The following is a 276,289-nucleotide window of genomic DNA, read 5'->3' as shown; positions in this document are numbered from 1 at the left end:
GGAGGCGGAATTCACAGGAGCTCCCCAACTTGTGCACACACTCAAGCAATGTAGTGACGGGGTTCTTCCCAGAAAGGAAGGATGTTGCTGAAGGGGGTGGTAGTCTGGGACTCTGCAGTCTGGAGAAAATGAGAGACAAAAAAAACAAAAACAAAAACAAAAACAAACTGAGAAAACACTGGCTATTCCATCACAGCAGAGGGAATGGGGATGGGAGAATTTCTTTCGGTCAACTGCATGTTTGGGGCTGGCTTTCTAAAGGAAGAGGGTTGTGGGGATGGATTTTCTAGGTCTTGCAGGAAACAGTAGTTATTTAAATGTTCTTCGTCTCATTTCTTATCTGCCAAGAGAGGAGACTGGATTCAATAATTTTTAACGTCTCTTTCAACCCTGAAATTCTGCAATTCCAGTTAGGTTGGGAGGGGGCACTAGAACGGGAGCTGGGTATGAGAAGAGGAAAGGTGGGCTGGTGAGGCAGGGGAGAGGGGAGAGTGGGAAGCTGACTCTGACACAGTGGGTTGGGTAGGCTGAGATTGTTTCAAGGAGGGTCAGATGAAGTTCTGATACTTCACAGACTTGGAGAGTGAACTGATGTCCTCCCAGAGGGCAGGACACCTACCTTCTCTGATTCTTTCTTCGAGCAACAGTAGTATGATTCTTCTGATCTTCCACTGTCTTTGGCTTTAGCTTCCTCAAGCAGAATTGTCATGCTTTCATAGCTGCATCCTGCTTGGCCACTTTCTTGCTGCCAGCTTCAGCTGGGGGAAACTCTCGGCCACTGATGACAACTTGGAATTTAAATCTTGATGGAAAGTGATTAGATGTGTGAACACTAGTCTAGGCCATCCCTTCTGCCCTCTCCAAAGAGATCTTCACCCTGAAATTTCCTGCTACACTAAGGGGCTTGTTGACTTGTGAAGGAGATGGAGGGTAGGCCAAGGAACTCCTGTCCCTTTGGAGGCTCAGCCTGTTCCTATTTTTTTTGGAAACAAAGCAGCCAGTGACTCTCTCTCCAAGCTCATTAGAGCAAACATAGCCACAGGTGATAGGAAACTAGCTCAAGGGAAACCCACTATCTTTTAGCAATGAATTAAGATCAAGTCTGTACAAAAAATGATGAGCTAAAATCACCATTACAGTCTTGTTAGCAACCAAAGAGCCTTTACCCTAAAGCAATGGTGGTAAGACTTGGCCACCTCAAGGGCAGCTCCTAAGGAAAGCGAAGGCTTCTTACAGCGCAGTCTCACACTCCCCAGACACCTACAGGGATCAGATACCTGCCCCTTTTGGGGGCCTATTTTCGTCCCCAACCTACCCTCAGAGATACACCACTCTCACGGTTTCTTTTGAGTCATCCTACAGCTCTATTTGTCTGATGCCTGAGATGAAAGGAATTTCCCCTTGTTATGCAGAGAACCAAAAAGCATTTGTTCTAGGCCTCTGGACTTAGCTTAGACCGTCTCTGTTCAAGCTTTCATATTTGTTCAGCTCTTTGCTCAATCTGGGATTTCATTTAGAAAAGTAGGTCAAATTTCTTATTTCCTGGGTCTTCTGAAATATTTGAGCATGGCATCAATGTTTCTTATAGCTGGAGTCCAAAGAAAGGTTAACCGCAAAACCCACTGCTGTTCCCCAACTCTGGGGAGGGGGATGGTGGGGAGAAGAAAGAGAATGACGGCCATCCAGTCTCTACCCCAGACAGAAGCACACCAGTCCTGGCCCTGTCAGCTTCTGGACAGACGCACCCCTCTTCTTAACAGCTCTCCTGCAATGCCATCTCAGTGTCATGAAGACGGTCAGGATAAGGAGGAAGGGTCACCGCTGGGAATCCTTACCCTCAGACACCAGCCTACGGTTAATGTAAAAGTTAGTGGGATCCTCTGCTGGCCTCACTGGCGTGCGGTCACTCAGCTTCAGTGGTTTCAGCTCTCCGCTAGGCCCTGCAGCAGCTCCTGGGCCCACCTGTCTTCCTCAATCTGTCCGCTGGCTTGGAAGAGCCTATGGTGCAGGGCTGGGCCAGCTGTTCTGAGTGAGGTAATTCTGATTTCACAGCTTAGGAGCAGCAGCAAGTGCTAGCCCACCCATCTGTGCAGAGGCGGTGCGTAAAATTAGAACCACCACCTTCAACAGACAGGCAGCCGTGCACCCTACAGCATCCTTTCCCTACGGGAGCGGAGCAGGAGGGGGTGGGGAGGTGCGGTTTGGACCCGCTGCTACTTAGCAGCACAACCCACCCTTGCTCTCTGTGTGCAGCCTGCCGCTACCCACCTGTTCCTGCACCCCCGGGGGGACTCAGCTCGGGGGGAGGGAGGACGGCACATGGAAGGGGGCGGGAAGGGTGTCAAGTCTTCATTACCTCTGGCCTTAGGAGGCAGGCATAACACTGATGCATGGCAGCTAATCATCTCCAAAGAAGCTTCATTTTAGCCAAGGCTGCCAACCTCCCCCTTGCTCAGCCAAGATTTTTGGCTGGGCTGAGGTCTACATTCCCTGCTCAAGATGTGGAGGAAGGGCCAGACAGGGTGATTCAGCCCACAGGCAGAAAAAAAGAGGAAAAGACAGGGGCCACCAACTGGCACTGCTCATGAGTCAGCCAAGACTCTATCAGGAGCAAGGGCGCCTGACCCCACCGTAGGCACAAATCCTGGGTGGTCTCTTACCGAGGTTCATGGGGTGGTCCACTCTGCTCTATCAGGTTGAACTCACAGGTCTGACTAGCGAACTGAGCATATTCTAACAGGCCGCTGATGGGGTTCTTCAGCTGACACTCTGCCAGTTTCTTGTAGGGTGAACACCGTGGTAAGCCATGACTGTAGAAGGAGGGCATCTCCATGATGGCTCGAAACTCACCTGGTGCCGCGTGGATACTATTCAAGTCATCTGGGATGTCATCTGTGGCCCACTGGCCATTTTCAAAGTCAACATACCCTGTTTTGGAGGGGCCATTGTCATGAACAGGTGGTTTCGGTTTCAGTTTTATTGGTTCTGGTGTGACCTCTTGCCTAGTTTCTAACTTTACGACGGGTTCCTGCCCGTTCTCCACTTTTTCTGTGGTGACCATGCTGTTTGAGGCATCTGACGCAGGTAAATTGCAAGTGGGGAGCTCTGCGATTTTTCTGGTCTCCTGGATAGCAGCTTGAGTGGTTTCCGGAACGTTGTTCGCGTTTCTCTTGATCTGTATCCTCTCCCGCTTCTTATCGGTCAAATGCCATATGGGAGGGGTCGTCCCTTGCCTGTAGACGTCCCCCTGCCTTTCCAAGTCAATCAGCACGGCAGTCACATCTCGGGCCTTGGTGAAGCCAATGTTTTTAGCCAAATTCAGGGCAGAGGAGCTGGACACATTAAACAGGTAATCGCAGATCTTTTCCTTGATCTCAGCCATGTCGAGAGGCTCAGGAGGATCTTCCAAGCCAGATGTGAAGCTTCTGTCTTCAGTTTCCAAACTGAAGTCTGAGCTTGGAGCTCCCTGGCTATGACTGTCTGCTCTCGCTACTTGGCTGGGCTGGTTCCAAGCCTGAACCGGAACTGAAAGTCTCCACAAAGGGGGCGTTCCTGCCTCCCGATGCAGCTTCCCCTTCTTTGCCAGAGAGTATAAAACTTGATTGATTTTCTTCTTTTGGGCTTGGAGCTTCCCAGCCAGATCATGCGCTGTGGTGGCCTTCCCTTCCCCAAGCTCCGCCAAGAGCTTTAAGATCCTTTGTTCCTGATCCTGGCTGATAGTCAGTTCCTGGAAACGTGCGGAGAGCCTATCAACACCGCTCCATGGCCGAACCCGGCCACGTGGGAAAGGATGCTGGAACCCTCTTGGGAACACCTGACTTCTGAAAGGCACACCCCTGGGGACACCCGGGATCTCAAAGTACCCACCTCTGGCAGGTGGTCCTGGAAACCTTAGCCTGAGTCCAGGGAGGAACAGTGGCAGTGATGGTGCCTGTTTTCCAATTAGGGGTGCTTCTGGGAGTTGCCCCTTGAGAAACTCTATTTGCTGGAGCTGGAAACTATTAGGATAAGATCCCAGCCCCGGCTGCTGGTGTCTGAGCTTGCTGTGCTCATAGCCTTGAACGGGATGGGTTTGGTATCTGTTGAGGGAACGCCCCTGCAGAACAAGAAGATGGAAAAGAAAGTGAATTGGGACTGCAGCAGCGAGCCTGTCCCTCCCCCCTGCCTGGGGTGGGTGTGAGGGTTGCGCCTGATTCCTAATAAGCTGAGAAGGCAAGTGAGACGTGGACTTGTGACCTAGCTAGGGTGGCCCGCCCACCTCATAAGTACTACCTGTGGACCCAACAGAGGGAGGAGATGGAAGAGCAGGAAGCAAGACGTATAGAGTCACAGTGCTCGCCATTCTGGTAAACGGGTGGCGGTCTGAGAGAAGATGGCGCAGCTTGTGGCCTACAGAACCGGGTTCTGAAGACACGCTGTGGAAGCAGCTATTGGGAAGTAGCTAAGGGGGTGTGGGAGGCTAGGCTAGGGCCGAGGTATCCAGGAAGAGACGCTGCCAACTCCGCACAGCCAGGGGAGCCTGGTGGTTTGGGTAGAAGTGCCCAGTGTCCCTTCCAAGCCTGGGCACCACACTGAAGGACGAGAACCATGTGCCTTTTTTCTAAGGACAAAAGGGACCCTGGGGGTGTCAGTAAATACCTTGCTGCCCGTCCCCGGGGCTTGCATATCTAGGAACAATGATTCCTCACGCTCACATCCCCCTTGTCTGATTCTCCTGAAGGCTACAGGGACCTGCAGGCAGCTGCGTCCCTTTCTTCAATAACTTCAGCCTTCTACTCCCCGACCCCTGCCCCCCCCCCGTCACCATGAGGGGATTTTAGCACTCTTGCTGGTCAAGCTCACGGCATGCTCGCTGCACATCTCCTTAGTGCGGCTCCAGTGATGGCCACCTCCACCTTTCAGCCACATAAGTGGCTTGTGTGGCTCCTCATTCAATCTCACTCTTACTTGAGCCGGGCCACTATCAAACCTCAAACCCTGAAACTTTTCCAGGGTCAGTGAACTTTTTCTGTAAAGGGCCGGAGGGGCATTCAACTGTAGCACAAAAGCAGCCACAGGCAAAATGTAAAACTTCCTTTACAAAACCAAGGGGAAGGCTGCACTTGGCCCGCGGGCCGCAGTTTGCGGACTCCTGCTCTTCTCAGCCGGCAACTTCCCTGTGTTTCTACCTCCATCCCTGTAGCTGCGGGTCAGCCACTCCTGGTTTGTCTCCATTCTGGCTTCACACACCTCCTCATTCAGCCTGGATCTCACGGTCAGTTCCCTTCACCACCCAAGGCCCGCTGTCCCCTTTTTCTGTTCCAAAGCTTCCAAATGGTGCTGGAGGAGGATACCGCCGCACCATGCTAATGGGGCCATATAAATTCCTCCTCTTGAACTTCTGTTAGGTTTTCACAGCTGTTTGGTGGTCAATTCAGTACAACAAACATGCGCTGACTCAATGTGGATTGAGCTCTCTTCTTTAAAAATTCTCCTCCAATGGCTGGGCTACCACCTGTGCTGAAGCTTAAGACCTGAATTTTCAGATGCCTAGACGATCTGTCTGTCCCCTTAGATATCCTGCCATTACCTCAAATGCCACACGTTCTGAACCAAATTACTCTTTTCCCTCAGTCCAGCCCCTTCTCCTGTGGTTCTTATTACTGTTAATGGCAGCATTCTCCTCTGAGTTATTAAGGCTGGAAACCTGAGTCATCTTTTCTGCCTGCCTTCCTTCCTCCCTCCCTCCCTCATCTCCCACACCTCATCAGGTAGTTGCCAAGTCCTACCTTGTCTACCACCTCTATCTTTTCTCTTAAACGTGTCTTTTTCCAGTTCTAGACCCTCATTACCTCTCACATGGGCTACCACAAGTGCCTCTCATCTTTCCATCCCTCTACATTCCAGTGCAACGTGCCTGCTTTTCCCCCTACTGCCACCTATTACAACTTGCTACAGATCTCTCTAAATGCCACCTTCTTCAGACTTCCGACTCCCCCCCGCCGCCCCCATGAGAGTTTCCTCTCCTTGAACTCCTCCCATCCAGCACCTGTTACACCACTTACTTTACCTTTTATCATAGCTACTGATTTTTTTTAATGGCACATATAGATTGTAGTGTGTCTGAAAGGTGATTAACAATATTAGGTGCCCTAGAAATTATACTCAGCTCTCCACTCTCAATATTCCCCATGTAGTATTGATGGGGGGCTGCAGTCAATTCGACAGTAAGCCCCTGGGGGACAAGGACTACACTTCAGTTATCTTTGCATCCCTAGCACCTAAGGCAGCACCTGGAACAAAGCTGATCCTGAACCAATGTCTGCACGAACAAGACATCGCTAGACATGAATTCCATCTCTTTTCTTGCTCCTCTTGCTTCACACAACCCCCCTACCTCCACCTGGGGCCGAGGTATATGTGAGTACAGACGGTGAGTGTCTGGCTCAGAGGACTCAAAAGGATACACGAATTTGTTAACAATAGCTATTTTAGGGAAAAATTAGAGGGAGATTATTAATTTTTTCCTTATACCCCCTAAAATCTCCTACAAGGGAAACCAAGCCAAACCACCACTTGAGAACAGCCATTTGGAGGAGAGCCACTGAATGGCAGTGAGAGCAAAGAAAGTGAGAAACCAACCTCCATGGAGATCATTCCTAAATCCCTCAACATCTCCACTCACCCAACTTCATGCCTATGTACTATACAAACTATGTAACAAGCCACTTAACATTCACTGCTCTGCAAAATTTCACTTTAATCTATTCTCATATATTTAGGATTAAGAGACAAGCCCCCCATCTTTACCACATGGGCTCCAAAGGGTAATATATTGGTTTGCATAAAGAAATGCTTTTCCTGTAAGTCAGGTGTCCCTAATCCTTTTAAAGAAGGGAAAAATATATATACACATGCACACACATATGTATGTATACATACCACACATATATATATATATACGTGTGTACATATACTTTATATATATTTAAAATCGAGGTATATTTACATATAGTAAAATGTACTGTTAGTGTATAATTCTATGAGTTTTGACCATATAGAGTCAAGGCACACACAGCCTTATAACTACCACTCAGATCAAGATGTAGAACATTTCCATTTCCCAAAAACGTTTTCTCATGCACTTTGCAATCAATTCCTTTCCCCACACACAGCCCCTGTCAACCACCGATCTGTCTTGTCTCTCTAGCTTTGCTTTTTCCAGAATGTCATCTAAATGGATTCATACAGTATGCAGTCTTTTGAGTCCAGCTTCTTTTGCTTAGCATCATGAATCTGAAATTTGTCCATGTTGTTGCATATAGCAATAGTTCCTGCCCTTTTCTGCCTAGCAGTTTTCCATTATATTGATATACCAGTTTTTAGAGATAATGAATAAAGCCACTATAAACTTTCTCCTACAGGTTAAGAAGGAGAGGAGACGCTAAAAGTAAAGCATGTTGTCCAAGTGGGGCTAAAGGAGGCGTGAGCATACATGGGGTCCTAGCAGAAAAGAAGAGGGGGACTGTCTTGACCTGGGCTCAGGCCTTGTTCCTCAGAAGGGGGGAGGGGAGTGCATTTTCCCCACAAATCCTCTTCCACGCCTTGCTCGACACAATTAGCAAGATACAAATTCCTAAATTCCTAGAACATAAATTTTGCTTGGCAAGAAAACACACACACACACTCTCTCTCTCTCTCACTCTCTCTCTCACACACACACACAACGCGCATATGTCATGCATGAAAACAGGAGCGTAGGGAGGTAGCTGAGCCAGGGCGAGCAAGTTGCAGGTGGCCCGCTCTGGGCTCTGACCCCAGCGGCTTACCTGCCTCGGGTCCATGGCGCGCCCGAGGCATGTCCCGGTGTCCGCCCGCCGTGACCCTCCCTGAGAGGGACCCTTCCCAACGCGGGTCGTCGGCCTCCAAGACACAAGAGGCTCCTCTGGAATCGGGACAGGCCCAGGCAGGCGGGGAGCAGGGCTGTGAAACGGCTCCGGTTCAATTTCACTTTCGTTTCTTCAGAAGGACCTCCCTCTTTGGAAAGTTTGGCCGAGGGGCGGGGCTTGGGCAAAGCTAGCGTGAGCCGTCTGGTTTCAGGCCGGTAACAAGTTTAATCCCTTCCTTGCATGAGAACTGGGCAAGATACTCTTTTTTAGGAAAACAGCTATAAATACTGAGCTCATTATCCCCCTCATGGCCTTCTCAGGAATACATGGGATAAAGCAAACGGAGAACAAAGTCACCCTGCGAAGCCTAGCGCTGGAGAAACAGCCTGAGGTTCTGTCCTCTTACTCCCAGGTCCACACTAACGTGACCTCGTGTCTCTAATGTGGCAGTGCGGGGGGGGGGGGGGGAGGGGGGGAGGGGTGGCGAACTCTTCAGATGACTAACGTCCTCACTGTGGACTTTACTCATACTGTAGCATATTAACTGACGCGACCACGTAACAGCCAATATATAGTAGCAAGATAATGATACCAGCAACTGAACAGTAAAGGATCTACATCATAAAACCATCCCACCTTTCAGCATCCGCCATCCAGGCAAGGGTTAAATCCTTTACAGGCCTGATCGCTCTCTCTCTTTTTTTTTGGACGCGCCAGTGCACCCTGCAACGCAAGTGCGGAGTCTTAACCGCTGGACCGCCAGGGAAGACCCACCTTATCTCCTTAATCTTCACAACACCTCTGCCAGGTAGGCATTATTCCCAAATTACAGATGTGGAAATGGAGGCTCCACTGGGACCATGCTGCTGCTAAATCCAGGTCTGACTGCGGAAAGTCACTCTACACTTGCTCAGGTTACACCATGGCTTTCCAAAAGATAACTTTTGTTATCAATGGACTTCATGATCAGGCTTATATATCTGCTGTTTTGTCCAAGATGTCTAGGAAAAGATTCTGTAGATCAATTCTATTGCTCAACAGCTCCCCTCCCCCCTCATCTGTGAGAAATTTTTTTCTGTATTTAATTTCAATTTTATCCCCACTGTGTGAATGAAAAATATTGCTTGCCATATCAGTAAACAAAGGATGTTGCAGCCATCAAGCCATCATATTACAGCCACCCCGACGGTGAGCCCTGAGGGAACTCAGGATGAGAAAACACAGGATATATCTGGTTTTCTTTAATTAACAGTAATCTGTTGATGTTCCGACTACCTGGTCTTTGTTGCAAAAACTCCTATATATCCTGGCTTCCTCCCTTGCGTCTCTGGAGCAGTCTCTCAGAGTTATCTGAGATGCTGTGTCCTGGGCTTAAGTCCTCAGTTTTGTCCACCAAATAAAACATAACTCTCAACTTTTAGGCTGTGCATTTTTTTCAGTCGACAACTGCTTATGAGATTTACAAGGCAGTCCCTTCACAGCACTGTCTCCAGCTGATGCCCTTTCTCACTGTCCTCTCACTCCATTCACCCTAAGTGTTAGCCCCCCTCCCCAACTTCTCATTTCTAGGGTGGCATGTACTTTCCCTCTCCATGCCTTTGCGCATTCTATTCCTTTGCCTTGAATGTACTTCCTCCACTGCTTCTGGTGAAAGTCTTTCAAGATCTGCTTCAAATATTACCTCCTAGGGAAGCTTTGCCCCACTCTGGGTGGGGGAGTGGGTGCAATTCGTGGTTCCTTATTTTGTGCTTCTCTCTTACTCAACACTTACCCCTACTAGAGCACTTTCACCATCCTCTGAAAATGCCTCATTCATTCATTTAACAGAGACTTTACTAAGCACCTAATGTGTGCCAGATACTGTGTAAAGCACTGAGGACATGACACAAACAAAAGTCCTGTCCCTTCAGCTAACAGTCAGCGTAGTGGAGGAGACTGATGCGTCAACGATTATCACAATGTTATGAACTACTTGTTTATGTATCTGCCTTTAGAGCTGTAAAGTCTTCTCCTTGCGGCAGGGAACATCCCCACATCCCCTGCATAGTGACCTTCAGAGTTATAGTTAGTTGACTGAATAACCGACTGCTCGGTAGAAAAAACAATGGACCAAACAGTGACATGGGAATGTCACAAGAAGAAATTAAAAATATCAGCACACATAAGAAACGGTACTCAATCTCATCATGTTAGGGAAATGCACAGCAAAGCCTCATGAGTTACCGTCTGTCCGTCAAACAGGCACATTAACCATCTGATCAGAGCAGGTGGGAGCAGGGGGGAAAGCAGAGCAGCTCCTAGTCACCACAGGAAACCTGGGAAAAGGGTGAATGTATACACCCTGCAATTTAGCAATTCCACTCCTAGACCAGGATACACATACAAGAAGTTGGTAGTTGCATTATTCATAACAGCTCCCAACCTGAAACAACCCAAATGTTCATCAAAAGGAAAATGGATAAATGGTGGCATTTGCCTATGATAGAATATGATACAGAAGCAAAAATGAAAGAACTATAACCACATGCAACAAGGTGGCTAATTATCTAAACATGACACTGAGTGAAAGAAGCCATACACATACTACATTGTTTCACTTACATAAAGTCCCAAACCAGGCAAAACAACTATAGTATACACTGCATAAAAGACAGGATGGTGGTTATCTCTAGGGAGGGAGGAGGGGTTTTGCCTGGGAAGGAAAGTTCTGGGTGCCGGTGATGTTCTAGTTCTTGACTTGGGTGGTGGCTACATAGATGGCTCTCCAATAATTCCTTAAGTTATACGCTGACACTTTCTGTACCTTTCTGTATGTATGTGCTGTACTTCACAATTTTAAAAGGTTAAAAACAACAGCAAACTCTCCCTGTAGCAATTCCAGCTTACCTCCCCATGTTCTACTTTTCATTTAAGTATAATGAAATGAGTTACGTCTTACCTCTGCTTTCTTGCCTTCAAGCTAAACAATCCCAAAGCCTTTAACCTACATCTACAAGAATGATCCAGGGACTTCCCTGGGGGTCCAGTGGTTGAGAATCTGCCTTCCAATGCAGGGGACGCAGGGTCGATCCCTGGTCTGGGAACTAAGATCCCACATGCCGCGGGGCAACTAAGCCCGCGCGCCACAACTACTGAGCCTACGCGCTCTTGAGCCCGTGCGCCACAACTAGAGAGAAGCCTGTGTGCCACAATGAAAGATCCCGCGCACTGCAACTAAGACCTGACACAGCCAAATAAATAAATAAATTAAAAAAAAAAAAAAAAAAAAAGAAGATCCAGAGAAGCAGTAATCAGAGCTACTGTGCACGGGAAGCTGCACCGCTGCTGCCTCCATGGCTTTGAATCGAACCTAGGATGCAGTGGTGAAGCAGGGAGGGGAAATATGTTTCCTCAACAGAGGTTCAGTTCATGCCTTGAAAGAATAACAACTGCTCTTGTCATTTAATCTCAGCAGCTCGAGTAACTGCAGACAGAGTTATTCATAAACATTTCATCTTCTCCCCATCAGGGATTGTTTCAGCTCCCACAGGGTTGTGAGGTGGTGACATCAGTCTTTGTGCTGTTCTGTTGTAGGGGCTTGAGGAGTTGGATGAAGCTCTTTTAAAAATTAACCAAAAGTAACAGGTTCATTGCAAAAAGTTTCAGAAAATACAGATGAGCAAACACTGTCAAAGTTACCCCTAAATCTCCATTGTTAATTCACTGGTGTCCACCCTTGCTGTTTTCCCTGTGCATAAAGCCTCCATGGACACACAGGCACAGCTCTCCTAACACTGGGGCTCACCTCCCCAGGAGCCTGTGTCTGCTGCTCAGCTGTGAAGTAACCCCAAATGCAAGACCTCCTGTGAACATACTACCTAGGGCTACTTGCTAACCATCACCTAAGTGATTAAGAGTTACCATCTAAAATTAGGTATTACAGAAAAAGCCCCCCATTCAGTGTTCTCAGAAATCTGGCTGCCACATAACACTGCCAAGCTCTGGCTCCATGTGTGCCTGCAGGGGCCTGGACTTCACCAATTATGGGGAAGGACGCATTATCATCTGGGTTACTGGGTTGGTTTTAGTTTCCAGTCCCTGCTATTCTTGCTTTTATGCTATAAATATAACTGTTAGTCTTCTTTGTAATGATTAATTTGGCTTGCGGATTTTCTGTTTAACCTTACTGTGTGCAGGGGTGCATATTTACAACAACAGTCTTTTTAGTCTGTAATTTCCTATAACCAGACTTTACTGCACATATGGGCTACATCCAATTGGATCATCTATCTCCCTACTGTAAAGCAGATGTCTGCAAACTCCTTCAGTATTTGCTCATACAGCAGATACTGCAACAGAAATGTACTGACTGTGAATGTGTGTTACTGAACTTGCAACACATTATCAAAAAAGTAATGAATTACTGAGGTATTTTTAAGTACTAGGGCACTATTTTAGAGTAGGATCTGTACAAAAATAAACTCATGTTCTTAACTCCTAGGAAATACATAAGAAGCAATTCGTAGAGTTGCTAGGCATAAATTTATTGCCTTCCTTTTTTTGTTTTTGTTGTTTCTCTTTCAATATATCATTGGGTTTTTTATTCCACTAAACAGCTACTGCCACATGAACATAATTTTCACAATTTACAGGGTCTTCCTATAATAACCCGACTTGCTTTGATAACCTATAAGGCAGAATAGCGAAGTTGCCCAACTGGCTGAGCAGTGCTCCACAGCTGTCTTTATGCTGATTTATATTCTATTGAGGTTAATGACTAGACTGGCTTTTGAAGTTACAAGAAAGCAAGAGATGCCTCAGGTACCCCCAGAAGAAACAGAGGTCTCCAGAAGTGGGTATGTGCCTCTACCCAAAGTTATCCAGTAAATGAAAGAAGAAAATGGTATTTATCAAACCATCTATAGGCACTGTGATAAGTATTACCATATTTTAAAGATATATTGGTAATAATGTCAAAACAATACTAATAATAATGGCTAACATGCCTGTGCTGAATATTTTACATGCAAGTTTAAACAGTGAATGTACATTTAGTCTCATAACCACCCCACAAGATGACTCTACATAGCTTGTGGTCTTATGCAATAAGTCCTGACACCCTGAAACCACCTCTTCCATGCTAGGTGGTCTGGCATGCAGCACCTGACTGACGTCTAGTTTGGCTCTGGCCAGCAAAGAGGTTCAGCTACTGGGCCACACGTGGGTTCCGCTGAGCCAGAGTCCAAAGGGGGGGACCTCCCTCTCACTCTTGCCTTCTCTTCCTTCTCACCCCTAGGACCTAGCCTATGAGTGGCTGGGCTCAGTCCCAGCTTCCTGCAAGGGCAGTGTCCCCATCTCCATGGCTTGTAGGAAGCAGAGGGGACAAGTGCAGTCCTGTTCTAGGCAGGCCTGAGGGCAGCCTCTGCCCACAAGTTCTGCAGTGTTTCCTGGGGAAGTGGGCCGATTTCAGCAACAGCCAATCGCAGAAAGCTGACTTGCCAAGTGGCCAATTCCCTGAATAACCGATTTACTAAACTACCAATATGAAAAAGACTTTACCTTTTTCTTTAAGCTCTCTAGTCTTAATTGACCAGTTTTTATTCTTCCTTCACAACAGTATTAGGGGGAATGTACTCTGCCCGTCTCCCTGAAGCTGAAGAGCTGGAGATTGAGGAGGAGACCGGGGGACAGTGGGAGGGGGCAAGGTTTAGGGGCTTTTGTGGAACTGAATTTCAGCGTATTGATTTTCTGAGAATTGACCTAGAGCTATTTCCAGATGACCACAATCTTCTTCCCAAAAGGAATGAATAAGGCTTTGCTATTCCTAACATATGACTTTAAAAGCATTTCCTTCAGCATCGACAAGTTCAGAAAAATTTCCATCTACGCACACAGAGGAGAAGGTGCGTGAAGACGGTGAAGACGTAGCAGAGAGAGATTTGAAGACACTGGCCTTGAAGGCTGGAGTGATACGGCCACAAGTCAAGCAATGCAGGCAGCCACCAGAAGCTGGCAGGGGCAAGGACCGACTCTCCCGTAGAGGCCCTGGAGGGAGCACAGCCCTGTAACACCTCGACTTCCTCCCAGTGAACTGACTTCAGATTTCTAGCCTCCAGAACTGTGAGAGAATAAACTTCTATGGTTTTAAGCCACCAAATCTGTGGTAATTTGTTATTGCAGCTGTAGGAAACTAATACACCATCCTCGACAGGCTGTGCACATCAGGGAGCTCCGGGCACAGGACTGGCACAGACCTTGCTGTGCAGCCACGGATTTCTGCGTTTGGGGCTGTCAAGGAAAAAGGCGGCAACAGACCAGCAGACCAGCTGGCACAGACGATGTGCACAGCCACAATTTCCACTTTTTTGTTAAACCAAACAGTACAGCCTTCTCATTACTGTCCAGCAGAACTAGAGCTTTTTGTTTTATTTGAAGAAAAGGATATTTCTGTAATATAACAAAGACTACCTATCATAAACTGACAGCCGATATCATATTTAAAATGGAATAGTTAGGCATTCCCACTAAAATAAGAAATAAAATAAGGAGGGCCACCATTACCACTGTTATCTTATCTCCTCAATTCTGAGATGTACTCCAAACATTTCTGATATTGGGATGTGAATGACATGCATTTACATTATATATCGGTATATTTTGACTAGTAGCCCCTAAAAGCTATTATTAAGTTGACAGCACGTTCTTATGCTCAGTGGTCTTAGAATCAAAGAAATATGGTATTTAACATTATTTTGAAAATCCTAGCATATTCTGTAACACAAAACAGAAACAAGAGATAAATTATTAAAAAAGGAAAGAAAAACATTATTTGCAGATGATAATATCGTAACCCTTGTTGCTCCAAGAAGATTAAATGAGAACTCTTGGACCACCATCAGTTAAGGAATATGGCTGGATATAAGAGAAATATACAAAACACAACCCTTCCTTATATGAAAAATACTATATTCTTAACAGCAAATAAAACATTAAAAAAGAAAAGGGAAATATCTGGGAATAATCCTAAGAAATGTGAGGAGCCTACATGTGGAAAAGTACAAAACTCTGTTGAGGAATACCTGTCTTAAATAGAAGGATACACCAGCTCCAAATGTGATGGCGGAATAGTTTGTGAATGCCAATTAGTGCCAAATTAAATAACAGTTTATTGCAAATTCTAATGAGGTTAGGGGCAGTAAGGAGTGGATACCTGACAAAATGATTAAAGTTCAAGTGCAAGAACAAACAGGCAAGAATAGCCAAAATATTTTTAAGAGGACAGCCATACTGATTACATCAAAGCAGTACTGGTATAATACAGGAATGGTGCTACAGCCTAATAGAGCGGAACCACTTTTCCCCCAATAGACCCAAGTGTGTGTACAGATCCAATGCATGATAGGAGCCAAAAGCAGCAGTGAGGGGAAGAAGGATTAGTCTATAGATGGAACTTGGCTAATTGATAGGCTTTTTGGAAAGAAAGATCTATTCAGAGTCTTGCCTTATATTAATAAACCAAAATAAATTACAAATGGATTAAAGGATTATTTGTGAAGTATTTTAAATAAAAACACTAAAAAACAAAAGTCTTTGTGTATGACTTGACCTGTTTCACAGCAATGGAAGACATCACAAAGGAGAAGACTGACATCTGTTCACTGCAGATAAATTTTTGTACTTCAAAATAGTGACATGATGTTTGAAAATGTTCACAGAAAAAAGTTTTTAAAAAGAGACATTAATAAAAAAATGAAAATGGACAGGGAATCACAGTTACAACACATCATACACAGGACAGAGTTAATATGTATATGTGTATATATAAAGCCCACATACCTAGATAAGACAGCATGTACATATGGAGTGCTCATATGGGCCAGCACTGTAGTTTATCTTTTATTTTTTATTATTTATTTTTCTGGTTGCACCGGGTCTTAGTTGCGGCTCACGGGCTCCTTAGTTGAGGCATGCGAACTCTTAGTTACGGCATGCATGTGGGATCTAGCTCCCTGACCGGGGATCAAACCCAGGTCCCCTGCATTGGGAGCATGGAGTCTTAGCCACTGGACCACCAGGGAAGTCCCTGTACTTTATCTTTTAATTTTCACAACCACCTTATGAGAGAGGTACACTGTTACTGTCCCCATGTTACAGCATGAAAAGCTGAGGTAGGCCAAAGTTGTTCGAGATAACACAGCCAGTAACAGGCTGAGCCAGGATTCAGACTAAAGGCATTTTGGCTCCAGAGCGGGTGCTCTTGGCCATTACACTGCCCCCACTAACTCTGCAGTAGATAAAAAAGCCAGTTCCCAAAAAAGGAAGTGCAAATGCCTGTCAAATGCTTGGGGAAATATTCAGTTACACTTGTAATATGTTTTACGTTTTCATTCATAAAATTAGCAATTAAAAAAAAATGACCCAGTGCCAGGTGGGGAGATTCCATGGCTACCTTCACAATCTAATCTTGGACTCTAGGAATCCCCTCTGGCCCCCTCCAAAATGTTCTCAAAGATGGTTAGGTCACCATCACCTCCCTTCTTTAACCCTTTATTGGCTACATGTTACTCTTGGGATAAAGGCCCAAGTCCATAACAAGGTCGGCTGTGCACTCCCACTCTCCAGCCAAGCCTATCCTCCCATACTTCACAAAAGGCACCTTCCATCCTGTTTGCCCAATAGCCACAGAGCACTCTTGCAGCCTCGAAAAAGCCAAGTCGTAGACTGTTTTCTCCTCCAGTCTTGTCCCTATGCCAGACGGCATATAGAGTTTATAGTATCCATAACCCTAGGAAGCTTCCTTCATAATCCTTATCAGTAGCTGTAGTTACACAATTGCATGATCTTTGTCTGTCTGTCCTGAGCAGTACTAGCCTTGTACCCCCCATGACCGAGCACAGTGCTTTGGCTATAAAAGGTATTCAACAAATATTTGTCAAAGGAATATACATTAATGATTGAATGAAAGAAAGAGGAGGGAGAAAAGTAAAAAAATAAGGAAAGGAGGAGAAATAGGCATTCTACACTATGGTGGTAAGACTAAGATGCTTTTTTTTACAAAGCAATTGGACAATGTGTGTCAGAAGTCTTAAATATGTTAATAACCTCATTTAATAATCAACAATCATTATTAATATGTAATCATATTGCTACATAATTATTAATAAGTGTAATTAATGATCCAATCATAAAAATCTACCTTGAGGAAGATAATTTGAAATCTAGTACAGAAATTTAAGCTCCCTATAGAATTGTTTACAATAGCAAAAAACTGAAAATAGATTTGATGTCCAAAACTAGAGACACAGTCAAGTAGATTCTGGTACAGTAGTAAATTATACAATACATAAAAGTGACATTTACAAAGAGTTAATGCCATGGAAGATGTTTAGTTCATAATAAGTGAAAAGACATAAAATTTAAATAGAGAACAATTTTGGCTTTGAAAAACAAAATGCCCAAGTGGCAGATAGTGCTGAGTGCCTACCCTAGAACTCTGCCTTCCCTTCTGAGAGAACCCTGATTGTGTCCACATTCATCTGAGAAGGCCAGGCTCCCTCCCCAGACCCAGAGGGAGGACTGTGATTAGTCTAATCTAACTTGGTTTTGGCAATTCCACTCCTCTTGCCAGTGATACATGTGATACAACTCTGGCCAACAAAACACAAAGGAAGTCTGTCAAGGGCTTTCTGTCACAAAGGTTCCTTGCTATGAATAAATGATGCCCTGAGGATGGCAGAGTAGAGGGCTGGGACAACTCTGAGTTGCTGAATCAATCTACCCTGGAACTGCCCTATCTGTGGGCTAACCAACACAGCACTGCACAAAAGACACCAAAATGGGCTTCCCTGGTGGCGCAGTGGTTGAGAATCTGCCTGCTAATGCAGGGGACATGTGTTTGAGCCCTGGTCTCGGAAGATCCCACATGCCACGGAGCAACTAGGCCCGTGAGCCACAACTACTGAGCCTGCGCGTCTGGAGCCTGTGCTCCGCAACAAGAGAGGCCACGATAGTGAGAGGCCCGCGCACCGCGATGAAGAGTGGCCCCCGCTTGCCACAACTGGAGAAAGCCCTCGCACAGAAACGAAGACCCAACACAGCCAAAAATAAATAAATAAATAAAATTTAAAAAAACAAAAAAAAGACACCAAAATGTTAATGATGATATCTGAGAAGTAGGGTTACCAGGGATTTTATTCATTTTAATAGTTTCTTCAATTTTCAAGTTTTCTATAATAAAGCATCTATCACACTCAAAGGGGAAAAGTTAATAAGAAAAAGAGGTTCATGTATTGCATGAACCTTGCCCTTAAGAAGCTCAGTGTAGTAATGGAAATAGCCATGTAAATAAGTGATTAAGATATGCTGTAATAAAACCACGATGAGATACCACTTCATAGCTATTAGAATGGCTAAAATAAAACTAAAAAAAACCCCTCATAATATCTAATGGTGAGGATATGGAGCAAGTAGAACTCTCATACACTGTTGGTCGGAATGTAAAATGGTACAACCACTTTGGAAAACTGTTTGGCAATTTCTTCTAAGGCTAAATATGTAAACACCCTATGTATGACTCAGCCGCTATACTTCTGGGTACTTACCGAAGGAAAATGAAAAGAGATGGCTACAAAAAGACTTATACAAGAATGTTTATGGAACCAGGGGTAGGGAGAAGGGGAAAGGGGGAGTTGTTTAATGGGTGCAGAGTTTCAGATTTGCAAAATTAAAAAGTTCTGGAGATCTGAACTTTTCACCATGTGAATATACATAATACTACTGAACTGTACACTTAAAAATGGTTAATTTGGTAAATTTTATGTGTTTTTCACCACAATTTAAAAAAAAGAATGAAAAAGAAGAAAAAAAAAGAATGTTCCTAGAGCTTTATTCTTGATAGCCGCAAACTGGAAACAACCCCAAAGCACACCAACTGATGAATGAATAAATGACTAATGTATATACATACAGTGGATACTGACACATGCGACATGGCTGAACCTCACTAAAAGAAGCCACACATAAAGTACATACTATATAGTTCTATTTATATAACATTTTAGAACAGGCAAAACTGACCTATGGTGATAGACATCAGAACAGTGGTGGCCTTTGGGGACAGCGGTGACTAGAAAGGTGCACGAGGGAACTTTCTGGGGTGATGGAAATCCTTTATTTCTTGATTTGGATGGTGATTAAATGGGTATATGTATTTGTCAAAATTTACTGAATGGTATTCAATGAATACCATAGCGTATTCATTAAATATTTTTACTGTATATAATTACATCTCAAAAAGAGACTTAGGGAAATGGTGAGACAGGTGAACTGGAAGAGGCTAAATTCATCATCTTGGCTATACACCGAGAAGTTGCTAACAGAATAAGAGTGCTTCTTTAAACCAGATCAACAGCAACAGATAAACATCTCATGCAGCAATTTATGGAAATGCTTAAGAACATTAAAATGATGAGAATTATACATACATTTGAACTCAGTTTTGTGGAGCAAGCTTTGATATTCTGCTAAATTTAAAAAAGGAAAAATAAATGATATATACGCACTAATGTAAGTATCTTTAAAACAAAACATAGGACTTCCCTGGTGGCACAGTGGTTAAGAATCTGCCTGCCAATACAGGGGACACGGATTCAAGCCCTGGTCCGGGAAGATCCCACATGCCACGGAGCAACTAAGCCCGTGCGCTACAACTACTGAGCCTGCACTCTAGAGCTCACGAGCCACAACTACTGAAGCCTGCATGCCTAGAGACCGTGCTCCGCAACAAGAGAAGCCACCGCAATGAGAAGTAAGCACACCGCAATGAAGAGTAGCCCCACTCGCCGCAACTAGAGAAAGCCCACGCGCAGCAACAAAGACCCAACACAGCCAAAAATAAATAAATAAATAAATTTATAAAAAACAAAACACAGACTTTTAAAAAATTATTAGCACCTTTATTTATTATTTATTTATTTATTTTTTTGGCTGTGTTGGGTCTTCGTTTTTCTGTGCGAGGGCTTCCTCTAGCTGCAGCAAGCGGGGGCCACTCTTCATCGCGGTGCGCGGGCCTCTCACTATCGTGGCCTCTCTTGTTGCGGAGCACAGGCTCCAGACGCGCAGGCTCAGTAGTTGTGGCTCACGGGCCTAGTTGCTCCGCAGCATGTGGGATCTTCCCAGACCAGGGCTCGAACCCGTGTCCCCTGCATTAGCAGGCAGATTCTCAACCACTGCGCCACCAGGGAAGCCCCCACAGACCTTTATCTTATTAAAACTGCTTTTATTTAAAACACTGTACAATATTTTCATCAAATATCTTGTTTAAATCTGAAATAAAACTGAATATTAGCTTTTCAAAGTCATATGTCAAAAAGCAAACCTTTAGAACACAAAATGAAGAAAAAATATTTTTAAGCTTAAAAGCAAAGGAAGAAATCAAAAAGGACAAAATTTGTCTGCAGAAGAATGAAAAACAGGTTTTGTATGTTTAATGATAAAGCCAAAATTAGATGGCAAACAACCAACTGGAAGAATATTTACAGCAAATAAGAGATTTTTGTTTGTTTTTTACAATGAGCATATACTCATATTTTTTAGAGTATTTGTATAATTTATTAAAAAAATCACTTAGACACAATAAGCAAATAGACAAAATCAGGAATTAACAGATTTTTTAAAATGGAAATAAAAAAGGTTACTATGCATATGCAAAAAAGAAAAGTTCAAACTTAATCATAACAAAAAATGCAGATTAAAATGAGACACCATTTTTCAATCTAGCTAAGATTTTCCTCTTTCACTTAAAATACCCAGTCCTGGAGAAGGCAGGGTGAGACAGAGGCAACAGCGAATGGTCAGGCAGTGCAGTATAAACTCATATTCACTTTTTAGGAAGCAAATGAGGACTAAGCACTACAAGAAGGTATTGCAGCTGGGTAGAAGCGGGGGATCCAGACGTTTGGGGGTGAGTGTGGGGTTAAACATTAGCCCTTTCACCTCAAGCCTCTAATTGTATGAGAACTACTTTTTGTGTGTTAAAAGAAGAAACAAAAGGGTATTCCCCTTCCCGCTATTTTTGTTGGGGGGGTGGGTGTGGCATGGGTAGGTTAAGATAAGATAAGGCACAATAGTACCCAGGAAGATGGATGTGGATTTGGGCCCTCCCTGGGAGAGGGCTGAAGACCAACACCCGAGCAGCCCCTGTCCTGAAGGACAGACTGCAATTCTGGGCTGCAAGTCCCCCATCACCCCGAGACAGGGTGCTCTCCCTGGGGAGTAGTGGTGGGTGCAGCAGAAGCACATTGAAGACAGCTATGGAAAAGGAAAGGTGCAGATCAGCATGTAGAACATGGCTGCATCTGGGTGAAAATCAAACAATGACAACAAGATGGAGTGTATTTTATTTAATAGCTTTGACTACAAAAGCCTAAGAAAAGGTAAGGGAGGAGACACACACCAAGCTATTAGTAGTAGCTCTACCTCTGGAGGGTGAGATAAGCTGGATGGAGAGGGGTCTCATTTCTTTTATAATTTTCTAGTTTGGATTTTTTTTAGCCTCTTTTGAGTGTTTTTGTATTTAAAAAGAAAAAAAAAGTTTTAAAGTTCACAACCTTGATCCCCAAACTCCAGTCAAAGAATAAGTTGTTAAGGGACTTAAAACCATGCCTGGCACACTGTAAGCGCTCAAGGGAATGTTTTAAAGATAAATACTCCGGGACTTCCCTTGTGGAGCAATGGTTAAGAATCCGCCTGCCAATGCAGGGGACACAGGTTTGAGCTCCGGGAAGATCCCACATGCCGCGGAGCAACTAAGCCCACCAGCCACAACTACTGAAGCCCGTGCGCTCTAGGACCCACGTGCCGCAACTACTGAAGCCCGCGCTCCTAGAGGCCATGCTCCTCAAAGGGAGAGGCCACCGCAGTGAGAAGCCCGCGCACCGCAACTAGAGAAAGCCCGCGTGCAGCAATGAGGACCCAGCATGGCCAAAAATAAACAAAATTAGAAAAAAAAAAAAAGATAAATACTCTAAGGAAAAAAAAGACTCAAACTACAAAAAAAAAAGCCTTAATATACAACCTATCATAGTTCAGAAGGGTTTGAGGGGGGTGAAATATCTCACAGGGTGGAATTTCCAGGTGGCTGCTCCTTGGGGCCTGACCCTTCACCTCTGTAGGTTCAGATGCACATGGGGAGAGAGGTTCTGCCTTTCCGGGGCATTTACATGTACTTGCATTTACAGACATTTACAGTGAGAACTATATCTATCATGCAGATTGAATCCTCATCAACACCGTGGCATCATTTTCTCCCTGTGGGCAGATTTTCATTCATTCATTTAATGAACATTTATTAAGCACATACTATGTGCCAGGCACGTCCTAGGCCCTAGAGATACAGCAGTAAATAAAATAAAAATTCCTTTCCTCATTATTTTCATGAAGCTGATGTTTTAGTGAGAAGACAGGCAACAAACAAATATACAGTGTCAACTGGTTGTAAGTGCTAAGAAGAAAAATAATGCAGCTAAGGAGGAGGTAAGGAATACAAAGCAAAGGGCACCTCTGTCTTCAAGGGGCTCTCAGTCTAGTGGAGAACTGACTAGAAAATAGACTGTTATCAAACAGAAATCAAATCCACAGTAGGGTTGTGCTCAGGGGATGTGACTTCCTCGTTGATGGAGATCAAGGAAGCCTTCTGAGAAGAGAAGCATGACCTGAATCCAAAAGGAAGTCAGTCAGACAAAACAGTGTGAGTGTGTGTGTGTGTGTGTGTGTGTGTGTGTGTGTGTGTGTACACGCGTGCATGCACAAACAGCAGATGCAAAGGAGCGGAAGGGATGAAAAGAACATGATCAATGCCACAACAAAATAACAACGTGTGGGCTTCCCTGGTGGCGCACTGGTTGAGAATCTGCCTGCCAATGCAGGGGAAACGGGTTCGAGCCCTGGTCTGGGAGGATCCCACATACCGCGGAGCAACTGGGCCCGTGAGCCACAATTACTGAGCCTGCGCGTCTGGAGCCTGTGCTCCGCAAACAAGAGAGGCCGCAATAGTGAGAGGCCCGTGCACTGCGATGAAGAGTGGCCCCCGCTTGCCACAACTAGAGAAAGCCCTCGCACAGAAACGAAGACCCAACACAGCCATAAATAAATAAATAAATTAAAAAAAAAAAAAACAACGTGTGATGGACAAACAAAACCACGTGGATCCATTCCAGTAGGAAGGCTCTGGAAAGGCCTCAAAGAAGTGGGATATAAGCACACATGTCAGCACATATGCCTATGTATACACACACACTTACAGTAATCATCTGTTGTTTTCACCTGTCTAGTACCTCTGCACTTCCCCATCCCATGTGGTTATGGAAGGAAATTTTACTCCTTCATCTCAAAAGTGGGCCTGTGACACAGATCTGTCTAAACATGGCATCCCTAGCTCCTTGTCCACATGATTAGTTTACAATGCTAGAAGAGAGCTGTAAGCTCATAGGCTTGGGGCTGCCAAGAGTCACCTTTTTCAGTATGTATGGAGAAAACAGCAGGAAAGAATGAGGGCAATAAACAAAAAGAAGCAGAGAAAGGCAGGGCGAAGAGAGTTCTCATGACATCATTTCAGCCTCATGATCCAGCCATGCCTGAAGCTCACATTTGGACCTCCTAGTTAAATGATCAACCCTTTTTTGCTTATGTTAGTTTACATTAGGTTTCTGCCATTTGCAACTAGATTAATATACCCCCTTCTGGGGAAAGAACTTCACTCTGTGTGTGGTGGTGGGGGGGTACAGAGGGAAAGGGAGGATAAATTATGTTAAAGGGTCTCTCCCATTAAGTTTGATAAACATGATGAAATAGGTGGCTTCAAGGCATCTGGGAGGGTATAGAAGCAGCAATGAAAGCTCCTTGGGTGGAGGAACTGAGAGTTTACTTGTCACAATCTATATGGATGGGTTATATAAACCTTTCTGCATTCGTAATAATTCACTATACAGCCCTAAGTCATTTTCAGACTGAGAACCAACACAGAATGGCTCATCAAAAACACCAAGAATATCATCTGTTTAAAACCCGTTTACCATTACCACATTAATGCACATCCGTCACAGATCTTTCTCAAATACTTAATTTTGTGACAAACTTAATATTTTGAACTCTGTATCCCTGATACCAAACCATCATCCAGTGTTCTCCAGGAAACTTAACTCAAGCAGCTGTACCCACTATGGTCCAAGTCTAACAGATGTTATAGCAAAATAAACTGCTGTATCTCAAGAGATCACTACAGAAGCCCAAAAGGGGCTCAGACCCTGTTGTTCACATAAACTCAAATCAGTTGGTCACAGATAATAATACCAGTCTTGGTCTGAAACACAGCTTCAAATCTTTAAATCCATGAATCAGAAAGATGCTCATATTACACTGTGTTACAGTATAAAAATAGCTAGCTTAAAGGAAACTGTGTGTGTTAGCAATGGGTCTCCTTCTGGCAGACGTAACAATACCTCAAGATTTTTTCTTCTTTCCACAGACATTTACCAAATACCTACTGTTTGCCCACTATCCCAGCACTGTGAGCCCATGAGCCTTTCCTTTTTCTCTGGGTGAAAAGGCTAAATGTTGCTTTGCATCTGGACAATGCTGGGTAAAATGTAAAATAAAAGGTAATTTATCACTGGACAATTTGAGATGTTATTCTTTTTTTTTTTTTTTGGACTTTAAATATATTTATTTATTTATTTATTTTGGCTGTGTTGGGTCTTCGTTTCTGTGCGAGGGCTTTCTCCAGTTGCGGCGAGCGGGGGCCACTCTTCATCGCGGTGCGCGGGCCTCTCACTGTCGCGGCCTCTCCCATTGCAAAGCACAGGCTCCAGACGCGCAGGCTCAGTAGTTGTGGCTCACGGGCCTAGCCGCTCCGCGGCATGTGGGATCTTCCCGGACCCGGACACGAACCCGTGTCCCCTGCATTGGCAGGTGGACTCCCAACCACTGCGCCACCAGGGAAGCCCTGAGATGTTATTCTTACAGCAAATACCGGCCCTCTAAACTCTGCTTATGCCTCCCTTCCCCCACTACACCTCACACTGCCAGGATTCTAGTCACTGAGAAATAACAAGACCCAACCCCTACATAGCCTGAGGGCCTGGGTTCAAGTTTCAGCTCTGCCATTAAATAGTGTCAGGAACTTGGCTAAGCTCACCTTCTGCATCTGCAAAATGGGGATAGTACTTATTATAGCACTGGGCTGCCGGAGGGATTAAAGAAATTAGTGTATGTTGAGAGCTCAGTACAGGGTCACACACATAGCATGTGCTCAATAAAGAGAAGCTATAATTAAGAGAATAAAGTGAGACTTTTTCCAGTTTGAAAATGTTATGGTCTATTGTAGAGAGATTATGGGTTTTGAGTCTCCCCCGCCACCCCAAGTCTGCTTTATCATATCTGGCAGAACAGCAAGCACACAGAATAGCAAAACATTCCCCTGCTTTTCAAGCAGCTGTACCAATGGGAAACCTTCAGCAAGGGAGCAAGTTCAAGTGCTGGGCCCTTACTAATAATAGCTAGACACTTCAGATTCTGACAACAACCCTGCAAGGTAGATATAATTATCCTCATTTTGTAGATAAGACCAAGTAGGAGTAGAAAGGTTAAATAACTCACTCACTGTCACACAGCTGGCAAACGCAGACCAGACTCCCAAAAGTCATGCCCCCTTTCCACTCTTTTCCCTGCCTCCCATACAGCAAGCACACCCAGCTGTCTGTGAAATAATGAAATAACGGAAAAGATATCTCAAAATCTCTGAAACGATGGGAACGGGCCTTCTTTAGTAAAGAAAGAAACTGCCATCATCACTCGCATTTGATCGACAATTTGTTGCTCCGACGTTCTCGGCTCCCAGTGACCTGTTCTAGCAATCCGGCCTCCCTCTCCAACAGCAGCCACTGTGTAGGCCTCTGTGTGCAAATCTTCTCCCTTAGCAGCTTAGGCTCTGTTCCCTCCCCAACCGGAGGCTGGGACTCCCCGACACTGCGTTTAAAATCCAATGACAGGTGCGTATGCCTCTCTGAAAGGCAAGTTTCCCAAACTCTGACACCAACAGGGCACACCTGAGGCAGGCTTACCCTCTAGCGGGACCCAAGAATCAAGCCAAGCAGATGAAGGAAGGGGAGGTGACGCAACTAGGCCTCCTGCACCAAGGCCAGACCGAGGCAGAACGCAGTGGCCGTGACCCCGCAGTGGGCTCTCCACCGCGGACGCCTACGCCTTCCCCGTATAAGGCACGCCAAGGGCTGCGGATATTATCCCAGGGATGAGGCGCGGGCCTATGCAGTCAGAGGAGAAGGCGCAGGAAGGCGCGGACCTGAACGAGTCCCAGGCGCCTAGCTCTCCAGTCACTCTCCCCCAGGGGAGGGAGTTGGCGAGAGGGACACAAGGGCCTTTGCTACCCAGCTGTTCGGCTCCGGCTGGCACGAGCGCCGGAGCATCCGTGCGCAGCCTCTGCCGCCCACACCCGCGCACACCCGAGAGCACAAACGCCCGCACACAAGCCCTTGGCCCCCGGCGCCCGCCTCCCCGCAAGGCTGCTGAGCCCCGCCGCTGCCCCCGACCCCCGCCTCCCCATCTGGCCCTGCGGCCACACTCAGAGCCCACCCGGGCGCCCCTGCGCTCCCCCTTCCAGCAGCGCCGGACACTGGAGCGGCGGCGCGAGCCGGGCGTTCAGGCCACAGAAGGTGATAGCGGGGAAGGGAAAAGCCTCTTACCGGGTCTTGTAATTCTCCGGGACACAGCGCGACACCAGAGACTGCCAGTGGCGCCGGGACCCTCCCCCCGCCCTCCCCCACCACGTAGCCCTCTCTACCTTCAGTCGGGAATCAATGGCCCGGTCGCGGATTGGTGACATCATTGGCGCGCCGGGCGTGGGAGGGAGCACCACGTGATTGCTCCCTCTTTTGTTTGCGTCCTAGTTAAGCTAGGATTTTGTTGCTTCCTCCTTGGGTTTTTACTAATCTGTTAATGGCGTTGTCGTAGGCACGGTGGAGAGTAGGTACCTGGGTTTGGTATGCTACATTTTTGCTCATGGCCTTGATTAAACTCCTCAGTCATTTATAACGTAGTTGGGCCGGAAGGCCTGAGACGTATGTGGGTACCATCTTTTTTTTTTTTTTTAAAATGGATATCAAGTACACAGAATTAGTTAATAATACCCTATAATCAGTATTCCTTGTATGGCACGTTCAAATTAAATATTTTTTAAATGTTATAATGAACATCACCTTTAACTCCCCATTTTGCCACCCCAACCAAGAACTAAAATATTATCAATAATTTTAATGTACTTATAAGTGGTCGCCATCCTTTACCTCTGCCTTCCCCTCAGAAGTAACCTCCATCCTGACTTGTGTTTACACAACTTTTATATTGCTTTAATTTCTTTTCACAGTTATATGCATTATAAAACGCTATTTTTTTTTTTAAATTAGTTTTGTGTGTGTGTGTTTGAACTTTCATCTAATGTTCTGGACTTTTATTTTAACAAACACGTTCCTAAGTTACTTAGTCCATTCAGGCTGCTATAACAAATACCAGATTTTTAAACAGAAATTTATTTCTCACAGTTCTAGAGGCTGGAAGTCAGGGTGCCAGCATGTTATAGGGAGGGCCCTTTTCCTCTTGGCAGAGTTCTCCTTGTATGGCAGAAGGAGTTAGGGTTCTCTGTGTGGTCTCTTTTATAAGAACTCCAATCCCATTCATGAGGGCTCCACCCTCATGACTTAAGCCCCTCCCAAAGGCCCCACCTCCTAATACCATCCATTGGGCCTCAGGATTTCAACATATGAATTTGGGGGAGAACACAAATGTTGACCATAGCCCTAAGATTCATTCTTCTTGTTGAGTGAAGTTGCATTTCATTCATTTTCACTGCTCTATAACAAATCATTTTGTGAGTGTACCATTATTTATCCATTCTCTGGCTGCTGAATATTTATGCAATTTCCAGTTGTTGGTGTTTTTTTGTTTTTGTTTTTGTTTTGCTTTTTCCAACTGTGCTGCTATGAGCATTGCCTTTTGGTTCCTCTATACAAACTTTTCTCTTGGGTATATTTACCTAGGAGTGGAATTGATGGGTTTTGGGTATGTCAGTGTTCAACTGTGTCATAGTGCCAAATCTTTATTCAAAGTGGTTATACCAGTTTACAATCCTAGCAATTTCTAGCATCCACATCTTCCCTAATACTTGAGACTTCTTGATTTTTGCCAATGAAATGGGAGTTAAATGGTGTCTCATCCTGGCTTTATTGGCATATCCCTGAAGTTAAGCATCTCTTACATATTTTATCTGTAGTTCTTTTCTATGAAATGTCAGTGTAGGGCATTCAGGGGTTTCAAGGCAGATCAAGGAAAAAGGCATGACTGTGAGGTGGCAGTAGCACAGGCAAGCTTTATTTGGACAAGTTTTGACAGGTTTGCAGACAGGGGAAGTCCCTCACGGAACCTGATAATTCAGAGACTACTTAGGGGCAGGGAGGGGAGGCATCTGGAAGGAGAGGACAAGGAAATTCCCAGAGGAGAGGGGACTTACATGTTTATGTGATGTGCTCAGCTGCCTAACAGAGAGCCTCTGGGTCAGAAAGCTCCAAAGGGCAGCAGCAGCTTGGGGTCTATAACCACAGGGTTTATCTTATCTATGACTAGCAGATGTTGGGTGCACTTTGGTGAAGTATGCATGGCAGGCAGGCAGCTCTAAATGGCTAAAAATCTGCTTATTTGGGCTATGCTTAAGACAACTAGATATGTAAAAATTTGACTTTAGTGCAGGCAGGTTTTTGAGCTAATTGATCCTAGCCTGCTGTGAAGAAACAAACAACTTGGGGGGCTATATACAGAGCCCAACATTGGCTCATTTTTATAATAGTCACTTCATAGTCACTTTTGCCTATTTTCAAAGTGGATTGTCAAATTCTTTATATACTCCGATACTAATTCTTTGTCAGTGATATGTGTTGCAAATTTCTTCTTTCATTCGTAGCTTGCCTTTTCACTTTCTTTTTTTGATAAATAGATGTACTTAACTTTGAACTTATACATACTTATACTGTTTTTTCCTACCCTAATATATATTAACTTACTGTTACTTCTAAAAATATGTAGTTTTGCTTTTGACATTTTAATCCTTATTCTTTCTGGAATTTACTTTTGTTTATGGTGTGAGGTAGGGAATCCAATTTTACTTTTTATGTACAACGGAGAATTTTTTCCAGCTTTCTTTGTTGACCAGCCCCACCTTTCTCAACTGATCTGTCATGCCAGCTTTGTCATGTGTCAACATCCCATTTATGTATATGGGTCTGTTTCTGAGCTGTCTATTCAGTTCCACTGGACAATTCATCTTGGTGCCAGCACCACTCTACTTAATTACCATAGTTTTATAAAAAGTCTTGATTATTTAGTAGGGCAAATTTTCCTTATTTTTCTTCTTTATCTTTTGTCTTGGCTAGTCTTAGTCTTTTGTTTTTCCATACATATTTTAGAACAAGCTTCTCAAGTGACACACACACACACACGCACACACACCTGTTGGGATTTTAACTGGAATTGTGTTGAATATGTAGATCAATCTGGAGAGAATTGACATCTTTATGATTTTGAGTCTTCCAATTCATGAGCAAGGAATAGATATCTTTTTATTAGGTCTTCATTAATGTCTTTTAGTAGAGGTTTTTTGTTTTATGTGTCCAGATCTTGCACATCTTTTGTTGGGTTTATTCATAGATACATTGTTTTTATTGCTATTGTAAATGATATCCTATAAAAATTATGCGTTGTAATTGTTTGTTGCTAGTATAGAAATAAATTGGACTTTTGTATATTGATATTGTGTCCAGTCACTTTGCTGGAAACAATAATTTGTCTTTGATTCTAATAATTTTTCTATTATTCTTTCTAATAATTTTTCTATTGATTCTTCCAATAATTCATTTCTAGATTCTTTTGGATTTTTCTATGTAAACAATTATTATCTGAAATCTATGTCCATTTTGCCTCCTATCCAGCCCTTATTGCCTTTTATTCCTATTAAAGTATTATACTGGTTAGGACCTCCAGTACAATGTTAATAGAAATGGTGCTATTTTCTTGACATTCTTACTTGGGCACTCTTGACTTGATCCTGATTTTTGAAAAGGAAATTTAGAATTATTTTTGTAGAATATTTTTGGTAAATAAATTTAGAGTAATATTTTGAAGGCTTTTTGTAAATCCCCTTTGTCAGATTAAAGAAGGTTCCTTTTTAACCATTTTTTAGATTGAAGTATAGTTAATTTACAATATTGTGTTAGTTTCATGTGTACAGCAAAGTGATTCAGTTATACATATATATATATTCAGATTCTTTACAATTACAGGTTATTACAAGATATTGAATATAGTTCCTTGTGCTATACAGTAGGTCCTTGTTGTTTATGTATTTTATATATAGTAGGGTGTATATGTTAATCCAAAACTCCTAATTTATCCCCTCCCCCCAATTTGGTAACCATAAGTTTGTTTTCTATGTCTGTGGGTCTATGTCTGTTTTGTAAATAAGTTCATTTGTATCATTTTTTTTAGATTCCATATATAAGTGATATCATATGATATTTGTCTTTCACTGTCTGACTTCACTTAGTATGATAATCTCTAGGTCCATCCATGTTGCTGCAAATGGCATTATTTCATTCTTTTTTGTGGCTTCTTTATCCATTTATCTATTGATGTACAGACAGTTCCTCAAATATTCTCTCCTTCTTGTAAGAGAACTACACATTTCCACCTATTGCCACGTGATTTGAACTGCCCCTTTTGGGAATATGCATATCCACCCAGCTGACAATTGGTTTGGTCACAATGACTTCACATCTGACCGGAATCTTTAAAAAATATTCTCTGTGTGTTTCCACTAGCTCTCTTGCTCATTTCCCTCTTCAATGAGAATGGCATATCCTCCACTGGGGATCTGAGAATGCAGAAGATATGTGGCATACACAGCAAGCAAAAAATAAACACTGAGATTTGGGATTTTGTTAGTTACCACAGCATATTATAGTGAAAACTGACTGATAAATTATTTGTCTGTGTCTTCTCTTCTTTTTTTCTTAGATAAATCATTGCAAAGCTTTGTTTATTTTGTTGGTCTTTTCAGAGAACCAACTTTTGGTCTTGTTGATTCTTTCTATTGTAACTTGGTTTCCTATTTCAGTTTTTTAATTCCTACTTCTGCTCTTATAATTATCATATTCCTTCCACTTTCTTTGAGTCTATTCTGTTGTTTGTTTTCTACTTCTTAAGTTATGGATTTAGTTCATTAATTTTCAGCCTTTTCCCCCTTCTATAAAAAAGCCTTTAAGGCAATAAATTTCCCTTGACACATACTTTTTATATCCCACAAGTTTTAATATATACTGTCTTCATTAAGTTGTAAAATGTATTTAAAATTGTATTATGGTTTCTTCTTTGACTCATGAGTTATTTAAAAAGCATGCTTTTCAATTTCAAAATCTACAGAGATTTTAAATTAACTTCTAAAATATTTGCATTGTGAACAGAACATAGTTTTGTGATACTTTTCTTTGAAATTTGTTGATTTTGCTTTGTAGCTTAATTCATGATCTAATTTTGTAAATGTTCCATATGTGCTTGAGAAGAATTTGTATTCTCTCACTGTTGGGTACAAAATTGATATATGTCCATTACTACAAGCTTGTTAATTTTGTTGTTCAAATATCCTACATCTTTGCTGATACTTTTTTTTGGGAGGGGGGGTGTCTGCTTGAATCATCAGACACAGATAAAGACATGTTGAAAAATCTCCTGCAGTAATGGTATATTTGTCCATTTATCCCTGAAGTTTTTATAAAGTTATACTCTATATATCTTGAGCATATTTTATTAGATGCTTATATTTTTAGAACTGTGTTAATTATTGTGATTAAATCTTAAATCATTACACGGTTATCCCTTTCTATCCCTATATTGCTCATTATCTTCAAGTCTATTTTGTCTGATATTAACATGGCCAAACCGACTTTCTTTTAGTGTTTGCTTGGAATATAATTTTCAATCCTTTTACTTTTTTTTTTTTTTTCTGCATGTGTAAGCTTGTGTGTATGTAGAGGTACATACCACTGGTCACAAACCATGTTCTCTCCTATTAGTTGAAGTTGCTCTCTCTCTTTTTTTTTTATAATTTAATTAATTAATTAATTTATTTATGGCTGTGTTGGGTCTTCGTTTCTGTGCGAGGGCTTTCTCTAGTTGCGGCAAGCGGGGGCCACTCTTCATCGCGGTGCGCGGGCCTCTCACTATCGCGGCCTCTCTTGTTGCGGAGCACAGGCTCCAGATGCGCAGGCTCAGTAGTTGTGGCTCACAGGCCTAGTTGCTCTGCGGCATGTGGGATCTTCCCAGACCAGGGCTCGAACCCGTGTCCCCTGCATTGGCAGGCAGATTCTCAACCACTGCGCCACCAGGGAAGCCCCAATCCTTTCACTTTTAATCTATACAAGTTCGTTTGCTTTTTAAAAAATCCAACGGGATTTAAAAAAAAAACATTCTGATAATCTCTGTCTTGTAACTGTCAATTTTTGTCCACATATATTTATTGTAATTTTTGATATATTTGGACTTTGATTCTATCTTACTTTGTGATTTCTATTTGTTTCATGTTTTCTATGTTTCTGGCTTTTTTTCTTTCTTGCTTTATTTCTCTTTCTTTTCTTTTTTTTTTTGGATTAACTGAGTTATTTTTGAACTTTTTTCCTATTCCATATTTTTCTTTCTAAAGATTTGGAATCATGCGTACATTTTTTAGTGGTCACCCTTAAAATTTATCATGCATTCTAATTTAATAAGGTCTAAAGTTTAAACACAGTGTTGACATTCTCTTCTACACAGTATGAGAGCTTTTGAATACTTTAGCACTTTTCTTACCCCTTCTGACTAATAACAACACTGTTGTCTAATTTTTGGTTCTGTCTTTTCTTTTTAACTCCACAAATTGTTCATTGTCATTTTATTCCACACAGACAATATTTGTTTGGGTTTACATACAGAGAAAGAAGAAGAGTTAATATGAGGATGCGTTTACAAACTAGCTGCCACTAAGTGCAACTGGGATAGCTTGATGTTATGGGACTGCTCTCCAAGAAGTCATATGAAGTGTGTCTCCGGAAAGTCTGCCTGGGAGAATATTTTAAAGATGTCTTCAATCACTCAGTAAACTGTTTTGGGGAAAGAAGAAATTGTTCTACTGACTCTTGCTTTCTTTCTGTCATGAGGGTTAACTCCCCTGCCCCTCTGCGCTGTGCAGTGCATCCCCTGGTGTCTGACTCTCTGCATCAACTGTGTAGCCCCAGGGCTGGAGGGAAGAAGTGTGTGGTGTTAGTATAGAGTGAGTCCTGTCAGTGTGTGCTTGCATGAAAGTGGGTGGAGTCTATGCTGAGTTGGCCCCAACAGGGGTGGCTGGAGCAAGGATTAAATGTGAGGCCAAAGGAGTCTGAAGTGAAGCATATAATGAGAAATAAAGAGGGAGAATGTTCTCAATAGAAGGAACAACATTTTAGAGGCACCAATATGGAAGAAAGGACTCTTCCTTTAGGGAGATGCAAGAAAGAATAGCCATTTCTTTCAAACTGAAGATTTCCTTTATGTGAACTCTTGAAGATGTATTTTTACCTCTGTGAGCCTTTTCTGTACACTCACATTTCAGGTTGGATATACATGAACTTGAATTTCTAACATTGGGAGTAATTACAGATAGAGGGAGCAGGCTGCTGGGAAGAGGAAAAGGATGTTTGTGGGCATAGATGTTTTTGCTGTGGTAGTTTGGGAGAGACAAAAAACTAAGGCAAAAAAAAAAGTCTTTGGAATGGTCCATCTCAGCATCCCTGCCAGGAATGGTGCTGAATATGTCAGGATATCTAAGAGAGCCAGATCAGAGTGTCTTGTTATGTTCTGGTGGGTTCTCGAAGTTTTTATTGGCATAATTTTACATTTGAGAAATACCTCTGGGTGTTATTAAGGGCTTCCCTTTTCAGACTCTCTGAGCTAGGTAGAATAAATTAAAATCATCCAAAGACATTTCAAACCAGATTGTATCAGACCAAACTTCGCAGGAAGAGCAGTTAGAAAAGCTGGATAAAATATTTTAAAAACATCTGTTTGAAAGCATTGGAAAACTACTGAGACAGCAAAGGATTTAGGAGTCAAGAGACTGGAGAAGAGGGAATCCCGCAGAAGTGAGACCAACACTTAATGTAAGACCCCCTTAAGTGAGACCTCCTTCATGTATTTGCCAATTATGAAATCAAAGCTGTGAGGATGAGAAACTGGACAGAGCTTTTGGAAGTTTCACAGAGGGACAATAACTGAAGTTTAGAACTCACTGATGAGAAGGGTCCTGGTAAACACCTCAGGTTTAGAGTTGGGATCCGAAAGGGCTATACCCTAGGAGTAAGGATGAACCAAAATCTAGCTCTCATGAAGACTGAAACCCAACTTGAAACAATTCAATCTTAGATGTATTTAGGTGGTTTGCCCCTATCCTAACCTCTCCTATAAACAAGAATAAATCCTCTCTGGGAGAAAGTAATATTGTCCAGTACTTCAAATTATCTCTACATTTTCATACAGTGTGTCTAGCATTTAATGAAAAACAGGGATGCAAAAAGGGGAAGACTTTGCCAAAAATTCAGAGACAAGACAAATAATAGAAAGAGATCTACAGGAGATCCAGATATTAGAGTTATCATACACAGACTTTAAGATAGCTGTGATGGGGCTTCCCTGGTGGCGCAGTGGTTGAGAATCTGCCTGCCGATGCAGGGTACACAGGTTCGAGCCCTGGTCTGGGAAGATCCCACATGCCGCGGAGCGGCTGGGCCTGTGAGCCACAACTACTGAGCCTGCGCGTCTGGAGCTTGTGCTCCGCAGCAAAAGAGGCCGCGATAATGAGAGGCCCGCGCACCACGATGAAGAGTGGCCCCCACTTGCCGCAACTAGAGAAAGCCCTCGCACAGAAACAAAGACCCAACACAGCCATAAATAAATAAATAAATAAAAATAAATAAATTAAAAAAAAAAGTTTAAAAAAAAAGGAAAAGTGCTCTTTACAGCTCATAAACTCATTAAAAAAAAAAAAAAAAGATAGCTGTGATGAATGTGTTCCAGAAATTAAATTACAAATACAGTGGTTTTGGCCAGTGGTTGTATGGTAAAAATGTATTTTTATGTCTCCCCGAACTCAAATTGATTGTTTTTACAAAACAATGTGCAGGAGAATTCTCAAGTTACATTCCAAAAACCATTGAATGTCAGTATCATTGGCAGAATATCAGAATCAGGTGTTTTGAGAAGTAAGCCCAGTGTCAACAAAGGAGATGCATGCAGGGGACATTGGTTTTAAAAGAAGCCATGCTACTACATGCAGAACAACTATTTGTTAATGATTACATTAATTATTGCAGGTTTTAGCATTTTATATCCTACTATGATCATTTGTTACTTACAGGTGTTTTACTGTGTTTAGTTTAGTTTCAGGAAATTGATTGGAGAGTTTGGTTTGAAATATAATGCACTATAATTTGTTCCTTTTAAAATAATGGGGAATAGGCCCTGATTAGTATTTTTGTGCAGAATACCTGATTTTCAGGATTGGATTACTGACGTTAACAGGAGATGCCTATGTTGGTGAGCAGGTTTCACTGTATCTTTTTTTCCCCTCATATTTATTTATTTGGTTGTGCTGGGTCTTAGTTGTGGCAGGCAGGCTCATTTAGTTGCAGCTCAAGGGCTCCTTAGTTGTGGCACGTGGGCTCCTTAGTGGTGGCATGCGTGTGGGATCTAGTTCCTTGGCCAGGGATCGAACCCGGGCCGCCTGAATTGGGAGTGTGGAGTCTTAACCACTGCACCACCAGGGAAGTCTCACTGTATCTTTTTTTAATTGCTGCAGTTCTTAATGCTCTCCTGAAAGTCCATCTTCTTTTTTTTTTTTAATTTATTTATTTTATTATTTTATTTATTTATTTATTTTGGACTGGGTTGGGTCTTCGTTGCTGCACGCGGGCTTTCTCTAGTTGTGGCGAGTGGGGGCTACTCTTCGTTGTGGTGCACGGGCTTCTCATTGTGGTGGCTTCTCTTGTTGTGGAGCACAGGCTCTAGGCTCACGGGCTTCAGTAGTTGTGGCATGTGGGCTCAGTAGTTGTGGTGCACTGGCTTAGTTGCTCTGCGGCATGTGGGATCTTCCTGGACCAGGGCTTGAACCTGTGTCCCCTGCATTGGCAGGCAGATTCTTAACCACTGTGCCACCAGGGAAGCCCTAAAAGTCCATTTTCTAACCAGTTATTAATGGTATGTAATAATGCAATTAACTTTTATATATTTATGTTCAGACTTTTAAATTCTACGGATTTGTCTGTTCTTTGTGTTTTTCATGTAAATAATCTGTCCTGTGAATAACAGATTTGACTCTTCCTTTCTAGTCTGTATACATTTTATTTACTTTTTTCTTTTTGGTCTTATTGTTCTGGGTAGAAACGGTAATATAGTAAGTAGTGGTTTTAAAACACGTCTGCAAACTCTTTGACACTCTTCCCACAAAGGGAGAATAAGGGTTGCTGTAGTGACTTGCTTCTAATGAATAAAATTTGGCAGAACTAATGCTGTGGTGTGACTTCCAATGCCATGACATAAAAGGCGATACCGCTTTGCCTCTCTTTTTCTATCTGTCTCTCTATCTTAAACTAAATTGGTTTGCCTTAAGTTTATCAATTTTCAAACAATCAACTTTGGCTTTGTTGATCCTCTGTTTTCAATTTCATTACTTTCTCTACTTATTATTTTCTTCCTGCTACATTCCTCATAATTTGACTATTCTGTTGTTCTTTTTCTAATTTCTTAAGTTGGACATTTAGCTCATTATTTTTATGAGCTCCATGTCTCTAATTAATTTCCCACCTTTTAGGTTTTTAAAATTTTAATTTCACCAATTTTTTATTTCTAGAAGTTCAGTTTGGCACTTTTTCATAACAGGTCATTTTTACAGCTTTTGTTCCTTACTCATGTTTCTAAGTCTTAAAAAAATCTACTATATATTTGTTTTTGTTTGTATGATCATTTCAATACTGCATGCCTTTGTGGGTCTGATTTTGCTGTTGGTTTTTCTTCTGAGTCTCTCATATGGTGTCTTGTTTTCTTGCATATTCTGTAATTTTTACCATGCTCTCATGTTTGTTGAAACTGTATTGTGAGCAATATTTGAGGCCTACATTAAGGGTATATTCCCTTAGAAAGGGTTTGCTTTTCCTTCTGCTTACCATGTCAGGGACAGCCCAAAACTTGGGACCACTTCAAACTAAATTCTTAGTTTTTTGGACAAAGCAGGTAGCATGAATTTAGGTACCAAACCTTTGTGAGGGCCAACTTGTTGCTTATGAATTATTTGGGGGAAATTTTACCTCACTCCATTTGGAGCTGTGTCCTTCTCCCTTTATGAAGCAAACTTTTCTTTACTGAGAGTATAGCCCTTTGAGAGTACTGGCTTTATGGAAGGTTTTAAAACCAACTTTCCAGCTTGCAAGGGCACTAAACTTGGCCTTCTGTTTCCTAGCATGGTTGATAAAACTCCAGTTCTAGGTTACTGGGGATCATGAGATGCCCATAAGAAGGTGGCTGGATTCAGTGCTCATTCACTCTCTGATTTTATGCTTTTGATTTATTTTAGTCTCTGAGGAATCCCCTTACTTTCTTGCCTGCTCAGCTATGCATATAAGGAGATTTTTAAAAAGATTTTATTTAGTATTTTTGGGAGTTTTTTTTTTTTTTTCAGCAGAAGAGTGTTTTTGTTTTGTTGTGTTTTGAATACTAACTTATCTTCCATATTGTCAGGATGGGAGTCCCATTAATTCTTCAACCCTAGTTGAAATTTCCATTCCTATCACTTCACTAAAACTGCTTTTGTTAAAGCCATCAACCATTTCCATGTAGCCATATTTAATGGACATTTTGGTGTCCTTGCCTTAGTTGACCTGTCAATGATATTCAGCACATTTTATCACATCCACTTCCCTGAAACATCAAAAAAGTAGATTCAACTAAAATATGACACAAATGAAGCTATGTATGAAACAGAAACAGAGTCATGGACATAGAGAACAGACTGGTGGTTGCCAAGGGGGAGGGGGTTGGGGGAGGGTTGGAGTGGAAGGTTGGGCTTAGCAGACGTAAGCTTTTATATACATAATGGATAAACAACAAGGTCCTACTGTATAGCACGAGGAACTATATTCAATATCCTATGATAAACCATAATGGAAAAGGATATTTAAAAAAAGAATGTATATATATGTATAACTGAATCACTTAGCTGTACAGCAGTGATTAACACAACATTGTAAATCAACTATACTTCAATTAAAAAAAGTAAAAGTAGATTCAAATGGTATTAAAATTCTCTTCCTGGCTTCAAACTTGTTGCTTTTTCCACTCTCAACACTGAATACATACATATATTAAATATTTATTTAATTGAAAGCAGGGTAATCAATATCATTCACTGTAAAAATATTTCCAAAACCTTTAGGCTCCTTATGTGACAGCTGACATTTACTACAAAATGAAATCAAAGCAATATGATGAGATTAGAATAAATATGTAAACAACTTTCCATTTTTATGAGCATATTACCTACTTTGTGAATTATGTATTATGATGTGATACTTTCCCTTAAAGTCATGATCCCTCCTGAGCCATCAGTTAAGTCGTTAATAATATGTCATAACTAGCAGAGAATAAGTTTTTGGTGAGGATATTGATGACTAGCATGGCCAGCCATTGCAGAGAAAAAACTTAAAATTCCTTAGTTTGTCATTCAGTTCCTAACTTACTCTTCCAGCCTAATTACTCCCAAGTAAAGTTCATGTTTTTCAAAAATATGGTCTTTGGTCTAGCCCCTTCCCTGAAAATGCTTATCCACTTTTCTACCCTATATCTTCTTTATTTCTGTGCTTCCCTTCCATATTTCCCTCCACTTTTCTCTCATTCTGCCCAATTTCTCACTCTTTCAAGTTGCACCTTTCAAGTTCCTCCCCCATGAAGCCTTTCAGGCTATTCCAATGGTCATAGGAAGCATCTGACCTGGCTCCCAATACTCCCTACCTCTAGTATTCATGCCCTTGTATCATCCTCTCCCCCTGAGTGTAGGCTGGACCTAGTGACTTGCTCCTAACAAACAAATAGAACAGAGCAAAATTAATAAGATATCAGGTCCATGGCTCCTGACTTGCTAGCATTCTCTCTCTTGCTGGCACCCTCTCTTGCCCCTTTGTTTGCTCACTTTGACGTTGTGAGATGTTTTACAGAGAGGCTTACGTGGCAAGGAACTGAGGGTGGCCTCAGTGCAAAAACTCATGAGGAATTGAATCCTGCCAACCACCACATGAGTGAACTTGAAAGCATATCCTTCCCAGTTGAGTCTTTAGATGAGATTGCAGCCCTAGCTGACACTTTGATTGCAGGCTTGTGAAAGACTCTGAAGCAGAGGAACCAGTTAAGCCATGCCTGAATTCCTGACCCACAGGAACTGTGAGATAATACATATATATTTTTTAGCCACTAAGTTGTGGGACAGTTTGTTACAGAGCAATAGATAACTAATACACCAGCCTATATTTATTGTTCTGTCCTTGTATTTATTATCCACACTGCTTGTAATTTATTATAAAAAACATACATGGGCATGATGGAAAAACTCAACAGTATAAATGTCATAAAGTAAAAAGTAAAAGGCTACCTTAACCTGTTCCTGCCTACCCTCTAGGGTAGATACTACCAAGCATTCCTTATGCACTTAAGAAGTGTTTTAACATAAATGGGATCATACTATAGATATTGTCCAACAACTTACCTTTTTTCACTTAACAATCCATCTTTCCATATATCTGTAACACTTTTAGAAATATAAATTATATTCATTGCTTTTTTCTGTTTATGAAAACAATACATGGTCTTAGCTGAAAATCTGACATATACATAAAAGCATAAAAATTAATTTGCCTCTACTCCTACCATCCAGAGATAAACTAAAATATGGAATTGAATGTCTTTTTTGGTCTGTCTCATGTTTCTTCTGGCTCTCTCCTTGCACAGAAGCCCTCTTTCCTGTGAGGAATCGATCTGATATGGTCAGTTTGGGCCTACCTTCTCTTTCTAGATGTGGCCCTGTGACCTATGTCTGGCCAATCAGAACCCTCCTCCACTCTTCTGTCTTCTAGATTGGTTCACAGCTGGGCATGCAACTCAACCAAGCAGGGGACCAATCAGAGTCTTTCTAAGCTTTTGCAGGGGGAGCTAATGATGGCTGCTTCTTCTGGGTTGTTAAACTAGGATTGTGTGGGACAAGGCCTTCCAGAGGCTATCTCACGGCCATCTGGGGAGTGGATGTCTGGCTTCATAGCCAAGGAGGGATAAATAAAACTGAAAGTTGAAGAGAGCAGAGCCCTGAGGACATCTCTGAACCATGCCTAGATCCACTGGAATCCAGATATATCCTTGGCCATCTCAATTTCTGGTGTCAGCAAGTTCCCTTTTACTGCTTCAGTTTCCGTTATCTGTATCCAAGGGAGTCTTACCTAATATAAGTGTTATATTGAACTTTGTTTGAATTGAGTAGAAATAAAGCAAAATTTAAATGAAACTGAAGGAAATGCTGACAACAGATAGTTTCTTAAAGTCCCTTTAAAGTTAAGTGAAACATATTATGAAAACATTTCAAGGTTGAAGTAATTGTGTTTTGTAATTTGACTTGAGGTTTCTTAATGAACATGAGTTTAAGTTTCCAGAATAACTTAGTCAATTGTCTCACAAACTAAAAGCCACCTCTGAGGTCTAACCAGTCAACTAACCAACCAAACATATCCCCTTAACTTTTTTTTAAAGCAAATGTCTTTTATTAAAAATTTTTTTAGAGGTGACAAATTTTATCTCTCTATGTAATATGTGTGTGTGAATAATTTTGAATGCATATATTTTATGCAGAATTGTCATGGGTTTTTAAAAATTTTTTAAATTGAAGTATAGTTGATGTTCAATATTGTATAAGCTAAGGTGAACAACATAGTGATTCCCAATTTTTAAAGGTTATACTCCATTTATAGTTGTTATAAAATATTGACTATATTCCCTGTACTGTACAATATATCCTTGTAGCATATTTTATTTTATATATAATAGTTTGTACCTTTTAATCTCTTATCCCTAACTTGCCCCTCTCCTCCCCTCCCTCCCCACAGGTAACCACTAGTTAAAATAAATGTCTTGTAAAATATAAGTCCTAAGTCTACATTTAGGGTCTTTCTTTAAATTATTAGGGGAAGAAATTAATAAGGATGAGATTGATATATAAGCAAAACATTCTTTTGTGCGAAGAAATCTCCACTTTTTAGGAAAAATAAAAATACCAAAAACAGGAGAAATAATGATAGCTATTGCCTGTTATAGATCTGAAGTGAACTCACTTAATCCAAATGGTTCCAATACATCATTCAAATGATTCCCTCATTGCTCTCTTGTACTTAGCCAGTGTAGGTTAAAGCCAGTTGTTATTGTGTTCTTGGTATACAATTTCTTTTAATGACCCAACGGTTAAAAAAACACAATTCTTCTTAGAGTATCTTTAGAATACTTTGGAAAAAGATTTAAGCTAATTTGGATGCTGGCACCAAACATTCTCCAGTGTATTTTATTTCAGGAAGAACCATTTAGTCTATATTCTACTGGAAGTAATGTAGTTATCATGGGGAAGAACCCATCTTGTCTAATGGCATATTAAATAAAAGCAAAACATACTTTATATAACTGTCTTCCCAGCCCAAGAATGAAGGATGCTCTGCCGTGGAAATATGACCTGTTCAAAGTTCCATCAACTGAGAAATGATCCAACCCAACCTGGGCAGCTGTCCATGGCCTTAGGGAAGCCAGCTGAGGGTCCTTGCTCGGTGAATGCTATTGCGTAACAATGCCAGGTGAGGACAAATTCACTTATGCTCCTATGGCATGTTAGCTATCCGGAGAGTCTCTTTTACCATAAGCTTTCCCATGACTTCATAATAAATGGGGTAAAATACTTCATTAGGTTAGCATAAAAATTGTAGCTATGTCTATCTTTGGTTTAGTTCTTGTTCTCTACTCCAACAAATATTTATGTTCAATTTTCAAGCTGGCCAGGGACCTGGAATAGCCAAGAATAGATTTCTATACAACAGGCAAGGGTAAAGGGCAGTGTGGTGTTGGTGGCCTAATATCAAGCCTTTGAGTCCTGGCTCTGTTGGGTGCCAGCACGACAACCCTCCGTGGGCAAGTCCTGAAATTGCCAGCACCTCGGTTTCCACATCTATAAAACCAGGAGAGTAATATTCTTCTTGCTGACTTCCTAGGGTTGTTGTAAGGATCAAATGATATAATGGATAGAAAAGGGCTTTGGAAATGAAAAAGAGCTAGATCAAAATGTTACTTTACCACCCACATAGCATTCTGTAGTATTTCTGAAAAATTCCTTCATTTGTTCGAACTTATACACCTAACTATGAAAATATGATTTGTTTGTACTCAATCACTTCTATGCAAATTCAGTAGAGTGACTCCCTTACTTAGTTCCCGAGTAAACAACAACAACAAAAACCCAGTTAGGGAAATGTGAAAATGTGCAGTTTTAGACATTCGAGGGTAATGTGTTTCCTTTATGGATTTGGAGCTCTCTATAAGCCAGAGGCCTTCCTCCTTGCCTGCCACTAATGATAAGCTACATTTCAACCAGTGGCATGCTGCTTCCTGGAGAGACTCTTTCAGGGATCTTCTCTTGGCCAGGTGTTGGCAGTTTTTCTCACCCACCTTGGAGGTTGCGATCAGGGCTCCCCCTGCCTTGACTACAGCTCTGACACCTGCTGTGGGGTTGGAGCTGTGGTCCTGCTGTCTTTGAGGAAAGGAGCCAGGGAACCACTCCATTTGCTATTTGGCCACTTGGCCGCCACCATCTTTAAATGCTGGCATCCCAAAGTGACTGGGCATTTGGCCAAATGATAAAACAGGTCATTTTGTTAATAGTTGCCTTTCAGCTCATCAGTTCAAGAAGAAGAATTGAGGCTTTAAAATACCATTTATAATAGCAAAACAATATTAGTTATATATAGGAATAAACAAATGTAATCCCTCTATGAAGAAAATTGTAAAACATTATTGAATGACAATTTAAAAAATAGGATGAAACATGTTCATGGATAGGATGACTCACTATCATGTCAGTTGCAATTCCAATAAAATTCTCTTCTCCCTCTTCTTGGCCCCCTCCTGCTACTCAAAACACTAAGTCCTGTTGGTTCTGCTTCCTTCTCTTCCAACTGCCCACTTCTCTCCCACTCTCACTGATTCAAATTTATTTCAAGTCCTCCTTATTCCTCTCCTGAATTACTAAAACAGCCTCATAACTGTGGCTCCTTTCCAATCCATCTTTCCACAACTGCAACTAAGTTTAACTTTCTAAAATCCTCATCTAAGCATGTCACTCCTGCTTACCACCCTGTGATGATTTGACATCATCCTTGGAATAGAGCCCAAACTTCATAGCAAGGCATCCCAGGGCTTCTCCCTGCTCCCACACCAGCTCTCCCCTAGCTGAGGTGCTTGTAGTTCCCCAGGAGGCCCTGGCTCCTTTGGCTGGGTACACTTCCTCCTGCCCCCCTACCCTCTACCTCTTCCTCTTTTCCCTTTGTCACCTAATGAGCTCCTGCTAATTATTCAAAACTAAACTTGACTCTAATCTCCTCTGGGAAGCTTTCCTTCATCTGTCAAGGCTCAACGAGCTGCCTTTCCAATTGGCCACAAACCTCAATTTCCTTATCTGCCAAATGAGGATAATAATTCCTGTATTATATGGGTTTGGTATCTCTCTAGTGGTAGGTAGGGTAACCATATATCCGGGTTTACGCCTGTTGTTCCTAAGTCGTGTCTGGTTAGTGTCCTCTGAGAACGGAAACCAACTACACGTAGTTTAATAGGATTAAGAACCAAGACTGCATTAACATGACTTGAACTCCAAGAAACCCCGGCCCAGAAAGCTGCAAATAGCATTGTTGTTTATTTCAGGAACTTCTAGAAAAATCCACTTGTTTGAACATAGACTACTCAGCTAGCCCTCATCGGGATAATAGCCCCCTTCTCACAGCAGCAGATCACTCATCTGGCTTGTGAAACACCTGTTTACTCCCCGAAGTTCCCTTCAAAATCCTCTCCTCCCTGTATCCACCAATCCTAAACTATTAGATCATGATTTTGGTCAATCCCAATCATCCTCCTGGGCCCCTGTATTGAAAGATCCAATTTAAACCCGACTTTCCAAACCTTCTGAATATCCCACCCACAACCTCCTCTTTTGGAGACACTACTCAGGTAGTGGTCTCCCTTGCTTCATTAAGTAATAAACCTAACTTTGCTGATAAACAGTTTATTTTGATGATCTCCTTGAGGAATCAGCAGTTGACATCCTTTTACTCTGAAAAGAATCCCTGTTTGGATGATAAATTAAATGATTCCTATTATAAATTGTTACCCTATTAACTTGTAACATTTATTGTTCTCATTTAATCCCTACAATAACCCCACATGGTATGTATTATTATACTACCCTTGTACAAATATGAAAATGAAGGCACAGAGAAGTTCAGTAATTTACCCAAGATTCTGTAACTACTATAAGAGACTGGATTACAAACCAAGGACCCAGACTCCAGAACTGATATTCTGTAAAAAAAAAAAAAAAAAAGTAGTTTTCTTTTTAATTTTAAAATCACAAACTTACAGAAAACTTACAAGTATAGTACAAAGAACCACCCCATCCTACCACCAAATCACTGGAGAGTAAGTTGTCAACCTGATACCCTATTACCTTCACATACTTTAGTCTTTGTATTTAGCATTTGTCCTACATATAAGGACATTCTCCTCCATAACCACAACACAGCCATCAAAATCAGGAAATTAACACTGATATGTAACTACCATATAACCCTTAAAGCCCACTCCAGTCTTGCCAATTGTCCCTATAATAACCTTTGCAGCAGAAGAATCCAGTTCAGAACTAACTACACCTTGCATTTAGTTCTTAAATCTCTTAACTTTCCTTCAGTCTGGAATGGTTCCCCAGGCTTTCCTTGACTTTCATGACCTTGACATTCTTGAAGATTACAAGAATTTTAACCTCACTTTGAGTTTGTCTGCTGTTCTCTCATGCTTACATTCAGGTTATGCATACAGAAGTGGTGTTGTGTTCCCACTGCACCCTATCAGGTGGGACAAGATTCTGATTTGCCTCATTATTAATAATGTACACACTTCCAACACTTGATTTAGGTGGTGTTTGCCAGGCTCTTTCACTTTTTCCTGTCTGTAATTAATATTTTGTGGGGCAGTATTATATTTTATTTTATTTTGGATTATTGTTGTTTTTCTAACTTTCTCCACACAACCCCTGCCAGCTTTCTTGAGGTATAATTAACAAATAAAAATTGTATATATTTAAGGCATACAATGTGATATAATTTGATATAGTTATAAATTTTGATATAGGTATACATTGTGAAATGGTTACCACAATCAAGCTAATGAATACATCTGTCACCTCACACAGTTACTGTTGTGTGTATGTGTGTGGTGAGGACACTTACGATCTACTCTCTCAGCAAATTTCAAGTACCGTAAATACTACAATATTATTAACTATAGTCGCTATGTTATACTTTAGATCTCCAGAACTTATATATCCTGCATAACAAACTTTGTACCCTTTGACCAATATCTCATTTCCCCCACTCCCCAGCCCCTTGCAACCACCAATTTACTCTCAGCTTCTATGAGTTCTGCTGTTTTAGATTCCACATATAAGTGAGATCATACAGTATTTGTCTTCCTGATTTCAAACTCTACTATAAAACTACAGTACTCAAAACAGTGTGATACTAGCACAAAAACAGACACATCGGTCAATGGAACAGAATAGAGAGCTCAGAAATGAATCCACACTTAGAAGGGCAATTAATCTATTATAACAAAGGAGGCAAGAATATACAATGGGGGAAAAGACAGCCTCTTCAATAAATGGTGCTGGGAAAACTGGACAGCTACATGCAAAAGAATAAAACTGGATTACTCTCTCACACTATGCACAAAAATAAATTTGAAATAGATTAAAGATTTAAACATAAGGTCTGAAACATAAAACTTCTAGAAGAAAACAGAGGCAGTAAGCTCTTTGACATCAGGCTTAGTAGTAGTTTTTGGATATGTCTTCTCAGGCAAGGGAAACAAAAGCAAAAATAAACAAATGGGACCACAGGACCAGATGGCTTCACTGGGGAATTCTACCAAGCATATTAATACAAAGAAGAACTTATGGATGGACCTGGAGACTGTCATTCAGAGTGAAGTAAGTCAGAAAGAGAAAAACAAATATTGTATATTAATGCATATATGTGGAATCTAGAAAAATGGTGTAGATGATCTTATTTGCAAAGCAGAAATAGAGACAGACGTAGAGAAAAAAAGTATGGACACCAAGGGGGGAAAGGGGGGGTGGGATGAGTTGGGAGATTGGGATTGACATATATACAATATTGATACTTTGTGTAAAATAGATAACTAATGAGAACCTACTGTATAGCTCAGGGAACTCTACTCAATGCTCTGTGGTGACCTAAATGGGAAGGAAATCCAAAAAAGAGGGGATATGTGTATATGTAGAGCTGATTCACTTTGCTGTACAGTAGAAACTAGCACAACACTGTAAAGCAACTATACTACAATAAAAATTAATTAATTAAAGAACTAGCCACATATTTTTTCAAACTATATTTTATTTTATTCTGTAAAGAGTAATATCTTGATTCATGCTATCACTTTGAATAACTGTATTTCAAAAGGAACTAAATTAGATGGGTTTTGTTGTTAAAAAAAAAAAAAAGAACTTATACTGGTCCTTCTCAAACTCTTCCAAAAGACTGAAGAGGAGGGAACACTCCCAAAGTCATTCTATGAAGCCACCATCACCCTGATACCAAAAGACAAAGACACTACCAAAAAGTAAAATTATAGGCCAATATCCTTGATGAATATAGATGAAAAATCCTCAACAAAATATTAGTAAACCAAATCCAACAACACATAAAAAGGATCATACACCATGATCAGGTTGAATTCATTCCAGGGTCACAAGGATGGTTCAAATCAATTCAGCAAGGTAGCAGGATACCGGATTAATATACAGAAATCTGTTGTATTTCTTTACACTAACAATGAAATATCAGAAAAAGAAAGTGAAAAACAATCCCGTTTAAAATTGCATCAAAGCCATAATGAGATATCACCTCATGCCCATCAGAATGGCTATTATCAAAAAGACAACAAACAACAAGTGTTGGTGAGGATGTGGAGAAAGGGAACCCTTGTGCACTGCTGGTGGGGTTGTAAATTGGGCAGCCACTTAGAACTACCATATGATCCAGCAATTCCACTCCTGGGTATACATCTGAAGAAAGTGAAAACACTAATTCGAAAAGATACATGCACCCCAGTGTTCATAGCAGCACTATGTACAATAGCCAAGACATGGAAGCAGCCTAAGTGTCCATCGAGAGATGACTGGATAAAGAAGATGTGGTATACATATACAATGGAATACTACTTATCATAAAAAAGAATGAAATTTTGCCGTTTGCTACAACATGGATGGACTTGGAGTGTATTATGCTTAGTGAAATAAGTCAGAGAAAGACAAATACTGTACAATATCACTTACGTGTGGAACCTAAAAAATAAAACAAACTAGTGATTATAACAAAAATAGAAACAGACTCACAGATATAGAGAACAATTTAGTGGTTACTAGTGGAGAGGGAAGGGGGAGGGGCAATGCGGGGGAGGGGATTAAGAGGTACAAACTACTGTGTATAAAATAAATAAGCTACAAGGATACATTGTACAGCACAGAGAATACAGCCAATATTTTCTAATACTATAAATGGAATATAACCTTTAAAAATTGTGAATCACTATGTTGTACACATAAAACTTATATAATATTGTAAATCAACTATATCTCAGAAAAAAATTGGGCAGCCACTATGGAAAACAGTAAGGAGATTCCTCAAAAAATTAAAAATAGAACTACCATATGATCCAGCAATTCCACTCCTGGGTATTTATCTGAAGAAAATGAAAGCACTAATTAGAAAAATTTTCTGCACCCCTATGTTTGTTGCAGCATTATTTTTAATAGCCAAGATATGGAAGCAACTTAAATGCCCAGCAATAGATGAATGGATAAAGAAGATATGGTATATAGATACAATGGAATATTACTCAGCCATAAAAAAGAATGAAATCTTGCCATTTGTGACAATATGAATGGACCTAGAGGGTATTATGCCAAGGGAAATAAGTCAGACAGAAAAGGACAAATGCTGTACAATTTTACTTATATGTGCAACCTAAAAAACAAAACAAATGAACAAACATAAAAAAACAGAAACAGATGCAGAAAACAAATAGGTAGTTGCCCTAGCGGAGGGGTAGGAATAGCAAAGAAATAGTAAGGGAAATTAAAATGTACAAACTTCCAGGTGCAAAATAAATGAGTCATGGGTATGAAATATACAGAGTGGGGAACATAGTCAATAACTATGTAATATCTTTGCATGGTGATGTATTATAACTAGACTTATGGCGGAGGTCATTTTGAAATGTATAGAAATATCGAATCACTACTTTGTGTAACAAGAACTAACATAGTGCTGTAGGTCAGTTATACTTCAAAAACAAGACAAAGAAACAAACTCAAAGAAAAAGAGATCAGATTTGTGGTTACCAGAGGCAGGGAGTGGGGCGACAGGGAATTGGATGAAGGCAGTCAAAAGGTACAAACCTCCAGTTATAAGATAAATAAGTCCTAGGGATGTAATGTACAACATGATTAATATAATTCACACTGATGTATGTTATATATGAAAATTGTTAAGAGAGTAAATCCTAAGAGTTCTCATCACAAAGGAAAAAAATTTTTCTATTTCTTTAATTTTATGCTTATATGAGATGATGGAATGTTCACTAAACTTATTGTGATCCTCATTTCATGTTGCATGTAAGTCAAATCATCATTCTGTACACCTTAAATTTGTAGTGATGTATGTCAGTTATATCTCAGTAAAACTGGAAGAAAAACAAAACAAAATAAATTATACATTTGCAGGCTTAAAAAAATCTACTCTTTCAGCAAATTTCAAGAACTGTAAATACTACAGTATTATTAACTATAGTCACTATGCTGTACTTTAGATCTCCAGAACTTATTTGTTGTGCATAACTGAAACTTTGTACCCTTTGACCAATATCTCATTTCCCCTACCCCTCAGCCCCTTGCAACCACCAATTTATTCTCGGCTTCTATAAGTTCTGCTGTTTTAGATTCCACATATAAGGGAGATCACGCTGTATTTGTCTTTCTGTGTCTGGCTTATTTTACTTAGCATAATGCCCTTCAGGTTCACCCATGTTGTCAGAGATGACAAGATTTCCTTTTCTTTTTTTTTTTTAAAAAAAGGCTGAATAATATTCCAGTGTGTGTGTGTGTGTGTGTGTGTGTGACATTTAAAAAAATCTATTCATCTGTCAACAGATACTTCAGTGGTTTCCATATCTTGGCTACTGTGAATAATGCTACAGTGAACATGGGAGTACAGATATCTCTTTAAGATACTGATTTTGTTTCCTTTGGATATATACCCAGAAGTGGGATTGCTGGATCATATGGTAGTTCTATTTTTAAATTTCTGATGAACCTCCATACTATTTTCTGTACTGTATACCAATTTACATCCTGTGGGGTGGTATTGTAAAACTATGTAAAGATCCTATTCTTCATCAAAATTTATATTTATTCGTTTAATTTATTTACATCAATACAGGGTCATGTTTCCTATTTTATCCAATAGGGTGTAATTTGTTACTTCATTACTTATTTTGATGCCCTTATTTTTCTAGATTTGTCCATTGGGAGTGCTTTCAAGCTGCCTTCCAAATCTTTTTGACATCCTCCACCATTCTTTTAAGCAATTTCTTGTTTTGGTAGACGGTACTTTTTTACGTATCTGAAAGATTGAATTAGGTACATATAGAATTTAAGTTAATTGCGTTTGCTCAAAAGACGGTATTTTGTGTTAAAATGAAATATCCTCCTAGAGTTTTAAATCATGCAGCGTGAACAGATACAAATGAGAGTACCAATTTATCAATGGGAGCTCTCACTGAGCGTCTGTTTTATCAGGAGAAATGAATCCATTCCATGTTTTCTCCATTAGGAGACTATAATTAGAACCTGAGCCTTTGAATAGCATTTTTTAAAATCACACTTAATTTTTAGTTTCTCATTAAAAAATACGTATATTTCTTGTTCTGTGAAAATTTATTAATAGTTCTGCAAATTCTCTGCTGCCCTTAGGGAACAGATTGTGTATTTAAATAGTCTTTTCAGGCACTTATGCGTGAGCACCTCCCTCCTCTGGGCTCCTGCACCGACTACCTACTTATCTGCCTACAGGCTCGTCTTATTCACTAGTCTGTTGCAAGCTCCTCAGGGCAGGGGCTTCAATGTCTACACCTTTGTACCTGTCTGGACCCAGTCTGGGGACTGATGTGTTATAGATGCCTGGCCAGTGCTGGTGGGATGGCCAGGTGGTCATGCACTGTGTCTCGCTTCTGCCCACAGGATGGCAGTATTTAGTCAAGGCTCCAGCCCCACCAGTGGCCTGGCTGTACGGGAATTTGAAAGTACCTGGTTTCTTCCTGAAATGAAAAGAGTACTTCAGGTCCCCTCCTATGAAGAAACCCTCCACAAAATAATGTATAATGTTAACTGCCCACCCTCTCTCCAGTGTGCTTCCTGGAAGATGACCTCTTTGCGGTGAATTATGTGATGTTTCTGGACTGTGGGCATCCATCCCCAAAGGACTATTTAGGTCTAGAGTTTGTGTTACTAAAACTGAGCAGGTAGGCTGAAATCACTAGCTCATTCCACATGCAAGTCATTAGATGCAAAGAACAGTTGCTATTTAAAGAGAAAGAAGGAAACGGGAACACTTGAGCGCTTGCTGTATGCTTTGTGCTTTAAACCAGGGGCTCTCATTCGTGAGTGGGCGTCAGGATCGCCTGGAGGACTGGTTAAAACACAGATTGCTGGACCTCACCCCCAGAGTTTCTAGTTCAGTAGGTTTGGGATGGAGCCCTGAGAATTTGCATTTTAACAAATTCCCAGGTGGTGCTGATGCTGCTGGTCCAGGAAATCACTGTTTTAAACAATCACATTTAATCCTCAGCAGCCCTTTCACATACTCTCCCCATTTTGCAGATGAGAAAACTGAGGTCCAGAAGTTGCGATAACTTGCCTACTGACACATCCTCGTAAGCGGAGGGCTGGAATATGAACCCTGGTCATTCTGACTCCAAACCCTTGCTCTGTCCACTGAACCATCTGTAAGAAAAAGAGAATGAATCTGTACTTTGGGCGTTTCTCTGAATCATATGGCTCCCCAAAATATGAAACAATGCCCATTACCAGTGTAATGCTTTTAATTTTTAAGAGTTTAGCAATAACAGTTAATCTTTGCAATTCCTCTGGTACAGAAGTAATGAAGAAAACTGCCAAACTGGAATAAACAGGTGCACTTGTGTATGAAGGTATCTGAAGCTTTGCACTATTCGTTTAAAATTCAAATGTCTTTGGAAATGAAATATTGATGTTATAGGTATTTTAATCACCAAACTCCAACTTTGAAACTAGAATAGTAAGGCAGAAGTAATTATCAACTCCATTAGCTTGCCCATGGAGACAGAGGACACAGTTTGTTTATGGAAATTAATGAGGAATTCAAAGCTGGTGGGCTTTCTCCAGAAGTGAATCAGCAAATTAATGACTTGGCTACAGGCTCCAGTCATTGTTGAGTCCCTGATGTGTCAGCCTATGATGTATTGAGAACCTGTTCTATACTTATTACTCAGGCACAACTTGCCTCCAACTCTCTCTCCTCAATGTTATTAAAAAAAATTAAACCCGAGCTCTCAGAGGCAGGGATGGGTTTTATTCTAAATGTTTATGAAGAAGGGGTGGGACGTGGAGGAGGAGGATGGAAAGAGAGAGACGACCTCAGATCAAGCTGAGGCTTCCAGTCTGGCTGAACGAAACCTTCTTCTTCCTTTGGCCGGGCTCTTGCTTGTCTCCTGTTAACTCCTCAACAATCAGGTCTCACCTGCCTGGTCCATACTGAACAGACTTGCTCAACCTGGACTTTAAAATGCTGCCAAAGAGGCCTTATGAATAGTTCATGGAGGGCCAGAGGTGGGCAAGCTGGGGCCCTTTACAGGTAGGATCTCGCCATGCTGTCCCCTTCTAGTCCCAGGTGACTCTCACCTGCTGCCTGGAGTCTCTATCTCTAAGGAGAAACTTGGTTACTATAACCTGTGTGATCTGAACTTCCAGAGCCTGCTCCAGACCTGAGGGTTCCTGAATGTTTCCTTCTACCGCCTTCCCCCAAAGGGGTTATAACCAAGCACTTGGAAAAGAGAAATGCTTCTGCCTGGGACAGCAGCGAGGTCACCTGACAGGGCCCTGGGAACAGGGAGGATGGAGACAGCCTGTGTGTCGGGAGGACCGTCACCTGCCCTCCCAGCCTGCCCTTGCTGCTGCAGCCCACCAGGAGGGTCACAGGTCTGGGGCTGAGCTTCAGCCCCTTAACCTGACACACTGTGCTTCCCAGGGAATGTGAGCTCACAGCGGGGAAATTCAGGCTTTTGAGGAACAGAATGCAACAAAGGAAAGACCGTAAACCAGAAAGCTTATCCCAGGCAAAGCAAAAATAATACTTGAAAATATTACTTGGTGGTCTGGAGGTTGGGAACCACGGCTTTCACGGGCGCTGATGGTGGGGTGTGATCTTGACTCCTGGTCCTTCGTTCTTTGCTACCAACTGAGTTCCAACACAGGTCCCTGTCGCACATCACCGCACTCTGGCTCTGCCGGTTAGGGCAGGTACCCCGGGCTCTGTTTCCACATCCAGGTGGAGGCCACTACTGCTCTCCTGGCCAGCAGGAGCTGAAGTCACATGACTTCCACCCACCAGAGAAGGATCCCTCTTTGTTAAATTCAGTTTCTGCTGCTCCCTTGACCAATTACTCCTCCAGGACACCCTGGGTGAGTGAAGTATCCACAACTCACCACTGTGCCTCCTGCACTTGACACGTATGTTAAAACAAAACCCAAACAAACATACATTCTTCAAGCCTTCCCAAAGATAGACCCCATGGCAAATGCACCACAATTGTTTCCATTTCTGTTAATTAGAGAACATCAGCAAATAGGAATTTCAGACTTCTACCCCTTCTCTCAAGGAGGTAAATTTGGGTAAAAACAATGTCAATAATAAACCTTTGTTAATTGATTTATATACTATCTGTTTTCACAGATGATTTGAAAATGACTTACTACATTAAAATACACAGAGAACAGAATATATAACAGAAAAGAAAAGAAGTCAAGCGATTCATGAACCATTACTACTCTTTGCCTCCATTTTCTTACCTTTAAAATAGGGAGAATGCTATCCTTGCCACGGGAGTTCTTGTGAAGGAGATAACGTTTGTGAAGACATTCTCCAAAGGGTGGGGCATGGCACAATTCTAGCCTCGGGAGCTGCTCAGGGACTCGGACCACTGTTCCATGACTGATTCTCTCCCTCCCTCCTTTCCTTCTTTTCTTTATGAATTCACATTTCAGCCAATATTTACTGAGGTCTTTTATTGTGCTAGGTATTGGGGATACAAAGGTGCTCAAGACATGTATCCAACCTACGAGGAACTTGACATCCAATGTCAAGTGGTCCATCCAAATGGTAAGGCCATTTCAATGTGACTTGCCCACTGCAAACATAAAGTGCCGTGTGGTTTACTGGAACCAACATAGGCTCTGAGGGCAGGCAGATCTGGGTGTGAATCCCAGTTTGCTTTATCTCTGTGAGCTGCAGATCCCTCATTGTAAGTTATGATTAATCGTAACTGTCTTTCAGGGCTATTGTGAAGATTACTTGAAGTGTGTGCCAGAGACACACGATAAATAGTTAACACTTATTAAACACTGACCCTGTGCCAGGCACTTTTCCTATATTAGCTCACTTAAAAGTCACAGCAACTCTATGAGGTAGACACTATTATCATCATCATGCCTATTTTATGGAGGCACAGAGAAACTGAGTGACTTGCCCAAGGTCAGGCAGCCAGTCAGCAGCAGAACCGGGCTTCAAATCCAGAGTATTTGGTTCCAGAGCCCATGATCGCAGTTGCTACGCAGCACAGCTTCTCAGCCATGGCGGTGCGTTAGAATCACCTCTGAGGCTTTGGAGTGCTTTGTTCCCACTGGGGAGATTCTGACTTAGAAGGTCTGGGACGAGGTCCAGGAACTTGTATTTTTAGAGAGCTCTCCAGGTGATCTTGATGTGCAGGTTGAGAACCAGTAGGTGTTTAGACAAGTGAGAGCTGTTATCCTCGGAGTGAGGGAAATGGAGAGGCCTCTAGAGAAGTGGGTCTTGAAGGATGGGGTAGAGTTTTCTCAGCAAAATGGAGGTTAGGGCTCTCCAGGCAGGAGGAAGAGCATGTGTAAACCCTTAGGGAACACAAGTATGTGAAACTCAGGTTTATGAGACCCAGCCGTGTGTGCGTGAGTGTGAGACAGCGTAACGGAAGAGGGAGGAATGGATGAGGAAAGCAGGATGGGAGGTAGAAAGAGGGAAGGAGGCTGGAAGGTGGATTGGGGCCACAGTGGGATAGGATTAGAAATTGTGCGAAGGAATGTAGACTTGATCCCACAGACAGGGAGAGCACCTGAAGAATTTCTATGCAGGGCAGAACGTAATTCGCTCTCTACATGCTCTTTATTTCAAAGCTCGTCTTTTTGATTCCAAGAATTTTGACATATTGAAGGAAAATAAACATAAGCAGGAAAAGGAAGATCACAATTTATAATTAATTGAGCCAGAAGCATCTTAGCGCTTTTGGTGAGAGGAGAGAGTAGATTGTTGAAAATTGAATGCACTGTGAAGTGGCTATTATTTCACTGACTTACCTCATTTTGGAAGAAAACGGAGGAAGAGAGAGTATTTTCACAGCAGAGGATATGGAGGCTCAATTAGGGGAAATCAATCGCTGTGCCTTACCTGGGGGAAGGTGGCAAAGGGAAGGCAGAAGGGCTCATAGCTGTGGGGAGGAGCCCAGCCCCCACCAGCCTGGGGACGCTGGTGTTTAGCGGCTCCACGGGGATGCGGGGAATGAGATGCAGTAGGAAGAGTTTCCCCGGCATCCTCCTCCGAGGGAACCACGAGCTGCCGCCTCCCTGGCCCCTTGGGTTTCCTGAATGATCCATGCCTCCCTCTGAATGCAGACCTCTGTAAAATGAGATTGGGAGGAGATATTTGTCAGTCCTTATGATTTCTTGATGATTGGGAGGACTGGCAAGATTGTACTTTTGAGGCAGTAAAGCCTCTTTTTAATCACAGTGCATGATGTGCTTTAGACTCCCGGGTGTAATAAGAGTCGTTTGAGCTGCATTCTTGATTTGCAGCCCCTGGGACACTGTGTTGGGATTTCCAGCCCTGTTTATTTTATGCTGATAGAGTCGGTTGAATCTAGGCATGGCAGAGACTAGAAAGCACCATCATTAGATGAAAAGAAGCAATGGTTAAGTCAGCTCCCTCTGGGTAAAACACAAAGCTTGGAAATAAGTGACTCTACACAAGCAGCTGGAGACTGGGCTAGCCCTGTGCGTGTGGGAGGTGACCTCACATATGTTACTGCATTTAATCTTCATAGCAACCCTCCAGTAGGAGTACTATTAGTATTCCCATTTTACAGATGGTGAAACTGACGCTTGGAGCTCTTCTTTCTCACAGAATGTCACCAGCTAGTAAGCACCAAAGTCAGCAATAAGAACCCCGGTCTAGCTGACTCTAAATCTAGGTGTTGGGTACTTAAGTTGTTCTTATTTATTCATTTGGCTGCGCCAGGTCTTAGTTCTGGCATTTGGGGCATGCGAGATCTTCGTTGCCGCGTGTGGGATCTTTAGTTGCGGCATGCGGGATCTAGTTCCCTGACCAGGGATTGAACCTGGGGCCCCTGCATTGGGAGCATGGAGTCTTAGCCACTGGACCACCAGGGAAGTCCCACTTCAGTTGTTCTTGATTAAATAAGACATCCTTGGCAGGGCTCCTTTTTCTTTATGGAGACCTGTGAGGACTGCTTTCTCCTTCTTCCCTTCTCCTCAGTGTTCAGGAGGGTCTGCCATGTGCTCACAGTCAAAGTTCTCTGGAGATAAAAGCTCTGCTCCTAACTGAAGAAGTATGGATGTCATTTATGGGCAGCTCTTTTACCTCCTAAAGTCTAAAACAGCATCAGAGGCTTCCGGGGGTGTACCTTCAGCTTTGTCCTGCTTTCCTGGATGTTGGGTCATTCCTTCTACTTATCTTAGATGATACTGCTGCCTATATGCCGACCGGCTGTACTAGACCAGAGGAAAAACCTGGCATGTGCTGGGTGCTGCTTTATTAACTTTAAAAAACTATGAGGCATAGCAGGTATACAAAAGAATGTATGTATACATTTTTGTACAGGTTAAAGAAGAATAATAAAATGAACATCTGTATCTTATCTGCCCAGATTGAAAGCTAGGAAATGTTCAGAACTTAGAATTCCCTGACACTCTTCTCCAATCTCATCTCCCTTTTTTCCCCGTGACACACCAATGTCTGTATCTTTAAGAAGGATATTATTTAGTTCTGCCTGGTTTTGAACATCATATCACAGGCACATACAATGTGTATTCTTTCTGGGCTGTTTCTTCCCTTAATATCATGAGACCGGAGTCATTCCTGCTGGTGTACCCGGCTGTAGTTCATTGATTTCATTTATGCTGCGGCCTGACATTCCATTGTGTAACTGTCTATAATTCTTCTACTCATTCTATTCTTGTTTTGGGTTGATTCTAGTGGTATTTTGTTTGCTTGTTTGTTTTACAAATATTACTGGGTCATTGGATATGCACGTACTCAACCAATCTAAATAATGACAAACTGATTTCCAAAGTGGTTATACCAGTTTATACTCCCACTAGCGATGGGTGACAGTTCCAGTTGCTCCACATACTTACAACACTTGGTAGTACCTGATTTTTAACTTTTTTTCTATCACTCTAATGGATGTGAAATAGTAACTTGTGATTTTGTTTGCATTTCCTTGATCACTAGAAGCTGACCACCTTTTTAATATGTTTATGGACATTTGTGGTTCCTTTTTTGTGAAATTCATGTTCCTTTCTTTTTTTTAAAAAAAAAAATTATTTATTTATTTTGGCTGTACCGGGTCTTAGTTGCAGCACGCGGACTTCTTAGTTGCGGCATGCACACTCTTAGTCGCGGGATGCATGTGGTATCTAGTCCCCGACCAGGGATCGAACCCAGGCCCCCTGCATTGGGAGCTCGGCGTCTTACCCACTGGACCATCAGGGAAGTCCCCATGTTCCTTTCTTTTGCCTGTTTTTTTTCCCCTATTGGTTTGCTTGACTTTGTAAGTCATACGAGTTGTAACTCCCTTCTCATTTTTGGAATAGAAAGTCTTATATACTCAAATTTGTCAGTCATTCTCTCTTTCTTTGAGCTTTTGGAGTCTTGTTTAAGGAATGTTTTCTATTGTCTTCTGAAAGTATCACAATTTTTCTTTATGTTTTTAATTCAACCAGTATTAATTTTTGTGTATAAATTTAGGTAGTCATTGTTTCAGTGCTGTTCATTGAATAGTCCATTTTTTCCAATTGATTTGCAAGGCCAGCTCTATAACAGATCAAGTTTCCATAAATGTATGATGTCTGTTTGTCAGCTCTCTGTTGTGTTTCACTGTTCAAATTGTCTTCCTCTTCCTACACAAAAACCACATTACCTTAATATTACCTTTATGACAAACCTTGATCTATGGTAAGTCCTCCTACCTTGCTCTCCTTCAGAAATGTCAAGACCTCTTTGTTTTTGTATCAATTTAACAATCAGATTGTCATGTTTCACACACAAAAAAACCTGTTTGGATTTTGGTTGGTACAGCATTAAATTTATAGATTAATTTGGGGGAGAATAAACATGTTTACAATCCTGAACATGAATATATTCCCATTTATTTAAGTTTTCTTTATTGTCCTTTAATAACATTTCATAATTTTCTCTGTAAAGCTCTAAAACATAGTGTTAGTTTAATGCTAGATTTTTTTTTTTTTTTTTTGGCTGCGTTGGGTCTTCGTTGCTGTGCGTGGGCTTTCTGTAGTTGTGGCAAACGAGGGCTGCTCTTCGTTGCGGTGCGTGGGCTTCTCATTGCGGTGGCTTCTCTTGTTGCGGAGCACGGGCTCTAGGTGCACGGGCTTCAGTAGTTGTGGCATGTGGGCTCAGTAGTTGCAGCTCATGGGCTCTAGAGTGCAGGCTCAGTAGTTGTGGCGCAGGGGCTTAGTTGCTCCACGGCATGTGGGATCTTTCCGGACCAGGGCTCGAACCCGTGTCCCCTGCATTGGCAGGTGGATTCTTAACCACTGTGCCACCAGGGAAGTCCCTATTGCTAGATTTTTAATATTTTTGGATGCTATTATAAATGTTTGCTTTTGTAAAATTTCATTCCGTAGCCTCTTATTGATAGGGTATAGACATGTAAATTAATTTTTATTTATTGAATTTGTATCCAGCACCCATGCTCTCTGATTAATTCTAATAATTTATCTTCAGATGCTTTGGGGTAGACAAGCAGACAATCATATCAGCTGCAAGTAATGACAAAATTTTCTTCCTTTCTGATCCTTTCCCTCTTATTTTTCTACTGATATTGCACAGCTAGGAACTCCACTGCAGAGGTGGTAATAACAGGCATCTTGATTTCATCATTAAATATGGTGTGTGCTTTAGGAAGATACGATTTTGTGGATATCATTTATTGGGTTAGGGAAGTTCCTTTTGTATTAATTTTCTATTGCTGCATAACAAACTACTACAAATGTAATGGCTCAGAACAACACACATCTATCATCTCAGTTTCCATGCGTCAGGGGTGTGGCCACAGCTTAGCTGGGTCATTTGCTCAGATTCTCACAGGGTGCAATCAGTCTGCAGTCTCATCTGGAGGTTTGACTAGGGAAGGATCTCTTTTTCTAAGCTCATTCCGATTGTTGACAGAATTCATTTCCTCGTATGACTGAGAGTTCTGGCATCTTACTGGCTATTGTCTGCCCTCAGCTGCTAGAGGCCTCCCACCCACGGTTCCTTGCCACAGACCCTTTCCCTGGGCAGTTCACAGCATTTCTATTTGCTTTTTCAAAGTCAGCAGGAGACTCTCTCAGTCCACTAAGACAGTGTCTTCTGTAACAAAACCTAACTACAGGAAGGACATCTCATTACCTTTGCCTTATTCTATTGGCTAGACGTAGTCACAAGTCCCACCCACACTCAAGAGGTGAAGAGTATACAAAGGCATGAATCATAGGGTGATTACATTATACCTTCTATGCCTAATTTGCTCAGTGTTGTTTTTTTTTAATTAACCAATGTTGATTTTAATTAATTTCTTTAAAAATCGATTATTATTAAATGATTTTTCTCCTTTGATCTATTAATGTGGCAAATTTCATTATTTTTCTAATGTTAAACAAACATTTTTGGGACAAACCTAATTTAATTATGATGTATTTTTCCCCATTTATTTCTAGATTTAGTTTGATAATAGTATGTTTAGGATGTTTGCATCTGAAGTCATAAATAAAACTGGTCTATAGATTTCCTTTCTTGTACTGTCCTTATCGGGTTCTGACATCAATGCTATGCTAGCTTCATAAAATGAATTGGAGAACAGCCCTTTTTTTTCCTTATGCTTTGGAAAAAAATGTGTAAGATTGGAATTATCTTGTTCCTTGAATATTTGGTAGAACTTGCTGGTAAAATCATCCAGGCCAGGCATTTTCTTTGTGGGAAAAATTTGAAGCATTTACTTATTTATTTATAATGATTTTATGACTATTCTATTTTTTAATTATTTTCTTGAGTCAGTTTTGGTAAGTAGTCTTTTTCTAGAAATCTATTTTTTTCCCTTTTATTTCCAAACACCGTTCCTATTATCTTTTTGGTGATTGTAACATCATTCCTAAGATTGCTTTGTGTTTTCTCTCTCTCTCCCTCTCCCTCCCTTCCTTCTCTGTCTCTTTTTGTTCAATCCTGCTAGAGGTTTATCAGTTTTAATTGTTTTCACAGGATCAACTTTTGTCTTTTTAAAGATCTTATCTGGTGTATATTTATTTTCTATTTAATTTCTTGTCTCTATTTGTTCATTCTGCTTTTCTTAAAATTGCATTCAACTAATTTTGAAATGTATTTTCATTAAAGTTCTGTTTTACATATTTGAAAACTTCCATTATAATTTATTTTTTGATTTGTCAATTATTCATAAGTATGTTTCTTAATTTCCAAAAGACATATTTTGGTTATAAGTTTTTGTTTTACTGATTTTTAGTATATATCACACTGTACTCAAAGAATGTTGTTTGATGGTACGAGTCCTTTCAAATGTGTTCATGGCCCATTAAGTGGTTGATTTTCATTAATGTTCCATGTACTAGGAAAAGGTGTGATTTTATAATTATTAAGTCATTCAAATTTTCAATGTCCTTTCAGATTTTTTTTGTCTGCTTGATCTACTACTTACTCAGAGAGATGTGATACATTTTCCTACTAACACAGGAAAATTTAACACATTTAAATTGTTAAATGTGTGGGCTTGTCTGTGTTTTTCTGTAGTTCCATAAATGTTTGTTTTATGTATTTTGAGGCCAAATGATCAAATACATAAATTCAGAATTGTTATATTTTCTTGGTGAATTCAGTGCTTTTTACATTAAAGTATATTTCCCCATGATATTTGTATAGCTACACAACTTTCTTTTCGTTAGAATATACTTGGTGTACCTTTGAAGATTTGTACATTCAATTTTTCTTTATGTTTTAGATGCGTCCCTTATAAATAGCATTTATTTGGATAACTGAAAACATTTGGTCTGACAATCCTTTTCTTTTGCCTAGAGCATTTAGTCCATTATTTTCATTGTGATTCTGGAAATAGTTGGGTATATTTATTCCATTTTATTTTGTCCTTTCAATTTTTTCCATCTTTTCTGTGTTTTTCCTCCATTTGAATTGATTTTTTTTCCTCAGTTTTTCCAGCCTCTACTAATTTGGAAGTTATAGACTCCATTTCAATGATATAATTGATTATAATTTTAATTATCTAACTCTGAAGTTATCAATATTTACCTTCCTTTCAAAAAATACCTAGATCACTTTTACTGCACTCCTCTCCACCACCTGACTGATTAATCATTGTCCATTTTAGTCTCTTGATTCATGGAACAGAATCTCATTCTGTGGCTCTTTCCTTCTTCCATCACCCTTCTACCCTGCTGGTCAAGGTACACTCTAGAGTCAATTTTGACGTTTCCATTTTTCTTGTTATCCTATTTAGTTTTTGTGTTTTAAACTTTTTAAATGTCAGAATTACTGTATAGGCATTTCCCTTTCTCATTCTGGTTACTCCTCTGGGGAATCATACATGTGTATAGAAGTTTGGTTCTTCTCCACCAGGACTCTTTATGTTGAATGTGGCTGAAAATCCACCTGCAAATGACTTCATCATAAAACAAAGTTACTGGCTCAGGTAATTAGAAGAGTCAGTGGCTCCAAGGAACTTACCAAGACCCCCATTTCTCTCTTCCTCTCCTCTCTGCCTCTGTGGTCTTGGCTTCAGCCTCATGTTCCACGTGTTGGCCCCCTGTCAACCCCACCCTCTCCCTCATGAAACAAAAGGGCACATCAGTTCCTGACAAAATCTGTACCATACCTTCCTGGGGAAGACTGTTTTTTTTCCTGGTAGCTTCTGCTTAAGCCTTGGCTCTGAGATTCATTTGCTCATGTTGGCTTAATCTGGGCCATGTGCCCATCCCTTCGTGAGGGTGATGAGTCCCTCTAATTGCCTTAGCCTGCCTTGGTCCACCATGGGTCTGGAAGTAGGATTACTCCTACCCAAATACACAGTGGAGATGGGGGAAGGGTAAATTCATCAAATTAAAATCCATGTACTATGGGCTAGAGAACTGGGGGAATGGATGTTGTGGAGGTAATGAATAATGGATGTCAGGTCCTCTTGTTGATGTTCAGACAATACTAGATGATTATTTTCTCATTTGAACCAAAACCAAACCGGATCTTAGGTTCCCAAATTTCTGAGTCAAGTAAACATTGCATTTTCATCCTTAGAAAAATTCTCTAGGAAACCTTAAGTATAAATCTGTTGGGATTCCTAAATTCTGATGTTCAGGCAGAGCTATGTACCTACCTTCTCATTCCAAGAGGTGGGAGGAGAGGAGGGTGTTAGAAGAAAGGGCAACTGAATCACGGTGTACAGGAGCCTACAGAAGACCTGACATTTCCCTTGATGAGTGACTGGGGTGTGGGTGCCCCACTGCTATATGTATTCTTTCTTGAGAAATACGTGATGGCTTTTAAGTGATACCCCAGTGTTGGAAAGTAGGAGGTAGAACAGATTTGGAAAGAAGCTTTACCTAATTAAAGAGGAAATCGCCCATAGGCAGCAGTAATATATTGCATTTGTGTTTTCCACCTTTGGTTTTCTAGGGGACAGAATTGCATTTTAAAGAGATGCTATTAAGTGTGACTTGTTCCCGGAAAAAAATAAAGTGTAAATTTCAAATTCATGCTACAAAAAAAAAAAGATAATTTTGGCTAATGTTCATGTACTATTTGCAGTAGTGACTGAAATAAAGATTAATAACCTTGACCACCATTAGCATAATCCACTGTAATGCTGGATATAAAATTGCATCATTTTAATAATCTAATTTAATGTTTCCTAACCAGTGGGGGTTCTTGTCGATTTGCAAGTATTAGCTCCAAATTCTTTAACTAAAGGCAGATAACAGTGAAAACGATCAATGCCTCTGGAATATAAAATACATGATGAATTAATTTGGCCAGTCGCAATATGCATATCTTTGTTTTCAGTGAGAGATTGATAATGTGGTGTGTGTATGTGTATGTGTGTGTGTGAACATGTGTGTGGGGGAAGCAGGGCCTTTTATTTTTATCTAACATTTGCAAAATTGATAACTGACTAGGAGGATGAATCTAGGAAGAACTTGGCGAGACTCTGGGCAGGCCTCAGCTTTCCACACCCGCACAGAAGGCATTCTCAACAGGGGGTGGCAACGTTCCAGTCCCGTTTCTGCCCAATTAGGCAGAAATTCTCTGTTTGATTTTGGGCCAATCACTTCTCTTGCCCCCCATTGCCTCTGTGTAAGGTAAGGGACGTGACTGACAAATGAGTTTCCCGGATGCCTGAGGAGCTTCCTGTTCCCTCGGTTGCTGTATTTCTGTCTGACCTGCAGGGGGCAGTCTTACTCAGAGGGCCCTGAATTTAGCAGAATTGTCCAGTTCTGAGAACGGGGCCCACTTTCCGGTTCTAACGTCCCTTTCCCCCAGCTTTCGTAGGTATGCATAATGTAATAACGGGTCAAGTGTTCTTTAGGATAGGAGCCATTTGACTTAATGGTTAAATATAGTTAGGAAAGGATCCATGAGTGTCACATGGCAGGTTACCCTGTTTTCGTTAGTTTTAATGAGACACCTACTAGCAAGGACAACATGTTATTTTTAATCTTAACCTTTTTTGCCTAATGAAAAACGTTGGGATGGCCCTTCCGCTAATCCTCGCCCCGAGCTAAGGCCAAAGAAAGACATTAAGCCCCAGACAGACTGTACGTCAGACAAAAGCAGAAGACTGTGGCAGCCAGGCAGAGAAATACTGAGTGAACAATACCCTGGCAGCATTGTTTGCCAATACGTGTAGAGCCGAATGCAAATGAACACAGGTTCATGGGTCCAGAACTGAAAAGAAACGAGGGCAGGATGAAAGCAACGGAGCTTCAAGCAAATCCCCGTCTTTATACGAATCTTGCCTCCCCTGCCCCCTCCCCAGTGGCTCCTTGCCAACTCGGGAGGGTAGAGATCCCAGGGGGCACTGGCCAGGCTGGGCACCTGCGGGTCTCACTTCAGCAAGCTCTGGATCGGCCCTCAACTCTGAGAGCCCCTTAGAACCCCTTGGGGGGCTTCAGGGAAATGTGCGGGCACCACCCCAGACTCTGCCTTCTGAATCTCGGGGCTTGGGGGCCCTGGCTTGGATGTTTTCAAAAGCTTCTGAGGTGCTTCCAGCGTGAAGCCAAGATTGAGAACCTTTGCTCAGATAAATGGAATGACTGTACTGTGTTACTGCCTGATCCTTTATTTGAACATAGCTGCAAGCGGCTTTATCACACATCAGTGTGTCTATACATCCTCATTGATAACAGCTGCTCACCTTGAGCAAGGTTCTCAATTTCTCTCTAGGTTGTTAAAACTGGGTTAGGCAAAAAAAACAAACAAACAACAAAAACCAAAAATCAGAACTGGGTTAGGCACTAAAGCCATTCACATGTCTACTTGTTGGCAGGGCCAATCTCCTGAGTCAGACACAGCCATTAATGCCAGGGTAACCCTTGATTAAAGAGGTAACTTTTTCCAGGGGGCTCTGTTTCTAATCTAAATTAAGATTTCCTCCTTTAAAAATTCCTGTTTTCACAACTGTAGACATAGGGAAGGAAGAAGATAAAATTAAAGGAAATCAGCCGCTTGCATTTTTGGTTTTGTGTTTGTGTCAGTTCCCGTCTTGTTTTTATTTAATGCCGTCATACTGTATCAGCATTTGCCAGAACATTTAAAAAATGCTCCTTCTCTCCAGCTTCAGTTCAAGAGGAAGTGGCAAAGGCCATAGACTCAGCTTACTCCCAACAGCACAACTCTCAAACTTCGCACAAAGAAAGAGATGCAGTCTCCCACCCAGACCTCCAAACCCACAAACCAGCCCACCATTTACATTCCAAGCCTGGGTCTGGGCATATGGTCGACATACATTCTTGGTCTTACTCATCCAAAGGTGGCCAGCAATAGAACTTGAGCCACCAAGTTTCCATTCCCTTCCCAAATGTGCTGAAAAATCTTTGGTTGTATTTTCAGCTTAACTCCTGACTTAGATGTCATTTACTGCTCGGTTTTCTCTAGCTCAATTTTCCCATTTGAATAATGGGAATAATGTTTGTCATCCACCTCACAGAGTGACAACTAACTTATTGACGTTTGAGGTCCTTGGATGAAAGGTATGATTGTTTATAAGTATGAAGTATTGTTATTTCATAATCACTGAGTTGGTAAATGTATTCATTCATAAGGAATTTTGGGAAGAGCAGCAGAAATATAGCTAGATATATTTTTAAAAAATATTTTAACTTAGAAAAAGTCCCAAATATTAGATACTGGTTTTGAAAGCACCTAAATTGCATTTTTGTTTTTGTTTTTCTTTTTTCTTTTTTGTCTAGAGCTACAGAAAAATTCATGGGGAGGAAAGTAAGGGTAGGGGGGTTTCAATTTGGGGAACTTGATTTGCCAAGCCTTCTTAATGACGATTCCACAAATGTGGCTGCAGCTGTGAGGACAGCTGGAGAGACGTGTTGTCTTTCTGGTCACCTCTGATATTTTGCAATGTCTCTTCTGATTGACACCGTGACTGGGCGTTGCCGCTCTGGCCTGGCCCTGGCTGTCATGAGGGCGTTGCCACTTGGGCAGGGAACTGGAGAGATTTAGTTGGTTTGAAGAAGTAAAATCCCTCCTTGAGCTCATGGGCAGAGCCATGGAAACCTGATGACTTCTCCCTGGGGCTCTGGGGGGCTTCTAACCAGAGAGGTGGGTCCCTTACAAGCTGTCACACCACAGAAAGAGAAGACCTTTGGCTAAGGTAGACAGGCTGATTGATACAGGTGACTGTATTATTGTAGAAAGGCAGGGCACAGGAGCTCTAGAAAGTTCACTGGGGTCCCTCTGCCGGCCTTCTAGGACAGGTTCTCACCTGGTTCAGGGAGAGAACTTCCTATTTGTCCTTCTGTGTGTGCTGCTAAAAAGGAAGCAATATTTAGAGCCGATTTAAGCCCCATCCCCTGCAATTTAGTCTGTCCAATGCCAACAAAACCATGCCTAGCTTACAAAGACCAGGCCCTTCTGATGCTGATGTGTGAAGAGAACTGGGCACTAGACTGAACAAAAGGTTTGCTTCTGTTAAAATGGTTAAAATGGATTATAATGAAATTATAGAATCACTGTAACCACTCTTACTTATGCACTCCTGCAAAGGGAAAACAAAGTCACTGAAACAGAAAAATTGTTCCCAAAGGCAAATTCGGTTTCCTTTTTGGTGACCTGAGAAAGTTGACCACAATTCCATTCAAAACCTTCAGGCACTTGACTTTTTTTTTTTTTTTTTTTTTAATATCCTTTACCTTTTTAATAAAAAGTAAAAAACAAACAAAAAAATACATCGATGTCCTGAATAGAACCTCTCTATGTAAAGGTCTCACTAAACAAATAAACATAGGACCAGACAAAAGAAATGGAGCTGCGAATAGCAATATGATATATTATGAAGCATTTATATATGTATGTATATATTATATATGAATGTGCGGGTATATGTGTGTGCACCTATGTACGTATAAATATGTAAATATTTGCCTACATATGTCATACACACACATATATATTTATACTGACCTCTTTAGATTGAAGTCCAAGGCACTTTTTACAATGAACAGGTTAAAGCCATTAATTCAGAACATAACTGTTTCTGGGTACATATCGATTTATGGCGCCAATATCACAATTCACATCTTTCCTTGCTTACTTTGGAGCGTCTGGTTGGTGTAATGAATAAGAGGCTTGGTTTTAAAAGAGATTAGGAATGTTTCTAGATGGTTAAACTAACTTCTCTTGCTAGTTTCCTGTAGGGAGGAGAGTTCCCACTGGTGGGATGGTGAGTTTCTCAAGGAAGGAACACAGATGCAGCTATTTCTGTGCTATGCTGAGCAGAAAGCCAGGTGGCCTTCCAGGGGACCTGCCCTGAGGAGCCACCTGATATTCTGATGGCCCTGCCAGCATACACTAAAATGAAAACCTTAAAAAGGTGCTTGGAGGTGGCTCAAGGCAATGAAGTGAGTACTTTTAAAATTAGACTGGGAAAAGACTGCTTCTTTGCGTACACCACCCAAGCTATATGACCTCAAGGGGAATTTTAAGATGCATTTGTTTTTATCGTTATGATCATATAGGACCTTTACTTCCTCAAATAATTCTGTAGATGAGGGTCAAGGAAGAAATGGCTTGATTTTCTGATTATTAATTTTGTTGGTTACCACGGCTGTGTGGTGAGGCCAGAGCTTCTCAACATTTAATATGTATACAGATCACTTGGGGACCTTGTTAAAATGCCCAATGTGATTAAGTAGGTCTGGTGAGGGGCCTGATATTCTGCATTTCTGACAAGTTCCCAGGTGACGCTAATGCTGCCGGCCCATGGACCACGCTTTGACTAGCAAGGGTTAGCATATAGCTGTATACCTGAATTACTGTCAAAAGGTCTGTTTTCCCCAAAGCAGGAATTTGTATTGGTCTCCTTGCCTCTAGATCGAATAATAACTTTGAGTAGAAAATCAGAACACTCTCTATAAATGTACAAGTCTTAGTCTGAGAAAGGCTAGGAGGAAAAGCCAAAAGAGACAGTTCTATTTAGTAGCAGAAAAGTATTACGAGATCAATCAATTACCACCAGTACATTCATCAGTCAATTATAAAATTGAGAATAAACTAATTTCCATCACCCAGTAGTGAGTAACTTGCTAAAAACTGGTGCCCTGGAGTTCTGATGGCTTTAATGGAGCTCTGCCTAACATGTAACTGAGGAGCAGTACAGAGAGAGAGAGAACTGAGAGAACTCAGCTCAATAAAAATAAAATGTGTGTCCAAGTTAGGTCTCAGCTACACAAGCAGATTGAAACTAGGCATTTAGATATTTCTCTTTCGAATGGCATGACTAACACCACTGAAGCCCCAGCCTTACCTATATTTAAGCTCAAATGAATGGAAGTGTGAGAGGGTTCCAGCCTTTTTCCCAGGAGAAAACTTGCCGTTTTGCACTATCAGTATATCTGTGTGAATTGTCAGAGATTGTGAAGGGAAGAGATGCGCATACTCAGTTCAATCTACCCTGATGCTACTTGGTTTGCACCTGTGCAATACTATACCGAGTGATGGTAACAAATGAGGGTCCTCCTTGGGAGGAGGCCCACTGATTCTAGGAAACCTCTGTTCTATAACCAAACACATCCTGTTTTCGTCTACAAATAGTCCTTTGGTCAGTCAAAGGAGGGAAGTGAGAAATTCTACGCGTGTGTCTCCGAGAAGGCGGGGCATGGATATCATAGTTGCCAAAGTAGAGAATTTGCCACAATTTTGCCAGTAAAGGAAAATCTCTTGATTGAAACTCTTCCTTCCTCCCAGCTGGAGTAAACTAGCAGAAAAGGAAGGCCGGCTCTCTGCGTGTCCCGCCTCTTCCCCTCAGTCCCTCAGGAGCTGTGCTCAGTGCTGTGGATAAACATGTGCAAACCCCGCACCCTCTAGGGCACTGCTGACTCAGGAAAGCACGCCTGCACACCAGCCTCTCATTGGGCCCTGGGTAAATGGAATTCCAATCCCAGTTATACTCTGACACAGAGAAACTTATAATGCCTAGAATTTTGAGTCTTTTGTGTCACAGGAGAACAAGAGTCTTCCTTATGCCCCATTCTGACATTGCCAAAGGAAACACCAGTTGACTGTGTTTGAGACGTATCATTTATGGAAGAGGGTCTTTGCATTTATATAGGAAGAGCCTGCACTTTTATTAAACTGGCTTTGCACAGCTACTAAAGGAGTGATGGCTTTTAAAATCTCTTCTGAAATGGCTTGAAAGAATTTAGGGTAGAATTAGTCATCTAAGCTGGGAACAATGTTGTTTTGTGTCTAATAGTCACGTCTCAGAGAATTAGAATATGGCAGTTCTGTAGGCTGAGGACCCTTGGTCTGGGTGTCAGGCAATCACTAACAGTGATGTGTACTCAGAAACAGTCGTTGGGAGAGCAGGCTGACACCGGACCTGCTAAAGACTAGTTTGATACAAAATGTTAGTTGAAAGTTACAATATATTTTATAATATAGCAATATATTTCATATTTAAAATAAACTGTTATACTTTCTCCTATCATTAAAAAATAGCAAGCAGTACAGAGGCAAGATGCAAATTCATATTGAAGCTCATCTGATTCTGAATATAAACACATCAGTTTCTGAGTTCACCATGAAAATATTTCCTCCAGTGACATCCTGTTGCTCTCTTTTGTTGTTCTCTTCTGGTCAGTGCAGAATGGAGAATCTGGGACCAGCATTGAGTTGTTGCGCCATTAAAAAGTGTGTCTGATGAAGGTGGATCAGTCCTGGTTGAGATTCAAAAACTGAGACAATATGACACAGCTAGAGAATGTTGTTTATTCCCTGTCCTTCTTCTGTGAACTTGGATTTTGGCTGTTCCAATCAGATTGATATTTGCTTTGTCAAAATATATATATATATATATTTTTTTTTTGGCTATAAATTCAGCATCTCTTTGGGATCCGAACTATAGGTTGGTGTTGAATTTTGTGCTTTTCCTCCATCAGCTTGGTTGGTCACAACGTCTCTTTTGTTTGTTTCAACACATGGTCCAGGCCCAAGAGTACAGCTTCCAGAACACGTTTCTCAGGTGTGTAAACAACTGTGGCAGGGCACTTGGCACCTAGATTTGGAGGTCATACGTTGATGATTTGATAATGGTTTTGTTCAGAGGGAACTCCAGTTCATGTTTGGGCATTTCCAGTAATGGTGTAAGAAAAAAAGATCACAGTTATTTTTTTTCTCTATCTGTATATATTTATATACCATTGCACTGAGTACTTTTAATAAGCTTCGGTCTATTTTAGTAAAAATCTACATATTACTTGTCTGACAGGAGTTTAGTGTTAACTATTCATGCAGCCTGGCACAAGCTTTCAGGATGAAGAGCACTCACCTATATTCTACTGCCAGAGGCAGACCGTTAATATTGCTATCCCTGTAACATTCCTTTCTTAGTGGTATCAATGATCCCGTTCCCACAATGTTTACTTTGGCGGCAGTAGAGAAGGAAGGGATACTGTCCAGGGCGTCATTAAGCTGACGGGAAGGGAAGGGAAGGGGCTGTTCCCGCCTACCAGGAAGCCACCAGATAGCTGTCTAAGGTACTGAAACCGAATGCCGCAGAGTCAATAGCGGCAGCCAAATGGCCACTGACGGAGGCTTCATCTGCTTCTAAGCAACATCCAGGGAAGTAGGATGATTGTGTAGAACTGGGACGTATTTTAGGATTTAAGAGCAGTAACTTTAAAAGAGCAGTAACCTACTGGTAGTGCAATGACTTCATAGTGTCTCAGTTGTGGTCCTGTGATGGTAGCAACACCATGGGTTCTGGGATGAAACACTGATTCTTAATTTGGGGTGCACTGTTTGTTGAGGTATGCTCTGAAGGAGAGAGGTCCTGGGACTATGTGCTAATCCCATACTTCTCCCTGCTAATTTCACATCGGTTGATATGTAAGAATTACTTTTTGGTAACTATTGACTACATTCAGAGGCAACATCAAGGTGTGGACTCGACAGAGTCAGTCTGGGCTGCTGTTGTTGGCGATAGTGATTTCATTTTAAAATCTATTGAATACTTTGTACTTAAGAATATTAACTATTACCTTCATTTTAAGCATAGAGAAATTGAGGTATGGGGTGGTTATAGTCATTGGCCAAAGATGTGGATCCAGTGTTAGAGTTTTATTTATTCTGATTCTGCATCTCTAGTTTTCTTCTCTTCCATCATTACTTATTCACAAGAAATTATCAAAAATCTAAGGGGGAAAGCCTCAAATATTATATACTAAAATCCTTGTTTCTTCAATGCTGTTTCTTCTTGGCCTTTAATAAATAACAATAGTTTGCACTTGCTCAGCACTTTGGAAATTACTTGCACAGACATTTTCTATACCTCTTCAGTTATGAGATTGTTGTTACACCACTGGTACTTGCTGAGGTCAGAAGTCAGTGGTGATGCAGGGCCTTACCCCTCTTGTTCTTTTGCATTGCATTAAGCATTTCTAGAGATATGATGTCATGAAGTTACATATTATGAGGATGGCAAGAGCAGTTCATAGACACTTCATGATAAATTTATTGATGATGATCACACATATGTGGCCTTTGATCCAAAGATGCAGATTTTTATTTGGACTTCAATCTAAGGAGGAGTGAGCCCCTAGTCTGGTATAATTTACCAACTGATGCTATGTCCTGAAATTCCACTGAGATTAGTGGTCTTAAAGTATCACAGTACATCCCTGACTTTACAGTACATGAAGCTATAATATGGCTTAAGTGATGAGGGGGTGGCTCTGTATTTTTAATTCAAGTGTCTAGATATTTTAGGGAATATTAGAGTACTTTTACCTGACACTGAGTTATCAGAAGGATTATAGTAGGGGCTCTGCCACTGGGTCATCCTTCCAGGAGTGGGCAGAACTCAATCAGTTCAGTACTGGAGTGAGGTTACTGTAATTAATAGTTTTTCCATATAGCCAATTCTTGAGTAGATAATTAAACCTCCTCCACCACCAAACTTGAAATTACAGAACAAGAAGGCATGGCATGAGAATCCACCTGCCTCCTTTTCCCATCTGACTAAGATGCTGAGGCTCAGTGGAATTAGCCAAAAGATGGGCTGTAGGAAGGAAACCTGGGTGAGCTACACCCTGGATAATCAATACCTAAATCATCAAGGGTTGATTGTACTTGCAGGAGAATGGGAAACTTCCCCACATAAAGCTGAAAAACCAGTACAGAGAAGCAGCTTCCCATTTACCATTGCAGGATCAACATGCAGATTTGATCACTTTTTTTTTTTCCTGAAGAGTAAGTACTCTTTCGCCAAGGATAAAAACCATACGTAGCTATTGCACTACCAATAGGTCCAGTCATGCTACAAATGCCCATATGTTTCTAGGATGCCAGTGGCTACTGCTACTGGAAATATCTCCAACCACTCTCTTTGCTAGTGTTGCTAGGTTGGTCCTCAGGATTTACCTAAGTGAATAGCATTAGTGGTGAGTTAAAGAAGAGTCACCCACAGACAGCGATGGGTCAATGACAGTCTGCACACACTTTTTGGCAGGAGGAGTAGCAGTGGAATCTTGCATGCCATTTGTTTGAAACTCAGATTAAATCCCTATTTGTGTGCATGTGCACATACACACACACACACACACACACATCACAGGGTTACAAGGGGGAATGGGAAGGGTGACCAGGAATTAAGAATTGAGGGCTGTAGGTTAGATGACTGGGATTGGCACGCTCAGGTTGACCTGTCAGTGCTCTTCACTTCATTTCTTTGTGAAATGAACTAACGCCACAAAGAAACTGCATGGTTATTTCATCTGCTTGTTGGTCTGTTTATATGTTCAGCTGTCACTGAAAACAGGAGCACCATTCCTGGGACTGGTAAAAAAAGGAGAGGGATCTTTTAGATAATCAATAGTTAAAAGAACAAGCAAAAAAATTTTAAAGCCAGCAGCAAGTGTGGCATCTATGGTGTGCAAAGCAACCAAGGAAAATGCCCAAAGGAGTTATCAAGATAAAAATGAGGGCATCAAGGGAACAGCACAGCAATGAAAAGAGATATAAGAAGAGGTTGAACAAGAGACCAGATCTTCTTGAAAGATTGGCCTTTCTAGGGTGGTCTACCTTTTGCTGTCTGATGATTCCCTTGTCCTTAGGAGACCAGACCCAGTGTTGTAGAGGAAAAGTCTTCACAGCTAGACTCTGCCTTTGGAAAAGTGGCGATGTCCTGTACAAAGTGAAACCCAACAGGACAGCCATCCACAAATGATACCCTTCTGTTTTACCCTAAACAGATGAAATATTCCCTATAGTATGATTTAAGTCCCCACAAGCAGACGTCAAAGACCTCAGAATGAGAAATGTGATGACTAGTATGATGGTTTTCACATCCCAAACATTATGCATGGTTAGATGATGGAGTGCGGAAAATATCATGCATCCCCATGCCCTCTCCTCACAATGCCTGTCCTACACTGGATCTGGATGTTTCTGGAGTCCCTTGGAGTTTGAGATGTATTACAATAGTTTTTGCACCAGGATTAACGTGGCACAGCAGGAACGGGATACTGACAAATCCGTGTCACCTTATCTTACCCACAGGGTTCCCTAAAGGCTCCCTTTATCCTCATAACCTTACACTTTGAGGTGGTTTTAGGTCAGGTAGAAGGGACCAGCTGGGCCACTCACCGTCGCTTCTCCCAGCTCTCAGGTGAGGCACTTGACCCCTTTGCGCTCCTAACATCTGGGGCTGTAAACCTGTTGCTGGATAAATATCACTGAGCAAACCCCCCAGACAATACTTCTATTCATGCAGGTGTCCTGGGGTCGCACCTGTTGGTGCATGTGTGTGCACGCATGCACAGATCCCGCACCCCTTCCCTCACACACATACACCTGATCATGCGCTCCAGTGGAACACAGCTTGTTTGGATATAAGATGAAAACTCTGCAGAAGCTGTTATTTTTAGAAGGCTGCTTATCTCTCCAGAATGCCAATTTTGGCTTGTCATTCATCTCAGAGCAAGCATGGTGCATACCCAGGGCAAAGCACCCTGTTTTGTGTTTGAAGCAACCTGCATCTTCAGTGAAGCTCAGGACGTGGCCGACACTGGCAAACTACCTGAACTGACAGCACCCACATCCCGACTCAGACCAACTCAACGTGCATTTAGGGAGTGCCTACTGTGTGCAGGGTAAGGTACCAGGTCCCTCTTTATTTGGGTCAAGTGCAAACCAGAAAAGACCTGGGTTGACTGTGGGATGTGTGTATGTGTGTGTGTACATGCACACGCTTGCAAATACACGGGTTTATATGGGTATTAATATTGGATGGAAAGTCTGGCTTTTTATTTGTCTATTTTTCTTTCGGTCTAAATTTTGTTTTATGACTGTGTGAGGGATGGTAGGAAAGCATGTGTGTCTTGGCAAAAGCTGTGGGCAGCTCTCCCTTTACTTTGTCATCCAGGGGCTTCCTTAGACAGAAGGAACGCAGACAGGCGGGCTGGAGGACCCCGGGGTGAGGAACCCATCCCCCAAGCCTGACACCACACCCTCCCCCCACGGGATCCTCCTCCGGGCTGGCTTCACTGCCGGCTACTTCAGTGCATCTGAACTCCCACCCCCCCCCCACGTGAAGACCTGAGATTGAACGTGGGTGTCTGTTCTCCACCAACTGTGCCGCAAGGGCCCTACCAGAGGCGTCGTTTCCTGTCATCTCCTCTTCCTGCTCCCGAGTAGAGGCACCTAAACAGAGATCAGATTTCTGGTTTCAAGGCATATCAAACCAAGCACGCTGAATGAACATGAGTTAGTTAATTAGCTCGGTCTCTCTTCTTTATGTTCCCTGGTCTGAATGTTCCTTGATGGCAAAGTGGCCAGGAGAGAGTTGATTTGCATCTTAAGACCTATGGGTAATGCTTCTGAAGTGGGGAGTTTTATTTAGCAACTGCTTGAACTCGTGTACGGGGTTGGGAAGGAGGTGGAGCTGACCCCGATTGGGCTGTCGGAGAGTGGGGTGTGGGTGGTGCCCACTGCCACGCTGACGCCCCGGGCCTCTGTGAGGGCAGACAGGAACTGCCGCTGCTGCTGGCGCAGGGTGTCCGCGATGAGCAGGGGCAGGGAATTGACGCTGGCGGTGAGGTGCTCCAGCTTAGACTCCAGACTGCCGATTTGTTTCTCCAGATCTTCGCTCCGATCATTGAGTTCTGTGATTAAGTCATACATGACGTTCTGCATCTGTTGGGAGAGACAGGGAGACGACAGGTCATTGCAGAGGAATCTGCAATGGGAAAAATGAAATACTCCTCCAGATTACACTTGAAACACAACTCCTCCAGGGATCAACTTCCACACCGGCCGTGTCGGATCTGGCCAAGGACAGAGAAACAGTTTACTTTCTTGAAGACTTGGAGGTTCAAATGGCACAGTGGGTTTTTTTGTGTGTGTGTTTTTGTTGTTGTTTTATTACAAAAATAATATATATTACTTATAAAAATATATTAGAAAATATATAGAATGGAAAGGCAGCACTTTCTTCTTAACTAGAACAAGTCCCTAAAGTGTCCTCATGTTCTTACTGCGTCCAACCTCTCAGCTCAAATGGCAATGGCACCTACTGATGAAAGAGACGGCTCTGTGGTGGGGAGCGGACAATGCAATAGACTTACCATTGGTAGGCCAGGGTTCAAGTACACGTCTGCCACTCACTAATAATGTGCCTTCCCTCATGCCCCTTAACCTCTCTGCTTGGTTTCCTTATGAAATAGGAGTTAATAATAACAACACATAGTTATAAAGCTGTTGCTACCCCCGCCCCAACTTTCAACACAGCAGCCAGAATGTACAACGTACAACGTAACTCACTCAGGACTGGGCCGTAGTGAAAGGGAGCTGCCTCGCTGAGGTTACAGCCCCTCTCCTGCCTGGTCAATGAGGAGGGACATTGTCTCAATTTGGGACACCCCTGAAGGGCCAGTCCACCTCTGGAACTCCCGTGGGTTGGTCAAGGCCTCTGTCAATCGTATCACAGTTCAGACTCTCTCTCTGCCCCATCCTGCTTCCCTTGCTCCCCAACAGGTGCTGTCCTGATGGTGCCCCCAGTAAACCTCCTGCTCTCGGTGCCATCTCCCAGTGTCCCAGGGACCCGCCCTGTCACCACTGCTCACTCCCCACACATCCCATGGCTGACAGCCTCACCTCCTCTCAGCCTCCCCTTAAAAATCATCTCCCCCGATGCCCTTGTTAATATGGCACCTTGTTCCCAGCCCTACTCCTGATCCCACTAACCCTGCTCAAGTCTTTTCTTTTCTTCATGCCACCTTCTAATACACTAGGTAATTTGCTGTTTCTTCTGCTTATTATTGTCTGTTTTCTCCCACTAGAAGGAAAGCTCCTCCATGGTGGGGACCTTCGCCTGTTGTGTTCACTGATGTGTCCCAAGGGCTTAAAACAGCATCTGGCACATAGGGGATGCTCAACTAACATTTTTTGATGGACAAATGTACATAAACATGCCTAGCAAGGGGGTCTGTCACACGTGGTTGGCACTAAAAGATGTTGGTAGAACTAATGCATGAATAAAGTGCTGGCACAGGGAAAAATCACCGTCCCTTCCATCCTTTGGCCAATGTAGGAGTTTAACTGATGGGAAAAGACCTTTTGCGCCACAAATTATTTCCATATACCTAGAAAGTTTCTCAGCGTTTCCCACCAAGACCTGAGTGGCTGAAGGAAAGGAGAGAAGACTCCCAAGGGGGCCCAGCCCAGGGCCTGCCTCTGGAGAGCAGGTGTTCCGGAAGCTTTTGTGAATGAACATTGAACAAGGTCGTGAGAGCAGGGGAGCAAAAATGGGGTACCTCCAGGGAACTGCCAATAAAATAAAACTTTAATGTAATAAAATAAACTTGTCTTCTGAGAGTTCAGTTATAAAACTAGGTCAGAGCAGCACTAAACAAAGGCAGCTCGTGCCAAGTGCACCATTTTCGGTCCTACGTCTGCTCTCTGCCAGTGCTCCCTGGGTCCATGAGAGGCCATCCATTCAGGCTGTCCCCACCTGAAACCTGGGCGTCATCCTCTCCCTCAGGCCCCGCATCTCACCAGTACAAAGTCCTGCCCACCCTGCGTCTAACTATCCCTCAAATTCAATTCATTTAATTGAAATGAAACCACTTTTGTTCCAACCGTTCCACCGCGGTTCTGACTCTCCTCTTATCAGGCAACTTTCTGGTTATAATTTGGCTTCCCGGGTTGGTCTGTAGAGCCCTTATCTATGTGACAGTCACATTTCTCCCTGCAAACTAACAAATGACATCAGACTTGGGAGCAAGACTCTTGGGAGACTTCATGCTCTCGGGTGTTCCTGTGGGCCAGGCTGGCGGTTGCTTTGTACCCTCCCAAACCCCACCTGCAGGCACTGCGGCTCTAGGGGCTTCTGGTCATCTGCCAGTGACACCCTGATCCTATTTTACCTGAAATTTCAAGTTACTCCAGGAAGATGCAGAAACCATTGGTGCCCGCAGGGGCCAAGGTAGTAGGGAATGAGGTGAACGAAAAACAAAGTAAAGGAAGGTGGCAAAATATGAGAAGCCAGAAAGGAGATGGGAGAAGGGGGATTGAAAATGTAGTGATACCTTCCCACCAGGAAACTAACTGGCTGCAGCCCCAAAGGGAGCCATCACAGAGGTGGAGTGAGGCAGCTCTGCCTTTGCAAGGGCAGGACTCTTCTGTGGCCACCTCAGAGGACAGCGTGACTTTAGAAGCAAGAGTGTTTCCTTCATTAATTAACCTTCACAGAACCTCTTCAAGGTGCATGTTCTTCCCAGAATGTACAACACCACAAATCTATTTGACCGCAGGGGCACCCTAACGAGCTCTGGACTGAATCCGGGCCCCTGGGTCTCAGCCCCAGCGCGGCAGCTCTCCAATAGCCCGAACTTGGGATGGTCTCTTTGTTTCTTTGGACCTTGGTTTCCTCATCTATATTCCTAATCAGAACTACCACATGCAAAACCGTTATAGTTCACAAAGCATTTTCACAGATACCATCTTATTTGATCAGTTGAGCCTCAGATGTGGGGAATGATTTTTACACTTCAATGGAAGACACTGAAGCTAGCATATAAAGCATCCCAGCGTTCCCCCACCCCATCTCTGCCACCCTACGAGCGAGCTCTTCAATACAGCAAGTGTTATGTGGAGGCCACACACCCTTTTCTTAATCTAGAAAGGACCAAAGGACAGGGGTGGAAGGTGGTGAGCTGGGAGGACGAAGCACAGAAAGAAAAGGGAGAGAACACAGTGTTATTGTCTCCCCTGTTCTGTTGCTTGGTGACAGGATACCAGGGGGAATGGGGACCACTGTGAAAGATGCTAGGCTGCTGCCAGGACCTTGGCTGAGTCTCCTGGGAGGAAAGATGAAGACTGGATGGATGTCAGAGTTCACCCTCCCTGCAGGTCCCACACCACTCCCGGTAGCCCTGCAGACGCTTTCCCTTAACCCTCTCCTCCACACCCTTTCTTTCCAGGTAACTTGCTCCCAGGTTATTGATGGTTTAGTTCCCCGACCCAATTCACATGAGCCTCTTTCCAGTTCACTGAGTTTTTTGCTTCACCCAGTCTGCTCTGCACAGGGCCCTGTCTCTGTGAGAGGCGGTGGCTGGCACTGAAGAAACGCAGGCTCGAAAGTCCAGTGTGCCCGCTATTCCCAGGAGAACACCAGCCACAGCCTGTCTTGCCAGGTGAGAGGGGAGGCAGAAACATGGCTACCTGTAAAAGAAATATCTTGGGGCTTGTTGGGCCATTCCTGCACCTCCCAGCGTGGGTCCCCAGCCATGTTTGCCCTACCCGACCCCCCTGCTGGCCTCAGCTGATTGGCCCAAGGGTGGACACGTGACCCAAACTGGCCAGTCATCTCATCCCTTCTGAGAATTTAGAATTAAGACCAATAGGAGGATGGCCAATAGGTTTTGCCTGTGGCTAGAACTAGAACATGTACTCTCTGGATAGGGGCTTGCCATGGTCTCCCATGGAGACAGGGGGCATAGAAAGTTGTCAGGAGATGCGGGAGAGGGAGAGAGAGAGAACTGAAGCAGGCACTTGAACAGGAGAGAGAAGAGAGGGTGAGCGAATACTTTCCAGGGTGAGGGGCACTTGTAGGTAGTTCTTTCCTGAAGTCTGACCACATGCCTGCCTTGAGGTTCTGCCTGGAATGAGACTTCCTCATATCCTTATAATAAACACCTATATTTTAAAACCTACTTCCAATGGGTTTCTGATACTGAAACCCAAGAGTTTTAAGCAGTGCACCCAAGACCATGGGGGGCTCCCTTCTGCACTTGGGCGTTCCATTCACATCCTTGCCTCCTCCTGGCTCTCAGGAGCCCTGCACTCCACCACAGTGCCCCCTCCAAAGCACACAGCCTGTGGGCTTCTCCCCACCTGTGCCAGCCACACATTCCCTGATTGAAGTCCTGCCAAGCTTAGGAGGCCCTTTCTTTGGCCTGATCCCTTCATTGAACAAGGCGCCTGCACGTGGCCCAGGAACTGGCAATTCCTCTGATTGCACCATCTTTTCAAAGGGGGCTTAATTTGCCTGAGGGAGTTTCTCTTGCTTACCCAGGGAATGTGTTCCATGATGATAATCGACATCTGCTGGAATGTTCTGCCAGCCTGGCCCTGGGCTATACATTTGATATAAAATTTCTATCAAGAGGCAATGAGGGGGCTTCCCTGATGGTGCAGTGGTTAAGAATCCGCCTGCCAATGCAGGGGACACGGGTTCGAGCCATGATCTGGGAAGATCCCACATGCCGCAGAGCAACAAAGCCTGTGCGCCACAACTACTGAACCTGCCCTCTACAGCCCGCGAGCCACAACTATTGAGCCCGTGTGCCACAACTACTGAAGCCCGCGCGCCTAGAGCCTGTGCTCCGCAACAAGAGAAGCCACCGCAATGAGAAGCCCGTGCACCGCAATGAAGAGTAGCCCCCGCTCGCCGCAACTAGAGAAAGCCTGCGCTCAGCAACGAAGACCCAATGCAGCCAAAAATAAAAAACAAATTAAAAAAAAAAAAAAAAGAGGCAATGAGGAGGAGGGGCTGAGGAGGGGAGGCCCTTTCTTCATTGGCGCCTACGCTCAGCTCTGCCAGCGGTGCAGCCTCCGATTCCTTCACTCCAGAGATTTGCAAAAGGAGAGAGTTCCTTTACAGTATTTACAGCAGTTCAGGGCCAGAAACGCAGAATGACAGTAGGACTCTCAAAGGAGGGCTCTCCTTTTTGGCATCTTCATGAGAAATAAAGAAATGCACCCCTCACCACCACCACCACCGATTTGGGGCCAGAAAAGCTGAGTTGTAAGGACTGGAGGATGCAAGAAAATGAGTTTGCAATTATAACGGCAAACCGGAAGGATCCTCCTAGGTGTGGCCCAGGAAGCAGCATCGCCATTATCACCATTTGGTCTCGTCAGTGTGCTTCACCCTGTGCAAACTCAGTGTACAGCTAATCAAGCAACACACCAAAAAGATGTAGTAGGTCAGCTAATTAAATCCCAGCAAAGACTGACCTGAGTGACTGAATTTAAGAAACGCATGCCAGGTTTTAAAAGTCAACAACACACACCAGTAGATTGCAAGTGTCAAGAACTCGAACCCAGATGATTTTTTAACAAAGGAGGAAGCAGTCTTTGCTTTCCTGGTCCTGCACTGTCCAGTTTGGCCAAGGCCAGGCCTTCACAGCCACACCTGAGAAATTGAGATGCCAGCATCTGAGAACCCTCTACGGGGTCTTCGGAGTTTGCCACTCACCTTGGAAAGGTCCACCAGGGTGTTGGCTTGGTCACTCAGCTTCCTCTGCTCCATCTTGACGCTCCTCAGTCTGCGGGAAAGAGTCGTAATAGCCATGCTCCTCAAGCGCTGGGCTCAGCCCCGCGGGCAGATTCCACACCCACATCAATTCATCTGGTTTTGGAACCCAGCCCAGGACCTCGAACATGGGTGACAACTGACCAGAATCAAGGGCTTGGCAGGTCCCCAAGAAAGCAAACTCTTGCCCCCACGCGTGCCTGCCTTCAGTCATTATAGTTTCCTCACCACTCTTCAGATCATTTCCCGGCTTCTATGCCTTTATCTAGGCTGTGCCTTCCGCCTTAAGTGCCCTACTCTAGGCCTTTCATGGTTTCCCCAAGCCTCCAGGTCAGAATAAATGTTTTCATACTCTACTTTTAAAAATCCACTATACTTTTAAAATACTTAGCTTATAGAAAGCACTGACCACAATTTGTTCTGCTTCCAGTTGTAATGTGGTGTGTGTGTGTGTGTGTGTGTGTGTGTGTGTGTGTGTGTGTGTGTGTGTGTAGACTATGAGAGCCCCCTGAGGCTCTTACCTAATTTTTACCTTCCATAGTAGTCTGTCCAATCCAATGTCTGGCAGTGGCAGGTGCAATAGGTGAATAAACAGACTGATCTGCGGCCAGTTCACCGCCCCCAGTGGTTGTTGAGTGGAAAAGAATGGATTTCTCCTGCTCCTCTAAGTATACAGGAAGATACTGATGGAGCTCTGGGGAACCCACCACTTCTAATTTGGTCCTCTGGTGGCTGAGCTGCCCCGGCCTACTCACTGGTGGATTGCTTGGAGGAACTTCCTCTGGTGTTTCCTGACTTTGGCGTGGTCAATCTTCTTTAGCAGCTTTGTGTGTTTATAGATTAGCCACGTTTCCCGAAGGACATTGGCTGCAGCATTCTTGATCTAAGGAAAAGTAAATAAAACAGGCTGCTATCAGGTAAATTTTCCTAGGTTCACATAACATGTTTTTTATGTCTGTCGATATAGTCTACCTTATAAGGAAATGATTCTGCAACGATCTTTTTCCTTAATGAAATCATGAACTCTTAGAAAGGATCATTAAAATTCATCTCTTATTAATCCTGTGTTGGACACAGTAGACTGGAGCCCGAAGTTGAGGGGTGGTTCTTGTCTCTTTCTTAATTATTTCAGGACTGCCTATCGACTGTTGCTGCTGATGCTATATTTAGATAGGCTACATTACCAAGACCTGGAGGCCTGGGGCACACTTTGAATAGATAAACATGTACCACTGCTGCCCTTGGATGCAGAGTTCCATGCTCTATGTGGGATTTCTATTTAGTGTACATGGTACATTTCTTGGATTCACAGAGTAAACAGATTTCCTATCAGCTAGAGATTTCATTTATTTATTTAAAAATTATTTAAAATTTGTATACCATTTTTAAAGGTTACTTTCCATTTACAATTATTACAAAATATTGGCTATATTCCCCGTATTGTCCTATACATCCTTGAGCCTATCTTACACCCAGTGGTTTGTTTCTCCCACTCCCCCAACCCCTATGTTGTCCCTTCCTGCTCCCCACTGGTAACCACTAATTTGTTCTCTTTACCTGTGAGTCTGCTTCTTTTTGGTTATATTCACTAGTTTGTTGTATTTTTTAGAGTCCACATATAAGTGATATACAGTATTTGTCTTTCTCTGTCTGACTTCTTTCACTTCAGCTGGAGATTTTACAAGGCCTCTTTGAGGAAATGTCTTTCCCACCGAATAGAACTCTAGGTATTAACAAGTCCATTGTTTCCTTTCCCAAATGGCAAAAAACATTTACACTGTAATTTCACATGTAAATGTAATTAGCATAAAACTGAAATCATTTCCAAGCAGTGTCTGAAAATCAGTGAAGATATTTTGTTGTGAAACCAGAGCTGCCTCTTTCCCAAGGCTGGCTCTTTCACTGCACTGCAATCACACATTTCAACATATGACGCTGTCATCTGTTGACATGGAAACCACTGATATCACCTGGCTCACGACAGAGCTGAGACATATCAATGGCATCCAGATGGCAGGGGACAAAGTTTTAATCCAAACACAGACATCTTCAGCAATTAGTAACAAGAGCAAGAGGAAACATTTCTTATTAAGCACAAGCTAAACAGATTTTTGATTAACCGTTCCCATTTCTGTCAGCCATGCAAACTGGCACAGGCCCACAGGCCCAGGGCCTGGAAGTAAGTAGGCCAGCCTAGTAGAAATCAGGTTACTAGCCAGAAAGGATTTTAATAAAATTGGAGAGTACAGGCCTGCTTCTTCAGACCGACATCAACAGATGGGACGTTGTTAAAATACTGAGACGTGTGGGAAGGCCTGGGAAACATTGTTTTGCAGGCTGATAACTTCTGTGTGTATGTTTTAAAAATTTATTACTAAGGCTGGATTACATTTTTCATTGGCGCTGAAGTGATATTCTAAAAGAACAGCTAGGTCTTCTCAGAAATGTCTAAGTGACATAAATACTGCCTTTTTGTTCAGTAAAAATCTACCGTGAAGATGGTTTTAAATGACTTAATTGTCCACCTTTGGTACTTTCTTGCCTGAAAGGAAGCAGGTGGTGGTGAGGAGAAGCTGGAAATGGTTAAGTGTCCAGGTGAGGAGGGGGGAGGTAGAGGAGGGTGTGGTCACCGGGGTTCTGTCCAGGGGCTGGAGTGGACATCAGCCTCCTGGCAAAAGAGGCAGCATAGAAGGGAAGGCTTTCTCTCTGTGGAGTGCCTACTCCTGCCGCCCTTCTGTGGGGAGAGGGCAACTTGACAGGTGGTTTTTTCAGTTTCCCTAGGTGCTTAGCCTCCAAGGAAAGCCTCACAGAAGAACAGGAGGGAAAAACCTGCCCAGCATGTGTGATGATCGGCAGAGCCCCAGTTACACGGGTCTTGTCTTTGGCACACTGATAGAGGCATGGAATGTCAGCGCTGATGAGCCTTTGACAACTGTCTCTGTGTTGGTGTGGAACAAACATTTGAAACTGGAGAGGCTGCAGGTGAATCCTTCCTCTGCCAGTTTAGGAGTAAGTGCTTAACTATCTATAAGAAGGGAAAAATAAATCCTTACCTTAAGGGTTGTTATGAGGCCCAAATGAGGCAATAACCATGGTGCTGATGGTGCTGAGGCTAAGAGTGAACATCTACCAGGTGCCACTTTGCATATGTGTAAACTCATTTAATCTTCACAACAACTCTCTCAGGAAGGTATTAATATTATCCCCATTTTACAGATGAAGAAACTGAGACAGAGACCAAGACCGTAAAGTGATAAATGGCAAACTGAGTCAATGTGGATTTAAGTGTTATAGAAACTATAAAGTACCATAAGGATACTAGTTATCATCATCTGGCACAAACCCCCACTGAAAATATGAGGAAATGACAGCTTCAGAGATAGAATGTGAGGGCCAGAATCCCACAGCTAGCTAATGGCAAAGTCAAAACAAGAGCCAGGTCCAAAAAGAGCATAAGGTTTTCATGTGGTCTGAAGAAAGACCTGACTGACTAGATGTCATCTCTACACAAACAAAATTATTTCCTGTTTTCCAGGATCAAGGAACTGGAAAGGACATTAGATTTGTTTTTAATCATCATGGCCCTCACTTAGCAATATGACAGAACAGGGAGTCCAGGTCCTGCACTTAACTTTAGCCCAAATATAAGGTACTAAAATCACAGCACAGCCTGGGTAGCTGAGCAAAGCAGTCACAGCATCTTTATGGGTTTGAACGGGAGGCCCCCGCGTATTCAGGAAAGCGATGTTAGATGCAATCCTTGGTGCTGACTCTGAATTAATTGCCAGCAAACAACCTGGCACCAAGCTAAGCAGATCAATATCTGCAAGAGAAAAAGAAATAGGCTTTTAACTGCATTGTGCTTTCCCACGTCGACAGTAAATGCTATTGTGACCAGGTTCTCCCTCCAATTCACCTGGCTGATTGTTTTGAGCATCGCCGGGGTGGGAGGCAGTTGAGGCTGTGTGCCCGCCCTGGGATTCACTGAGCTTCCACAGGGCTCCCAAGCACCACTCCCTGATGGGGACTTGGGTACCCACTGAGCTCTCCTAGTGGGCGGGGCGCCAGGGCCAAAAGATGCGCTTGAGGGTGAGGGTGGGAGTGGGTGGGTCAGGGAACTGGGAAGGACTGGGTAAGGTTGGCCATGATCCGATGGGCTCAGGGATGGTTAGAAGAGGGCCGTTTGTGCATGGAAGACTGGCTGTTTCGTCCCCCAAACCCATAAGCATACAAGCTAATTGTTTTCCGTGGGCCCATTCATTCTCTCCCAAGAATTGTATGCTTTCACTCTGACGGTGGCCAGAGAATTGGCTCAGTGACCTATGTCCTTCAGGGAGGGCTCTAAGATTCATGAGCCCGGGCAAGAAAGTCATCCAACTAAGATCTTGCATATAATACTGACTGCTAACATTCACGGAATGCTTACTATATGCCAGGCTCTATGCTAAACACTTTCTGTTTACATTGTTCCACTAGCCCTCAGAAAAACCTCACAAGGGGATGAATGATCATCTCTACGTTGGACCGTTGCGGAACCTCTCTGAGACTCAATTTTCATATTCATTCCTTCCCAAAACATTTACTGAGCCCTTACAATGGGGCAGATACTGTTTAGGAAGTAAGAATACTGGGATGCACAAACCAATAACATTTCTGCCCTCAAGGAGCTTCTAATCCTATGGGGACAGCATGCCCTGTGTAATATAGTGTCAGGTAATAAGTGCTTCAGAGAAAACTACAGCACAGTAGGGTGCTACAGAGTGATGCAAGTTCTCCCAATCTGTGAAATGGGATTGTGGTGTTGATTCAATGAAACACTTAGCACAGAGCCTGGCTGCACCGTGCCTCAGTACACAGTAGTTTTACTGATGTTCCTTCCCCCAACAAATGTCAGCTTCTTCCCCCACCTCCAGCGAAAGAAAACATAAAACAGAACACATATGTCTGTTCCTTGAGCTCTTGGCCGTATTATCCATGTTGACGACTTGCTCTGGCTGCCTCCCCAGACTTCGTGGAGGCTGGTGCAGGAGGAACATGTGGGGCAGACGAGGGGCGCCCTTCTTCACCTCCCCCCATGCTCCCAACAGCCACAGGGAGCCCTGGGAGAGAAATTCCAGGAGCCCTACTGATGGGCCCCCGGGAAAGAAATAGCATGCCCTCCATGCTGCCAGGACTCCCTCCCAGGGAGAGGGAAGTTGGAGAGGAGGGCAGATCAGGCCTGGCAAGTGGGTGTGACTTCGACAACTTCAAGAAGTTCCAGGGGTTGAATTTAGATGAATAAATCTAAAGGGATGATAAAATCGCAATCTGAGAGCCCTCAGGTCAGGCCCGTCTTCAGACACCTGACTGGTGTCCATTATAACCGGGGCGTCCCCTCTTCTCCATCCGCCAACCCCTCACTTCCCTCACCCTCACCCACACACACTTCCTGCTGGCTTCCTGCCGCTGCCATCTCTTTCATCTCCCCCCCTTATACCCTCTCTTCTTCCTCCCCCATCCTATTCCACACTCCCTTCTCAGGCTTCTTTGCCCGCCTTACCCAGAAGCCCTCACCGAACACTTAGAAATGGGGGCTCCACCCCTATGGCTGGCAGGACACTGGGACAGGGAGCATGGAGGGATGTACTTCTGTGGTTCAAAGTTGGAGTTTGTAGTCTTCCCCCATAGCAACGCAGTAATGAACCACGGCTAGTTCCATAATGCTATTAATGTGATGCTCAGCTAGTTTGGAGGTAAACTGGCTTTTCTTTCCAGCAGACCTGGGACCCTAACCACCATTCTGAGTTCCAAGGAACTGGCTGTTCTGGGAAACCCATTGGGTTATGGCTGGAGAGCTGCCTGCCAGCCTGAGAACAAACGGCAGCCCTGGCTGGGACCCAGCTCACTGCATATGGCTGGGGGCCCACACTTGCCCATCTCTGGGCCTGAGAGGCTCATCCCTAAGAACGCTTCCAGCTCAAAAGCTCAATGTTCCTATGACTATTGTTAAAGAAAAACTGTACCCAGTCTGTCTGGGACAGAACTTTAGTGAGTGATATAATTTATAATCCCCTTCTGGGGAGAATTAGCATTCGTGATAACTGCTCAATTGATTATCTGATAAATTTTTAAAAGACGAAGACCTGTTCTGGGAATCCACTCATGGGCCCTACCAGCTGTCAGTCAGGAGTCTGTGTCCTTTAGCCAGGCTTTCTGTACCCTGTACAACAATGACTACCATTGTCTTTTTCCTATAAAAGACCCCTACTATGAGTAAACCTTTGAATTAGCCTGCTGAAAAAAAACACATTTTTTTCCCCTAGCAGGACTGTGATAAAACTTTGACACATGCTCATAATTAAAGAAAAGTTTTCGGGACTTCCCTGGTGGCGCAATGGTTAAGAATCTGCCTGCCAATGCAGGGAACACAGGTTTGAGCTCTGGTCCGGGAAGATCACACGTGCCGCAGAGCAACTAAGCCCGGGCGCCGCAACTACTGAGCCTGCGCTCTAGAGCCCGCAAGCCACAACTACTGAGCCCATGTGCCACAACTACTGAAGCCCGGGCACCTAGAGCCCGTGCTCTGCTACAAGAGGAGCCACCACAATGAGAAGCCCACGCACCGCAACGAAGAGTAGTCCCTGCTCGCCGCAACTAGAGAAAGCCTGCTCTCAGCAACGAAGACCCAATGCATTCCAAAAAATAATAAATAAAATTTTAAAAAATTAGCCCCTATTAAAAAAAATAAAAAATAAAGAAGAGTCTTTTTTTATCAGTGGATCAGTAGGTTCTGGGGGGTTATTAAAGGTTTTTGAGCTGGTTGGTGATATGTTCAGAGCTAAGTCTCAGAGTCTAAGGAGAGTCACAAGGAAGCAAAGTACAGGATGACTTGGGTCAGGGAGGACCAGGTGAGATGAGAAGGTAGCAAGCAACTGAGATGGTACAAGACTGAGATGGTGGCTTTGAGTATGGTGGGCAGAGGACCTGGAGAGGCTGGTGTGGCCAGGTGGAATCAGACTCCAAAGCTGCTCGGACCCCTGTGGGGACCAGGGCAGAGAGGAGTCAGAGATGCTGCTAAGCTTTCAGGCCTGGAGACTGGAAGAACGATGATGTCATTAACAGGGAAGGCAGGAGAAGGCACTAGTGTAGGGAAGATATGGGTTTGGTTTTGGTCTTACTCATTGATTTCATGGGGAAATGTACTTGGATGAAGTATTTGAGGCAGGAACCCATCGTGGCAAGGATAAGGAGACAAAATCCTCAGCCAGTGGCACACACCGCAGAGGTGTCTGCAGGTTTGATGTGGAGAGGAGGCGTGGCGAACAGAACGTCTCCTGTCCGTGGTGCCTCTGAAGTCAAGTGTGTCCATGGGCAGCTACCTTGCTCTTTAGAAAGGAGAGGTGCTCTTTGAGGACAGGCAGTAAGTATGAGGGCAGGTACCATCTCTTACTCATCTTGGTGTCCCCAGAACACAGGGAGTGCCATCCAGCTGTGATGGATGTGTTTCGTTACCTAAAACAGCAACAGCGGGATGTGTAGCACTGAGTGGGAGAAAAGGTGGGGATCTAGTATCTTTTTCATAGTCTCTCTGTGTGTCATTTACATATATATTATCTAGTAGCCCAGAGGTTAGCAATAAATTATAATTCTAGATTAACAATGGCAGTAACACTGCAAAGTCAGTGTGGGAAGATCTGATTGCATTAAATACAGAAATGACGTTGCCACCAGGGTTGACAAGTTATACAGGTGAGAGAAGAAAAGCCACGGGAATCAGGAAAACCAGAAACTGAGTTCCGACCCTGTGCCATCAGAACACCGCCGCACCTGCCCCCGCCCCCCTGGCAAATAAATGAATAAAAACAGTGTGACTCTAGTGGTAAAGTCTGGGCTGAAGCCTTTACAGCAAGACAGGCAGAGTAAATAAAGACTAGAACAATCTGAGTATTTTTATGATTAATAGGTTACAATTCCTCTTTTTTGTTTTTTTTTTGCTTAGAGGTTTGAAGAATTAAGGTTGCATGTATTGTAAGAGATGGCTTTTCTCTGTTAAATCTATTAATTGTCCACTCTTGAGAGGTTTGCAATTATGTCCCAATCAGCTCCTCCAAAGGTCAGATCTTTCTCTGGGAATTCACTGAGAATTCACTGTGAATTCACTGTGAATTTTGTCTGACCCATGAGCCACTCCTGCTGGACACAGCGGGCCACTTGGAGAGGACAGAGGATGGATGAGGCATCGCCAGGGGAAGAAAGGTGGGCTTCTCTGAGACCAGGTCAAGGGGAGCTGATGCCAGAGCAGGCCAAGCTCACAGCCAGTTTCCTTTCAATCAAGGTTAGGTAAAAGAACCTTTCCAGTCTTGCCAGCTTTGAGAATCCTCTCTCTGTAAGGGCCACTCCTTTCGTGTTGTTTGTTTCTCTGGGAAAAGATATTAGATATTAAAGGGACATTTCAACAGATTTAAGTGTTCTCAGAAAAGTGAGATGTTATTCGATAAAAAGATGCCTTGTACTCATAGATGGGCAATAAATATTTGTTGATTTGATTTTCAGTCCCACTTTTCAAAAAGTAAGTGGACTTGAGGAGGATTTTAGAGAATTATTTTTGAAAGCTTGAAATTAGCAACCACAATCTCATCTCCTTGTACAATTATATTGCAGAAAAATTGTTTATTTTCCTGTCATGTGAGGGAGCTGGCTTTCCTCGGCTTTATTTTCCTGTAATGTCTGATTCACAGAGTGAAAAATGGAGAGGACAAAGGAATAACATGATATACAAAGTACATCCTTGGTTTCAAAAAGCAAATAGAATAAACAGAGAGGCTGTTAACGTCTCTGCTCGAAGAAACAGCTTCTGAGAAGGTTTTGGAGGCTAGACTCCCTTGCCCCTGACTCCTGCACCAAATTGTTCCGGGAGAACAGAGGCAACTTTGGTAATTTGCTCAATACTTAGCATGACTTCTGCATGCCTACTAGGGGGCTGAAGGAAAGCAGCTAGGTTACAGGGCTCTGGGTGGAACCCGGCTGGCCTACCCACAGGTATGGCCCTCAATCCTGCCATCTTGATGATACAAATCATGTTTTCTTTTGTACCACGGACAGCTCAGTGCCAGGATGTACCGTATACAACCATCTGTATGGCAGCGACGGAAGACTATTTGCCTGTACCCCTTCTTTTTAACATCTGTGGAGGCTCTTTAAAGAATCCAGTACATGTAATCAAAGACCAAACAATCAAACACCATAAATAATTCTGCTGAGAAACTGGAGAGGCCTGGCAACTTCCCATTCCCCCACGCCTCCCTCTGAGTGAGCACACCCACCCTTTGTCACTCTCCCTCTCTTTTTGTTCTCCCTTCCTGCCTTTGTCTCTATTTAGAACACATTTTTACTGTGCTGCAACATTCATCACTGAATATTTTCTCCAGCTTTCAAAAACCCCAATCAAAATCTCGTGGCTCATGGGTCTCCTAACCCACTTTAATCCTAAATGAGAAACTTGTTAGAGCGGCCAAGACCCCAGCACAGGGTTTTGCTTTGCTCTCATTTCGGAAAGAGGAGAGCTTTGCAGGAAATCATATTACTGACCTTCGTTCGGCCTGCAGCTCTAAAGAATTTTCCATAAAAGCTGTCATTAAATAAACAGCTTCTGCCTTGCTCATTTGGCCTGCTGTTTTCCTGGAAGGCTCGTTTCTGTCTCTTCTAAATGGGCCTTTTCTTCTCTGACGATTCAGTGGGGTGTCAGACTTTTAGCAGCTAAATGATCTTCCCATTCCTGCTTATATTCAGTTTTTCACCCTCCTTACCCACTTTCATGAAGTTGCGAGGGAGAAACATTATTTGAAAAACCCAAAAGGGGGAAAATTGGATGATGACATTTTGATGAATGTTATTTCGGAGTGATTGTCTGTAATGATTTTTTTTAAAGGGTTGGATTTAGATACATTCCCAATATCGTTTTTAAGACTTTCTACTGCCCTTCCTAATGAGAAGCATGAAAATATTTAAGCATAAGCAAAAACACCTCATGCTGGGTGATTTACTCGGTACCATTAGGCAAGGGGGGCAGGTTACATCATTGTATGCTATAGATTTAATTATCAGGAAAGTTATTTGGTCGCCTGAACCATGCACAGTGATTTAAGAGAAGACAGGAGCCTTCAGCATTGGGACATTGTGCCCATTTTGCACTGGCTGTTTGCATGTGTCTGGGGCTCCCTCAACCCTCCACTGAAAGGTGGGGCCCTAACCCACTGTGGCTACTTTCTGACTGGCTCCCATGTTGGTCTTGAGTCCCCCGTTAAGACGTGGACAGTGGCGTTTTACCCGTTTGGTGAGCTGAGTGTCCATCATGAAGTTGTGAACGTGCTTCTCTGCTTTGGTGAGTTCCAGCTTTCGGGCCACCACGGCCACCACCAGGGCAGTACAGCCCGCACCCTGTGAGGGGACAGCAAGAGGACCAGGGGAGAGAGCACATCATTAAGAGGCAGGGCTCAGGCGGAAGACTCCACGTGCCCCGGGCCCACGGTGGGGTCTCCAGGAGTGGAGTGGGGACTTGAACTCTGGCTGGTCAAGGCCAAGCCACAAAACCCATCAGGGCCCTGATTCCCGCACCCATGAAGGGGTCTGCAGTGCTCTTGGCTTAGCTGCAGAGCTGACCTCTGGGAGACTGAGCCTTCCTAAAGCTGGCCACTTCTTCATGGAGCAGGATACTGGATGGGGCTGAGGCTTGGGGGAATTTAAAACACCGAACCATCACTTGGTCACCTGCCAGGGTGTGCAGGGAAGACAGAAAATCCACACACGCTCCCCCTCCCTCATGCATATCCCAGCCCCACTGCCAGCTCCAGAGCAGGGGGCCAGGAGGAAAGAAAGCCATGCAGTATGGATGGATCACCTGTTGGTGGTGGAGAGTTTTCCTGATAATAATCTAACGAAGAGGCAAAGCATCACCCCGCCAAGACTGCTTCCCAGGGCTACACTGGTTGGCATGAGTCTGTGTACTCAGCGGCTGAGCTTGCTCCCAGTTGGGTCTTTTTACTGGAGGTCTAGCCTATGACTCAGCACAAGAAATTCAGTTCCTTCTTGCTTTCACCAGGAGGCTCATGAATTCACCATCTTTCAGAGATTTAAAAGACGATAACAACACACCTGCCTCAAATCAGGATTTTAAGGGAACCCGCAGAAGGTGCTCAGGATTCTCCAGAGCAGCGTTCTTATTCTGCTCTGGAAGGTCCATTCCAGGGAAGCCCAGGGAGAGTGAGTAAAAGAGGCTGGTTCCTCAGGACTCACTTTCTCTCTCCTAATCCTCTGGGCACATGCTTGACTGTCTGAGAAATGAGCAGAAATGGGCTCATCCCAACATTCTTCCAAAGGACTTTGAAGTCCTCTTTGCTGTGCATCTTGACCTGGTTGGCGGGGGCGGGGATCGAGAGAGAACTGCTCCTGCCCTGCTTCTCCTGCAGGCAGCAGATGACAGCCCCGCCCTTGCCTGGTTCTTGGAAGAGAGCACATGCCCCTCGGTGACCATCACCCTATTCCTGCACGTGGGGCCCTGCACCATCCTAACCTCCACTTGTGGAAAGAGACAATAAGCTCAGAAAAGTCAGCAGTCTGATCCTCTAGATGTCAAACAGTAATTACAGTTGCCACAGAGCTCAGTTTAGCAATTGAGGTCCTAGGATTGAAGGAATCCATCAATAACATTTGGGGCTCACCCAGTCTAACAGAATGCATAGGAAACCTTAAAGACTGTTTTCAAAGGTACTATAATCCGTACCAGAGTTGGGCGGAATGCATATGGTAGATCAATCCCCTACTCTCTCCTTCATAATCTCTTTCCTTTGCCAGAGGTTGGCAAAGGTTGGTCGGTGCAAGGTTTTGGCACAGGTGAAGTTGGCAACGCTTTCGCCCAGCTTCTTACAAGGGTTCCCATGAAAACAATCTCATGTTTCTTGGTACACTTGGTCAGCCACCCATTTCTAGCACAACAAACTGAAAAGAAAGGAGCCTGTGTGAACTTTCCTTTTCTGACCTCATTTTCCTTTTGTGTTCAGGGACGGCCCTGTTTTCCTGGCATCTGTGACTTGCAGGAGACTCTGTGCCCAGTTTTCAAAGGATATGTAATGGGCAGTTGGACAGCCTGGGCTGTAGGTGTCATCAATTGAGCCAGGCCTCTAAAAGCAAAAAATAGCTTAAAAAGAAGCTGTTCTAGAGGCAAGATGTGTGCTCCATTTCCCCTCAAGCAGACCGAGTATATAATCCCTCTCTTTTGTATGGAGCTACAAAAGAACTTTGGGCTGAACGCCCAAAAAGAGGGATATATCACTGTGTTAAAAATGGAACATCAGATGGAGAGGGTTCTTCCCAGGCTCCAGGCTTCCTCATTTCCCTGGGTCCAGGGAAACTCTGCTTAAATCACTCCTGAAAGCTGGGGGCAGAATTAGCCTGAAGGAGTCTCCCTGCTCACCACGCCACTTTGGAAGTTTCATTAAAACAATCAACCATCCACAATCCCGAAGTTCCAGGGTCTAGATGGATTGCTCCATGGTTCTTGCTATGGCTCACAACCTAGGATGCTGAATGCAGAAGGGTTCTAAAGAGAAGCTAGAGTGTTCTAACTAAGGAACCATCTATCTTATATGACTAAGATTCATTTCTGCATGCAGGCAGGAGGCTGGGCTAGATGACATTTCCCAGTTTCTTTCAACTCAAAGATGTCAAGGCTCTCCTATGGATATTTCTCTGAAGGATGCTTGGTTCTTAACCCCTAATTCTAACTTGAATAGATAGCAGTGGATACTTTCAACTTTTCTTTTAGAAAATCCATCATCTGGCTGAATTAGGGAAGTGGCCAATAATGAAGCCTAATCTGGTCATTCCCATTAAGAGGCAACCTTGTAAAGATGGGGTCAGATGTCAGCAACCTTCAGAAAGTGGTGTTCAGGGTGCTGAAATACAAACTGATCCTCTCCAGTGTGTGTGTGTGTGTGTGTGTGTGAGAGAGAGAGAGAGAGAGAAGCGGGGGGAGGGGAGGGAAGGGAAGGGAAGGGAAGGGAAGGGGAGAGGGGAGATGCAGAGAGACATAGAGCTGGAGCAGAGACTGAGACAGGGAACAAGTTGTGCTGCCTCCTCAACAGATGGGACAGACAGGGGAAGTGGAAAGGAAGAAGCAGACAATAGGAAAAAAGGATGGGCTGATGGGAATTGAGTGGAAGGCAGGAAGAACAAGAAGCCTAAGACTTGAGTCAGAAGTTAATGGTCAACTTTGGCTCTTTAGAGGAAATAAAGGAAGTATTACGGGATTCCCCCTCCCTCCTGCTGTATTCACCTTTCAAGTGGTATAATGATCACCTATGTTCCTTTTGGGTCTTTTTACTTAGATGAGTTTATCAGCCTGACAGGGCCCTGTTAGCAGTTTGGGAATGCTTGTGTGATACGGCAGGGATGCGGGTTGGTTTTAAGAGACAGATTGCCAAGGGCTTGGCTGATTTGGGTGTGTGAGAGCTCCTGCTGTCCTAGCTGTCCTCGTGTGGAATCTCAGAAATGGTTGGTGGGCAGCGGGGCCATGTGAGGAGAGATCGGAGTGGGACAGAAGAGGGTAAGCAGCTGCTGGGATGACTTCCATGGGGTCAGATTGTGGAGCAAATCCATGACTCAGACTTTTGCCTTCAGAGGTGCCAAGTCCTGAATCCTTGTTGACACCAACTGAATTCCCTGGGTCTTGTCTGTCCAACACTATTTCCACGGGAGGGCTGTGGGAGGGGAGAGGGTTCACCTCTAATGAGGTCGTCCTTGCCAAGGTACATGGTGAGCAGAAGCACAGGAGTGAACAGAGAAAGGAGGGGCTGGCCTGGGGTCAACATGCCTAACTCATCCATAGATCTGGACCCAAACCAGAGACCCAGTCTCCTCCACTCTGGTCCTCCTACTTCTTGTGTCCAAGAAACATTTTCCAGCTGGAAAACCATAGAGTCTCAAAAAACAAGTATCCCAAGGGGAAAAGTATGAGGTGTACTTAACTAAAGAAGCATAAGATAAAATAAAATAAAACATAAATGAAAGTGACAAATGGAGGAGGGAAGCCTGGAGGATTTACAGTTGGATTCTGTTTCTGCAACAGATACCATGTAACAACTAAAATAACATCAATTGGTTTGAAACCAAGGTGTTTCAGGGAGAAGCTCGTCTTCTAAAACTGACATTAAGCAGATGTCTTACTGAGCCCTCTTTTTCCCTCCTCCCCAAATGACTCAATTTGTGCTACCTTTTACTTCATCATCCCTTTCCTTTTGCAGTTCAAAGAAGCCTCTCTCATGAAGCCTCGGGGAAAAGCTCAGTGACCCCCACAGATATCCTGGAAGCTTTTGTCTATTTGTCCCTAATTCATGAAGGGTCCACAGAGTGAGTCCAGCCTTAGAAACTGGCTGTATTGAAATGGGATTCCTACCCAGGAGTTTTGGGGGCCCCAAAAGTCTTCCAGATGCCTGCAGAACCAAAAAAGCCTTCAAAGGCCCATTCTGGATACTAAATATTGCCAGCTTTCTCTCTACCTTGTAACTGTCATCATAAAATTCTTTATGGAAAGATGATGCACTTTGAGATACCTGCTTTTGTGGGTGAAATCTCTCAAACACACCAGGTCTGTGCCAACAATGTCAAGTTGTTCAGACAATTATATACCCTGCTTAATGGTTGATAATTACACCGTTACTGGGATTGCCAAGAGAAAACAATGATTAAGACTATTTACAGCCCGCACACACAAATTCTTCCTTTCCCTTCCCGAGCAGGCCTTGCCTTGGCCTGCATGGTGTCCATGGTAACCAAACAGGAAGCCCTACCTTTAGTAAAGGCACTTGCAATAATAATCAGGAGATGTACAAAGTGTCGGGAGGCTGGGAGAGGGGAGGAAGGGATTCTCAGCCATGCGAAACCCTGGAAAGGAGTGACTCAGCTGGAAAAGTCACATTTGTTAGTAAAAATGCCACCAGGGTTCCTCACTGTCAGACCCCAGAGGGAGGCAGCTGATTTTAATTTGGGTAAACACACTGACAGTGAGAGGAGGGACGCTCCCTGTCCCTGTTATAGATAGGTATATATTTACGCAGCAGGGTTTGTGCAAAAGGAGAAGATAAAAGGCATGTGCTGTATTTTTAATATGGGGGGTGGGTATCGGTTCCTCCTTACTTGTTTGTTCTTTCCACTTTGATCACACCTCTCTCCACAAGGAACAAACACTCCTTTCCAAGGAGCTGCTACAGCCCCAGGAGCAAAAGCGGGTGCTGAAGACCACACCCCAGGAGAAGGCAGGGAGGGGCCCAGGGGTCCTGCCCACCCACCCCCCAGCTGTGCCAGAGCAGAAGCCCGGAGATGCAGGAGTGAGGGAACCAGGGAAATGGTGGCTATGGGGCCGCTTCTTGGATGGGGCACAGCTCCGTGCTGAGAGGGCGAATGGCTGGTATTTAAAAATAACGGAGGCTCCCAGCAGGGCCATCCACCTATTGGCAGCCCAGCTCTGTGCGGGCCTGGCTGAGAGCCGGTGCTGAGGTACAAAGCTTGAACCCCAGGAGCGGCTCTGAGACAGGAAAGCTTTGGCCTTCGGGCAGCATTTCATTCCTTTCTGGAAGGAAGAATCATTCCTTGGTTTCCTGGTGACAGCTGGAGCTGTGCCAGATAGACTCCTACTAACCGATGGGAGGTATTTGTTCTGAGGCCTTACATTTACCCGTGATTTATCCCAACCCCGGGGCTAAGCCTTTTCTCATTAACTGCTGCCCAGGACCTGCTAATATGCACCAGCTCTGGATTTCAGTCGAAATGGGAGAGGATGGTGTCCAGTCGTGACGTGGCAGCGCCGGACCCCTCCTGCTCACCAGCCCCACGGCCCCAGGCCTCTGACCCTATGGCCTCTGCTGCTCTGAGCTGCTTTGTCACCAAGATCAGTCCCAGGAGGCCACCAGGCTGGCGAGGGCTTAACCCCCTTCCCACTGCAGAAAGGAGTCACTTCCCTTTCAGAAGGAGGGTCTCTGGTGTCCTCCTGGAGAAGTGGGGCTGATGACTGAAATCTGAGGGAGTCCTGGAAGGATTTCGATGATGGGGGTGCGGAGAGGGCTCCCTGGGGAGGGCTGTCGTAACCAACCGCGGAGCCCTAGGACCAAGTCACCGGCCTCCTGTCCGCCCTCAGCCCCACGACACCCAGGCTTAGCTGCCTGCTCCTTCTCTGACCCTCAGCTTCCTCTTCTGAAAAGAGGACCCTGTGTGTTTACTCTACCCTGGGGTTCTGCGAAGGAGGTCAAAGACCAGGGCTGCCTGTCCTGGCCAGGAAGCGCAGCAAGGCAAGGAGCCCTCAACCCCGGCCAGTGAAGGAGTAGCGGCGGCAGGGACGCCGAGGACGCGCCAGCACTGAAGGCGGCGCAGCTCCTTGTTGCTGACGGAGTGCGTTAACATAAAGCATTGCAGTTTATCCCCCTCGCCAGCCAGGGAGGAGGGCAGAGCAGGCCTCCCATCCGCCCTTGGTACTCGAGGATGCTGAGGTCCAACAGGCTAAGTGCCCTGCCTGGAGTCCACCGTGAGGTCATGGGGTCAGAGGCCTGCGGCTGTGGGGCTGGTGAGCAGGAGGGGTCCAGCGCTGCAGCGAGCACTGGGGACTCAGACTCTGGTCTGACTCCCTACCCGCATCTCTCCCAAACCCCGTACCGTGTGGTCATGTGGTGGGCACGAGTGTGCGTAGGGGTGGGGGATGGCAGGGTGATGGGTGGGAGGAATATACACCTTGAAAGGAGGCAGCACAGCTGCTGGACACCTGGGGAGAGATGGGGATGCAGTCACACGCTAGCCAGGTGCCAACACTGGGAGGGAACTGGCACTCGGAAACTGGCACCTCAACATTTGGATGCAGAGGCCAAGAGTTGGCCCAGGTTCATGTCATCAAACCAAGACCGAACCAGTGGCCAACCCAGTCTAGGACACGGGTCTCTCATGGCCGGCTCAGTGAGTTCTAGCTATACTCTTATCAGATGTGGTACCAAGGTCTGTGGGGCCCAGGCGACAGGAAAGAGGACAATGAACTGCAAGCCCTGATGCTCACCGGGGCTGGTGGATGGGAGCAGAGGGTAAGACCCACGGCCAGCTTCACTCGGCCCATTTCTGGGGGGCTATGAAGAGGCCATTAACTGTTAGGAACTGGGACATAGTCCTATCTTAGACAAGGAAATGAAACAGTGAGAAGCCACGCAGATTTCACATCTGCCTTTCTACGTGCAGGGACACACACGCTGGCCTGTTAACTAGCAGCTGGCCCCATGCCCGGATGAGGAGGGCCCCCTGCACCCACCATAAAGGCGCTGCTCCTAGCAGCATTCGGTGGGTGGGGAAGGGTAACTGGCCGAGGCAGGTACTCACCATGATGCCCGTGAGAAGACAGACACCTTTCCCACAGTATGTGTGGGGCACCATATCCCCATAACCAATGGAAAGGAATGTGATAGAGATGAGCCACATGGCACCCAGAAAGTTACTAGTTACGTCCTGCTGGTCATGGTACCTGCCGGGGGGGAAGACAGGAGTTAGTTAGTGGAACTGCCATTCCCGGGAGTAAAGGCTCTGGGCAAACCTGGACAAAGAAGGAAATGTGACATTTTGCTGAGATGGAGACAGCAGCGATGGTGGCACACGGATCTCTTCAGGAGACTGAAGCTGCCACAACTCTGCCCACCCAGGTCCTGCCTACAGTTCTCCGTCCATCCCCCAACCCCCCCACCACGAGCTTGGTCCCAGCGGTAAAATGTTTTGTCATGATTTGCACCATATCATAGACGTCCTTTCGGTAAAATACCTTTGGATGAAATCATGCAGTAACAAAATTTAGATTTTCCCTTCCAAGCTGACAGTCTAAATGTATGTGGATATGATTAATCTGAAATCACAAGCTCTGAATAAGGAAAATGTCAAAAAAAATCACCAAACGCATTTAGCAATTTCCCCTAAGAAGGCTGATGGAGCCCAAAGACTGGCACCTCCCAGGTGTCTGGAGGGAGGCTGCGGTAGCCGGGGCGCTCTTGGAGCTGTTTCCAGGGGAGGCCCTGGAGTCTCCACGGAGCCACGGCCTCCTCTTCTGAGCTGGATGGAGGCTCGTGGCTGTCCTGCCCTGGGAGGAACCAGCTGGAAATGCATCACCACCATTCCCTCTGCCGGATACCCATTCCACCCCATCCTTTTCCTCCCTCCCTTCATCCACAAACAACAAGGCCCGCTGTGGGCCAGGCTCTGTGCCAGGCACTGAGATAGAAAGATGAACAGGATACAGCCCCTGCCTTAGGGTTCTCAGCCCAGGGCAAGGGTCCATCAAGGATGCAGACATTTCTGAAAGCGTCAGTAAGTGAGTGGACGAGGCACCTGGAGGACAGGAGGGAAAGGGCAATGACCTCGACTCAAATGTAGGAGGGCTAGTCAGAGGCTTGAGTTTTCCAGGCCGGCCGGGGATAAGGTGTTCCAGGCAAAGGGAATGCCCTTATGAAAAGCCAAGGCCCAATTTGAGTGCAGCAGGTGGGCCTGGCTGCACCTGGGGTGGCCGGGCAGATGAAGGTGGGTCCTTTCTCAAAATGTTCTCTAACAGGATGAGCCTGAATGACAGGGACATCACTCCTTGATAAACTCTTCCCATCAGCCTCTTGTAGGCCACTGGATGGGAAAGGTGAGACGGGGCCAGGGAGACCAAACCATCCTGGTTGGATAGAGCAGAAAGCCATTTAGGAACCTTAATCTACAGAATTGAGTTACCAGCAAGGCTTACATGACGTGCTTGGGATGGGGTCTGGTACAAGGAGGCCCCCAGAAAGTATTAGCTGCTACCGTCAGTGCTCTCCCTGCGCCCCACACCCCCACCAACAGGGTCTGGCGCCCAGTGGGCAATTGACAAATGTTGCTTTTCTTACCCTTACCCCCCGCCCCAGGTCAGGTGTGCTGGAAAGGCTGCAGATACGGGTGCATCTGGAGATGAGCGTAAAAGGAGGCAGAAGTCTGCTAGTCAGAAAGGAGATGGAGGGCACGTGAGTGGGGAACACCAAGGACACTCTATGACGGATACCGTTTATTGACTCACACTGTATTAGCGGGAGCCACACAATACAAACTATCCTGTGGCTAGCTAGCACTTTGTGTACAAACACTCACATTCTCACAACATCCTGTAAAGTGTTTTTACAGGTAAGCAACTGGAAGCACAGAGGCATTGAGTGACTTGCCTGAAAACACACAGGAAGTAACCAAAGCAAAGCCCATGCCCTTTTCGCTATTCCCTCAGCATCAGGGAGATGGAAGCGACTGCTGTGTGCCTTGGGGAATGATGAGGAAGTTTTAGCAACAGGAGGGCACCTGGGCTCCAGCAGCAAGTGATGAGGTAGCTATGGAGACCAAGGGTCTGATTTTGGAAGGCCTTGAATTCCAGGATAAGAGGTTTGGATCTGGTCTTAAAGGCCTTGGAAATGATTCTTGGCTCTTGAGCAGATGAATGACAAGATGACATGGCCCACTGGGAAGAGTGGTCTGTAGGTGGTAAGGAGACTGATTCAAAAGATGCAGCACAGGGGTGGGGTAGCCAGGTGGGAAGCAAATGCGCAAAGCCAGGAGGGAGGTGCAGGCAGCAACCTTCATGGCCCACCTGAGCCTGGCCCGAGCAGATCCCGGTAAGCACATCATTGGTGGGCCGTCCAGCCCCAACTTGAATCCTCCACCAGTAACTAGAGGAGGGTGGCTTTAGCCTTTCATAGCTGTCTGCACAAGGGCATGCATGCCCAGAACTCTAGGGGTGACATCTGAAAAGCAGACATCCCTCCCCAAGGCTCTGCTGGTTAAGTTGTCTTACCTGCCCTCCCCTACCTGCTTTGATTGCTCCCCAGCGATACTCTGTTGCTACCCAGATGGCACCCTGGCTGCCTACCCCTTCCAGTTGGCCTCATGTCCCCAGGGCTGCACTGTGTCTGCTCATCTGGCCACACTGGAGTAGCATAGGCTGTTGGTGCCCAGGTCTGATCCCCGAGAGGGAGTGTGCCCTGCCCTGCCCCGGGACACCTGCCCCATCCCAGGTCTGATCCCCGAGAGGGAGCGTGCCCTGCCCTGCCCCGGGACACCTGCCCCATCCCAGGTCTGATCCCCGAGAGGGAGCGTGCCCTGCCCTGCCCCGGGACACCTGCCCCATCCCAGGTCTGATCCCCGAGAGGGAGCGTGCCCTGCCCTGCCCCGGGACACCTGCCCCATCCCAGGTCTGATCCCCGAGAGGGAGCGTGCCCTGCCCTGCCCCGGGACACCTGCCCCATCCCAGGTCTGACATGGCCTTGGATGGGCAGCCACCCTCCCCATCCCGCTCCCCACAGCCCTGGGTCTCTGCAAGGCCCTTGGGCTGATGTGGTCCCCTCCACTCACAGCCTGCTGCTCTTTGGCCAGGAAGAATGGTGGTGACCCTGGCTCTAAGGGCCTGTGCTGAGGTTAGTGGTGGGGATTCCTTCCCTGGAGGGATGGACTTTGGAGTCTGTGAAGCAGCGAGACTCAGTGACAGGTTGAGTGTGGGGACACAGAAGGGGCAAGACTTAAAGATGGCTCCATGCCACAAGCCAGCAACACGCAAACATGTGTAGAGTACAGCCGGGCTCGTCATCTCCCGGAAGGGGTCTTGGGTCAGGTCTGATGACAGTGAGGTTGAGGCAGTGGGTAGAGAGGAGGCGAGCCTGTGGTCTCGGGCTCCGTTTCCCTGGCTTCGAGCCCCAGCTCCACCTTAAGTAGCTCCACGGCTGTGGGCAAATGACTTAACCTCTCTGTGACCCAGTTTCTTTATCTGCAGATGGGAGGAGTAAGGAAAATAATTCACCAGCCATATTAGCACAGTGCTCGGCCCAGAGTAAGTGCACACTAAGTGTCAGCAATTACCATTATTGCTGAGATTGGTATATGTTATCAGTCTGAGAAACAATCTGTAGAAAAATACAGTGGTAGGGATTTACAAGTGCAGTGGGTAGAGGGTCCCAGCAGGGAGGGAAGAAGATGGAGGGAGGGATGAAGATGGAGGGAGGGATGATGATGGAGGGAGGGATGAAGATGGAGGGAGAGATGAAGATGGAGGGAGGGATGATGATGGAGGGAGAGATGAAGATGGAGGGAGGGATGAAGATGGAGGGAGGGACGATGATGGAGGGGGGAATGAAGATGAAGTGGGGGGATGAAGATGAAGGAGGATGAAGATAAAGATGTCTTGGCATTTAGGCTGGAAAACTATCTGATGAAGGGATGAAAGGAATCTACTGTAAGTTCTTGGACAAAGAAGGGACACGAGACACTTGGTATCTGAGAATGATACTTCTAGCAGCTACATGTAAGACTGATTAAAGAAGACAGGCCCCAGACAGCGAGAACCTCTAGAAAGTTTGCAGGTACCCGAGGAGAAGCAATGGAGAGACTTGAATGCTGAACTATGGGGTTTGGACTTAATTTGCAGCCTGTCTTCTGTGGACTTATTGGCTTTACTGTGCACATGGGTCTCTAAAGTCCTCCTTTCTTTGCTTAAACTAGAGTTCCTGAGCTGCTCGGCTGCCCGCAGAACCATGGCCCATCCTATTCATATGTGGGTGGATTCTGAGGTAAAGAGATCAGAACTCAAAGTGGAATTAAATAAAAGCAACCAGTAATGTGTCTCTCTTTTTAAAGTTGAGGTTTGATTTACTGCTTTATTTTTCTCTAAATTCTCTTTATGGTCTTGTGGGTTTCTTTTTCATTCACCATTTAAAATCCCTTGGTGCTAACTATGTGTGCTGAGGAGAGGAGAAGCAGATCTTGAGGATGTTATTCATTCATCGTTTGTCAGACTTTGATGATCTCCCCTCTGACAGGGGCTATTGAAGATCTGGAGATGAATCGGACATGCACCCTGCTCTCCCATGGCTTGGAGCATCGTCATGGAGATAAGACACACATGCAACTCACCAAGCAGGAAGTGATGAGTGAGAGAGCAGGGCTGGTGATTCAGGACTGTGGGAGTGGAGAGGAGGGAAAAATTGTTTCCAAATCTATTCACAATTTTAGAGTGGTTTACACTTGTCACAAACTCACATACTAATCTCATGATATTTTTTGCAATAGAGAATTTTTTGGAGAAAAGAGTCCCATGTTTTTCCTTAAAGGCTAAGGAGGAAAAGGTGTAGGTATTTTTTTAGGGTTATTATAGTTATTAATTCATCATTAGCGTGTGTGGACTATGGTTTTTTTCACTTTTTAATATTATGAAATAAATGATAGATATGGAAGATTGTATGATTGGGTAAAGATGGTAGATGAAACACACATGTTACTTTTGCTCTCTCTTCACATCCCTCTACAACTAACAGTTTTAGTTCCCTGCTTTTAAAAATAAGCAGACAACCAGGAATCCCCAGACATCTGAGGACATTCTCAAACATTAAAGACACAGACCAAATCAGTCAATTAAACAAACAAAGAAAAAAGACTCTGAATCAAATACTGACCATTAACAGAGAAGAACTCTTGAAACAAATCCTGTAATTAACATCTTAAGAGAGATAAAATAAGATATTGGACCCATGAGACAAGAATGACATGCTATACCAAAAAAGTCCTCCCACAGGGCTGGAAAATAAATTGAGGAAGTTTCCCAAAAGACAGTGAAAGAGATGAAAATAGGAGAAAATTAGTGAATCAATCTACCAATTCAAATACCGAGAGTCTCAGAAAGAGAGAACTGGAAAAAAAGAAGGAGGAGGAGAAAAAAGGAAAAGAAGGAAAGAAGTAATCATTAAAGACAGCATTAAAAAACTTCCCAGAGGGGCTTCCCTGGTGGCGCAGTGGTTGAGAGTCTGCCTGCCAATGCAGGGGACACGGGTTCGAGCCCTGGTCTGGGAGGATCCCACATGCCGCGGAGCAACTAGGCCCGTGAGCCACAGTTACTGAGCCTGCGCGTCTGGAGCCTGTGCTCCGCAACAAGAGAGGCCGCGATAGTGAGAGGCCCGCGCACCGCGATGAAGAGTGGCCCCCGCTCGCCACAACTAGAGAAAGCCCTCGCACAGAAACGAAGACCCAACACAGCCATAAATAAATAAAAATAAATAAATAAAAATTAAAAAAAAAAAAACAAAAAACTTCCCAGAGCGGAAGGACACACGTTTCTAGATTAAGGGCCCACTGTTCCCAGCACAGTGGTTGGAAATAGAGTCATAGCAAGGCACATTATTGTGAAATTTTAGAACACCAGGGGGAAAAGAGAAGACTCTATGGAGCTTCCAGGGAGACAGAGAGAGAGGTCAAACACAAGAATCAGAAGTCAGAGTGACTCTGGACTTTTTCACAGCAACACTGGAAGCTAGAAGGCCATGGAATAAAGGCTTCAAAATTCTGAAGGCAAATTATCTCCAATCCAGAATTCCAAACCAGCCAAGGCTCTCAAAGATTTGCCTCCTTTGCACCCTTTCTCATGAAGCTACAGGAGGGTGTGCGTCACCAGAACAAAGGAGTAAACCCAGAAGGAGGAAGCCCTGAGATGGAGGAAACTGGGGATCCACAGAGGAGAGAGGCCCGGGGTGATGGCACCAGGAGGTCCTTGGGTGACGGCCACGCACCAGGCATGGAGGGCAACCCGTCCAGACTGGAGCAGGTCAGACAGCTCTGGAAGGTATTTCTCCAAGAAGATGAAATTGATAGAAAACCTACAGTGCCTAAACATCCTGAGAAGAAATTTAGACAACTGTCAGAGTCTAGAATTGAGTTAGTGATAAATACACAGCAAACTAAGAGAATGAACAAACATGGTAATTAACCAGGAGAAACAAAAAGTTATGCAGGGAAGGAAAAGCTATCATCCTTTACTACAAGGCTCAGCTCTGAATAGAGTCAAATTAGTGTTGGCTGAGTAATGTAAACACCGATTACTGGTCTAACCAAAAACGTGATATAATGATGAAAGGAGGATGGGGGGAGAGGAAGAGTTGGAGGGGAGGAAAAGGAACTAAATCCTCATCTTCCACCGTGGGAAGGGGATAGATGATGCCGAAACCAAAGCACCGAAAAGCAGCAATACAAGTGTGTTATGAAGAGACATGGAGGAAAAGGTTAAAATTAATTAGCGAAAGAAGGTAAAAGTGCTACCCCTGGGGAGGCATACCTGGGAAAAACTGGTGGAGGACAGCAAATACCACAGAACAATTGACTCTAAGTGTATGCAGGTATAACTTCCATAATATCAAACACAAAACTAAACTTAAGAGAAAAAACCCACAAATATATATAACATAAAATTAAGTTGCAAAGCATAAAAGTAAGCATTCCTGAACTCACTGTCCTGTTGAAAATACTTGTGCATTTTCTCCATTCTCAGCCTCCCATGTCCCCCCAGATATCATCAACATCTTGAATTTCATGTTTGTGTTCTTGTTTTTCTTCACAGTGCTTCTCTTTTTAAAAATTTTTTAATTTTTTAATTTAATTGAAGTATAGTTGATTTACAATGTTGTGTTAGTTTCAGGTGTACAGCAAAGTGATTCAGTTATATATATATATATATATATATATATATATATTTTTTTTTTTTTTTTTTCAGATTCTTTTCCCTTACAGGTTATCACAAAATATTGAATAGACTTCCCTGCGCTATATAGTAGGTCCTTGTTGGTTATCTATTTTATATATAGAAGTGTGTATATGTTAATCTCAAACTCCTCACAGCGCTTCTACCTAGCTATGTATACCTACCTAAACAATATATAATTTAGTTTTGTTTACTTCTGAATTTTATAAAAATGAAATCGTACCATACGAGTGTGATAGGCAGCCTCTAAAATGACCCCCGGTATTCTCCCTCCTCCTGGGGTATTCACACACTTTTGTAATCCCCTCCTGTTAAGTGTGGGCTGGACCTAGTAACTTGTTTCTAAGGAATAGAATATGGCAGAATATGGCTATCACTTCTAAGGTTGGGTTACAGGAAGACTGTGGCTTCTGTCTGGGAGATCTCTACCTTGTTCTCTTTTGAATGGCTCTCCCTTGGGAGAAGCCACCCAAGTGGTGAGTGAACTTGGGAGCAGAAACCCCTTAAGTCAAGCCTTAAGGTGAGACCACAGGCCTGAACTACAATCTCATGAGACCTCTTGAGCCAGAGGTACCCATTTAAGCTGTCCCTGAATTCCTGATGCATAGCAACTGTGAGATAGCAGATGTTTGTTGTTTTAAGCTGCTAAATTACAGGGCAATTTGCGATGGTCCAGCCACCGCAGGGGGTCTTCCAGGTCCCCACGGAGAGGGGTAAGGGATTGAATAGCACCGTGAGTATGGGGTCAGAAGGACCAAGACAACTGATGGTTGCAAGGCACTTTATTTAGAATTTACTGAATCTTATATAGACAGAAGAGGAACTCCTTATTAGACAATAATCCCATGGAATTGCTTATCGTCTCACTTCAGTCACCACCACGGACGTCAACAAGTTTACAACTATCCTTGAACATTATCTTCCCTTAACCAGGCTCACACACAGCCCCCAGCCATAAGGAATAACCAGGACTCTCAGTTCCCTGAGGTCTCCTGGCTTGAGATAGCTTTGCTAATCTCTTTTACATTCCTCAGGCCTGGGACAAAGAGTGCATTCCAAGTCAAGGGTAAGGGCTTTGCTTTTTGTGAGAGACATACTGTCTCCTCCAGGACTTACCTCCGGCTAAGACTGCATGCTTCCCACAGCAATAGGTAACTAATACAATGAACTCTTCTCTGAATTGCTTTTTTCCACTCAACATATATGTTGATATATGTGACTATAATGTATTCTCATTCCTGCACTGTGCTTCATCTTATGAATATACCATTATTTATTCATTCACCTCTTGATGGACATTTGCGTTGTTTCTAGGTTTTTCCTCTAATGAGCAATACTGCTACAAACATTCTTAATCATAGTTCCTGGTTGTGTTAGAGTCTTAGGACACATACCTAAGAGTGGATTTACTGGTTTGTAAGGCATGTACATATTTAACTTCCTTTGAAAATGTCAAGTTATTTTCCAAAATGGCAGTACCATTAGGTTTCTACCAGCAGTGAATACGTGTTCCTGTTGCTCTATGTCTTTATCAACACATCATCATCTGAATTTAATTTTTGCCAAACCAGTGGGCACACTGGTATCTCATCATGCTTTTACTTTACATTTTCCTGATAAAAGCTGTGTATCCTTTTATGTTTATTGGTCATTCGTGTTTCCTCTTCTGCGAGGTACCATTCATGACTTTTGCTCATTTTTCTATTGGTTTGTTTTTGTCTTTTATTCTAATTCATTATAAGAGCTCTTTATATAATTCTAGATAAGAACTTTGTCAGTTTATGTATTGCAAATATCTTCTCCCAGTTTGTGCCAGGTCTTTTTATTTGCTTTATAGTATTTTTGATGAACAGAAGTTTTAAATTTTACTATAGCTGAATTTATCATCCTTTTCATTTATAATTAGCAACTTGTATAATTTTTTAAAGAAATCCTTTCCTATCTGCGGTTATAAGACTTTCTTTTAAATGTTTCTAAATGTGGCCTTTCACATTTAAGTCTTCAATTCACCTGGAATTGATTTTATGTGTGGTGTGAGGTAGGGATACAACTTCATCTTTTTTCATATGGATAACCAATTATCCCAGGTCCACTTAACGAGTAGTTCATCCTTTCTCCCACTGAGAATGCTACCTCTGTCATATAGATTATATGTGAAAGTGAAGCTATTTCTGGGTTCTCTATTCTGTTCCATTGGCCTATTTGTCCAACCCTGGAGTTACATTATACTCCTCTTCGTAACCTTTTCTGGGTACCTTCTCAGAGCCTAATGCATGAAAGGTGCTCAGTAAATATTTGTGGAATGAATATGGCCTACTTGTTGCTTTTCCTGTCCCTTTGTGAAAGCGATGCTTGCTTTAGTAATTCAGTGACTCATGTTAAGGTGACTTCAGCTGTTCTCTTTGGCAGATAAACTTTTGTCAAACTGGCTGCCAAATTCCTTGGGCTTGGAGTTGGTTCTCACTATTCATAAGAACTCAGCTTCTTGACAGTAGCTGCGACCTAGCTCTTTTCATATGGATCTTAGTGATTTAATGGCTCTAGACATTTGTCCTGGGTCTGGTTTGTTTGTTGGGAATTTTCAGGAATCAAGCCAACTGGATTCTTTGTCTTCACCTTCCAGTCATTCCCTAGCTTCACACAGTCAGATCCCAGCCCCCACTGAGCTGTGGAACCTGTGCTTGCTCAGTTCTCCAGTGAAGAACACAACATGTTCCTGACTCGACCCCTTGGTGGCCTTGGATCCCATTGGTGCCTCCCTCCTCAGAACAGTCCTCTTGGCGTCTTCAGTGGCTTGCTCTCCTGCCTTCCTCCTGCCCTGACCATCCTTCTTGGCTTCTTCTTCTGGCCTCCTCTTCAATGTTGCTGTGCTCCAAGCTTGCTTCACACCTTTCTTGCTTCTCTCGTGCCTGCCACTGTCCTTACTGATCCCTTGTAAATGACCCTTCAAGAAGCAGCTCAAAGCCCACCCTGACCCACCCAGCCAATGTGGGTTCTCTGTCTCTAACCCCACACCACTCAGCTTCTGCACTCTCCATTTGATGCCTACACACTGTCTTTGGTAGGAGACCACCAGTGTGGACCATGGTTAGGTGTCATGGTGGACTATCTATGTTTGAATCTGGGTTTTGCTCCTTAGTATCTACATGACCTTGTCCTCAGTCTTCCTATCTGTAAAAGGGGATAATACTTGTACCAGCTCACACAGAGTTACCTTTAGGATTAAATGAGCTAATATTTCTAAACCATGAGAACAGTGCCTGGCACATAGACACACTAAAAAATGTTGGCTATTGTTGTGCTGTTACAATCTAGTGTGTATAAGCCTGGCCTTGTCATAGCAGAAAAGATGCAGGATCTGGAGCTGAAGGACTGCCTTTCATGCCCTAATGGCTTTGTGACCTTGAACAAATTACTGTCTCAGGATCTGTTTCCTCTTTACCGAATCAGGGTGTAATAATGTCTGCCCTGACCATCTCACAAGACTGTGGTGAGGAGCGAATGTGGAAGGGCTTTGTCCACCTGGAACGTATGATGCACATAGAGGCATGTGACTGCCTCTTGAAGAGCTTCCCACCTGGGGCTTCGTCCTAGTGACAAGGAGAGCCACATGGGACATGGAGAGGGAACAGGCAGCAGATACTGCCAGGTAGGGGAACAGTCATTCATTCCTCCCAGGTTCTCCTTTCACTTATCCTTTGTTCCACTGCTGTGGGTTGACCACAGCCCTTCTGTATGGTGATTTGCAGTGTGAAGCCCTTATCGCTATCATATCCTATCTGCTTCATCTTCAAAATATGCCCTGAATCTGCCCAGTCCCCACCACCTTTGCTGCTACCAGCTGGTCCAGGCCTTGCCCTCTCACCTGGACCACGCAGTAGTCACCTAACTGATCTCCCTGCTTCTGCCTATATGACCCCCACCCACCATCCACTAACAGCAGCCAGAGTGGTCCTTGCAAAACAGTAAGACAGACCATGTCATCTCTCTGCTCCAAAATTCCTGCATCCCTCAGAACAAGAGCCAAAGTCCTCATGGGCCTAAAGAACCCTCCCCCAAAGCCCTGGGGCCTCTCTGACCCCATATCCCATGAGCTGCCCCCTCATCCACTCTGCTCCTGCCATCTGGTTTCTGTACAGCTCCTTGTGCAGCCCAGCTTTACTCCGTCTCAGAGTTTGGGTCCCTGCCATGCCTTGTACCCGGAAGGCTCTCACCTCAATTAATTGCAGGCCTTTGCTCAAACATCAGTTCTCAGGAAAGCGTTCCCTGTCCCCTATTATGACACACGACTGCCCACACCCACCATGCCCCACTTTCCTCTTCTGTGTCACTTTTCTCCATGTGTGTATCACCACTTGACATAATACATATTTGGCTTATTTTTGTGTTTATTGACTGTCAATCCGCATTAGAATACAAGCTTCATGAAGGAAAGGACTTTTTCTACTTTGTCTACCGTGCTAGAAATACTTGTTGAATGTATGAATGAATGATCCCATTTTGTCTTTATCACAAGCCAGCAGGACAAGGTCAGCGGGACAGGGGCTGTTATCCCAATTTTATAATAAAACAATGAGAAGCTCAAGAGACTAACTAACTGGTCTCCCTAACTTCTCAGAGCAAATGAGTGAAAAAACTGGGCCAGAAACCCATCTTTTTTCTGATTCTAGAAATGGCTGCAGTGAGCAGGACCTAGGATGGGGCGTGGTGGCAGCATCTGTGGGCCTGGGCAGACGCCAGCCCGTCCTGGCAACGCGGAGCTCCTGCTTGCTCCCTGCCAGTAGGACAATGGCCAGGGGACTGCGTGTGACTGGCGAGTGAGTACCAGCTGGGATCAGGGGGCCTGAGAAGCTCTTCTTAAGGGAAGACATTTTCATGGAGTCCTGGGTTTTACTCCCATCCCTACCTCTACTTTTGTCTTGGTTGCCAATATAATCAACTCCTAATTATCAAGGGCCCTCATCATGCAAGGGCATGTGATTCCAGCATTGGGGAGAAAATCGCCATTTCTTAAGCATATTATGAGCCTTAGTTTAGGAGGACTCGAGAAATGCTTGAGGTATATGAAAGAGTACCACTGAAATTCAAAGTTAGCTGAGGAATAAATGGCTTATTACAGTGACTTTAGAGCTACTCCGTTATTCCAGCTACAAGTGAATTCACATAAAGACCAAAAAAAAAAAAAATTCTTTCTTTTCTTAAAAACAATCTCCCTCATAAACATCTTAAAATATAAAATAAATGGCCCTGGAGGCCCAGGGCTAACCACCAGCCTACTGATGTCTGACGACACACGCACCCATGAAGTCACTCCCTCATCTGCCTCATTCCTATAGCCAGTGTTGTATTTTTTACAAGTTGGCTTTGAATTTAGGAAAATAAGGACGTTTCCCTCCACCAGGTAATTCAAGGCAACAGCGCTGAATCTTTCCAAGGCAAACCTAAATCTAGTCTCTTGTTTCCAGCCCCAAGAACTAACAGCATGGGTGCAAAGCCTCTGGTTATTTTTAAAAGGGGAGAAAACCACCACCACCAAAACAGACAACTCCAACAACCAACCAAGCAGAAGCAACTCATACCCTTTCTGTGACCACGGTGGGTATGCCTTTTTCTCTCAGAGGTGGTGGCATGCATGCCTCCTCTGGCAGTTTTCCTTGGAGACTTTTGCCAAATGTGGGTGAGTCGGGACATCAGGCTGGTGTCACACATCTGGATGCAACCTCTCTACAGGGAAGTCTGAACAAGAATGCCAGCTCAGCTTTTCTTGGGGTGTGTTTGCCTTCTCTCGGGTCTCTCCCTCCCTTTGTTAGGCTAAGAAGTTTTGTTCGACTTCCCCACTTTGCAAATGGATACAGCAATTGAGGGAGGCCAGCTGCCATTCCTTCCACGGTCTGTTTTCTTCACAAAGAGGAGCGCTGTCAACCTCTTTGAATGGTTATTAAATTAAAAACCAGATGGTTCATCTGGCAAACCATTCTGAGTCAGTTTCACTATTTGCAATGTTTTCTTTCTTCTTATTAAAAAATATTTCCATGTTTCCTCATTTGGAAATGTTTAATAAAATGCATGAAAATGGAGAAAAACAATATGTTTGGAAGAAGCACTGTTCCCATGGGAAGCATGTCTTCCACGGTCTTTGGAGGTGGCATGGCGGAGAGGGGACAGATCCCAACCCTGCCACCTGTTAGCTGCGTGGCCTGGGTAAGGCACTCACCTCTCCATGTCTTGGGCTTTCCTTCTGTAAAGCAAAATGTAAAACCTCTCTCATGGGATCGGGTAGGTGGTTAAATAAGATAACAAATATAAGACCCCGTGCAGCGCCTGGCAGCTACTGGGGGCTCACTACATGAACTCATTCAGTCAGCAACCGTGAGCGGGCCCCTACTATGCACCAGACTTGGCACCTACTTCAGGGAACTTACAGTCCAGTGAAGGAGGCTGACACCAAGCAACGCCGAAAGCTGAAAAAGGCCGAGTTAGAACTGAGACACATGCCAAGAGGCAGCATGGGGTGCCCTAAGCAGAACCGCCTCTGAGGATGCAACCTGTACACAGAGCCACCCAGGACGAGCAGGGGCGAGGCTGGAGCACAGGGGTGGGCGGGGGTGGAGGTGCTCCGGTGGAGGGACTGCTCTGGAGAAGGCTGGGGGAACTGGGAGGGCGTGGCTGGAGAGGCAGGGCAGATGAAGGCTGCTCTCTCCGAGCCAGCACTGGGCTTTGATGAGAAGAGCCGCTGGCACTGTTGGCCTCCCTGGCACCGGCTCCCTGGGCCCTTGTTTCCCTTCCTCTCCCTCATCCGTCTGTCTTTCCATTGCCGGTCTGTCTTCTCTCTCATCCTTCTTTCTCTCGTTCCCTCCTTTGAAACACCCCCCCTCCCGCCCCTCTCTATCTCTCCTCTCTCATTCCCCTTCACCGGCTCAGTCTCTTTCTCATCCTCTCCTCGTGAGCAAAGCCCCGCCGCGAGGAGAGGCGGGGCTTCTGTCTCCAACCAAGGGGTTGACAATTCCTGTGGGGACACCAGTCTTTCTTTGCCTCAGGTTGGTTTTGCTTAACCAGCAAACTCGCATTCTGTACCTACTGGGTGGCCAGGTACCAATGGCATGAGATGAAACAGCCCAGGGTCCCTGCTCCAGGAACCGCCCCCCGCCCCCCGCAGAGTCAGACTCCCGGGATGGGAAGTGGGGAGGGCTGCACCAGGAGCTGTACCCACGTGCTTGTCCTCCCAGGGCCTGGAGACCGCAGCCCTCCGCTCTTCCGGTGACCGTGTGCCTACTCGCGGTTTCAGCTGCCACCCCCGGGCCTCTGAAACCAGCCCAAACCTCCCCTCTGAGCTTCGGACCCGTGGACCCACCTGCCAACATGGGACATATCCAGGGGAACAGCGGGTAAATTACGTTCAGCTTATCCTGAGCCCTGCTCATTACCTGCCCCCTGCCTTGTGCCCGGATCCCCTCCAGACCCATCCTCTTCCTCCTGCATCTCCTATCTGTGGGCAATACCACCACCCAGCCGCGCCAGGACACTGGGCATTGTTCTCGAACTTCCTCCACTGTCACCCCACATCCAATGAGTCCGCGTGGCAATTTGGGCTCCTCTAGTTCTTCCTCTTTTTTTTTTTTTTTGTCCGCACCGTGCGGCATGTGGGATCTTAGTTCCCCGACCAGGGATGGAACCCGTGCCCCCTGCAGCAGGAACGCGGAGTCTTCACCACTGGACCGCCATTGAAGTCCCTCCTCTAGTACTTTCAAACCTGTCCCTCACTCGCCATCCCCGCCACCACCTCCCTGGTGGAAGTGGCATCCTATATCCCATGTCCATCATGGCAGCAGTCTCCCAACTGGTCTCCTTGACTGATGGTCATCATTGTGCTCCCCTCACACGTTGCAGCCAGGGAAACCTTTCCAAAACAGAGGACTTTCCCCCACTCAAAACCCACTAGTGGCTCCCACCGGCCTAGGGTAGGGGCATGGGGTGTTCCCCAGCCTCAGCCTGGAGACACACAAACAATCTATCCAGGACTAAGAGTGGTTGAAGAGTTGACATCTGTGAAGGATTTACAAGATGGTTTCAAGGTTACCCCTATGATAACATCACTCTTGCAGTCTTATGTTCTGATTTGCTTTCTCCAGTGGAAAGGAAGGGCTAGGACTCCGGCTAGGCTGGTGGAAATGACTTAAAACCTGGGGCACACCCACAGCAGAAGTCAGGTATCTCAACACCATCTCTCCTGCGTCACTAGAATAAAAGAAAAAAGTAAATAAACAAGGTTGGGAACTGTTGGCTGTGATAGAGGATTAAGTCCAAACTCTTTAGACTGGCCTGGCCCCTGCCTACCTCTCTAACCTTGAGTGCAGCTGCGACCTCTCATTGACACCCCCTGGCAAGCAACTGCTTATTCTCTCTCCCACCCTGTGCTCCCCCACCTCCACGCTCTGCTGGTGCTGGTCCCTCTGGCTGGAGTCCCCTCAGGCCCAGAAGATCACCTCCTCCAGAAAGCCTTCCTGGATCAAGCACCCTCTGCAGAGCACCCTTAGCAGCAGGGTCCTCTCTGTCACCTCCTACCGAAGGATCTAATCACGTGCTTGCTGCTGGGACTTGCCCTTCCGCATGGCCCGGTGCCAGTCCCGGGGCCCTGGCACTTGGAGGAAGCTCTGAGAATCTGCTGAAGGAGGCAGTGAGTGAACAAGGGTCCAGGGGATGTGACTTTCAAACTTGGTCTCATCTCACTCCCTTCCATGAGCCTCTGCTTTCTCACAGCTGCTGCCTTTGGTTTTCATTCAGTTGCACCCTCCTGGGGCCTCAGTCTTCAGCCTGGGAGCTTTTTCTCTCCTGGTTGAGCCTTTTCCTGACATTAGTCACAGAGTGTGATTTGGAAGCAAAGGGGCTTCACAGCTCTTGGTGTTTTATACACAAGAATACCAGTGGTTGGGATTCTTGCCAAATATTTCCTCAGAGAACTTAGAGATGATCTATTTCTCATCTCGTTTTATTTCTGGGACTAACTCTATGAGGCGGGTAGGACTGGATATATAGCCCTATTTTAAAAGATAACAATCAGGGCTTCCCTGGTGGCGCAGTGGTTAAGAAGCCGCCTGCCAATGCAGGGGACGTGGGTTCGAGCCCTGGTCCGGGAAGATCCCACATGCCACGGAGCAACTAAACCCGTGTGCCACAACTACTGAGCCTGCGCTCTACAGCCCGTGAGCCACAACTATTGAGCCCACTTGCCACAACTACTGAAGCCCGCACTCCTAGAGCCCGTGCTCCGCAACAAGAGAAGCCACCGCAATGAGAAGCCTGCGCACCGCAACGAAGAGTAGCCCCCGCTTGCCGCAACTAGAGAAAGCCGGTGCACAGCAACCAAGTCCCAACACAGCCAAAAAAATAAATTAAAAAAAAATAAATTAAAAAAATTTTTAAAAGATAACAATCATCATCATCATTTGTCAAATGCCAGCCATGTGCAACGTGGGCCAAACTTTTGTGTGCATTATCTTATTTAATCCTCACAATAACAAGATTTGCAATTGTCATTTCCTGTTTTCTTGAGTTGGAAACTCAGGCTCAGCCAGATTAGGGAATTTGCACAAAATAAAACATTTACCAAGTGGCAGAGCCTAAGTGTGAGCTTGGGTCTGGCGTATTCCTCAGCCCCATCTTTGACCATATTATGCCTTTGAGGAAGTGAAGGCCCAGTGAGGTTGATGGGAGAGATTACTGGGGATGCTCCCTTTCTCAGGTATATGATCCTGGATGTGTATTACAAGGAGCCAGCTTCACAAGGGAGTGAGCCAGAGCCAGGGCTGCCCTGTTCAGCACCGTAGGTTGTGTGCTGTGCAACTCCAGGGAGTGCCATTCGCGGAGCCGTCAATGCAAATGGCGCCCCCTGGAGGGCAGTGCCGCGTAGGCAGTGGTCCCGGCTAGAGCCTCAAAGGAAAGAAGGGTGTCTTTCTCCTCTCAGTTATACTTTCCAAAGAGAATTAAAGGCAGGCAGCTGCCCAGGCGCACAGATGTTGAGGAGGGCACAGAGCTGTGGTCTCACCTGGGCAGCGTTAGTGTGGGAGGGAGGTGGGGACCGCTCTGTGACCAAGAACAAAGAGAAACAGGCTGGAAGAAATACGCTGGGAAGGAGTTTTCTTGTTACTGTTTCCCAGAGCAGTGGGGATTCCAGGGCAGGACGTGGGAGCTCTGGCCTGACAGCTTCCCCTGCCACTAAGAAGAGGGGGTGCCAAAGAGGTGAGTAGGAAGAAGTTTAACTCAGCACAGACACCCACCCCCATCTGGGGAACATGGCTTCAGCGCTCTGGGGGCTGCAGGATCTCCCTGACCACAAGTAGCCTGCATGTGGAGGGCAGTTGCCTCTAACCTCTAACCTCTGTCCACATGCCTGGGCGTCCAGATGGCACACTTCCTTGGATTTCTGGGGGTGGACTTTGGCCACTTGAAGAGTGACAAAGTCTCGCGCAGGGTCTCAGGGCCTGGTCCAGGCTCACCTGTCCCACAGCCAAACCACCCAGACCTTGGCTTATATGATTAACTGAAGGTCCTGGAACACATCAGAAAGAAAGCTAGTTCTGAAGCTCGGGACTGTGTGGAGAAGGGAATGGAGACAGCCAGCACCTGCACCCCTCCAAGGGGGGGTTTCTTGCTAGAGGAACTTCTAAATCTCCGCAGCTGGCATGCCCCAAGATCTACAAGAGCAGCAGCTGGAAGGAAAGGCTTGTGTGCTGGGGCCTCCCTGCTCATCTCTGTGGCCCCAGGAGCAGAGTGAAGGGATGCAGCTGGGGAAAGACAGCCTGCAGCATCCAAACTCCTTTTTTCTGCCTCTTGAACTGAGAGATTCTTGCTGGGGAAAGAGAAGGAGCAAGACACAGGAGACACGACCCATCTGGACGTTTCTTCTCATTTTCAGGACATGAAGAGGTTGGTATAAAATCCCCTGCACATCAGCGGTCTCCTCGTGAGCTCCGTCTGCTCCTCTGAGAAATGAGGGGGCCTGGGCCCCAGCCCCATGCAACTGTAACCCCCCAAACAGGACGGAGAGCTGGCCAGGTAGGGGAGTGGTCAGTGACCAAGAACAAACAGAAACAGGATGGAAGAAATACCCTGGGAGCACGTTTGATGCTTTAAGGGGCCATATTTGGAAAGACACAGATTCCCAGAGACTTGCCCTAAATTGACCTGATGGTGACAAGTGTCCTTAGAAACACAGTGTGGCTGTGCTGAGGGGTTTTGCCTGCAGAATGGGGTTCTCCTAAGGAGCATTAACCAGAGGCCCAGGACTCCCCAGCCTCTGGGCTTTTCTAGGGAGGGGAGAGAACAGCCATGGACGTACCATCAAAGACCTGGGCAGGAGGTGCTTTGCCTGTTGGGTAGGCTTTGTCTCTGGGAGTCACTGAGTCTTGGGGCTACCTTTAGCCAGACAAACCTCATTCTTTTCAGGCAAGGAAATGGAGGCCAGAGAGGAGCACGCTGGGCCCAAGTCCATCGTACTTCTCATCACTGTGCTGCCTCTTCCTACTCCACCAGCACCAGTCATGTCAGCCTGGGATGGTCAGTCCCAGGAGAAAGACCCTCAACAGGGAGCTTAGATTCTCTCCAACTTGTGTGACTCTGGACAAGTCGCTTCCCCTCTCTGGACCTTGGTTTCTTCATGTAACATGTGAGGATTTTTCCAGTTCTTAGGTAGGTGTTTCTATGATGACACTCTACCATCACCCACACATACACACCCTCACTCAACCTCCACCCGGTCTCTGGGGAGCGTTTGGCTGGGCTGACTGCAGACACAGAAGCCAGTCATCTTCACAGACAGGAGGCCTTTTACATCCCATGGGGAACAAGATGAAGAGTTCCGCTCAAGTGGAAACCACCTAGCGGCCTCCGCCCAGAGCCAGCCAGCCACCCCTTGGGCAGCTGCAGCAGGTGGGCACCAAGTTACACAGAACCTCTGACGGCTCCTAACCAAGACTTTTGACCACTGAACACCTGTGATTCCTGAAACAGAACAGGAGAGGGTGAGTTGGTGCCCCAGCTGTTATAAAAGAGTCAGAATGGCTACACTCGGAGTCACCTGAGTCTGCCTGCCTGTCTCTCTCCCCCCTCTTCCTCCCCAACCAGCTTGGAGAGGCCCCTGGAGCCTCCCCTATCCCAGCACCCCAGCCCTGGCTCTGTTTTCCAGGACGCAGCCATCACAGAAGATGCTTGTTAAATGTTGCCAGGCAACAAAATGCTGCCTGAAAACTACAACCCACCTCTGACACTTCATAGGGCTGGAAACCGGCAGATGAGAGGAGTCTGCCAGAACAAAGGAGAAGCATCAGGAGGGAACACGTCGGAGCTGAGCAATTGCAGAAGCAAAACGAAAGAGCCCAGACAGTTGTATAAAGTACCAAACAGCAAACAGATGGGGAGGAAAAACTGACTCACTGAAATGAGGGAGACAGAGAGAGAACGTGACGTGGAGGAGAGCCCTCCGCAGGTCAAGTCCTCGAAAGGCCTCCTTTATTTTATTTTTGGTCAAATCCGTCATGATTAGAGTTGAGGTTGTTGATAAGTAGGATCATGGTAATGATACTGATGATGATTCCTTAGGCAAACACTTATCTATCGGCTTTTACTTTGATGAGTGATTTTATTAAACACCCTCAAGCAATGGCACGATTTTCCACAGACTTTTCAGGAAATAACAATTATTCCCTAAAACAAAGATCTCCGCAGCCATCACCGTCACCCCCTTGCCCAAATACAGGATCATTCACTTGTTAGCTTAAGTGACCTTGGGCTCTGGAATCTCAAGCCCTGAGTAGATCTGGGAGAGCCAGGCCCAGGAGATGCCCAGGCTGGAAGGCTCCCTGGCTGCCAAGGGGACCTCAGAGGGAGGTGCCGGGAGCTCGACACAGGAGTGTCACGGGTGGAGGACCCTCCCTCTCCAGGCAGGATCTCTGGGCCAGCAGTGAGATTCTGCCTCACATACCTCTCAAAGCCTCCATTCCCTAGTTTCTGAAATGGGAAAATTACTCCTGCCCTGCCCACCCCACAGAGTGCTGGCCCCAGAGGAGAAAGTGCATAGACTGAAAAGCTGTGAACAAGAAGGCAGTGTTCCTGACTTATTCAAAAATAATGCCTAACCTCCTACAAGGGCTGGGCATTCTAGAAAACATTCTCTTACAAACTTACCATCTGCTGGGGGAGAGGCAATTAACAAGCAACCTCACACAATGGTGGGTGAGCTACCCCACTGCCCTTGGCTTCAGTTTTTCCATCAGTGAAATGGAGATAGCATCACAAAAGATTCTTGTGAGGGTTAAATGGGATGATGAATGCAAGAAACCAGTACTTAACAAATGACGGCTCTCTTTCTCCTTCCTCAGGCTTGAGGTCATCCTTAACTAGGCTTCTGAGACCCTGGCTCAGTCTCACCAGCCCTCCAGCTTTGCCTAATTTGGCCGCAGCAACAGTCTGGCAACCTCAGGAGGGTATAGTCTAATTTCTGAAATAATGAAAAGCCTCAAGACACATTTACTCCCTAAATAAAATCCACAGTTTAAATTATAAACAAGAACAAAACAAATTAAGAATGTTGGTAACTAAGTGAGAGCAATTTCATATGCTAAACTTGACAAAATAATTACAAAGCTACTACCCAGTTAACTGTATTCACATTTACTTAACTCTGTAAGTTTGACAATACAGCTGTTTACTTTATGAATTTTGACATATACTTTCTCAGAAAATGCCTAGCCAGTCTCCAACCCCGCCTGCCCCGGCCCCCCGAAAACTGACATCATGGCATTTGAGGATGATGGGCCGTTTCTACCTGTACTCACTAACAGGAAGTGGCTTCCCACTAAAAATTGCTGTTTTTCTACAGCACCATCACAATTTCCATCTAGGTACCAGATAGCATGCCCTCAAACAAATTATAAATTGGCCTCAGAGCGCCAACTGAAAGAAAAACTAAATTCGCTTTGCACATTTTGCTCTTTCTCCTTTGGCCCCAACACAGTCACATAAGACAACTCCCTAATTTAACAAATATCCCAAGGGCCCTACAGCAGGCAGTCAGGATCCCGGGGTCGCAGGCCTCTACTGCCCTATGAGTCAGGGGACAGGACAAATCACCGAGTCTTGTTGAGTTGCTATGTCCTAATCCACTAAATAGGGGGCTCTGGACTCTATTGCACCTGCTCGCTTCTTAGGGCCATTGTGAGAAGCAGAAGAGATTGAGTCCTGGATTTTATGTTTTCCCCAGCTTTTCGTTCCCTCTCTTATTTGAATTTCATACTCACCTAGGAAATAGCTAAGACAGGTTTATATTTCCAACCTACGGATCAGAAGAATGAGGCTCAGGAAAGGAAAGGATCCAGTGTTCCCCAAGAACCAGCTACAGTCATAGGCACTTGTCTTATTTAATAGAGGGTAAGTGACTTGCCCAAGGTCACATAGCTGGTGCACTATTAAGCTAGGCTGTGAGCCAGGGTTTTCCGACTTCAGATGTCACTGCTTTCAATTTTGTAGGCAATAAAACCTCACATAGAAATGTGAGGTGTTATTACAATCATTGCTAATATTACTGAAATTGAACCAAATGGGTCTTATCATGAGTTGACTGTAGAAGTCCTTGGACACTAAAGCAAGGAATATGGACTTAATCTTCTAAAGGGAGCAATTGCATGTTTTTTAGGGGTAATAGAATGTGTCTAGTGGTAGTATAATTTGAGGCCAGAGAAGCTACTTCTATAGTCCAGTGTAAGATGACAGGGATCTGTGTCAGTGAGGTAGCAGGAAGAGATGAGTTTGAGAGACATTATAGCATAAGAACCCTAGGGCTTGAGGCCTGAATAAAGGGGTGAATGGGGGTGGGCATAGGCACAAAGATAGTGAATGGTTATGAGCCTATGAGATAGTTATGGCCCAATAGTCCTCCTTCCCTTCTTCATTGTAAAAGAGCCCAGGAATGAGCAATGGCTGCCAATAACAAAGACTACATTTTTCCAGCCATGTGAGTGACCAATGAACGTGAATGGAAATGACATGTGTCACTTCTAGGAAATGTCTTTAGAGAGAAAGAGCACACCTTACTTTGTCCCTTCCTCCCTCCTGCAGTCTAGAAGGTAGATGGGATGGCTGGAACTCTGGCAACCTTCTTGAACTATGAGGAAGAAGCCATGTACCAAGGCCGGCAGGGCAACAAGGCAGAAGAAGCCTGGGTTCCTAATGCCATGGAGCACCATAACTGCTCTGGAGTGACCCTTTTCCAGTCTTCTTTTGCATAACAAAGAAACTTCTATTTTGCTTAAGCTGTGGTTATTTTGGGTTTCCTGTCACTTGCAGCCAAAAACTAATACTAACTGGAAAAGTTCCTGAGAAAAAGAAGACAAAAACAGAGAAGCAGAGAGAAATGAGGGGCAGCATGATGAGTTTGAACAGAGACTTGATACATGGGACATTCAGTCTTGGCCTAGTACATAGGAGGTATCCAAGAACCCTACACTGCCACCACCACCCTTCTAAGTCACCATGTCCTTTGCCCTGGCCTGTGCAATGGCCTCCTAACTCATCCTCCTAGTAGTTTCCTTGCCCACTTCCAATTTGTTCTCCACAAAGTTGCCAGAGTGATATTCTTAGAATGAATGAGGTTGTATTACTCTCTGACTTGAAGCTTTCAGAGGCCTCCCACTGCACTTGCCTTCAATCCCTTAACACAGTCCCCGGAGCCCCCTCTGCAGCTCAGGCTCTGCCACAGCCCCATGCCTGTCCACACTACCCTCCTTCCAGCCACTCCACACACCATGCTCTTCGCCAGCTCAGGGCCTTTGTATGTTCTGTTCCCTCTTCTCGGAGAGCTCATCCCCTTGGTCTGTAAATGACTCATTCCTTCCCATCCTTCAGGTCTCAGCTGAAACATAACCTCTCTGGAGAGACCTTCCAAGCAGGTCCCAGCTGAGTAGGATTCCTCTCCAACCCCATTACTTAAAAAAAAAAAAAAAAATCATCGCAACCTTGTTTCTTTTAACAACTTCAACAGTATATACCATAGATTTGAAAGTACCTACTTGTGTCTTGAGTTGTTATTGGTCTACATGGTCTTCCCTGGTAGACTATAAGCTCCATGAGGGGAAAAAAATCACGTGTGTTTTACTAAGGTATATTAAATGGCTAACATAGTGCCTGGTGAATAGTAGGGCTCAACAACTACTAACATTATTCCTACTTAGCAAGCCATTCGGAATTGAGCATTACATCTCAGGGGAAAGGCTTTGCTCAACGTTTAGACTTCGGAGGTGAGGATGCATTCTTGTGAGACTGGATGCATTCTCTGGGGGCAAGCATGATAGAGAGATGCCAAAGGGTGGAGAATGTCCTTTAGGAAGCAGATCTGATGGAGAAAAGAAGGGGATGGGGAAGACCAGCATGAGATGGGTCCAGAGAGCAGCAGGTGGAGGGAGTGAGCTCAACACTGGGCCAATCCCTGTTTAAAGATCTGCAAGGGCCTGAAAAACCACTGCTTTTATCAGCGGGAAAACTAAGGCAGAGAAATGGGCTCTGAGGCCAGATCCAGAGCCCCTTGCTAAAGCTGGAAGCAGGACATGAGCCTCTTGACACTTAGAGTCCTAACTAGTTCCCCACTTGGCTTAAAACCCTTTGGCCTAAATTCAGCTGTGGCTCTGTCAGGTGGCAGGCTGAGTGGGGTGCGGGTGCTGGTCATAGGGCACAGGCTAAGCGGGGCCTGTGCAGTTGTACTGAGGAAATATTAACAACAGCGTGTGGGGCTGTAGGTTGGGACTGTCAAAAGTGCCAAACCTAAACAGAGATGTGCCCTGGGTCTCACTCCCTAATTCCCAGGTCATTATGCCTCTTCTGGGAGATGATTGCTCTTCCCATGGGCCACTCTCAAGCCGCACTAAAAGGAGAATAATGCCGAGAAAATGGGAGGTTGCCTAATCTTTGGGGCACTGTGTTCGGTCTGGGGCCTCCAATTTGTGGGGACACTGATGACCAAAGAGGAGGGTGAGAAAGAGAGTGGAGTCTGATGGGAACTGAGTCCCGTGAGGACTTGCTGAAGGATCAGAGACCATTAGATTGAAGAAGATGAAACCTGAATTCTCAAACGTTTAAGGGGCCTTCAGCGGAAGAGGGAAGATCAGCCTGCTTCACTGGGTGCTCAGCATGTGCTAAATGCTTTGCCCTGTGCTAAGGGCTTTTTGTGAATTATCCCGCTTCCCGGATGTCCTGAGGCTAGCTTGCCCAAGGTCATGGCTGTAAGAGCTTGAGCAAGACCCCAAGCCCGTATCTGCCTAGATGGCAATGGTTTAACCACCAGCCTATGTTGCTTGAATTTTTGTGTGGATACAGAAAACAGGACCCAAGTCAGAAACTATGAGGAGTTCAACTTTAACCAATATTAGGAAGATATTTCTAAGTCAGAGCTGTCTGCAGACGGATTGAATGGTCTTTTAAAGCGATGAGTTCCCTGTCCCAGAGCATGGTCAATAGAGTCTGCATGACTGGCGAGATTAAGTACACGTACGATGTCCAAGGTAAATGGTGGAACCAGGAGCCACATGGTCTTTTAACCCTGAGTTCAGGCTGTATCCAGCCTCTGCGCGCTGTATCACTGCATGTATTGGCTCAGCTGCAACATATTTAACACTTTCAAAAGGAGTTTTACTCAGTAGGCTCTGTGCCCCCTCTACTGTAGGGGTGTTGAGCTCATCTGGCCCTTCTTAGTGTGTCTGGGCCTGTCTGGGCCAGCCTGCAGGGGCTTTGTTGGCAGGCAGCTCCCATGAGCCTCTTGGGAAAACAAAATGACCTGGTGTGGTAGGGTTGGTGGGTTCCCAGGGCCACTATTCCCAGGCCACCAGGGGACGTGGTTGCCAGGGAAACTCTTGGGCAGTGCACAGAGCCGGGAAGTAGACATCCAGGCAGGGTGGGAGGTGGAGGTGGGGTAGGGCTGGGGATGCTCAGTGAGGTTCCATTTGGAGTATAGCATATCTTGCCCATATTCCCTCCCAGCTCAGCCTCTGAGGGACTGGGGCCAAGCCTCAGGGGACGGAGGAGCCTGTATTAAATGGAAGGAGAAAATCTCATGAAAAAATCTCCTAGCAGATATGCTATGAGAGTGGGAATGCAGGGCTCCCCACCAGCTTGGGCGGCAGCAGCTATGCCCGCGGTGGAGGGAGGTGGAAAGCACAGAATGGCAAGGAGTGCACACATGACGTGTCCCAGGCCACCAAACACATGGAGAAGGCCTGCGGGGTGAGGATCCAGTCCCTTGCTGGTGGGTGCCTGCACTGAGATGCAGGGCACCAAGAGATCACCAGGGGCAAACAAAACCACCCCAAAGTTGAAAAATGGAAAAGTTGACAGAATGTGGATTTCCTGTCTTGACTAATGTCAGCCCACAAATAGATGTGGCTGACGTGGCTTACAGGAAACCCTCCCTTTTCCTCACCTTGGCTCCCTCCAAGGATTCCCACCCTTGTAAGATTTTTGGCATTGTCTCCTCCCAGTGGTACAGCCTTTTCAACTGGTCCTGGGGATGAGAATCAAGCCTGGGTGCCCTTAGGCATCCATGATAAGAAACAAGCAACTTCCCCCTTATACATCAAGGGTGGTACTAGCTGTGTACCATCCTTGGTGGAATCAGGAAGATGGTCATTCCAGCCCATTTCTGTAGGGCTTAATTGTCAGATCTCAGTTGAGAAAGGTTGGATGATCCTTCCCAGCTGGAGAAAGAGCCCTGTCCTTGGCTGGGTCTACCTAAGGCAAAAATCCTGGAGGCAAAGGCACTGGCCACCTCCCGCAGAGAGAGTTTATGTGAAACCTAGTGTTTAGCGTAACACAAGTTGGAGTAATTTGGGGATTGACTTGACTGGAAAAATGGAATGGTTTCTCAGTGCAGTGGAGTTCACTTTGCACCCACACTGTCCCAAACTAATCTTATGGACATTTTCCTCATTTCTTGATTCTCCTTTCTAAGAGGTGTCATTCATTACTTATAATTTGTGAATAATATATTACTTAATATAAATAAAAGTACCAAGAAACCAGTCACAAATTAACGATTTCCACGCGTAATTGTCAAAGAGCACAAACATACTGCCAATAATAAAGGAAAGAATTGTTGAATCAAAAATAACAGAAAGAGCAAGTGGGCGGAGGTAGTAAGGATGGGGAAAAATGTAAAACATGCACATGAAATAAAAATGCGACGCTACTAGAAGCAGGAAAGAGGCAACCTTGGGGCAGAGGAGCCAGTCCTGAAGTTTATTCTTGTTGCCCTGGGCGCCGGCGCCCCAGCAGGGTTGAACCTGAACTCTGGCGGCGCCAGGAGCTGGCCGACTGGCTCCTCCCCCGCGGCCTGCCCCTTCCCGTGAGACCCCGCCCACCGGCCCCCACCTGTTCGCGTTCCCCCGCCCGCCCCGCGCCCCCTGGCGGAGCGAGCCTCGGCCCCGCCCCGGTACCAGCCTCCTCCCTCGGACGGTGCCTTCCGCGTCATTGCTGGCACCCCAGGGCCTGGCCCGCCTAGAGCCGGTGCTAGAGAGTTAATGCAGCCCTGCCTCGGACCACACCTCACCTGCACAACTCCACCTGCCTGGACACCGGTTCTAGGTCCTCCCATAATCATCCCGCGGCCACAGAGGGGCTGTAAGTGGCACCCCCGCCCGAGGAGAGAGGACCCCAGCCTAGGCTCACGTCATCCCCCTACCTTGTCCACTAAGGCCACTGGCAGCTAAGTCTGAAGGGGAACCCTTTAGGAAGGAACTTTTATTGAGCTTTTCTGAGAAGATGATATGTAAAAACTGAGTGAGCCGTTCAACTTCACATTCCAAGCCCTGTTCATATAAAATATGAGTTCCTGTGCAAGATGAGAAGGGGGCTTTGTGGAGGGAGAAAAAACAAAATGCTCCCTCTTTACATTAAAACACACACACATACACACACATATATATTGCCATGCATTCTCATTGAAAATACAATAAAATGTAATGAAAAAAATCACATGTAACATCCCACAGAAAACAATAGATGTATTTTCCAAGGATTTTCTACGCTTGTTATACATCTATTTTTTTTTTTTAAAGGTGTAGGTTTTTTGTTTTTGTTTTTAATTTATTTATGGCCGTGTTGGGTCTTCGTTTCTGTGCGAGGGCTTTCTCTAGTTGTGGCAAGCGGGGGCCACTCTTCATCGTGGTGCGCGGGCCTCTCACTATCGCGGCCTCTCTTGTTGCGGACCACAGGCTCCAGACGCGCGGGCTCAGTAATTGTGGCTCACGGGCCCAGTTGCTCCGCAGCATGTGGGATCTTCCCAGACCAGGGCTCGAACCCGTGTCCCCTGCAGTAGCAGGCAGACTCTCAACCACTGCGCCACCAGGGAAGCCCCACATCTATGTATTTTTAATTGGTAACATCCTATATAATACCTTTGTGTGCTCTTTTTAAAACTATTACATCACGACTATTTTCCTACCTTATTATAGTCTTTGAAGGATGATTTTTTAAAATTGTTGCCTAACTACCCATCATATTGATGTGCTATGATTTATTTAACTGTTTAAGCCCTGGACATTTGCTTGGTTTCTGATTCTCCACTGCTGTAGAACGCATCATGCCGAAGAATCTTGACATAATTGATTATTCCATTAGAATAGCTTCCTAGAAGGTGAATTCCTGGGTTAAATTTATGAACTTGTAAAGGCTCCCCTGACATACTATTTAATTGTTTTCCAGAAAAATGGTGCTAATTTTCCTTCTTGCCATCAGTATGAGAGAATCAACCTATCCACCCCACCACAAACAATAACAATTTTCTTCAGCATCGAATTATATTTATTTAAATTTTTGTCAATTCTGGAGGAGAAAAAGCAATTCTCCTTGTAGTTTTAATTTGTAGTTCTTTGATTTGAGAGGCTGTGTTTTTCATTTTATTGGTTATTTGTATTTCTTCCTTTGTGGTTGTCTGTTTTTATTTTTAGCCTTTTTTTTTTTTTTTTTTACTGAGGAGATGAGTTTTTCTGATTGGTAACTAAGACTGCTTTGCACAATAGGATATTTACCTCTTCTCATGTTTGCTGCAAATATTTTTCCTAGTGTAACATTTGCTTTTTTAAATAAATTTATATTTTTTGAAGGACAGAAATCCAAAATTGTATGTATAATATAATCAGATATACTGGTCTTTTCCTTCACATTTCTTCTCTTCTAAGATTTTATGCTTAACAATTCTCTCCCATCTCAGGATTGATTAAATATTCACTTTGTTTTCTGGAGCTTGTTCATGGTTTCTTCTTTTACATCTGACTCTTTAATCCACCTGGAATTTATTTTGGTGGCTGGTGAGAAGTGGGTTTCTAATTTGATTTTTCATCCAAGTATCCAATCTTCCCATTAACATTTATAGAATAATCTATTCCTTCCTAATTGGTTTTTTCCTCAAATATTGGGTTCTCACATACTAGGATTTATTTCAGGAGTTTCCATTAGGTTTCATTGATCTGTCATTACTGATTTTTCAGTAATGCCACAGGGACTTAATTACCTTAGTTTTGTGACACATTTTAATATCTAGTGGAGAAAGTCCCCCTCAAAGGTCTTCTCTTTCAAAAAAAGTTAAGCTATTCTCTTTCATTTATTAAAACATCCTCAGAATCAGTAGGTTTCCACCTTCAAATTTCTAATTTTGTTTGTATTTTCTTTTTTTCTTGATTAGATTTATTTGAAATTGATATCTTTTGGATTCACAAATTCTGTTTTTCTTTGTTTGAATTCATTAATTCCTGTCTTTGTTATAAAGCTAATTTGTTCTGAGGCTTGTTCTGTTCTTCTAATGAATTCAATTTATTTTCATGCTTTTTATTTTAAATGAAAAATCTTAAGGATATTTTTCATCTGAGAACAACTTTGGTCACATCTGAGTTTTAATATACAGAGTTGTTGTAATTTTTCAAATAGTTTTCAATGGTAGTTTTGAATAATTCTCTTTTGACCAAGTTATAGTTGAGGAGACTGCTTTAAAAGCTCCCCCCAAAAGTTTCCTTTTAATTGAAGTTTATGGCCTTGTCGTTAGAGAATATGCCTGAAATTTTTTTTCTGATGTTTTGAAACGTGTGGCCAAGAAGTTGATCAATTTTTGTAAATGTCGATGGATGCTTAAAAAGAAAATGTATTATTTGTTTATAGGCTACAAAGTTCAAAATTTATCAGACAATTAAAACATTAAAAACTCAGATCTTCTATCTCATTTATTTTTGCATAAAAGTTCACAGTTTTCCTGTGTATAATATTTTTATCCATGTTAAATGGTTCCTTTGGACCATTTAATGGTTTTGGCTTTGAATTCAACTTGGTTTAAAATGAGGATTTCTACTCAATTGCCCTTTGGTTTGTACTTAACTAATAAATCTTTGCTATTCACTTATTTTTCTAGGTCCTTCTGTTTTAGGTACCTCTTTTGTAAACAGTGTAAAATTAAATTTTGCTTTTAAATCCTATCTAAGTAAGGGACATTGTCTTCTAATTGGGGAGGTAAATTCAATTATGTTGATTGTTATAAATTTTATTTATTTATTTATTTATTTATGGCTTTGTTGGGTCTTCGTTTCTGTGCGAGGGCTTTCTCTAGTTGTGGCGAGCGGGGGCCACTCTTCATCGCAGTGCGCGGGCCTCTCACTATCGCGGCCTCTCTTGTTGCGGAGCACAGGCTCCAGACGCGCAGGCTCAGTAGTTGTGGTTCACGGGCCTAGTTGCTCCGCGGCATGTGGGATCTTCCCAGACCAGGGCTCGAACCCGTGTCCCCTGCATTGGCAGGCGGACTCTCAACCATTGCGCCACCAGGGAAGCCCTATTGTTATAAATTTTAAGTTTGGTTTCCTCTCATCTTGTTTCAGGCTTTCTGTTTTTAAATTCTTCCTTCCTGCTTCCTTTATTTTTCTGTCTCTGATGATGCTTGTGTGTCTCATCCAGGAATGTGGAAAATGCACATTCTCAAGGTAGGGAAAAGCAAGGCTCTCAGGCAGGGGGTTGGGGGTCTCGGGTCTGCCGACCCCTGGCTCCATGACCCAAGGCACATTGCGTAACCATAACCTCCCTGGGCCTCCATTTCCTCACGTGTAGGATGGAGATAATGATAGTCCCTGTACCTCACAGAGCTGTGGTCTGGATTAAGTGAAATAACACCTGGCTGATGCTACCGTTATCATTATTATACTTATAAAATTCTACCTGTGGTTACCCTTAGCTTTAAAAAATGATTTAAACTATATTTCTCTAATTATTAAAATTGAGAGATAAGGCTTTTAAAATTCTTTTCTACTTAATATGATGAATTTATCATGCTTTTACTCATCTTTCCTAGACAACTTCTCTCAACTTTTCAATCTGAGAGTTAGCAACCCTCTCATTATTATGGAATTATTATTTTGTTGCATACATTTACTCTTTCCAGAATCTACTTTTTCTTTGACATTAGAATTTCGTTTTACAATCATGTTTAAATGTAGTCTGGATTTCATGTTTACCTGGTTTCAATACTGTCTACCTGTCTTTCTTTCATATAGTTCCATTATTAAGATCTTAATCGTGATTCATCCCTTGGTCAACGGACACACAAGCTCCCCCAAAAAGTGTAGGTTGTAACCTTCTGAGCCCACAAAACTCCAAGAATGACTTTTGTTCCTCTTGTTTCCTCATGTAAATGACACGAATGCCCTAATGTCTCCTGGAATTTAGGGTTCTGAGGAGAAGTCAGCTCTGTGTTGCCTATGTGCTTCTAGGATTGTTTAACCTTATGATTCAGAAAATTTTCCAGAAAAAAAATTATTTTTCCCCCTATTCTAAGTGGAAAACAGGAAACTTTTTGATCTGAATAATCTTAACCTCCCCACCACCCCCCTGGCAGGCCAATTCTGATAAAGGTTTCTTCATGTATGTCCTTGATTTTGCTTTTATCCAAATCATTCTGGTTTCTTCCTCCAAAATAACTCTAGAGCTAGGATTTAGCCTTGATTATGCAGCTTCCAATTCTGTCCTATTCACCCTCTTCTCTCATCTCTTTGTTCTTGTCTTCTACATTTGGAGAGAACCTTTGTTTGTCCTTCACATTCCGCATTTTAAAAAATTCAGTGCCCCAATGTGGATTTTCTTTTTGCTAAAACAATTTTCATTTTCTGTGAACTCTAGGCTTATGTGAACCAGATACATTTTCATTTCATACCTGCCCACTCTTCTCTATCATAGAGATCACATCTTCTTGCACCCTGTAAGGGATGCCCAAGAATTTTCAAATGTTGCTTTCTGTTCCTCATAATTAAACGTTATTCTGCATCTTCAGAATTATTTTCCTCTTTCTTAATGCTGCACATTTGTTTCAAGGCCTCCTGTATGATTCCCCTTCCCTCCCCTCCTCAGTCTCCCCCACCCACCCCCTGCCGGGAATTCATCTTTGAATTAGGAGTGATCTATCCAGACCTGGCACCCAGCAGCAGGATTGCCCTAGGCTGCTCCTCTGCCCAACGGGGTGCTGATTTCCCCTTTCTCCAGCTAGAGGGCAGGGTTCCAGGTCTAGCAGGCTTCATCCAATGTGACAGGATACTTTCCTATCCTTACTAACTAGTCCTCTCATTCCCCAAACCAGTGGTTTGCATTCTCTAAAATCATGGGCTCCTGCCAGTAAAAAATTTTTGAGCATGCACCCTCCCCCTGCTATATGTATATTTATTATAAATTGTCCACATGTATTACAGTCTACCTGCATATTAAGATTAGCAAAGCTTAATTTTCTTAGATAAAAATAACTATGAACAGAAACTCTGATCATTTCTTTCCGTCGTCCCAGTGGGTCACTGTGCATGTGTTACACGTTGGAGGTTGTGCCTCACATCAGAGGGCCCATGAGAACCCATTGCTCTCAGAGCTCTTCCCAGCTCTGCCCAGCACACAAAGGCTCTACTTGGGCACACGTGTCAACCCCGTGCTATGTGCTTCCTTCTGTAGACCTTCTCTCTGCTCCTTTCTTGGAGCTGAAGCCCCTGGCGGAGGTGGCAGGAGACTGTGGGAAGGAGACGGGGAGGAGGAGGGAACTGTACTTGCTCCTGGCTTCCGGCTGGTGCAGACCTGGGCGTCTGGGACAGAAGCAGAAGAGACTGGAGGAAGGAAGCCTCTTTTTATCTTCCTTATGATGGGAGGAGTGGCTCTGTTTTAATGAGAGAAAGAAAGGCCACTCATTGTTTTTCTCCAGTTCCAGCAGCCAGGTCTCCAGAATCCATTTTCTCACGAAAATGCCAATATACAGACTTAGATGAAAGTTCACACCATCATCACCAAAGACCTGTTGATAGGCTGGAAGGCCTGAGATACTGACACGGCCTGTGAGCAGAACTTGGGGCCTCAGGAGAGAAGAGGCCAAAGGGATTCCAGTCACGAGGCTAGGAGGTCATTTACAAAACTTGGCTCGGGATCACAAGACTCACCTCACTCTGTCAGTGTCCTGGGAGGCCTTGTTGCTCCTCCCAGGGAGATAAACAGCCACATGTGAGCTGGCAGACTTCGTTCAGGGCGTGCCGGGAAAGCCCCCTTCCCTACCTTGCTACCTTTAGGTCTGGGGTCCCCAGTGGTCTCTCCACCAGCTCAGCTGCTTGGTGTGTGACAGTGTTTAATGAGGAGGATCCTCCGATGGGCTCTGGGAGGCCTGTGGGAGGCGGGCACGCGGCCAGGAGAATCCCAGAGAATGGCGAGTGCCACACTGTCAGGCCTCGGAACCCATGATGTAATGCTTCACTGGGGTCCAAGGAAAACAAGCCTGCTGTTGATGCTGCCCTCCCAGCAACCGGGCGCTGCCCTCCCCGTAGCAGGCTGTTCTGGGTAATTACTGATTCCCTCTCCCTCGTTGGAAGGAGGAAATGTGAAATACCTTTATTGTCACATAAAAGCCAACCCCAGATATGAGAAATGTCTTTCAAAATGAGTCTTGCTGAAGAGGGATTTCCATAGCAACTTCAGAAGTGTGTGTTCACAGCTAGAGATGCATCCGGGCTGATGAAACCCACCTGGAATGTGAACAAACCCTGCTCTGCGCATCAGCAGAGGGGAGTTTTTCTAGAGCCTGTCATGCTGCTATGTGACCTTGGGCGAGTCCTTTACCCTCTCTGCCGTCTCAGGTGACAGAATGGTCATTGATCAGGCTGAGAGAGAAAAACGGCATCTTGCCCACATTGGACAGGGCAGGTCCTTCCACGCTGGTCCGAGGCTTCAGTCCTCCAAAGCAGCCCCTGCCTCCAGTTTCTGTCCGGTCTCTGGTTGAATAATTCCTATCTCAGTCTCTGCCAGTCTTGCTGATTATTTGACATTGGGGAAGGACAATGCTCATTTAAGCTTGATTCTAAAAGAAATTGCTTGGTCTTTTTAAAAGAAGCACTTTGCCTGATTAGGAAAGAATATACTTACTCATAAACGCTTCCACAGTTCCATAGGTCAGATTCCTGGGAAAGAGTCACTGGGACGCTGCGATCTGAGTGCGGGAGGTTTGTTGGGGCTGCTCTCGGGATCAACACCCGTGGGGCCTGAGGGACGTAGGACTGGGGAGAGGGAGGGGTTGAAGTGCCACGTGATCCCTCAGGAGCCCTGGAGCCAGGAAGGCCCTGCAGAGCTGTGAGGTAAAGGGGCTGGGCCTTTAAACTCCTGCACTGACAAGTCACTGGATGCTTGCTGCCCTGGGCAGGAGGCTTGATCTTAGCTGAGGCAGCTCCCTTCATCCAGGGCAATTCTGCCGCAGCCGCCGACAACCCCAGCTGAGGGAGTGAGCCTGGGCCGAGAGGTGGCCCCGGGGTAGCATACCACAGCATCCACTGCACTCGGGTATGTTTGAATTTAACGTGAAGGCAGCCCTGGAGACAGGGTGATAAAATGGTTAAAAGCACAGACATCAGAGGCAGGCAAAACAGCAAGACTGGGATTTAAGTGTCAGTCTCAGTGGCGTTGAGACGCTCAGATCGGGAAAGTCGCCAGGAGAGTCTAGGCCACGGTTTCCTTGTAAGTGCAGGATTCAGCCTGGGCTGGTGAGACAAACATGAAGTTCAGAGTCAGAAGCAAGTTCAAATTCTGGCTCCATATTTACTGGCTCTGTGACCTCGGGCTAGTTACTTTACATCCGTTTCCTCCACTCTAAAATGGGGACAGGACTTCCCTGGTGGCGCAGTGGTTAAGAATCTACCTGCCAATGCAGGGGACACGGGTTTGAGCCCTGGTCTGGGAAGATCCCACATGCCACAGAGCAACTAGGCCCGCGCGCCACAACTACTGAGCCTGCGCTCCAGAGCCTGCGAGCCACAACTACTGAGCCCGTGTGCCACAACTACTGACCCCGTGCACCTAGAGCCCGTGTTCCGCAACAAGAGAAGCCCACGCACCACAATGAAGAGCAGCCCCCGCTCTCCGCAACTAGAGAAAGCCCGCGCGCAGCAATGAAGACCCAAGGCAGCCAATAAATAAATACATAAATAAAAAGAGAGTAACTATTTTAAAAAATAAAAAATAAGTAAAATGAGGACAATCGCAGTGCCTCTACCACAGGGCTACTGGGAGGGCAGATGGAGATAAGAGTGAAGTATTTCACACAGAACTGGCACAGGGTAAGCTCCCAAAAAACAGGGGCAATGGCAACACCCCACATGTTTTAATATATCTCATGTGAGATCTAAGCAGAAGCCTTTTGGTCAAAGGGCCTTTTCACAAGAGAAGGGGAAGCTTTAGGAGAACCTTTGATTTGCTCGTTGCTTCTCTGTGCCTTTGCCTTGGACTTCAGCTGGGCATGTCAGTCATCTCCGTAGACAGAGGCCCATGGTCTGACGGGGGCCAGGTCAACCCAGCCCCAGTGTGGAGGCCATGGAGTGTCATTCAGTGCCAAATAACGTGCAACAGGGTACTTTGCAAACTACACACTTTGAATCACGCTCATCATCCGATAAAAAATCATCACCCAGACTTCTGACAGGCTCAATAAACAATGAAACTCACTTGCTGGTACTTTGTTCCATGTTTGCGCATCTGAAAAATGGGCTAATGATACACACCAAACAGGGTCGATTTGAGGACATGGATTTCAAACACCTTAAGGGGCTATGAAAATTCAATTATTATTGCTGTTAGAAGACTCAGCTTTGATCAATTAAAAAGGAAAACAGGGCTTCCCTGGTGGCGCAGTGGTTGAGAATCTGCCTGCCAATGCAGGGGACACGGGTTCGAGCCCTGGTCTGGGAAGATCCCACATGCCGCGGAGCAACCGGGCCCGTGAGCCACAATTACTGAGCCTGCGCGTCTGGAGCCTGTGCTCCGCAACAAGAGAGGCCGCGATAGTGAGAAGCCCGCGCACAGCGATGAAGAGTGGCCCCCGCTTGCCGCAACTAGAGAAAGCCCTCGCACAGAAATGAAGACTCAACGCAACCAAAAATAAATAAATTAATTAATTAAAAAAAAAAAAAAAAGGAAAACAGGAAGAGCATAGGTCTACATATAGTAGGAATTGGTTTGTTCTAATTATAAAAAGGCAGCCACAAGATTGCCAAGAGTTATCAAGAGATCTCCGTTATTAGTATTAATGGTCACTATCATTATCACAGTGTATGCTTCACGTACGTTATCTATTTGACTCCAACAACAAATCCTATAAAGTTAGTATTATTATCCCCAGCTTGCAGATGAGAAAACTGAGGCCCAGACTGGCACCATATTGCTCAGCTAAGGGAACTATGAGGAGTCTGGGGTTGGAACCCAAACATATGCTTTCTCCATTGCAGAAAGAGTGTCTGCTTACCAGAGAAGATTCATGAAGCCTGGTGAGGTATGGTCCTACTTAGAGCAGGTGTTATAATGTCAGCTGCTGAGTAATGACGGGGTTCTGAATACGTGGGTATCGTGTGTCCTTCAGGCTTTGTATGTGAGAAATGTCTCCCAGCATGGCACTGGCTCTCAGAGACTGACCCTGCCACTCGCAGGGATCCCTGTCTGGCTGCAGCAGAAGGGCCTCTTCATCTGACTGTGTGTCTGCTGGCCAAACATCTGAAAGAACTGTCTGCACACAGAACATTTCAAAATAGGTGGGAAATCTGGTTCAGTGAACCCCTGAGATATTGTTAGACTAACTCTCCTCCAGACTTCTTTTGCTTGTTTTATCTCTCCTGGGACACTGGTACATGGAAGATTTGACAATACAATTTTATGTGATAATGAACGAAGGGTGACTATGGGATCCAAGTAAATTACACAGGACGCTTGACCAGGCCTCCCAGCATACTAAAAATAACCTCTCTCAAGTAAATATATATCTTCCTTCTGTCTCAAGTGAGCCTCACTTTAAAATGAGGACGCTGAGGCCCAGAGAGGTGAAGTGACTTGCTCAAGGTCTCACGGCTACTTAGGGGCAGAATCCAGGTTTTTAACCTCGGTGTTCAGACTCCACATATGAAATCAGAGAAAATGAATATCCAGGACAAGCTTGAAAGGGAGAGGAGTCAGTAAGGGCAGCTTGAGGATGGCGGTGGAAGGGGGTAACCACAGACCTACCCTTGAGCCTTGATGATGGCAGTTCTGAGGGGCTGGCATGATGCCTTAGAGCCCCAGATCTCTACTAGGCCATATCCCCCTTCTCTCCTACCAGCCACCAGCCTCCCAAAACAGTGTTTCCCAAAGTATGTTCCATCAGTGAGGTGCTTCTCAAACTTTAAGGTGCATACAAATCACCAGTGAACTTGTTAAAATGCAAATGCTATTCAGTAGTTCCAGGGTGAGGCCTGAGATTCTGCAATCTAACAAGTTACCAGTGATGCTGGTCTGTGGACCAAATTTTTGAGTAGTGAGGCATCCATAGTGATGTACAATGAAAAGCGTTGGTGGGTGAATACTCTTGAGAAAATCTGGACTAAACAAAATTAAACCAGTTTCATTACTGCAGGACTTCTCAGAGGCTTTAAAATGCTAGCGAACATCCTTGATCTCCAAGAGGGAGAGATAATGCAGAAATTGCAAAGTGTTATATGTGAGAAAGGGGTAATGATATAACCAGAATGCTTTGAGATATACTGGTTTACAAAGAACAGGAAATGAGGATTATATATGCATTTTTCCCAGCTTACCTTGGTTCCAATGTTTCAATGTTGCAGCTCATATTCAGCCCCAACCCAGTCCTCTCCTTTCCCATTTTCTCCTGAGGTGTTTGGGTACATGCCTGTTTCTTCCATCAGACCACATACATCCGGGCCCCCCTGCTCCTCCTCCCTTCCCCCCTCCCAACATGGGCTGTGTGCTCAGAGGCCCCGGTCGAGTGGAGAACCCGACCCGCCGGAATACCTTTCGCAGACGCGGACGGTCCAGGCAGCGATGATCCACAGTGAGATGCTGAACACGAGGAGCACGGTGCCGGGGCAGATGGTCATGAGGGTCTTCATGACGAAGCGCGTGTTGAAGTTGATCTTGTTGAGGGCCCCGATGCTGCGGGACGAGGCGTCGGTGAAGAGCTTGCTGTGCAGTAGCATGACGCGGGCGATCAGGTACAGGCGCAGGAACATCGGGATGGACAGGATGATGTCCACGTCGGCCTCCGCCCGCGAGGGTGTGTAGGAGAAGGCCAGGCGCGCCGTCCAGAAGAACTTGTACTCGCCAGGAATGGGGTGGATGGCGCACACCAGCATCTCCAAGCTGATGTAGAGGATGCGCTCGTAGGTCATGGCTATCCGCCAGTCGTCCGCACCATTGTCGATCACGAAGAGCTGTGGGAGCAGACAGCCTGTTAGCACAGCCAGGATGGGACCACACAGCGGGGGCGAGGGAGGATCTGGCAGCTGATCCGCCTCAGGGCCCTCTCTGGAGGCCTCGCCTGGGTGAAGAGAGCCCTGGACGGGGAGTCAGGTGACCTGGCTAAGACACATCAATCTCTGGGCCTCCATTTCTGTAAATTGCTTCCCAAGATTCCTTCCAGCTCCAAGGAGCCCCTAAACTGGTTGTTTCATGACTAGGAAGAGGAACAGTTCACTTGTATTGAACACAGGTCCCTGGGCCCCCGCCAGGCCCTGAGCTGAGCCCTAAGGGGGATGCGGAGATGAAAAGGCTATGTTTCCAGAGTGAGCCCATAGGGCTGGCAGAGACGCCTCTTCCCCCAGGAGAAAAGTGTCTGCTGGCAGCACTTTGCTCTCAGTCGGTGGTGGGGTGTTAGTGGTGTGGGCCCTGGAGCCAGACTGCCTGGGTCTGGATCCTGATCCCAACACTAACTAGCTCTGTGACCTTCAGCAAGTTATTGAGCCTCTCTGTGCCTCAGTTTCCTCATCTGGGGACAATGATAATAATACCTGCTGCATAGTGGTCGCTATGTGGCTGCAATGGATCAGTACGTACGAAGTGCAGAGAATCCTGTCTAGCAACCAGCTCTGTAAGTATTAGCTATTGTTATTTTTAGTGTTATTAATCCATGGGGTCTCTTTCTGCTAATGAGGGTTGGGCTCAGTGATGTCTAAGTTCCCTTCCAGTCCTAACCTTCCTTCCATGAAGATGAGGCTCCCACTGTCGCACCACGAGAACTGGCAAAGCAGCTGAAACAAGCCTTCAGTGAGCACCTGCTATGTGCCCAGCCTGGGCTCAGTGCTGGGTTCGCATACTGGGAAGGCCCAGGCTTGTTCTCAAGGAGGTCCCACAGTGGGGGGTCTCCCACACCCAATGACTGTGAAGGGGCCTCACGTTCTTCCCCTCCGTGGCCCCAGTCTCCACATCTGTGAAATGCGAGGCCTCTGAGGTCTACCTTGGACATCTGAAGGTTCTGATTCTTAGAAGGTGAGGCCTGCAATCAGGGGCCTGTGCTGGGCATGGGGGCCTCCTGGACAGGTATACGCCTCACTTATGAGAGGCGATGGAAGCGTTTATCCTCATGATAGTCCTGGGAAGGATTCATGGCCAAAAAGAAATTAGGCTGCGTTAGAAAGAAATTAATTTTGGGGCCAGGGTTGGGTGGAAGAAGTTTGATTTAACCTGGAAATACACCCTCAGCACGGAGGGAGTAACAGAGAGTTTGTGTCAGCGTGGATTGGGCGTGCTGGTTGAAGGCTGAGCTAAGCCTTCCTTGCCCTCACACTTCACCCCACTTCACAGGGAGTTTAGGAACGGAGAGGCCCTTTACTCTGTGTGTCCCACTGTTTCCTCTATGGTTTGGGCCAAAGAAACATTCTGCTGTGTTTTGAAGTTACTCACCAAGCACCCTTCTCTTCTCCCTCCTTCACTGCCTGCCCTCCAGGCCACCATGCCCACAACCAAGGACCCAGGAGAGAAAACCGTGGCACCCATGTCTGGGGCCTCTGAGGGTGAAAAGGGCCCATCAAGGGATCTGTGTCAGGGGACTTCCCTGGTGGTCCAGTGGTTAAGACTTTGCCTTCCAACGCAGTGGGTGCGGGTTCAATCCCTGGTCGGGGAGCTAAGATCCCATGTGCCTCGTGGCCAAAAAACCAAAACACAAAACAGAAGTAATACTGTAACAAATTCATTAAAGACTTTAAAAATGGTCCACATCAAAAAAAATCTTGGGCTTCCCTGGTGGCGCAGTGGTTGAGAATCTGCCTGTTAATGCAGGGGACACGGGTTCGAGCCCTGGTCTGGGAAGATCCCACATGCCGCGGAGCGGCTGGGCCTGTGAGCCACAACTACTGAGCCTGCGCGTCTGGAGCCTGTGCCCCGCAACGGGAGGGGCCGCGATAGTGAAAGGCCCGCGCACCGCGATGAAGAGCGGTCCCCGCACCGCGATGAAGAGTGGCCCCCGCTTGCCGCAACTAGAGAAAGCCCTCGCACGAACCGAAGACCCAACACAGCCAAAAATAAAAAAATAATAAATAAATAAATAAAGTAGCTATAAAAAAAAAAAACAAAAAAAAACAAAAAAAATCTTAAAAAAAAAAAAAAGGATCTGTGTCATGTCTGAGACAAATTCAAGGTGAACCAATCGAGTCACATGACTTGAACAGGGGTCTCCTGCTTGCCTTGCTTTTAGGGTGTGCCTGTGACATTTGTCTGCCGCATGGAGCAAGTGCCAGGCAACTCAGTGGGCTGCCCAGAGGCAAGGGCACCTGCAAAAGTGCACAGGGAAGGGAGGCAGCCTGTGAGAGCACCTCCCTCACCTTTCCGGACCACAGTTTCCCCTTCCTCCTGCCCTGGGACCTCACACAGCTATAATGGGGAATAGGGGAGATAATGGGTATGAAGGGCTTCATAAACTAAAAAAGCTCATTCATTCATTCATTCATTCATTCAACAAACATATGTTGGAGGCCCTCTATTTGCCAGGGGGCTGAGCATTCAGGGTTCAAGGAAACAGCTCTGAGCATGACCCCCTGTGATGAAGATCATGGGGGGGAACTAGAAGGCTCTATGGGAGCAAGTGGCTGAGGGGCCGACCTCTGCCCAGGCGGCTGTAATTAGGAAGGCGTGCTCCCTGAACAGGAGAGGGTGCCCAGCACAACACCAGCCGAGACTCCCCCTCCCTCCTTCCGCAGCGCAACTGAGCCGGGGGCTTTTCCAGACACGGGTTTCCACCATCAATTAGAGGGACCTAGAGGCTGCTCAAAGGGTTCCCTCTGCTTCTAACTGCTGCTGACAGGCCGAGCCATGGCAACGCGACTGCCTGGCCAGACTCTTCAAATACAAAATGAAAACATCCACCCTATAAGAAAGAACGGCATCAGGTTACTATAGCAACCGGGTTCATTCTGGGCAGGAACTGAAGTAAAGAGTCACAGGTTCCTTGGATTTCCTGATGGAGAATGAGATTGTATACCATCCAAGTTAAAGGTGAGGCACATCGGCGGTTCTGCCCAGCTTGACAGGAGGGTGCTGGCCCCGGGGTGGTGTCCCCACCTGCCTCCCAGGTGCCCCGCTTCTGTTTCAGTTTCCTGGCGCAAGGCTTGGGGTCGGGGGACGACATGGGTAGTGGAGTTGGAGGCTGGCGAGCTAGACTGAAGTCTCACACATCCAGATACTAGCTGTGTGATCTTAGGCAGGTCACACCACTTCTCTGAGCCTATTTCTACATCTCTATCATCAGACTATTAACCTTGACCCTGTCCATCGCACGGGATTAGCATTAGGATCCAATAATACAGATAAGAGGGAATGTGCTTTACCAACTACAGTTGGACCTCCATATCCATGGCTGAAGAACTGTGGATCCGGAGGGCTGAGGGTCCTACACCATTTTATATAAGGGACTTGGGCATCCTCAGATTTTGGTATCCACAAGGTTTCCTGGAACTAATCCCCTGTGGATACCGAGGGATGACTATACTCTTAAAATGTGAGGGATTATTAATCCGGCTGGCCTGGGAGGCACTCATAAATAGTATGTATGGGGGCCAGCGGGGAGATATTTCAGGTTGCAGATTGAGAGCCTCTGCTAGACAGGGCTCCAGTGCAGGGATCTGTGGATCAGCAGAGTGGGCAATACGGCCCAGAAGATTCCATTGCTGTCCCATATGAGGACGCCCTTGTGCTTGCTCCCATCTGACCCCTGGAACCACAGTTCTCCAAGTGCAGCCTCAATCAGACTTAGGCAGATAACAGTACCCCACCCTGCCATGTCCTCACTCAGCATCGTGTTCATTCCTTACAAATCACAAATTTCAGTTACGTATTTATTCATATTTACTTGGTTTTTGCCTGTCTCCCCCACCCCAGAGCAGTGGTTCTTGACCTGTCTGCACATCAGAATCACTTGGAGAACTTGTTTAAAAATACCCACACTTGGACCCCAGACCAGGCCAGTCTGAATCTCTGGGCATGAGGCATTGGGATTTTTCTTAAGCTTCCTTGGGTAAGCCTAAAGTGTAACCTGGATTAAGACCCACCAGTCACAGCTGGAGTGCCAAAGGGACAGGGCTGTGTCCACCTTGTTCCCTGTGGTATCTCCAGTGTCAGCCCAGATCTTAGCATATATAGGTGTTGGGTAAATTCTTGCGTAGTGAATCAATAACTACTGCTTACTGTGTGACCCTGGATGACTAAACTCCCCTCTCTTGGGCTCAGTTTCCTCCTCTGAGGAATGAGGGGATAGGTTGGATGATCCCCGAGGTACCTTCCGCTCTGAAGAGCCCTTATTCCGTGGTCCTATGCAGACCTCGTGTGTGGTCTCAGGGCACATGAGCTCCCAGGGGACAGGACCCACGCCTGGCTCATCTCACCTCTCCCTAAGGCCTGAGATGGTCCTGGTACACAGTGGGCAGTCTATAGAATTTTAGTGAGTAAAGGGGTGGGTGGGTGAATGACTGTGTCATGTGAAGAAAAGGACAGGTGGCCAGTGGCCCTTGTTCACCACCCAGAATGGAAACTCCCGTAGAAAACTCATTGCTAAGCCTGTGAGTAATGAAGTACCTGATGATTTATCTTATGCCATGGGAGGGACATCCTCCTGTTCCCAGGGGGTGGTCCAATCTGGAATAAAGGGTCACAGGTGATCTCCAAGCCTTAGAAAGTGCTGGAGAAGTGCTGGAGCACTGCTGGACCAGAGTGGGGAGGGTGGCAAAGGACTGTCCTTCCCTCCATTTGGGTCTCAGCCACCCAGGCCTCGTTCTAGAGCAGCCTGACTGGTCACCCTGATGAATTTTGGAAGAGTGCTGAGGTGATGTGGATGGGATCTGGCATGGGGCAGGGGAAGGAAAGCCACGATCTCCAAACTGCTGTATCTTTCTGCTTCCTTAGCCTCACACGGTGATGCCGCTCATTTGGGGTATGGCCGGCCTGAAGATGGAATGCTTTGGTGCCAGGGCCTGTGGTCACCTGCAAGTCCCACTCTTACCCCAGATAGTGTCCTGAACAGAGCTGGCTCCAGACCTGATCCTCTGCCACTTAACTGGTTCTAAGAGCCTGTGGGATTTTCAACCTGTTGGTATAATTCCAAGAGCTTTGGGAGGGAGATTTTATGTGAGAGAGCAATTCCAAACTTGCCTTCAAGGAGCTTGTAATTAGAAAGAAAGGAGAACCAACTCAGTCAATTCAACTCAACTCAATTCAATAAAATAATTAGTAAGAACCAACCAATACTTGAAATTTGCTAAGAGAACAGATCATAAGTGTTCTCAAAAAAAAAAAGGTAACGATGTGAGGGGGTAGATGTGTTAATTAACTTGACTGTGGTAATCATTTCACAATGTATACGTATATCAAATCATCACATTGTACACTATACAATTTTATTTGTCGATTATACCTCTATGAAAAAGAACCAACTAGGTGAGAACACTGTGGTGACATAAATATTAATCAGACACATGTCCCATGAATCAGCTCACAATCTCAAGGAGCTCTAGCATAAGAGAGGCATGATAAGGGCCCATCATGGAAAGTTTCTTAGGCAAGATAGGGATTCAGTAGTGCTTGGAAGGCCTGTATCAGACAAACCTGGTTTGGTGCTACCAAAATGCCAACAGTTCCTCCAATCCCGTTTGTTTCTTTCTTCACATGTGACTTTGCTTCTCCTCCCAGCAAGAGGTACATACAGTCCATTTCTCAAGGGGTACAGTCCATTTCTCCCTTGAATCTGAACCTGGCCGTGTGCCTTCCTTTGGCCAAAGGGACATTAGAGAATATGATGTAGCTGAGGTTTGTAGAATGTCAGTGCGATGGGGCTTGCTGTAGACACGTGGCCCCATTTTCCCCATCACCCCAGCCTACAGCCAGCACCAGCTGCCAGGAACGCGAGTGAGGCCATCCTTGACCAGCTGCATGACAGAAGCTCACCCCAGGTGAGACAGCAGAAGAACTACCAAGCTGAGCCTTGCCCTGATTGCTGACCCACACAATCGTGAGCTAAATGATTACTGTTTTAAGTCATTAATTTTGGGGGTGCTTTGTCATGCAACAAAACTAATACATAAACAAATCTAATTCACGCGTTTACTTAGCACGCATATTAGAAGTCGGGTGATTTGCCTGCCATACCCAACACTTCTCTTTTAACTTCTCATGCCACAGCCCCTAGAAGGAACTTCCACCCCCACCCTCCCACCCCGCATAGTTAATCAGACAGGGCTGGCCATTCTATCTCAAGTAACTGGGTAACTGGATGAAGAGGAGATCATGATCAAGGGCCATGCCAGCTTCCCCCAGCCCTGCCCCACCCAGTGGACACATCATTTCATATATCAAAGAATAAATCAAAGCATTTAAAAAATTATTTTGCAAGCAGCTGAGTTATTTTGCATGCAATGTGTTTCTCACAGGCGAGGAAGTCAGCTGGTAGACTGAATCGAGGAGCGAAGGCAAAACAGAATTTATCGGGTGTGAAGAAGAAAAACTGCAGGCACTCTGGGAACAGTGAATCTTGTTGGCAAATTTGGGGGGTAAATTGATCAGCTGGCAGCTAGCAAAAAGGTCAATGTGGGCATTCCATCCTTGAGTGGCCAATTAGAGGTATCAAAGAAAACAGTTCAGTTATTTATGGGTTCTCCAGGAACACTTGAATTTTAGCTGTGGCACATGGGTGTGTAACAGGCTCCCTCTCTGTAAAGTCTGCTGGGCTCTTCCATCTGCACCAGTCAGACCAGGTCTGCACGCTTCCCACATTGGAGTTTCTCACAGAGTAATTGTGTGGTTCACCAGCTCACCATGGGGGCCAACTCTGAAGGGCCATCTGGTCACCCCAGGACAGGTCATTTTATGTGCAATCACTGGAGCCCACCGTGCGTTAGCTGCAGGACTGGAAACAGGCTGTCTCGACAGGGAGACAAGGAGAATGTCCTGGAGCCCCCAGTGTCAACCTGACAGAGCAACAAGCACCAGGGAACCTGCCCTTTTTTTTTTTCCCCTTTAGTGTAAATACATTTGGAGTTGATTAATTGGATTTGCTAGTTTCCCCCTTCTATTTTGAAAGACTTGAGGCCTTTTCAATTCTTTATTTAAGAAATATCTTTCCTTAAAATGTTCTCAGCTATTAGGGGAGATCCTGCTTAGACGTTTTCTGACCCATCTGAAAAACTCATTCTTGCGCAACTATGAATTTTTTTTAATTAAAGGAGAGAAAATGGAAAAGGCCCTTGTGTTCTCTACTATTCTCTCTCTGTGACAGAAAAAAATCCAGGGAAAATTTCCATGATTTACAAAATATATATGCAGAAAAAAAGCAAGAGAAAAAAATTAAAGATATTCTTAAAATCCAGTAATAATATATACATTTTTTCCCCAAACTCCCTAGAGCATATATTCTGCATGTACACCATTACTATGGGGGTTTCCACGGAAACGACATCAAAAGTCCCGTAATACCTAATTAGGTTTCCCCAAGGACAAGAGCTGATTGCCAGTGATGAAATGAATGTCTGGGTTTGCAGTAATGGCTAACATAAAATTTCCAGTCAGCAAATGCTCCTTGGAACTAGCTGAAGAAAAGGAGGAAGGAAAAGAAGGGAAGGTAGAAGAGAGGTCAGCAAGTAAGGGGGCTGTCAGAAAAGTCTATCATTCTACCACCAACAAGACTCTCAGAGGGCTGGAGTCCATGCTAGCCAGCTCTGAGTCTTTCTAAGAAGAAATCCTCCCCTTCTGAAACTGCTGTGACTTACTGGGCCATGTGTAATGTTCTTTGGTGGCTCTTTGGCCTGGCCAGGGTTCTCCTGAGTGCCCCTAGCAGAGTTCATGTGTGGTCTCCTGCAGTGGGCATGAAAACTCATGGGACCCTTGAGCCTGAAGTTTGTTCGGGACTGCCAGAGACCAGTGGTGACCATAAGCCCTTTCTTGTCCCCAGTTCATAGAGAGTAAAAGCTAAGTTATAGCATTTGAGGAAGCCAGTATTTTTCACTCACATAACAAGAATTGTTAACAAGAATAGTGCCTGACCATGGCACCACTGGGGATACAGTGCTCTGCCAATGACCATCTGTGCATGGGCAAGTCCTTTTCCCTCACTGGTCCTCAGATTCTTCCTCTGTAAGATAAAGGGTTGGATCCAATTTCTGGTTTTCCATTTTCTCCTAGCTGTGGAGCTGTTTCTTCTAGTGAGATTTTTCACTAAAGCCCAATATAGGAATCAGATAAACTCAGAGCTCTACTGGTTGAAAGGGTAGAAAAGAGCATTCAAAGGCCAATCATGAGAGGGCAGGCAGCAGAAGCAAGAAGAACTACACTCCTGCAGCCTGTGGAACAAAAACCACATTCACAGATAGATAGACAATATGAAAAGGCAGAGGGCTATGTACAAGATGAAGGAACAAGATAAAACCCCAGAAAAGCAACTAAATGAAGTGGAGATAGGCAACCTTCTAGAAAAAGAATTCAGAATAATGATAGTGAAGATGATCCCGGACCTCGGAAAAGAATGGAGGCAAAGATCGAGAAGATGCAAGAAATGTTTAACAAAGACCTAGAAGAATTAAAGAACAAACAAACAGAGATGAACAATACAATAACTGAAATGAAAAATACACTAGAAGGAATCAATAGCAGCATAATTGAGGCAGAAGAACGGATAAGTGACCTGGAAGACACATGGTGGAATTCATTGCCGCAGAACAGAATAAAAAAAAAAAGAATGAAAAGAAATGAAGACAGCCTAACAGATCTCTGGGACAACATTAAACTCAACAACATTCGCATTATAGGGGTCCCAGAAGGAGAAGAGAGAGAGAAAGGACCCGAGAAAATATTTGAAGAGATTATAGTAGAAAACTTCCCTAACATGGGAAAGGAAATAGCCACCCAAGTCCAGGAAGCACAGAGAGTCCCAGGCAGGATAAACCCAAGGAGAAACACTCTGAGACACATAGTAATCAAACTGGCAAAAATTAAAGACAAAGAAAAATTATTGAAAGCAACAAGGGAAAAACGACAAATAACATACAAGGGAACTCCCATAAGGTTAACAGCTGATTTCTCAGCTGAAACTCTACAAGCCGGAAGGCAGTGGCATGATATACTTAAAGTGATGAAAGGGATTAAAGTGATGAAAGGGAAAAACCTACAACCAAGATTTCTCTACCCGGCAAGGATCTCATTCAGATTCGATGGAGAAATCAAAAGCTTTACAGACAAGCAAAAGCTAAGAGAATTCAGCACCACCAAACCAGCTCTACAACAAATGCTAATGGAACTTCTCTAAGTGGGAAACACAAGAGAAGAAAAGGAGCTACAAAAACAAACCCATAACAACTAAGAAAATGTAATAGGAACATACATATCAATAATTACCTTAAACATGAAGGGATTAAATGCTCCAACCAAAAGACACAGGCTTGCTGAATGGATACAAAAACAAGACCCAGATTTATGCTGTCTACAAGAGACCCACTTCAGTCCTAGGGACACATACAGACTGAAAGTGAGGGGATGGAAAAAGATATGCCATGCAAATGGAAATCAAAAGAAAGCTGGAGTAGCAATACTCATAGCAGATAAACTAGACTTTAAAATAAAGAATGTTACAAGAGACAAGGAAGGACACTACATAATCATCAAGGGATCAATCCAAGAAGAATATATAACAATTATAAATATATATGCACCCAACATAGGAGCACCTCAATACATAAGGCAACTTCTAACAGCTATAAAAGAGGAAATAGACAGTAACACAATAATAGTGGGGGACTTTAACACCTCACTTACACCAATGGACAGATCATCCAAACAGAAAATTAATAAGGAAACACAAGCTTTAAATGACACAATAAACCAGATAGATTTAATTGATACTTATAGGACATTCCATCCAGAAACAGCAGATTACACTTTCTTCTCAAGTGCTCATGGAACATTCTCCAGGATAGATCACATCTTGGGTCACAAATAAAGCCTCAGTAAATTTAAGAAAATTGAAATCATATCAAGTATCTTTATTGACCACAACGCTATAAGATTAGAAGTCAATTACAAGGAAAAAAATGAAAAAAACACAACCACATGGAGGCTAAACAATACGTTACTAAATAACCAAGAGATCACTGAAGAAATCAAAGAGGAAATCAAAAAATACCTAGAAACAAATGACAACGAAAACACGATGATCCAAAACCTATGGGATGCAGCAAAAGCAGTTCTATGAGGGAAGTTTATAGCAATACAAGCCTACCTCAAGAAACAAGAAAAATCTCAAATAAACAGTCTAACCTTACACCTAAAGGAACAACAGAAAGAAGAACAAACAAAACCCAAAGTTAGCAGAAGGAAAGAAATCATAAAGATCAGAGCAGAAATAAATGAAATAGAAACAAAGAAAATAATAGCAAAGATCAATAAAACTAAAAGCTGGTTCTTTGAGAAGATAAACAAAATTGATAAACCATTAGCCAAGCTCATCAAGAAAAAGACGGAGAGGACTCAAATCAATAAAATTAGAGGGGCTTCCCTGGTGGCGCAGTGGTTAAGAATCTGCCTGCCAATGCAGGGGACACGGGTTCGAGCCCTGGTCTGGGAAGATCCCACATGCCGCGGAGCGACTAAGACCATGAGCCATAATTGCTGAGCCTGCGCGTCTGGAGCCTGTGCTCCGCAACGGGAGAGGCCACGATAGTGAGAGGCCTGCGCACCGCGATGAAGAGTGGCCCCCACTTGCCACAACCAGAGAAAGCCCTCACACAGAAGCGAAGACCCAACACAGCCATAAATAAATAAATAAATAAATAAAATTAAAAAAAAAAGAGCTCTATAAGGGCTGCACTATTAATTTTAAAAAATAAATAAATAAATAAATAAAAATAAAATTAGAAACGGAAAAGGAGAAGTTACAACAGACACCACATAAAGCAAAGCATCCTAAGAGACTATTACAAGCAACTCTATGCCAATAAAATGGACAACCTGGAAGAAACAGACAAATTCTTAGAAAGGTATAACCTTCCAAGACTGAACCAGGAAGAAACAGAAAATATGAACAGACAACTCACAAGTAATGAAATTGAAACTGTGATTAAAAATCTTCCAACAAACAAAAGTCCAGGACCAGATGTCTTCACAGGTGAATTCTATCAAACATTTAGAGAAGAGCTAACACCCATCCTTCTCAAACTCTTCCAAAAAACTGCAGAGGAAGGAACACTCCCAAACTCATTCTATGAGGCCACCATCACCCTGATATGAAAACCAGACAAACATACCACAAAAAAATAAAATTACAGACCAATATCACTGATGAGTATAGATGCAAAAATCCTCAACAAAATACTAGCAAACAGAATCCAACAACACATTAAAAGGATCATACACCATGATCAAGTGGGATTTATCCCAGGGATGCAAGGATTCTTCAATATATGCAAATCAATCAAATTGATACACCATATTAATAAATTGAAGAAGAAAAACCATATGATCATCTCAATAGATGCAGAAAAAGCTTCTGACAAAATTCAACACCCATTTATGATAAAAACTCTCCAGAAAGTGGGCATAGAGGGAAACTACCTCAACATAATAAAGGCCATATATGACAAATCCACAGCAAACATCATTCTCAATGGTGAAAAACTGAAACCATTTCCTCTAAGAACAGAACAAGGATGTTCACTCTCACCACTAGTATTCAACATAGTTTTGGAAGTCCTAGCCTCGGCAATCATAGAAGAAAAAGAAATAAAAGGAATACAAATTGGAAAAGAAGAAGTAAAACTGTCACTGTTTGCAGATGACATGATACTATACACAGAATCCTAAAGATGCCACCAGAAAACTATTAGAGCTAATCAATGAATTTGGTAAAGTTGCAGGATACAAAATTAATGCACAGAAATCTCTTGCATTCCTATACACTAATGATGAAAAATCTGAAAGAGAAATTAAGGAAACACTCCCATTTACCACTGCAACAAAAAGAATAAAATACCTAGGAATAAACCTACCTAGGGAGACAAAAGACCTGTATGCAGAAAACATAAGACACTGATGAATGAAATTAAAGGTGATACAAACAGATGGAGAGATATACCATGTTCTTGGATTGGACAAATCAACATTGTGAAAATGACTATACTACCCAAAGCAATCTACAGATTCAGTGCAATCACTATCAAATTACCAATGGCATTTTTCACAGAACCAGAACAAAAAATCTTAAAATTTGTATGGAGACACAAAAGACCCTTAATAGCAAAAGCAGTCTTGAGGGAAAAAAACGGAGCTGGAGGAATCAGGCTCCTGGACTTCAGACAATGCTACAAAGCTACAGTAATCAAGACAATATGGTACTGGCACAAAAACAGAAATATAGATCAATGCAACAGGATAGAAAGCCCAGAGATAAACCCACGCACCTATGGTCAACTAATCTATGACAAAGGAGGCAAAGATATACAATGGAGAAAAGACAGTCTCTTCAATAAGTGGAGCTCGGAAAATTGGACAGCTACATGTAAAAGAATGAAATTAGAACACTCCCTAACACCATACACAAAAATTAACTCAAAATGGATTAAAGACCTAAATGTAAGACTGGACACTATAAAACTCGTAGAGGAAAACATAGGCAGAACACTCTTTGACATAAATCACAGCAAGATCTTTTTTGATCCACCTCCTGGAGTAATGGAAACAAAAACAAAAATAAACAAATGGGACTTAATGAAACTTAAAAGCTTTTGCAAAGCAAAGGAAACTACAAACAAGATGAAAAGACAACCCTCAGAATGGGAGAAAATATTTGCAAATGAAGCAACTGCCAAAGGATTAATCTCCAAAATTTACAAGCAGCTCATGCAGCTCAATATCAAAAAAAAAAAAAACCCAATCCAAAAATGGGCAGAAGACCTAAATAGACATTTCTCCAAAGAAGATATACAGATTGCCAACAAACACATGAAAGGATGCTCAACATCACCAGTCATTAGAGAAATGCAAAACAAAACCACAATGAGGCATCACCTCACACACCAGTCAGAATGGCCATCATCAAAAAATCTACAAACAGTAAATGCTGGAGAGGGTGCGGAGAAAAGGGAACCCTCTTGCACTGTTGGTGGGAATGTAAATTGATGCAGCCACTATGGAGAACAGTATGGAGGTTCCTTAAAAAACTAAAAATAGAACTACCATATGACCCAGCAATCCCACTACTGGGCATACACCCAGAGAAAACCATAATTCAAAAAGACACATGCACCCCAATGTTCACTGCAGCACTATTTACAATAGCCAGGGCATGGAAGAAAACTAAATGCCCATCGACAGACGAATGGGTAAGTAAGATGTGGTATATATATACAATGGAATATTACTCAGCCATAAAAAGGAACAAAATTGGGTCATTTGTAAAGAGGTGGATGGATCTAGAGACTGTCATACAGAGTGAAGTAAGTCAGAAAGAGAAAAACAAATATCATATATTAATGCATATATGTGGAACCTAGAAAAATGGCATAGATGAACCAGTTTGCAGGACAGAAATAGAGACACAGATGTAGAGAACAAACGTATGGACACCAAGGGAGGAAAGTGGCGGGAGTGGGGGTGGTGGTGGGATGAATTGGGAGATTGTGATTGACATGTATACACTAATATGTATAAAATGGATAACTAATAAGAACCTGTTGTATAAAAAAAAATAAAATAAAATTCAGAAAGAAAAAAAAAAAAGCCCAACTCATTCACCTCGTCCTCCGCCTAGCTCTCTGTGGTGGCCCATACCCCTCCATAGAACCCTTCAGTTGAAAAACCGTTGGCTGGACCAGTTGGCCTCTAGTTATAATGAGGGATAAGTTGTGGTAATCAAGGTGCTTTGGATCTACTTCAAGGGATGCTGGGTGCACGGGCATGGAACTTTTACCAGATCAGTTTGCTCTTTCATTCTTTCTCTGTCTTTCTCTCTCTCTTTCTCTCTTTTGTTCTTTCTTTCTGGGTTGAGTCCCTATTATGTGACAGTCACCATGCCAAGCTCTGGGGATATAGCAAGAACAAGTAAACAAGACCTCTATCATCATGGAGCTTACGTTCTAATGGAGAAAAACAGATAAGGAACAGGTAAACCATTTAATTTCAGTACGTGATGCCTGCTGGGAAGAAACAAGAGCAGCCTGGGTAGAAGTTGTGCTGTCTTGGGCAGGCAGTCCAGGCAGGGCTCTCTGAGAACTGAACCTTAGAGTGAAAGGTAAACCCTGCAAAGGTAGGCACTGCAGGCAGAGGGGACAGCACCTGCAAAGCAGGATAGAGCTCGGAGCATTTGAGAAATGAAAGAAAGAAGGCCAATCTAGGAAATAAGTGACGGGTGGTACCAGATGAGGCCAAGAAGGTAGCAGGACCCAGATCACTGGGACCTGGGAAGCCAGGGTAGGTGCGGCTGGAGGGGCAGGGAGACCACAGGCCCACCCCCCTCAGGGCCGAGTCCATGCCATCACCACTTTCTGAAGACAGACTGTACACAGATTGAATACATGTCTGCATTAGTCAGCTTGGGCCACCATAACAAAGTACCACTGACTGGGTGACTTAAGCAACAGAATTTTTCATTTTCTCACAGTTCTGGAGGCTGGAAGTCTGAGATCCAGGTAGTCAGCATGGTCGGGTTCTGGCGAGGACTCTCTTCCTGGCTTGTAGACAGCTGCCTTCTCACTGTGTTCTCACATGGCAGAGAGAGCAAGAGAGACCGAGAGAGATCTCTCTTCTTATAAGGCCACAGTCCTATCAGATTGGGCTACTACTATACCTCATTTAACCTTAATTATCTCCTGAAGACCCTATCTCCAAATATAGTCACATTGGGGATTAGGGCTTCAACATATGGATTTTGAGGGGGACACAATTCAGTTCATCGTAGTGTCCTTATGTGTCCAAATTACCCCAAAGCCCAACTACAGGCCAAACCAAGTGATTCTGCACATACTATCTCATTGCAACCTCACAGTCTTCCTGTAAAGAAGTAATATCATGCCCATTTTGCAGATGGAGAGACTAACCTAGAGAGGTTAAATCGATTGCCCAGGGCCCTGCATTCTACTTTTTTTTTTTTAACATCTTTATTGGAGTATAATTGCTTTACAATGGTGTGTTAGTTTCTGCTTTATAACAAAGTGAATCAGCTATACATATACATATATCCCCATATCTCCTCCCTCTTGCGTCTCCCTCTCACCCTCCCTATCCCACCCCTCTAGGTGGTCACAAAGCACCGAGCTGATCTCCTTGTGCTATGCAGCTGCTTCCCACTAGCTATCTATTTTACATTTGTTAGTGTATATAAGTCCATGCCACTCTCTCACTTCATCCCAGCTTACCCTTTCCCCTCCCTGTGTCCTCAAGTCCATTCTCTACATCTGCATCTTTATTCCTGTCCTGCCCCTAGGTTCTTCAAAACCTTTTTTTTTTTTTTTTAGATTCTACATATATGTATTTATTTTTCTCTTTCTGACTTACTTCACTCTGTATGACAGTCTCTAGGTCCATCCACCTCACTACAAATAAATCAATTTTGTTTCATTTTATGGCTGAGTAATATTCCATTGTATATATGTGCCACACCTTCTTTATCCATTCATCTGTCGATGGACACTTAGGTTGTTTCCATGTCCTGGCTATTGTAAATAGAGCTGCAATGAATATTGTGGTACATGACTCTTTTTGAATTATGGTTTTCTCAGGGTATATGCCCAGTAGTGGGATTCCTGGGTCGTATGGTAGTTCTATTTTTAGATTTTAAGGAACCTCCATACTGTTCTCCATAGTGGCTGTATCAATTTACATTCCCACCAACAATGCAAGAGGGTTCCCTTTTCTCCACACCCTCTCCAGCATTTACTGTTTGTAGATTTTTTGATGATGGCCATTCTGACTGGTGTGAGGTGATACCTCATTGTGGTTTTGTTTTGCATTTCTCTAATGACTGGTGATGTTGAGCATCCTTTCATGTGTTTGTTGGCAATCTGTATATCTTCTTTGGAGAAATGTCTATTTAGGTCTTCTGCCCATTTTTGGATTGGGTTGTTTTTTTTTTTTTTTTGATATTGAGCTGCATGAGCTGCTTGTAAATTTTGGAGTTTAATCCTTTGTCAGTTGCTTCATTTGCAAATATTTTCTCCCATTCTGAGGGTTGTCTTTTCATCTTGTTTGTAGTTTCCTTTGCTTTGCAAAAGTTTTTAAGTTTCATTAAGTCCCATTTGTTTATTTTTGGTTTTATTTCCATTTCTCTAGGAGGTGGGTCAAAAAGGATCTTGCTGTGATCTATGTCATAGAGTGTTCTGCCTATGTTTTCCTCTAAGAGTTTTATAGTGTCTGGCCTTACATTTAGGTCTGTAATCCATTTTGAGTTTATTTTTGTGTATGGTGTTAGGGAGTGTTCTAATTTCATTCTTTTACATGTAGCTGTCCAGTTTTCCCAGCACCACTTATTGAATAGGCTGTCTTTTCTCCATTGTATATTCTTGCCTCCTTTATCAAAAATAAGGTGACCATATGTGTGTGGGTTTATCTCTGGGCTTCCTATCCTGTTCCATTGATCTATATTTCTGTTCTTTATGCCAGTACCATACTGTCTTGATTACTGTAGCTTTGTAGTATAGTCTGAAGTCCAGGAGCCTGATTCCTCCAGCTCCATTTTTCTTTCTCAAGATTGCTTTGTCTCTTCGGGGTCTTTTGTGTTTCCATACAAATTGTGAAATTTTTTGTTCTACTTATGTGAAAAATGTCATTGGTAGTTTGATAGGGATTGCATTGAATCTGTAGATTGCTTTGGGTAGTATAGTCATTTTCACAATGTTGATTTGTCCAGTCCAAGAACATGGTATATGTCTCCATCTGTTGGTATCATCTTTAATTTCTTTCATCAGTGTCTTATAGTTTTCTGCATACAGGTCTTTTGTCTCCTTAGGTAGGTTTATTCCTAGGTATTTTACTCTTTTTGTTGCAGTGGTAAGTGGGAGTGTTTCCTTAATTTCTCTTTCAGATTTTTCATCATTAGTGTATAGGAATGCAAGAGATTTCTGTGCATTAATTTTGTATCCTGCTACTTTACCAAATTCATTGATTAGCTCTAGTAGTTTTCTGGTAGCATCTTTAGGATTCTCTATGTATAGTATCATGTCATCTGCAAACTGTGACAGCTTTATTTCTTCTTTTCTGATTTGTATTCCTTTTATTTCTTTTTCTTCTCTGATTGCTGTGGCTAAAACTTCCAAAACTATGTTGAATAATAGTGGTGAGAGTGGACAACCTTGTCTTGTTCTTGATCTTGGAGGAAATGCTTTCCGTTTTTCACCATTGAGAATGATGTTGGCTGTCGGTTTGTCATACATGGCCTTTATTATGTTGAGGTAAGTTCCCTCTATGCCTACTTTCTGGCGGGTTTTTATCATAAATGGGTGTTGAATTTTGTCAAAAGCTTTTTCTGCATCTATTGAGATGATCATATGGTTTTTCTCCTTCAATTTGTTAACATGGTGTATCACATTGACTGATTTGCATATATTGAAGAATCCTTGCATTCCTGGGATAATCCCCACTTAATCATGGTGTATGATCCTTTTAATGTGCTGTTGGATTCTGTTTGCTACTATTTTGTTGAGGATTTTTGCATCTATGTTCATCAGTGATATTGGCCTGTAGTTTTTGTTCTTTGTGACATCTTTGTCTGGTTTTGGTATCATGGTGATGGTGGCCTCATAGAATGAGTTTGGGAGTATTCCTCCCTCTGCTATATTTTGGAAGAGTTTGAGAAGGATAGGTGTTAGCTCTTCTCTAAATGTTTGATAGAATTCGCCTGTGAAGCCATCTGGTCCTGGGCGTTTGTTTGTTGGAAGATTTTTAATCACAGTCTCAATATCAGTGCTTGTGATTGGTATGTTTATATTTTCTATTTCTTCCTGGTTCAATCTCGGAAGGTTGTGCTTTTCTAAGAATTTGGCCATTTCTTCCAGGTTGTCCATTTTATTGGCATATAGTTGCTTGTAGTAATCTCTCATGATCCTTTGTATTTCTGCAGTGTCAGTTGTTACTTCTCCTTTTTCATTTCTAATTCTATTGATTTGAGTCTTCTCCCTTTTTTTCTTTATGAGTCTGGCTAATGGTTTATCAATTTTGTTTATCTTCTCAAAGAACCAGCTTTTAGTTTTATTGATCTTTGCTATTGTTTCCTTCATTTCTTTTTCATTTATTTCTGATCTTATGTTTATGATTTCCTTCCTTCTGCTAACTTTGGGTGTTTTTTGTTCTTCTTTCTCTAATTGCTTTAGGTATAAGATTAGGTTGTTTATTTGAGATTTTTCTTGTTTCTTGAGGTAGGATTGTATTGCTATAAACTTCCCTCTTAGAACTGCTTTTGCTGCATCCCATAGGTTTTGGGTCATCGTGTTTTCATTGTCATTTGTTTCTAGGTATTTTTTTATTTCCTCTTTGATTTCTTCAGTGAACTCTTGGTTATTTAGTAGTGTATTGTTTAGCCTCCATGTGTTTGTATTTTTTACAGATTTTTTCCTGTAATTGATATCTAGTCTCCTAGCATTGTGGTGAGAAAAGATACTTGATATGATTACAATTTTCTTAAATTTACCAAGGCTTGATTTGTGACCCAAAATATGATCTATCCTGGAGAATGTTCCATGAGCAGCACTTGAGAAGAAATTGTATTCTGTTGTTTTTGAATGGAATGTCTTATAAATATCAATTAAGTTCATCTTGTTTATTGTATCATTTAAAGCTTGTGTTTCCTTATTTATTTTCATTTTGGATGATCTGTCCATTGGTGAAAGTGGGGTGTTAAAGTTCCCTACTATGATTGTGTTACTGTCGATTTCCCCTTTTATGGCTGTTAGCATTTGCCTTATGTATTGAGGTGCTCCTATGTTGGGTGAGTATTTACAATTGTTATATCTTCTTCTTGGATTGATCCCTTGATCATTATGTAGTGTCCTTCTTTGTCTCTTGTAGTAGTCTTTATTTTAAAGTCTAGTTTGTCTGATATGAGAATTGCTACTCCAGCTTTCTTTTGATTTCCATTTGCATGGAATATCTTCTTCCATGTCCTCACTTTCAGTCTGTATGTGTCCCTAGGTCTGAAGTGGGTCTCTTGTAGACAGCATATATACAGGTCTTGTTTTTGTATCCATTCACCCAGTCTATGTGTTTTGGTGGGAGCATTTAATCCATTTACATTTAAGGTAATTATCAACATGTGTGTTCCTATTACCATTTTTCTTAATTGTTTTGGGTTTGTTATTGTAGGTCTTTTCCTTCTCTTGTGTTTCCTGCCTAAAGAAGTTCCTTTAGCATTTGTGGTAAAGCTGGTTTGGTGGTGCTGAATTCTCTTAGCTTTTGTTTGTCTGTAAAGGTTTTAATTTTTTTGTCGAATCTGAATGAGATCCTTTCTGGGTAGAGTAATCTTGGTTGTAGGTTTTTCCCTTGCATCAATTTAAATATGTCTTGCCACTCCCTTCTGGCTTGCAGAGTTTCTGCTGAAAGATCAGCTGCTAACCTTATGGGAATTCCCTTGTATGTTATTTGTTGTTCTTCCCTTGCTGATTTTAATATTTTTTCTTTGTATTTAATTTTTGATAGTTTGATTAATATGTGTCTTGGCGTGTTTCTCCTTGATTTATGCTGTATGGGACTCTGTGATCTTCCTGGACTTGACTATTTCCTTTCCCATAATAGGGAAGTTTTCAACTATAATCTCTTCAAATATTTTCTCAGTCCCTTTCTTTTTCTTTTCTTCTTCTGGGACCCCTATAATTCGAATGTTGCTGCATTTAATGTTGTCCCAAAATTCTCTAAGACTGTCCTCAATTCTTTTCATTCTTTTTTCTTTATTCTGCTCTGCAGTAGTTAGTTCCACTATTTTATCCTCCAGGTCACTTATCCATTCTTCTGCCTCAGTTATTCTGCTATTGATTCCTTCTAGAGAATTTTTAATTTCATTTATTGTGTTGTTCATCATTGTTTATTTGCTCTTTAGTTCTTCTAGGTCCTTGTTAAACGTTTCTTGTATTTTCTCCATTCTATTTCCAAGATTTTGGATCATCTTTACTATCATTACTCTGAATTCTTTTTCAGGTAGACTGCCTATTTCCTCTTCATTTGTTTGGTCTGGTGGGTTTTTACCTTGCTCCTTCATTTGCTGTGTGTTTCTCTGTCTTCTCATTTTGCTTCACTTACTGTGTTTGGGGTCTCCTTTTTGCAGGCTGCAGGTTCATAGTTCCTGTTGTTTTTGGTGTCTGCCCCCAGTGGCTAAGGTTGTTTCAGTGGGTTGTGTAGGCTTCCTGGTGGAGGGGACCAGTGCCTGTGTTCTGATGGATGAGGTTGGATCTTGTCTTTCTGGTGGGCAGGACTGTGTCCCGGTGGTGTGTTTTGGGGTGTCTGTGACCTTATTATGATTTTAGGCAGCCTCTCTGCTAATGGGTGCGGTTGTGTTCCTGTCTTGCTAGTTGTTTGGCACAGGGTGTCCAGCACTGTAGCTTGTTGGTTGTTGAGTGGAGCTGGGTCTTAGTGTTGAAATGGAGATCTCTGGGAGAGCTTTCACTGTATGATATTATGTGCAGCAGGGAGGTCTCTGGTGGACCAGTGTCCTGAACTTGGTTCTCCCACCCCAGAGGCACAGGCCTGACACCTGGCCAGAGCACCAAGACCCTGTCAGCCACACGGCTCAGAAGAAAAGGGAGAAAGAAAGAAAGAAAGAGAGAAGGAAAGAAAGAAAGAGAGACAGGGAAGGGAGGGAGGGAGAGAGGGAGGGAGGGAGGAAGAAAGAAAATAAAAAGAAAGTTATTAAAATAAAAAATAAAAACTATTAAAAATAAAAAAATTAAAAAGTAATAAAAAAAAAAAAAGAAAGAAAAAAGAGCAACCAAACCAAAAAACAAATCCACCAATGATAACAAGCACTAAAAACTATACTAAAAAAAAAAAACAAAACAAAATGGACAGACAGAACCCTAGGAAAAATGGTAAAAGCAAAGCTGTACAGACAAAATCACACGAAGAAGCATACATGTACACACTCACAAAAAGAGAAAAAGGAAAAAAATATATATATCTTTTGGGAAGTCTGAGGTCTTCTGCTAGCGTTCAGTAGGTGTTCTGTAGGAGTTGTTCCACATGTAGATGTATTTCTGATGTACTTGTGGGGAGGAAGGTGACCTCCACGTCTTACTCCTCCGCCATCTTGAAGGTCTCTCAGCCCTGCATTCTATATGCCTTTCACCTGCCGGTCCACCAAGCAGAACCCTCTATGTTGGGGACTAGCCAGTATTGGCTTTAGTTTGTTTTATTCTAAAGAAAACTCAAGCCTACTCTTTATTTTATTTTTTTTAATCAATTATTTATTATTATTATTATTTTAATTGATTTAATTTATTTATTTTTGGCTGCATTGGGTCTCCGTTGCTGCACACGGGCTCTCTCTAGTTGCAGCCAGCGGGGGCTATTCTTCGTTGCGGTGCACGGGCTTCTCATTGGGGTGTCTTCTCTTGTTGTGGAGCACAAGCACAGGCTCTAGGTGCGCAGGCTTCAGTAGTTGTGGCACATGGGCTCAGTAGCTGTGGCTCACAGGCTCTAGAGCGCAGGCTCAGTAGTTGTGGCTCATGGGCTTAATTGCTCCATGGCACGTGGGATCTTCCCGGACCAGGGCTCAAACCCGTGTCCCCTGCATTGGCAGGTGGATTCTTAACCACTGCACCACCAGGGAAGCCCAAGCCCACTCTTTTAAACGTTCATTTCTCAGAAGAACCTTCGCTGACCACGGGATCAATATACAATTAAAATAAGCTGGGTCTGCACCACCTTGGGAAACCCACATTGTGATTAGCAGTCCAGATTGGTCTCTGTGGAACTAAGACAGTTGCATTCATCTCCCTGGGGCCAGTCCAGAGCGAGCAAGGAAGGTAAAGCCCACTTAGAAGCAGCTGCCTCTGACCACTCCCCCTCTCCCCGTTGAGGCAGGAACAGTCATGAGACTTCCAAATACAACACTATGCAAAGTTCAATGCCATGTTGTTTGTTGTGCCACCAGCAACATCATGCCCCCCCCCCTTGCTCCCAACCCACAGAGAAGTCAGGCCTTGATCATGAGTCCTGTGGGAATGAAGGGACCAACCAGGAGGTGACCCAGTGCCTATGGGGGTCACTATGTGCAGGATGGAACTGGAGAATTCAGCAGAAGCAGGAGTTTGGCATCAGGGGAGCTGCCAAGAGAGAAATGGAAGTTCCCAAGAGTCCCCAGAGACCTGTGGGGAGACATTGGGTCCCCTCCTTGTTTGCAGTGGGAGTTCATGCCCAATTCTATTAGAAGCAGTAAGGACAAGATGACCCCAGAAAACACTTGCGTTAGATTGGCCATGCCCTGGTATCATAACATGCCCTACCCCATCCATCCTCCACTCTGCTACCAGAGCGAATGGTCTAAAATGCAAACCAAACTGTGTTACTTCCCTTATTGGAGCCTTTCGATGGCTCCCCAGAGCATTCAGAATCAAGTCGAACCTCCTAGTTGTACTTGGCAAAAGGGCCCTTCCCCACGTGGTCCCAGCCATTGCCCCCCACCCTAAACCTGGCATCTCATTCCAGCCAAACCAAGTTACTTGTGATTCCCAAACTTTGTCCCTTGAAGTTTTGTCCAAGCTGTTCCCTCTTCTCAGCCTCTTCACCAGGGAGCTCCTTCTCATCCTTGAAAGCCCAGATGGAGCATCTCTCCTTTCCACATGTCTTAGCTGGCCTCTTCCCAACCCCAGGCAGGGTTAGGCGCCCCCCTTGGGGATTTCCCAGTCCCTGTACACTGTCACAGAGCCAATTCTCAGATAGCATCTGGTCAGAAGGTCTGGAGTGCTAGCCCCAATTTCAGGGGAGGTAGGGATGAGGTAGAGTGGCCATCTCCATAAGCACCCACAACGACAGACACCAGGTATTGTAGCCTCATTCTGTACCAGGCCCTGTGCTGTGTGCTTTACAGGCATTATCTCATTTAGTCTTTAGTAGGGCTCTGGGAATATGTATTATCATTCCCATTTTACAGATAGGGAAACTGAGGCTAAGAGAGATTAAATAATTGTTCAAGACCATACAGTTAATAAGGAGCAGACCTAGGCTCTAGAACCAGGAAGACAGGTTCCAAAGGCTACAATCTTGACCACTATGTCCTGGTGCCCAGCTATGTGATGGGGGCCGACCCCTGGTGCTTGCTCACTCAGACCAGGCTGGAGAGCGTTTTTGGGTCTCTACCTGCCTTGGCAGATCGGAGAGTTAGAAGGTTTCTGAGCACCTGCTAAATCTGGGGTGAGAAGAATTGTTTTCTCAACAGGAAGTCTCTGATAAGTTTCCATTTTGTTTTTACACATGAACTGATCCTGCTGAATGTTTTGGGGGTAACAGCACGATCACTGGGGCTGCCAGACCTGGCTCCACTGTAACATGAACCTGTTTACCACTAGGGGGAAGATCTCTAACCCTGGCTCAGAGGTTTTGCAACTAAAAATGAAGAGGTTTCTGGATCTTTCAACCACCTGGGGTGCTGGAGAACCAGGTCAGGACCAGGTGTTAGTGGTGGGTGGGGAGTGTTTGTTTTCCCTCAGCAGACAAAAATGCCCTTCAACTCATCCTCAAGGACCAGCTGAAATGTCCACCCTCAGGGGAGCTTTCCTGATCTCCCTGCAGACAGGGGGGCCACTGCAAACAGCAACTACAGCCCACTGGGGCTTCCGACTTGCTGGCTTAGTCCAAAGTACTTTTCTTTACATTAATTAACCCTCTTTGTCCTCACAGCAGTCCCATGTGAAAAGTCCTATTGTTTTCCCTCGTTTACAGATGAGCCAACTTCCCCAAGACCACACAGCAAGTGAGTGGTAGAGACAGGATTTGAAACCAGAGTCCACGCTGCCATCTATTAATCCTCTAGCTCTCCCAGCAAGCTGCCTCATAGATGCTCCGGTCCACCCGCCTGTCTACACCAACACCCACCTGACACATGGCTCCTTGAGGACAGACTGTCTTCTTGGCCACAGGGCCACGCACAGAGCTCAGGAGATGCAGGCTGCCCAAATGAATGCATAATTGGGGCAAATATTCTGAAAACGTCACAAGTTAAGGTTTCAAAACTCTATCAGTGTGACGGTAAAGGAAAACATTTTAATTGTCCACCATTTCTATAATTCTCCTAAGGCAAAATAGTCTTTTGCAACATATGCACAAGAAAGAAACTGAAGAATATTTAAACTAGAACTGCTAATAAGAGCTGCTATTGGAACTGCTAATAATTGAAAAAACAAACTTGGGAACAACCTGAATACACATCAACAGGGAAACAGTTGAATAAATTATGGTACTCACACTGTGGAACATTATGTAGCTCTTTTTAAAAATGAAGTGGATCTATTTGTATGGACTTAGAAAATGTTCATGATATTTTATTAAGTCAAAAGAGAAAATGCAGCATAATTGGTGTAGTGCGATTCCTCTTTTTTTAAAAAAGCAAACACCAACATGTGAAAACAAAAATTCCTCTATATGTATATACATATTGGTATATTTTTGCATATGGACACACACAAAAAAAGGTGGTAAAAGCCCTCTGATTAATCACCAAAAGGTTAACACCAGCGCCTCTGAGGAGGTAAGGGGGTGGGAGTCAGGGAAACTATTGATTATTTTTTCCTTTAATAATTAGAACATACCTCTGTGTTAAAACAAGCTTTGGTAATTTTGAAAACCCAATAAAGTCTTCTTTTTAAAGAACTGGCCTGGGGGAAGCCACTAGTTGAACCTAATGGGGATATTTTAAGCACAGCCATTCTTGGAGGGACAATGATCCCCTGAGCCTTTGCTGCTCTGTAATTTTCCATATAGAGCTTCGAGGCCCCCAGGAGCCTCCCACCCCTGACTCCCACCAGGATGCTGTGAACAAGCCCTACTGAAAATTGTCAATAGCGGGGCTCCTCTCACAGCGCTCCTCCCGCCAAGGCCAACTTCATTACATGTTCCACAGCCCTTCTGACTAAACCACTCTGTGAAAAATAGTTCTCACCTACAAAAATTAACAAAGGCACTTATCTCAAGGCCTACGTCTTGGGCACATTTTTTTTTTTTAACATCTTTATTGGAGTATAATTGCTTTACAATGGTGTGTTAGTTTCTGCTTTGTAACAAAGTGTATCAGCTATACATAAACACTCTTGGGCACATTTACACTGCAGGTCCTGAAAGCCGAGCTAGTCAGCAGCCCACCTTGCTCGCCCACCTCGGGCAGAGGCCAGGGCTTCCCATGGGAAGAGGTGGCCCCCCTCACAATTCATAACATAAATTGCACTCCACTGTTCCCTCCATTCAGGAGGGGAGGGGGCAGGGACAGGGCAGGGGGTGACTGCTGTTGGGGAAGGCTCACTAGGGACATGGCCACAGGGTACCAGGCACAGAGCTAGGCCCCATGGGTTACAGCGGAGATTAGGATGCAAGTGCCTGCCCAACCGGGAGCTTAGAAGTCACCAGACATAACGAAGGACGAGGCTATGGAGGTGCCCAGCTTGGTGCTGAGGGGCAGAGGAAGAGCGCTAACTGCAACTCAGGGTCCTGTGACACTGCAGTGTCAGTGCCCACACCTGGTGCCACCCTAGACCCAGACCCCTGGGGCTTCTGCTCTGGGCCTCCCCAAATAGAGGGCCGTGCTCCAGGCCTCCTCTGGTCACACCTCACCCCATGGAGCCAGGAGCCCACAGACACCAAGGTGCTGAATCCACTCCCATCTTGTAAACCACCCTTCAGATATCCAGGACCCTAAATTCTATATCTGAGCCTGCTTCCATGGCCGGCACCGCCTCTTCCCCCATCTGTCCTCTGGCAGGCAGACCACGGCTGCTTACAGATGTGGCCCTAGGCCTGAGAGGTGGCCAAGGGGCAGCTGGGTTAGGGGTTGGATGGAGCTTGGGCCTGAGGGCTAAGGTATCCACAAGAGTCCTCAGGGTACTGGTTGAGCCAGGGGAGGGAAGAGGAGGGGCATGCTAGGGAATGAGGGCTGCGGGCTTAGGCGCCCCCATTTAAGGCTGGCCCCAGGCCCTACAGATATCAGGGGTGGGTCTGTCCGTAATCCTTTCTGACTGTCTGGGGTATATCTATACAGCAGCAGCTATATTTTCTAGTTTGTTCTGAGGTCAGGCAAACAGGACCTGATACTCCATCTCAGATAGTCTGTCCTACCTTTCCCCACCTTCTGTGGCAGCCCCAGGCCTCCAGACTTGCTCTGAAGTGTGTTCTGTAATAAAACACTAGTCCTGTAGGAAGTGCCATAAAAAGGGGTCCGGTGGCCAATGTTTGGGAAATGTCTCTTGGAGATTCACTAGGTTCATCTGCATATGCAATGTTCGAGAATTCCTAAAGGAAAGAAAACCAGTCAGCTTTGAAATGTAGTTTCTCCAACTTATTTGACCAGCTATTAGAGTAACAGATATTAATGCTTCAAGGAAGACTGGAAAGCCCAGTGGGTGGGGCCATCACTGTAGCAGAGAACTCAAGTTCACCCTGCAGGCATCCATGCTGTATTTGAACTGAGACGGCTGACAGTCTTCCTGAAAGGCACCACATACTCCCCTGCTTTGTTCAACGGGCTCTGCTGAGCACACCAAACCTGCCAAACCAGTGTCAACTGGCTCCGTCAAACGGCCTCCTGTCAGCCAGGAGTGTCCACGTGCTTTGTAGGTATTTTATTTAACAAATGAACCTACATTACTTACTAGATTCCAGGCACTGTTCTCATGCTTTACAAATATTAACTTCCTTTATCCTCATAACAACCCTATGTGGTGGGCCCTATTATTATCCCCATTTAAAGATGAGAAAACTGAGGCCTGATGAGGTTAAGTAACTTGCCCTAGGTCACATAGCTGGCAAATGGTGGAGCCTGGAAGGAACCCACGCAGTCTGGCTCCAGAGTCCATGTTTATTAGTTTCCATTGCTGCTGTAACAAATTACCACAAAATTAGTGACTTTAAAACAACACAAATGTATTCTCTTCCAGTTCTGGAGGCCAGAAGTCTGAAATCAGTCTCACTGGACTAAAGTCAAGGTTATGAGCAGGGTTGGCTCCTTCTGGGGGCTCTAGGGGAAAGTCCATTTCTTTGCCTTTTGTGTATCACAGACCCTTCCCCCCACCCTCTAACCTCTGGCTTCAGTTGTCACATCTCTTACTTCCTCTTCTGTAGTCAAATTTGCCTCTGCCTCCCTTTTATAAGGACACTTGTGATGACATTCACGACCCCCACAGAAAATCCAGGATTATCTCCCCTTCTTAAGAGCCTGAATTTGATCACATCTTCAAAGTCCCTTTTGCCATATAAGGTAATATTCACCAATTCCAGGGATTATGGCCTGAATATTTTGGGGGACCATTACTCAGCCTATCACACCATGCTTTTAACCACTGCACTGTGTTCGTTTAATTTTCTCAACAGTTCTTGGAGGATGCTGTCATTATCCCTATTTTACAGATTAGAAGACTAAGGCTCCAAGAAGTCAAAAGAGTTGCCAAGGTTCATCCAGGTAGGAAATGGCACAGCATGATAAATGTGGACGACTTGCTCCTGCACCCCTGCACCTGCTGCTAGAGAGCTCAGGGGTTTTGGGGAGGCTTAGGGTTTTTTAAATATATATTTTTATTGAAGTATATTTGATTTACAATATTGTGTTAGTTTCAGGTGTATAGCAAAGTGATTCAGTTATATATACATATATATACTCTGAGCTCAGGAGTTTTTGAAGCAGGGGCTGCTCTTGTTCCCTTTTAGACTGAACCCTTTTGGCATCTTAACCCCACTGCAAACCTGATGACCACTATGGATTTGCCTTCCCCAGAACAACATGCATTTACACACCACATTTTGCAGATAGTTTCTGGGAGTTCACAAACCCCAAGTTAAGAATGCTTGCTCTTGGGAATTCCCTGGTGGTCCAGTGGTTAGGACTCCATGCTCTCACTGCTGAGGGCCCAGGTTCAATCCCTTGTCGGGGAACTAAAATTCCACAAGATGCATGGAGGAGCCAAAAAAAAAAAAAGAATGCTTGCTCTTGAAAGTGAGGTCTCAAAGAGGTATTTGCACACCCATGTTCAAAGCAGCATTATTCACAATAACCAAAAGTGTCTATTGATGGATAAATAGATAAGTAACATGTTATGCAGTGGAATATTACTCAGCCCTGAAAAGGAAGGAAATTCTGACACATGCTACAACATGGATGAAACTTGAGGACATTATGCTAAGTGAAATAAGCCAGTCACAAAAAGGTAAATACTGTATGATTCCACTTATATGAGGTACCTAGAGTAGTCAAATTCACAGAGACAGAAAGAAGGATGATGGTGGCCAGGGGCTGGAGGGGAGGGTACGGAGTTTCTGTTCTGCAAGATGAAAAGCTTTCTGGAGGTTGGCTGTACAACAACGTGAATGTACTTAACACTACTGAACTGTAACCTAAGAAATGGTTCAGATGGCAAATCTTATGTGTATCTTAGCACAAGTTTTTGAAAAAGGACACTTGCTCGAAACTGAGAGTTCTTGCAGGGTAGGGATCACACCTGTGAAGGCTGGTGCACAGAACGGGCTCAACAGAAAACTGCCCATGACTGCTGGATGGGTTGAGTGGGTGATTCTGCTGCCTCCCCCAAGCTGTGGGCTGGCATTTCTAGAAGCCCCACAGTGGTGGTTAAACAGCTTCCCCAAGCTTGGTTAAAAACAAAAACAATAAAAGCACTGAGAATTGGGAATGGGGTGGAGACAGATAGGAGGAGAATAAACCCAGTTGCATTGTGATGAAGAATGAGTGTCTCTCACCCATCCTTGAAAGGAATCTTGAAAGGCAGCCAGGGCTCTGATGTCAATGTTACAAATAACTTGAGCCACCTCTAACTTGAGAGTGATCCCATGCCTCTTCCATGGCTTAAAGTACCCAGGCTTTTTGATTGTTGTATCCCTCTGTTGCCAAATAAGATACTTGAGGATTTTTTAAACTTCTCTGCTGTTTGCAGGAATTCAGGAAGAAGAACCAAACTCCAAGAGCTGACCTGCGTTCCTTTGGACATCGTGCCAGCCCCTCAGAAATCACCTCACCTGCCAACCTGCCAATGATACCTTGTCCATAAAAGCATCCTTCCACTGTGCCAGGGGGACAGCACAGGAAACAACGTGATTGCAAGAAAATCCAAGCCAAAGTGGCAGGTGGCACCTATGTCATGATCAGTGGAGGGTGAAGCCATTGAGGCTTCAGAATTGAGAGTGGGTGGAGGCAGACGAGCACAAGAATAAATCCTGTCACCGTTGTGGTAAAAATGGGTGGCGCTCACTGTGGGAATCTTGAAAGGGAAAAACGGGCCCTGCTGTTGCTAATGGGTGTCCCTTTGCAGAGGGTCAGGTGACTCATGCAGCACCCCGGAGTGCTTTACTCCCTCCGTGTCCCTCTCTCTCCCGTGCTCCTACAACCACAGCAAATCATCCTCCTTTGACTGGGATTGTATTAAATAGCCTTTCAACCAGCAACAGAAGGAGGTGGGCTCTTAGTGAAGCCCAGTTTATAAATACAGGGTAACAATAGGAACCAGAACGTTCCACAGGAAACTGGTAGGACTTGCCCTCCCCATACAGAGCAGGGAAGATTTTCACAGAGATTTCTGCAGCCCTCCCCAATTATAATCCCAGAATGGTAATAACAAACTGATGAGTTTATTCAGGTAATATCCATGAGACATAGTTCTCTTTAAAAGGAAAGGGAATTTGCATGTTTTGTTATATCCATCCTTTATTCCAGTTTAACTGGTCCCTAAGAGGCTTTAACTCTAGCAAGAGAGATTTTGGTTAGAGAGACTGTCACACCTTGCAGAAGAAGAGAGAGAGAAAGACATATGTTGGAGAAACTCCCCCCAGGGAAGTGCTTTCAAAATGGAATCCAACCTATCCATCCAGGAGAGTAAGTCCTATATGGATTCCGAAAGCCTATCCAGTCTGTTTAGATGGAACTACCTATCCTTGTCTGAGATCCAGGTAGAAGTTTGATGTTTTTCTGTCCTTGAAGGTATTGACAAAACTAAAGGGTTTCTCTGCACATGCTCCCTCCTTCAGCCAGATCTCAGGTGGCTTCTGGTGTGTCCCTCCCCATCTCTTTCATTTCCAGCCAGATCAAGGGCGGTTCCTGGGTTACGGTCCTTGGTTCAGCACTAAGAACAGGAAGCCCCTAACCTAAAACCATCGCACCCAGGAACATTCTCACCACAAACACTTAGAAGCCAATCTTCCCATTCCAAATGGACACGGACAGTTCAATCGAGAAGGAAAGAGATATTTAAAAGCTGTAATAAATCATGGCCAAGTGAGGTGTCAGACATGCAAACCAGTGAATGAAAAGTTGGCAAGTTGCAAATGGAGAGGTGTGTTGAATTCACAGCCTCCCGGTTGCTCCTGCCCATGGCCAAGGCCCAGGGCCAGGTAAAGTGCTGTCCCTACTTCTTGGCCAAATGTCCTTGGAGAGAGGCTGACATTGAAAAGTTCACACCTGGATTTCCATCCCTTCATCTTACAGCAAAGGCGGAGGATAGGGAGCATTGTGGGAGCTTGAGGGGGAAAAGAGCAACCAGTGAGGGTGGCAGACCCCAATCCAGCCTACAGACAAAGCCACCAGGGTTGGGAACTGACAGACCCCATTTGAAAGTTATAAACCGTATAAAAGAACTACCATTAATGATGGTTATTACTGTAAACCTCAAATTCTCAATAGATCATGAATAATACTTTTAATTAAAAGGAAAACAACAAATCAATATTAACTTATTCTGGATGCTGGGGACTATTATTCAACTGTTTTTTAAAAAAGGCAGAAATAGAACACAAAATGCCTGCAGTGAAATACCTGTAAGAATGGCCAGAGCAGTAACTTAGCTGACTTAGTCAAGAAACGTCAAAGACCGGAAGTTACAATTCCAGCCTACACCAGATCCCCGAGAGCAGCATTGGAGTGGGGGAGGGTGCTGCGTCTAGCCCAGGGTTTGCGAGTACTCCACAGAGCACCCCTCATCCCACCCCCACTCCGCCCCCACCCCCTGCCCCGTGCTCAATCCTTCCACCCACGGATCCCTTCATCCCTCACTGATGGGATGCATCCATTCCTCAGACATGTGCGTGGCACTGTCCCAGGTGCTGGAGACACAGAACCAGCGGTTCTGCCCAATGGTTTCCTGTTGTGCAAAATGAAGACAAGTCATCTTCTCAGGGCCTGCAGGGTGCGGAGGGATTGGGTCCCTCCTTCTCCGCAGCCTCCATTTGCGTTTCATGCCCCTCGCTCTCTCCACTGCAACCACACTGGCCATCTTTCAGGCTGCCATGCTCATCTTCTCCTACCTGACACACGGCCTTTGAGCAATGCTAGTCCCTCTGCCTAGAATGCTCTTCCCTTCACTCTGTGCCAAGTTAGAATCTATTCATCCTCCTATCGACTGAGTCAATCCTAGGCCACTCGTGACATTTATTGTAGTTGCAACTGTACTTCTTTGTGCAACTATCTGACGAAAGTCTGATCTGTTATGAGACTGTAAGTTTACTTGAGGGCAGAGGCCATATCTGTTTCTATCTCCATTGTCTCCCCAGAGCCTGCCCTTGATACTAGGTATTTAATAAATACTTTATAAGTGAAAAAATGAAGTATACCTTAAAAGAGCTCACGCCCAGGTGGAAGAGACACTATTTGATCCTCCATGTAAATGACTCCACAGGCCTTTCCTGCAAGACCAGTTTTTAGAGTGAGGAACTGGGTCCTTTGGTGGGGGTCAGAGACCCTCTGAGAGGAGAAAATACTTGGACCGTGGAGGGGAGACAATTGTTATGGCCAGTGTATTTCGCTATTGCCTTTCTGGTCTCTCTTTGAATGAGTAAGCTATTATGGCCCACAAGGAGCAGGTGCGTGGTCCATGGTTGAGTCACAGAGTCGTAGGAGTACCTTACACAGTAGCCTGGGCATCGAGCATGGAGGAGCAGCAGGAGGGAGGAAGCACTAGTGCAGGGAGGGATGCCAGGCTCTTCTCTCAGGCCAGCTCCAAATGATTGGAGGTGCCTGCCCCGAGTGCTCAGTGAGAAGATTTCTGAGAAGACATTTGAAATCATCTAGAAAGGGTGCTGGGATCAATTAGTCATGTCTGCTCTGGGTGCAGATGGCATACCAGTGGCATGCCTGCCATGTGTTGGTCACCCTGCTCTGAGGAGGCAGGCGGGCTTGTTCACTGACCTGCTGGAGAGCTGTTCCCTGCCCAGTTTGTGAGGGCAAGTGCTCTGTGGAACAAGGGAGGCCATTTCTTCCCAGTTAGTGGTTATGGCTGGATTTCCCACAGCTGGATGTTTGCATAAATAGCTTATATCTAAGTAATTGAGGCAGGCATCACATTTTTCCAGAACATTCTCTGAAACACTGCTAAAGGAACCGTGTGAGAGAAGGGCATCCTAAGGTGCCCAGGGGAACAGGGAGCCCACAATGCCCGAGTCCCAGTCTTTGTGGTCTCAGGACACTTGTGCAGCTATTGGTTAAACAAAAATGGAGGTTCTGGCATTAGGTCATGATCTGGGAAGCCACGTTCCTTCTCTGACTGGCTTCTGAGGAAAGAACCTAGCCGCACTTCGTAGGCTGGCCACCTGAAAGGAAGCACTTTGTAAACATAGGAGGACAGAACAGAGCAGACAGTAGAGGCACCTCTGCAGGGACAGTGGCCAATCCCTGCCTGCTGATCGCAGCGTGAAGGGAAGGTTTCTGTGACAGGAAGGCTCAATCCCAGGACCCCCCGAGTTCAAGTGTGACAGGTCGGCAGAAGCTGTACATAATTCACTCAGTTGCCAAACATTCCGTGAGACATGTCTTCTATCAGACGCTGTATAAGGCCTGGGGGATTCAGAGCAGCCGGGCCTGGACGCCCTACAGAGCTCACTGAGAGGGACCGTCATGTAAACAGAGAACCGGGTGCCACGGGAGACACAATAAGAGAGGCCTGTGTGCATGGAGGGGCGCCGAAACGGGGGCAGCTCAGGCTGGAGAGATGAGTAGCGTTCACTGAGCAGGCGAGGCGGAGAAGGGCCCTCAGGAGGAGGGATGGCACATGCAAAGGTCCAGTGATGCGGAACAGTGGGGCACAGGAAACCCCAAGGGGACTGGCACAGTGTCCAAGGAGGAAATGGCACAGATGTGGCTGCCCAGAGGACAGGGCTACCTTCCAGAGAGCCCGCGTGCCAGGCTGGGGAGTCTAGACTGTATTCGAAGGACAGTGAGGAACTGCTGAAGGTGTTCAGACAAGGGCAAGGTCAGATGTGTCTGTGGGATTCCTCGGCAGCAGTGTGGGTGGGGTGATAGAGGGAGGGCAAGCAGGAAGGGGTACTAGTTGGAGGCTGCCCTAACAGTCCACCCGAGACCCGGTGTGGGGAGACGAGCAGAGCCAGTGAACGCTGCAATCAAAAGGCATCTTATCTTAGAAGATAAACACTCAGCAACAACAAAGAAAGAGTTCATAAACTCTTGGAGAAGGGAATTCCCTGGTGGTGCAATGGTTAAGAATCTGCCTGCCAAGGCAGGGGACTCGGGTTCGATCCCTGGTCCAGGAAGATCTCACATGCTTCACAGCAACTAAGCCCTTGAGCCACAAATACTGAGCCTGTGCTCTAGAGCCTGCAAGCCACAACTACTGAGCCCACGTGCCACAACTACTGAGCCCGTGCACCTAGAGCCCATGCTCCACAACGAGAGAAGCCTGTGCACCGCAACGAAGAGTAGCCCCCGCTCTCTGCAACTAGAGAAAGTCCGCTCGCAGCAACAAACACCTAACGCAGCCAAAAATAAATAAATAAATAAAAACTCTTGGAGAGCCCAGCCTCCAGGGCCCTTTTCCTGGTCTCCACTCCATATCTGAATTCTTGCCCCCTCCCCTAGTCTGCATAGCTCTTTGTTACTAGTCTGTCTTCCTTGAATTACAGTCCACAGAGTATCATCTCCTACCCCGTCTGAGAACAGGTTGAGGGCAGAGCTGGCAATGCACACACCTCTGTATTTCCCATCAGCCCAGCACAGCTCCTGACATGTAGCTGACACCCAACCGTGGATGGATGGATGGATGGATGGATGGATGGATGGATGGAAGGAAGGAAGGAAGGATAGATAGATGTGCTTTCGTGCATACATAGATGTTTCAATATAAATTTTTTAAATTAATTTATTTTATTTATTTATTTATTTTTGGCTGCATTGGGTCTTCATTGCTGCTCGCAGGTTTTCTCCAGTTGCTGCGAGCGGGGGTTACTCTTCGTTGCGGTGCACAGGCTTCTCATGGCTGTGGCTTCTCTTGTTGCAGAACACAGGCACTAGGTGTGCAGGCTTCAGTAGTTGTGGCACGCAGGCTCGGTAGTTGTGGCTTGCGGGCTCTAGAGCACAGGCTCAGTAGTTGTGGCGCACGGGCTTAGTTGCTCCGCGGCATGTGGGATCTTCCTGGACCAGGGCTTGAACCCATGTCCCCTGCATTGGCAGAAGGATTCTTAACCACTGCACCACCAGGGAAGTCCCTCAATATAATTTTTAATTGGATGAAAAATTTAGGTGAACAGACTGCCCTGGCTACAATTCATCTGATTGCAAAGGCTCACAGGGAACTGGCTGCAAATTTGCGGTTTGGGAGGCAGGTCATGATTCAAGAACCGATTTTGTCCATAAAGCAGCGGGTTCAGAAGTGTCTGAGGCTGGAAGCCTGGGGGGAGGACCAAGCCCCCCAACCCCCAGCCCAGCAGGACAGCCCCAGTGGCTGAAGTGCACAGCAATCACTCGCCCAGGTGTGCAGGGTGCTCCTGGGTACTTGTCAATCATGGGGCAGGAAATGAGGCCATGCCCAGAGGACAGCATATGGCTCTTGACTGCGTGGTTTGCCTTTGTGATGAATGAAAGAGTTTTTCAAATGAGGCTGGTAGAATTGAAACAATCAGTAAACTGGGAAATGAAAAAGGCATTTGGGAGCTGGGACATAAGCATATCAGCCTGGTTTGCCTGTGGAAGCAGGGAAGGCTCTGCCTGTCTTCATAAAGAGCTTGGGACAAATTGTGACCTAAAAAATCTGGCCTGGGGACAGTGTAATCTCACTCCCTAGGAGGCCAGTCCCAGGAGAGGAGGGGGAAAGGCCACCTGGATAGTCCACCTCATCCTTCCCCTAGAAAAGGATGAAGAGAGAGCCTGGCCTTGGGGTTTTTAATGCTCATAACAATGATCTCCATATTACTATGAACATGTAGGGCAGGGTTATCCTAATTTCTGGAGACAATCAAGGAGGGTGGAAAGAACTTGGACTGTGGAGTCTGGCAGAGTAAGATTCAAATTCTGGCTCCACCACTGACCAGCTGTATGATCTTGGTTAAGTTAATTAACCCATCTGAGCCTTACTTTCCTAAGGAGATAATATTATAGTACAAACAGAAAGGAGATAATGTTAATAGAAATAAATCACAACACCAAACCATTATCTCAAAGAGGTCTTTCTTGAAACTCCAACCCTAAGTAATTTCCTTTTGCATCATTCTCCACCACTGTTCCATTTTGTTCATTGTCTTCATCTGCATTTACACTGACCTATCTGATACCTTACCTGTGATTGCCTGACGCTGTACCTGTCCCTAACGCTGTCCCTGGAAGCTCTATGAGGGCAGGGATCGTACCTGCCTCATTCATGACTGTATCCCCACTGCCTGGAACAGTGTAGGCACTCTTTAAATTTGGAGTAAATGAGTTGAATGGGGAACATGGTACCTGGCCTACAGTAGATGTTCAAGGAATAGTGGCCAGTATGACCCAGACACCTGGAAAGCCCAGAGGCATGAACCTGGGAGCCCAGTTCTGGCCCGGAGAAAATCTCTGCAACTTGCTGTGTGGACTTAGGTGAGCCTCTTTCCCCTCTAGGCCTCAGATTCTTCATCTGTCCGATGAGGAAGATGGTCTGATGATGATCGCTGGGGCCCTCTCCAGCATTCATGGCTCTAACTGTCTCTGATTCTCCACATGGGCTCTGAACTGACAAGGACTAAGAGAAAGGCCAGCTCCATCATTGGACCCTGTGTGTGTGACTCTCAGCTCCACAAATGCCATACAAAATGAACCCAAAAGGCCCGGGTGCAATTCTTAGGAAGAAGTGAGCATTGGCAACAGCCAACAGTCAACCCCACTCCTTTGCTGCCCAGCACCAGGCCCAGAGGACTCACCACGAATCACCGCTTAGCCTCAGGACTGGTTTGAGAACACAGGAAGGTAGGGGGGGAGGGAGGGAGAGCGGTGGGTATGCACATGCACCAGGCCCTAAGCCAGGGACTTTGGCATCACTAGCTTGTCTGGTCCTCACCATAGCCTGGGCGATACCATTATACCCACTCACAGACCAGAAGAGCATGTTAGTAATAGCCCCTGGGAAGCAGCAAGTACCAAAGCAGGAAATAAAGCCGACCCTCCTGACTCCAAGTCTCCCACACCGAAGAACCTGGTGGAGTTTAGACGTCAGGCCTCTTCTCTGTGACTGTTAATCAGGATATACCCCAAGTGTAATTGATGGCAAGAAGACACCACTAATTCAGGAGCAGCCTCTAGAGGAAGCATTGTTTACACTAATGGAATAATAAGAGCACTGAAAAGTGCTAATACTTACAGAGCGTTTCCTAAGGGTGAAGTAGACTCAGTGCTAAGCACATCACAAGGACTCTCCGGTTTCATCCTCACAAAAACTCAATGAGTAGGCACTGATACTGTACCCACTTTGCAGATGAAGAGCCTGGGGCTTAGAGAGGCAAAGTACTTGCCTGAGGTCATGCAGCTAGGAAGTGGTGGAGCCAAAATTTCAACCCTGTTCTCTCTAACTCTAGTCATCCAGTCCCACCATCTTACCATACCCTGGGCAGGCTGGTGAGACTACTGGGATAAATTAACATTTAATTATATGACACTAACATTTATTATATTAATATAACATTAACCATATACATATATCCAAAGCATACTATATACAATGATTCATACCAATACAGTACTTAGAATATGATCAAACTGAGATGGAAAGAGGTGAGTGCTCTCCAGTCTCAGACAGCACTGACACCAAATGGATTAGATCAGTCTCTGGGATTAGGTCAAAGGCTCAAGATCATTGTCACCCAGTGGGTGAATGCACAGTGATGCCAGGCATTTGCCGTTTTCTGGTCGGGGGCCTCTGAGGACAACCCCTGTGAACCATCCAGACAGTGTAGCCAGAGTCTCCAGGGAGACTCCAAGCCCATAAAGTGAGGCTGTCCAGGGTCATGTCCCCTCCCTTGCATAAGTTCATATAGGAATTCAGCTGTAAATGCTGTAAAGAGTGGCAGGTGGAAGGGCTTAGCTCCTACTGAGGGCAAGAGAGAGCCTCTACTGTCTCACTCTGGAACACGCAAGTGCCCTGGGAGGGGGAGACTTGTGACCGACGGTGAGTGGGTCATGGCCTGGAGTTCCTGGTCGGCATGGTGCCCTCACCCCTCAAAGGATCAGGCAGTGAACGCAGGACCTGGGAAAGGTCACTGAGATTACTTCCGCAGCTGGATTTAAAATGGCTTTGAGTGTTGGAGTATCCAGGGCTCTGCACCCCAGATCGGGAGACAGCCACCCCACCCTGCCTTTTACAGTCTGGACAGTCCTGGGCCCGTCCCTTGACCTGTTGGCCCCTCAACAGCTTCATCTGTAAATAGAGGCTAAATGCCAGTCTAGGCGTGTGACTTGTATGTGGGAGACAGCTTTGCAGAGCCCTGAAAAAATGTAAGGGGATTTGACTTCACTATATGGGGTCCCAAAGTCGTCATGGTCATCATGCTGTTTTGGATGATATCATTGGCTGTGTTCTTACAAAATGGACCATATAAGCAGCTCACTCTGAAATGAAAGGAGGGCCTTGTCCCTCCCTGTGCCCTGACCCAGCCCATAGCAGACCACGCCACTGCCTGGAATCATGAGTGACCACCTCCCCTGCTGAAGAAGCTGTCAGTTCTCTTATTTGTCCATCCATTCGATCGCAGGTAGGTATTTATTGAATCCCCACCAGGGCAGGGCCCTATGCTGGTGTTGGTACACCACAGCTGAACTCCCATTGTCCTTGCAGAGCTGCTTCTCTACTAGAGGACACAGGCACGGAAGCCAGAGTTGGCTCAGGGGACCCAAACCCTGACCCAGGAGATGAGCACTCAGGGCCAGGGGCTGTTATGGAGCCCAGTGCAGAGCTCTGGAGCTGGCCTTGTTACAACTGGCTGGGACGCAGGACCCACAGGGAAAGCAGACATCACCCAGCCCTCTGCAGACCAACCCTGGCAGCTCCTTCCTGGGCACCAGTTATGATGCCAGCCAGTCTGAGATGTGGTCTTCCCAAGGGTCCAGTAAGCAGTTATCCCTTCCCTGGACTCCAGGCTTTACCAAGAGAAAACTGCAAAGAGGAAACAGATTAAGACTGTATCCACAGGGCTTCCCTGGTGGCGCAGTGGTTGAGAATCCGCCTGCCAATGCAGGGGACACGGGTTCGAGCCCTGGTCGGGGAAGATCCCACATGCGGCAGAGCAACTAAGCCCGTGAGCCACAACTACTGAGCCCGCGTGCCGCAACTACTGAAGCCCGCGCGCCTAGATCCCATGCTCCACAACGAGAGAAGCCACCGCAATAAGAAGCCCGCACACTGCAACAAAGACCCAACACAGCCAAAAATAAATAAATAAAATCAATAAATTTATTTAAGAAAAAAAAAAAAAGACTCTATCCACAGAGCTGTCCTGGGCCCAAGCTGGCCGGTGGATTCCAACCTCCAGCTTCCTCTCTTTGAGATTCTGGGAGTGACCAGCAGAAGAGGGAGGGGAAACACCCTCACCCCACACAGAGGAGGCCCTTCAATTTTACACGGAAAGCCCTGCTTCTTTGTTCTCTGTTCCTGACTAAAGAGAACCATTTATCTTGGCAAAATGGGAGAAGACCCTTTATATTCTGAAATGAAGTGTCAGCATGCAATGACAGTTAAGGTCCCAAGATACCCCCAGAGTCACTTTTTATTCTTTTCTATCCACAATCATTAGGGGGAAATCTCTCTGCAGCTTCTGTAGAACCCATTCACTGGAGGGAAATAGATCAATGAGAAAACCCGAGCCCCGAGCAGCTGCACTGACAGCTCTGAAGCAGGTACATTCATTCTTCCCTGGAGCCCACGCCAAAAGGACAAAGGACGCTCGCTCCCACCTCCTGAAAGAAGAGCTGGCCCAAAAAGTTCCTTAACTAGATATCTATTTCTTATCTTTTATACAGCAAGAACAAAATCTCTTTCTGAGAGTGACATATCTTACAGTCACTTCAAACAAGCGCAGCTTTTGCCACTTATTTTTAAGTGCACTTGCCTGCTAAAGTGAGAGCAAAAAAATCCAGGGGGGAGAATAAGGCAAGATGGTGGAGGCCCAGCTGCTTCCATAGCTGGCATCTCCAGCCAACTACTGCCGGACCTGGAAAAGGTCCCTGAGAAGAGCCTGAAGAGCTGACACCCCAAGAGGATGTGCAATCCAAGTGTGAAGAACTTGACCTCTGGTGCTCCATCTGCTTCCACCAGAGCCCAGGTGCTCTGAGAATGCTCATGACGGCCAGCTGCGAGGGGTAGGCACGTGGGCACAAAAAGGGGAAGGTGCTACAGCCACGAGAGCAGGGGAATAGGAATATAGCTCAACATTGATTCACTTGTTCATTGATCCTGCAATTATTAGCACCTACTGTCGCCAGGCACTGACAGAGGGGGTGGGATGAAATTAAAGTAGCAACAAAACTAATAGCAGTTACCACACTGAACTCATACCCTGTGCCAGACACTCTGCCAAGTGCTTTCTATGCATTATTTCATCTAATGGTCACACCAATCCCTTAAGGAAGGTAATAAAGTGACTCTACTTGTAGACAAGGAAATTGAGGCAGAGAGTTAAACCTCTAGCCCAAGATTATATAGCTAATAAGAGGTAGAGCTGGATCTATACCAGACCCACTGTGTCTCGGCTGGAGAAGGGCTAACCATCGATGTGTATCCTGACCTGGTCAGTACGAACAGGCAGTGTTCACCCAAACCTGCGCAGAGAAGCACAGGATACTGCCCCGTGTCCAGGAGCTCACTCGCCAGCCAGGAAGGAGGAGAGTTTGCATAGGAGGCGGGCAGGTAAGATCTAGTCCATGTTCAGTGACCACAGGCAGCTGGCCTGGGGCAGGACTCAGGCAGCGTGGAGCCCAGCCACACTGTGGTGCCTTGAAATCCAGGCTCAGGGGTTCGGCTTTATCTAGAAGTCACCAAACGGTGAGAGTGTGTGAAGAGAGGATGCCCTACTCAGAGTCATGTTTTAGGAAGACTACCAGCTGCAGGCTACCATTCATAACCCTGAGAATATGAGGCAAAACACAATATCTAGAATATTACAGAAAAAATAGGATCCATTTGTTGAAACACTCTAGCCACTGCGAGGCATCAGACTCAACCCCAGGAAACCTGTGTTTGCCTGCAGGGCTCCACCTGCTGACTCAGGCACGCATGGGGCCCCAAGACCATCCCAGTGGCCCGTCCCCCCCGGTTTCCTCTGGCTGTCACTCGGAGGCTTCTTCCTTGACCTTATTCTCTAGCCTCTTCACGTAGCTGTTCTGACCAGTTGGAAGGGAGAGGCTGTCTGTCTTTGTGAGGGCCCTTTTCATGTACATGACACGCCATGGCTCTGCCCTCTGTCCCATCTCACCAAGGCTGTGAAGTGCCTCTTGTTGGGGATGGAGCCCTCCCTGTCATGCTGCCTCCGCTCCAGCTGTACCACACTGGGCTTTGGGCCGTGGCCAGGCCCTAGGAAGTGGCTCAGAAATCCCCCTGGGCCCTACCCACCAATGAGCCCGAGGGCTTTTCTTCCCTGTGCAGATTCCTAGAGACTCCAGTGGCCGGGGAACAAGAAGGGACACGACTGACCACGAGCAAGGCACATGGATGGATTAGCAGGGCGCCCCAGGCAACTGCAAACATTTTGCCACAAGTCAGGTCAGGGCCGCGGCTGAAAGGTCAGCAGCGTGGAGCAGGCTGCCCCAGCAGAGGTGGGGTCTAAATGATGTTTCTGACAATAAAACCCTCTGAGCTGCGGGTCAGAATTGACGCCTGTCATTTCGGTAATGATCTGGTATCATTATTGGCTTGCGGTATAGCCCCTATAAACACACTGATCAACATCTGTCTGCCCGAGACAGGTGATTTTCTTCAAAACCAGAAAACCCACAAGCCTATCAAGCATTCGCCCCACTGTCCTCAACAGGCAGACAGGAGTTTTTGGCCTCTGAGCCCATATTTTACAGTAAGAACCCAAGGAGTGTTGAGTCCTGTTTCTAAGCATGTTCAACCAGGCAGGATGGGAAAGGTGCCAGGGGGCAACTCAGCCCAGTGTCGGTGCACAGCTGTTCCCACAGCTGGCAGATACGCTGCAACTGCAGGCCAGCAACAAGGGCCAACACTGAGCAAGGAAGCCCAGAGCCAAGAGAGGGGCGTGGGTGGAGCCACAGGCCATTGGGCTGGAAGGGATGGGAGGACACTTTCAGGTCCAGTAGGACTCCTCTCTAAAGAGCCTCTCCCACCAAAGATTCGCCCTCTCCTTTCCCACGAACCCTGCGGCCACCTTCACAACCAAGCCTCCCATCCGGGTACTTTCTACCCCTCTCCTTGGGGGTTTTAAGCCCAAGCCTAGGGCTTTCTGAGCAACTCCAAACTCCACAGTTGACTGCTGCCACTGCCCTCCCCAACCACACACCCTCCACCCCCATTTGCATGACAAGCCCTCCTTGGACTCCAGCTGCAATCTGGGATGGTAACCCTTTCCTGGCAGGGAACCAGCCCCTTCTTCAGGGGCAAGTTCTCCCATCAGGGGCTTCTTAAGCAGGAATTGGGACATATTAATGCATTCACTAGCCAGCACTAACACAATTTACCTGAATTCACGATTCACACAACTAGTCTAAGCGTTACAGACCAAACTTCACAAGTGTAGACGGTAGGGACAAAACCCATTAAGATTTTATTAGTGCTTAGAATACACAATACACTTCCCATCCGTGGTCCCATTGAATCCCCACATCATGGATGTCCCTATCTTTCTCATCCCTTAGCAATTTGGTTCAAACTTTTCACACTGTATTACGAGTTGCCCACCTGTTTTACTCCTTCTCCTCAACACCCCTCACTCCCTCCCAAGACCATGAGCTATTTGAGGGTAGGAAACACTTCTTACTCTTTCCTGTTCTGGCACCGAGTAGGTCATCAGTGTTTGCTGAATACAATTGAATCCCACAGGGCCAGGTTAAGAGAACAGGAGGAACTGGAGTAGTAATACTAGCAAACGCCTATACAGTCTTCCTGTGTGCCAGACACTCTTCTGATTAATCCCTTTTACATAGATAAAATCATTAATTCTCACACCAACCCTAGGTAAGTACTATTGTTATCCTTATTTTTTTTTAATAGAAGAAATTGAGGCACAGAGATAGAATAACTTGCTCCGAGCTCACAGCAGGAACTGGCAGGGCTGGGATTTGAACCCAGACAGTCTGGTTCCAGAGTCTGATCTCTAATCAGACTCCATATACACTGCTTCTCAAGTTGAACTGATGCAGACTCCCTAAGAAACAGTTAATTATATTTTCTTGGGGAGACCCTTTATAGAAATGTAACATGCGCAATGGGGAAATTAATAAAATTCAATTCTGCAGACAGCCATGTGGAAGGACACAAGAGACACAGAAGGAAAGTATGCTTTGTTCCCAAAGGGGAAGGTCCTCTGTGCATAGAGGATGCCGCTCTATACATAGCCAGGGTGCAAGGGGGGGCTGCCAGGAAGAAACAAGGGAGACACGGCCATTCTGGGCAAGGGCCCAGGAGCAAAGTCCTGGGGGTGGGAGGGGTGTGTCCTGGGCATGGTCACAAGAGACTGTACATAATTGTGGGGGGCACGATTGTGAACCATGATTAGCTCAAAGCAATGATTCCCCCACTCTGCTGCACTTTAGAATCACCTGGGGAGCTTGGAAAAACCCCTACACTCAATGCCTCCCCAGAGCAATCAAATCCCAATCTCTGGGGGCGGGCACCAGTATTATTTTAAAGCTCCCTGGGTGATTCCAACGTACAGCCAAATTGGAGGACCACTGGTTCAGCCTATGCAGTGTTATTCATAGAGCAGTCTATTCTTCCATTAAGGACTAAAATGGCATGGAGGGCTTCAAACTGGGTGTGCTCCTTCCATCTGCCCTCCTTCCACTTTGGAAGGCTGTTTGGGGCCATTTTGGGGGAATGTGTTTTCTCTGGTTTCCTGGGGGCCCTTTAAAACGAAGGCAGGGGGGCTTCCCTGGTGGCGCAGTGGTTGAGAATCTGCCTGCTAATGCAGGGGACACGGGTTCGAGCCCTGGTCTGGGAAGATCCCACATGCCACGGAGCAGCTGGGCCCGTGAGCCACAACTACTGAGCCTGAGCGTCTGGAGCCTGTGCCCCGCAACGGGAGGGGCCGCGATAGTGAAAGGCCCGCGCACCGCGATGAAGAGTGGCCCCCACTTGCTGTAACTAGAGAAAGCCCTCGCACGAACCGAAGACCCAACACAGCCAAAAATAAATAAATAAATAAATAAATAAATAAATAAATAAATAAATAAAGTAGCTATAAAAAAGTAAAAAAAAAAACGAAGGCAGGTTTTAGATAGTGCAGCTCCAGCTCAAATTCCAACCTTGCCACTTACCAGCTGCATGAGTTTGGGCATGTTATATAATGTCCAAGCCTCGGTTTCCTCATCCACAAATAGGGGATTGTGGTAGGCGGAATAACGGTCCCCCAAATGTCTACATCCTCATCTCCAGAACCTGTATGTTACATGGCAAAGAGGAATTATGGATGCAGATGGATTAGGATGGCTAATCAGTTGACTTTAAAATAGGGAGATTATCCTGGATTATCCTGGTGGATGCAATGTAATCATAAGGGTCCTTACAGGCGGAAGAGGGAGACAGGAAGAGTCAGTGTCAGAGTGATACAATGTGAGAAAGCCTTGGGCAACTGTTGCAGGCTTTGAAGGTGGAGAGGCAGACAGCTTTTAGAAGCTGGAAAAGACAAGAAAATGAATTCCCCCCTAGAGCCTCCGGAAAATGCAGCCTTGCTGACATCTTGATTTTAGCTTAGTGAGACTCATCTTAGACTCCAGAACTGTAAGATAATAAATTTGTGTTGTTTTAAGCCACTAAGTTTGTGGTAATTTGTTACAGCAGCAGTAGGAAACTAATACAGGATGGACGGGAATAAATCGGGGATAGTATGAAGATTAAATGAGATAAATTTTGAAAAACTTGTAGCACTGCTCTTAGTGCTTTGTAATTATTAGTTGCTGTTATCATTCTTACCATTACCATCCTATCAGGAAGCTGCCACCTCCTGCGTTCTGTGTACCTGGCACAGGCTGCCCACTCTCTACCCACCATCCCTGGATCCACTCCCCACTCCCGAGGTGGTTGAGTGGTCCCAGGCCCTGCGCGTCAGTAAGAGGCTTTGTGACCTGGGCCCAGGCTGGCGGGAACCGGCCAGTCTTTCTTGGACAGAGCAAGAGGCTCCCTAGAGCCCTGTGATGCCCATTAACACAGCACAGACCGGTATTTCTGCTTCCTGACACTGTTCATGAGAATCAACAGGAAATGGGGCTGGGTGGGGAGGGGGAGAGGTTTGGGAAGGGAGGCCCTCAGGGAGTCTTCCTGACCACCAGCTAAGAAAGCACCATGGGAATGGTCAGCAAGGGCCTCAAGAGACTTACTCTAAAGGACTAAAGGTGTCCAGCACCTCAATAGCTGTCAACAGCAGGCAAGAGCTGGACCACCAGGCCAAGAGCAGAGGGCTTGGGTTTGGCAAGGAGGGTCCAAAATTAAATCTCCATCAAGCCCCTTGTTTGTGCCAGGCTCTCGTGGGCCCTTTCCCCCAGCTCTTGTAGCTGATGTTCACTATACTCCTTGTGGCCATTATGATCCCATCATACAGAGGGGGAAACAGACTCAGTGATCTGCCTGAGGTCACCCGCTGGCAGCAGAGCTGAGATTCAAACTTTTGATTCTAACACTAGAATGCTCCACTCTGTATCATATCTCGTTTTCTTTTCATAAAGGTCCAATTAATATTTTAGTCATTACTGATTTAATCCTGGGAGCATGAGAACACAGCTAGTACAGACTGTTCATCTGTATTTATACCTTGAAATGGGCCAGCCATGAAAATGTAGAAGCTTCAAAAACTACAAACAACTAAAAAGGGGCTTGAAGGAAATCTGGTCCCAGATGAATAAATCTTGTGTCAGCTCGGGGTTGCCATAATTGCAGTTCTACATAATGATCACAAACCTGGGTTTCACGTGGCCCCTGAAGTGGACCAGGCAGGTGAGGAGAGGCTCATCCCCTCCCCACCGTGGGCGCCCAAGGACTCCCTCCAAATTAGAATGTGTACCAGCCCTGGGAACTAAATTTATCCTGAAAGGAGACCCAGATCAGAATGCTCTCTGCTATGAGATATCCTGTCCCTCACTGTCCTCCTCTCTTTTGCCAGAGCCAGGGGGTATCGGCTGTCAATTCAGCCCTGTCAATTCAGCTTGAAAGCCACACACACGTGATGCCAGCCCACAGCGACAGGCACCACATGTTTAGATGCGAAAGACAGGAAATGTTGAAAGAGCGAGAAAGGAGAGCCAGAGAAGATGGAAGAGAAGGTGGAAAGAGGCAGGTTTAGATGATGCTGATAAGAGGGTCGTAAAGAAACTGAGAAGAGGAAAAAAACGGCACTGGGGCCGGACATCTGTGGCAGGGTCCCCCAGGATAAGCCATCGGGGGCACGAGAGCTACGATGGGGTCCTGTTCGAAGTCAGCGGCTCCTTTACAAGCCTCAGGCAGCACGTCTCCTCCATTTCCCCGGCGTTTGCACCTTTCAAGCCCACTACAAACTGAGAAGTTCCCACGTCAGCCTTGGATGATATCGCTGCTCCTGCAGGTGACAGCCAGGCCTTGGGGACAGGAGCCCATTCTGCCAGCACTCCAGAAGGGTGGCCATTCCGCCACACCCCGTCCCCAATCCCACAGGTAGAGGAAGGACACGAACTCCCTGCCTGAGGGAGGCCGCTGGGGAGCCTGGGTTAGGGAACAATGAGAGAAGGGCAAAACTGTAAAATCCTGAGGTTCTTGTAAATCTCATCAGTGCAGTTAAACATCTAAGAAGATCCGACAGAACAAGACAAACTCGGGCTCCCCAGGAGGCCCGGGCTCCCAGTGGGGTCGTGTTCCGTTAACAAGGTCACAGAACCTCAGATTCTGGAGGGGTATTTTTCCGTTCCTCTCCCTCTCGAACAAGAGTGTACCAGGTTGCTGTCGTCTTTATGTCTAAAGATCCCCCAAGGAAGGAGCTTTTCAATGTTTTCTCAAGCTCAATGCTATGCTTTAAAGTCAGAGTAGGTGCTTAAGCTTGCAGATTGGGCGGGTTTCCACCATAATCTCCACCAGTCCTCCCACCCCCAGCTCCACCTCTTGGTCTTAATGCTGACTATTGATGGTTTCTAAATCTTAGGTAAAATGCTTTGCTAATGCAACCTGGGGATTAATTCTCTGGCCTCCCTGTCCCCCCCATCAGATTGCCATCCCTGAGCCCTTTCTGATGGACAGCTAGGGGCTGCTACCATTGTAGACAAGGATACCTAATCTCTCCTGATCCTACTTGCCAGGTTCTGGGTCCAGCCTTTCTTTTTATTTTCACTTCTCACCACTGCCTTTATGGCCAACTGCATCTCTCCCATTCCCCAGAAGCCCTGAGCTTTCCCAGCTCTCCGCATCTGCTCCAGCAGGTCCCTTCCCCTAAAGCACCCCTCACCCCACCTGCGTCTGCGAAACTCCGCCCAGCTTTCAAGGCCCATCTCAAATGCCCGGGAGGCAGAGGCCTTGTTCCCACCCATGAGGAAGGCCTTGCTGTACCCACCGCACCTGCGCTCCCAGCACCTGGCAGCCAAGGCCCGTGAGTACTCGAGTGCTTATCTCCCCATTAGATCCCAAGCCCGTTTAGGGCAGGGACCTTGCAGTCCACATGGTGCCAGGCTCAGAACAGGACCTTCAATAGCTCCGTGTCAGATGAATTAATCACCTTTTGTCCAGTCCTCAGGGGAGGTGGAGAGCGGTTGCTATTTCTAACAGCAGCAGGAAGACAAATATGGCCCTGCCCAACCCCCCTTCATCCCCCACCATTCCACACACACACCGAGGGGTGGTCATTTCTCTTTGCTCTCACATCAATAAGGTTTCTAGCACATTCTAGCAAGAGGCACCAGAGAGAGCTGGGAGGAGTCTTGGAGAGCACTTAGCTCCCCGCCCTGGTTGCACAAATGGGGGACCTGAGGGCCACGAGGGGCAGGACCAGCGGGCACTCACGCAGCAGACTGGCGTCAGGGATGTACCTGTCTCCCCAGCCAGTCTCCCACGGAGCTGCCTCGGGGTACTGAGCTCAGAGGCTGTGGCTGCTCTGCACCGGGTGATGGCTCCACCACGGCTGGTCACTGATCTCTGGTTGTGGCTGTGAGCAGTGCAGCCACAGGTCGGCAGTCGCAGCCAAGTCCAGCTGCTGCAGTGAGAGTGGCTTCAGGAACATTGGAGCCCCAGGGGCATGTGGCTGTCCGGCAACACTCTCCTGTGACACAGCCTGCTGGGGCAGCGTTGTGACAACCCAATCCTGCCAGGTGGCCAAGCGCCCACCTCACCCTTTCATTCACAGACCATGAGCAGCACAGAGGCAGGGTCCACTCGGCAGCTCACAGCTCTATCCCGCACCAGAGCGGCACTCAGTAAACACTTATACGATGTGCTTGCACAGCCGGACTTATTTGGCGGGTGGGTTAGGAGGGAGCATAAAACCACAGCCTATGGGGAGGCCACAGAATATTTAGAATGAGGAAGATTTGCAAAGCCTTGAATTTCTTCTTCTCCATTCCTCCTGCCTTTAATCCAACAAAAGGAAGTTTACTTCCCCAGATTCCATTTCTGGTTCCACATTTGTATCAATGGCTTGGATGAAGCTATCACAGTCAGGCTCATCAAATGTGGGAGGACAGGAAGCTGGGAGGGCCCCAAACATGGGCTGCTGAGTGAGATGCTAAAAGACCCGGACAGATTAGAACAAAGGGCTGAAACCAAACGAACTCAGGGAAAAGGAACAGAGGCAAACGACAGGTGCAGCTCTCGTCCCCAAAAGGCAACTGGGCAAGCAAGGGTGGGAGATCAGGGGCAGGGGGTGAAGGCCTGTGGCTTGGCAGCTCTGTGAAGAAGACAGAGGGCTTTAAAAAACATTCCACTCGATGTGAACTAACAGGCTGCTGTGCAAGTCAGGGGCACTGGCTGTCTTTGGCTGCAGTAACGGAATGAGAAAGCAGGTAGGTGGTCCTCTGTCCTGAGCAGCTCGAACCCCTGGGCAGGTGCAGAGCAAGGGCACTGAGCAAAGCAGTGGGGACAGGACGGAGACAGGGCTCCTAACAGTGCCAGGGAAGCTGGGGATGTTTTGTGTGGGCAGGAGAAAACCCTGGGACGTCCTGTGTCCAACCCAGGGGGGCTTGGGTATGAAGCTGTTGGCCCCTTACCACAGGGACAGTCAGCAGGAGGAGGAAAGAGGGATGGGGAAACTGAGGAGGCTGCTGAAGCCTGACCCACCCAGGCCACTGGCAGCCCAAGGCTCAGTGTCCAAAGGGAAGACCAGACGCAGCCCAGATAGGCGCTGGCTGGTCCTGAGGGCCAGGGGACTCTGGCAAGGAAGCAGGAACTAGCCTCTCAGAAACCGGGGGGGTGGGGAGAGGGCAAAAAGGAACAAAACCCAGTATGGGGCCCAGCCAGACAGCCAGGGCTTCAGAGAAGGCTCTAGCCAAGCAGGGATCAGGAGGGGAGGCAGGGAAACCAAAGCATCATCCAGTCCTGATGGCTGGGAATGCTACCCGGGGATGGCAAGCCCCCAGCTCCCCGAGGGTGCTGGACCTCATCCTTGGGGTAGGCCTGGGACCCAAGAGGAAGACAAGAGGGAAACCAGGGTAAGGAAGCGATTTCTAACAGGCAGAGGAGCCACCCCAGGGCAGAACAGAGGCTGGAGGTCCCTCCTGGAGGTGCTGCTGGGGCTGAGGGCCCCGGGCGCTACTGTGGGGTTTCTGTTCTGCCCTTGGCTTCGTCATGTGCGCCCTTGCCCTGTTTTGGAGGGGAGTTCTCATGGCTGAGCCCAAATTCCAAGCTGCCTTCTGGTGCTGCAGGAACTAGGGGCAGGAGAGACAGACCAAGGATGGAGCTCTCCCCCCAAGTGAAGCCTAACAGGCTTAGAGACAGCCCACTTGAGTCCAGCTCTGCCTCTCACCAGGCACATGACCTTGGCCACATCACTCACCTTCTTAGGCCTCAGTTGTCTTATCTATAAAACAGGGATAGTAACAGAATTCACCTCACAGGACTGACATGAGGATCCATTGAGATCATAAAGGGCACAATTCCCGGCACATATGAGATCAAAAATAGAGCCTGTCATTATTATCATTTGTGGAGTTACAAACCTTTTAGCAGATCTAAACTTGGAATCAGAACCTGGGCCTGTGATAATGAGGATGTCGGGACAGGGTGAAGGCAAGTTTGCGGGATGCTGGTAGGGGGCGGTGTATGAAAAAAGTCCACCATACTCAGAGGGGCACCCACACCCAAGAGCCATCAGGTGACTGAAGGTTACATAAAAATGACAAAGTCAGTTCTGGAGATGGATGGAGGTGATGGTGGCACAACAACATGGATGAACTTAACCACTGAACTGTACGCGTAAAAATGGTTAAAATGGTAAAATTTTACATGATATACATTTACAATAATTAAAAAAAATTTTTAATGGCAAAGTCACAACTTGGCCCCAGGTCTACTGACCACAAGTCCAGGGTCCCTCCCACCCACCCACCAGGTTTGTATTGGTGATATGTTCAGAGGAAATGGAATTCTGCTGGATTGAATTGTATTGAATTCTTTAATTCAAAGATAAACTCGGCACAGTTCATCTCTTTTCCAATGATTGGGTTTGGGAGAATTTGAGCAGTGGTGATTTTGCCATCTTTTCTGTTAAAAACAAAAAGATGTGACTTCAGCTTCCTGCTGAACGGAGACTAGAATTATCAGAATTTTCTTGGTCCTATAATGCAATGAAAATGGTAAGGAAGTCTCCAAACACTAAAAATTCTACCATGCCTTCCAATTTCCCAAATCCTCAGAGAGTCAATTATCTTTAGCCCAGATTTAGAATCATCACACTCCCACTACGTACAACCCCCTTTATTGGCACAGCAGGGACAGTCACCCAGACGATTAAGAGAAAGCATGGCCCTTGCGGAGCTTATAACTGAGCACGATGTTTCTTAATCAGGAGAAAGCCCTGGAACCCTGTGGTGCTTTCCAAACACACACCCCCAGGCAGTGGGGTTCACTAGATTGCACAGGGGATCTGATGGAAAATGGAAGAGATCATCACTTGAAAATAGTAACAACAACAATACAAAATAGAATGAATTAACTCTGAAAAAGTCACGGACAGTACACATCGGCACTCTCAGGGAAATAGAATTAAGCTGAACACTCGCTCCCCAGTGACTCTGAAGAAATGGGAGTTTGTATTCATGGAAGGAAGCTGGAACTGAGCGCTGAGGAAGGGAACATGGTCACTGACTTTAATTATCCTAAAAGCTTTACTATGTCTGACCAGATTATATTTGTAAGAGACTTAAGAGGAGTCACCTTTAAACTTTAGGATGTTGGAGCCAAAGAACTGTTCTTTTGATTGTTTGCTATTTCAAGTTCAAGGCTATATTAAGGGGACAGCCAGCTCCCTTTCTGAGCAGAGAAGCAAGGCAGTTAGGAGAAGGGACAGTCTGCTGGGACAGTCCCGCACGAGGGCCTCCTGAATGCAAACTCTATCAGTTCTTGTTATCAAAAACCATTCATAGCTACTCTCCCTACATTTTAGTCTCCTTGTCACTGAGCATCCTTCAGGCATGGAATCCTGGATACAGTCAGAGGCCCCAGAGATCATCTGATCCAATCTGCCTACTTTACAGATGACAAAACTCAGGTTGAGAGAGAAGTAGCTCATCCAAGCTCGCACGGTGATTGGTACCACCAACAGACCAGGCCACAGGTCCCTCGCACCTTGTAAAGGGTGCAGAGGCTTGCTAGGTGGAAGCGCCTTGGATGGGGCAGGCACTCGGGCTGTTTTTCTCAACCCTGTCATTCACTTAGCTGCCCATGTTGGACGGTGATCTCTTGTATCCCTGAATTACAGCAGAAGCTTCTTGAGAAGCTTCCTCGGCCCCCCTCGCTTCCCAAGGTGAGGACGGTGTGTGGTTTCCAAGGTAACACACAGCTTGGTGGATTCAGCCTCCCAGCACCACCTCATCCGGCACCAGCAGGGGAGGAGGAGTGGGAGGTGAGGTGACACCACCGCCCCATTTACAAACACTGATTCCTCCCGAAACCAGTTTCCCCTCTGTCCCCCTGCCAGGGTTCAGGGTAGAGGACACCCCTGACATCCTGGAGTCCTGGAGCTGAGGAAGCTTCTGGAGGACTTGGCAAGAGGCAATTGCCTGGAAGTGAATGGAGCCGCAGGCAGCTGACTCCGGAAGTCTGGGACCGGCCTTCCTGGCTGGGGCAAGTCTTAACATGCCCAGGGCAACAGTTTTCACACCTGTTAACAGACACAGCACATGCCCTGTCAAGAAGCATGACACAGGATGACATTTCCAACTGACAAAACGGAAAGTCAACACAGGCAGCTGAGAAACAGCCTTGCTGCTCCCCCAGGCACGCCAGCCCCGTGGGCTCTGGGCCCCGGAGAGAGCAGCGGGAGGCCATCACCCCTAGGGAAGGGGCAACATGGCAGGAAAGCCCTCTCTGGGGCAGAAAGGGTTAAAGCCAAGTGTTCAAATATTTAGCAAATAAAACCAAAATGTCACACAGAGACTGCCAGGGCTGACGTGGTAACCATGGCAATCCATGGCCAGCCACAGATCTGAGAGTGAAGAGGCTCTGGGACTGAGGCCTGGGACGAGAGGGGATGAGAGGATGGTGGGGAGGGTCACAGAGGGCATGGCCAGCCCAGCTCACAGGGCGCAGCCCGCTGAGACCCTTGACCCCTCACGATGCACAAGCCAGAGCTGTGGACTTCACGCCAGTCTCTCAGTCTTACAGAGACTCAGTTTTCTCTTCTATGGAGCGAGGGGAATAAATCGGCCTGTCTGCCCCTCAGGCTTGTTGTTCATTCATTTGGTTACACTTATTGAATCCCTGCTATGTGCTGGGTGCTCTTGGCTGTGGGACAGAGCAGTGAATCCAAGTCAGCCTCCACCACCATGGACATACGGCCAGAGCGGGTGCAGGTGAGATATAGTGTCAGGGTCAGAGCCCATGTCCAGCCAACTCCTAGAAGGGGTGCCTTGCCCAGGGAGTGGGGGCAGCCAGAGGGTTCCTAGAGGAGGAAGCATCTGTGCTGAACCCTAAAAGTCAAAGAGGTGAAGTCAGGCAGGCAAGAGGTCTGACAATACATGTGAAAATACTCCCAAAACTACAAAGCACTAGACAAGATGACGTGACACCATCCTCACCGACGTGGTTGCTAATGCGTCATCCTCTCAGCTTTCTGTCTTTGGAGGGTAGTCTGACAAAGACTCATGGCATTTGAACTGAGCAGCTACTCGCCCCCTCTTTCCTCCTTTCTCTCCAGCTGTACAGGTGCAGGTGGGCCGGTGGGAGGGCAGGCGGCGTCCTCAGCTGATGCACAGTGGCCTAGCCAGGCCCTGTCCCCCGGACACACCCCCCATTTCCAATTTCCCTCGTGTGCTGTCATCGGTCTAGGGAGTGTTCATTAGCGTGGAGTAGGAGATGGCCGTGAGCTCAGCAGAGGAGGCCACCATCCAGAATTTTCCTGTCAAGCCCTGTGTTCCTGGAGCCACCCTGGGGGCCTAGAGTTCCCTCCTCCTCTCTGTGAAGAACACCTGGGTTAAGGAGCTCATGTCCTCAGACCTAGCAGGCTGAGAGGGCCATCTGGAGGTCTTGGGATCTCAGGGGTCCGCAATCTGCTCAGCTCTAAAGGAGTCCCTTGGCCACTGGCCCATCTGTGAGCCCAGTGAAGGCAATTCAAATCCATCAGCCAACCAGCCAGAGACATCCTTAGGAAATGTCTGTCGGGGGCCTGCAAGGACAGAGACCCCAGCCCCACCAGGGTGAGGCAGCTGCCATCTCCCCTGCATGACAGACACACCTTCCTTTCTCTTCTCTCTCACGCCCCTGAAATGCTCCAGGCCAGTTTCATCCCAAACACACACAAGGGCTCTGCTCCCGGTGAATACATGGCTTGGTTAAAGCCTCTTCTCTCCATGAGAGTTGCCTGGCCCACTGTGGCCACACGGTATTTCACACACACCTCATACCTTGGGGCTTATCAGCTTGGGTCACAGTGGATCAAGGTCTAGGACAAGCAGCTTCCAAAGGTAGGAACTGGGTCTGAATTATTTCTGGATTCTCAATGCCTGACACACAGTAGTCCTTACCTTACAGATAAGTTCAGGGTATGACTTGAGCCCACTTTCTTCTGTAGGGAGAAGGGAGAGTGAGAGCACAGAACAAGACTCAGCCTGAAGCATCGAGTCTGTTCCCTGATGGGAAGATGCCCCTGACTCATTTAGCAGTGGGCCCCCAAGGCATCTGGACCAGTGACACCTCCTGCATTCCAGATGCCCCTGTTCCTGTGACAGCAGGTTATACATGCCCAGGGGGACGCTCCAACCTATGGGACCATCATGCCATGGCATGTGAGTCTTTTTGCAATGTGAGCTGTCTCTTGAATATAATTTATGTCCTACAATTTGAAGTAATTTCCCTGCCAGCTGAGAACTCTATTGCTATTTAATAAAAATATTCACTTTTACACATCTAAGAACTTAAAAGTCTCCCCTTTTATTGGTCTCCTATGTTTCAAGTTCATGAGGTTGAAGACCTCTATCTTGTCACTATAGTTATATTTCTGTCAGGTTTGAAGCAGACTAGAAGCCTCTGGAGGCCCACACCAGATCTTCATCTGATTGATGCTTTCTACTTTGAATATGGCCAATAAGCACAGACTGAAATTAATGATCTATAAGTTCCCATCCACACACTGGATGATGGGAAATCTGCCACTGCCTATGTCCTGTCCTAGGTTCACAGCAGTCCCTCCATTTGAATTAGACAAACATTAATTGAGCCATGCTGTGTGCCAGGCACAGTCCTGCAGCCTCCTGCCCCTGTAGCTTCATTAAGGACACCAAGGCTTGGCTCCACACCTCCAGGTGTGGGTGTGTCTGCACTTCCCACCCACCCCTCCCCATCCCCCCACCATGTCCCCCAGGCTCTGAGCCAGGGCACTTCCTCCCTGGGGCACTTTTTCCCTTCCCCTCCTGTGTGCTCCTGGACAAGAACCTGGCCCCTGGTTATTTCCTCTCCCTCTCAACTGGCTTCTTCCTGACAGCTGAGAGACATATGCAGTCTCTCCAGGCTACACAAGCAGACCAACATCCCTCCCTCAGCACTGTGTCCTCTCCAGCTGCCACTCTGCCTTCCCTCGATTCACAGTCAAACTTCTTAGAAGACTAGCCAGTATTCAGTGTCTCCATGTCCCTCACCTCCTACTTGGTCCTCCCTTCCCCTTCCACTGCCCTGTGACTGTCACTCCCAGTGACTGTGCTGAGAAAGGGCACAATGACCTTCCCACAGCCTGATGCAAAAGACCAGTGGGGTTCCCAACTCCTTGACCCCCCTGTGGCATAACTGACACTTCCTTCTCTGTCCCAGCTTTGTGACTCCCTCCCTTTGGAGTCTCCTCTGACCTCCCTGACTTTTCCATTCTCCTTTGCGGTCTCCTCTTCCTCCTCCCACTTCTCACTTGATGATGACCCTCTGGGGACCTGTCCCATGCCTCCTCTCATCTCACTGCCCCCGGCTCATCTAGGCCTATCCTCTGCATCACTATGCCCAGCCCCCAAACCTCAACTTCCAAAACTAACCTGGTCATCATTCCCCACCTCAGCCTCCTTCTGCGGTTTCAACTATAATGAATGGCACTCCCAGCCACTGAGTTACCCAAGCAACTGCTGGACCCCTCCTTTCCCCACAGACAGTACCTCCAACCTAATAACTGACCAAGTCTGATCAATTCCACTTGTTCAACATCTCTTATGCACAGTCTCTCCTGTCCTGGCTCTTGTCTTGCCCCTGATTCAGGGTGTCACCATCCCTCATCTCGACCATGGAAACATGCTTCCAATTAGTCTTCCTGCCTCTGAAATTGGCCCTTGCAACATTTGCCATGCTGCAGCTAAAATGCAAATCTGATCATCTCTCTCCCCTGCTTGAACTCCTTCCATGGTTCTCCCTGCTGCCCACAGGACAGTTCCAAAACTCTTCAGCAAGGCAGATGAGTTCCTGCTGGTCCTGCCATGCTCCAGAGTAGACCGGCCCCCACTGCCCAGGACCTTGTCCTGGAGGCGTTCTGAATGCACTATGCAGTTTCCCGTCTCAGGGCCTCTGTTTCTTTTGAGACTTCTGCCTGGGATATCCTTTCCATGCTGTCAGCCCAGCAAACACGTCCTCATTGAAGCTGAGGTGTTTTGCACGTATTATCTAATTTGATCTGCACAACAACCCTGTGGTGGGTACTATTATTAGTCCCATTTTGCAGAAAGGAAGTAGACTAAGAGGCATTCAGTAACTTGCTAAAGGCTACCATACATACTACAATGTGACAAAGAACATGATTTGAACCCAAGCTGGGCTACTCTAAAATCTGTGTTCTCAGCCTCCTTCTGTCCTGCCTTCCAGGATGGCACTAAAGACATTAGAGCCATGGATTCACTCAACATTGGCAACCCCCTGGAGAAGCAAAAGTTGTTTCAGTGTTTCCAGCACAGCGTACTGGGCCCCTGTACCAGGCTCTGCACAGAGCAGAACCTCGTTAAGTACACACTGAATGAATGAATGCACTAGATGGGTAAGAAGGGTAGAGGAGGGAGGATATCTGGGGAGCAATAAAGCGTTCAGTGTCTCACCAGTCAGAATGGCCACCATCAAAAAGTCTACAAATAATACATGCTGGAGAGGGTGTGGAGAAAAGGGAACCCTCCCACACTGTTGGTGGGAATGTAAATTGGTGCAGCCACTACAGAAAACAGAATGGAGCTTCCTTGAAAAACTAAAAATAGGGCTTCCCTGGTGGTGCAGTGGTTGAGAATCTGCCTGCCAATGCAGGGGACACAGGTTCGAGCCCTGGTCTGGGAAGATCCCACATGCTACGGAGCAACTAGGCCCGTGAGCCACAACTACTGAGCCTGTACTCTGGAGCCCACGAGCCACAACTACTGAGCCTGCGCGTCTGGAGCCTGTGCTCCGCAACAAGAGAGGCCACGATAGTGAGAGGCCCGCGCACCGTGGTGAAGAGTGGCCCCCACTTGCCGCAACTAGAGAAAGCCCTCGCACAGAAACGAAGACCCAATACAGCCAAAAATAAAATAAAATAAAAATAAATTAATTAAAAAAAAAAAAAAAACTAAAAATAGAGTTGCCATATGATCCAGCAATTCCACTCCTGGGCATATATCCAGAAAAGATGAATACTCTAATTCAAAAAGATACACGCACCCCAATGTTCATAGTGGCACTATTTACAATAGCCAAGACATGGAAGCAACCTAAGTGTCCATCAACAGATGAATGGATAAAGAAGATATTATATAGACACACAATGGAATACTAGTCAGCCATAAAAAAGAATGAAATAATGCCATTTGCAGCAACATGGATGGCCCTAGAGATTATCATACTAAGTGAAGTAAGTCAGAGAAAGACAAATATCATATATCACTTATATGTGGAATCTAAAATATGATACAAATGAACATATTTACAAAACAGAAACAGACTCACAGATATAGAAAACAAACTTACGGTTACCAAAGGGGGAATAAATTAGGAGTTTGAGATTAACAGATACACACCACTACATATAAACTGGATAAACAGTAAGGACCTACTTTACAGCTATACAGGGAAATATATTCAATATCCTGTAATAAACCATAATGGAAAAGAATCTAAAAAAGAATATATATATAACTAAATCACTTTGCTGTACACCTGAAACTAACGCAACGCTGTAAATCAACTATACTTCAATAGAAAGAAAGAAAAGAAACAGAGAGAAAAGAGAAAAAACAAAGAGAGACAGAAAGAGGAAGCAAGGAAGGAAGGAAGGAAGGAAGGGAGAGAGGAAGGGAGGGAGGGAGTTACATGTTGAGCCAGGGTGTGCCGATGGCCCCTAAAATGTGAGTCTGCAGCCTGGGGAAAGGAGGTTTGCACTGCTGATCTGGGAGGTGCTGGCGATCGCCAAACCACAGGAGTAAATGGACTCTCCAAGGGAGAGTGCAGTTTTCAAAGTTTTGATAAATAACACAACAACCAATGCATTTTGCTTTTCATTTCTTTCCAGGACACGCTAGCTTGAGGAGAACAGATGCCCGGGCCTTTGAAGGCTCCGTGCTCCAAGATGCCAAGAGAAGAGGAGACCAAGGAGACACGGGGCAGCCATTCTCAGACGACAGGGGTTGCCTCATGGGAAACACAGGCACCTCTTTTCCCTGCTCCAGAAGAGAGGCGGGCTGAGTGGAATTTTCAGAGAGGCCCGTTTCCTCTCAGTGGAAGGGCAGACTTTCTAGAACTCACACTGCCCAGCCAGGGAGAGCCTCCCTCAAGAGACAGTGAGTCCCGGTGACAGGCCGGCCCACAGAGGCTGGAGGGGCCTCCTGCACCGGTGAGGGGTGCACCCCCCTCCTGTCACCTCTGAGGACCTACCGAGCCTCAGGTGCATGACTTGAAGCCAGAGTTTGGTTGAGAGGTTCCCAATAATGTTTCAGAGTCTTCTTTCTCACAAACACAAGTTGTCCAAACTAATAACAAATACGAACACTATTCTAGAAGGTACTCCTAGCCTCCTGTGTGTGCTGGGCCAGGGCCAGGGGCCTGGATGTGAGCGACTGGGGCAGGGCTGGAGGGAGGTGGAAACACGGTCATCTGGTTCCTGCTAAAATTTAGCCAAGTGACCAGTAACTGGTGTTGATGAGGAAGTGGCGAGCATATCCTTAACACAAGCCCCTGACTTCACCCCACGGAGGAGAGGAGCCATACCCTCACCCTGCCCTACTTCCCAACAGATGAGCAGCAGCTGGCCTTTCCCTACTGAAGAGGTTTTCCAAGCATCCCCTCTGGATAAGCACTGGCAATCACGCTTGGGATAATCCTCCCACCACTCTCAGGAAGCAGGTCCCCCAGCCGGCGGGCACCAACCTCAATCAGACAATTACAGAATCGGGGTGGGGTGGGGTGGGGTGGGGTGGGGTGGGTGCTTAGGATCCCCAGTGAACAGATGTGGAAACTTGAGGCCCAAGACCACAGAGCTGAGTCATGGTCTAAAAGGCTTTGGAAACCAGATAGCTTGAGTCTAGCACTCTTTCATTCAAAATATGCCCTGCAGACACTTGCTCTCTGTCAGACACCATGGGTCCCTGGAAATACAAAGATTAACAGCATCATTGTCCCTGAGGGTGGGGAAAAGGATACAGAACAGAAAATCACAGTATGGTCAGGTGAGTGCATACAAGGGTCCTGCTGACTGTCTGGGCCCAAACCGTTCCCATTTCCCTCTGGCAGGAGAAGGTCCCACTAGACCTTTCCAGAAGAAAGAACTTCACTGGACAGGTAAGAGGCACAGAGGATGCCAGGTTCTGGTGACTCCCCACGTGACGGTGGGCCAGGTAGGATAAGGGGCTGGGCGGTGGGAGCTGAGAGTGGAGGCAGGGCCGGGCCGGAGCAGGGAGGAAGTCCAACCACCCGCCAGTACCGGGAAGTTGTGACAGTAACTATCTGGTGGGCACAGCTTGTACATGGACGAGGTCCAGCTGGAAGCAGTGGGACAGAGGTCACAGGAAAGAGACCAGTTTCCATTTCATGAAGGCCCACTCTGTACTGTCAACTGTTACCCACCCCCGGTTATGAGTTCAGCAAGGTGGGTGATATGACTTCCATACTTCAGATGCGGAAACCGACGAGGCCCAGAGAAGTTGTTGTTGGCTCAAGGTCATTCAGGCTGAAGTGTCTGAGCCAGGATTTAATGCCACTGACTTCACTTTGTTTCTCCAAACTGTGAGTGTCAGGCCAAGACAAGTGACTGAAAAGCATCCTCTGCTGCCCATAATTAGGGTGAAGCAGAGACTGGCTATGAGCTGAGGATGGACAAAGTGTGCCCAGCTAGGTGCTAGCCTATCAGCATCACGGCCCTGCCACCAGGCCAGAACTGAGGTCACAACTGCAGTTGGGTGGGATCAGGTCTGACAGCCAAGGCTGCAAGCCCTGGGGGGAGGTGGGGCAGGACCCCAAGAGAATCAGAGGGAGGGATGCCTGGCTCTTCCAATCCCAATGCCTGGAGTGGAAAGCAGCAGCAGTCAGGCTGAATGGAACCGTCGTGCGGGCGTGAGGCTGAGATCAGCTCCTCTCCCCTCCCTCAAGCCTGGATCACAGATGAGTTCATGACTCTGCCTTTTTCTCTGGCCTGTGCAACCCCTCTGCACAGGTCAAGGTGACACATAGTAGTATAGACGCCCTCTAGGTGAGGGTTCAGGGGCTCAGAGAAGTTGAGGAGATACATGGGTCCCACAGCTAGTTTGGGGTGGGGTGAACCCAGCCGGGAGCCCCGACTGTGACTCATGGTCCTGTCTCTGTTCCTTGCCCGTTCCTCCTGCCTGTACTCCTGGCTCCTTTCTGGGGTTGACTGGACCACGGTCTGGGTTAAAGCCCACCTGCATTGCCCAGGTCAGACCCCACGAAGGAAGCTGCTTGGTGGCGTCTGGGACTCTCAGCCTTCAGAGCACAACCTCAGTCCCCGCACCTGTGACCCCCCCAGAGATTAAAGAGTCCCCACCTTCTAGATTAGTGTCCTCTGGTCATCAACAGAGTGGAGGTAAGGTGGCCTGGAGCCAGGGCTCCCACCCCCAGGCCAGCCGCAGAGGTCCCTGACACCCAGCGGCAAAGCAGAGCCCCTCCAGGAGCAGGAGGCACTGGCCCGTCTCTGCCTGTGCAGCCACTCGGCCCAGAAACGCTGAGTGACAAAAGCGATGAGATTTGAAGTGTTTTACACTTTACAGAGCTCTCTCATACACTCCCCATTCATCCTCACAACAACCCATAAATGGTAGGATAAAACCCCCCATGTTCCAGACGAGGAAGAGTTCACATGTTCCAGTCCAGAAAGGTCTCAGGGCTGGCTAAAGACAAGCTGTAAGAACAGGTCATGGGCGAGACTCGGCCCCAGCTTTTCTGACTCTGAGTTCTGGTCTTTGTCAATTTCTTGCCTGCTGCCCAGATGTGGATCTATCTGTGCTCCTCCAGCCAAATGACGGGAGTTATATTTAGATGCGTATGCATGTGAGAAAAAACATCTGGATACTTCAGAACAACCCAGGGTCCCAGCAGAGCAGGTCAGCCCGAAGGGTCCAGTGAGAGGGAGAGCCATTGTCATGAGAAGATGCTACAGATCTGCTCACTCCTGCCTGCCCTTCCCAGCCCAGGTCGAACCATCCTCCCTACATTGGCCAAACTGGAGTGCACCCCAGAGGTTAAGCCAATATTTCTCTGGGTGCCAAGTGACTCCTGGGCAGCAAGAAACAGAGGTCCCCTCAACTACAGCAGGTTCTATTCTATCTAGAAAATGACTCCTCCCTGGCAGAGTCCAGTGGGGGTAAAGTCTACACCAGTCAGAAATACAGATTCCTGGTGGCGCAGTGGTTGAGAGTCTGCCGGCCAATGCAGGGGACATGGGTTCGAGCCCTGGTCTGGGAAGATCCCACATGCCGCGGAGCAACTAGGCCCGTGAGCCACAACTGCTGAGCCTGCGCGTCTGGAGCCTGTGCTCCGCAACAAGAGAGGCCGCGATAGTGAGAGGCCCGCGCACCGCGATGAAGAGTGGCCCCCACTTGCCGCAACTGGAGAGAGCCCTAGCACAGAAACGAAGACCCAACATAGCAATCAATCAATCAATAAATAAATAAATCTTCAAAAAAAAAAAAATTCCTTAAAAAAAAAAAAAAAGAAATACAGATTCCTGGTGGCATCTGGTGCAGTGTGTGTGTGTATGTGTGTGTGTATGCAGGGGCACAGGAGGCAGGTCTGTTTCACCTGGGGGATTCAGTGGCTCAAGTTCAGAAAGGATCCAGCAAGAGATAGAAAGGGCAAAGCAAGTCTCACAGTAGAATGCTGCAAAATGAAGATTCTAAGCAGGACTGCCCCCCAAATCATGAAGCCGTGTTTGCCTCTGGGATCCCCACTTGAAGATAATGTCACTGTTGTTCTAAAGCCACAGGGCAGCCTCACAATTCCTTCTCCCACGAGGGTCCAAATCAAAAGAGAAGATCCACAATCTCAGATACCTTTTGGTGAAATCACCCAAGTAGCTACTGAAAGGGTGGGTTTGGGAGTGGGGACGGGCTCAGCCTGGAGCAAAGGAATAGCCCCTGCATGAAGGGGTGTGGGCGAGGGCACCTACCTGGACTTCACGTGTGTGATAGGCGATGATCAAACCCAAAAGGATGATGGTGGACAGACTGATAAGGCATTTCAGGGCCAACGAAAACATGGAATCCTGCAGGAGAAAGGGAAAGAGAGGATTAGGGAAATCCGGGATGGAGCATCTTATTTTACTCTGAGGCTGTGTTAAGGGGTGGGGGTGAGGGGCAGTGAAGGCAAAGGAAAGACTGTCACCAGCGCCTCCTGGGAGCGGGATACAGCACAAAGTTAGCCTGAGCCCCGAAAGTACCTTGGGCTGGGCCCTGGGGCGGCTCCGTCTCAGCAGCTGCCCTCTGAGCCTCTGTTTTCTAGGGTTAAATCATATTTGCATTCCTGCGTGCGTGCGTGATATATTCTGTTTGTTATACATGCCTAGATTCAGTTTGCTGATGTGTTGTTTAGAATATTTGCCTCCATGCTCATAAGTCATATGAACATAATTCTTTTCTATGCTGCTGTTATATGGTTTGGGCATCAATACTGTGCCAGCTTGAGCTTCTCTTTTCTCTTAACAAACCTGAACCAGAGGATTCTGAGGTCCCTTCCATCTCTGACAATGCAGAGTTCTTTCAGGAATGAATGAGAATGTCCTGGCAGCAGCTCTCATCTCCCGTTTTAGGGCCAAGGGCGGGGAGGGAAGCGAGGGTGGCAGAGGAGCTACTGGAAAGAGAAGGGGGCCGAGCACAGAAGCAGAGAGGGGTCCTGGGCAGGAGAAGGGCCCTGAGGGTCCCTCCAGCTGAGGCTGGGGGAGGCAGCATGGGACACTTGGCCTTCACTGCAGTCCTCCAGCCCCAGGGCAGCTTAGGGGGACCCACGTGGTTGGCAGCAAGAGCTCTGGGACCAGCCCACAGAATCCAAACCCTGAAGTAGCCGCTTACTAGCCATGTAACCTCAGGATGCTCACTCCATCTCTCTGTGCTCAGTTGCCTCAGGCATCAGATGGGGATAACATCAGTACCTACCTCTCAGGGATGCTGTGAAGGATAAAGGCATTTGTCTATGTAAAGTGCCTAGCCCGGGGCCAGGCCCTGTGAGGGCTGGCTACTGTCATCGACCTCACCTCCTCTACAGGGCTGGTGCCTCCTGGGCATTTGGAAGCCAGGGAGTAGAGGCAGCTCCCAGTCCCAAAGGAAGGCAGGAACACAGCCCTGAGCAAAGGTAGCAGAAAGCCAGGCAGTACCTCCAAGCACTGTGTTGTGGCCTCACGCATCCTGAGAGAGGCACGCCACATGAGAAGCAGTCCTCATGCTCCAGAATCATAACATGCCTGATGCCTGCAAAGCACCTCACAGTTTACAAGGTGGTTTCACATCTTGTTCTCATCCATCCTTGAGACAGCCCTTGGCCTCTAGCCCAGCTTTATAGATATTACAGGTAGAGGCTCAGAGGGGTGAGTGCCTCATGCCAGAGTTCAAAGCCAAGACCTCTGACTCTCAGCCTGACTCCCAGCCCAGAGCACTGCCCGCAAGCCCTCAGGCCCACTCTCAATGGGAAACAGAGTAAAAATGTGAGAAGTGCCCATTTACACAGACCCAAATGACTACTTAAGACAATAATGGAAGGTATTTCGAAGGTGGGATATGATTAATTACCACGTGAAACCTACAATAGAGCTAGGCAGGGAGACATCACTGTCCAAGAAAGCAAGGTTTCAGAGACAGAGGGAGAGGTGGCTGAGATCTCCAGCGTTAGGGGGTGTGTCCAATATGGCAGCCACTAGAGTCAGTGGAGGGCTTGGACTTAAACCCAGGGCTCCCAGATGCCCAAGTCCATGTTCTCAACCACCCTCTGCAGGCTGAGATGGAAAGAAAACAGTTCTCCCTGGTGTCTGCCAATCTACCATTCATTTATTTGATATAGTTTTGGGGCTCACTCTGTGCCAGGCACAAGCTAGTGCTGGGGACCCAAGGGAGAACTAATGAAGGAGCTCATTCATTCTTTCTTTCTTTCATGACGATTTCAACAACTTCTCATTTCTTGAGCACCTGCTAGATGTCCAACAGTGTGCTAGATACTGCAGGATATTTATAGAGGGCCCCTGCCCACCAGAAGTTTCCAACCTGGCTTATACACAAACCCCAGCTTTCTACGCTGTGCAGGATCATCCAGCTGTGGGGAAAATCCTCCATCCTGCTCTGCCCAGAGACGATGGCCTAAGCATAACCCATTTTTCATTTAGCCTCTTGCATGTTCTACACTTAATGAAGAGCAGCCTGCAATCATTTACTCAGTGCACATGCACAGAGGTGCCTTGGGGGGTATTCTGCTGCTCCAGTTAAGGGCCCAAAGGAAAACAGAACACAGTTCCAGCCTTCAGGAAGGTTCTACTCTTCGAAAGCACTATTGGATGCCTGAAACACCATCCAAACCACAAGACCTATTGGGGCTGAAGAGAGCAGGTGGTGAATTCAGGGACACTCAGACTCTTAGGACAAGACTACCTCCCTATAGGAATCAACTGGGGACAGATCATGATGTTTTCGAGCCAGAAATGACCACAACTTTCTTCTCAAAGGGGTCTGACATCTGGGGAGCATCATGCCTCCCCAGGAAAGGGTTTGGGATCAGCTGCACATTTCAAACTCTAATTTATTTCTTTTGGCAGAAAGTAACTGAAATCAGAATCCAAGTCTATTTCCATCATTTTTAGAGGAAGAGGTGAAGGGAAAGGGGCCAGATGCTGTCTCCTCTCCTTTGAGCCTCTTCCTTTTGTTCTAAAACTCAAAGCCTTTACATAAGAGGCAACTCCACCTGCCTCTTGGTTTTGGCCAGTGAAACCTCATCGGCCAGCCCCAGCCCCAAGGGGAGACGAGTGTGCACTGGATCAGTGGGAATGCTCACTACTTCACAGATTTCCTTGCATTCTCTATCACATGTCAACAAAAAATAAACCATCAACCATTTTTAATAGCAGGAAAATACGTCAAAGAAGTCTGGCTGGATTAGAAATGTTTTCCATTTGTTAAAATGTTGAATTATCATCTTTTCTTTGCTGTCTGAACTCCAGTGAAGCTTGAAATTGATATGGTTCTTTGGGTGATGGCAGCAACTCAGGGCTGGCTAATTAGCTGACGTACACCACATGTGTGTATGTACACACCCCTGCTCAGCCCCCACTCACTGCTATCCAAGGGCCAAAGGGGCTCATAGGGCTGGAAGGGAGCCCCGTGGTCAACTGGTCAACACTTCTCCCCTGCAACTCAGAATTTTTCAGTAGAGTAATATCCTTAATACACAGGAATGCTTAAGAATTATATCCCAACAGATGAGAGTTGTTTTTTTAAAGCCATTTATTCCTAAATGCCCCAAAATATTAGAGTGGGTAAGTAAATTGGAGAATAGCCAGTGATGGAACACTATGTTGCCACTTAAAGCCACCTCTGCAGAGAATATTTGAAGATATCAGGAAAGGTTCCTGATATAACATCAAGTCAAAAACCCAGCCCCCAAAACTGTAAATATGGTATATTTCCAATTATTTTTTAATTTTTTACTTTTTTAATGTAAAAAAAGACTGCAAATATATAGTGTCATTCTATAAAGTGTCAGGGTACTCAACTGTATTACCTCTGATGATCTGAGTACAATAGGTGCTTAATAAGTGCTTCTTGAAACTACTTAATAATAGTACTTTTATTTTTACCTAACATTTATTAAGTATTGACTACATACCAGGTCCCAGACTATGCCTTCTATACAGATTACTTCGCATTCTCACCCTACAGATGAGGTCATAATGTCTCCATTTTACTGATTAAAAAACAGAACAAAACAAAACTGAGGGTCATAGAGACAAAGTGACTTTTCCAAGGTCATACAGCTAGCCCAGACTTTAAGCTATATATCAGATTTTTCTATATACCACGTTTCCCCCTTGCCTTCAAAATGAACTAGGCTCCCGTGTGAGATGGTGAGTTCCTGTCATCTTAGTAGAGGCTGGCTACAGCCATCAGGGGTGCTGTAGAGGGGATTCCTAGCAGGGAAGGAGGGTGAACCACATTCCTGCAAGATGCCCCTATCCACGTAGTCCTGTTCTGCTCCAAGCCATGAGCCAGCCCTTCACAGATCTGTGACTTGTTGATGACAACAATCTGTTATAAAGCACTACTGTAGGGGCCTACCATGCAAGGTGGACATCGCCAACCCACTTTACAGAGGAGGAAACTGAGGCTCCAAGAAGTTACCTAACTTGTCCAAGGACATGGCCAACAGATGGCCAAGTCAGGATTCAAGAAGCCAGGATTTACTCCAGATCATCTACTTCCGGGTTCTGTGCCCTGCCTGTGCACCAACACCCCACCTGCCCGGCTGGTCAGGCCTTTCCAGCCTCCAATTTCTTCAGTGAGGCTTCTCAGAGCTGCTCTAGCCCTTCCTCCCCCGAGGCTGTGCAGACTGTGATGGAGTACGTTCCCAGCTTCTGAGCCAGCCATATAAATTGCTCTCCCAGCCGCCTTGTAGCTTCCAAAGACAAGCCAGAATTGTAATGATTACGGTAGATTTTCCAGAGGCTTTGAAGTTCTAAATGTATTATATTGTTTGGAACATTTGAAAATAACAGAAAACCATGCTTGCAGGCAGAGTCCTAGAGGGGCACTGAACAGAAGTGAAATGTCAGGTAAAGATGTGCAGGTGCCTTCCCCAAAGTATGTGTGTGCGTGTGTGTGCGTGTGTGTGCGTGTGTGTGTGTGTGTGTGTGTGCATATGTGATCCATTCATGATCTTTGTCACTGGCTGGAACCCCCAAAGGGGAAGAGGTAATATCATCTAAAGTCTGTATCTACTGAATTAAGATTTACGTTTTGTGCATTCGACTTGGGAAATAATTGATTTAGAAATCTTTTCAGTTTAATAAGGTCAACTTTTCCTTCAATTTCATGGAGAGGCTCCAAAATTGATTGACATTCAGCATCAGCTTAATACTGTGGCTCTGTAAGGGTTGTCCTAATTAGACACTCTTGCTAATTAACGCTATGCAAATTAAAACCAGCCCCTTATCCACTGGCCAGGAAGACTGCATTCGTGGTTGCTGGTCTCTGCGGAGACGGAGCTTCTTTCCTCAACCTGGTGCTTTCATACCAGCGCCAAGCCCCTGCCTTCCTCCTTCCTCTGCTCTCATCCTGCCTCTTTCTCATAATCTCTCACTCTCGTCCACTCTCCACACCTTTCACCCTGATGCTCATCTCTTAGCTCAGGCTCGTGGTCCCAGGTTGAGCTGCCTGATTTAAGTACACCCCTGGCTCTTCCTGAGAGAATCCTATTTTGGTCACTCATGGTCCAGAGTGGACTCACTCAGACCCTCTGCGTCCTTGGATGTCCAACTTGCAAACAGGGGAAATAGGCAAAGCTGTCACGATGGGGTGGGAGGGTGGACCCTGGGGGCTTTAAAGGGCACCTGGACCTCCGACAGGCCTGAGGAGGGAGAAGTTCCAAGAAGCCAGGGTGCTTCATAACTAAGAGGTCTCTGGAGCTGGGCCCTGGGCTTGCCATCAGAGGGCCCAGAGGGTCTGGGCCTCTTCCACGGTAAATGCCTGACTTTGGACAAGCTGCTTCACTCTTCTAGGCCTCAATACCCCCAGTACAATGAGACTCTTGGACCAAACAGTCCCTGAAGCCTAATGGCCGATGGCACTGGGCACACACCGGCCATGATACATACACAGGTCATAGGGACAGTCCCCATATTTCTTTCCTTTTTCTCCTTTTCTCAGGCATTTCATGATACATAAATACATGATATTTTACATGATATACATGATAAAATTGTGAGTGTGAAATAGTCAGCAACAAAACTCACTCATGCCAACTCCTCCTCAAATAGAACAAGATAGCTAACAAAGAAAATTACCATTGTCTCTTTCTAAATAACATGGGATTTGGAACCAAAAGGCCAGAATTCAAGTCATATCTTTGCTGCTCACTAGCTATGTGACACTGGACCTGTCACTTAACCTCTCTGGGCCTCTGTTTCATTCTCTGCAAGCCAGATCTAATAGGACCAACTCTCACAGGTACTGGAGGATAAAATAAAATAATGCATATGAAAAAACTCATTCTTTTTACACACAAAAAAAAGCTCACATTCTCTTATAGCCAAACACCCTTTCTCTTGCTGCACAGATATCAGTGCAGGTAAACTCAGCTGGTTCTCAGTCAGCGGCTGCTGAATGCACCTCCAATATCAGCATTTTAGGGTTGCAACAATTTACAAAGATGTTCCCACAGGCATTTCAGAAAGACAGCTTTGGCATCCTGCAATGGGCCAAACATTCATTCACTCATCCATTCACACTATAAATATTTATATAGAGCACTTAACTATGCCCAGGCCCTGTGCTGGGTACTTGCAAAATGCCAGGGATTCCCCCACTCCATCCACCCCCAGTCCTCTGAGCCTGAATCCCACCTGGCAGACAAAGGGCAGATGAGTAGGGCCTGGAAGAAATGGGCAGGAAGCCCAGGCTGAGAGAAAAGAGCTACAAGTAGCTCCTTGAATGACCAGGACCAGAAGAGGCGACCCTAGAGAGGCAGCTGAACCCGAACTGACCCTACATCCTGAATGTGAAGTGAGGAATACAGACTAACCCAAGGCCAAAGGAGCTTCAGAGAGTACCTTCTCCCCAAAGATGCTGTTTGCTAAGGATGCAGGCTCTCTGTGCAGACAAGGAGGGCATGAGACCTTCTTCTGCTCAACGCCCACCAGGGCTGAACATCAGCCTGAGTACTGGAGACCAAGCTCCAGGCACCTTCCACCTTCCTGAGCTCTCTGTGTGGGTGTCTTTACCACATCCCAGGGGCTGTCTCTCACCGCCAAGATGGAAACCCCAGAAGGGCAGGATTTCAAATTTGTTTGTCCACTTCTACATCCTGGTACCTCAGACATTGTCCGGCACATAGCAGGTCAATAAGTATCAGTTGAATGCTGAATATTTGAATGAAGGGAACAAAATTTTGAGATGTGTCAAGCAGGTAGACACTTCCTTCCTGAACTCCCAAATACATTACAACTAAAGGGACATGATAAAAATAACAGCCTACATCTACTGTGCGCTTACCATTGCCAGGCGCTGTTGTAATTGCTTCAGATCCTCGGAACAACCCCATGCGAGGCCCAGGGAGGTTCCGTCACTTGCCCACCATCCCCAAGCAAGGACAAGGTAGAGGTCAGATTCCAACCCAGGCAGAATTTAGACCCAAAGGTCCGTGCTCTCTCTACCCAGAGAGTCTCATGACACACGGGATGCCTGTCATCGGAACATCACCTTCCATGCCCAGTCTTCCTGGGCAGGACTAATCTCTCCATCTCACCCCACTCTCTGATGAGGCCCCAGTCATGTCACCATTAAACTCCGGTCACTTAGTAGCATGACAGACAGTGAGCAGCCTGACGTCAGGGATGGGGGTCTGCATCGTTGTTGCGAGTGCAGCCCAGACCAGGCCTGGTATGGGGCGGGCAGGCAGGAAATGTTTGTGGAGTGAAGGATGCCAGTGGTCTCAAAATGAAACTCATAAAGTCAAGTTGGCCTGGGCCATTTCTCTGTGGCCCTCCACTTTGTCACTCCCAGAAGGAGATGGAACCTGATGGCTGAGGGACATCATGCAGTTAACACAAGGGCATTCGGGTCTGAGCAGAGGGTGGCCTGGTAATGGTTAGTGAAACCAGCACAACGACCAGGACACCAATTAAGAAGGAATCATCCTCCCCAGGCCTCGGCTCTCCTGCTGTGCGATGCCCCAAGGAGGAAAAAATGGTCATTTGGGAGACCATGCTACCAAAATATCAAGTCAGATGGGTCACCCCTAAGGCCACAAACATAATTCCAATTAAGGAGATGATTTCCTTTACAAGGTCTGAGCAGAGGGGAAATGGCATATCATGAATTCTCTACTGCGCGCTTGCTTATAATTTATTTTCCTGCCCCACTTACAACATTGGCAAAGATTCCATGCAATTCAATCAAAATGTTTTATTATATACTTGCCATGTGCCAGGCACTGTGCTAAGTGTAGGAGGTAGGAATACACATGATGAGGTCTTTCTGAAGGCAGTTTGGGGCTTGCTGCTCCTAAAGTAGCCAAGAGCTGGCCTACTAGGACTCTTCCAACATGAAATAAGCACTTAACAAATGTTTGTTGGGTGAATGAATGTGGAAGGGTCAAACGTTTGAGCTATATACCAAGGCAAAATGAAACCAGAGGGGGGTTGAGTCTCCTCACCCCATCAGGAAGTATGCAGGTGGGAAGGATGCCCACCAGGCACCAACAGCCCAGGCCATTCTAGAACTGAGGGACCTTGACCCCCACCCCAGAATAATTAAATCAAATCTCTGCAGGTGAGGCCTGGACATTGACATTTAAAAAAATATTTCAAAAAAAAAAAAAAATTTCAGCGATTCAAATGTGCAGGCCAGGGATGAGAACTGCTGCTCTAAGGGCACAAGAAAGAAGTGCAGAAGGCTGGGGCTGACATCATAGCCTTGAGGAGACTCTGTTGAACAGTTAGTCATATGCATAAGCAGTGGAGCTCCTTAGAGTTAAAAGGAAATGTAAAAGCCATCTAGTTAAATGGCTCATGACTCTCCTCTGTAAGATTCCTGGCATATGGTCATTCAGTCTCTGCTTGATTACCTCCAGGGACAGGGAACTCACTTCCTATCAAGGCAGCCTATCTCTATGTTGAAAAGGCTCTGACTTTTTCACAGATCTGGCTTCAGCTTTCTCAGGTGCTTAGCCCCTAGTAAAGCTAAACAAACAAATGCCTCTGTGAAGCCTCACTCTGATTTTGACATCATATGTGCCTATGCAAAAGTCCTCAATAAGTGAGCCCCTCCCCAAGACAAATACCAATAAAAATATAGACCCCAGGCCTGGAGGCACCCCTGGAGGTCAGCTCATCCCCACCCTTCACTCTACATAAGGACACTGAGGCCCAGTGGGTCTGGCTCGGCTCCTATCAAACACCAGCCTGTGTTGAAGCAAATCTTAGAACCTGGGTATTGTGTCCCCAAGGCTTATGCTCATGGGGTAGGCATCCCTTCCCACCCTGTCTCCCCTGTTTCTGAAGATATAACAACTCTAAATTTATCTGTTCTCCAAAAGCCTAGATCCCTATCCTGGAAGTCACCTCCAAACCTCTCACCTAGCCACTTTATTTCCTTCTCCAATAAACAATCTGCTCCTGATTACCTTTCATCCTCCTCTGCTTGTGGAATGTGAGCGCTCTTGGCCAGTCAGCAATTACATCACTCTTGTGGTGTCAAAAAGCCCATACAGCCTTCTCCAGCTTTGATGAATGCACACCTGTCACTATGCATCTCATTCTGAAGGTCCCAGTCCCTGCCATCATCTTGGGAGAAGCACATACTAAAGGTCTCTTGTCCTAGTCGCAACATGCATCCTGGCAACCTGGGGGGTCCTCAATTACAGAAAACCACTTAATCTTTCTTCACCCCCCAGGGGTGGCAGAGCCCTGCCGGAAGGCTACTCAGTTTGCCATCACCATGATGGGTTCTCCTTGCAAATATCCACTGCTACCCTCACCAAGACCATGGTCCCCATATTTCCTCCAACTTGCAGGGCCCCCCTTTTTTAATGTTCTAGAATGTTGGAGACAAATAACTGTGCTTTCTGGATGGCTTGCTTTGAAGTTGTTTTCTTTTCTCTTATTAAAACCTATCTGGCCCCCAAACCAATAAAACAGCAGGAAATCACTTTGCTCTGCAGAAGGCTGTGTGTGCACACTGGGTTCCCAGCTAGAACCGAACCAGCCCAGACAGGGCTTGACCCAGGACTGGGCTTCTCTCTCCCCATCCTGCCCCAGGACATACACCAGACTCCTGGATTCTCTGCAGGAGCTGTGGTCAACCAATTGCAATGAACTGGGTAAATGCATCTTCAGATGGATAGAATCTGAAATAAGAATTCTTACCACCTGACAGCCACAGAGAAGCATGTGTTGGTTTTAAAGACACAAAGCAAGGCCTACAGACTACCCCCACCCTTCATCTCTCAGACTCATCACCCCCTCCCCCCAAGCTCTCTTCCCTCTTTTCACCCTCCAGCCCCTGCCTCTCTCCGCACCAGAGGCTGCTGCGGTGGCAGAAGCAACACCATGATCCCACCTATACCTTCCAACCTCATCAGAGGTTTCCACAGCCCACTTCTCTGCCCACTCCCAGCCTGGTGCCCAGAGGCAAGACCACTTCCATCCCCTCGCAGGGAACAATCAACCCCTGAGCCTGGCAATGTTTGGGCCAAGTGAAAATTTTAAGACGCCCAGAAATCACATATGGTGAGAAAAACAACCGCCTGGCAGGCTCCACAGACATCTCTGAAGGCTGGAGCTTCCCGGATAAGGAACAGCCCTGTCCTGTGTTTCCCCTGCCACGTTTCCAGGCTTCCCAGAGCAGCAGCCCGAGGACGGCATCACCCTCCTTCCACTTCCACACCCGCACTCCTGCCAGTAAACGTGAGACAGCAAGTCCTCCAACCCAACGCACAGACTCAGTTGGAAGGGGCCTCCTGGGCCGTCTAGTCCAACTCCCCCACTTTGCAGGCAAGGAAGTGGGGGCCCAGAGAGGGGCTCTGTCCTAGCCAAGGGCACACAGCAGTAACAGAAAGGGCTAATCTTGCCCTGAGTCTTCTGAGGCCTGGGCCGGTGTTTTTCCCACGTCCCCACTCTGCCTGCCCATCAGTCGCACACTCCTGAAAGGGGCAGCACCCCTGTCTGATTCCTCTCCCACCCCTCTGCAAGTCCTCAGTTCACGTTTGGGGAATGAACATTTCTTCTATGGCTCTCAAGGGCAAATCAGGAGAAATAATAATCACCTGGTCCAGGTTCTCCATCTTCTTTTTGCCTAAAACTCTAAAAGCTTAAACATAAATAAAGGGAAATGGCCTGGAAAAATAACCAGTTGGCATGGAACAATTGGCATTTCAGAGCTGCATCAGAAGTGGAAATACTGTTTTTCAGAAATTCAGCACAGCCATGAGTTGTTAACTCCTAGCCATTTGGCACAAGCTTTTCGATTGTTTGGATGTGATGGACGATGTTGATAGAAGTGGTGGAGACCAAACACGGCTATTAATAGGCTGAACGTGGCACTTTTATCTCTCTCTCTTTCTCACTCACTAGCCCTCTGGCACCAAACTGTTGCCAACCCGCCTACCTTTGGCTCTGAGGTGCCATCACTTCCAGCAACAGGGCACCACAGGAGCAGTGTCTCCTGCCCATGTCTGAGCAAGTTCATCCTCGAGCCTAAAAGGCCAGGGCTGCCGGCCAACGTGGGCTGCTTGTGTGTGCAGAGCTTCAAGGGAATCACAAGGCCTGAAGCTTCCTTGGGTGCAGTCCCCACCTCGCACAGAGCATGCAGTAGATCATCACAGCTTAGGGGAATCAGGAAGCTCTCAATTCCCCCATGTATTTCTCTTATCCACCTCCTCCCTGCAAGAATTTGAGGCAACCCCGATCTCAAGGCTGGAGCACATCCACCCTACTTGGCCCAAGTCAGAACTGTTTCAAGGCAGAAGGATCCCCACGGTTCCCTAAAGGATACTGCTTCTGGGAACTCTCTCCAGATTCAAACTCTACAAGGATTTACTGAGTACCTATGACATGTCAGTCTCTGAGCCCACCCATTTTCATATAGGATCGCACTTAATCCTTACAACAAGGAATTATTGTCCCCACTTGACAAATGAGGAAACTGAGGCACACAGTGATCACACAATTAGCTGAGATCACATGATTAGTAAAGGGAGGAGTCTTCTGATTCCGAGTTCAGGATTGGAGAGGACCCGGGCAAAGGCCCTGTTGGGAAGTGTGCCCTGCACCCTCCGTGGGTATGGTCACTTTGCTGCAGCTCTTCTGAAGCCTGAGCTGCTGGTTCTCTCCCTCTGAGCACCACGTGTTTCCCCAGCCCCAGAGCTCCCTGATCCTGGCCAGCTGTCCTCAACCTGCATTGGCTCACCCACCAGGGAAGCCATGGCAAAGATCACAGCTGGAATGGTTTGTCTCTAGCACTATTTTTATTATCCATTAAATGAGAGTAAAAATACTTTCTTCCTTCCAGAGTTATTGTGAAGACAAATCATAACTGTGGAAATGCTCAACCACCTAGGGATTCCCAGAAGCTCAAAACAGTCTATGCACATGTGGACCATACACATCCAGGTTTGCTCTGGGGAGACCAGCTTATGTCTGTTGTCTAGCATAATTATTAATATGATACTCTCAAAAGTGTCCCCATTTAGACAGTGAATATGTAGAGTGAATCACACGATCACTCTACATATGTAGCATTTGCTGCTTTAGGGTCTGAGAGAACTGGGGGCCCCCTCCCTGCCCTCTGGCCTCCATGTCTCCCAGCTCCCACACCCACCTTGTCCAGTGGCAGGGGTGGTGCTCAGTGCTGCAGACCCTTGGCCAGGGTCCCTGCTACCAGGCTCACAGACAGGCATCATTTTGTTAGATCAAAGTAATTATTAGTAGACAGTTTTTAGCAGGGCAGTGTCACAGTGCCTGGATTAACTGCAATTATACGTCACTCCTTTAAGGTTTATTCCATCAATTATGGACAATCTCAGTCACGTGCCTAGCTGCCTTAACCCTTTGTGGCTTGAATTACTCAGCACAGAAGAGGCTGTAACCATGGAAAAGGCTGAATATATTTGCTACTGAATCATTGCCCTGTGGATGTCAGTTTAGAGCCTCCCCGCTTACGAGGCACTTTCTTGCAGTTTCCTATTTGATCTCTGAGAGATAGGGAGAGCCACTCCCATCCCACAGATGGGAAAACTGAGACTTGGAAATATTTAAGCAATTACCCAAGGTCACACAGCTAGGAACCCCAATTCTTCGAACACTGTATTGCCAAAACATTGTTTTCTTTAGCAATCAATGAGTGTGACCTGCACCGGAACCCTTCGGAATGTGACCCTTGGGCTTCAGTAGTCTGACCCGGCCCCAGGGCGAGGCATTTGGGTCAGCATCTGAGGGCATCCAGAGGCAGGCCTGCCAAGGAGTCAGTCCAAAGCATCAGATGCTGCATGCTCGTCATGCAGAGTCACCCTGTACCTGGAGCAATTCAAGCGGCCTTACTGTCAGAAAGAAGAAGATAAGAAACTCCAAGAAGAAAATGTCCACACCAGAACAATATACAAACATGGAGACCCAGAACCTTCCTTCTTCCACTGTTCAGCAGGGAGAGTAGCCAGAAGGCACCTCTTGCTAGCGAGGGGATGGCAGGACACCCACAGGCCCCAGACACCTAAGGGTGTCTCAGTGTTGAGATGAGAGAAGCCAGGGGAACACTTCCTTCTACTTCCAGAGCCTTTATTTGGGCTCCTGCCCCATATCTACTATGCCCTGCACCGGTCACAGAACGCTAGTTCAAAGATCTCCGAGATCCCACCGTCCAAAGCCCCATTTTACAGATGGGGGAACTGAGGCACCAAGCAGGGAGTGCCCTGCCTATGACCCAGCTTGCCAGGGCCGAGCTGAGAGGGAGCGGAGGGCCTTTCCCTCTGCTGGGTTCTTGCTGCCCGTGGCTGTGAGCTGCCGCAGGGAACTGGGGGGCCGTCTGCAGTCTCTCGTGGGAAAGTTTACTGCTTTCTTTCTTCCATCTCTCTCTTTCCTCCGCCCTCATCTCACTCTCCTCACCCACATTTCTTCCCTCTTGCATTATTTCTATTTCCCTGTTTTCCAGAAACAGGGTTTAAGACTGTCAGCTAGAGTTTCTACGTCTGAATGGAACTCACTGTGCTGGAGCCCCTGGGCTCCCACTGGGTAGTCACCCCAGACTCTAGGCTGCTTTGTGGCAGGGTCTGGGTCCTATTTGTCTCTCTCTCCCCATCACTTCACACAGGGCCTGGCACATAGTAGTGGATACTCAATAAGCACTCGAATGAATGAATGAGTGAGTGAATGAATGAAATACCATGCCAAATTCCCAAGGAGAGGAGAATCAAGCAAAATGATTCCATTACAGGTCTCATCATTCAGGTAGTAAATAGCACTTAGAATTGGGGGCGGGGGAGGGGAGTCTGAGTCACCTTTAAATTCCTCATTCCACTGACTAAACAGATACTTATTTGTTTAGAACCCATTGTTTAAGCCTTTAAATATAACAGCTGTGATCAAAGACCTAGGAAAAGAGAAACTGCAGCCAAGCTGTCCCCCGGGGCTCCTCAGCCTGGAGACGCTCTAGGATCAGAGCGATAACCCTGCAAAGGCGGTGGAACAAATGATGCTTGTGAGGGAAACCTGTCTTTCCAGCCACAGCCGTTTTCAATTCTGCAGAAGTGGCTTGGGGGTCCCTGAGCACGAAGAGCAAATGCTGGGGCTCCCGGACAACCACTGCAGCTGATGACGTGCTAAGCTTTTAAAACCCGGGTCAAAGCAAAGGAAAAAGACTGTACAGGCCAAAGGCACTGACATCTCTCCATGCAGATGTCCCTGGCTTCCGGGCGGTGAGTCCAAATCAGCTGCCTCTTGTCATTTGGGGCCAGGCGGACTGGGGGCGTGGGGAAGGGTTAGGCCCAGGGGAATGAATTGCTTCATTGAAGAAACCCAGCTGGGCCCAGGACTGTGAGTCGTGGGGAGCCAGGTGGGCTGGGGCAGGGGTGGGGGGTGCGGGGAGGGCGCGGAGAGAAGGTATTCCCGCAGGGCTGGAAAACACCAGGCAACTGTGAGCTATGAGGGTCAGAAGTGCACGTTCTTCCTGGAGAACTCACCCCTCTCCCTCCAGCTGCCACCAGCTGCCGAGCAAGGTGGGACAGCCAGGAGACATGGGTCAGGCGGCCAGAGGTAGAGAGACAAGTACAGAAGAACAGGCGTGGGAGCCAAAAACAGAGGTGGTCATGGGTGTGGAGAGTGTCAGAGCTGGGACAGTTCTTGGAGTCTTCTCATCTGACAAACCAGGACACTGAAGCCTAGACCTGGCTGAGGTCAATCAGCTGCTGGGCCAGATCTAGAATCTAGCTCCCTAGACCCCCTACTCCAGGGCTCCTTCTGCCACACCATGTAGACTCCACAGCAGTTAATATAAAACACAAACTGTGCTGAATGGGAGATATTTAAAATATTTAAAATATTTTTAAATTTACATTTAAAATATTTAAATTATTTGTAAACGATATGACCGATAAGGGGTTAACATCCAACATATATAAACAGCTCATGCAACTCAACATCAAAAAACCAAACAACTCGATTAAAAAATGGGCAGAGGGCATCGACAGATGAATGGATAAAGAAGATGTGGTACATATATACAAGGGACTATTACTCAGCCATAAAAAGGAACGAAATCGGGTCATTTGTAGAGATGTGGATGGACCTAGAGGCTGTCATACAGAGTGAAGTAAGTCAGAAAGAGAAAACAAATATCGTATATTAACACATATATGTGGAATCTGGAAAAATAGTACAGATGAACTGGTTTGCAGGACAGAAATAGAGGCACAGATGTAAAGAACAAACGTATGGACACCAAGGGGGGAAAGTGGGGTGCGGGGTGGTGGTGGTGGGATGAATTGGGAGATTGGGATTGACATATATACACTAATATGTATAAAATAGATAACTAATAAGAACCTGCTGTATAAAAAATAACTTAATTAAATTTAAAAAAAAAATGGGCAGAAGGACGGCGGGCCACATTGGCCGGTCATGGAAGCGTGGAGCCAGGCCGCGGCCGCGCCCCTGCTCAGCAGAACCCGCCGCCTTCCTCTTCTCCACTGTGCTCAGCACATGTTTGCCTCGCAGACTGAGGGGGAGCTCAAAGTGACCCAAATTCTCAAAGAAAAGTTTCCTCGAGCTACAGCTATCAAAGTCACTGACATTTCAGGAGGCTGTGGGGCAATGTATGAAATTCAAATTGAATTGGAAGAATTTAAGGAGAAGAGAATGGTCCAACAGCACCAGATGGTAAATCAGCCATTAAAAGAAGGAATCAAAGGTATGCACGGGGCTTCCCTGGTGGCGCAGAGGTGGAGAATCTGCCTGCCAATGCAGGGAACACGGGTTCGAGCCCTGGTCCGGGAAGATCCCACATGCCATGGAGCAACTAAGCCTGTGCACCACAACTGCTGAGCCTGTGCTCTAGAGCCCGTGCTCCACAACGAGAGAAGCCACCACAATAAGAAGCCCATGCACTGCAACGAAGAGTAGCCCCCGCTCACCACAACTAGAGAAAGACCACGCGTAGCAATGAAGACCCAACACAGCCAAAAATAAATAAAATAAACAAATTAAAAAAAAAAAAAGGTATGCACGGATTGCAGATATTTACCTCTGTCCCCAAACACTGACCATGCCCTGGCTGTGTAGATGTTGCTGCTAAAACCTTGGATGACTCTTACTGCCACCATTCTTTCCTAGGCATGTGACAAAAAATTTATCTATTTTATTCATAGACATTTCCATATTGTAATTATAGAAGAATACGGCATCTATTTAGATGTTAATTAAAGGCAACAGAAAACTAAAAAAAAAAAAAAAATGGGCAGAAGAACTGAACAGACATTTTTCCAAAGAGGAAATGCAGATGGCCAACAGGTACATGAAAAGATGCCCAACATCCCTAATCATCAGAGAAATGCAAATCAAAACCACAATGAGATATCACCTCACACTTGTGAGGATGGCCATCATCAAAAAGTCTACAAATAACAAATGTTGGCAAGGATATGGAGAAAAGGGAACCGTTGTACACTGTTGGTGGGAATGTAAGTTGGTGCAGCCACTGTGAAAATCAGTATGAAGGTTTCTCAAAAAACTAAAAACAGAACTACCATATGACCCAGCAATTCCACTCCTGGGTCTATATCTGAAAAAAACAAAAACACTAATTCGAAAAGATACATGCACCCAATGTTCACCGCAGCATTATTTACAATTGCCAAGATACGGAAGCAACTATCTATCTATCTATATCTATATCTGTATATCTATATCTATATCTATATCTGTATATACACACACACACACACACACACACAAAGGAATACTACTCAGCCATAAAAAAAGAGTGAAATTTTGCCATTTGCAGCAACATGGATGGACTTGGAGAGTATTATGCTAAGTGAAATAAGCCAGACAGAGAAAGACAAATACTGTATGATATCACTTATACATGGAATCTAAAAAATATAACAAACTAGTGAATATAACAAAAAAGCAGCAGACTCACAGATGTAGAGAACAAACTAGTGGTTACCAGGGGAGAGAGGGAAGGGGGAGGGGCAATATAGGGGTAGGGGATTAACAGAGGTAGTAGAGGTACAAACTACCACGTATAAAATAAGTTACAAGGATATATTGTACAAAATGGGGAATATAGCCAATATTTTATAATAACTATAACTGGAGCATAACCTTTAAAAATTGTGAATCACTATATTGTACACCTGTTACATATAATATTGTACATCAACTATATTTCAATAATAAAAAAATTTTAATTTAAATTTTTTAAAAAGACCTAAATTTTTAAAAACATACAAACTGTGCCACCCCTCTGCCTAAAACCCTTCTGTGGCTCCCCACGGCCTCTAGGATAGAGGTGAACCCCTTAAGCAAGGCACCTGCATGATCTGACCCTTGCCTACCTCTCCAGCCCCATCACACCATAGACTCGAGCCATATTTTGTCTTTATTCACACTCCTCCAAAATGCTCTGCACTTTCATGTCTCTGGGTCTTTGCACGTGTTTCCTGGGCCAGGAGTGACCTTCCTCTCTTGGCCTATCGCATTCCTAGTCAACCTAGACCCGAATACGCTCTCACTACTCCCACTGCCCCACCCTCCCGAGCCACCTCCTCTTCTGTGCTACCTCTGCTGGACATCAGGCCTCTCTGGGAAACAATCTAAGTGCATGAAGTATCTGTTTACTGGGCTGTGAGCTCTTTGAGTGTGGAAACAAGGTCTTTTTCATCCTCCGGTTTCTCCCTGACCCCCAGCACCTAGAAGAGTGCCCAGTATGTGAGAAAAACTCCATTAATGTTTGCAGAATTAATTATCAAATTAAGGAGTGAGTGAACCCCTGGGCAGCACTGATAGCGCCTTGTTTATGTTCCTCATGAAGCTACTTAACCTCCAGAAGGACCAGCAGCACTCAGAATACTCAACCCCCGATTTTCGCTCTGATCTCCCCTCCTCCCCACGTGGGAGGGCAGTGGGGTCTCGCCACAACCAGGAGTCATGCGAGGTGGTATCTCTGCGGGGAAAAGAGCAACGGAGATCCAGAGGCCCTGAGTAACGCCTGCAGCTTATGTGAACACAGGTCACTGAACAGTGATGGCAAAGCAGCCAGACTGGTTACTGAGTTCACTTTTCCATGAAACGAGCATGTCAACGTGTGGCCACTGCCATCAAGGACTCTGCAATTAGCAGTCCCCTGGCAGCAGGGCGCAGCTGTGCGACACCACCCCACAGCACGGCTCCAAGTCTCTGGGTACCTGCTTTGCAGGGGGAGCAGATCCCAGAGCCCAAAGGAGCAGCGAGTCTCCAGAAGACCCCTCAGGGGCTCTAAGTGATGTGACGTGATAGGCCATTAGCCTTCCAAATTCTATTTTCCCTACACAAAGTATGAACAGCATATTATACCTGGTTTACATCCCCTGAGCACCACCAACTGGTAGGGAAGGAAGGTGCCCAACTTGGAGAGACGACAGCGGGGACCTGACCTAGGGGCGGGGGTGAGGAGATCCACAAAGTGGACAAACCACGCACAGGTGACCAAGGGCTGGCCTCGGACCACTGGGAGGGTTGGCTGGGCTTGGACCCCAGCCTGGCTCTCACTTGGCAAGGCCGAGGACTCCCTGCCACATGCATGGGGCAGCCCCGGCTGGCAGAGAATCTGAGCCTTTCCAAAGCAGCCCTCGGCCAGCCCCAAGGGCATTTCTGGGGGTTCTGGCCACCAGTGGAAACATTTTGAATAATGGAGCGCAGAGGCAAACACAGACAGGAATAGGTGCCAGGAGCCACATACCAGAGCTGCCTCGAAGAGCTGCAAACATCTCAGAGGACACCTGGGCGGGCAGGCACGGAGAGAGGCAGGCGGGCAGGGGCCGCCACAAGGCTGAGGAGGGGTACACGGGAAGCCAGGGATTTCTAAGACTCAACCTGAGAACCTGGCAGGAAAGGCACTGGAAATTGTCCTTCTCCTTTTGGTCTGTCTATTTGTCTCTTATAATTTATCTAGTACTTCCTGAAAGGTCACTGGGTGGCGATTTCAATACTGTAAAATTTGTAGAGATGCTCTCAAAGAAATGTACAAATTTCACAGGTTTACCCTGGCTTAAAGGAAATGTATTTTATTAAAAGTGTCTATTCTGAGTGCACTTTAGGCACTCAGATGGATAGGATTTGGCGACCGACTGGTTAGTGATCCAAAAGGCCTCGCGCTATTAAAAGATTCACTGTGTTTTTTGCGGGTGGTAAAAAGAAATAGAAATCAAAGGCATTTGCCAAGGTATGGTTTGTGGATGGAGGAGAGAGTGGTGTGTGAGATCACAAAATGCTCTGTTGCCTTCCAGCTCCCCGAAGCAGGAAGCTGGGTAAGAAACGCAGATTAAAAGCAGAAGGTTGCACATCCTGCGAAGACTCTCCACCTCCTGAAATCTCACAGGACCCCCTCTCACTTCCCTCTCTCAGCTCCTCATTAGCTAAATTCAACCTTTGTCATTCAAAGGAAAATAAACAGGGAGCAAGCGCCTGAGGGGAGAAAGAGTCCCTATATTGGAACAAAACAGCTTCTACAAGCAAACACCTTTTTCCTCAGCCCCAGTCAGAATCCTCTATTTCTCTCCAAATAGCAGAGCCATTTCCTTCCTGTCAGCCCAGTGATGCACAACTTCCTGTCAGAACAGCTGAGGAATCTAGGGAAATGTGTCTTCCTTCACAGCCTCCACTTCAGGTCTGCCGAGCCTCCAATGGTGCCAAGGAGCAGAGTAGAGGGTATCAAGGAAGGGGCCCCTCCCCAACTCTGTCCCCATGGACACCCTCCCCTGAGCCCAGCCCCACCCCAGATCAGACCACCACATCCAGACTTAGCGTACCACATGTCAGCATCTTGGCCCTCTGTCTCCTAGAGACCTGCGTGGGGACCAGCCCTTCCATCTGCAAAGCCACCAGGAAGAGACTCATGGAGCCCTGGTCATGTGCCATCAACCCCCGCTCCTTCCAGCTTCCCTCTCAGACATCCTGTTCTGATCATGAACTCCCTGGAGACTGTCAGGAAGACGGAGGCCTGCCCTAGGGCTGCAGCGACAGTTTCTGGTTTAACCTGAGAGGGGGAAAAGAAGGAAGGGCTTTTCTAGTCCAGATGGTCCACAGTCAGCCACTTCAGGGTCAGCACTCAAGGCAAACCCACCATGGAGAAGAAATGAAAACCGTCCTTCTCCCTTCAGATCCCACAATAAATGGCGTGACAGGCAGGGAACTGAATTAAAAAATAATCACCTCCATTGACTGAGTCTTCCCCACATGTCTGCATGATCTCCTTTAATCCCCCCCAAACTCTATGACGTGGTTCCCAACTTTGCAGCTCAGTATCACCTGGAAAGTTTTTGCAACTCCGGATACCAGGTTGCACCCCAAACCAATGAAATCAGAAGGTAGAAAGCTGGAAATCAGACATTATTAGCACTATTTAAAGATTCCCAGGTGATTCCAAAATGTAGCAAAGTTTGGGAACCACAAAGGTATTATTACTCCCATTTTCTTAATGAGGAAATTGACACTCAAGGAAATTAAGTCACTTGCCTAAAGTCACACAGCTTGTAGGTGATGGAGTCAGGATTCCAGCTCACACCTCTGTGATTCCAGTCTGGAGGCCCCCTCACTCCAAACTTCCTACAGAAAGTCTTTCAGATCTACCAGGTACTGCTCTCCCCGCTCCAGAGCAACCCCAGGGCAGGAGCAAGGGCACCACGGGCAGGCGGGGCGGGGGAGAGTGGGCTGAGTGTGTGTGAGGGGCCTCTCAGGGAGTAATGTAATTAGTAGGTTCTGCTCCTTCCTCATCCACTTGAATTCTCTCCAGAACAAAGCCCTGGCCTAAGAGGATCCCAAGAGGATGGCCAGGCACGAGGGAAACACAGCAAGAGTGCATGTGTGTGGGTGCGTGAGTACAGGACAGCGGGTGCTAAGCAGGGCACACACAGCCTGGAAAGGGTGGGAGCCCTGGGGAGCCAGCAGGGGAGGGGCTAGTGCTCAGACCCGAGAACCTGGGGTTGATCTGCTTCTTCACCGGCTGTTGGACTTGGGGAAGTTACTTCCCCTCTGAACCTCTGACCCCTCCTCTGTGTGACAGAGGTCCTTTCAGCCCTGTGCGCCATAGCGCAAAGAATTCCCAGGGCTGCTTTGATGGCGGCCCCATGCTCAGGCCTGAGTGGGTGTGGGTATGTGACCAGCTGAGGCCTCACCCCAGGCAAGCAGAGTCCATACACAGTTCAGGCACCCACAGACACCCCCCGGCTCTCAGGGCTGTGTGGCCAGGCCAGGGAGGTCAGCACAGCTGCTGAACATATGGGAAAGGAGCCCGTGGGGCAGTACCCCACACCTGCCTGTCCCAGCCATGATCCCCTGAAATCTGTCAGCTCCCCCTTACCCAGTCCCACCCTGCAAGTTGCTCAGGAGGGGGCTGAGAGCATCTGGAATTGCCCTGCTCACCTGAAAGCCCCCCCAACTCTCCACCACAGCCCACTGACTCAAGTGCCAGATAGAATCTGGTTTCCCCTCTGTGGTTTATTCAGGGGCCACCCCTTCTCCAAGCCTTCCCTGGCCCTCCCTGACATAATTAAATGCTCTGTGCTACTTCTGTTCTTGGTTCAAACCTCTCTCCTTGCACTGACCATACTTCACCCTACCCGTCATCTGCTTACACCTCTGTTACCATAAGACCCTCGAGGGAGGGGTCTGGGTAGGCGTCTACAGAGGCAGCAAAGCATCGTAGTCAGGAGAATGGCCTACAGAGTCAAAGGACCTGGCTCAAGCCTTGCTTTGCCACTTACTGGCCCTGTGACCAAGCCTCAACTTACTCATCATACAACGGGGAAATAAGAGCAGTGATTTCATCAAGTTGTTGTAAATATTAAATGAGATGACACATGTAAACAAGGGGCTTAGCACAGAGCCTATACCTAGGGTAGGAGCTCAGTAAGAGCTACAAGCGCTTTTTTCATCTCCATGGTTCTAGCACCTAACACAAGCCCTGGCCCACAGAGCCAGGCACGTAATAAGTATGTTGAACTGAGCTGAACCCAGCCTGTTGGCAGCCTTCACAGGCTGCTCAGACTTTCCAGAAGCTAGATACCCCTACCCACTCCCCAGCCAGGGCTGGTCTCTGCAGCCACCATGCAGAACGTCCTCCTTCCCCAGAACAAGAAGTGTGAGTACTTCCTGGAGAAGCCCCCCGCCCGGCCCCTCGCACCGCCCCACCTCTGCAGCTGATACCCACACCCCTTCTGTCTGAGCCCCCCAGCTGCCCAGGCTTCCAGGCAGCACCACAGGAGCCAGACCTCAGGTACCCTCAGTCCCAGCCTCAGCCCTCATCAAAGCTGAAGTCAAAGATTAGCAAGGGCTCAGGGAGGGCAGGAGGGAAAAGCAGAAGATGGAGCCCACTTGGCAACCAGAGGCCCAAACCCTTCAAAGCAATGATCAGAAACCAGGGAGGTCAGGTGAGTTCTCTCCTCCAGATGCCTTCTCACCCTCACTTCCCAGAGAGCCGAAGCAAAAGGCACTTGTCAATGGTTACAGCTCCAGATGGCAGTCCCACGACCTCTGAGAGACAGAACAGTTTGGAGAAATAATGACCCGGGGGACTTCCCGGGGAAAGTTGTCTGTACACGGATGGGCTGCTGTGAGATTTCATGAAGCCAGTTCCACATGAGAGGGGAGCACAGGGCAGTGTGCCCCTGCCTCGGTGACACCCCTGTGAGGGGGAGGGATGGCCATGCAGCCAGGCGGCAGAAGGACAGACACAGGGCCAGCTGGGAAAGGCTGACAGTCCCCCTCAGGACCAGGAGCGGCTGGGGAAGGAGGAGAGAATGGGTGTCCCCCGTTACGCACAGATCTGGGCGGGCGCTCTCACTCCCACTCTTTCCCCTCCTCAGCCCTCCTCCAGTCCCTCCATTATGCAAATCAAGTGACTACACAGATTTGCATAATTCATGCATTATTAGTACGTGCTCTTGTCAGGCTTTCAGACTTTATAAAGCAATTTTGCTATCTTTAATGGAGTGTAAGAGTCAAGGGGAGAGGTTTTCTGTCCTTTTCTCACTAAACATAAAAACAGTCTCTAAATCTTAAGTTGGGGAGAAGGTCAGTGAGAGAAATGAAGTGACTTCCAATTGGACACATGACCAAACACTTTGTTGACACCTTGGCCAAGAGTGTATAAAGGGCGTGGGTGCCAGGCACTGTACAGGTCACCCGTCCTGTCAGTCATGGCTCTTGCACAGACCACAGAGTGGTCTAGTCCAGTGCGCCAGAGAAAGTAGTGACTACAGACACTACTATTATTAGGTCATTTGGGGTCCTGGGTGACTCGGTAACAACAAAACCCCCACTCTTCACCTGTATCACTTTTTTATATTTTACGCAGTACTTTCACTCCACTCTCTTACTCAATTTCCACAATAAGTCTATCCGGTTGGAAGGGAGACATTTTTACTCCCATTTTAGAGACGAGGAAGCTGGGGCCCAGAGAGGTAAAATTTACTCACCAAAAAGCAAACACAGGCTGTCTTTCCTCCATACCAGGGATGGCAAATACCTTGCCACTCCTCCATGCTTCCTTGCCCAGGATAGACATCACAAATCAATCACAGCACTCTTCCCACCAAGCTCAGATTGCACCTCAGGATCCTTCTCAACACAGCCCTTCTGGCGGCTAGTACCAGTTGCCCAGATAAAACCTGTTTGCTCTTCCTACACTACATCTTGCCAACTCCTCAATACCCAGCCAATACTGTGATGGTGCCATGAGTTTCTGGGAAGTGCGTATGGGCTAAGCTTAGCCTGGCTGCTCAGCCCCAGAAGCCACAGACAGCCACACATAAGCCCACTCACTGGTTCCAAATGGGCTCCAAATGGAACCAGACGCACTTGCTTTGGGGAGCAGATCCAGAAGAGGGACCCTCATGCCCCCAAGTCTCAAAGGTCTGGGCTCTCCTCACTGCAGGGGCCCCATGACACAGGACCACAGAGGCCCATCTGGACTAATGCACATCTGCTTCAGATACAGCAGAGACCAAATGTATCTGGTTCCAAAACACACCCAGGCCTTGCGGATCCCTGGCAAGAGGTTCATACAGAAAAGGGGCCAAGCACTGCCAGATCCCAAGCACACACTGCCCTGGGCCCTGGGCCTCATCCAACACCAGGGACACACTTTCCTCCCTTTTACATCGACTGAGGCTCTCCAGACTGGAGAGATGCTCCCACAATCCTTCCACAATGGGCCCCTCCCACAGCCCTGCAAGGAAACCTGTTAAATCATCGTCATTAAACCCTAAAAGTGCTCATTTTGACCCTCATGCACATCCTGTTCTGCCAGGTGGAGAAATGTGAATCCCAGCATGTCTCCCATCTTCCCCAAACCCTCCCAGCTCCCCGAGCCCCAGGGCAGCCCTGGCCCCTCCCCACCCCAGATGAAGGACCAGTCCCTCCTTGGAGGATGGGGAGAAGTCTGCCAGTCTCACAGAGCAGGGTGGCACAGTACCCACACCTGCTGGCACCAGCCGCCCTGGCTGGGGGGCTTTCCTTCTGGAACCCACAGGGCTCAGCGCTGGCTTCCTGCCAGGCCCTAGGGAAATGGAACACACCCTCTCCATGCCCACGTCCAAAGGGCCTAGACAATGCCTCCCCAGCCTGAGCTCACAGCCGGCACCTCCACTGCCCGCATCTCCCCACGCCCTTCTCTCCCCTCGCTTCCCGGCGAGGTCTCCTGGGCCCCAAATCTGAGCTGCCACTGCAATCATAAATGCCTCATTCTCCAGATCATCTCTGCTTCCTCGGCCACAGCTCCATGAGTTCCCCACCTGGAACTGACAGTTACAAGGCTCTTTTCCGGAGGACCTCTAGGCAGGGAATACCAAGGGCAGAGGGTGGGAGCATCTGGCCCTAGAGGGGGAAGAGTTTATCACTGACCTTATTGAGCAGTGATGGTGGTACTCAAAGGACTTTTAGCTGGTTTTCTTTACTTTCACTTATTTTTTTACATTCTCTACAGACAACACACCCCCGCACTGTGCGCTTGGGAGCAAGCTGCTCCTCCACGGCCCCTCCCCAGCCGTGGTGCACTGCTGCCCTTAGGTGGCTGCAGCCAGCGTCTACAGGGCTGGCTCACATTTCTGGAGAGGACAGAGCAAAGGAATACGTGACAGGCAGCCAGGGCAGCGAGAAAGCCCGGCCTTCAGAAGCTCCCCCACCCACTTCTCTTTACAGTGCCATAGTTGGGGAAATAAAGGCATTTGGGGACGGCCTTTTGGGGGTAATTTTGCCCTAACTGCCTACCGTACTTACTAAAGGAGGAATGCATGTTCCTAGGCACTCTGTGTGTCCCTGGTGCTATTTATCCCTCTAGACCCATCACCACGTGGTAAGGTAGGCACGAGGGCGGCCCCTAAGCCCAAGCTCCTGTCTCCACCACCCACACACTTCGGCAGTGAGGATGACACCTGGAAGCAAGTAGCAGAGCCAGGAGTTGATCCAAGGTCTACCCGAGCCCCTCGCCGCCCTCCCTGTCCCCTGGCCTCTCCTCAGGGCTGCCTCCCACCACCCCTCTCTGGCCCCCGCCCGGCTTTCCCTTCATTCATTCACCAAACACTTGCCAAGAGCCCCTATGAGCCAGGCACCTGTGGGAGGCTTTCCCAGCCCTCATCTCACGGATCCTCCCAACAACCATGCCCACTTTATGGATGAGGATGTTGCCCCCCCAGAGAGCCCACACCTGCTCAGGTCACCCTGAAAGGGAAGGGGCAGAGCCAGGGCGGATATCAGGTCACTGATCCCAAATTCAGGGCTCTCTCTTCTCTGGAGCCTGCGTGGGGCCAAGACCCAGTGGGGCCCTGGGCAGAGGTGAGGCCAGCCTCTGGGCAGGAGGCGCTGAGGACCAAGGCCAGGCTGGCCCTACTAACCCCGCTCCCCAACACCACACTGGGACCACCTGCAGTGACGCTGGGGTTTTGAAAAACTGATTCCAAGCTAGCTAGTAAGGGTGGTTCCTGTGAACCCCACTGCTCGAAGACCCCCGGCATCGCCCAATTCCAGCAGGGTATCCTCCTGGGATCCCCGCCGAACCCCTCAGAGCCGACACACTCAAGACAGAACTCACCATCTCGACCACCTCCCAGGGCTCCATCTCCTTTACAGGCAACACGGCCCTGCTCTCCCCACCCCATCACGCCAGTCTGTCACCGTGTCTTGTAAATTGAAAGAGTGGCCAAGTACTGAGCTAAGAACTTTACACCTGTGTCCTTATTAATCCTCTCTCACAACACCCCGTGGGCTGAGCACCATGACCCCCATTTCACACATGCACAGGCTGAGGTTCAGGGAGACTGGGCAAGTTGCCCAAACACACAGCCTGTCAGCACCCGAGCTGTGATGTGAGCCCAAGTGGAGCTGGCTCCGGCACGCTGCCGCTATTCCACCCCTGTCTTTGAAAACGAGCAGGAAGAGGGTGTGTTCCATCTCCCTCAGGCCTGGCAGGAGGCCAGCGCGGAGCCCTGTGGGTTCCAGAAGGAAAGCCCCCCAGCCAGGGCGGCTGGTGCCGGCTGGTGTGGGCACTGTGCCACCGCACCCTCTGGGACTGGCAGGCTGTTTCAGTGCTCACAGCCTCCCATCCTCCAAGAAGGCGTTGGTTTTGAGCAGAGCAGTGAGTGGATCAGGGCACAGTACTCGCTTTGACCCTCACACACCACATCCAGGGTGGAGAAATGTGAAGCCCCCCACATACCACCTACCTCCCTAAAGCCCCTGCCTCCTCCTCCACCTTCCCTCCCTTTGCCTCCAGCCTGGTTCAAGCCTTCAACTCTCCTTCTGTAGAACTATTGCAATAACCTTCTAACCAGCCTCCCTGCTTCAAGCTTCCTTCTTTTAGAAACAATCCATCCTCTCCCGGGGCTTGATCACGCCACTAGACTGCTCAAACACTTTCCATGGCTCCCTGTTCCTTTAGACAAAAGTGCAGGCTCCTCCGCCTGCTGTGTGAGCCCCATGGGCACCTTCCACGTCCCTTGCCAGTCTTCTCTTCCCGGCACTTCCAGGAAAGCCTGCCGCCTTTGTCCCCCCCCACCCCCACCCCTGAGAACACCGGGCACTCTCCAACTTTGAGCCTCTGCCCAAACTGTGCCATCAGATTGGAACACTCTTTCCCTTTTGCCTCATGAAGCCCTCCCTACCTATGAAGCCCGCACGACCCCCACTTCCTGTAAGAAGTCCCCGGACGCGAGGAGTCACCGGCGTGCCCTCATGTGACGCCGCACCTCATTGGGGCACTTGTCACAGCCTGCCTCTCCTTAGAGTCGTGGCAGCCTGGCCACCCACCCCCCAACCACGTCCTGTCCATCTCTTTGTCCCCCAGCATGTCCGGGGCCAGTGCCTGGCACACAATGGGCTCCAGGGAGTCTACCCAGAAGAGCATCCTCAGACCTTCAACATATCAATGCAGATCCTTCCCTGACAGTGGGGCCTGTCTTTCCCTGCGGTCAGTCTTAAGCTCAGAGCAAATACTCGTTTCCTGAGGTGGTTACTGGGGAATCCTGGCCCACTCACCCCAAAAGGATTCTAGCGATGCCGGGCTGGCACACTTACTGTCTCTACCCTGCCAGGAAACCTGCCACTCAGCCGGCTCTGTCCCCTACTCACACAGCCCAGAAATAATAGCTCTGCGCTTTCCTGCAAATTCCATCTTCCCAAATGGAGACTTTAGCTCCACCTGTTCAAGAAAACACAAAACAAGAAGCAAAATGGAGCAGGCCTGGGGGAACAGTCACGTGGCCCTGCAGGGGCAGAGGGGCATCCCTGGGCTCCCCTCTCCTAAAGTGTCATTCGTGCACATGTAGAAAGGCTCTAATCCCACCACCTCCCCTTGGCCAGCACATCCCAGGTGATGGAGCGTCTTCCCCACGCAGACTCTGTGTCCACACCACAGCCCACCACTGTGGAGACACCACTGTCCCATTTACACATGAGACCTGCAAGGATGAAGGACACGGAGACCAGACACAAGGACACATTGCCCCGAGTTGGGCTTTGAACTCAGGTCTTCCGACTCCTGGTCCAGAGCCCTTCATGACACAGGGGTGACCCTGAGAAAAGGGTAGGGGGAGAGAGGGATTAGAATGGCATGTTCAAGCTGATAAAGCAATCTCGTCTGTTTTCTCATTTCTCCTCACAAGAAGCCTGTGAGAATGAGTCATCTAAAGCAGGGATTCCCAGCCCCAGAGCTACTGACACTGGGGCCGGGCAATTCTTTGCTGTGGGGATTGTCCAGTGTGTTGTAGGATGTTTACCAGCATCCCTGGCCTCTACCCACGAGATGTCTGTAACAGCCTTCCCCTAGTCTTGATGACCAAAAACGTCTGCGGACATTACCAGACATCCTACTGGGGAGCAAAATCACCCCAGTTGAGAGCCGCGATCTAAAGGCACAGGGCGATGGGGCTTCCCTGGTGGCTCAGTGGTTAAGAATCCGCCTGCCAATGCAGGGGACACAGGTTCGAGCCCTGGTCCGGTAAGATCCCACATGCCACGGAGCAACTAAACCCATGTGCCACAACTACTGAGCCTGCATTCTAGAGCCCGTGAGCCACAACTACTGAGCCCGCAAGCCACAACTACTGAGCCTGCGTGCCACAACTACTGAAGCCTGTGTGCCTAGAGCCCCTGCTCCACAACAAGAGAAGCCACCACAATGAGAGGCCCGCGCATCGCAACGAAGAGTAGCCCCCGCTCGCCGCAACTAGAGAAAGCCCGCACACAGCAACGAAGACCCAATGCCATCAAAAATAATAAATAATTTTTTTAAATTATAAAAATAAATAAATAAAAATAAAGGCACAGGGCAAGATCCCAGCCTCGCGGGAGGCAGGAGACTCCCCACGGTCTCACTCTCCCCCATTCACGCAGGTGCTTCCTTCTCCTCTACCCACACTCGCTGCTCATCGGGCATCCTCAATCCAACACTACGACAGATGTTCCCTTCTGCACCATCTCCCGCCACTCGGGGGGCAGAATTGGCCTGCCCACAGGCAATTCTCACATCCGTGGAAGGAAGAAGGGAATCAATATTTACTGAGAGTCAACATGCACTAAGTGTCACATCTCAGAGCTAAGGTCACTCATTAACATCACTTCACAAAACCGCCCCGGCAGGCACCATCACCCCCATTCAAGAGACGCACTAATGGACTCAAAAATTAAATCACTTAAGTTTCACTGCCAATAAGGGTCAGTCTCTGGATCTGAACCCAGGTCAGAAGACCCGTGCCCAGCTGGCCTGGGCTACCGGAATGGAGTGGCCTTGGTCCACAGGTCCCAAGACCCTCACCCTCCAGGCCCAGGTCCCAGCATCGGACACTGGTAGGGGTGGGAGAAGACCTTCAAGGCCACTCCTGCCCCCTTTCCCAACTCTCTTCCCAGCTGGAAAGGGAGCAGGTGTGATGGCACCCGGCTTGGTCCCTGAGAGCCCCAGGCACTCAGTGACACACCTGGTGAACATGAGGCTGGGTGGGGGCGGGGGTACCAGGGGCCGGGCCTCTCCGCCTCCCTGGCTCTGAGACCTGGCAGAGGTCACCTGCCTCTCCACTCCCTCTCCACCTGTAGCCCATTAATCCCTTCCTCCACATCCCTGCAGAGTTAAAGTGCTAGGAAATCAGGAATGCGTGTCTTCAGAATTTTGTACTGTTTCAGTAACTTCCCCTAAAATTGGCCGTCCCAGCATGCTGGGGGAGCTTTTGACCATGTATGACTCTTTTTATTCATCATACTGCTCTGGGGTCAGCTAGGAGCAGGGAGATGTGACCTTGAAATATGGCTCTGACCCAGAGGACCCTAGCAACTTCCAGTGACCTTCAGGGAGTAAGCACCGATGGTGCTGGAGGCACAGAGAATTTATCTGAAAGTTTTTAAAATTCAGCTGTGCCAAGAACTGCCCTCTGGAATCGGAGGGGAGCCATCCATATGGCGCAGGGGTTCGGGCAGAAGCCTGCCATGCTCCAGGCCTCTGACCTCCCACAGCCTCAGGGCACACGCCACCCACATTATATCGAAATGGACACATCTCAAGCCTAGCAAATCCAACCCCAAACTCCCACCTTCTCCCCAAAACTGCTCCTCCCACAGTCTTCTCCATCCCCATTAATGGAAATTCCATCCTTAATATTTGCTTGGGCTGAAATCTTGGCCTCATCCTTGACCTTCCCCTTTCTCTCCCACCTCCCCCACCTCCACATCCCTGCATCAAGCTCATCAGGAGTGCCTTCCTTCCAAAAATTCCAAGGCTCCAACCACTCTCACCATCTCACTGCTACCACCTGGCTCCGAAACACCACGACCCCTCACCTGGATTGTGACCACGGCTTCTTAACCAGGCGCCTTTGCCCCCACCCCCTCATCTGTTCCCAGCACTGCAGCCAGTGCCATCCTATTAAAACGTAAGTCACATCTTGTTACTTCTCCACTCAAAGCCCTCCGTCTGCTCCCATTTCACCCAGGGTGGAAGCCAAACTCCTCACAATGGCTTACAGAACCCTGCAGTGGGTCCCACCTCCTCTCTGACCTCATACCCCCCAGCTCCCTCGAGGCCCCCATCACTCACCTCACTGCCCAAGACCTGCGCTGTCCAACACAGTAGAAATTGGCCACGTGTCCACTGAGGCCCTGCAATGTGGCTAGTATAACGGAATTTTTTAATGTATTTCATTTTCAATAACTTACATGTTAAAAATGATACTCCATTCATTTATTGGAAAACTTTTAAATATATTTGCAACAACATGGGTGTGTGAGTCTACTTTTTTAACTGTAAATTTTATGAATTCTAAACACAGATCAGGTATTTCCAGTGAAGATTTAGTGTCCAGTTGAGATGTGCTGTAAGATACACAACACACCAGATTTCAAAGACTTGTAGGAAAAACAGAATCTAAACTATCTCAATAATTTTTTACATTGATTATATGTTGAAATGGTAATATTTTTACTATATTGGGTTAAATAGAAAATATCACTAATATTAATTTCACATTTCTCTTTTTCCTTTCTCTAATATGGCTACTGGACAATCTAAAATTCCAGATGTGGCTTCTATCATATTTTTACTGGACAAGGCTACCCAGACCATGTCAGGCATAATGCCGATCCAGTGCCTTCACACTGCTCTTTCCTCTTCCACCGGGGCTCGCTCACTCCCTTGCCTCCTAAACATCTTTCATCAGTTGTCGCCTTCTTAGTGAGATCCTCCCCACCTATTTAAAATCATAACTCTTCCCTCAGAACTCCCTGCCCTCCCATCCCACCTTTCTTTCTCTTTGTATCATTTATTGCTACCTAACATAAAGTATAATAAACATATAGTTTATTATTTTATTAGTTTATTATTGTCAGTTTTACCTACTAAAATGTAAGTTCCAGACTGACATGTACACACTGCTCTATTTTAAATGGATAACCAACAAGGGTCTACTGTAGAGCACAGGGAAATCTGCTCGATATTATGTAACAACCTAAACGGCAAAAGAATTTGAAAAAGAATAGATACATGTATATGTATAACTGAATCACTTTGCTGTACACCTGAAACTAACACAACATTGTTAATCAGCTATACTCCAATATAAAATAAAAAGTTTTTTAAAAATCACCAAAAAAAAGTATGTTCCTACATATCAATAATTACCTTAATGTGAATGGATTAAATGCTCCAACCAAAAGACACAGGCTCACTGAATGGATACAAAAACAAGACCCATATATATGGTGTCTACAAGAGACCCACTTCAGACCTAGGGACACAAACAGCCTGAAAGTGAGGGGATGGAAAAAGATATGCCATGCAAATGGAAATCAAAAGAAAGCTGGAGTAGCAATACTCATAGCAGATAAAATAGACTTTAAAATAAAGAATGTTACAAGAGACAAGGAAGGACACTACATAATGATCAAGGGATCAATCCAAGAAGAAGATATAACAATTATAAATATATATGCACCCAACATAGGAGCACCTCAATACATAAGGCAAATGCTAACAGCTATAAAAGAGGAAATTGACAGTAACACAATAACAGTAGGGGACATTAACACCTCTCTTACACCAATGGACAGATCATCCAGACAGAAAATTAATAAGGAAACACAAGCTTTAAATGACATAATAGACCAGATAGATTTAATTGATATTTATAGGACTTCCATCCAAAAACAGCAGATTACACTTTCTTCTCAAGTGCTCACGGAACATTCTCCAGGATAGATCACATCTTGGGTCACAAATCAAGCCTCAGTAAATTTAAGAAAATTGAAATCATATCAAGCATCTTTTCCGACTACAATGCTGAGATTAGAAATCAATTACGTAAAAAGCACAAACACATGAGGCTAAACAATATGTTGCTAAATAACCAAAAGATCACTGAAGAAATCAAAGAGGAAATAAAAAAATACCTAGAAACAAATGACAACGAAAACACGATGATCCAAAACCTATGGGATGCAGCAAAAGCAGTTCTAAGAGGGAAGTTTATAGCAATACAAGCCTACCTCAAGAAAAAAGAAAAATCTCAAATAAACAATCTAACCTTACACCTAAAGGAAATAGAGAAAGAAGAACAAACAAAACCCAAAGTTAGTAGAAGGAAAGAAATCATAAAGATCAGAGCAGAAATAAGTGAAGCAGAAACAAAGAAAACAAGAGCAAAGATTAATAAAACTAAAAGCTGGTTCTTTAAGACGATAAACAAAACTGATAAACCACTAGCCAGACTCATCAAGAAAAAGAGGGAGAGGACTCAAATCAATAAAATTAGAAATGAAAAAGAAGTTACAACAGACACCGCAGAAATCAAAGCATCCTAAGAGACTACTACAAGCAATGCTATGCCAATAAAATGGACAACCTGGAAGAAATGGACAAATTCTTAGAAAGGTATAACCTTCCAAGACTGAACCAGGAAGAAACAGAAAATATGAACAGGCCAATCACAAGTAATGAAATTGAAACTGTGATTAAAAATCTTCTAACAAACAAAGGTCCAGGTCCAGATGGCTTCACAGGTGAATTCTATCAAACATTTAAAGAAGAGCTAACACCCACCCTTCTCAAACTCTTCCAAAAAAGTGCAGAGGAAGGAACACTCCCAAACTCATTCTATGAGGCCACCATCACCCTGATACCAAAACCAGACAGAGATACTACAAAAAAAGAAAATTACAGACCAATATCATTGATGAATATAGATGCAAAAATCCTCAACAAAATACTAGCAAACAGAATCCAACAACACATTAAAAGCATCATACACCATGATCAAGTGGGATTTATCCCAGGGATGCAAGGATTCTTCAATATATGCAAATTAATCAATGTGATACACCATATTAACAAATTGAAGAATAAAAACCATATGATCCTCTCTATAGATGCAGAAAAAGCTTCTGACAAAATTCAACACCAATTTATGATAAAAACTCTCCAGAAAGTGGGCATAGAGGGAACCTACCTCAACATAATAAAGGCCATATATGACAAACCCACAGCAAACATCATCCTCAATAGTGAAAAAGGGAAAGCATTTCCTCTAAGATCAAGAACAAGACAAGGATGCCCATTCTCACCACTATTATTCAACATAGTTTTGGAAGTTCTAGCCACGGCAACCAGAGAAGACAAAGAAATAAAAGGAATACAAACTGGAAAAGAAGAAGTAAAACTGTCACTGTTTGCAGAGGACATGATACTATACATAGATAATACTAAAGATGCCACCAGAAAACTAATAGAGTTAATCAATGAATTTGGTAAAGTTGCAGGATACAAAATTAATGCACAGAAATCTCTTGCATTCCTATACACTAACAATGAAATATCAGAAAGAGAAATTAAGGAAACAATCTCGTTCACCATTGCAACAAAAAGAATAAAAAACCTAGGAATAAACCTACCTAAGGAGACAAAAGACCTGTACTCAGAAAACTATAAGACACTGATGAAAGAAATCAAAGGTGACACAAACAGATGTAGAGATATACCATGTTCTTGGATTGGAAGAATCAATATTGTAAAAATGACTATACTACCCAAAGCAGTCTATAGATTCAATGCAATCCCTGTCAAATTATCAATGGCATTTTCCACAGAACTAGGATAAAAAAATCTTAAAATTTGTATGGAGACACAAAAGACCCTGAATAGCCAAAGCAGTCTTGAGGGGAAAAATAGGAGCTGGAGGAATCAGACTCCCTGACTTCAGACTATACTACAAAGCTACAGTAATCAAGACAATATGGTACTGGCACAAAAGCAGAAATATAGATCAATGGAACAGGATAGAAAGCTCAGAGATAAAGCCACATACATATGGTCAACTAATCTATGACAAAGGAGACAAGGATATACAATGGAGAAAAGACAGTCTCTTCAATAAGTGGTGCTGGGAAAACTGGACAGCTACAATGTAAAAGAATGAAATTAGAACACTCCCTAACACCATATACAAAAATAAACTCAAAATGGATTAAAGACCTAAATGTAAGACCAGACACTATAAAACTATTAGAGGAAAACATAGGAAGAACACTCTTTGACATAAATCACAGCAAGATCTTTTTTGACCCACCTCCTAGAGTAATGGAAATAAAAACAAAAATAAACAAATGGGACCTAATGAAACTTAAAAGCTTTGCACAGCAAAGGAAACTAGAAACAGTACGAAAAGACAACCCTCAGAATGGGAGAAAATATTTGCAAATGAATCAACGGACAAAGGATTAATCTCCAAAATGTATAAACAGCTCATGCAGCTCAATATTAATAAAACAAACAACCCAATCAAAAAATGGGCAGAAGACCTAAGTAGACATTTCTCCAAAGAAAACATATAGATGGTCAAGAGGCACATGAAAAGCTGCTCAACATCACTAATCATTAGAGAAATGCAAATCAAAACTACAATGAGGGGCTTCCCTCATGGCAGAGTGGTTAAGAATCCACCTGCCAATGCAGGGAACACGAGTTCAAGCCCTGGTCCAGGAAGATCACACATGCCACAGAGCAACTAAGCCCATGAGCACCATAACTACTGAGCCTGTGCTCTAGAGCCCGCGAGCCACAACTACTGAGCCCACATGCCACAACTACTGAAGCCCATGCGCCTAGAGCCCATGCTCCACAAAAAGAGAAGCTACCGCAATGAGAAGCCCACACACCACAATGAAGAGTAGCCCCCGCTCACCACAACTAGAGAAAGTCCGCATGCAGCAATGAAGACCCAATGCAGCCAAAAATAAATAAATTAAAAAAAAAAAAAACTACAATGAGGTATCACCTCACACCGGTTAGAATGAGCATCATCAGAAAATCTACAAACAACAAATGCTGGAGAGGGTGTGGAGAAAAGGGAACCATCTTGCACTGTTGGTGGGAATGTAAATTGATACAGCCACTATGGAGAACAGCATGGAGTTTCCTTAAAAAACTAAAAATAGAATTACCATATGACCCAGCAATCCCACTACTGGGCCTATACCCAGAGAAAACCATAATTCAAAAAGACACATGCACCCTAATGTTCATTGCAGCACTATTTACAATAGCTAGGTCATGGAAGCAACCTAAATGCCCATTGACAGACAAATGGATAAAGAAGATGTGGTACATATATACAATGGACTATTACTCAGCCATAAAAAGGAACAAAACTGGGTCATTTGTAGAGACGTGGATGGACCTAGAGGCTGTCATACAGAGTGAAATACGTCCGAATGAGAAACACAAATATCACATATTAACGCATATATGTGGAATCTAGAAAAATGGTACAGATGAACCGGTTTGCAAGGCAGAAATAGAGACACAGATGTAGGAAACAAACATGGACACCAAGGGGGGAAAGCAGGGGTGGTGATCGTGGTGGGATGAATTGGGAGATTGGGATTGACATATATACACTAATATGTATAAAACAGATAACATAGGAACCTGATGTATAAAAAATGAAATAAAATAAAATTCAAAAAATATATATATGTTCCAAAGGCCAGGGTTTTTTATCTTTTATGGTTTCTTTTTACTATATCTGTGGTGTCTAGAACAATGCTGGCACAAAATAGATGTTCAATAACTATTTATTGAATGAATAAAGTTACGTATTTTTCAGCCTGGCCTCCCTACTCTGCTAGAAATTTCTAAAGAGCAGTGCCAGGCATACAGTTGTTGCTTAATATATGACTGGTAGGCTGATCTGGGGAAACAAAGGCAGCTCAGCTGAGTCATGGCACAGAATACAAAAGCAAGAACCAAGGGTCCTTGAAGTGGACCCTGTGTCTCCTCCCCTCTGCTGTCCAGGCTCCTCTCTCCCCACCTCCACGAAAGCTACCCATCAGCCCAACAGCAGTGGGTACTTCAGAGGAAGGTACATTTCCTTTCCTTCCCATCGATTTTTATTCTCCCAGTGAGAAGACAAATCTGTTTCCCCTCCACCAGAAAGCCTCGAGCCACGGCTACTGACATTATAGTAATTAAATCCCTGCTGCTAGGAGGGTTCAGGAGCCGAACAGGCCTCATGCCAAGGGCTGGCCTGCAGGGAGGGAGGCTGGCCAGGAGGGTCTGTCTCAGCCATCTCCTGATAGTGAGAAAATTCACTTAGCCACAATGTCTTCATGGGTTTTCACTCCTGGGTAGGAAGATAAAACCTCTCCAGCCGGACTTCCCTGGTGGTGCAGTGGTTGAGAATCCACCTGCCAATGCAGGGGACACGGGTTCGAGCCCTGGTCCGGGAGGATCCCACATGCCGCGGAGCAACTAGGCCCGTGAGCCACAACTACTGAGCCTGTGCTCTAGAGCCCGCAAGCCACAACTACTGAGCCCGTGTGCCACAACTACTGAAGCCCACGTGCCTAGAGCCCATGCTTCGCAACAAGAGAAGCCACCGCAATGAGAAGCCCATGCACTGCAACGAAGAGTAGCCCCTGCTCGCCGTAACTAGAGAAAGCCTGCACCCAGCAACAAAAACCCAATGCAGCCAGAAAATAAAGAAATTTTTTTTTTAATAAATTTATTTATTTTATTTAGTATTTTATTTTTGGCTGCGTTGGGTCTTTGTTGCTGGGTCTTCGCTGCTGCGCGTGGGCTTTCTCTTGTTGCGGCGAGCGGGGGCTACTCTTCGTTGTGGTGCGCGGGCTTCTCATGGCGGTGGCCTCTCTTGTTGCAGAGCACGGGCTCTAGGCATGCGGGCTTCAGTAGTTGTGGCTCGTGGGCTCTAGAGCACAGGCTCAGTAGCTGTGGCGCATGGGCTTAGTTGCTCCGCGGCATGGGGGATCTTCCCGGACCAGGGCTCAAACCCGTGTCCCCTGCATTGGCAGGCGGATTCTCAACCACTGCGCCACCAGGGAAGCCCAAGAAATTTATTCAAAAAAAAAAAAAAAAAAAGAGTGAAAGAAAGCAGAACATTAAAAAAAAAAAAAAAAACCTCTCCAGCCCACCCCCCTCCAAAACGCACCCACTGATCAGCCAAGTGATCCTTCACTCCGGGCATCACAGCTTTCTTCCCCTTCGCTCCTTAATTCCATCTGGTCCTCATGACCCTCCTCCCTTAAAATGGCCAGCGGAGAAATTATCATCATCCTCAACCTCACTTCTCCCATTTTCCAGATGACAAAACAGAGGCCCAGAAACCAAGTTTCCTCAATCCTCGTCCAGGGCCTTTCTCTTCACCCACAATCTTTACCGGTGCTCAGCATGGGCCACAATCCATGTCACATGCTTTCCATACAGTGGTGCCTCATTTAATCCTCACAACTGCCCCAGAAATAGGGTTAGGATTAACCCCCAAGGAAACAGAATCAAAGCATTGAAGCAACTTATGCAAAGCCACACGTGACAGTCAGGATTCAAACCCAGCTCTGTCATATGGAAGCCTGTTCTCCTAACGCCAGGCTATGCTGCCATATATAAGAGGCGGGGGGCAGCTGGGAGATAGATACAAGGGAACATGAAAGAAGTGAAGGCGAGGTGGACCCGCAGGGAATAGAGGGCGGGGGAACAGGCAGAAGGAATGGGAGACTCAGCCAGGTTGGCGGGTCAAATCCAGGACACGTGTGTGGTTTTGTCTCCTATAAAACTCTCATCATACCTGTCATGACTTGGTCAACACCTGCTTCCCCGACCAGCCTGTGAGCTCCGTGTCTTGTTAAGTACTGAACCCCCAGAGCCAACCTGGCACCTGTCGACCCTCATGAGTAGTTATCCACAAAAGACCAAGGGCTTGAGAAGCAAGGGGTGGTGGGGTCCTGGGATAGACATGGAGTGGGACCAACAGAGGAGAGGGGGGCAGGAGGCACTGGAATGCGCATGAAACGGGATGGGCCCAGGAAGACGCCTGCTGGCCAGGCCGGCAACAGATGATCCGGCCAGGAAGGAGCACAAGGTCAGCGACTCTATCTAGTCCTCTGGGCTTTGGTGACTAAGTCTGTGTTTGGAGTTTTCAGATTATACAACGAGAAAATTAATGATAAGAACAGCTGGCACTTCCCCAGCCCTTTACCATGAGCCCAGCACTGGGTCTTGTCTCATTGGCTCCTCATGACACACATCCTCATCCCTATTCACAGATCTGGAGACTGAGGCTCACGGAAGTCAACTTTGTCATCTAGGTTGTACAGCCAAGAAGCTGCAGAGCTGGGACAAGAACACCAAAGCATGTCTGTTGACTGATCAGCTGACCCCTCCAGAGCCCACGGGAGACCGTCCTCGGCCCCAGAGCCCATTCTTCCCTGTCAACGTACCCAGGGCTCATGGAGGTTCAACAGACTTCTGCGTCTAAGCTGACAGCCTCCCCCTCCCTCTCCTCCCTCCAGAGCTCAAAGCATCCACTGAGGCTCTGGTAGGGCTAGTGGGACCGTGAGGGTGGCATAAAACTAAAGGGGGTGGGGTAGGCAAGGATGGAGAGAACAAGAACAGCTTTTTTGGCTGGAAAGAGCCCCAAGCCAGGAGGTGATCTGCAAAATCATGTGTTCAAGCCCCAAGTCCACTACTTCCTGGCTGTGAGACCCTGGGCAAGTCACCTAACCTCTTTGATCCTTGGGTCAGTCATCTGTAAAACAAGGATTGCTGTGAGGATTAGACGAGAGGAGGTGTGTGAAAGCACTAGTTGCAGGCCCTTGATAAATGTTCATTTTCTTCTCCTCCATTTACCCCTTTTTACACTCCTAAGAGTTGCTTTGGAGTCATTTTTATGGAAGGGGAAAGAAGTATCCATTTTGTGAGAGAGGCACGTTCTGCCGAGCTGCTGAGGACAGAAGCATTAGAGACGGTCCCCTCCGCCCAAGAGGAAACCCTCATGACTCAACCTCCGTCCTGGACTTGCTCTCCACTCGCATCAATTTCATTTCACTCTTGAGGGATCTTTCCATCACTGGCACACAGCGTGGACCAGTCTGGTGTCTTGTGCCAAAATGTCCTCCCACCCAGCTCAGCATTATTACTACCCTCAGGAGCAGCAGAGAGCATCTTGGCAGAGCTGAACGTCCGGTCCAGCCCAGAGCAAGAGGGGCAGGGGGTCATGGGCCCAGCTCTAAGGGGTTTCTACAAACCCATAGCCACCGAACTCTCAAAAGAAATAGCATGGCAAAGCCTGCCACGGACCAGAGTGGACCAAAGAGCCCCCGGGGGCCAGATCTGTGCCTAATTGAATCCTCCACCTCCACGCTCAGCAAAAGGAATTATAATCCCACTTTCCAAAAAAGAGGCCACTGCTCAAGGCCATACAGCTCAACAGCACATGTCCAGGATTTGAATCTAGGTCTGTGTTGAAAGTCTGAGCTCTTTTAGGAAGAGGAGGCAGAGAGAAACACATTTCATTGAGGAGAGACCCCTATAGCTGACTCACATCCTTAAGGGCACAGACCTTTGCACTCCTGGAACCTAGACTGGGGCCTACCACATAGCAGGTGTTCAGTGGGACTAAAACCCAGAATTCTTGGATTCTAGCTGCACCCTTGCCACTCACAATGCTGAGTGGCCTTGGACAAGTCACATAACTTCTCTGGGCCTTGGGATCCTGTAAAGAGGATGGTCCCTGCCCTGCCTTCCTCATTGAGGTGGGAGGCCTGTACAGGGGCCATGTCACCCAGGCTGGCACACCTGGTGGGCCCATGGAGCTTGGCCATTCAGGGAGGTATGGTACCACACCAGGCCAGATATGCCAGCAGCTGCTCCTGGAGGAGGCCTCTCCTGGGTCAACCCACCAATGCCATCCAGCTCTGAGCCCCTCCAAAGGCAGTAGGCCGACCCACAGCAACACGCCCTGCCCAAGCCCTCATCCTAGAGGAAGGTGACGTCACCCATGTCTGTGGCTCCGGGCATTCCCACATGTGGGAGCTATTCGGGGACTGACTGAGCAAGCCAACATCCTACCCGATGGAAGCCAGAAGAGAGAGAAAATGGCTAAGCCCCAATTTGTCAAAATCAGAAATCTTCTTAAAAGGGAGAAAAGGCTGTGCAAAAATCCCTGCTGGCGGAACCTTGCGAGGATGCAGGCAGGTGCCAACTCAGGCAAAGGCGCTAAGAAGAACTGCCATTCGTTGGCAGCCTGGGATGTGCCAGCCATTGGGCTGGCCACTTACCCAACCATTATCACGTTTAGTTCTCACCAGGCTAGTGAATGCCACCCTCTCCATTTACAGATGGGGAAACTGAGGCTCAGAGACTTTGAGTCACTGGCCTTATGGTCACCCAGCAGCAAGGGGCTGGGCCAGAATTAGCCCCCAGTGCAGTCTCTTCCCTACTCCCCACGGTCAGCCAGCAGATCACCTGTCTCCTCCCCCTCGCTGTCTGTGGGGTGGTCCTGGCCAAGACCCCCAGCTTTCTGGGCTTCTCCATTCATCAGCTCAAGCTAAACATCAATGATTCTGAAGATGCTGGCTGGCAGGCCTGGTGCCCGTGAGCTCTGAGGGGCAGGCACCAGCCCATTCAGCCCCTGTGGGAGCGTCCTGTAAGACAGCTTTTCTGTTCATTTGACACTGAGCAAATGCCTGTCCTTTAAGAAAAATGCCCAACAAGCTGACTCAAAAATAACAGATGCCAATTTGCATATTATTTCACACATCATTTGCATGTTGTTCATTTAGTGTCACCACGGCTCCGCTCAGAATACAACTCTGGTTACCTTACAACCAGGCCTTGGGGAAAAAAAATGGCCTCCACGCAGGGCGAGCCCTGATCCCCTGGTACATCCCTCCCCAACCCAGCTGCTCTTTATGCTCCTTGGCGCCTGGTTGGGAGAGTTAAACACCTGCCAGAGCAGAAAGGATAGGGAGAACCTTGATTCACAAGCCCTCACAACCTTCTGAATTCAAGACGGTACCCCATTACAAGTCTTGAAGGAAAAATTATGTTCTCTTGAAGACATGTCAGGAAAGCCTTAGCTTTCTTTGCTTGCCCAGTTCTGTCCCAGGAAGGCCTCCTGGCTGGCCCTCTCGCTGTCATCCGTGCTCTCAGCCTCATTCTGCCTGGTCATCGTGTGTCCCCCTGACCTTCCTCCGGGCGTCCCGGCCTCTGGCCTGGCTCCCTGGGCTTATTTTTGTCCTCTCTCCACCTGTCCGACTTGCAGGTCCACACCCAACGAGCTGTGCCCAGGCCACAGATTGCTGACGCTGAGTGTAGAATAACTGGGTCCCATGAGGTAAGAAGGCTCCAGAAGCCCAGGCCAGGCCACCACTGCAGCCCCACCTGCCAGGGAGCAGTCTGCTTCCCTCTTACTTGTGCAGACACACCCACAGGGACCCAGGCAGAAACAGGACCGAAGGTAAAGCCATTTGATTTTAGGAGAAAGGGGGCATGCTCCACACGTGTTCGCCTCTTCCGGAGCCCCTTTCTACAGCCACCTGTGTGGAGGGTGACACATGCACCCGCGCCCTCCACGGCTCTCTGGGGGGCTTGGGGCTTACAGCATCATCTTCTAAGCACTGCTCTCACAAAAGCAACAGCTGATGGGCTCAGTGTGTGCCCAGCTCTGACCTGGGTGCTATGCTGTAGGCAGGGGCTGTGATTCCCTCTGAATATCTAAGAAACAGGCTCCAGGTTCAGGAAACTCCCTGAGGACGCCCCCTTAGGATGCTGCCGAGTCTGGATGCGAACCCAGAGCCCACGGCTGCAACTGCCATGCCAGGCCACCTCTGCCAATCAGTATTGCCTCTGAGAAAAGAAGAGCAGCGGGTCTTCAGGGTCTGAGGGTGCAGAAGTCTAGGAAGAACTCTGAGCCCCTGGCAATTACAGTTATCAACTAAATATTAAATCCCAGGCTTCCCTTTCCTCCCTACCTGTCCCTGTGGATACCACATGGCGGGAACTCCAAGCTGCCCCTGCTCCATTCCCTACTCACTCTGCACCCCGTACCCTGGCTGCCAACGTTCTCACTCTCAGAAAGGCCCCCTGCCCATGACCCCGCCATCTTGGTCTGTCTAACACTTCAGGGGCCACCCCACCTCCTACAGGGAGCCTCCCAACATCCCGAATGACTGCCTGCTTCCTCAGAGCTGCCAACACCACTACAGCCCAGCCTGGATGGACGGGGCCTGGGTGCAGGCCCGACGCCCCTTGAGAACAGGAGTTGGAGGACCGTGGCTTGCTGTCTTAGTGATAGAATGGCAACAAATATATGTTTGATAGAATCAGAAAGCTTTGGAGCAGGAAGGGAGTTCAGCATCAGAGTCCAGCCCTCATTTTTAAGCTAGAGAAACAGAGACCCAGAGAAGTGAAGGGACTTGACAAAGGCCATACTACAAGTCAGAAGCAAGAGGTGCAGGCACCTCTTGAGGGCTCCTTCAAAGCAGAGACAGGCCTTTCTTTAACATTAACGGCCACTGACAGAGCGAAACAAAGCCTCATGCCCGGGGAAGTAGGAAACTGGGACTCAAGGATGCGGAAGAAAGTTCTAGAAGCAGGGATGGAGAAGCCCTTGAAGGTTCCCTCACTCAAATCCCCAGCAGAGGTTTGTGGTGGGGTTTGGAACAGAGAGACGAGCAAGGCACTGGGGACCTGAGCTCGCGTTCTAGAACCATCTCTCCTCACACGGGCACCAGGAGTAGCCACTCAACCTCTCTGCAGCTCAGTTTTCTCATCTGTGAGATACTCTGACTGTAATGACTCCCGGGTCGAGGTGGGGACCCTGAGGAAAAACAAACATGGAAATACCTTGGATGTGAGATGCTGAGCCCACGCGGGTCACCCCAATAAGTAGCCCTGCAGCCGGTGCTGGAAAGGGGAGAGGAGGGCGACAGGAAGCTCACAGGAGGACCAAGAGGCCAGGGAGCCGTGCGCGGAAGTGTCCCGGCCTGCTGGCTCTCGAGGGTGGAGGGGGAGCACTTCGGGCCTGCATCAGGAGCCCGCCCGGTCCAGGCCTTCGCAGGGAGGGGTCTAATTCCACACCTTCCACACTCTCAGCTTTGCCAGCACCACTCTGGGGTGGTATTACCAGGCCTCCAGGTGAGGAGGCATCCCGATGACGGACAGTGGGCCTGTCCACATCTCACCCTGGACCCAGGCTGCACCCAGTGCCCCACCCCCTTGCCCTGGCCAACCCCCAGGACACTGTCTCCTCTGGGTACCTGCACTGGCATCTCCCACCCTCCATCAAGCCTCTTCCTGCCTATCTCTCGGTAAAGCTCATCCCGTCCCAACATTTTGCATCAAGGCTCTCAGGCCCATAAACCTTGATTTGTCTCTTAAGAATGATAAGCAATTTCTCCAGCAGCAGCAGGCAAGGAAAAAGGCCTAAACTTGGGAGTCCAATGGGCCTGGGCTCTTATTCCAGCGCCGCCACCCACTAGCAGTGTCAGCTTGGCCTCATGACTTCATCTACAAAGGGGGCCATGACCACCCCCTACCTCCAGGACTCTTGAGGATAAAGCCAGCCCAGTGAGGCACAAATGGTCCCCTCCTCCCCACTCCTATCGCCCAGCAGCATTCGTGGCCCATGCAGTGCCAGGCCCAGAGATGAAGCAGGGTGGTCCCTGCCCCCAGCTCCCCCTCCCCTCCTTGCTCTCGGAGCCCAGCTGAGCTCCTGGGGGTGGAATGACAAGGTCGGGGGAGAGGGCACCCAAAAACCCATCAGCCTCCTCCAGACTTTCCTTACCAGAAAAAAAGGCACTAGAATTTTCCTCCCCAAAGCTCCTGAGGACAGTGCAGTCTTAGAATCATTATTTAAAGAGGAATAGGAGGCTTTCTTCTTTCTCCCTCTGCCTTTGGGGTTTTGAAAGAAAGAGAAGAAAAACAACTACGAATGAATGAACGTGCTGGTCTGCCTGCCACTGAACTGAGGAAGGCGGTGTTTCATCAATACACAGCCGCCCTCAACAACCCCTTCCTCTCTCTCTCCCTCTCTCTCCCTCTCTCTCCCTCTCTCTCTAGTACACACTCATTTTCTCCCACAAATGTGCTTTACAAATAACCACAACAAAAGCAAACCTTTCAGTTCTGATTTTACATCTCTCTCCCGGCCTCAGCTTCACCACAGAGGTTACTCCAATTGCTTTTCATTTTGTTTTTGTTTTTCTTTACCTTATATTTTTTAGAGCAGATCTTTGGACCCTGGCCTCACAAATCCCCCTTCCTGCAAGCTCAATAAGGGAAATACAAGGCCATCCACCAGCTCTCTAATTAGCCTGTGTAGCCGATAAATGCCCTAGCAATGATGCCAGGGCCGGAGCAGCAGGGAGCACTGCCCATGGGGAAGGGAAGTCCGGATGTGTTATGAAGTCTTTCCCCCGGGACAGTTATAAATAGTGTCATGACATGCAAAGGAGAAGCATATATAAAAGTTAGCTGTCCCTTCTGTGGGTTACAAACGTTTGGCTCATTTGCAGACTGTCCACAAAGGTTATAAATAGAGTCGCCACCACCCTGGGTGGGAGAAGGGGCTCATTTTCACGCTCCCAGAGTCTCTCTTGCCCTCCTTGGGCCAAGACACTGGGTGTGATGATAAAATGTATGCCTGGGGCCGTGGTGGCTGGCTCCCAGGCCCCTACCTCTAGCCAATCGCTTATAAAGAGTCTCCTGCCTTCTGCAACCCTGTCCTGCAGGTCATCCCACAGGGAGGTTCCATGCAGAGGAGTCTGACCTATTCCTACCTTCCCAGCATGCTTGAAACCACAGACACGAGTGCCCTGAGGCATGTGCTCCCAATCATCAGGACATCCCCCCACAGTCACCCCCCTACCCCAAAGTGGCTCCTGGGTCTGGCAGGAGGTGTAGACAATTCACCCAGCTGAGCCTCGGCTGCTGCTCTGCCCTTCTGCAGACAAGACCTCCATGACAGGGAGGGCAGGGGAACAGAAGAGCTGGGACCGGTGAGCCCACTCAATCATTCAGGCTGGAAGCTGGGGGTGGACCTCTGTGAGGTCAGCAAAGAGATACAAGTTGGCCCTAAGGGACCCCACTCTCTTGGAAGAATGAACGGCCAGGAGACCGAGCTCCCCAGGGCATACAGAGAAGGCTGCCCTTTTCAGGGTGGCCTCCCATGAGGTGGCCTGAAGAAAGGAAGCCACGCATGGAGTAGACAGGGAAGCCCCAGCATATCTACTCCTCCACCCGTGGCCCGGGTGACCCCAGCAACAAGGCCCCCAGGGGGAGCGGGAAGAGCGGAGGTGCAGGAAGTTGGTGGGGAGGGCAGGAGCGGGGCACAAGAAGGGCAGAGGATGGGCTCTACCTGGGCAGCAAAACTCAGACAGATTGTGAGGCCAGGGGTGGGGAAGTGGTTTGAGGTTGTGCAAAATTGGTGGAAACAGAGAACCACCCTGCTGCTGCCCCAGCATTTCCCAGCCTCCCCTGGGCTGACCCCACAGCCCGACGCCCGAGGTCCCTGAGAAACAAGGCCCACCGATGACTTGCCAGCTGGATGGAGGCACCAGCTCAGACACCAGCAGGATGGCAAGGTGGGGAGGGGGCATCCACAGAGTCCCCAGCTCTCTCTGGACTCAAGTGGAAAGAGCGCAGCAGGCAGTGTAAGACCACAAAGTGGGTGTGCCTCAAACCAGCTCTGGAAGAAAATAAAGCATGCCAAGAAAGACTCCCCAAATCCTCATTCCTTAATCCTGACCAGCACTAATGTAGTAGAGACAATGCCACTAAGATGCCTCAACAGGACCTCTAGACCTGGCCTATCATGGTGGCTAAGGCCTCAAGGGTAAATCCACCCATAAGGAAAACACCTGGGCGCTCATTCAGTTCAGGGATAACCCAGTACCATCAGGAGCCACAGCCTTGGCGTGATCACAAACAGCTCTCCTCTTACCTCAGCCCATCTTCCTTCCCCATCATCACCTGAGGCTTGTGAGAGCAGAGCCAAGGACCATTCCGTCCTGATTTCTTACCTCCTCAGGCTGGCTCCCTTTTGCATTAACTGACTACGCTCAGGGGTCATGCCATGTTCCTTCTCAAGAGAGCCAGGCCTGCGTGGTGAATTCCTCCCCCAGTAACAGATATCAGCCAAAGACAGGCAAACAGGAAGGCCACAGCCCCGTGGAAAAGAGCAGAGAACTTCCGAAAGCAGCAGCTCAAGCACAAGGTTAGCAGTCTTCATCACTTGGGGAAAAGAAAGTGTGTCCCTCTCCCCAGGGCCTTTGAGTGGGAACTGCCACCATCAGTGCAGAATAACCCAGTCTGGGTGGGGTGCCTGAGGCCCCCTGTCCACCCTCCTGCTTCCAGACCAGTTAGCAAAGCCAACCAGACACAGAGAGTTCTCCAGCACAAGAGGCTGTTACCCATCCCTCCCCAGGGTCCACTGAACATCTCTGAGTTCCCCCAGCTGTTGATTCTTCATTCTGACCTGAACCCTCTTGTCACAACAGAGTCCGTTTTCTCTGCAAGGGTGGGGAACAAATGTTCACCTCCCCTACAACAGACCCATGCTATAGGTGGTTTCCAGTCAGAAGACCCAGCCCCATCTCAGAACATCTCCCCTCCGAGATACAACTTCTCGCTCCAGTGACAAGTCTTAGTTCCCAAGCTATCAAGGCCCCAACTAATTCTGGTGCCAGAGTTAGATAACAGAGGAAAAAGACATCTCTTTTCCTCTCATCTTCATCATTAATAACAAAAACAGTAGGTCCTGTATGGAGTGCCTTACACTAATTCACTCTCCCCACTTGACAGCTGGGGAGACGACTCAGAGAAGCTACATGGCTTGTCCAAGATCACACTGGAGGTGGCAGAGCTAGGATTCAAACTTTGGTCTGCTTCTTTAAACCAATCCTATTTGCCCCCAGGAGGAGAGGGAATAGCTACCTTATCCCTCCTGGGTCCACAGGGCCTGCCACAGACACCCAGAAAATACTTGTTCCAATAATGACTCAATGCCCGGATGGATAGAGGATGGAAGGGCTGGTGAGCAGGTGAGCAGGTTAAAGCGAGCCCTGATCATCACAACCGATACCGACCCCAAGGTGCACAGGAGGTGGCCGCCTCACGAGCTGAGGCAGGCAGGACTTCCCGGGTTGCTGCCCCCTCCCTCCTTCCATCAGCCAGAGGGTCATCAATTTAAAATTAGGCAAAGCCCACCCCTTGGATCACCTCACCCTTCCTTCGCGCCAGAGTCCGCTGTCTCCGGCTCTGGGAAAGCCCCTTTCCCTGAATACTCCATCAGGGAGGCACCTGCTCTAGCAGCAACCCTCCCGCCCCATTAAAACAACTGTGCACAGACCGATCCCACGCTGGGAGCTGTCTCTAGGAAGAGCCATTCCCCTAAGAGCTCTGGCCACAGAGTTCACTAAAAGAGAGGGTGCTTGTCTTGCCCGTTCTCCCCACCCCCCAGCACTTGGGCCTTCGTCAGCTTCCCCCAGCAAGGGCTCCTGGTCCCCAGGGGGTGCCTGGAGGGAGCCCGGATTGTGCCCAGGGCGGCTGCCAGGCCTGCCGAGGCTAGCATCCCCCTCTCCCGGAGCGCCCAGCGGGAGAAGGCAGCGAGCAGAAGGACCCGCCGATTCAGAGGCTCATTACAGGGAATGACTAAGTGAGCTGCGATGCCAGGGGAAACCCCACTCGCTCCGGCTCACGGAGGGGCTCAAATCCTTCAGCCATTTAGACGAAGGCAGCTTCCAGGAGCTGCCCTGGGCGGGGGCAGTCCCCTCTGAGCAGCCAGGTCCCTGGGGGACCCTCCACCTGGAAGTCTTGATTCTGGCTATTCAGGTCATCTGACAAGTCTGCCCCACCCCTTTCCAGAGCGGGCAAATCTGCCCATCCTCTGCTCCAGCTAGCGAGAGGCTGGGAATGGGGGAAATCCGATCAGCACCTCCTAGGTTTTTGTGGCTGGATTTCAACAAGGAATGTGACAGTCTCGCAGCAGCTGTGCCCAGCCTGAAACAAGCTCTATTTGAAACCTCCAACAGCTGAACCCCTCCCAGCTACCCGCTGCCCCAAATGACAAATAAGTAGAGAAATCCAAACAACAAGTAAGCATGCACACACACACTCACACCAACAAACTGGGGGTGAAGGGTAGAGTGGGAAAAAGATCCACTTGCCCAGTGACTCCCCAGGTCTCCAAGCCTTCAAGCTCGTAGCAGGAGGGCTCCCAGCCAGCAGAGCTTTGACAGAAACCCACCTTCCTCAAGCCCCACTCCCTTGGAGGACGCGATTTCCAAGCCCCCTCGGGGAGGGAAACCCCCTCCTCCGTCTTGGGACTGGACAGAGGCTGGGGCAGTGGGGCCAGCTCCCCCGCTAAAGCCGTGCCGCCGTTCTCCATCGGGGCGCGCACTCACACACTCAGCCTTATTTATCCCGAGAAGAAGGAGTTGAGGTGGGAGGGGAGAACTGGGGCTGAGCCGGGGGCATGAGCTCTCGGGGACTCCCAGGAAGCCCTGTCATCCCATCCGAAGAAGAGGGACTCCCCCCCCCCACCCCAGCTGATGCCAAGGCGGCGCCCATCTGCTCTGCCCGGGTAACACCTGTAGCCATTTTTATCAGGGGATGTTTACAAGGCAGCAGCAGGTTTATTCTGAGTCCTCTTTCCTGAGGGAAAAGACCGCTGATTTCCTCCACCTATATTTTTACCCCATGCCCCCAGGAGACTCAAGTCACGGGTGCTTTTCTATTTTGCCCTAAGTCTCTCAGGGATGAGGAGGGAAACAGAAACTTGGGAAGAGAGAGAGAAGACAGAGAGAGAAGGGACTGGCATGGAATCCCCACCCCCCCCCCCCACCCAGACATTTATTTCTTTTTTATCCTCGGGAAGATGGAGTGGAGCAGGGAGGGGAGGAGAGGAGGGGAAGTCACAGGAACTGGCAAGCACATCAAGGCAGAGTGTAATTAATTGGTGCGTTAAGCTGCTAGGTTATGCTTTAGTACGAGTGAGCCAGGAGGAAAGATGATTTCTCAGAAGGGATTCTTTAATCCTCCCTAACACAGAGTCTACAAATTAGACACAGTGTGTGGGGATGTCCCCCCTCCCAAGGAAGCAAGGAATGAATTCTCCCGGGATTAAGCAGGAAAACCATGGGAAGTTAGAGTGTTCCATATAACTGAGCAAACGCCTCTCCCCAGCACCACCATCCCTCTCTCTCCCCCAATCTCTCTCCCTCTCTCCCTCTCTCTCTTTCTGTCTCTCTCTCTCTCTCTCTCACCACCCCCCCCCCAACTCGCGCGCGCTCTCTCTCTTGCTACCTACATATTCCTTTTGTTCAAGGTATAAAGAGAAACTGCAGCCCCTACCTTTGAGTACAAACCCCAAGAGAGCTCGGTCTCTATCACCATAACAACAATTCCAAACATCCCAAAAATCAGAGCATAGTCACTCAGTCGCTTCCTCTTTTCAAACAGGGCCCTCCTGTGTCCCAGCTTATAGCCAATGTTTTGGTTTTTCCGCTTGTTGGCTTTGGGGAAGGTGGTGCTGCTGGCGGTGGCACCGGCGTGCTGGTGGTTGTGGGCAGCATTGGGGTGATGGAGCAGGGTCTGGTGGGCATGGTTGTCCTCCCGGGAGGAGATGACGATCTCCGGGGGGTTGCTGGGGCTGAAGAGCTGGAGGGGCTGGCCCTCGGGCTCAGCCTCGATGAGGTTCCTCCGGGAGGCGCTGAGGCGGCTGAGGGGCTTCATGACCCCGCCGCTGTACTTGCAGGAGCTCATGGCGATCTCTGTGAAGGGGTTGCTGTCCCGCCGGTGCACCAGGGGGCTGGCCTGCCGGTGCCGGCCGCCTCCACCAGGCCCACTTGTGGCTGTGGAAGTTGGAGAGTGGCCAAGCAAGTGGTCATTGAGATTGAGCTGGCTGCCTTGCCTGGAGGAAGGGTGGAGGATGGCGGTGGAGTTGGATGAAGGGGGGCCCCTGAAAGCAGTGGGAGAGGAGTGTAGCAGGCCAGGGTGGATGGGCTGGCTCTGGAGTTGGGCGAGCTGAGACAGGGGATGCGGTAGCTGCTGCTGCTGCTGCTGCTGCTGAAGCTGCGGAGGCTGAGGCTGCAACGGGGGTCCTGGGGGCTGCTGGGGGGCTGCTGGTGGTGCTGGTGCTGGTGGCGGCGGCGGCGGCGGCGGCGGCGGCTGCTGCTGCTGCTCATCCCCGGAGGACGGACAGGGGCACTTGGGGTCTTCATCCAGGTCCCCCACCCCGGAGTCATGGAAGTGCCCAGAAGTGTCCATCTTGGGGCCTGGCTGGATTCCCTGCAGCACAACTCCCCACCCCAAAGCCACCCTCGTTCCAAAGATGTCCTCAAAGGAAGCCAGGCATCCAAGCTCCCCCACCAGAGTGTCTTGGTTCCAGTCCTCTCTCTTTGGCTTGCTCCGGTTCTCTGGGGCTGCCTGGAGTCCAGACGCTGCCACTCAAGAATGCATTGTACTGGGCAGGGAGGGAGGGCAGGAGGGGAGCTTGGAGAAAGAAGAAGAAGGGGGAAAAAGAACTCTGTCTCAGGAGGTGGTCCTCTAGGAGCGTGTGAGGCCAGGCTCAGCTTCACTCCTCGCTGGCTCAATAGCTTTGCTCTCCTCCTCCTGCCACTGTTATAGGGTAAGCCAAGCCCACTTATTAGCAGCTGGTCTCATTGGCTTGTCTTAACTCTCCAACCACCTCCTAACTCCGCCCCCCGCATAGGCTCCACCCCGAAGGTGGGGCCTGCCGCGCTCCGCTCCCAGCCCCAGTGGCAGCGCAGTGAAGGCTGGGAAATGTAGTTTCCGCTCCCCACCCGGGAGCTGAGCAGCTGCCCTCTTTCCTCTGACAGGTATGGCAGAAAGCCGTCAGCGCACGGCGATACGGGATGTACGCGCACGCGGGGCGGTGGCGAGGAGGAGCAGAGGTCCTCCTAAGGAGGGGAGCTGTGCACACTGATGCGGGGGCAAGAAGCAGGAAGACAGTTATTAATGGTTAGGGTCTGCGATAGGTTGTTTAACACATATTATCCAGCTACATCCTCCAAACACGCAAGGAGGTGGGCATCGTGTTCCCATTTCACAAATTGATGCTCAGAGATACTGAGTAACAACTTCAAGGTCACAGAAGCAGAGGGAACCCACATCCTCCTGACCCCAGGTAAATACTGAACTGCCTGCAATATGTGTGCAGGAGCGTCTGTTATTTCTAAGCCTCACATCAACCCTGTGAAAATGATGTCATCATTCTGCTTTTACAGAGGAAACCCGTTTTTTTTTAAAATCACTCAAGCACAGATAAGTAGCTTGCCAGACGTTACCCCGTTTGTAATTAAGGATGCTAGAATTCGAACTCAGCTCAGTGTGACCCCACAGCTCCTATACCATCTCCCAGGATGCCTTTCCACTGTGATGCTCAGTGCACAGTGGTTGCTCCATAAATATTGCTCAGATGAGGGGTGGGAAAGAGCCAGAGAGAAGCTGTGGAGGAAGAACTGGCTTCCCCAAAGCAGGATGTGTGAAATGCACTATGGCTCCAGCTGGATTTGGAGTCATGGGAAGGTCTGGAAGGAAGACTGAAAACCCCCGTGGTCGCTGCCCACCTGATCTGTTCCATGGAGCCCTGAGAGTCAGAGCTGGGAACAGCTGCTGGCTTCCCAGGTTCAGAACCATCATCAAGTATTTATTAAGCTCCCACTCTGTGCAAAGGGAGTTCCAAAAAGATGGGACCCAGCTGAATTCATTTCCACTTCTAACAGCAGCCGACTTAGGGATCAGTGAAGAAGGGGCCATTATGGGATTCCCCAAGCACACCTGGGGTTTTAGGAGGGAGGCATCTTCCTGCCTGGCTCTTGCTTCCCCCATCACCCCTTGGCCTCTGTCCAGCTGCTCCCCTGGTAGGAAGGGGGAAGAGGAGGAGAGCCATGCATGCACACACACACACACACAGATACACGTATGCAGGTGCACCTATATACATAGGTGTGCACTCACTGGCCCACAAACACGTACACACATGCACACACACACACACATGCCTACACACAGTGAGGTTCTAAAGCAGTTCTGAATGGTGAGCAGCAAGTGGCCAGGTCAGGAAGGAGCAGGGCTCCCATCAAAAGAGCCCAGAGTATCCTCCGTATGCCAGTTGTCACCTCTCCAATCCCCTCTCAGCCCGAATGATTGAGAGCTAAATATTACTTGTAAGTCACAACCCCAGAAACCTGAATAATTACAACTACACCCGATAATCTTGATTACTGTTATTATTATCAATGACATGGTCACACCCCCTGCCACTACAAGTCATAGCGCTGGGGCTCAGACACAAGCTGGGGTCTCATGTGTTTTCTCACGACCATGCCAGCCCTCTGGTACCCACCACCTCACCCCCTCCAGCATGCCCTGCCTGCTCTCCCCTTCCCTTCTGTCTTCTTGGTTGCCCTCCATCCATCCCCAAACAGAGCCACCTGTTTGGTTCAAGGCTCCAGATCATATACTTAGGCTTAATGATTTCCTAATAAATTATCATTACTATGTCATTAGTAGCAGAAATATGCTGTTAGTATTGCTTCTCAGTGCTGGATACAGCATCTGGGCTGTGAAAAATCAATTTTTAGGGGCAGACTCCAGGTCTGGGCATTTCTGTGCCCACTCCACCGCTATGACCTGTCTTCTGCCTCAGTTGACCTTTCTGGGCCATCCCGGCTGTACCAGCTGGATCCCATAGGGACTGTTAGAATATGTCCTGCTATCATGGATGGGGATAAGAAACACCTGGTGGGGGTGGGGGACTAAACTATACCAGAGCCAAAGATAGATTAGAGATTCATCTGGAAATGGGCTGGAGCTTGACAGCTAATGCCACCGATGCAGCTCATGCCCTTCAATACAGCCACCCTATGGGAATGGGAAGTGAATGATATCATGGTTAGAGCTCGGGCTCTAAAGTCAGACTGTCCAGGCTGGAGCCCTTCTCTGCCATGCAGTGGCTGTGTAACCACAGGCAGGATAACTACCTTCTGATCCTCAGCTTCCTACTCTATATAATGGGAGTGATAAGGGTCCCGACATCATGCAAGTCAGTAGTAGTGGGCTATCTCACCAGGCCACACATGCTGCCCAGAAGCTGGTGTGCTGGAGGTGGCTGGTACTGGCTCCTAAAAGCCAAAGGTGTATATCTCTTCCCAACTCCACAACCAGTGATGTCACACTGATAGCTTGCAATCAGCGATGATGGGAGTGTTTACACCAGCACATCAGGGTTGACTTTTTCCTGCATGTCCAAATCCACACCTTGAAGGATAGGCTCTTCCTTCAAATAAATTATGCCTCTTAAGTCTGTAAAGATGAAGATCGAGGGGATATGGTGGAGTTTCTTAGCCCAGAGAAGACAGGGAAAGTGAACAAGGACATGCTCACGAAACCCAATAAGGTAATGGTGGCCTTTGGCCATACCAGCTCCACATCAGGTGTGCTGGTGCTCTGCCCCTGCCCTCCTTTCCACATTCATTCCTCACCGCTTCCTTCTTTAAGTCCCAATACCACCAGCTTCTTATGGTTCCTCCAACAAGCCATGCTATTTCATACCTACATGCCTTTGCTCACGCTATTCCTTCTGCCTGGCAAGCCCTTCCAGTACATCTTCATCCAGCACATTGCTTTTGCCCTTCAAGACATGGCTTACAGGACTTCTTGCTGGGAAGCCTCTCCCAAGCTCCCCCATATCCAAATCAGGGGCCCTTCTCCTGTATTTTTCAGTATCAAGCACTATAGCTGTTATCTCTTTGTGTGTCCTTTTCCCCCTAGACTGTGACCCCTGTGAGGGCCGGAATTATGTCTTCTCCATCATCGGACCTGCAGCTCTTACACAGAGCCTGGCATTTAATAGATGCTTAATAAAGATTCATTGAACTGAACTGAACTTGAAACCTTGGAGAAGTCATTTTGAGGCAAATAAGAGGAAGTCATAGTGCTTTCCACACAAATAATGATTTCCCCCATCAGTAAAATGAGTGTGATAGAAGAGGTGATTTCTAAGATCACTCAGCTTTAAAAATCCCATAATCTGTGGTCTGTGGAACTTGTTACCCCCAAAACATAGAACTGACTGAAAATGGGTTTAAGAAAAGGAATGATATATGGTTTATAAAGCTGTATTTCCCACTAAGCTGTAGACTTCTTGAGCACAGAGAAGGGGTCTAACTTTTTCTGTATCCCCAGCACTGATCAGGGTTATCTGGCTGTGGATATACTCATTATAGGTTTATTGGATAGATGGATGGATGGATGGATAGATAGGTGAATGGATGGAGTTTAGATACAATGACAGACAATAGCGGGATTTTTAGAAAAGCTAGTGGTGGTTAAGGGCTATCCTTAACCTTCTAAGAATAGAAGTATCTTAAAGATCAATGACACCTCCCTCAGACCCTGGATGGTTGGGTCAGAGACAGCTCTGGGCTGAACAGCTCATTAGCCCATTCAGGTTCAGTCATCATTGTGTTCTTATCTAGGAGCTTTGTTACAGGATCAGTTAATGTTTTAAAAATAAAAACAACGCCTGTATTTGCTAGCACTTTATAGTTTTCCAACTGCTTTCACATAAGGTACTCCATTTGCACTTCCTGGCAGCCCTGGAAGGCAGGCCAGAAAGGTTCTATTGCTCCATCCTTTACACTCTCGCCCCCATAAACTAAAGTATAGAAAGGTTGAAGTGACTCGCTCAAGGTCACCAGTTAGTCGTGGATTTGAACCTGGATCCTTCTGACCCCTAGACTCATGCTCTTTCCCATTCCCCATTTGTACTGCCCAGAATGCCACTTCACCCCTCACTTGGTGTCCAGTCCCACTAGAATTTAAGGAGAGCACAGTGATGCCTCCACCCAAAGCCTTCCCACACCTCCCCTCCTCTGCTCCTTCCCCCTAATTTGACATCATCTTCCTCTTCTGAATTCCCTTAGCACTTTATTTGTATCTCTCTGGGGATACTTTTCACCTCTTGCCTTGTATTGGAGTCCTCTGTATACATGACTTTTCTCCCCTGTTTTTAATTTACACCATAAGCTCCTTGGGGACAGGAGCCTGTGGTGTGGATTGTAAAACACACACACAATACTGCACCTTACCCCACACACAGATTGTGTGTTAAATCTGGAAGTGAGTGAGTGAACTGATGCATGAATGAGAGTTCAGGGCACTCTGACCCTGGACACAATGCTTGCCCCTTACCTGCACCACTGGCCACAATGAGCGCCGATCTGTAAGTGTAGGTCTCTCATCCATGCTTCTTTTCTCTGAGTCCCTGAACATCCAGACCCGGGGTGAGGGGTCTCCTAAGTAAAGCCCACCCACCCTCCTCCAAGTCATGGCAGAAAGAGTGAGACAGGACCACAGCACATCCCACCTGCCTCCAGGGCACCCACCAACCGCTCTTACCCACCTATGGCAGCTTCACACCATCTCCTCCAGTATCCTGCTTTGCTAAAGAAAAACTGAAACTTTTGTGCTTCGTATGGGTCTCGCTATAAAAGAGACGTACAGCTCAACATCTCACACCCCAGTGCATTCACTGAAAGCCTGCTCTATGCAAATGTGGTCCCAACAAGCTAGTGGGGTTAGATTAGTATCCCCATTCTACAGATGTGGAAACTGAGTTAAGTTCCAGAGAAGGCAACTGGTTTGCTCTTGCTCTCAAAGGAGGGAAGAGGCCATGCCATGAGCCAAACTGGACCGTCCACTTGCAGGTCACCTCTCCACTCAGCCACCACCACTGGGCTTCTTCCCCTTCCAGAGGAAAGATTCCTCCTGCCCTCCACTCCTACCCAGGTCCTCCAGGAAACCCCCTTTGACAAAAGGAGTGGGGGAGGTTTCAACAGAGCAGCTCCACTGAGACCTGTCTGAAAGAAGGGTGACGATTTTGCTCCAAAAACTTTGTGGCAGGCAGGGCTGGTCCTGAACATGGAGAGAAGATGGAGTGGAGCAGGCAGGCAGGGGTGCCGGGAGCAGCCTTGGGCTGGAACTCCAATACATGTGCTTTAGAGCTGCCATCTTCCTGCCAGTGACCACACGGCACAACTCTGAGCCCGTAAAACTGGACCAATTCATGCCTCCCTCCGTGGTTGTTTTGTGAAAAACGAGATACATTTTTAAATGCTTCTCACCACTTCTCCATGGCTTTGGTGTGAGAACTTGCTGTTCTGGCCACATGGATCAGTCCAGAAGGGAACATTTATTTGAGGGGTCAAAGGTCAAATAAAAGGTGCTGATACAGTATCTGGAAAGAACGCATGAGAAATGGGTACAGGGCACCAACATCTTGTCACCATGAGGCCTTGCCAGGCTCACAGGGAGCTGGTATAGGGGCACACACTTTGCAAACTGTAAAGTGTTACATGTGTGGACTGGGCAAGTGCAAGGAGCTTGGTGGACCTTGGTGGCTGGGGGAGAGCCCGTGTAGACCCGTTTGGCCAGGGCTCAGCATCTGAGCCTCATCCCTAGAGTCAGGGCAGGTCCAAAGGCCTGTCTGCTCAAGGCTAAGTCAGTGGAGAGAGCCCATCACTGGCCTGTCCTGGATGGGTGGGTGTCCACTCCCAGCCCCACACTGTGTAGATGATGGCACCCTTCCCCCCAACCAGAGATTCAGCTTCCTGAGGGTGGACTCTCTATTTTATTCACTGCTGAATCCCCAGTGCCTGGCACAGCACATGCTCTCAATTAAGATTTACTGATTAAGTCAGCTTCCTGGACTCAGTCCCAAAAGGCTCAGAGAAAAAAAAAAAAACCTCTAACGGATTCCCAAACCCAGAGCTGGCACCTAGGCTGCCCAAGAGAAGGCCAAGAACCAGGGCAGCCGCAGGCCCCAGGCACCAAGGGACACAGCAGCGCTCTGTAGCCTTGGATGAACCACCCTCCTACAGTTAGGGTCGAGAGTGAAGGACAGATCCCCGGAGCCTGGCTGGTGACTTGAGCCCGAGCCTTCTGAGCCAGCCGGTGCCATCAGCCCTTTCCCAGACTCCAGGTGACCAGTGGCAGCTCAAGCGGGAAGGTCCTGGCGGCTCCCCGCCCACTCTGGCTCTGAGATTGAGGCCCCAGCTGATGCTCACCCGGGGCGCACCCACCTGGGGCACAGCAACCTGTGGCGGGTTTGTGAGGAGTGTGGCGACCTCTGCTGGTGGCACATGCACATAGCTCTGCACTCCAGGCACCTTGGGAGGCGCGGAGGGAGATCCCCAAAGGGAACTGCGCCCGTAACTTTCTGCCTCCTTCCGTGGAGACTCGGGGACCACATCTGGTGCCAGGATTTACCTTTGTGAACATTTTGCAAAGGTAGCCTCTATTTGGCAGGTTCTTCGAGCTTTTCCACCATAGGGAAAGAACATATTACCCCTATTATCTGTCCTAGGTAAGCCAGCATAAAACCGTTGAATGAGAGGGCTGGAAGGGACCACACAGATGCCTAGGGCCCAGCCTTACTAGCAAGAGAAGACCTCCCAGAGATGGGAGGTGACTTGCCTAAGCTCACATGTGAGTTAAGGACAAAGCTGGGACTTGAATCAGGATCCCCTTGATATGATGTGTCCCTTTCAGGGGGCCTATCATCTCTCAGTAGCTGTTGGACACCCAACAGCACAGCTCACTACATCCCTCCCTGCTGTCTCACTGCGTGCATCCCAAACTCAAGCTCCCAGCTACACGTCCACTCCAAGTCGCTGCTATTAAATGAGAAAAAGTCCCCTCTCCCCACACCACATTCACAGGGCAAAGTCAGCAGCCAAGGCCTTCCGCGCCCAGCACTTTGATATGAATAATGCAAAAGGGCAGGAATCTCACTGCCTTCCTGCCTTCCTTTGCCTTCCTCCTCTCCTGGTAAAGGTGAAAGCTGGAGGGTTGCTATGGACACTGCACTCAGTCTCTCCCTCCTCAGTAATAATCCGTAGCCGCCCTCCCTGCTGGAGTCTGAGTCTCTAATTGCCTAGCCTTGGAGGCAGCAGGATGCTTCACAGGAGATACCAGGCAGCTGGAAGAGCCTGAGGATTAGATGGGCTAAGTGGGAAGGAGAGAGTGACAAGATGGAAATCACCTGAAATTGGAAGCAACAAGCTCAACCTGTGTAGGTAGATCAACAAAACCAATGCCTATTTAGCCAGAATTAGAAGAGCATTAGTGTCTTAACAGGATCCCCATCAAATCGGACACTTAATCACTATGGCCAGCACCTCTCAGGCAGGATTCTGAGACGAGGGAAGGGAGAATCTAGGCCCCATGGCTGTGTGCATGAGCAGTGTCTGAGGGAAAGACTTCGACAGCCCTTTTGCTCTTATATAAAAACAAACATGGGTCCAGGAGATTTTCTGAGCTGGACTCCTGGACCCCCTGCTGCCCTGTGGACAGGAGCACCCCGGCTCCCCACTGCCACACAGCCCCCTTCATTTATCCTCCCCAGGAGATCAGATCATTATCACCACTACTAGTTTCCCCACTATGAGAACAGAGCGTGTGCGCCCCCCATTAGGATCCCACCAGGTGACCAGAGAACTATCACCTCTAGTCCTGTCTCGGCCATGAGAACCAGAGTGTATCACCTCTATGAACAGCCCCTCTGAGAGATCAGGACGCCATTGCTGCTACTCTTGTCCCCACCCTGAGACCAGAGCTTTTTCTCCACTATTGGGCTCTCCACCATGAAATCGGAACATTGTCATCTCTACCCATGTCCCGCGGCTGCCCACCTACACATCAGACCAGGTCACCAAGACCACGAGATTCCATACAGCCATGGACTCAGGTCCAACGTGGAGCATCCTTTGTTTTCAACCAAAAGCCACACGCTTCTGGGAAGGATAGCTGGCTTCATCTTCCAGTGCCCGCAGTGGCCACAAGGAACCTTTAAAGAGAGGGCCTACGGGAAAGCACATTGGGCCCTACAAGTCACTGAACACGTGCATTGGTGGCTAGAGTGGCCTTCTGGAGGCTGGGCTTGTCTCAGAGCTCAGCCATTAGGAGGATAAAGTTAGCTTTGCTGTGCCCTGACCACCACTACAAAAAGTTCCCTCCCCACATTCATTAATCCTGGAGGAAGCGTGTGAATGAACCAGGGAAGCCCCAACTCTATCCCCAAAGACCCTTGAGATGGATAGATACAGATATAGATAGAGACCTAAACACATACACACACATACACATATATGTATACACATGGGTTTACACATATATACATATATTTTTAAAAGGCTGAAAAAGATTGATGAAGGGAGGGATCAAAAACTTTTCCAAACCCCCACATTTACCACTATTTCTCTCATTTTTAAATTTCTGCCATTAAATACAGTGAAGCAGAACAGAAAGCTGTTTCTCCCCCAGACTTGTAAGGGAAATTCCAAGACTTACCCTGAAAAGAGGGCCATGAGGTCATCCCAGGAAGTGGGTTCAAGGCAGTCGGCTGGGCTGACTCACTCCAACACTGACTTTATAACAAGTGGAACTCCAACCCACACCTCAGGAGAACCATAAATCACCCCCCGTCCTGGACCACGGGGCACTCAAAGATAATCCTTATCACAGACGTGGGGCCAGAATGCTGGGGGTCTGCAGTGCTGGACAGGAGGAGGCCCAGCCACTGCTGGCTGGACACTTAGTGCAGTGACGAATTCCCCATTGATGGGAGCCACAGCCCAGCCTGGGACTCCCTTTTCCAGTCTAGAGCCTCTGGTAAGTTTTTCTAACAAAAGGAAAGACACCAAAGAAGTGAGTGGGGAGACCTCAATTTTGGAAAGTGCCTATGAGCACAGGACCCCTACACACATGAGATCAGGTGGGCTGCCAGCCTAGTCCTTCCAGACCTGGCCTCTGCCCTCCACCTTGGGAATCTTCCCTGCCTGCTAATGAGCTCAGTGGACTCTCTGGAGGGTCAAGAGAAGAGAGAACATTTTCATTCTGGGTTTCCAGGCTGCCTGTCATTGGATGGGGAGAAGGGGGCATGTGGGCTGCTCAAGGACACTTCTTCCATTGCCCCAATACCAGGCCTGGATCATAGTTCAGAAACCGATTCAATCAACAGTTTGGGGGCACCTACCAAGCCCCAGACATCGTGCAGCCACTTCTCACTGACCCTGTGACCCTCTGCCAGGCAGTTCCTGTCGTCCCCATTCTACAAAGAGAAACGAGAGGCCTAGGGGACTTGCCCAAGATTAAATAACTGACATTCAGACTCCGAAGGCCCAGCACCCTCATCCTGGCCATTTTCCCATCTGGTGTTTGGAAGTCATGCTCAGAAAGGGAATGGGATAAGGCTGTACATCTCAGAAAGAGTATGCGCCAAGGATAAGCCATTATTCTAACTAAGGAGCTTTTCCTACAATTTAGGAAAACTTGCCTCCTCTGACTGTCTCCGAAACTATGTTCCCAGAACTGATTTTATGACAAGTTGCAGCTCTCGCAATCCCTGTGGCCCATTGTGGGAGCTCCGGGGGGCCTGGTGAGCACTAATCCTCTTTCTTAGTATTGAATACAATACCTTTTTCCTCCTGCAAACCTAGTAATTAATAAGCCTCCTGGTGGCTCCAGGATCCGGCAAATGTCAGCCCCAGAGGGTGAGAAAGGCCAGTGGCTTCCTACTTACTTCTTATGGCTTCCTACTTACTTCTTTTCACTTCCATTAGAGAAGCTTCTGAACCAGCCAGAAAAGCCAGAGAAGGGAAAGAAGAGAAAAGGGGATGAGAGCCTGCCCTGACAGCCCCCCAGATCTTATCCTAGCTGCTTCCAGCGCTGTGAGCCTTGACTCTGATCAATGGGGCACTTCTGCATCTCCCGATAAAGGTCAAGAAGGCCAGCAACTCCCCCTCACTCAACCAAGAAGTTTCAGGTTGTCCAGTTCTCCCAGACCCACAGATCTCATCAGATCGAACTTCTAGTGTAGAGAGAAAGGACAAAATAGCAAGAGATCCTGAGAGACCTGAACCCCGGGTCTAGGACTGGAGGAAACTGATTTGTGTGTTATTGGTACCAAGGCAGGAATTTTCCAGAATAGGTTGCCAGAGACAAGCAAGCAGCCAGTATCTCCTACTTCAGGCTAGACGAGTTCTCACTGGAAAGATCAGGTCTCCCCACAAAGTAATAGATGTGAAATGCTAAGCACACGGCCAGCACGTGATAGGTACTCAATAAATGTTTCTTTCTCACCTCACTTTTCATCCTTCTTGTAAAGTGTTTCACTGACTGAAAGGGGACTTTGGTAAATAAGAGGGTCACTGCTACCTGGATCACGAATCCAAAAGCTCTAAATTCAATGCATACAATTCATTTTAGTTCATGCCGTTGCGTGGGAGAAGGAAAAGTCACCCCTCTTTCCAAGAAATGAGTGACATAAGGAGAGGAGCTCTGAGCACAAGTGAAGTTAGTTGTGCACTGACTGGCCTGAGTGGGGCCCACTGGAGGCGAGGAACCTGCATCTCTGGTGCTCATCTCCACCTGGAGGAGCTTGGAGAAACTGAAGTCAAACTAGCCCAAGGGGTAGACAGAGCCCAACTCCAAGGCCAAGCTCAATCATGCAGCTTCCAGGCTGTTCTTGGCTGGGGAGGCAGCATCAGCCCCCTTGCCTCTCCTCCATCGCCCTGGGCTTGGCTGTATTGAAGCAGCTTTGCCAAGTGATGCACCAGAAGAGAGAAGAGGAGAGATGTGCATCCATGTGGCAGTTTGTCAGCTGCACCAAAAAAGTGATGTTGGGGGAGGTGGTGGAAGTCAGTGACTCAAAGCAGGTTCGGGGATTATCTGCTGTTTTCAATTATCCACGTCTCTCATCACCATGGAGAATGGAGAATCGGGTGTATTTGCCTCCCCCTCAGCGCTGTTGCTGGCATTAGAGATGTGATTTGTACTTGGAGCAACTGTGGGTAAAGGAGTCAGAATGGTCTCTGTATAAAACTCTCCCCAGCACTGAAATGTCATTAAATAACTCTCTGCTCCTGGCACCTCTTGCCCCTTTAAAAATAGCTGGAAGAGAAACATATCTAGGAAGAAGAGAACTGACAATTATTGAGCATCTGTGTGGTACTCAATACTCATTTTGAGCCAAGGAAACTACAGCTCAGAGAGGTTAAGTGATTTGCCCGTGATTTGTCATAAGCAGGAGCAACAAAGCTGGTGCTCCAGAGCGGAGCCACCTGATCCCAAAGCTCATTTCCCCACCCCACCCCTCTCTCAGTGAACTCACACTTCCCTTATGAAACATGGTGGGTCCATCTTGGACCTCCCTGTCTGTATTTGCTAAGATACTTTCAGTTGCCAGTAAAGAAACCCCAACTCAAGACAGTTTAAAAACAAGGACATTTAGGGAGTTCCCTGGCGGTCCAGTGGTTAGGACTCAGTGCTTTCACTGCCGAGGGCTCTGGTTCAATCCCTGGTTGGGGAACTAAGATCCCACAGGCAGTGTGGCCAAAGGGAAAAAAAAGGACACACGCTAACTCCAGAGGTAAGACAGTTTCAGGGGCCATTAATTTGATGGCACGTGTCACCGTGAACTTAAGTTCTTTCTGACTTTCTGCTCCACCATCTTCATTCAGCATGTTGGCCACTCCCTCATGGTCACAAGATGGCTGCAGCACCCCCAGGCATCCCACCATCACACTTCAAAGTCCAGAGACAATAAAAGGAAGCACCCCTGTCTTGGATCTCTTTTTAGTAATAGGGAAAACTGTCTCAGAAGTCCCTAGACTTTCCTCCACATCTCACCGGTTAAAAATGGGTTGCATGCTCCAGCCTAAGTCAATCCCTGGCAAATCCCACGGTAGTGGGATTACCATGTTGTCTAGATTGGGGCCTGTCTTCCTCTAAAGAAGATGCTGACTAGAGTGTGTGGACAAAGTGGGGATTCAAGAAAGAAGTGAGGCAAGTGCCGCATGTGCAAAGCCAGCCAGAGGTCCAAATGTACCTCATCATAAGGATTCTTGCCCCCAGTGTGGACCCTGAGGACACGGTGCCAGCTCAGTGTCCTTGTAATCCAGATAAGAAAGGTGAGGCACCCTTTCCTGCACCAAAATGAGAACCTCTGGCCTTGTTGTGAGCTTGCTTATCTAGAAGACACACACGACCGCCTTCATTAGAGAGATGTGAGAAATAAATCTTATCAAAGATGTGTTCTATCACATACCAGGGAAGCAAAGCCTTTTGTGAAACTTAATGTGCCACGAAGGTGAGATGAGCAGCTACACAGCGCCAAGGTCTTTAATTTCCTGTAGGAAGCCTGATGATTATCTGTCTGGAAATGTCTCTGCTCAAGTAGGGATATATGAGAGCCAGAATGAAAGAGCTCTTTATATTGTCACATTATAAATTCAGACTCCTTAAAAAGAGATGCTTGTTGAGGGAGGCCAAACAAGCTCAGAGTATCCCACCAACTCTGCCCTCCCAAATCCCCTCAAAGGCAGGCTGGGGCTCCTTTCAATGGAGAAAACCAAGGAGGTGACCTGAAGACAGGCAAGAGATTAGGCGAAAAGAAAGAGAAAATATGCAAAGCAAGAGAGACAGAAACACTCAGAGAAACAGGAGGCAGAGAGTGAGACCAAGAGACTAAAGAGAGAAGAAAAAGAAAGAAAAAAGGAGGAAGGTAGATGTGACAAAGGAGAGAGAAAGGAGAAAGAGGAAATAAGAAACTGAGAAAAGGAGGGAAGAAAGACAAGCAACAGAACCAGACAGACAGGAGATGCCTGACAATCACTTTTTCAAGAATTCTTGTTTACCAGTTAGAATTTCCAGCCCTAGGTCATCTTCTTACAGCCATCCTTCTTTCTGCACGAGGACAGAAATCCAGGGGTCACACAATGTTTTTCCAGCCAAGCAGGATCCAGATGTTTCCAGTTCCTGGACCAGGCTGTACTGATGGGTCGAAGGGGTCATTATTCAAACAGGTCTTGAACATGCATGACTCTTAGTTAAAGGTGGAAGAAGAAACAGCCACGACTCAAAAGAATTATTCTAACTTTATGAGTTCAGATATTTGAACTCACTTCTTATCCTGATTTCCGTGGCTGGGATGAGGACAAGAGTCTATAAACAATCTGTTTATTCCATCTTCCCTCATAGCACACATAGGCCTCTCCAGAAATAATTCTCAACTTAGCATAAGCTCTGTTTCCCTCTGTTTGCTGCCTAGAGAACTCTTATTCATCCCTCAAGACCCTATTCAAATGAGCCTCCTTTATGAGGCTTTCCATGGCCTCCCACAGCCCCCAAAAGGGTCAGCTGCTTCCCCTGCTGTGTGCCCCTAACACTTTGTAAGGGAATTCTCCTGCGGCACTTCACACGTGGCATTGTAATTATGTGTTTATGTTCCCCAGCAACTGGAACAATGCCAGGAACATAGCAGCAACTCTAAAAATATTTGTTGAGTTGAATGAATAAATAAATAAGTCTGCTCCCCTGACTAGATGGTGAGCTTCTCAACTTATATGGAATTAAATTGAATCCCAGAACTTCAGAGCCAAAGAGCACTTAGCACCCACTTAGTCCAGCTCTCAAATATCAGTGTATGTTTTATTACAAGTGTGGACAACAGAATCTAGTGATCACCAAGCTCTTCTTACATCCCTGGAAGTAGATCCCTGATCTCTGCCAATGTGTAGACATAGGAGGGTTCCAGTGTTTAAAGTTATTTACTTTTCTGAATTTTCATAGTAATAGCTTGCTCATCATAAAAAGTCTGGAAAGAATAAAAACAATAAAGAAGCAGAAAAATCATGTATTAACTCTCTGCCTAAATCAGGTGTTGTTAATATTTGGCATATTCCAGTCTTTTGCAATACATTGTGTTTTCCTTACAAAACTGAGATTATGGTGTGTGTACATAGGTTTTAGAGCAGTTGTAATTAGTGTGTACCTGACTTTTTATGTTCTGTTTATTTCATTAAAGGAAATCTCACAGACACATTAAATCCCATCTCATTACACATCAGTATAATCCCACCTACTTGGCGTTTTTATTGGATAACATCTTGCTCTCCCATCTTATGCCTATAGTTTGCGCAGTCATTCACTATTTGGGGGCACTTGTCAGTTTCTGGCCCTTATAAGCATCACTGCTCTGAACCCCCAGCGAGTACGTATGTGTGGCTGGAGATAAAACTTCTAATAACAGCATCATCTATGGACTCTAGAAGTGTTGTATCTCAGCCAGCTTAGATGGAAGCAAGGATAATGTGCTCTGGAAGCCGCTAGCTGACCCTAAAGGTGGCTGTGATGGTGGTGGCACCACTGGTGTATGGATGTATGTGAAGTGTGTGAGCTTAGAGGGCCGAGAACAGACCTGTCTGGTTGCCATGATACACCCAGAGCCCAGCACAGGGCCTGGCACACAGGGGGTGAATGAGTGAACGAATGAATGGTGCACGGCTAGGGGATGGTTGAACTGTACTCAGACACCTTGGCAGCGTCTCAACCTTCTGTATGTTATACTCCTTGACTGCAAAACAGAACCCCAAGCCTCTGGGGAAATCTGGGAATGGTATGTGTTAGTGGCAGGGAAGTGTGCCAAGCCCTTGGACTGCAGCACTGCCCTGCAGCAGCCAGACCCTGCCCCCCGCTGAGCAGTAAAGGGAATGGACGGTGATGAGATGCTGAGTACAAAGCTCCCCCAACTCCCAGGGTCCCTCGCGTGCTCTCTCACGCCCACACACCCACCCGCTCCTACCCACGTGGGCCTCTCCGCTCTCATCTGGGGTAACCGCCAGAGCAGTCTATTTGGGCAGATAACCCGCTGGGTGAGAAAGAACATAACAGGGCTTTCCCTGTCATCCAAGGAGCAGCACTGGTGTTCTGGCCGTTCAACCGACAAAAGCAGGTCAGCAGGCATGAGAGCGTCTGTCCCATCGTTCACTCCACCAACAGTCCTCGGGCCCCTGCTGGGCCTAATACCCGGGAATTCGAGGTGAATAATAGATGTGTCCGTCCTTGAGGAGCTCACCCTTATGTCCCAAACTGACTCTTGATTTGCTCCCCCAAAACCATCCCCTTGTCCCGCGTCCCCCATCTCAGACAGAGAAGGCCCCATCACCCCCCAGATGCTGGGAGCCATCCTCGACACCTGCTTCTCCTGGTCCTGCTGACCCAGCCTCATAAATGCCTTGCTACATCCTCCTCCTTCCCTCTCCTCTCTAGTCCAAGTAATGACCCCAACGCCTCCTAACCGGTCTGACTGCCACCCTCCCCCTCAACCCTCAAATCCGTCCTCCATATGGCAGCAGAGAAATCTTCTGAAAATGCAAATCTGATCATATTGCTCCTCTGCTTAAAACCCCATAATGCCTTCGAAGGGCCCTCAGGGTAAAAGCCAAAGTCCTCCTGAGTGCAGCCCCACGGCCCGAGGGGGCCGACCTTACTCTCCTCCCTGGCATCAGCCTTCACCTCTCCCCACCTGCTCCTGCACACCCACCACACTGGCCCCCTCCAGCTCCTCAAAGAGCAGGTGACCTCACCACTCAGGGTGCTCCTACATGATGTTCCTCTGCCTGGAATGCCACCAACACCCCCTCCCACCATCTTCTTTCCCTGGCCACCAACTCCTCCTCCTCCTAGAGTTCCCACGTAGCCATCACTTCCTCAGGGAAGCCACCCCTGATCCTCAGGCTAAGGCAGGCCCTCTGTTATTTACTCCATTAATACCCTGCACTGTCTTCCCTGGCACCGTCTCAACTGTAATCAAAGAGTATGTGCTTAGTTTGGGGACCCTCCACCCCAACTCCCGCTAAAACAGAAACTCCAAAGAGTGAGTACAGGGTAACCTAGGGCCTGGAGTGCAGAGGTTCTACAAAAATTGTTAAGTGACAATTCTAGTATAGAGCTAGGAGCTGCGACAGTGGATGGCAGAAGAGGCACCTGGATGAACCCTGGAAAATGGGTGGGGCTGGGAGCATTTCTTAGGAATGGTCAAACTTAAGCTGAGTCCTGAAGGATGAGGATTTGTGAGCCAACCAGGGGCAGAAGTGAAGAGATTCTCACTTGAGGCAGAGATAAAGCTTTGCGGAATTTCTTTGGAGAAAACGGAAATAATCCCAGATGGCTTGGGTTCACATGAGTATAAGAGTACTTTGAGAGGTGGCTGAAGAATTAAATAGGAGAGAGATTTGAAGGGTTTTACAACCAAGAAAGGTAGTCTGATAAGGGAATGGAGAGCATCAAAGGATTTAAGCAAGAGAGTGACCTTTTTTTTGGGGGGGGGGGTCTTTGTTGCTGCGCAAGAGCTTTCTCTAGTTGCAGCGAGTGGGGGCTGCTTTTCGTTGTGGTGCTCGGGCCTCTCATTGCAGTGGCTTCTCTTGCTGCAGAGCACGGGCTCTAAGCTTGCAGGCTTCAGTAGCTGTGGCTCGCGGGCTCTAGAGCACAGGCTCGGTAGTTGTGGCGCATGGGCTTAGTTGCTCTGCAGCATGTGGGATCTTCCGAGACCAGGGCTTGAACCCGTGTCCCCTGCATTGGCAGGCAGATTCTTAACTGCTGCACCAACAGGGAAGTCCCGAGACTGACCTTATTAAAAAGTACACTCTGGCTACACTATGGAGAAAGGATAGCATAGGATCAAGATTGGAGTCAAGAAGATCAATTTGGAGGCTGCTGCAGTTATCCAGGGAGCTGATACGGGCCTGGACTAAAGCACTGAGAAGAGAAAGGAGGGAAAGAGGGAAATTAGAGAGGCATTTGAAGATAGGATTGACAGGCTTTGGTGACAAAATAGATTAAGAGAGAGAAAGAGTCATTCCCAAATTCCTGTCTTGAGCAGCTCAATGAAGGTAAATTCTCTAAGGTAAGGAATGCAGGAGGAAGAAGAGATCAGGGCAAGATGATGATGCACCACTTATTTGATATGTTGAAATTCAGGTGTCTGTGGGCCAAACCAAATGCACATGTTAAACGGGCCTGGAGCTCAGGAGAGAGGCCAGCAGGTGTGTAGTTCAGTTCAGAAAAGATTTGTCAAGCACTTAGAATGAAAGGTTGATGCTCAGAAATGTCAATATCAGAGAGGACTAAGAGAGGAATGTGCAGGTGCTATGGGGACCCACAGCAAGGTGCCTGGATCACCTGCAAGTGCCAGGAAGCTTCTTGGGGGCTGTGATGCCTGATCTGAACATTGAAGGATAATGGTGTGCTGTTGATGCAAGGTGGGGGTATTGGGAGATAAGGCTGGAGAAGCAGATAAAGGCCAGGCCATGGAAACCTGGAGTGTCATGCTAGGTACTTGAAATTTAGTCAGAAGTTATTACGTAGCCATTGGCATGTTTAATCAGAGCACTGACACAGTCAAATGTCTGACCACATTGGGAGGCAGAGTCAGACAGAGGGACATAGACACGGCTACCTCCCCAACAACCACTGTCCCCCTTCCTCCTTATAACAGAACCCAAGACTTGTCCAGGTAAATCATCTGGACCATGTGGCCATATGTCTCAGAGAAGGAGTGCCTCATCTCCAGTTCTGAGGATTGAATCATAATTGACCTAATCCTGATCCCATGGTGATCCCATTCCCCTTAATAGTGACTGGTTTAGGCATGGGCAAGTGGTGGCCAAGAGAATGAGAAGGGGAGTCTGTAAGAGGCTTCTGAGAAAGTTTACCTTGATGACGGACATTGCTGAATCTGTATGTGATACCTAAACCTATGGAAGCTATCTTGGGACCATGAACGGAGTTAGCTTGAAGAAAGCTCACAAGGATGGCAGAGCAGAAAGATAAAAGGAGGCTAAGTGCTTGACAACATCACTGAGTTGTTGAATCAACCAACCCTAGAGCTGCTTCCTTCTAGTCTTGTCATATGACCTTCTTAAATGTGACCCCTTATGTTGAAGACAATTTGGGTTGGATTTTCTGTTATCTTGAGCCAAAATCATCATCACCAACACAGAAGCAAAGAATAGAAGCCATGACACTGGTCAGGAGAGCCATAGACAAGACTGTGGTAGCACAGAAGTTGTGGTTGAAGTTAAATGTGTGAATGAGATGCCCTTGGAAGAAGGTGTATGAAATATGTAGACTAAGAATTTGGAGAGGGCAGGACAAGATTCTGGTAAACAATAAACATTGGACAGCTCATGGAGGAGAAACCTACATAGGAGACCCAGAAGATATGGCTGAAAATAAGGAATATGAGAGAGCAGAGCATCAAGAGCCAGAGAAAGAAAAGGATTGATCAACAGCATCCCAGACAGCAGAGAGGTCTAGATAGAGGGCTATAAAATGTCCCTGGCCACAAGGAGTTCACTGATGACACTAGTGAGAGCTGAGTCAGTGGGGTTGGTGGGAAGGAGAGTAATAGTAACTTGACTGAGTGGGATAGGGACAAATGGAAGTTAAGAAAGTAGAGCTGATAGTGTATTAATGACTCTCTTCTTAGAACTTGGTCATAAAAAGGAGAGACTTACACATGGAGAAGCTAGAGGAAAATGCAAAGAGGATGGATTAGTTATCTATTGCTGCTGCATAGCAAATTACTCCCAAAACTTGGTGGTTTAAACAACAAACATTTATAATCTCAAAGCTTCTGTGGGTTAGGAATTAGAGTCCAGCATAGCTGGGTGGTTCTGTCTTACAGTCTTTCATGAGGTTGCAGTCAAAATGTCAGTTGCCTTCATTTTTTTTTAGTCTTTTTTCTCTCTGTGTTTCACGTTGGGAACTTCTATTTCTCTGTCTTCAAGTTCACTAATACGTTCTTCAATAATGTCTAATCTGCTGTTAAACCCATCCAATATACTTTTCTCAGAGCATCAGTGAGCTGTGGGACAACTTCAAGTGGCCTAATATATGTTAATTTGAGTCTCAGAAAAACGGGGAGGAGATGGAGAACAGAAAAAATATTTCAAGAAATAATGACCAAAATTATTCACAATATTTTATGAAAACTATAAACTTAACAGAACCAAAAATCTCAATGAACCCCAAGTACAAGAAACATGAAGAAAACTACAGTAGGGGCACATAATAATCAAATGGCTTAAAACAAGTGCTAAAGAGAAAATCTTAAAAGCAACCAGAGACATTACATACAGAAGAAAAAAGATAAGCATGATAGCAGACTTCCTGTCATAAACAATTCAAGCCAGAGAACTATGGAACAACAACTTTAAAGTACTGAAAGAAAAGCACTATAGACTATAATTTCTTTACCCAGTGAAAATATCTTCAAAATGAAGATAAAACAAAGACTTTTTCAGACATACAAAACCTAAAAAGTTTCATCACCAGGAGACCTGAACTATGGTTATAAATGTTAAAGGAAGTCCTTCAGGCAGAAGGAAAATATGGATCTACACAAAAGAATGAAGCGCATCAAAACTGGTAACTATGTGGATAGGCAAAAAAAAAAAAAAAAAAAATTAGAAAACAATGGAACTATTTAAAATATTTATTAATCCAAAAGTAGGCAGAAAAAAAGGAAAAAAGGGACAAAGAATAAAGGGGACAAACAAAATATCGTTAGGATGTAAATGCCTTAAACAACACAATCAACCAAGTTGACCTAATTGACATTTATAGAACCCTCCACACAAGAATAGTAGAACACACATTATTTTCAAGTGCATGTGGAACATTTACCAAGACAAACTATATCCAGAGCCATAAAACAAGTCTCAAAGAATTTAAGTCACATAAAAATATTCTCTGACTGTAATGGAACTAAATTAGAAATCAATAACAGAAAGATCTCAGCAATATCCACAAACATTTGGAAACAAAATAACATACCTCCAAATAATTCATGGGTCAAAGGAGAAATAAAAAGGGACAATAGAAAGTATTTTGGATGAAAAGAAAACACACAAATTCTAATTTGCCACAAAAGCAATACTTAGGGAGAATTTATAGCACCAAACACCTGTCTTCGAAAAGAATAAGGGTCTCAAATAAATGACTTCAGCTTTTATATTAAGAAATTAGCGGGCTTCCCTGGTGGCGCAGTGGTTGAGAATCTGCCTGCTAATGCAGGGGACACGGGTTCAAGCCCTGGTCTGGGAAGATCCCACATGCCGCGGAGCAACTAGGCCCGTGAGCCACAACTACTGAGCCTGCGCGTCTGGAGCTTGTGCTCCGCAACAAGAGAGGCTGCGACAATGAGAGGCCCGCGCACCGCGATGAAGAGTGGCCCCCGCTTGCCCCAACTAGAGAAAACTCTCGCACAGAAACGAAGACCCAACACAGCCAAAATTAAATAGATAAATAAACTAAAAAAAAAAGAAATTAGGGACTTCCCTCGTGGTGCAGTGGTTAAGAATCCGCCTGCCAATGCAGGGGACGTAGGTTCGAGCCCTGTTCCGGGAAGATCCCACATGCTGCAGAGCAACTACGCCCACGTGCCACAACTACTGAAGCCCGCGCCTAGGGCCCACGCTCTGCAACAAGAGAAGCCACCAAGATGAGAAGCCCGCACACCACAACGAAGAGTAGCCCCCGCTCTCTGCAACTAAGGAAAGCCCGCGCACAGCAGCGAAGACGCAATGCAGCCAAAATATTAATTAATTAATTTTTTTAAAAAAAGAAATTAGTAAAAGAAGAGAAAACTAAACCTAAGTAAACAAAAGAAAGGAACATCAGAGTGGAAATCAATGAAATAGAAAACATAAAAACATTAGGAAAAAAATCTATCAAACCAAAAGATGGATCTTTGAGAAGATTAATAAAATTGATGAATCTCTGGCTCCGGGATTAAGGCTGGTCACCAGAAAGACCAAGCTGTGATTAGAAGTTTGAAATTTTCAACCCTACTCCTCGTCCTCCAGAGAGGGGAGAGGGGCTGGAAATGGAGTTAATTAAAATTGATTATGCATACATGAGAAAGCCTCTATAAAATCCCAATAGTACGGGGTTTGGGGAGCTTCCAGGTTGGTGAACACATCCACATGGTGGTAGAATAATGGTCCCCAACTCCACAGGGACAGAAACTGCTGTGCTCAGGACCCTTCCAGACCTTGCCCTATGTATCTCTCTGTATCTGGCTGTTTATATCCTTTAATAAACTGGTAAACATTAAAAAAAATTGGAACTTCCCTGGTGGTCCAGTGGTAAACAATCCACTGTCAAATGCAGGGGACATAGCTTAGATCCCTGATCGAGCCCTCATGCCACGGGGCAACTAAGCCCCCATGCCTCAACTAGAGAGAAGCCTGTGCACCACAACTAGAGAGGAGCGCACCCAACAAAGATCCTGCAGGCCGCAAGAAGACCCAATGCAGCCAAAACTTTTAAAAATTAAAAAATTTTTAAAAACTGATGAATCTCTAGCCAGAAGAATCAGGAAAAAAGAGGAAAGACAAAAATTCATCAACATGAGAGGGCAGACAGCAGAAGCAAGAAGAACTACAATCCTGCAGCCTGTGGAAGGAAAACCACATTCACAGAAAGACAGACAAGATGAAAAGGCAGAGGGCTATGCACCAGATGAAGGAACAAGATAAAACCCCAGAAAAACAACTAAATGAAATGGAGATAGGCAATCTTCCAGAAAAAGAATTCAGAATAATACTTACCTGGCAGGGGAGATACCATGATCATGAAGGTGGTTTTCCCAGGGTGAGGCTCACTCATTGCACTGCGAGTGTGCTGACCCCTGCGATTTCCTCAAATGGGGGAAACTCGACTGCGTAATTTGTGGTAGTGGGGGACTGCGTGCGCGCTCTCCCCTGTTTTAAAATTAAAAAAAAAAAAAGAATTCAGAATAATGATAGTGAAGATGATCCAGGACCTCGGAAAAAGAATGGAGGCAAAGATTGAGAAGATGCAAGAAATGTTTAACAAAGACCTAGAAGAATTAAAGAACAAACAAACAGAGATGAACAATACAATAACTGAAATGAAAAATACACTAGAAGGAATCAATAGCAGAATAACTGAGGCAGAAGAACGGATAAGTGACCTGGAAGACAGAATGGCAGAATTCACTGCTGCAGAAAAGAATAAAGAAAATAGAATGAAAAGAAATGAAGACAGCCTAAGCAACCTCTGGGACAACATTAAATGCAACAACATTCGCATGATAGGGGTCCCAGAAGGAGAAGAGAGAGAGAAAGGACCCAAGAAAATATTTGAAGAGATTATAGTTGAAAACTTCCCTAACATGGGAAAGGAAATAGCCACCCAAGTCCAGGAATCACAGAGAGTCCCAGGCAGGATAAACCCAAGGAGAAACACACCGAGACACATAGTAATCAAACTGGCAAAAATTAAAGACAAAGAAAAATTATTGAAAGCAGCAAGGGAAAAATGACAAATACATACAAGGGAACTCCCATAAGGTTAACACTGATTTCTCAGCAGAAACTCTACAAGCCAGAAGGGAGTGGCATGATATATTTAAAGTGATGAAAGGGAAAAACCTACAACCAAGATTACTCTACCCAGCAAGGATCTCATTCAGATTCGACAGAGAAGTCAAAAGCTTTACAGACAAGCAAAAGCTAAGAGAATTCAGCACCACCAAACCAGCTCTACAACAAATGCTAAAGGAACTTCTCTAAGTGGGAAATACAAGAGAAGAAAAGGATCTACAAAAGCAAACCCAAAACAATTAAGACAATGGTCATAGGAACATACATATTGATAATTACCGTAAACGTGAATGGATTAAATGCTCCAACCAAAAGACACAGGCTCGCTGAATGGATACAAAAACAAGACCCATATATATGGTGTCTACAAGAGACCCACTTCAGACCTAGGGACACAAACAGCCTGAAAGTGAGGGGATGGAAAAAGATATGCCATGCAAATGGAAATCAAAGAAAGCTGGAGTAGCAATACTCATAGCAGATAAAATAGACTTTAAAATAAAAAATGTTACAAGAGACAAGGAAGGACACTACGTAATGATCAAGGGATCAATCCAAGAAGAAGATATAACAATTATAAATATATATGCACCCAACATAGGAGCACCTCAATACATAAGGCAACTGCTAACAGCTATAAAAGAGGAAATTGACAGTAACACAATAATAGTGGGAGACTTTAACACCTCACTTACACCAATGGACAGATCATCCAAACAGAAAATTTAAAAGGAAACACAAGCTTTAAATGACACAATAGACCAGATAGATTTAATTGATATTTACAGGAGATTCCATCCAAAAACATCTGATTACACTTTCTTCTCAAGTCTGCATGGAACATTCTCCAGGTTAGATCACATCTTGGGTCACAAATCAAGCCTCAGTAAATTTAAGAATATTGAAATCATATCAAGCATCTTTTCTGACCACAACGCTATGAGATTAGAAGTGAATTACAGGGAAAAAAACATAAAAAACACAAACACATGGAGGCTAAAAAATACGTTACTAAATAACCAGGAGATCACTGAAGAAATCAAAGAGGAAATCAAAAAATACCTAGAGACAAATGACAATGAAAACACAATGATCCAAAACCTATGGGATGCAGCAAAAGCAGTTCTAAGAGGGAAGTTTGTAGCTATACAAGCCTACCTCAAGAAACAAGAAAAATCTCAAATAAACAATCTAACCTTACACCTAAAGGAACGAGAGAAAGAAGAACAAACAAAACCCAAAGTTAGCAGAAGGAAAGAAATCATAAAGATCAGAGCAGAAATAAATGAAATAGAAACAAAGAAAACAATAGCAAAGATCAATAAAACTAAAAGCTGGTTCTTTGAGAAGATAAACAAAATTGATAAACCATTAGCCAGACTCATCAAGAAAAAGAGGGAGAGGACTCAAATCAATAAAATTAGAAATGAAAAAGGAGAAGTTACAACAGACATGGCAGAAATACAAAGCATCCTAAGAGACTACTACAAGCAATGCTATGCCAAAAAAAAGGACAACCTGGAAGAAATGGACAAATTCGTAGAAAGGTATAACCTTCCAAGACTGAACCAGGAAGAAATAGAAAATATGAACAGAACAATCACAAGTAATGAAACTGTGATTAAAAATCTTCCAATACGGGCTTCCCTGGTGGCGCAGTGGTTGAGAATCTGCCTGCCAATGCAGGGGACACGGGTTCGAGCCCTGGTCTGGGAAGATCCCACATGCTGCGGAGCAACTAGGCCCGTGAGCCACAACTACTGAGCCTGGGCGTCTGGAGCCTGTGCTCCACAACAAGAGAGGCCGTGACAGTGAGAGGCCCGCGCGTCGCGATGAAGAGTGGCCCCCATTCGCCGCAACTAGAGAAAGCCCACACACAGAAACGAAGACCCAACACAGCCAAAATAAATAAATAAATTAATTAAATTTAAAAAAAAAATCTTCCAACAAACAAAAGTCCAGGATCAGATGGCGTCACAGGTGAATTCTAGCAAACATTTAGAGAAGAGCTAACACCCATCCTTCTCAAACTCTTCCAAAACATTGCAGAGGAAGGAAAACTCCCAGACTCATTCTATGAGGCCACCATCACCCTGATACCAAAACCAGACAAAGATACTACAAAAAAAGAAAATTACAGACCAGTATCACTGATGAATATAGATGCAAAAATCCTCAACAAAATACTAGCAAATAGAATCCAACAACACATTAAAAGGATCATACCCCATTATCAAGTGGGATTTATCCCAGAGATGCAAGGATTCTTCAATATATGCAAATCAATCAAACTGATACACCATATTAATAAGTTGACAAAGAAAAACCATATGATCATCTCAATAGATGCAGAAAAAGCTTTTGACAAAATTCAGCACCCATTTATGATAAAAAACTCTCCAGAAAGTGGGCATAGAGGGAACCTACTTCAACATAATAAAGGCCATATATGACAAACCCCCAGCAAACATCATTCTCAATGGTGAAAAACTGAAACCATTTCCTCTAAGATCAGGAACGAGACAAGGATGTCCACTCTCACCACTATTATTCAACATAGTTTTGGAAGTCCTAGCCATGGCAATCAGAGAAGAAAAAGAAACAAAAGGAATACAAATTGGGAAAGAAGAAGTAAAACTGTCACTGTTTGCAGATGACATGATACTATACATAGAGAATCCTAAAAATGCCACCAGAAAACTATTAGAGCTAATCAATGAATTTGGTAAAGTTGCAGGATACAAAATTAATTCACAGTAATCTCTTGCATTCCTATACACTAATGATGAAAAATCTGAAAGCGAAATTAAGGAAACACTCCCATTTACCATTGCAACAAGAAGAATAAAATACCTAGGAATAAACCTACCTAGGGAGACAAAAGACCTGTATGCAGAAAACTATAAGACACTGATGAAAGAAATTAAAGACGATACCAGCAGATGGAGAGATATACCATGTTCTTGGATTGGAAGAATCAATATTGTGAAAATGACTATTCTACCCAAAGCAATCTACAGATTCAATGCAATCCCTATCAAATTACCAATGGCATTTTTTTACAGAACTAGAACAAAAAAAAATCTTAAAATTTGTATGGAGACACAAAAGACCCTGAATAGCCAAAGCAGTCTTGAGTGAAAAAAAAGGAGCTGGAGGAAACAGACTCCCTGACTTCAGACTATACTACAAAACTACAGTAATCAAGACAATATGGTACTGACACAAAAACAGAAATATAGATCAATGCAACAGGATAGAAAGCCCAGAGATAAACCCATGCACCTATGGACAACTAATCTATGACAAAGGAGGCAAGGATATACAATGGAGAAAAGACAGTCTGTTCAATAAGTGGTGCTGGGAAAACTGGACAGCTACATGTAAAAGAATGAAATTAGAACACTCCCTAACACCATACACAAAAATAAACTCAAAATGGATTACAGACCTAAATGTAAGGCCAGACACTATCAAACTCTTAGAGGAAAACATAGGAAGAACACTCTTTGACATAAATCACAGCAAGATATTTTTTGATCCACCTCCTAGAGTCATGGAAATAAAAACAAAAATAAACAAATGGGACCTAATGAAACTTAAAAGCTTTTGCACAGCAAAGGAAACCATAAACAAGATGAAAAGACAACCCTCAGAATGGGAGAAAATATTTGCAAATGAATCATCAGACAAAGGATTAATCTCCAAAATATATAAACAGCTCATGAAGCTCAATATTAAAAAACAAACAACCCAATCCAAAAATGGGCAGAAGACCTAAATAGACATTTCTCCAAAGAAGACATACAGATAGCCAAGAAGCACATGAAAAGCTGCTCAACATCACTAATCATTAGAGAAATGCAGATCAAAACTACAATGAGGTATCATCTCACACCAGTTAGAATGGGCATCAACAGAAAATCTACAAACAACAAATGCTGGAGAGGGTGTGGAGAAAAGGGAACCCTCTTGCACTGTTGGTGGGAATGTAAATTGATACAGCCACTATGGAGAACAGCATGGAGTTTCCTTAAAAAACTAAAAATAGAACTACCATATGACCCAGCAATCCCACTACTGGGCATACACCCACAGAAAACCATAGTTCAAAAAGACACATGCACCCCAATGTTCATTGCAGCTCTATTTACAATAGCCAGGTCATGGAAGCAACCTAAATGCCCATCAACAGACGAATGGATAAAGAAGATGTGGTACATATATGCAATGGAATATTACTCAGCCATAAAAAGGAACGAAATTGGGTCATTTGTAGAGATGTGGATGCATCTAGAGACTGTCATACAGAGTGAAGTAAGTCAGAAAGAGAAAAGCAAATATCATATATTAACGCATATACGTGGAACCTAGAAAATGGTACAGATGAACCAGTTTGCAGAGCAGAAATTGAGACACAGAAGTAGAGAAAAAAAGTATGGATACCAAGGGGGGAAAGTGGCGGGGAGTGGGGGTGGGGGGGATGAATTGGGCGATTGGGATTGACATGTATACACTGATGTGTATGAAATGGATGACTAATAAGAAAAAATAAATAAATAAATATATATGTATATAAATATATATATATATATATATATATATAATTAGTAGATATAATTTAAATACTCAGGCTAAGTGGGACATTCTATTA

General features: G+C 46.3%; 3 protein-coding genes and 2 long non-coding RNA genes across 12 annotated transcripts in view; 3 read left to right on the top strand and 2 right to left on the bottom strand.

Moving 5' to 3' along the window:
- Positions 1-26,758, bottom strand: part of ADAR (adenosine deaminase RNA specific) — a 40,559-nt gene extending 13,801 nt beyond the window's left edge. Inside the window, 6 exon segments of the mRNA XM_082373773.1 lie at positions 7-100; positions 102-119; positions 620-711; positions 714-802; positions 2,661-4,096; positions 26,701-26,758. Of these exon segments, the coding sequence (XP_082229899.1) occupies positions 7-100; positions 102-119; positions 620-711; positions 714-802; positions 2,661-4,096; positions 26,701-26,745 (1,774 nt within the window). The 5' untranslated portion in view covers positions 26,746-26,758.
- Positions 26,759-66,561: 39,803 nt separating this feature from the next.
- Positions 66,562-257,757, bottom strand: KCNN3 (potassium calcium-activated channel subfamily N member 3). Of its 5 annotated transcripts, XM_082350210.1 has the most exons (9): positions 247,709-248,990; positions 197,767-197,862; positions 135,478-135,896; positions 97,956-98,097; positions 90,879-90,989; positions 81,329-81,456; positions 80,517-80,586; positions 74,705-74,950; positions 66,562-74,458 (listed from the first exon to the last, which is right to left on the bottom strand). In XM_082350210.1, the coding sequence occupies exons 1-9, from the start codon at positions 248,621-248,623 to the stop codon at positions 74,426-74,428; spliced, it is 2,160 nt and encodes a 719-aa protein (XP_082206336.1). In that variant the 5' UTR covers positions 248,624-248,990; the 3' UTR covers positions 66,562-74,425. The 5 variants fall into 5 exon arrangements, with proteins under 5 accessions (XP_082206336.1, XP_082206339.1, XP_082206335.1 ...); XM_082350213.1 differs by lacking the exon at positions 247,709-248,990 and adding an exon at positions 257,732-257,757 and having other exon boundaries at positions 66,562-74,950; XM_082350209.1 differs by having other exon boundaries at positions 66,562-74,950.
- Positions 81,555-87,316, top strand: LOC309616274. Of its 3 annotated transcripts, none has more exons than XR_014237400.1 (3): positions 81,555-83,155; positions 83,346-83,582; positions 86,879-87,316. It is a non-coding gene; the product is annotated as an uncharacterized lncRNA (long non-coding RNA). The 3 variants fall into 3 exon arrangements; XR_014237401.1 differs by having other exon boundaries at positions 81,556-83,155; positions 86,917-87,316; XR_014237402.1 differs by having other exon boundaries at positions 81,559-83,155; positions 86,975-87,316.
- LOC309616408 lies at positions 103,384-111,966 on the top strand. 2 transcript variants are annotated; one of them, XR_014237466.1, is made up of 4 exons: positions 103,384-106,286; positions 108,586-108,784; positions 109,806-109,952; positions 110,601-111,966. It is a non-coding gene; the product is annotated as an uncharacterized lncRNA (long non-coding RNA). The 2 variants fall into 2 exon arrangements; XR_014237465.1 differs by lacking the exon at positions 108,586-108,784.
- Positions 212,916-216,194, top strand: LOC309615684 (bolA-like protein 3). The gene is made up of 2 exons (XM_082365746.1): positions 212,916-213,742; positions 214,051-216,194. The coding sequence occupies exons 1-2, from the start codon at positions 213,454-213,456 to the stop codon at positions 214,092-214,094; spliced, it is 333 nt and encodes a 110-aa protein (XP_082221872.1). The 5' UTR covers positions 212,916-213,453; the 3' UTR covers positions 214,095-216,194.
- Positions 257,758-276,289: the final 18,532 nt, after the last annotated feature.

This window comes from Balaenoptera borealis (assembly GCF_965194805.1).
Source record: "Balaenoptera borealis genome assembly, chromosome: 1".
In the NCBI taxonomy this organism is placed as follows: Eukaryota; Metazoa; Chordata; class Mammalia; order Artiodactyla; family Balaenopteridae; genus Balaenoptera; species Balaenoptera borealis.
Note: the sequence above shows the minus strand (reverse complement) of the source record. Positions and strands in the feature narration are given on the sequence as shown.

Coding starts and splice junctions, on each gene's coding strand:
- LOC309615684 (XM_082365746.1), top strand. CDS start 213,454: ATGGAAGCGTGGAGCCAGGCCGCGGCCGCGCCCCTGCTCAGCAGAACC. Junction 213,743..214,050: donor ATTAAAAGAAGGAATCAAAG/GTATGCACGGGG, acceptor AAAAAAAAAAAG/GTATGCACGGATTGCAGATA.
- KCNN3 (XM_082350209.1), bottom strand. CDS start 248,623: ATGGACACTTCTGGGCACTTCCATGACTCCGGGGTGGGGGACCTGGAT. Junction 135,897..197,766: donor ATCACACACGTGAAGTCCAG/GTAGGTGCCCTC, acceptor CTGCTCCCACAG/CTCTTCGTGATCGACAATGG. Junction 81,457..90,878: donor ACACTCAGCTCACCAAACGG/GTAAAACGCCAC, acceptor ACTTTTCCTTAG/ATCAAGAATGCTGCAGCCAA.